General features: G+C 43.4%; 36 protein-coding genes and 3 non-coding genes across 59 annotated transcripts; 22 read left to right on the forward strand and 17 right to left on the reverse strand.

Moving 5' to 3' along the window:
* Positions 1–472: 472 nt before the first annotated feature.
* On the reverse strand, positions 473–4,064 carry LOC125760903 (fumarate hydratase, mitochondrial-like). Of its 2 annotated transcripts, none has more exons than XM_049421490.1 (3): positions 3,842–4,064; positions 939–2,082; positions 473–854 (listed from the first exon to the last, which is right to left on the reverse strand). In XM_049421490.1, the coding sequence occupies exons 1-3, from the start codon at positions 3,944–3,946 to the stop codon at positions 592–594; spliced, it is 1,512 nt and encodes a 503-aa protein (XP_049277447.1). In that variant the 5' UTR covers positions 3,947–4,064; the 3' UTR covers positions 473–591. The 2 variants fall into 2 exon arrangements, with proteins under 2 accessions (XP_049277447.1, XP_049277448.1); XM_049421491.1 differs by lacking the exon at positions 3,842–4,064 and adding an exon at positions 2,552–2,715.
* A 37-nt stretch (positions 4,065–4,101) lies between these two features.
* Positions 4,102–5,548, forward strand: LOC125760908 (telomerase Cajal body protein 1 homolog). Its single transcript, XM_049421497.1, has one exon. It carries the CDS (start codon positions 4,218–4,220, stop codon positions 5,517–5,519), a length of 1,302 nt encoding a protein of 433 aa, XP_049277454.1. The 5' UTR covers positions 4,102–4,217; the 3' UTR covers positions 5,520–5,548.
* A 111-nt stretch (positions 5,549–5,659) lies between these two features.
* LOC125760895 (WAS/WASL-interacting protein family member 1) lies at positions 5,660–20,676 on the reverse strand. Of its 10 annotated transcripts, none has more exons than XM_049421477.1 (11): positions 20,589–20,676; positions 17,935–18,583; positions 11,735–11,934; positions 11,486–11,672; positions 10,856–11,157; positions 10,697–10,749; positions 9,348–9,737; positions 8,896–9,026; positions 8,412–8,827; positions 7,498–8,006; positions 5,660–7,434 (listed from the first exon to the last, which is right to left on the reverse strand). In XM_049421477.1, exons 3-10 carry the CDS (start codon positions 11,921–11,923, stop codon positions 7,557–7,559), a joined length of 2,118 nt encoding a protein of 705 aa, XP_049277434.1. In that variant the 5' UTR covers positions 11,924–11,934; positions 17,935–18,583; positions 20,589–20,676; the 3' UTR covers positions 5,660–7,434; positions 7,498–7,556. The 10 variants fall into 10 exon arrangements, with proteins under 10 accessions (XP_049277434.1, XP_049277431.1, XP_049277432.1 ...); XM_049421474.1 differs by lacking the exon at positions 20,589–20,676 and adding an exon at positions 20,459–20,580; XM_049421475.1 differs by lacking the exon at positions 20,589–20,676 and adding an exon at positions 20,369–20,580.
* A 219-nt stretch (positions 20,677–20,895) lies between these two features.
* Positions 20,896–27,316, reverse strand: LOC125760932 (biogenesis of lysosome-related organelles complex 1 subunit 1). Its single transcript, XM_049421538.1, has 4 exons — positions 27,113–27,316; positions 21,520–21,592; positions 21,325–21,457; positions 20,896–21,255 (listed from the first exon to the last, which is right to left on the reverse strand). Exons 1-4 carry the CDS (start codon positions 27,171–27,173, stop codon positions 21,154–21,156), a joined length of 369 nt encoding a protein of 122 aa, XP_049277495.1. The 5' UTR covers positions 27,174–27,316; the 3' UTR covers positions 20,896–21,153.
* A 113-nt stretch (positions 27,317–27,429) lies between these two features.
* On the reverse strand, positions 27,430–31,282 carry LOC125760900 (alpha-(1,6)-fucosyltransferase). Its single transcript, XM_049421487.1, has 3 exons — positions 29,198–31,282; positions 28,984–29,137; positions 27,430–28,906 (listed from the first exon to the last, which is right to left on the reverse strand). The coding sequence occupies exons 1-3, from the start codon at positions 30,304–30,306 to the stop codon at positions 28,418–28,420; spliced, it is 1,752 nt and encodes a 583-aa protein (XP_049277444.1). The 5' UTR covers positions 30,307–31,282; the 3' UTR covers positions 27,430–28,417.
* A 1,834-nt stretch (positions 31,283–33,116) lies between these two features.
* On the reverse strand, positions 33,117–36,298 carry LOC125760910 (arrestin domain-containing protein 2-like). 2 transcript variants are annotated; one of them, XM_049421500.1, is made up of 3 exons: positions 35,536–36,298; positions 34,592–34,735; positions 33,117–34,515 (listed from the first exon to the last, which is right to left on the reverse strand). In XM_049421500.1, exons 1-3 carry the CDS (start codon positions 35,633–35,635, stop codon positions 33,509–33,511), a joined length of 1,251 nt encoding a protein of 416 aa, XP_049277457.1. In that variant the 5' UTR covers positions 35,636–36,298; the 3' UTR covers positions 33,117–33,508. The 2 variants fall into 2 exon arrangements, with proteins under 2 accessions (XP_049277457.1, XP_049277456.1); XM_049421499.1 differs by lacking the exon at positions 35,536–36,298 and adding an exon at positions 35,036–35,516.
* Positions 36,299–36,366: 68 nt separating this feature from the next.
* Positions 36,367–38,132, forward strand: LOC125760915 (arrestin domain-containing protein 3-like). The gene is made up of 3 exons (XM_049421511.1): positions 36,367–36,698; positions 36,776–37,738; positions 37,820–38,132. Exons 1-3 carry the CDS (start codon positions 36,578–36,580, stop codon positions 37,936–37,938), a joined length of 1,203 nt encoding a protein of 400 aa, XP_049277468.1. The 5' UTR covers positions 36,367–36,577; the 3' UTR covers positions 37,939–38,132.
* Positions 38,133–38,134: 2 nt separating this feature from the next.
* Positions 38,135–41,170, forward strand: LOC125760918 (arrestin domain-containing protein 3-like). Its single transcript, XM_049421516.1, has 3 exons — positions 38,135–39,255; positions 39,320–40,198; positions 40,270–41,170. The coding sequence occupies exons 1-3, from the start codon at positions 39,138–39,140 to the stop codon at positions 40,428–40,430; spliced, it is 1,158 nt and encodes a 385-aa protein (XP_049277473.1). The 5' UTR covers positions 38,135–39,137; the 3' UTR covers positions 40,431–41,170.
* Positions 41,171–41,283: 113 nt separating this feature from the next.
* On the forward strand, positions 41,284–46,289 carry LOC125760909 (arrestin domain-containing protein 3-like). Its single transcript, XM_049421498.1, has 3 exons — positions 41,284–42,109; positions 43,519–44,520; positions 44,604–46,289. The coding sequence occupies exons 1-3, from the start codon at positions 41,995–41,997 to the stop codon at positions 44,759–44,761; spliced, it is 1,275 nt and encodes a 424-aa protein (XP_049277455.1). The 5' UTR covers positions 41,284–41,994; the 3' UTR covers positions 44,762–46,289.
* Positions 46,290–46,422: 133 nt separating this feature from the next.
* On the reverse strand, positions 46,423–61,242 carry LOC125760879 (jmjC domain-containing histone demethylation protein 1). Of its 5 annotated transcripts, none has more exons than XM_049421446.1 (5): positions 61,033–61,242; positions 58,386–58,759; positions 53,221–53,381; positions 49,965–52,089; positions 46,423–49,875 (listed from the first exon to the last, which is right to left on the reverse strand). In XM_049421446.1, exons 2-5 carry the CDS (start codon positions 58,437–58,439, stop codon positions 48,235–48,237), a joined length of 3,981 nt encoding a protein of 1,326 aa, XP_049277403.1. In that variant the 5' UTR covers positions 58,440–58,759; positions 61,033–61,242; the 3' UTR covers positions 46,423–48,234. The 5 variants fall into 5 exon arrangements, with proteins under 5 accessions (XP_049277403.1, XP_049277399.1, XP_049277404.1 ...); XM_049421442.1 differs by having other exon boundaries at positions 58,386–59,188; XM_049421447.1 differs by lacking the exon at positions 61,033–61,242 and adding an exon at positions 60,095–61,023.
* A 368-nt stretch (positions 61,243–61,610) lies between these two features.
* On the reverse strand, positions 61,611–63,180 carry LOC125760924 (uncharacterized). Its single transcript, XM_049421528.1, has 3 exons — positions 62,836–63,180; positions 62,488–62,760; positions 61,611–62,403 (listed from the first exon to the last, which is right to left on the reverse strand). Exons 1-3 carry the CDS (start codon positions 62,892–62,894, stop codon positions 61,803–61,805), a joined length of 933 nt encoding a protein of 310 aa, XP_049277485.1. The 5' UTR covers positions 62,895–63,180; the 3' UTR covers positions 61,611–61,802.
* A 146-nt stretch (positions 63,181–63,326) lies between these two features.
* Positions 63,327–66,777, forward strand: LOC125760882 (centromere protein J). Its single transcript, XM_049421452.1, has 2 exons — positions 63,327–66,347; positions 66,419–66,777. Exons 1-2 carry the CDS (start codon positions 63,538–63,540, stop codon positions 66,765–66,767), a joined length of 3,159 nt encoding a protein of 1,052 aa, XP_049277409.1. The 5' UTR covers positions 63,327–63,537; the 3' UTR covers positions 66,768–66,777.
* A 12-nt stretch (positions 66,778–66,789) lies between these two features.
* Positions 66,790–68,083, reverse strand: LOC125760917 (39S ribosomal protein L44, mitochondrial). Its single transcript, XM_049421514.1, has one exon. It carries the CDS (start codon positions 67,951–67,953, stop codon positions 66,967–66,969), a length of 987 nt encoding a protein of 328 aa, XP_049277471.1. The 5' UTR covers positions 67,954–68,083; the 3' UTR covers positions 66,790–66,966.
* A 477-nt stretch (positions 68,084–68,560) lies between these two features.
* On the reverse strand, positions 68,561–76,775 carry LOC125760874 (fatty acid synthase). The gene is made up of 5 exons (XM_049421421.1): positions 76,054–76,775; positions 73,718–75,924; positions 71,074–73,651; positions 70,633–70,982; positions 68,561–70,560 (listed from the first exon to the last, which is right to left on the reverse strand). The coding sequence occupies exons 1-5, from the start codon at positions 76,318–76,320 to the stop codon at positions 68,802–68,804; spliced, it is 7,161 nt and encodes a 2,386-aa protein (XP_049277378.1). The 5' UTR covers positions 76,321–76,775; the 3' UTR covers positions 68,561–68,801.
* On the reverse strand, positions 76,431–80,140 carry LOC125760901 (DET1 homolog). Its single transcript, XM_049421488.1, has one exon. It carries the CDS (start codon positions 79,904–79,906, stop codon positions 78,167–78,169), a length of 1,740 nt encoding a protein of 579 aa, XP_049277445.1. The 5' UTR covers positions 79,907–80,140; the 3' UTR covers positions 76,431–78,166.
* Positions 80,141–80,181: 41 nt separating this feature from the next.
* Positions 80,182–83,860, forward strand: LOC125760881 (uncharacterized). Its single transcript, XM_049421451.1, has 2 exons — positions 80,182–80,480; positions 80,551–83,860. Exons 1-2 carry the CDS (start codon positions 80,389–80,391, stop codon positions 83,744–83,746), a joined length of 3,288 nt encoding a protein of 1,095 aa, XP_049277408.1. The 5' UTR covers positions 80,182–80,388; the 3' UTR covers positions 83,747–83,860.
* On the reverse strand, positions 83,845–87,605 carry LOC125760929 (GTP-binding protein Rheb homolog). The gene is made up of 5 exons (XM_049421534.1): positions 86,915–87,605; positions 86,381–86,452; positions 86,096–86,303; positions 85,887–86,016; positions 83,845–85,818 (listed from the first exon to the last, which is right to left on the reverse strand). Exons 1-5 carry the CDS (start codon positions 86,961–86,963, stop codon positions 85,729–85,731), a joined length of 549 nt encoding a protein of 182 aa, XP_049277491.1. The 5' UTR covers positions 86,964–87,605; the 3' UTR covers positions 83,845–85,728.
* A 492-nt stretch (positions 87,606–88,097) lies between these two features.
* Positions 88,098–89,953, forward strand: LOC125760920 (malate dehydrogenase, mitochondrial). The gene is made up of 2 exons (XM_049421518.1): positions 88,098–88,315; positions 88,689–89,953. Exons 1-2 carry the CDS (start codon positions 88,250–88,252, stop codon positions 89,634–89,636), a joined length of 1,014 nt encoding a protein of 337 aa, XP_049277475.1. The 5' UTR covers positions 88,098–88,249; the 3' UTR covers positions 89,637–89,953.
* A 117-nt stretch (positions 89,954–90,070) lies between these two features.
* On the forward strand, positions 90,071–101,757 carry LOC125760885 (zinc finger RNA-binding protein 2). Its single transcript, XM_049421460.1, has 8 exons — positions 90,071–90,913; positions 92,336–92,487; positions 92,560–94,389; positions 94,498–94,725; positions 97,456–97,562; positions 98,797–98,892; positions 98,974–99,325; positions 99,396–101,757. The coding sequence occupies exons 1-8, from the start codon at positions 90,864–90,866 to the stop codon at positions 99,497–99,499; spliced, it is 2,919 nt and encodes a 972-aa protein (XP_049277417.1). The 5' UTR covers positions 90,071–90,863; the 3' UTR covers positions 99,500–101,757.
* A 165-nt stretch (positions 101,758–101,922) lies between these two features.
* LOC125760902 (tigger transposable element-derived protein 6-like) lies at positions 101,923–103,710 on the reverse strand. Its single transcript, XM_049421489.1, has 2 exons — positions 102,945–103,710; positions 101,923–102,878 (listed from the first exon to the last, which is right to left on the reverse strand). The coding sequence occupies exons 1-2, from the start codon at positions 103,639–103,641 to the stop codon at positions 101,956–101,958; spliced, it is 1,620 nt and encodes a 539-aa protein (XP_049277446.1). The 5' UTR covers positions 103,642–103,710; the 3' UTR covers positions 101,923–101,955.
* A 307-nt stretch (positions 103,711–104,017) lies between these two features.
* LOC125760877 (uncharacterized) lies at positions 104,018–112,580 on the forward strand. 2 transcript variants are annotated; one of them, XM_049421439.1, is made up of 6 exons: positions 104,018–108,266; positions 108,379–108,622; positions 108,992–109,273; positions 109,352–109,717; positions 109,793–109,909; positions 109,989–112,580. In XM_049421439.1, exons 1-6 carry the CDS (start codon positions 104,491–104,493, stop codon positions 110,112–110,114), a joined length of 4,911 nt encoding a protein of 1,636 aa, XP_049277396.1. In that variant the 5' UTR covers positions 104,018–104,490; the 3' UTR covers positions 110,115–112,580. The 2 variants fall into 2 exon arrangements, with proteins under 2 accessions (XP_049277396.1, XP_049277397.1); XM_049421440.1 differs by having other exon boundaries at positions 108,379–108,592.
* A 461-nt stretch (positions 112,581–113,041) lies between these two features.
* On the forward strand, positions 113,042–116,918 carry LOC125760894 (dihydroxyacetone phosphate acyltransferase). 2 transcript variants are annotated; one of them, XM_049421473.1, is made up of 4 exons: positions 113,042–113,911; positions 114,329–114,577; positions 114,664–116,417; positions 116,484–116,918. In XM_049421473.1, the coding sequence occupies exons 2-4, from the start codon at positions 114,335–114,337 to the stop codon at positions 116,617–116,619; spliced, it is 2,133 nt and encodes a 710-aa protein (XP_049277430.1). In that variant the 5' UTR covers positions 113,042–113,911; positions 114,329–114,334; the 3' UTR covers positions 116,620–116,918. The 2 variants fall into 2 exon arrangements, with proteins under 2 accessions (XP_049277430.1, XP_049277429.1); XM_049421472.1 differs by having other exon boundaries at positions 113,042–113,908; positions 114,327–114,577.
* A 372-nt stretch (positions 116,919–117,290) lies between these two features.
* LOC125760893 (ribosomal protein S6 kinase delta-1) lies at positions 117,291–120,354 on the forward strand. Its single transcript, XM_049421470.1, has 3 exons — positions 117,291–117,683; positions 117,755–119,694; positions 119,760–120,354. Exons 1-3 carry the CDS (start codon positions 117,576–117,578, stop codon positions 120,202–120,204), a joined length of 2,493 nt encoding a protein of 830 aa, XP_049277427.1. The 5' UTR covers positions 117,291–117,575; the 3' UTR covers positions 120,205–120,354.
* Positions 120,339–121,927, reverse strand: LOC125760927 (40S ribosomal protein S3). Its single transcript, XM_049421531.1, has 3 exons — positions 121,776–121,927; positions 121,109–121,305; positions 120,339–121,012 (listed from the first exon to the last, which is right to left on the reverse strand). Exons 1-3 carry the CDS (start codon positions 121,803–121,805, stop codon positions 120,505–120,507), a joined length of 735 nt encoding a protein of 244 aa, XP_049277488.1. The 5' UTR covers positions 121,806–121,927; the 3' UTR covers positions 120,339–120,504.
* Positions 121,928–122,429: 502 nt separating this feature from the next.
* LOC125760926 (60S ribosomal protein L6) lies at positions 122,430–123,503 on the forward strand. The gene has a single exon (XM_049421530.1). The coding sequence runs from the start codon at positions 122,495–122,497 to the stop codon at positions 123,293–123,295; it is 801 nt and encodes a 266-aa protein (XP_049277487.1). The 5' UTR covers positions 122,430–122,494; the 3' UTR covers positions 123,296–123,503.
* A 72-nt stretch (positions 123,504–123,575) lies between these two features.
* On the reverse strand, positions 123,576–125,434 carry LOC125760911 (odorant receptor 85c-like). 2 transcript variants are annotated; one of them, XM_049421502.1, is made up of 3 exons: positions 124,061–125,434; positions 123,817–123,972; positions 123,576–123,740 (listed from the first exon to the last, which is right to left on the reverse strand). In XM_049421502.1, exons 1-3 carry the CDS (start codon positions 125,027–125,029, stop codon positions 123,666–123,668), a joined length of 1,200 nt encoding a protein of 399 aa, XP_049277459.1. In that variant the 5' UTR covers positions 125,030–125,434; the 3' UTR covers positions 123,576–123,665. The 2 variants fall into 2 exon arrangements, with proteins under 2 accessions (XP_049277459.1, XP_049277458.1); XM_049421501.1 differs by having other exon boundaries at positions 123,576–123,972.
* A 170-nt stretch (positions 125,435–125,604) lies between these two features.
* LOC125760906 (glycine receptor subunit alpha-3-like) lies at positions 125,605–132,238 on the forward strand. The gene is made up of 5 exons (XM_049421495.1): positions 125,605–127,302; positions 129,908–130,001; positions 130,137–130,591; positions 130,671–130,906; positions 130,981–132,238. The coding sequence occupies exons 2-5, from the start codon at positions 129,925–129,927 to the stop codon at positions 131,539–131,541; spliced, it is 1,329 nt and encodes a 442-aa protein (XP_049277452.1). The 5' UTR covers positions 125,605–127,302; positions 129,908–129,924; the 3' UTR covers positions 131,542–132,238.
* Positions 132,239–133,445: 1,207 nt separating this feature from the next.
* On the forward strand, positions 133,446–135,506 carry LOC125760919 (hsp90 co-chaperone Cdc37). Its single transcript, XM_049421517.1, has 2 exons — positions 133,446–133,665; positions 133,807–135,506. The coding sequence occupies exons 1-2, from the start codon at positions 133,633–133,635 to the stop codon at positions 134,926–134,928; spliced, it is 1,155 nt and encodes a 384-aa protein (XP_049277474.1). The 5' UTR covers positions 133,446–133,632; the 3' UTR covers positions 134,929–135,506.
* A 773-nt stretch (positions 135,507–136,279) lies between these two features.
* LOC125760934 (gustatory and odorant receptor 24) lies at positions 136,280–138,389 on the forward strand. The gene is made up of 3 exons (XM_049421541.1): positions 136,280–136,746; positions 136,813–137,844; positions 137,917–138,389. The coding sequence occupies exons 1-3, from the start codon at positions 136,513–136,515 to the stop codon at positions 138,022–138,024; spliced, it is 1,374 nt and encodes a 457-aa protein (XP_049277498.1). The 5' UTR covers positions 136,280–136,512; the 3' UTR covers positions 138,025–138,389.
* A 14,025-nt stretch (positions 138,390–152,414) lies between these two features.
* On the forward strand, positions 152,415–198,232 carry LOC125760875 (FH2 domain-containing protein 1). Of its 3 annotated transcripts, none has more exons than XM_049421422.1 (13): positions 152,415–152,702; positions 183,884–184,118; positions 184,204–184,363; positions 186,815–186,848; positions 190,231–190,378; positions 190,782–191,881; positions 191,969–192,069; positions 192,153–192,402; positions 192,473–192,599; positions 192,672–192,918; positions 192,991–193,450; positions 193,686–194,071; positions 194,155–198,232. In XM_049421422.1, the coding sequence occupies exons 2-13, from the start codon at positions 183,936–183,938 to the stop codon at positions 196,428–196,430; spliced, it is 5,472 nt and encodes a 1,823-aa protein (XP_049277379.1). In that variant the 5' UTR covers positions 152,415–152,702; positions 183,884–183,935; the 3' UTR covers positions 196,431–198,232. The 3 variants fall into 3 exon arrangements, with proteins under 3 accessions (XP_049277379.1, XP_049277380.1, XP_049277381.1); XM_049421423.1 differs by having other exon boundaries at positions 193,695–194,071; XM_049421424.1 differs by lacking the exons at positions 152,415–152,702; positions 183,884–184,118; positions 184,204–184,363 and adding an exon at positions 186,222–186,599.
* Positions 198,233–198,344: 112 nt separating this feature from the next.
* On the forward strand, positions 198,345–200,401 carry LOC125760904 (male-specific lethal 3 homolog). Its single transcript, XM_049421492.1, has 4 exons — positions 198,345–198,671; positions 198,763–198,941; positions 199,026–199,186; positions 199,252–200,401. Exons 1-4 carry the CDS (start codon positions 198,564–198,566, stop codon positions 200,304–200,306), a joined length of 1,503 nt encoding a protein of 500 aa, XP_049277449.1. The 5' UTR covers positions 198,345–198,563; the 3' UTR covers positions 200,307–200,401.
* A 99-nt stretch (positions 200,402–200,500) lies between these two features.
* On the forward strand, positions 200,501–202,382 carry LOC125760905 (microfibrillar-associated protein 1). The gene is made up of 4 exons (XM_049421494.1): positions 200,501–200,690; positions 200,781–200,934; positions 201,010–201,768; positions 201,836–202,382. The coding sequence occupies exons 1-4, from the start codon at positions 200,621–200,623 to the stop codon at positions 202,269–202,271; spliced, it is 1,419 nt and encodes a 472-aa protein (XP_049277451.1). The 5' UTR covers positions 200,501–200,620; the 3' UTR covers positions 202,272–202,382.
* Position 202,383: 1 nt separating this feature from the next.
* Positions 202,384–209,692, reverse strand: LOC125760883 (uncharacterized). The gene is made up of 6 exons (XM_049421453.1): positions 209,512–209,692; positions 208,383–209,437; positions 207,538–208,323; positions 205,086–206,025; positions 202,572–202,742; positions 202,384–202,500 (listed from the first exon to the last, which is right to left on the reverse strand). The coding sequence occupies exons 1-6, from the start codon at positions 209,524–209,526 to the stop codon at positions 202,405–202,407; spliced, it is 3,063 nt and encodes a 1,020-aa protein (XP_049277410.1). The 5' UTR covers positions 209,527–209,692; the 3' UTR covers positions 202,384–202,404.
* On the forward strand, positions 202,987–204,941 carry LOC125760907 (protein disulfide-isomerase A6 homolog). The gene has a single exon (XM_049421496.1). It carries the CDS (start codon positions 203,273–203,275, stop codon positions 204,596–204,598), a length of 1,326 nt encoding a protein of 441 aa, XP_049277453.1. The 5' UTR covers positions 202,987–203,272; the 3' UTR covers positions 204,599–204,941.
* On the reverse strand, positions 206,085–206,156 carry Trnad-guc (transfer RNA aspartic acid (anticodon GUC)). Its single transcript has one exon. It is a non-coding gene; the product is annotated as a tRNA-Asp (tRNA).
* Positions 206,542–206,613, reverse strand: Trnad-guc (transfer RNA aspartic acid (anticodon GUC)). Its single transcript has one exon. It is a non-coding gene; the product is annotated as a tRNA-Asp (tRNA).
* Positions 206,759–206,830, forward strand: Trnad-guc (transfer RNA aspartic acid (anticodon GUC)). Its single transcript has one exon. It is a non-coding gene; the product is annotated as a tRNA-Asp (tRNA).
* Positions 209,693–209,909: 217 nt separating the features above from the next.
* On the forward strand, positions 209,910–213,103 carry LOC125760892 (putative sodium-coupled neutral amino acid transporter 10). Its single transcript, XM_049421469.1, has 4 exons — positions 209,910–210,198; positions 210,271–210,388; positions 210,461–210,863; positions 210,927–213,103. The coding sequence occupies exons 1-4, from the start codon at positions 210,112–210,114 to the stop codon at positions 212,848–212,850; spliced, it is 2,532 nt and encodes an 843-aa protein (XP_049277426.1). The 5' UTR covers positions 209,910–210,111; the 3' UTR covers positions 212,851–213,103.
* A 47,805-nt stretch (positions 213,104–260,908) lies between these two features.
* LOC125760925 (prostasin-like) lies at positions 260,909–270,864 on the forward strand. The gene is made up of 2 exons (XM_049421529.1): positions 260,909–266,516; positions 270,803–270,864. Exon 1 carries the CDS (start codon positions 265,302–265,304, stop codon positions 266,175–266,177), a length of 876 nt encoding a protein of 291 aa, XP_049277486.1. The 5' UTR covers positions 260,909–265,301; the 3' UTR covers positions 266,178–266,516; positions 270,803–270,864.
* Positions 270,865–277,496: the final 6,632 nt, after the last annotated feature.

A 277,496-nucleotide genomic window follows, 5' to 3' on the forward strand; every position in this document is an offset into this window, starting at 1 on the left:
AAAAATCATCGAGACGAGCCGCGCCGTTATAATCGCTTATAAACAAGTTAAATAATGTGGATTTCTTGTAACCTTCGATACAACTGGCCTCTGTTTAGTCTGACTCGCATTTAATTAAATCGTACAAAATATTTCAAATGAATTTCAGTGTACAATGGCCTTAAGTGGTCTGTTCTCCTTTTAAACCTTTTTTGTGCATATTAGCGCCATCTGCACGAGAAATGGGCAAGCTTCAGATAGCTAGCTGTTCTATGTCGCACACCACGCTACGTATGACAGTTTTTAATTTATAAATTTGTATTTTTTTGGTTCTTTACCCGCACATCCCAAATGGTTTAGTATGTAGATCGGATGTTAGAAAACTTATTCAAAAAATAACTCACCAATCTGTAGGAAGTACCATTCCGCATTTTCTTCGCTAGCTTCTCAATACACGTTTCACCAAACCAAAGGTTTAACACATTATTACACATATTGTAAATAAATAATGCATTCTTCTACTTTCTCGTTTTGTTTTCCATATTTCATCTTTTCATCACTGCAGCACCATATCCGTGAAAGATCCATTTATCATTTACGGAAATAGGGACATTACTTTGGTCCAAGCATGTTCTCTGGTCGCACCCATTCGGCAAACTGTTGCTCGGTTAGGTAGCCTAGCTTAAGGGCCGATTGCTTCAAGGTTGTGCCTTCCTTGTGCGCCGTCTTGGCAATCTTGGCAGCTTTATCGTAACCGATGTGCGGGTTTAGAGCGGTGACCAGCATCAGCGATTCGTTCATAATTTTGTCGATGTTGGCCCGGTTTGCCTCAATACCCACTACACAGTTCTTCGTGAATGTGCGAGCGCTGTCAGCTAAAAGGGTAGAAAATGAAAACAGTTTTTAAGGAAATTAATATTGGAACCCTACACCACGCCATCCGTTTCTCGTTTACTTACAAAGCAACCGGATCGATCGCAACACGTTCGAGACTACCAGAGGTTTGAACACGTTCAGTTCAAAGTGTCCGTTCGCTCCACCCACAGTGACGGCCACATTGTTTCCCATTACCTGGGCACAGACCATGGTCATAGCTTCGCACTGGGTAGGATTAACCTTACCCGGCATGATCGAACTGCCCGGTTCATTTTCTGGCAGACTCAGCTCACCCAAACCGCACCGCGGTCCCGAGCCGAGGAAGCGAATATCATTCGCAATCTTCATGCAGCTGACAGCGATCGTATTTAGACATCCAGACACTTCCACCATTGCATCGCGAGCAGCCAGCGCTTCGAATTTGTTTGGTGCCGAAACAAACGGCAATCCCGTCAGTTCACCGATCTTGGCGGCAACTTTCTCTGCGAATCCGATACGCGTGTTTAAGCCTGTTCCGACGGCGGTACCACCGATCGCTAGCATGTATACGCGCGGCAACACGGCTTCAATACGATCCAGCGCGAAGGCCATCTGCTGCACGTAGCCGCTGAACTCCTGACCGAGGGTTAGGGGCACCGCGTCCTGGGTATGCGTGCGACCGATCTTAATAATGTCCTTGAATTCGTCCGACTTTGCCTTAAGTGCATCGTGCAGTGTTTTGATGGCGGGGCGCAAATTTCCCGTCAGCTCCCGAGCCACCGAAACGTGAATCGCGGTCGGGAAGGTATCGTTGGACGATTGCGACTTGTTCACGTGATCGTTTGGATGTACGGGCGTCTTCGAACCGAGCTGTCCGCCAAGAATCTCGATTGCACGATTACTGATCACCTCGTTCACGTTCATGTTCGTTTGCGTGCCCGAACCCGTCTGCCAAATGACAAGCGGGAAATGATCGTCGTACAGCTTTCCCGAGATCACATCATCCGCAGCCTGCGAAATCGCGTCGGCAACCTTGGGATCTAGTCCGTACTCCTTGTTGACGAGGGCTGCCGCCTTCTTCAGGATACCCATGGCAGTGATAACGGGCTGTGGCATACGTTCGGTCGTACCACCGATCGGGAAGTTCATCGTCGAACGAACGGTCTGCGCGCCATAATACTTATCGTTCGGCACTTTCAGCTCACCGAACGTGTCCGACTCCGTACGGAAGCCTACATCTTTATTTGCCTACAAAAAAAACAACAACAACAGAATAAATACGTTTCAGCATGAAGATGAAAACAGTCATGTTTGCTTTAGAATGAAACGAAACTGCTACTAGCCGCATAATCTTCGTTCGTTATCAATTGGTGGATGTAGGTTTACTTGTTTATTCTACTCCTAAAAAAGAATCAACAAAACCTGAAGAAAATGCCACCTCAAATAAGCTGTGAAAGTTATATTCAATTAAAACTTCATAGTGAGACTTAAAACCGCAACGAAAAGGGAATTTCTACGCCCGAAAAAAAGAACACATCGCAACAACACACATTTACATTTTGACCGATGACGTTTTGCCCTTTCAATAAATAAATCGCGAAACTGATTAATGTTCATTGCTGCCGGATGATTGTACAGTAGGATCTTGCATAGTAACACGATGTTGCACCAATCATTAACAATTGTGTGTTTTTGCATTTTACATTTGCATATTTACCATCTTCTATTTATCACTGTGCTGTTTATCGCAATAAAAACTTGTTAGGTACACGTGCTGAATTGAACTCGGATTGATCAACAGCAACCTTATTTCGTATACAAGCAACAGGCTACCCACTTCGCTGGAGCCAAGGGAAACTTCTACAGTTTCGTACGCGTAACAAATCGTTTATGTCTTCTCTTGTGAACACTTCTTCGCAGACTGGTTGGATTCAGTTCGTGCGTCTAGTGTGCTGGAAGGATGATGCGGTGGATCCATCGCGACTCGCGAACAATTTAATCGCGTACGAACGAGCGATCGCCTGTGTGGTGGTGGTTCGTGCCTGAGTTTTTGTACTGCGTGCGTACCATTTTAAATGTTCCTTCGATTAAACCGGTCCACGGTGAAAGGAGTGTAAACGTTGCCAAGGGCGAAACAGCAGCGGTGAAAGTAGGTAGATTAAACGATTTTAACGAGATAAAACTTATTTTTTTTCGCTCGATTACCAGTTCTATATGTGTTCATGCTAATTTAATAAAGCAGCCATTTTATGTAGAACGCTAAAACTGAAATCAACTGATTTAACATTATCGCTAAAGAAAACCGCTTCCTTGTTTTGTTTCAGAATTAACCACAGAAGATTAAGGAGCATATACATTCCCCGCAAGTAAGTTACATTGTTGTAAGCAATGTTGTTACACCATGGCTTTCAGTGCATTTAAACCCGTGAACCACAGGACAAGAAGTGGATAATCTAACCACAACATTCCATATGTACCTTCATATGTGGTATACCATATGTGGTATAGAACTGATTTCGCTTAAACTGATTAACGTTACTAACCGTTTTCATCCTTTTGCTATCTGGTTCCTCCATCTGGTGAAACGTTCACTGATTATCCTACTATTTTTAGTTAAAAACGGAATATAATATGTAAATGTTGATCCAAAATGTGCTAACGCAATTAACCTTTTCCTAACAGCTGTCAAAAGGGTATCAAACAAGTACCAGCAGATTGCCGGGTGAATTGGGATGAGAGCACTCGCGAAGGAAAAAAAAAGTTCACTTGAATAGATGCGAAAATTTGCACTTCCTATTCCTATCAACAAACTATAAATGGGTGGTGGGCTTTTGCGTATATAAGTATCATTTCCTTTACTATTCTAGTCAATTCACTGTGCCGCACCAAACGCAACGCATTGCAAATATCTAAATCTTTATGAAAAAGATGGATCCTAAGTTATGTAATTTCCCAACTTTTGATTTCCCCATCGAGTGCGTCGGGGAGCTGTTTTGGCCCAACTTACCGTGCGACCGGTGGTGATGTGACGGCTAAACTGGAGGGCGGCCAGCCGGGCGCAAACCTTCACGTGTGCTTGGCCACGAACAACGAGGCGAGATACGTGGAACATCTTGATTTTTGCGTTTTTCCTTCGGCTGCTACCCCAAAATTACGGCACCGCTGTTTCAACTTTGTTGACTTCCGAATGCGATCAACTGATACCAGATCTGTCGTTGCATTTACGAGAAAATTGTCCGAAATCACACACACACATACGAACAGCAAAGCCTACCTTGTTTGTCATAACATTTTCACAGTGTTGCCAGCTTTCATCACCGGCGTATTTGACAGTAGCAGGTATTTTTTAGCGTTGTACTAGCGTGTTTTGTTTACGTTTGAAAATGAGCCAAGACGAAACGGATCGAATCGAAAACGCCTCGGATGGTGGTAGTGGAGAAGAACCAAACTCCCCCCAGGAACAAGATGTTCCTATGCAGACTGATGAACCCGTTCCGGAAGCGGATCAGTGTACGCGTGTGACGGAAAATGATTTCTTCAAAGAGAACACCTGCATTGAGGTAGCACGCTGTTCATGGGATCGACCGGTGAGACAAAACTACCTGCAGGGATGCCATTGGTCACCGGATGGAACGTGTGTTCTTACAACGGTCAATAACGACGGAATGCACATTGTCGAGCTGCCGACCGATCTGTACAGCAACGATAGCGTCTCCGAGGACCGGCCTGTTGATCTGTTGACGTCCGCCGTTCACGTAAAAGAAGGTGGCCTCGTGTATGATTGTGCCTGGTATCCGGGAATGAACAGTGGGCGACCAGAAACCTGCTGTTGGATTGCATCACGACAGCACGAACCGATACAAATGTGGGATGCATTTACGGGCAGTTTGCGCTGTTCTTACAAGGGTTACGACCAGTATGACGAAGTTGAGGCGGCCCTTAGCCTTGCCTTTGCACCTCTCGATGGGGCTACAATTTACGGCGGGTATAAAAAATCGATAAAATCATTTGATATCAACGTACCTGGTCGGGAATCAAGCTCCTGGCGAAGCAAATCCACCGCTTCCTGTATGGCGATAGCATCATCTATGCCCCACACCATTTGGTTCGGCTCATGGAACCGTAGTATCACTGCACTGGACGCCCGCTCAGGAGAATGTTTACCCGTAGGCAATTATAGCCCAGAAAACAGTCATACGGCAGGTGTTACGTGTATTGCATTTGCACCAAATACGGAGGAACTATTCGTTACCGGTGCACGGAAGGATCCAAAGGTCCTGTGCTGGGATGTGCGCAATCTATCCCACCCGGTGCGAACACTGCAACGTACTTGTGCTACCAATCAACGTATATATTTAGATTTTGCTCCACTTGGACAGTGGCTAATCAGTGGTGATACTCGCGGAATTCTACACGCCTGGAACCTGGACGAGCTGGAAGAAAACGAACCTAAGGAGCTATTGTTTCCGATTCACTGGGACTGCTTGAACGGTGTTTCGTTTCATCCACATAGCCCCATTATAGCCACCGCCAGTGGTCAGCATCATTTTGCATCTGCAGTAAACGATGTAGAGGACGGTGAACCAGACGTCACTGCAACAGAGGAACCCACCATTAAACAAACTAAAGTGGAAAATTCCCTTACACTTTGGTGGATTGGTAAAGGGTTATTTTCGGATGAATAAACGTAATGGAAAGTCCTCTATCCACCTAATATTGTTTAATTTTTTGTCTGTCATTGTTCGCAGTCGATTCGTTTTGCACTGACACTTCATTCCTCTTCATCGCCGCTCACCGGTATCTATGAACCATATGTGTTTAAATATTGTTCTGATTTTAATTCATATGTACAACAGATTGAAATAACAAATTGCGATTAATAAAGAAACACGATCACGAATATATTAACGCTCCTGTTTCTTAGCTTCAGATTTCCTTCGCTTTCGGTTGGTTCGAACTTTACGGTTTAGTTCACCCATATGCATGCTTCATGGCCATCGTTTTTAGCTTTCGCATATGTGAACGAAAACCGAATGTGCCCGTTTTTTTGTTTTGTTTTCTAGCGAGGCTCATTATTGCGCAAACTGTTACCAATCAACACGGTATTTAAAATTGTTTCTCCACTCTCCGAAACTCACTGTTCTGTCTTATTTGTCCTTTGTTTTTGCAATGATTGTTCCCCAATGGCTTAAATTCTCTACCATATACAACACGATCTTCAACTGCTTGCTATGCCAGCAACTATAGTGTATACCGCGATGGACATCGATGTTGATTGCTTTGTGTTAGTAGAATTGTACAACGTAACATTCCTTTGCCCATACCCCTGTTTGCCCCACCCGGTTAACGTTGTGCCGCTCCTTGTTCCATCGATAATTGCTTGTTAATTTTGTGTTATGAATCCTAAAATAAAAACAATTCGACCCTTTTCACTCTATTCTTTCTTCCAATAAAGGTTCTGTATTTTATACGTTTCTGTGCATTTTACCATATCTCCAATCCGACACTTTGAGACAGTTCTACATAAAAGTTCTTCTCAATCCTACCTTTTCGAATTGTTAACCGAATACGAATGACTAAATAATAGGTCGCTTCATACGGCAGCGTATCCGCGGTCGGAAGGCTGCCTTGAAACGATATGGTTCGTGCGGACAGAGACACTTTGGGTCTTCTCTCGGGGAAGAATCCTTTTATCCTACACATACAAGAGGTAAACATGTGTATTAATGTGCGGAAAGGATGTGGAAACGGTTGAAAACGATCGCAACTATCGCAACATGTAACAGTGATTTTAGTTTACGGTCTATTCCGATAATCCTAGATACGATTTATAGCTACATCCTGCTAAATTTTGAAACGAATCTTTAACTAAAAATCAACAACGTCCGATTGTATCACTATTTACATACACTTTACTTTGTTTCTCTACATTTCGTTGCATTCGAATGAAATACATGTATTTCGTCCAAATGTCTACTCTCTCTCTCACTTTAAGACAACGTTCAATTTATGATCCTCGAAAAATATTATGTTACTGTTTAAAGAATTTTAGATTATTAAGTAGATTTAGTTTGCGGTATTGTTGCTTTTAGTTAGATACTTTTAATTATTTTGTTTTTTTTTCTCGAATGTTTTGCTACTGTTGCTTTTGCTTTTGATATGGTTTGGTGATTTTTCCACAAATTTAACCTTTACTCCATTGCGCTACTAGGTTGGTTCACTGTGCTGTAAGAGAATTTCATCTGTGTACGTATGTGTGTCTGTGTGTCGGCTTTATAATTCTCTGATTCCGGGCAAATCACACCACACCTAGTTGTTAAGTTGGGTGTTGTAATGCATATGTAAATCACGTTTACCTTCTTTCTTCGTTCGCGCTGCTTCACAGCATTCACGATCGATCGGTAATGTATATGGATAATATGATATACGTAATAATTGATTGAGCTTAATAATCACGTCAGTTTGCTCCTTCCAGCATAGATGTATATGCGTGTGTATGAAAGTATATATGTGCATTGCGACGTCCGTATTACCGTAAATACTGTTTTTCCTACCGGATATGCATTTCCCCAATCCAGTTTCCAGTCAGCATGCGATGTGCTACAAGGGAAAACAATTGTTAAAGAAGCTTAGGGTAAGGAAACCATTCACAAATGTACGTACCACATTAAACATCTTTCTCTTAGGTTGATCGTTCCGCACTGTGACGTACGCATTGCGCCTTATTGCCGATGCGGTTGCTGCTGTGCACCTTGGGCAGATTGCTGTTGTTGGCGCAGTTCGCTTTGATAGACTTTCGGCACATTGAGGAACGGTATCGGTTGCGGAAACTCCGTCACCTTGTGGAAGTAGAATGCATACTTCGACTCGAGGTCTATCTCCGGCAACGGCATCTTAGTAAGTGTAACACCGGTCGTTGCTGACCCACCTGTCGTCACCGTCGATGAACTGCTGCTGACGGACGTTAGCGATGTGTCCTTACGGTGTAGAGTGCCGCCGGTAGATGTGGTGCTCGTAATAATGACCGTGCTGCTTTGACTATGATGACTCTGATTGTGACTACTGCTGTTGTTGCTACTAGTAACAGTGGATACTGCCGGTAAGCTACCGCTCCCGGTCGAATTACGGATCGACGAAATTCGTTGTGGTGGTACCGGCGCGTCACTTGTATTCTGTAAAACGAGCAAAAGTAACAAATTGTAGAATATTGTACATACAACAGAGTACACCGTAGACACTCGCAACGTCAACCAAGAGCGGGTTGTGCGAATTGTTACACATTAGCAAAACACTCTTCAACGGCGTTTATCTTATCTCTTATCTGTACTGGTGGAGTAAGAAATTAAGCTCTTCTACTAAACACCATATATTCACCATAGGCTATAAATATAATTTAATCAACATAACTTATTTCAGTCGTATTCAGGATAAGGACAATATTTATCGAAAAAATACGCAGTACAAATGCGATCAAAAGCCTAAACAGTGCACAATTTTATAAAATTTTCTCCTTGACAAAATAATAATCGGTCACATCTGGCCGATTTGTAATTATTGCACGTATATATAATTCTTACCAGTACTGTCGATACCGGAACCGGGGGAGGTGGCGCTGGGCTTGTTCGATGGGGAGGTAGCGGAGGTGCTGCCGTCGTTTTCAAACTGCCCCCTTTCGTCAATGTGGTCCCACCACCGAGAACGCTTAAGTTACCGGTAGAGATGGAGTTTGCGGATGAACCACCAACCGACAGGTTAGCGTTCGAGACTTTTGCCCGCAGTTCATCAGCCAGCGTAAGCGATGATACGTTGTTCACCGAACCGAACGAGGTCGGTTCAGTCGCTGGTGAACTGGTTCCGGTAGTATCCTGTGATGATGGGGCCAAGCTGAGCGATGGTGGCAGATGCGTTAGGTTCGTATTGCTGACGCTCCGCACCGGGGGCGGTGGAGGTGGTTTCATTGTGGGTGGCTTTGGCGGTGGTGCAGATGGGCGACCTGCGTGAAATTTTATAATAGAATTATCGTGTGGATCATCGAAAACAAGAAATCCATTGATTCATTACCCGTTACTTCCCGCATCGGTCGTACGATCGATTCCGACGACTGGAACATGGCCGCTGACGAGGGTGGTCCGCGCATCGTACCGAAATGATTGGCAGGAAAGACTGGAGCCGTTTGCGAAACCGGTGGAGACCTAAAATAAAACCAATCCACCAATCAGAAAAAGCACGGTAAAGCAATACATATCCTATCAATATTTTACAATGAGCCTTTTCGTCTAATTTTTCTTACACTTTTAATACAAATTTGCATTCGAAAACACCCGCAATCCAATGCAACAAAAGCTACCCATTCGTTTACTCACACCAAAATCAAATAATTTTTTAAACGGATTCTCTTCTGTACAAAAAAAAATACTTGAACCACTACGGTGCATGGAATGTGTATGCTTCCGTATGACGAATTGCATCCCTTCCAGTCAGTCAGTTCAAGGGGAATACTTCACTCGGCCTACCTTGGACTTCGCATGCTCTGATGTCGACTCACGGTTGGTCGCGCTGTGCTTCCGCCATCGCCGGTCATCCCTACCAGCTGCATACCGGGGGGTTTCGGTGCTAGATTTGGTTTGCCATAATTTGGTACCGGTTTCGGTGCCACCGGGATTGCGGCCGTTGCCGCCGTTGGCACACTACCATTGCCCATGGCATGGGGCGCCGTCGGAACCGTCGTACTACCACCAAAGAGGGCAGATCGATTCGCGATCGGTGCGCTGCCGGTTGCATTTATTGTGGGACTAGTGGAGACGGCAACGGTACTGCTGTTGACGGTGGAAAACGGTCCATTCGTTGCTGACGGTTTGGATGCGGCCAGCTTGAGGTGGTGGTTAGGTGTTGCAGGTGCTTGGCTATACTTACCGGAACAGCAAAACGGTCCAATACCAAAAAGCAAACGAAGAAGGAACAAAGGGGATGGGAAATGGTATGAACATTATGATACACAGTGATACATATGGTGGCATATACGCAAACATGGATGATTTTAAAAGAATTCAACACAAAAAAATGGAAAGGAAAAGGCGGGAAAATAATGTAGCAAATTAGCAAATTTAAATATAACAGTATAATAATATAAAACAAAGTAAAGAAGAGAAAACGCAACGTAACTAGCTCATTAGCAATTTTACAGAAAAAAAGAAATTAACAATGGGCACACGAAAGCACAAGCTTTATAAATAATTTAAACCCAAAAAAACAAGCAAATTAACAAACATTTCACTGGCATTCCTTCTGTATTGTAATCTTAATCTTGCTTGCGATACGTATTTATAGCATCAAGCGTCACCCATTTAAATTAAGCATTCAAAAACGTTACCATGTAAGCACATAATTATCTCAACGCATTGATACCTCTCTTGCTCGTAAATGCGTTAAAAATAGTATGGTGTAAACATAAACACCATTCGGATATCTCCCGTACACTCAGTGGCGAATCACATAGCTCACAGAAAAGTAGAAAAATTTCGCAAAACCAAAAATAAATTCTCTCCCACATCGGGATGGTGTGTAGAAGTGCGCGCGTTTCATTACGTTTTGCTACACTGGCGAATAGCGAATATCCCGAAACTGAAGCCCTAAATTCTCCGATCGAGATTTGTTGAGAGAGGGCGATCGTATGTCATTTAGCTCCAGTTGAACACATGCTGTTCAACATGCATACAAAAAAAAAGTTTGTACAAATCATGTTGCAGTATTGAAAAATCATAAATAAATTAGTTAATGCTAACAGGGAATTATATCCCTCTGTAGCTTATTTAACCCGCCGATAAGATTAGGCGCTTTTGGAAGAGTGTCGCGAAATACGCACCTTTTTTGACTGGAGGCTGCAGCCGTCTTTGACGACGCGTTGTCTCCGGAAGGCTAAAAGGGGAAAAGGTAGAGCAAAATGTAATCATACCGCCACACAATACGGGCTATAATTGAGGCCCACCGATGCGGGAGGGCATGGCTCAGAGCGTTAGCTTACCCGTTGGATCGATGTTGGTGGTTGCGGTGGTGGTCCTCGGTTCAGCCGCAGGTTCGTTTCGTTCGGCACCGCTGTGGGAGGGTTACCGCTGCTACTACTGTAACTGCTATTGCTGCTATTGCTGCCCTGCTGCTGGTGCTTCTGTTTTTTGAGCGTTAACTTTTGCGCGAGCTCGTCGGAGAAGTCAAGTGGGGCTGCGGAACCGCCACCATTCCCTACCCGTCCATTGTTAATCGGTGAGCCCTTCGAAGCATCCGGCGAGGGTGTTTTGTTTTGCTGTAATCCTACCGAAGATGCGTTTCCTGAGGAGGGTGAAGAAAGACCAAAAAAGGACGCGTTAGAATGAAACTCGTGTCATGTTCAGGGTATCGTGGTGGGATCGCTTTCACTTAGTCAAAACACATCCCGCAATGCACCAGCAGAATGTGATACGGGAGGATGATCTTGAACTACTGCACATCACCTGCACCGTACAGCCCGGATACGAGCAATCAGTAACAGACACGAAGGGCAAACGTCAGTTCACGTCCAAATCATCCCAACCGACCAGGCTCATATTACCCACTGCTGGTCAACACCACAAAGCACAGAAAGCATATCATCGTCCTACACAACTGTTCTTTTGTTTACCTGTTCCGGTGGCCGTTCTACTACCGACCGGTTTTAGTTTCGGCATCGATGACAAACCCTCGAACAATCCTCCCAGCTTCGGTTGACCACCATTTCCCGGTCCGGTTGATGCAACTGCACTGTCGTCTCCCGATGGCCGACCTGGTGCCCGATTATTCGCTCTTGTCACTGCTCCATCAGAGGCAACCTGGAAATAGGCATGAAAGTAATCCTTTAATATTATTCCGAAAAATAGCGCCAGTTTCTTACCTTGCCCTGGATGGCCGGTGCACTCTTGTCCACCGTAACCGTCTTTTTGAGCTTGGTCCCCTTCTGGATGGAAAGGAGCAGCGCATTCCGCCCATCGCCCGACGGTGGCGCACCGCCACCAAGCTTCAGGGCCGGCGGTGGCGGTGGCCCTGGAGGAGGTGGCGGCCCAGGCGGCGGCGGTGGAGGCATTTTTCAGGAAGCTGGAATGGAGAAGAAAATCCAAAAAGGAAACCTATAAGAACGCTTCAAGAAACGAGCATTTTAGTATTTTATATCAATTTTATATCAACGAGTATTTTAGTATCAATTATTTTGTCTTTCGGCGCCATATTCACAAAAAGAAAGAAAATTTCTTCCTTAGAGTTGCAAGGTCGAAAGTTTTTTACCTTACTTATAGCACGTAGTACATTCTTCTTTATGGCACAATAAAGGCTAATGACTTAAAATTGTTTAACAGTTCGACAAACGTAAAAAAAGGAAATAGCTTTGGTATTCCAATCGTGAACATTGGAGCTTGGCATTTAGCCATGCTGGTGGTGTGGCATTGAGCAAACGTACTGGTGGTAGTAGTAAAACCACTTCTCCATTTGTAGGTAGTGAGATTAGATTATGAGACTCTTTATCAAACCTCCCCACAAAAATAACAAAAAGTAGGCAACAGTGCAGTACGGGGCTGCTTCCTTCAAAATGGCACGTTCTGAGAGCAAATGAACGGGGTCCATTAGGACAGGACAGAACAGAGAGTCGGTTTCGGTATCTTGGTGGTACTGCGGTATTTGGAGGAAAACTTCCTTCGTGCTGCAATTGCATAATCGCGAATACTACAGTTAAATCAAACTCATATTGAATCGGCAATTAGAGGAATAGCCCCGGAAATAGAGCATCAACTATCGCGGTATGTTACTGGTACTACTGAACACCTAGCATGTAATGAAGGATTTTAGAATCCGATTCTGATATCAGTATTGATCTGCTTTGGCAAATGGTTAACTATAATAAGAATTTACCAAAGCTAAATATTTATGAGCAACATTTAGTTCATTCGAGATTTAAATCAAGATCCTTTCGTATTGTTGAGTTATTATGTAGTGTTGTTGGACATTATAATTTAGAGTCCCTGGTTAATGCAGAAAGACATAATTTGGAAACCAATCACGTTTTGGTAGTATACGATTCTGTATATTAAAAATATACCCTCAATTTCTCTATACAATTTGAAAACGATACAAGCCACAAACAAAGCGACTATTTTTTATCATTTTTATCATTTCAGAAGGGTTCAATGTTGGCGGGTTCTTGTCATACGTTGGCTTTATGTTATTGAAGACTGGTTGATATATCTGCACATACCATCTCCTTTTGATATCTAATACTTTCCCATAGCTCACTGTTCTCTACCTTTCCCACCATACATATATGAATTGTTAACTCTTTAGGAATAACATTTATGTTAATAACTAATAATAAATAATTATTAATAACAATCCTTTCGCCAGGAAAACGTCAGGTGAGGTCTGGTTAATCAGTCATTCATTCGAAATCGCCATAATACGATAATATGAACCAATTGGAAACCAAGAAATGTAATAATTGTCAATAATACTACAATACATTTTGCTTAGCACGATCAGGGATCGTTATTTCGATGAATTTAAGTTCCCGAAGATCTTAGGACATTAACTGATACCACCCAAATTAGATTTCGCTCTTAAAAGAAGCGTTATTGAAGATTTTTTTGACAATATTTTTACAATTTTCTCATGTTGTGAAGATATTAAATTCTCAAGCCTCTCTAGTCTGGACTAGCCATTTTAAAAAGGGTAAAAAAGGAAATATGGATTACCATTTTTGAGTCGGCCGAACATGCTTGTAATAAGGACTCTTTCACAGTTCGTACAAAGAAACGTCTTTGCAACTAAATCGAATTTTATCCTAGTCTTCGATCATAAGCAATACGACCAGGCCGTTCTTTAGAACTTTAGGTGAGAAATATCGAAAATCATTACGTATTATGTGATAGGGATCACCTAAAAATTATTTATTATGAGCTGATCATAATCGACGACATCACTAGCACACGTATACAGCCATCAGCTAAATTTCAATTGACTATAAGTTTATAAAAACTTTTCTCTATATATGTTGTTTATTTAAAAACTATTGGTAAAACATTAAAGGAACACTAAAGCGTTTTGAGCGAAAAAGCGAGTCTATTTTATGATTCGCATGCTCCAAAATTGAACGCTCCTCTCATCGCATCCAAAATATAATATGAGCCTCCATTCTCTCACGATGACCACGGTCACGATTTGGTATTCTTTTTTCTTCACGATCGAACTTTTTTTTTGTCGGAGAACTCATTTCCCTTCCGAAATTTAATGTTTGCTCAAATGGCGACCAAACTATGGAGCAACGGGCTGGTATAGCTGATTCCCCAAATGCTCCCATTGTGGAAACGATGCTACACACCCTAGACAGGAGAAACCGTTGATAATACGCTGCTGCAGAAGCTGGAAGCGCTCTGAGTGATCGTTTGTTTTGCTGCTGAATATGCTGATCAGTGGTAATCGGAGGAATTCCGGATGTCGGCAATCGGCAAAATGCAAAATAAACATGTGACACACATTTGGCTGTGAACGTGCGAAAGGCATCAATCGGGTACACACGGTCGTATGCGATTCGGTGTTGGACGACAAAACAGTCCAACGTATTATTCATTGGACAAAACGGTGGAGAAGCAAAGGAATCAAATGTAGTTTTTTGTCAATAGAGTGTAACGATTCGGGCCGGATGGTCGATGTATAATTGTTGCAATGTTTAATTGACATCATATGAATGCCCTGCCTCGGAATACTTATGCAGTGTTGGAAATTAAAAACAAAAACATTCCATTCTCATTCGTAAAGATAACTAACTCAACGGACAGATGGCTGTCAGTTGTCCAAGGAGCGCCCAGGAAGCTGATTTCCTTAGTCGTGGCGCGGGATTTCCACACAGAGAAGAAAAAGAATTAACTCGGTAATTGAACTAAAAACAGTATTAAATCAATTTTTAAAAATGTACACAAACCTACTTCACGTTCTTCGTGTTCATTTGTGAGTTCATGGTTTTATATTACACCTTTAGTCTTTATATTGCCCTAATAAATCGATGTCCAGCGTTTATCAATTCAATGATCGGTTGATTGACACTTAGCGCCAATACGCAGACAAACACCAGTGCCATCCGTGGTATATAAAAAAGAGATCTGCCACCGTCGGCCGACCGATTTGAAGATGTTTGTGAGTCCAAAACTGTAACAAAACTGTTGACGACTCGCAACTCGATCAATGGAACCAGGTGAACCATGATGGAAACCAATGAGTTTAAAAGCAAAAAGCTCAAGCCATCATCTGGTACACCTTTTTATCGAAGTTGCGGACAAGTTTCCCAATTGGGAACAGCTCTTCAGTGCGGCGTAGCAGACAAGGGAACAGACCAGCCCTTATCTCGAGTGGACAGTTAAGGTGGCATCATTGCGATGTTGAGCAAGTTGAGAGATGTACACGGACGATAAGATTTTAAAAGGCGATAACACTTTCCCCAGCTGCTGCATCGCGGGTGACATCGTAGCGTCACGGGACAGAGTAATGTGATATGATTTTAAATCATGTAAACGAACTTGGGAGAGTTTTTGAAATATTTACCAATATTATTTAGAGACTAACAAAATTGATTACATTGTGCCAAAGCCGTGCGTTCCAAAACTAAATCAACTACCGAAACTTGTGTTTCGTTCAATGTAGCACGATTTATCTTATCACGCGTTTTTGGGGGAGGTTTTTGGCGATAATATGCCTTGAAAGAAACAACCCCAACTAGAAAGCGTATTTCGCTACCACACACATCAATCAGGCAGTAAGGCGACCCCAGCAAATGCAGTTAATCTTTATCAAACGGAGTGATTGGACTTACTGCAGCTTTGGTTACGACGAAAGCGACCTTAACTCCTCGCGATTTCAATTAGCCATTTCGCGGTGCGTGAAACCGGCAGCTGTTAAATAATGTAGGTATACAAAAACGGAGTTGGCAACTAAACGGTATCTGAAAATGCCGATTGCCGCTATGGGAAATGTTGAAGGCTGTTCGAGTAACCTCGGTTATCCGATACCAGAGCCGTCGGGTTGGTGGGAGGCGCAATAAGGTAGCATCAGGTAATTAGTATTGCAAATTGAAATATGAAACGATTTTAACACCACACTCGACCTTAAATTCTCATAGCTTAGAAACGTTAAGGAGGGAATTAATTAAAAAAACAGATATTATTTTATTGTAATAAATAAAGATTGTTTAGCAGCTGGCATTAATACGCCTGTTTTCCTCGCTTAACTTTATATTAGCTTGATCAAAAGTAGCATTCAGTACTTTGACTTATTAGCTTCCAAAAAATTAATCCTTACTATATCTTCTGGATTCAAATCACCTCAAAACTAAGAAACAGCGAGTAAAATAAAAAAAAACAATAAAATTACTACATTACTACCCACTTATAACACTCTGTCCCTAGTTCCCCCCCAAATCGTCGACTGTCTTTATCACTAGTGTGGGGTGAAGCAGACAACACACACCGGAAGTGTACGATTGTGTGGCGGCGCTGGTGATAATGCTTTCAACCATGAGTCAATTGATGGGAGTGTCATTTTGTGGAGTGATGGGGGACAAACGATCCGGGGGCATTCCTCCCGCAGATGATGTCCTCATCCGTGGCAGTGACTCATCATGCAGTATTCGCGTATTTTTTCAACATTTTTTTTTATTAAGAAAGTTTATTTTTAGCTGTCTTGCCAACTTTAAGTGCGTAAGAATTCGGGTTTTTTTTACTCTTTTCGGTCGTATGTAGCTTAACAATTATTGACAAAGCTATAAAACCATTCTAGATTAAGAGCTGGTTTTTTGTTTGTTTGAGAGTTGATCAAACATTTGCTGTAGGTTGATATATGATTTTGGTTTAAATTTTCATCTAGATGAACCACCTAATGCTGAAGCCATGGAAAGCATATGGAGGCTGGCCTAGACCGACAAAGGTTATTGAGCCATTGGTTTCTATCTTCGTTTTATGCAAAACGATTTTATTATACGAAATCTATTCATTTACAAAAACCAACTTATCGTAACAATTATCATAACGGACAATAGGCAACAACTTCACCGTTGACGGGAAGTTTTCCATTCAATGGTTGAGGATGGGATGCTTCAAATTTTAATTCAATCCTCAACTTTAGAATGGGAATATAAAATTTAAAAAAAAATAATCATATAAGATATATTTACATCACGATAATGGGTTAGTGAAAGCTGGCAACGAATATAAAGGTGCTTTTTTTAGTTCAGCGAATCTGCATGGTGTTGATAATGTTATGATAATTTGCATTTCAAATGTCAACATAAAGCGATTGAAGTCTTGATTATCAGGAATAGTAGGTATATCCAGTCGTAACCAGAATTTGAATAAGAATTGAATGATTCGAGATGACCGTGAGTGTTGCAGTAGTCCAAACATCAAGAAATCTATTGATAGACTATCATCGTAGCAACAATTGTAAAAGTCGAACCACTGTGAAAATAGTCTTAGCTGAATTAGGCTGAATTAAGCTGAAGGTAATCCAATAAACCGGCCAAAAATGTGTAAAAAAAATTATTGAAGAAAACATTTCAAGAAAATAAATATCCTGCAGTTCGATAGTACTTCGATAAATACGAAAATTGACGGTAAGCTCCATATTATAAGACCATCAATGGCTACTAATGTTTCCCCATTTCTGTACCACAGCCACATAAGCGTGGTCTACGATCAATGTGGTGGAATGATTCAATAGATTTTAAGATGCATATTGATCATCATCTTTTAGTATTTGATTCCATCCTAATCTTAACCTGCACCACTGCACCTTCCCACTTTACCATTCAACCCTAAAAGCTTCGTCATCGTTCGCTTATGCTCAGCATCATTACATACAAAGCAACGCGCGTGGCCTTCATCCATGTGGGCGCGATATCCATGGTTACACGCGCCATCATCGCAACGCCTCGGACGACGCATACGTTTACGCGACATCACACACTTGCGGGGATGCGCGCGTACATCATACGCCGACAGGCGAGAAGGTGGGTCCCGTGGGCCGCAATGCCCGTAGGCAGCCGCGATCGAATGGATTACTCACCGCCTGGTTTGGCCTTGCTCCTCGCTGGCACCGCAGGTACAACGCTAGTTGCCGCCGTCGTGCTGGTTTCCGTTGCGCGCCGCAACACGATCCGATCGGGATCGATGTGAACGGTGTCACCGAATGGATTACGCGGCGCCGTCAGCTTTAAGATTCGGTACAATCGATCGGTCGAATTATATGCGCACCGGTGACCGGGGGGCGGCTAAATGAAGAAGCGCTCACTTAATACACACACGGGGACTGCTCGCTACTACAACGCACTACTTGGGTTGTGGCGAAGAAAGTTTACTTCCTCGTGAGCTCATTCAGATGCTGCATCTAGCGTTGAAGATAGCAATTCCATTCCAGTGTGGCACAAACATACACTTACTATTTCTAATATGGTTTCACGCGATGACAGGCATAAAGCATGCTACCGATTCTTTCGACTCGGTGCTGTTTTATCGTTGACCACCTGTACCGGATACGGAGGTGAGACGTATGAATTCGTCACTTGATAAGCTCTGCTCACTGATTTGCTCTCGATCTCTTATCTTCACTGCACATCCAACATGAACTGAACATATTCATACGGCATTGGGCATCCTTAAACTTTAACACTCACGTTGCATGATTTCACTAAACTTTTATAAACACTTTTTCAATCCTACAAAAAAGAGGAATCATTAACATTAAAATGAATTTTTTCAACCTTATATTCTTCTTTCATTAAAGCAATCTCGATTACTACGATTGTCTTGATGCGTTACCAACGAACCAACAAAACGAGACAATTACAACAATCGCCTACTACGTAAACGGGGTACAATTTAAGCGAAGGTTCCCCAAAATCAACCCTCAGGGATACTGGAAAAATGACAAACTGTAGCAGGAAAGCGGATTCGTGGTTTAACTTTTGCTTATCAATCGCAAATCACGGTAACGACGACATTGGGCAACGGGGTGCGCCGTTCAATTCGTTATCAGAATGGGACAGGGCCGTAAAAAAAACACCTCCCTTTGTTTAAACATATGTACGTGCTAGTATTCATACCGTTCCGCTGGTACAGTATAAAAATCCTTTCACGAATGAAAAAAGGATACGGTACAGTTAAGTATCTGGAATTAAAAAATGATTCTGCCGATCGAAGATTTATGTACCGTGTAGCACGAAACAAAGAACCGTTTGGCAGTTTGGAGTGATGGTATAAGAATGAGTCATAGCTGCGCTCGTAAGAAGGCGTGTATTCGAAGTTTTATGCAAACAGGAGTCACATGTGGAATTCCTTCTCGCGCGTTGATGAATGTAGTTTGCTTAAGCTACAACTTTTCCAACTGTGGATGGATTATCGCATGAAATCGATTCCTCCTATTTGGAAAACTGCGCTCGAAAAACATAACCATTCGTCACAATGGTCCGTTGACTCTTTTGTTTTCTTTTCTTTTTGTTCATGTGATTTCTTTTTTTCTCTTCAATGCTCCCGCGAGACATGACGGATGACGTTTTCCACTGAACGGAATCTCTGTGGTTGCTGATGCTGCCATCGTTGTTGTTATTATTATTGTCGTTCATTTGCTCAGAGACATATACACACACACACAGCACACTGTTTCGTTTTATCGCGCGTACACACAAACACGCGCACATACACACACGCATTGGCATATCGTCAGACACGACAGTTTCGTGACTTCATATGGAGAAATGCAGGACTGGTCATACACTTTTTATTGTTTGGAATGCTTTCTATGCGGATATTATGTGGAATCACACGCTGCATATTTGCATGTATTTATCCCCCCGATGTTATATGGTCGATTATTATTTACAACGAGCGACAATGTTTTGAGATGGTTCTGGTTTACATAGGTGTTCCCCCCTGCTAAAACTTCGAATGTTTTCGTCTTTCGAGGTCATCAGTACCGCTCGATGATGCATGGTGTGGAGGAAATAAAACCAAAGGCTACTGAGGGGCGAGATGCGTGTAACCGCGACGTTGTTGTTGCACAAAATATACACTCGCGAAATTTTGCTCGCGATATAATACACACAAACACTACTGGTGGGCCATTTCGTGTGCTGTGTGTGCTCCAAATATTTCGTTTTTTTTTGCACACTCATATCGTTTCTTTTCGCACACTTTTCTTCCTTTGCACCTCTTTCGCACAACGTCACACACTGCCCACAAAGGCAACCTCGTTCCAAGCGTGGTGCTTCAAGCGCACAGCACAACGATGCGTTTCCGTTTGGTTTTGCATTTGCTTCTCAAATGATCCCTCGCCGAACGGGCGGGGGGCCATATTCAACACGCATTTTAGTGCACACCACTATCATATCGTGTTGCTGGCCAGATTACAACGCACGGGCGAAACAGGTGCGTGCTTGCATGGGGAGCGAATTTTAACTCGTACGCGGACACCGATGAGTTTTACGTGTCTGTTTCCCCCTTACGTTTCGGATGCAGCCACCTATGCACGCGGTTTACGATTGTTGCACTGAAAAAGGTGAGGATATATGTTTCGTAAAAGTTTTGCCACGGACCCGTTGCTAGTATAGACGATGTTGACGGAAAGTTGGTGGCAAGCGCCTGCCAGCCTGTGGAGATTTTTTTCTCCTACAGCACACAACTTGGTATGTCGTTCGGATGTGTGATTTCTTCTCATGAACTGACTGTATGGCTCTCTATCGCGTTCGCTCTGCATCTCGCTTGCTCCTATTGTTTTGGCATTCGTTGGCACAAACACACACAAAACCACACGCATACAACTCACATATGCAGAATGTCTAGCTCGTAACCGAATGACAGCAAATAGCTGTCAGTTGGAACAGCTGGGGGTTATATTGCCATGTTTAGTACTCCCCTGCACGCAATGATGACTGTGGCGACAGCAGGAGACCTGAAGATATATTTTCACACTCATTTCCCACCGTTCGCTGCTGGAAAATATTCTATTTATAACGATTGAAACTCCAGTGAGTTGTTTCTTAAGAATACTTTTATTTCATCTTCAGCAAAGAACATAAACCCATTATTTTAATTAACGACACGCTGTCTACAGGGTAAAAGCAGGGCTGAGTTATGGAGTAGGGTCGGAATGTGACTTAAAATCATATTTCACCTGACAAACCAATTTTTACAGAACGGCACAACATAATTAATAAGTGTGAAACATAGTACACACGAGAAAAGCTTCCGAAATCATTGAAGGTTTCTTTGGAACCGGTAATGCAGCCATTCATTTTTCTCTGCTTGTTTTGTATGCGATTTCCAGTGCGGTTGTAATAACGTTCATATCGTTTTCAATCGTTTTGGCCCAGTTTTCCACGTCTCCTATTTCCTGTAATATATAATCATAGTTCTGATCAGAAATTGGAAAAGCATAGCAAAGATAGAGATCGAATACTACCTTCAAAGATCCATTGAAGTTTTCAATCAACGCAAGCCACTGGGACGTCTGTTTGGCAAAGTTCGTAGCTCCAACATGCAGCTGTTTGGCTTCCGCATCCAGCCGTTTCTGGTTGAGATAAGCTTGGGCCACGCTGGGAACAACAGGAGGAACGATATTAACACTTTGCAATATATGATTTGCGATATCCTTTACCCGACATTAAGATGGTCAACCAAGTTTTGCGTGAGCTCGTTAGCAGACATGATTGCTTCCTTTCGGCGACGCTCTAGGTGAAACAGAGAGCAGTATACCAAATGGTACAGTTTGTACAAATCATCTCCCACACTAAACTTCTTCTTCTTCTTCGTCGAGGTACTGCCACGGTACCACCTAGGGATCCAGCTTCCTGGGCCTTCCCTTGTTACTCCGTGGTTATGGACTGATACCACTACCTCTATTTTTTGTGGACCGGCTACTCAGGCCATATGTCCTCACTTTCTACGATTGGTACAGTTGCTTCTTATAGTCTGTTGTTTATGGATTGGTGTGTTGTTTATGAGTTTCTCTCTGACTTTTCGTGAATGTGATTGTCGTTCTGTTTATGGTGTTGGGTTTAAAGCTCGAGGTTGCTATTTCTGTTCTTGAATCATGGTGTCTCAGAATTTCATTCTGTTTTCTTTGATGAACTTTAATACTTTTATCAGTCCCAGTGAGTCTTTCCTCTGCCAGGTTCTCTTGAACCTTTCTTCGTTAACGAAGTTTAATTTTTCCCGTTCTGATGCATACTTTATGCAGTGGAAAACTTTATGCCTAGCCGTGTCAGGCTCGTTGCATGTATCACAGAGGCCGTTATCCACTAATCTCATTTTATGTAGCCAATAATTACTGTGGTCATGGCCCGAAATCAGCCTATTCAGTATTTTGATGCCATTAGCTGGCAGTTTTAATCTGTGATGCCACATTTTTTTCCCCATACGGGCTTGGTATTCCGCAAAAGTTTTGCCTTTATGCTGGCACATTTCAGCATACCACGTGTCCGCTTCATCTTTTGCCTTGTTTTGAAATCTCGTTAGAGCATCTTGAAGGAGTATCTTGTTGTTTATGAGGTTGTCGCAGTTGGTGCCCTCTTTAGCAAGGCTGTCGGCTATTTCATTCCCTTCAATGCCAACATGGCTGGGGATCCACTGTATGCACACGTTCACTTGTGCTCCATTATTTAGGATTTCTGATACTATTTCATTCGTGTATAATTCCTTCGCGGCGCTTTCGATGATTAGACAAGCCGCTCGGCTGTCGGTATATATAGTCGGTTTGTGTATTCGTTCTTGAACTACAAATTTGAGTGCTAATTTTATGGCATATAGTTCTGTTGAGCATATGGATACGGGATTTTTCAGTTTGTAGGACTTTTTAAGCAGTACTTCATTGTTACTAACAATGTATAAACCTATCCCGCAGTTATCGTCTATCTTACTTCCGTCTGTGAAGATTTTTGTGGCAGTAGGGGGGTTGGTAGTGGAGTTAATCAAGTCTAGACTTAATTGTCGTGCTATTTTGGGGTTATATTGTTGTTTGTTATTGTTTAGTCCGGGTACTGTAGTACGGATCGTTATGTTGGAACTGCTGTTGATGGAATCATTGAAATGATATGTGGCTATGGATTGTAGGGTGTCCTTGTTGTTTAAGTAATTTTGTTCTGTTGCTGCTAGTTTGACGGACCGACGATGGTTTAATTTCGAAAATAAGGCATTGCTGGGAGCGGAATAAGCTATTGTTTTGGCAATTTGTTTTGATATGAGGTACTTGCCTCTAATGGAGAACGGTCTTTCCGCCGCTATGGCGTGAAGGGTGTTGAGAGGTGTTGTTCTGGTGCATCCTGTAACCCTTCTCAGGGATTGATTCAGAATCGCATCCACTTTGCGCAGTTTTCCTTTGTTTCCGTTGAGGCTAAATCCTATTCCGTATTCTATTGTGCCTCTTATAATGGCTCGATGAACTTGTATGGCTTTTTCTGGGTCAATGTGGTTGGAATTGTTACAGATTGTTTTAATTGGGTTAAATCGGTTCACCGTTTTAGCAATCTGGTTATCTAGATGGGTATTAAATTTTAGCCGATTATCTATTGTTATGCCCAGGAACTTGTGCTCTTTGGTTTGCTCTATTATATCGTCATCAACTTTTACCCTTAGTTTGATCTTGTTGTTTGGGAAGGTCATTAATTTAGATTTGGCACTGTTAATTTCTAAGTTTAGCTGGGCAAGTCTTCCCTTTAGCCATACTACTGATCTTTGTAGCGCAAATTCCACCGCTTTTGGAGTTAGCCCAGTCTCCATTATTGCGAAGTCATCCGCATACTGTAGTATTCTAATATTATTGTCATTTAGGTCATGGCAGCTGCTCGTGTAGACGTTAAAGAGTGTGGGTGAAAGAACATCTCCTTGTGGAAGGCCGTTACTAACTATTCGTTTTATAGTTTCCTTCCCCACTGATATTTCTAAACTCCTGTTGTTTAAAAAACTCGCAATCCATGCGATATCTTCTTCGGATATCATACTTTGCCTAAGGGTGCCCAGGAGCTCTTTGGTGAGTACGCTGTTATAAGCGTTTTTAATATCTATAAAAACCACCCCAGTGTACTTTTTCTTTGCGTTGTTGTGTAATATTTTATGAACCAGGAGATTTACAACTGTAATGGTGGATTTGTGTCTTCGGAACCCAAAACTGGTTTCCGGAAGGAGATTGTACTTCTCCAGGTGCTCGGTAATCCTTCTCAGTACTGCTGTATTGATTATTTTGGTAAGTGTACACAGCAGGGCTATAGGTCTATAGTTTTCTACACATTTTATATCCTTGCCTATTTTTGCAATTGCCACTATCTTTATCTTTTTTAATTTTTTTGGTACCCTTCCTTCTTGGTACATCTTGTTAAGTTCTTTAATCAAAACAAGGGCAACTTCATCATCTAGTAGCTTCAAAGCTTTGTAGGAAATACCATCTATACCGGGTGTGGTGTTTTTTTTATTGTTTAGTATGTCTTTCCATTTCTCCAAGTTCAGGATTTCTATATCTGTAATGAAACGTGGAGTGTACAGGCACCTTGATGTTTTAGGACTGCTGAAGTTCAGTTTGAGGAACTTTTTCGCATTGTCCTTATTTTCGGCTATAATATTAGTACTATTATAGTGATGTTGTTTCCCATGGCATTTATTGACTAGGTCCCATAGTTCTTTACTCGTACTGTCCGAGTTTACTTTGTCTAGCCAGGCCTCAAAGTTGGTCCTTTTTTCATTTTTTTTCAGGTACTTGAATTTTGCCAGGTCCTTTTTAAATTGGATGGAGTTTTCTATGGTTCGGTTTCTATTAAAATTCCTCCGGGATATGTTTTTCCTCTCCCAGGCATTTTGCAGCTGTTCATTCCACCAGCTTTTAGGTGTGTACGTGATGGTTTTGGTGTTTTCCTTTACAATGCTTTGAAGTGTATTCTTAATGCTATTAATACTGGTATTTTCCTTACATCTAATATCACGAATTTGCTTGTCAATTCTAGTAGTATTTATCACAGATCTTGTATGCGGTATGGCAGGTTTTTTAATAAATACTTCAATTATTCTATGTCCACTGTTACCCACGTGTTGATTAGTGACCTTTCGCTCGATGTCTATGACCATGTTCGGTGACACTATGGTGAGGTCAATGGCGGTATTTTGTTTGGTCACATCTGGGCTTATAAATGTATATTCTTTGTTATGCACCATTATCATATCACAGCTGTTTATCTGCTCCAGGGTTATTCTTCCCCTCATATCACAGAGGTGGTTGCCCCACGCTGTGTGATGAGCGTTGAAGTCGCCTGTTAATATGGTTTTTTTATTGTCAGCCGCTTGCAGTATTAATTTAAGGTATTTCGAATAAATATTTTTTGTTGTAGTGGGTTTAACGTAGGTGCTTATGACAGTTACATTCAACCTTTTCAATAAAATGCCGATGGTTTGTATGAATTTGTTTTTTCGGTGTACTTGTACGCCTACTGCCTGGTATTTTTTATGTACAAAGATGCTACTGCCACCGTAGCCATCGTCTCTGTTTTGGTAGAAGTGGTTGTATTGTGGTATTCTTATTTTGCAGGCAGTATGGTCCACTAGCCAGGTTTCTTGTAGGCATACCACATCTGCCTTGTCGCTGCTTAAAATGTGCTTCAATTCATCTATATTGTTTGTCAGACCCTGTATATTTAGTTGTATGATTTTAACGTTATTATTTGCAGCCATTTCAGCTGTTACGTTTTATAGCATTTCTAAAAACCGTTTGGTTGTGGCTGCTTTTTTTTCTTCTTGCGTTAGTTGCTTGTACGGTAGTGTTTCTCCGTTCTCTAAGGTAAATATTTCATTTTCGATATCCACATCGACTTTTTCCCCTGGGCATGGCGAGGGGGCTGTGATTGTGGAGGGAATGCTTCCCTCCTCGTCCGATGAAATCATCTCAATGCTCTTGTGGGTAGGTGTATTTATGCTTTTGATTTGTGTTACTTTGTTTGTTTCTTTTGATAAGTTATTATTTTCTGTATCTTTTGTAGTTGGTTCTGTGTTTGTGTATGTTTGTTCTGTGTTTTTTTGATTATTATTTTCTTGTTTGTCTAGTCTTTCTTGGTTGTTTTCGTTTTCTTTTTGTGGAGTTTGGGTGTTTTGCCCGTTATTATTTGCTGTGATTGTTGCATAATCTAGGGATGTGTATTTTCTCGGAATCACAGGAGCTATAGCTCTGCGCATCCTTCTTGCTTCACGCATCGTCACTCTCTTTTCGGTTTGAATCTTTTTGATCTCACATTCGTCCTTGTAGATAGGACATTCTTTGTCTAGCGTACTATGGGCCTCTCCGCATTCTGCACACTTTACCACGTTCTCACACTTTTCGTGGAATGATTGGCTGCATTTCGCACATTTCTTTTCCTTATAGCATACTTTTTTCGTGTGCCCGATTCGCATACAATTCATGCAGCGAGTGGGTTTCGGAATGTATAATTCAACCCTTTCAGTGAAATATCCGATATCCACTTTTCTGGGTAGGACCGTGCTGTTAAAGGTTAAAATGACCGACCTGGTGTTAATGATTTGCCCCTTGTCATTTTTCCTCTTCATGATTTCGACCTTGGTTACCTTTTGGTCCTTTAACCCGTCTAAAAGTTCTTCCTCACTGAGGAACATGCATGCATCGCATCTAGCAATTCCTCGGGTGTGGTTAAGCGTTTCATGCTCGTACACTTTTACATTAATTGACGCGTTTGGATGGTTAAGGTTCAACTTCAATAGCTTTTTAGCGTCGCTCCTGTTTCTCATCTTCATTAGTATCTTTCCATCTCGTAGCAACGTGGTATGAATAGGTTTGCCGTTGATTGCCAGTTCGACGGCCTTTTGGAATAAGAATGGGTTGTATGTGGCAAGTGATTTACCGATTGTGGTACTCTCCACTACCATAAAGATCTCTTCCGTGTCACGTGTTTCTTCCATTATAATTCGATCCCCTTTCATTTTTCTTCTTCTTTTCCCCATTATTCTGTGATCCTCCCCAAGGATCTCATAGTATGACCCGGGGGAACTGCCCCCCCCAGGGTCCACGACCCCCATCTTAAGTACTTAGCCTATCCGTGTGTCCTTTTTTTTCCTTTGTCCAAAATTCGTGCGTTTGTCTTAGTATCCGTGTGTCCTTGATGTTGTGAGTTTGTGTATAACTGCTGCTTCAAATTAAACCGATTAGCTGTTCACTTGTCAATAGTTCACAGACGAATGCCCACACTAAACTAAAGACTTACCTTGATCTTCCTTTTTAGCCGCCTGCTTGGCTTGATGATCTTTTATCATTGCCGATAGCATCGTTTTGTTTGTGTTTTAATCGTTGCTAAAATTGCAAAATTCCCAGTTTTAACTTTTCTTCGCACGAACGCAACAGAGGACGTACGCTTTGTTTACAAAACATTCCCCTTTTCGCCCGTGCCATCAAAACATCATCTGACGTTTTCGCCACACAGGGTTTCGTTCATCGATTATTGCTTTTCATCGACCGGTAGTGTTACTCGATTTTACTGGCTCCGTTGAATTCTTTCCTCCCATTGGAGATGGATAAAACACATTTCTTTGCTTCTTCATAAATAAACTTATTTTCTTATTTTGCGAAGTAGCTTACATTGCTTATCATACTTTCATTCGGTGTTCATGTTGGGGGTTGTTGGCTTGTTTGTGTTTCCTTATTTGTTGTACAATTTGTACAAACCACTATTCATGTTTCGGCGGTTCTTCCCTGCAAATGATCAACTAAGCCGTTCCGTCGTTACGTACTATTTTCCCAAAATGTTTGTTCACTCGCTGCCATAACTTTGCTCGTTATAATTTACTATTTTTAATTATTTGCCGCGATTGCCTATCGTTTCGAAACTTTTCGCTATAAAAACTAACCTTACGCAAGTTCATTTAGCTCGCTTTGTTTGTCCTACGTTTCACATCACGATGTTAATTATTTGTTCAAATATCATCAACCACCTCCATGTACGGTGAATCGTTTTACTAAGAGCAGCCTGATGCTTTGCTACAGCGTATCAAATACACGGGCGGCATACGGTGACCAAATGATACGGGGCAATGTTAATTCTTGCTACTAATATCAAGTACCTTTGTTCCTATATTGTTGTTCGGGCTCTTCGCTCCAAGGAAAGCTATGGCTTCAAAATTCGTATCAAATCCAATCTCGAAACTCCGCGCCAACGCCATATGACGTTTCCATTTACATAAAATCAATTAAATTAATTGGTGAACTAAAAAGGGCAAACGATATAAAATGGGTTGTAAGCATAACGACTGGCAAATTGATCTACAAAAACAATATTCTCAGTATCACACTGCAAAAGCAACATTCGTTCCTTCGATCGTACACATTAAATGATGTCGTACCAACTTGCTGAGAAGAAGGAAACGCTTATCATCTGACGCCTTTCACTCATCCACACGGCCACACGATGCACATGCACACTTGTTGAACTTTCGAGCATATCAGCACAAATAGGATCCATGCGTTACAATTCTCTCACTATCAAATGGCGACGCCTTTCGCTCAGCAGTAAGGACTACTTCACATCTGGGTAGGTGGGCAATTCCACGATTTCGATCTTATCGTTTACCTTAAACGAGGGAAACAGTCCCACCTGGTTGGTGCGAAGGTTCTTGCCCTTTGAGTACCCGTTCCAGTGGTTGCCAGCGACACCGACCAGATCACCAGCACGCACCTGAATTTCATCGTGGCTTTTTGGATCGTGTGGCAAGATAACCTCGCGATTGTGCGAGTTCTGCCCACCGTAGTAATAGATATCGTCCAGCGACCGGAATCGTCCGGATGCGTCCGGGTACATGCTTTGCATGATTTCGTACGCCACCCGACACACTTGCGAGCTGAAGGTACACACAAGGTAGTCGCTGAGAGAGAGCAGATGTATGTCCAAAATGATCCCATTCAGCGAGGAATCGGTATATCGCGTCGATACAGCCGCCATCTTGGCCACGTTAGGATCGCCGATCACCTCGTATTGAGGATATTTGGTTTTTGTTTCTTCAATCACCTGGAAGAAAGGACAGATTAGTGCTATGCGCCGTTGCTGTCTCCGTCACCACGCAACCGATGCTTTGAACAGTTTACCTTTGGATCGTCGCTTGCTACGAATACACGTCGTTTGTCGATCTTTTCCTTCAGTTCAAGCTGATCGTAGTATTCATCAACTGCCGTCATGTATTCCTCGATACCGTGGAACGCAGCTTCGGTACCAACTTTATCAGTCCGTCGCACGTGGACGCTACAAAATAAGGGTTTTAGTACAACAATATTTAAATAAAACGGCACATTTGATATTTACCCAACGATAGGTTTTTTGAAGCCTAATCGCTCGATACCATTCTCCAACATCTGTTGTGTCTCGCCAGTCGGTTTCAGCAGGTACTTGAGAAACTGGCCAATCCACCACACGATCGGATCACCGTGCAATTTCATCAATCGGGGAGCTAAATCTGCCGGAATTGCCAGCGGCAGGTACGGTGGACGCGGATTAAGCGAATCTATGATCGGTAATGTTAACACTTGGGTATTTGTCTGTCCCGGCCAGCTAGCATGGGATGCGCCGTTCGAATCCAAGCAGGTATCAGAGATAGGTTGAAACACCTCCTCCCAGCCGGCTTTGTGATAACGCCATCCCTTCGATTTCAGTATTAGCGTGCGTTCGGTCGCGTACGCCATTATGAAGCAGTAGACAACATGATGCAGCTGGCATCCGTACCCGCACCCTTTGTTTAACCGACACAGCAGCTTCCTCGCGGTTGAACAATTTTCCGGATTCTGCAAGCGTGTCAAGCGCTTTTGTACCAGCTCGCTCAGATCGGCCGATTCACGGTATCGCCAAGCTTCGTATCCGTCCACGGAACGCATTCGATCGATATCCGTCAGCAGGGAACGTTTGTGTTCTGACGCCAGCGAAAGAAAGGCATTCAGCGGCTTCACTAACTCGGGGGCCGATTTCTGCGCCAGCTTTTGTACCTTCGTTACCTCCGACTGCAAATAATTCCACAGTTCTTGTGTGTTTGTATCGACGCGACGTCGCAATCGCTCATACTCAAGTGATGGTCCATTTCGGGGCCGTCCAAGAGCAAACCACCCGGAACTGCCATCCTGTTCCAGCTTGTTGCCTAGCTCGTCGATGAAGTGTTGTTTCCGGTCTGCAGAAGCACCGGCATCGGCCATATACTCATCAACTAACATGCGCAGTTCTTGATCGATCTGCTTAGAGCGTTCCAGTTGCTGGACGGCTCGTTCGAGCCTTTTCACTGAATCGTCCCCATCAGCGGAGTTAGTGGACGAGGCGGAGGTATTGAGCTTGGAATAGAATATTAGCACGAACAGCACCCACACGAATAGGAACGATACGAGCACACGGGCCCAAGGATTGAGACCCATCAACTGTCGGACGATCATGCTTGATGGAATGTAATTTTAGTTGTCCTTGTTTCTGACGGAACACAACATCTGATCGTTCGTTCAAACCGGTCAACTTTTCTCGTCTGTTTCGCTGTCTCCGTTGTTCGATTGTTTGGGGCGGTATTATTGAGCGAGATAATAAACGTACAATCAACTGGCGGTGACGTGGAGCATTAGTATTATCTCGTTTTAAGGGCTCTAATCACGTTCGTTATTCTTTGCTCCAGTACAGCAAAGTACCAGTCTAGGTCTCGGACCAACCAAACCAATTCACACCCATCAGCTCCGTAAAGTATGAACGAAAGACATTGCTTGTTGCAACTGGAAACACATTCACAAACTGGCTGCTCCACTAGGAAGGTACAGTTTCTGTGCGACAATTTCAAATGGTTGCGCTAATCTCGTTCCCTCCAGCACATCCACACCAAACCACTTGCGTTGTACTTGCATATGTGTTATCTAGGTTTCCTTCACGCCACGATGAACACTCGCTTTGGTCTGGCAGTTTAACCGCTAGCACACCACCGGATGCCGGACGATGCGCTTTAATTCATTGACTCGTTTGCAATCGGCGTACAGGCAACCCTTTGTCACGCTAATGTACACCATTTGTTTGTCCGCGACGGATTTTCGCAGGTGGTGCGGATTGGCCGTCTCCTCCGCCACCACCACCACCACCAACCAGCTGTCCTCGTACTGTTTACGGTGCCACCGTCAGTTTTGTTTTGATTAAGCAGCAATCGCTACGAACGAGCAGCAAACGCGGTATGCAAACAAGACGATGGTTTCTTTTGGCAAATGGACCACGCTGGTACTTCCTGCTTGGGTGTTTCTTCAGAGGAAATGGTTTCGCGCCGCGTAATACCGTCCTGCGGACGGGTTAACAAAGTCACAAAATTCCAGCTACACGATTCGCTTCCAGCCCAACGCAGCGCGACAGATTTGACATTCCAAACGGACCGCCACGAACGAAATTTGTCAAGCACAGGCGCGTGTAAAACGAATGGTTGAATACTTCTGATCTTTTTTCTATCATCATACCTGCCGCGCCGAAACGCAATCGTATGTTTTTCAGTTCTTTCCTTGCATTTATGTAATGACTCATCCGTAATCATAATTATTTCCTGCACTTTTTCCCGATGGGTTTGTTTTCATATTTAGTATCCACGGGATTCTCTGTATAAATTTCCAACAAATACAAAATACAGGTTGCATTATGATATCAGCAATAAATAACAGATTTATTGGTTTCTTTTCCTTTTTTTTATCAACATCTTAGTCCCAGACTGAGATTCGCAATGGTGTCCAGCTTCTCATGGTACATGGCTTACTTGCCACAGCATCCGCCGGACTTTTCCTTGCATCCACCGCTAGCACAGGCACACTTGCAATCCGTGGCGCAAGTTTGCCCATTGCCACACCCGCTAGTGCATTTGCAATCTGTAAAATAACATTTAATCGTTAAGGATGCCTTCGCAAGACGTTTCACCGCAAAAACCTTCAGCTTACCATTTCCACAGCACTTGCAAGGCATCTTATTTTGGAGTACTTTTCACGTCTGCTTGTTGTAGAAGAAGCAAAAAAAAGCAGCACGTACTTTCACTAGTTTCTCGTCGGACGAAAATCGCTTTTCCGAAATGCTCGCTCTCTTCCGAACAGTCTACTGAGATCGATTCGCAAACTGCATACTTTTATACCGTTTCCGCCCGATCCGTATTGCAGCCGGAGCAGCGATTCAATTGAACCGTTTGAAAGCATGCTCGCGTGCACTTCCGCACGCGGAGAGCTTCAGCGTGAGAGAGTGTCGTGTGCAAACGGCATTTAAACGTGTTGCTTTTGTTATTACGTGTCGTGGCTTCCATTGAACCGGTGTAACCGTGTTTTTTTGTTCATGCTATTTAAATTGTTTTTTTATCTCTCTCTCCTTTTAACTGATGCAATTTATTGCCAGTTGGTATCGACAATGTTATGCACACATTGCACCATCGAGCATAGATTGTACGCCGCATTTAATGCACATTTAGGGGTTTTGCGTAGCCGCCAATCGATGAAACACTTACGATGCAATTCTATACTTAATGTAAACAATTGTCCTATAAATCAAACAAGCCAATCCAAAGTGAGTCTAGCGAACCAACAATCAACTCAAGCGCATGTTTGTGCGCGTCTCTTGTTTCGCTTTTCGCTTTGATATCTAATCACGACGTCGCCAATATACAAACAGCTAATCAGCGGTCAATGACGCCATTCGACAATTTTCTTTGCGTTGTTCAATGTCGCGTTTGCACTCAACACCAACATTATGTATATGGTGTAGTAGTGGTACACGAGCGCAACCACTGTACGGACGAATTCAACATTCCCATCAGCGAAGTTCCTCGATGCCGGATATTGTTGCACACGGAAACTAGCAGTTTAGTGCGAGCGCACGATTGCTGACCAATATAAAGGTCTGCACTTCGAGCAGAGGCGGTATAATCAGCTTCAAGTTAAGGAAGAACAAACTAAACAACTAAAACCTAAACAAACAAAACTTCAATTCAAGATGCCTTGCAAAACGTGTATTGCCGGTGAGTCTATTTCTCAAGTTTACATTACTAGCGAATTTTAATATACGACCTTTTTACTGCAGATTGTAAATGTACCAGCCCAAACTGTGGCAGTGGCTGTAGCTGCGAGTCGCGTTGTAGCTGTCCGTGCAAGGACGGCGCTAAGGAGGGTTGCTGCAAGTAACACGCTGTCCACTTAACAGAAGCCCATGCATGGCCTAATTCGGATGCTAAACAAACGAGCAAGAGACAACAAAATTGTCGTAAAATATTAAGTACACTTTTCATTCCCATCATTCACTGCACCTGCACCAGTATTGGCATTCTTTAACTTATAAACATGGAAACATTGTGTACGGAGATTCTAAATATATGTCGTTGAATTTTCGAACACCATAAATGCGATACCTTTCCAACTGAACGCTTAATACGCCACCGGACGCGTTTGTTTTTTTTTTTTTTTTGATGAAAAAATGTAAAAGATAAAGTCATTTCAAGAGTTTAAGGGAGAGAGAGTTAAAGTAATCTCAAGGAGAGTTTGGAATAATTTAAAGCCTAAATACATCCTTTTAGTACGCCTGGTACGAAAGAAAGATTTCTATCTGTCACGGTAAAGTTAAATGCGACGATAAACGTGAAACCGGCGATGATCACTGTTTGGGAGGTAATGGTGGTTGTGCCGCCATCGGTGGAAGAGCAGGCCACTGGACGTCGTTAAAGTTGTACGATGGATAGAGCGGTACGTACGGCTTTGTACCGATCGCATTGGTATCGGTATCGTCGGTTATCACCACCGCTGCACCATTCATCGCTTCTTCGTACGTCGGTGGAGAAAGATACTCCGGTGGTAGTGTATTTTCCCGTACCAAACCACTCGCGGACGGAAGTTGTTGTGCTGGAACGTTACCGAAGTTAAATCCACCTATCGCACCGGTTCCACTGGTGGTAGCCGTCGTTGCCACTGGTGGAATAGCAACAGTCGAGGGCTGCTGCAACATCAGTGGAGTCGTGCCGATGATCAGCGGTATTTCGAGCACCGGATCCGAACCGCAACCTACCACGCGCACCGTTATATGCAAACGGTAGCTCACGGATATGATGTTCAGATCGCCACAGGTCGGTATGACGGTTGGCACTACGAGCCGCTGCTTGTACTGAATCAATGCCTCACTACCCACACCGTCCCCAATGTGCTTGACGATCGTGTGCACTTCATGGCGCGTTTTGCTCGCCGGATACTCCGCACGGTATGTAATGTCCTGCAGTAGCTTCATGTTGACACCCTCGATAATGCGGGACGATTGATTGTTTAGATCGATCGTGAGCGGTATAGCCTGCCCCGGTACGTATCCGGTGTAGGGAACGGTCACCCGTACGAACAAGGGTTTCGTACGCCAAAAGGCACAGCAAAACACGCGTGCATCTTCCATCCGGCTTGGCAGACGGATCGAGGGCGACTGGAGGTTAAGATCACGCGGCTGAATCACGGTGAAACCCACCTTGTACGTTAGGTTAAACTTCCACGGGCGATCCATCACTACCTGGGCCGTGTAACGACAGTGTCCGTACGATCCTTCGAACGAGGTAGGCAAATGGGAAGGCAGTTCGCAGGCAAACTCATAGATGTGTTCCCCGGCCGGAAGTTCCGTTGGATTGCCTGTTGCGTGTCAGCGAAAGGAAACATACATTACTATTCACGCTGTCCATTTCCATCCACGTCATACGCTACTTACCACTATCTGGCGATCCGACCAGCACCTTCATCGATGACAGATGATCCCGCTTGGCGGTATAGTAAACCGTACGCCTTTGTCTGCCCTGTCCGCGTTTTTGCGTCCACTTGACATTGCTGACTCCGACGATGCTGAGACGGATTTCTGCAGTTTTTTTTCGAGGTGAATTGAATTTAGAAACCGAAAAAAGAAAGAAAAAAGATACTTTAATGCAGAAGTCACTAAAAGCTAAACACAAACAAAATGTTTTATCAAAGCTGTAGTAACTTTCTTGCTCAATTAAGACTAAAAAGGGAAATTAGCTTCTTCTTTTTTAGCTTCAATATCACACGGCACTATCACAATGTAATATAAAAGGCCAGAAAGCTTTTGGCCTTGACGGAACGCACGAAAACACACACTAGACGATCTGCGCATACGATAAACAAATGAAAAACTCCGCACCGTTAAACTTTTTCGGCTCGGTCAGCTTGATCTGGACGTGTCCCGTCACCTGCTGCCCACTTTGGTACGTCCCATGGGTACTGTTGGTAAAGCGTATATCACAGTGCACTTTCATGTTGAGGCACGGCCACCCAATGGCAATGGGGGTTGAAAATCCCTTCACGAAATCGCAAGCATACGCTTCTCACTAAAGATGCACCGCAACGCGCTATTCTGTCGTTGGCCAGTAACTGAACCGGCTCGAAAAACTGATCGCTGTGTGAAGCTGTATGCTTTTACATTCATTAGGTGTGTTTTTGGGTGGTAGGGGGTGGGAGTGCGTGATGTCATAGTGTGACCTTCGTTCGTATACACTATTCATACTCGGTGTGTGTGCGTGTGTTTTTCACCATCCGCGTTTTTTTATGTGTGTATAGTGTTTGTTGGATGGTGCGTAACGGTTAGTGCGTATTGGTGTAAACATTAGGCGGTTTCTCTTTCTTGCTCCACATGACACACACCGCATACATGCGCCAACTGTAATCTTTCCATTGGACCATCGGTTGTTTGGTCCTCCTCGCTGCTCTGTACACTGATGGCCAACATTCCATATTTCCTCATCAAACGCACACCACGACGGATTGGCCGTTTATCGATGGAGCGTATAGCGATTAGCAAACATGCCTTGAAGAATTTCCGTCCGATTCATACTGTTTTTTTTCGTAATGATTTATAAACATAATTATAATTTTCAGCAAAAAAAAAAAACTTGAGTAAGTGAGTTGACGAGGCAACTTGTTCGTTTCTAACTTAATATTGTTCAACATGCGTGACGATTGACCTCAAATCGCTTATCTCAAACTATGCTGGGAAGCAAACAATATCTTTCCGAATGGCAATGGGAATTTACTATCGGGTTTTAATTTCCATATGTTACTAGATGAAGGAATGGAGGGATGGTACAGGAAAACAAAAGCGTTGCCTTTCGTATCGCGTGACATTCACAATCAGGAACTAATTTCATAAATGTAAACACATATTTTCATTTTTTTTTAAATCCAGCATATGAGCGTAGCGTAGGAGTCACTAAGTGCAAACAAAAAATAATGTTACATGCAGTCGGTGCAGCCTTGTACCAATAAAACATTTATCCGACCTTAAACGACACTTCGGCTACCAGTTGTAAAAAAAACAAATGGAGACAATCTACACCTACAACATCTTTCGCAATGTCCGGGGTAGAGAACCGGAGTTGATGCACACTACCAGTTAAATATGACGGACTGACTAACTGACTGAAACACCGGACCGATTAATGGTAGGTACCATTTTGCTTATCTTATCGTACCTATCCATTAGCAATCGAAGACAGTGTCGGTGCGGGAAAAATCCACTACCCGTGTGATTGATAAAAATGAACCACACACGGCCCTTTTGATATGGGGCGGGTTTCATGGGACAGCCGCTCGATACAACCAGCACCCAGTATGATTACAATTGTGCAGGAGTTTGGTGCCTGCTTTTAGCCGCGGTAAAAAAGATTTTTTAAAAAAAGTATAAAACATGCCGGAAGCGAGCGAGTGTCAGATACGCTTTGATAACAATCCGTGTGGAGTTTATTTTCCTGGCCAGACTCTGTCGGGGTACGTTGAGCTGCGCGTGCTGGAAGTGTTCAAAGTTAAAGGTAAATTCGATGCTAGACTTCCGTACACTTCTTCCCATTCGCATGAGTCATTCGCATTGTGGCCCTCTCACGCACAGGTGTCAGTCTGCAGATAAAAGGATTCGCGGAGGTGAAATGGTCGGAAAGCAGTGGTACGGGAAAATCCCGCCGCACCGTGCACTACCATGGACGGCAGGACTATATCAACACCGTCACGTACCTGCAGGGTTCACCGGAGGGCAACCCATTCGACATTGCACCCGGCACGCATACGTACCGTTTCGGTTGTCAGCTGCCCCACAATCTACCCACCTCGTTCGAGGGCCAGTACGGTCACATACGGTATACCGTACGTGTGGTACTTCACCGACCGTGGAAGGTGGATCCAACGTATAAGGTCGGTTTTACCGTGTTACGCCACGTGAATCTTAACGAGAATGCGCTATCGCTGGCGATGCCGTGCAAGCTCGAGATGCAGAAAGTGTTTTGTTGCGGACCTTGCGCCTCGGATCCGCTGCACATTTCGGCTCAGGTGCCGATCGGTGGGTACGTGCCCGGTCAAACGATTGCGGTGCATATAGAGGCCTCGAACCGTAGCAAGAAGCGGGTGCATGAGTTCAGCACCAAGCTGGTGAAGAACGTGTGCTACATCAGCCAGACGCCGTACAGTCGCGTGAAGCTGGTGCCGGAAATTGTGTCCGAGGTGCGTTGCCAGGGTGTGGCCGCAGGTGACCAAGGCAGTTGGGATCAGTTTTTGGCGATACCGGCCCTACCGTCCACCAGCAGCCAGTGCCAAGTGCTGACGCTTGGGTACGAGGTAGAGGTCGAGGCGAAGATCCCGGGTCCAAACATTAATCCACGCATTCGCATTCCGATAACGCTCGGTACGGTGCCATTAGCGGCGCATGCCATCCCTACGATGAGAAATAACGATCAGTTACAGGCGTACCCCGTACCGTCCATACCGGAACCAGCGGTACCGATGGAACCAACGGCCCCTCCTGTTCCGTACGATCAACTCAAACCCACCGTTACGCCAAGCGTACCGACGGATCAACTACGTAAGTATTAGTTCCTAAGAGAATCGTTAAATTTGTACCGTTACAGAACGATGATTACCTTTACCAAACTATTCTTCTTAGCTCCTCCGACGTACGAGGAAGCAGTTGGATCAACTCCGGCCAATATTCTCGAGGAGGGTGAAGAAAATACGGGCAGCAACAACTTCACCCCACAGTACATGGTTTACCGGTTCAATTAGTAAAACAAGGATGATGACGAATTGTTCCAACCGTTTACACCAGGGCTCTCCAAACTAGGCCCTCCCGAGATATCCCGAGATTGGCCCTCAGCTGTGGCTATTCCACTCAAAGCGGCCCGCCATCTAAAAAGTTTGGATGCCCTTGGTTTACACTGACGATTCCACTATAAGCGCAACACGTGTATAAAAGCTGTTATATTGTTATAAGCACCGGTTTTGTTTAATTTAATAAATCTTATCTTTTGCAAACAAAATGCAAATTTTACTTATCGGGAGTCTACTAGAAACTACAAACCGCCGTAACAATCGAATACACTAGTTTGAATGCTGGCAACACTGCTAAACGATACTGCGAAATTACCTGTCAGGACATAAAACGTGCGTTTTCCATCGTTCGACGAAGCAGTAGGCCATGACGAGGAAATACGCAACGATGGCAATGATGCATGTAGCCGTTTTTTTTTTTGGTTCTTTTTGGGGCATAACATTTCTAGAGTATCTGAGAGCAGCGTGGTGCGCATAAACGCTCTCCGGTTTTAATAGAAGGGAAACCAAACACGTTTTCCTGTGCTCCTGTGGGTGTGTGCACGGACAAAACAAATACATTGGCAAATTCACGACGCCCCAAAGTCGAAAACATCATCCTTGTACGATTTACGTCAAACGCCAGGATACGCATCACATTTTCATCCCCGCCCGGTTTCGCGAGCGCTGGGGTGTATTATTTTGACAAATTGTGTGTGCTGGAACGTTGTATTTGGTGCTCTACTATACTAGTGCTAGCGGCATTTCAAGGACGGTGAAACGTTATTGTACAAGCATGTTTCAGGTATTTTAGACAATTCGGTCGGTGCTTTAGAGGGGGATAGCTAAAATGGCTACACGTACGAGTATTTGCCAGTCTGTGCTTTGCCATGGTGTGTTACTTGATTAAAAAGTTCCTATTTTGCAAACAACCATAAAGTAAATATCACGACGGCAATCGATACCATCGTAATGATGTGGTAGTGTTGTCTCCCTGTGAGGAGGATACGACTTTTTTGTGAAAGAAACTGTATTCCACGATGATGCCGTCGACGCATTCTTGGATCGCGAGAAACGCTTAGTCGATTCAATCATGTTCGATAATCGATTTTAACCAACCAACAAGAGTAGCGCCAACGCAAATACACAGTATAGGACATTGGGGTTGAGAAAAAATGCCCGACCCCGAGTGCCACATACGATTCGATAACAACCCATACGGAGTGTATCTTGCCGGCCAAACTTTAGCCGGTCAGGTGGAGCTCCGTTTGACGGAGATACTTAGTGTAATTGGTAAGTAAAGGCGTTGTTCCGTATACTGTTGGAAGTGATTTAACAAAAGGTTTCCCTTGTGCAGGTATAAGCTTGCGGCTTGATGGACTCACCGAAATAGAATGGTCTGAAGTCGTTGAATCTGCTACAGGACAGCCTGGGAGTCGTAAGACGACTCGCTATCACGGCCAGCAAACGCTTCTCAACTCTACCAGCTTCCTGTGTGGCTCGTCCGTAGGGCCGGTGCGGGACCTGGCAATCGGAACGCATACGTATCATTTCTCCTGTGAACTGCCCACCCACCTACCGACCTCGTTCGAGGGTTACCACGCACGCATCCGGTACACCGCCAAGGTTTCGCTGCATCGGACGAAAGCTCGCATCGATCCAATCGGGCAGACGAGCTTCACCGTGCTTCGGCATTTGAATCTGAACGAGCATGGCGAGGTGCTGCTGTTGCCAACGAAAAGCGAACTGACGAAGGTGTTTTGCTGTGGACCGTGCTCTTCCGAACCACTATACATATCGGCCCAGATAGCCCGGTGCGGGTACATTCCGGGCCAAACGATTATAATGAAGATAGACGCCGTCAACCGGAGCCGTACGACAGTGACCGAGTTTCGCGTAAAGTTGATCCAGAAGCTGTGCTACACTAGCCAGCATCCCACGGTGGAGGCAAACTCGGATGCGCTCGTAGTGGCCGAGTCGCGCTGTTCCGGCGTTACCTCGGGCGAGGTAGTAAAACATCAGCAAAATTTGCTCATCCCAGCACTACCGCCGACCTATACCGATGGTTCGCCCATCTTCAGCATCAACTACGAGCTGGAGGTGGAGGCACGGGTAACAGGGCCGAACATTAGTCCACGGCTGGCAATGCCGATTACGATCGGAACGATAGCGCTGGAAGCGTCAGTACCGAAGGAGAAGTTAAAACCGCTTGCTAAACCACCGTGGGATCCGTTTAGTAAGTGAATCTGAGAACATGTTCCACTCCAAGGAGGACAATAAAGTCAACGATTTCCTCTTCCCGCACAGGTTCACAGCACTACACGGATATCATCGGTACACGTGTACCGGTCACCAACATCGCTCGTCGTTCACAGGCGGGAATGGACGAGCTGCCGATCAATTCCAACAACGTGCGTCTTCACTACATTGTGCACCGGAACGGTGGCATGCTGCCCGATGAGAACTGAAATCGAATGGAGAACAGCTGTTGTTATTTCAAGTTGCTTGCTATTTACACTGAATTAGGTATTAATAATCGTTTTTGTTTTTTTAAAATTGAAGAAGAAGAAAAAAACGAAACACTAATGAGTACAAAGTCAAATGAAACAGATAAAAAAAACGAACACACATACATGTCATCAATTGCACACATACACACTGCCTCTCGCCGCTTTTGGCATGCCTCGGAATGCTTACCCAAAAACAAAAAAAAAAAAAACAAACAAAATGATATACAAAACGCACGCATAATTCAATTAAACGGCGGGGAAGTCTCAGTGTTATTGCTTTCCGTTCCTTTCTGTTCCTTTTTTATCTACTCGTAATATATCTTATTAAAAATGCCACCTTGTGCTGCTTATGCCGTATTATGTGATGCACCATAAACTCCAAATCAGCCTCTAAATGTATTGTGCTTTTCCGTGGTTGTAATTGTGGGCATGCACATAAGCCAAAAAAAAAAACAGTTTAAGTACAACTTTAAAAAAAAAAAAACAATTTCAATTACACGCCCAACTCGTATCGTACGCATATTGCGCCACAACGTTTTCCCTTTGGATAAAGCAGAAGGTATGTGCGCTTATTGTCAAAGCTCAGAAGCAAAAAGGATAAAAAGAATGAAACCTCCGCTAAACTACCTCAAGTGCCATTGAGATTTGTTGCAAATATACATAATTATGTGAATATGCTGCTACCGACCAACAGCGTTCATTGATGGGCTCTCTCTCTATCTCTCGCTGACACGTGTATCCGAACTTAGTGTAATGGCCGGAAGTAAGATTGTTTGTTTTTTGTGTATTTTTCTAAACAAAATTTATCCTTTTGCGGACATGATTTTGTTATCATGTTTTGCTAATTCATTTTCAAAGGCCCCATCTACATGAATGCTTGAACATGACAAAACATAAAACATAAAAATGAAACAAATTAGCAAAACTAATAAAACCGATACAATCCGCCAAGGTTAGCGATTAAAAATACGACCTTTGCTGGCAACATTGCTTTCCCGTGGTTTCAACTTGACGCACACAATAATGCACTCTCTCTAGCAAAACCAACACACGCGTGCACACACAAATTTCGCTCTCTCCCGCACACATTGAGAGAGAGAGAGAGTGGGAAATCTGTCAATACACAACTACGGTCACGCAACCGGCGAGCGGTCTCCTCTTGATTGGCTGTAGTCGTCGAGACCGCGGCGCTCGCTAGCTAGGAACGAAAACTGGTTCTGTGCTTTGTGCGTTTTGGGCACTTTTTGCCGATTTCTCTGACTGTGTTGTGCGACGGAAGTTTGTTAAAAATTGCATTCGTCTTTTGAAGCAGTTCCCGTTCGATTCCCCCTTATTTGCCATTCTGAATCGTGGCAAATATACACGTAGTTCCTAGTGAAGTGGTATTGTGGTGTTCAACCGATTACAAAGCTCGTGGCCGCAAGTGGTGGCATTACGTAGGTGGAAACTATCGTTTATATTCCCTTAGGAGCCAAGCGTCCGAATTAGCTAGCGGAACGAAAAGAGCCAACCCGAAAACAAGATGGGGCTGAAGGAATGCACGATTGAGTTGGATAATCCGTACAATACGTACTACGCCGGCCAGACGGTGAACGGCAGAGTGACGTTCACGTTTGATTCTGCAAAGAAAATACGAGGTAAGTGTGGTGTACGTTCGAGTCCAACATATGGGGTGCTAGCTAAGGGGGGGGAAAACGTATGCAAAAAAAAGATGCCACCCTTCAGCATATTTGCGATGGATTATGTTAACTCGATCGGGGAGCAACACGCACTAGTACGCACAAATTTCGATGACATCATCTGTCAAAAAACTGTCGCCCGTAGATTTATCGACGACGCTAGGCGTGAGGGACAGGGGCAGTGAAGTGTGTAGATGGGTGGTGTTTTTGTGTAGCGGTTGTAACAAATCCATCAGCAAGTAGAGTAGGTACAGATTCGTGCCCGAATTGCAAGGACCTCATTGGGGAAATGTTGGCAGTGAGACATAAGTAGGCAAGAAACACCCGTTCACATCTCCCTTGACAACGCTGACGATGGGTTAATCATACTTAACCTACAGTACACAGTGTTTTTTCTTTTTTTTTGTTCATGCTATTACTTCACTGCCTTGGAATGTTCGATGCCTACTAAGAGCTTAAGCTCTTGCTCTCGTCTATGTCAGATAGTTTCCACATTAAACTGATTGGCCTTTGTGAACCTAGTCATTAAACAACCAAAAATACCAAACTCTATGCTACGATGGAGAAGTTTTTTTGCCTTTTTTTTCCATGACCGTACTTTCATGCGATGATATGAATACATTCTATAGGAACTAACCCGGCGCACCCGGCACACGCTGTTAACGACGCTACCATCCACACATATGGGGAGAGCGTGTGCGAACGCTCTACCCCACTCAACCGGTTCAAGATGCTTCGGAAGCAGTGAGCATGTTTATTTTTATATGCGCTCGTATGTTCTTCCTGCATTCCCTGTCCAATTTGAACGCGTTTCAGATGCTAACCCGCGTGTGGGGGGTATATTTTTTCAACTTTAAAGCACATCAAAATACGAGTACCTATTACAACGGGAATAATTTGTACGGATTCGCTCACAAACCGAGAAAAAAAGTATATTAAACTAAAAACAATATGAAACCACTTTTCTACTAGGTGCAAAAATAGTGACTTCCTACTTTGTCAGTTTTTGTTAATTATATTTAGCTGTTTAGCGTTCCATATGGTAACCACGAAGGATGAAGATAATTCAGTCACAGCCTTCTTGGATTTACTGTTGCTATATCAACTTTAAAATCGTTTAATTCGAATCTTTTTTTGTGAATTGGAATTCACTATTCCTTATCGTATTGCGCAACCACACACCGAATTATCATTATTATTTTACACGGCGGAAGTATACTAGTATTGAAATTAAAAACCAATTCCGCGTCTACAATCGGTAAATTGTTTACGTTTACAGCCCTTTACCATCGGGATTGCTGACCAAACACAAAATTAATCGTTTTCCTATATACTTATACTACCCGATTTATAACGTTTCATTGCAGGCATTGTAATCAAGTTTGCCGGTGAAGCAGAAACCAAATGGAGCGAAACGGAAACGAAGACCGATACGAACGGCAAACAGTACGAATCGACGACGAATCTAACTGGCCAGGAGGAATACTTCCAGATACAATACTACCTGCTCGGTGGCAAGAATGCAGCCGAATCTCAATTAGCAGCCGGGCAGCACACCTACCCATTCACCTGTGCCCTGCCACCAACTCTACCGTCGTCGTTCGAAGGCGAATGGGGCTTCGTGCGCTACACGGTCAAGGTGACGCTCGATCGCCCCTGGAAGTTTGACCAGGACGTGAAGATGGCATTCACCGTCATTTCACCCGTCGATCTGAACTTGAATCCACGCGTTAAAGACCCATTCAAGCTGGAGCTGGAGAAAACGTTCTGCTGCTTCTGCTGTGCTTCCGGACCGCTGAGCGTGATCGTTCACGTACCGGTGACTGGATTCGTTTCCGGGCAATCCGTCCCGGTGACGGTCGAGTGTGACAATGCGAGCAATGTTGGGGTGGACAAGATCACGATCAACTTACGCAAGCTGCTTGCCTTCCACGTCCACACACCGAGGCGTGAAACGAAGCGAAAGAAGGAGCTGGTCACCAGCATTTCGATGGGTCCGATCGAGGCGGGCAACAGCCAAACGTGGCAACAATTCCTAATGATACCACCGCTGCCACCATCGAATCTGGTCAACTGTGGTATCATTGATGTTGATTACGATATCAAAGTGATTGCCGAAGCGTCGGGCATGCATGCCAATCTGGACGGTAATATACCGATCGTGCTCGGTACGGTACCGTTGGAATCGTTCCAACCGCCACCACCGTACACGGACAATCCTCCAATACAAGCCGGCGACATCATTGCGACCGAGACCGATCCTTCCATGCTACCGACACAACCGGTCAGTCCAGCCAGTCCACCCAGCAACGGGGCTGGCGGTGCGCTCGGTTGGAACATTGGCGACAACAAGGCTTATCCTAACATACGTAAGTGATCGTCGGGAAATGTGGGACAGCATTTTTTTCGGCATTTGCCTAACGTTCTGTTTTTGTTTCATGTATGCTTTTAGCTCCACCGACGTTCGCTGAAACTGCGTACAAAGCACCGACCATTTCCGGCAAAAATGACTCCGAATTTACGCGCATCGTTGGCGGAGCGGAATATGCTCCCCGGTATCCGACGTACGCATTTTCACCATCTGCACCACCGCCACCACCAAACTATTGATAAGGTATCGTGCACGAATCGGATTAACGGTGGTAACACTCTTTTACTCTCATCCTCGAATAGTTATTGTACTCGTGTGTACCAACTACACAGACGTTAATCATACACAATTGATCAATTTCAGTGTCGAGTGCAAAATTCTAACGATACTCTTTTCACTGTCAGTACACACACTGCACACGGCGTTGGATTCAATGGCCACATAATAAATATGGTCATCGCCGTAAAAAGCAAACGAATTAACGAATATTGTCATGGACGCACAACGAAGATAAAAAAAAAACACGAATGCGCTCTTTGATTGCTGCTTGGTACACAGTTCTGTACCATCGTTTTCATTATTTACACATCTATTCTATCTCTTTAATCTTACGCTTCGCTTCGTCGTCCACATTGCGGTAAACTATGCGTAGTTAATCGTAGGTGGAATTATAATTATTGTTGTAAACACTCTATGCTTGTTGCGTACGTTTCTTTTTTTGCTTACGGCCGACGGACCGTAAAATGCAAAATTTAGTAGTAGTCATTGAAACAAAAAAAAAACAAACAAAAAATACCCACTGTATGTCAGGTGCATTAGCTTAAGTAACGTTTCTGTGCTACGAGTATGGCATCCTATTGCGAATGTTTTTCGTTTGATTCAATAATAGTATTCTACAAAACCTCAAACCTAAATGTAAGGAAATCCGACATCACACCAGCTATGTGTTTAAGTCATGATGAAGCTTCATTATGTAGCGTCCAACGTGCTCTTGATCATTTATGAAAGGTTCCATCCAGCATGCATCCATCGATGAAGAAGTTTTTGGCTTGGTTCATACACTTGGATATATACACACAGACAAACAAATAGTTGTATTAGAACGAAGATGCCAAAATGAGAAGGAAATCTACACAGTGCATTACTCAAGATATGATGTCAGTATGCAATACCGACCTATATTGTAACAGAAAGGAGAGAAAAGGGAAAAAAGCAGACCGTTTTGCAGTAACAGTGCCTACAAGTTTTATAATAGTTATGTGTGTTTTGTACGCACAGGGAAAAACAAGTATGAACAAATAACCTCAAATGAAATGAAACAGGAGACTAGTACGAAAACGGTGATACTAAAACCGCCACAGGAAGAAAGCACTATAATGCACTACAACTCCGAAACGGGCTGTCAGTGTTCGAACTCATGGGGGGTCGTTAGTTTCGTGGCTTTATTTGACGAGTGAAATATCTATCTTCCATACAACTTTTAATAACAAACCAACCAGTAAAATGTAAAAAAGGCAAAACGACTAGCTATGTATAAAATATATTGAAGCTATTTGTTTCACTAAGGCACACTCAAAGCTTGTGGCAGTGAATGGAAAACATCTGCATACTTGGTGGCCGCAGCCATGAGATTCGATAGTTTTCAATTCTTTGAGATAAAACATAAACAACACATTACCGAACGGTTGGAACACAACATAAAATCTTATACAGAAAACAACTATGTAACGATTTATGCAATGAGTAATAAAACGAAAAACAAACAAACTTCTCTGATTGTTATTTAAAGATGCATCCGCTATCTGCTGTAACTCTATTAGAACGGACAAAATACTATGTTCTCAATATTTTCTACTCCTTAAATTTAGCAGCGCCACCACTGGAAGAACGCAGTTAGCAGTTACATTTGCTCCACTAGTTTTGCAAGGATTTATTTACAAATGACATATCTTACAGTTACTTTTGTATGGCTGTAAACTATAGGTAAATGTCCTGATGCAGCTTTTGCACACCCGTCTCTAACGTGGAGCAACAAAGGGTTTTGTATTTAGAATGATTTATTCTATAATATCCAGCTTTACCTCTTTTTATCACTAAACTTGTTTAATTTAAATTACCTAAGTTGTCAAAGTACACTACTCTTGTTGAGTGTAGCTTGTTTTCCGCACTAAACTTCCTGCTCGTACAGGATTGGGTTTTGTTCTCTTACTGTGCCATAAATAACCATTTCACCGTACAGAATCTTTTACACATTCTTCGGAGCAAAATTGTTTTTTTTTGTGTTTGACAATTTTCCTTGGTGTTTTAATACGACCCCAATTTGTATTGTGCTTTAACTGTTTTTACCTCCGTAATACACTGTACTTCCAACTTCTTTCTATGCTTACTGTGATGATGAATGGAAATGGGTTCATAAAGCATCCCTTGGAAAGCTTATTTCTACACTGCGTGCATTCAATTTACGCATTGGATGAAATGGGAAAGAAATTAGCTGGATAAGGATGATGCTTCCCGTACAGAAACGTTTTCTATCTACATACAATTGTGCGATTGAATGTTGAGCAAAAGTTAACAAAGAATCAATTAATCCAGAGATACGCCTGAAGTCACGTTGTAGAACGTTTACAAAAGGAAGAGCATAACAATTGTATGCTAAAACATGCTGTTTTTTGCTGGAAAAATGTAATTGGAGGGAATCATACACAAACGCTTTCGTGACTGCCAACTGCCAAAGTTTAACCTAGTCTAACACCAGTGAGGTTTTCATTGCCATCCTTACCTTACATGAATCTTTTAGTTTTGTTCATACTTTACGATCTCCATTCCTTATTTGTGTTTTCTGCTTAGTTCACAAATACATACTCTAAAGACACACACATATACACAATTCTTTAGTATTCGATATTTTGTAAGCACTGCTCATTATTGCATTATAATTGCACTACAGATCATTGGAAGGGGGAAAATTTAATCATCTAAACTAAAAATGCAGTACACAAAATCATCACGACGTTCCACTATTCACACAATGCCCGTGTGTGTGTCTGTGTTTTGAATGGTAAAATAAAACCATACCATAAATTTGCTAATGTACACACAAAATCGGTCGTATACCTGAATACTAAAGACAGATTCCTTCCTTTCGTAGTCTACGCATTTACTACGGACCTTTCTAAAGCCTACTTTCCAGCTTTTTTGTTCCTTTCTCATTCATTCACAAACGGACATCAAGGTGGCATCGCGTTTACATCTCGAATGTCCTGAACTTTTCTTCGATTACCCTATTACGCTTGCATTGTTCACGTAACTGATTTGTAGTCAATAATGTTTCTCAGATGATTGAGAAGTTCCACAGCGAGGAGTACTTAAAAAACTAAAACAAGCATACTAATTGACCTGGTGCATCGTGGCATGCGCCACACGCGTATGTACACTGATGCACTTGATCATCAAGCACTTGAAATACTTGATGCACTTGATCTTCACGTTAAGAGCGAATAAAAACTTAAACATAATCTTTGGTTTCATTTAGAAATGAATTCGATTGCTTCACCTTCCCAATGTATTCCGGTGTTCCCGTATCAAAGGACTAATGGCTCACTATTTGGCTTGCTATGGAAAGCATCGAAAAGTTTTCTATCACCAATCTATTGGTCTCCTTGGATACCAAAGAGCTCTTGCTGTCTGGAAACGAGTAAGTGAACGATGTCTATCACTGTGCCTCCTGTACCGGTTGCTGCTGTTGGGCAGGAGGTTTCCGCTTGTCCACCAGCTTAATGTCGTGCAGCTGTAGATCGTTCTTCGAGGTGGATGCAAACTTGATCATCGATTGTGTCGATACCTGCGGCACGTGACTGAGATCAAGCCGCGTTAGGGCGTCACATTTGGCGAGATGGTCAAGCGATAGTTCCGTTATCAGCTTGCAGCAGCTCAGGTCCAACTCGATCAACGTTTTGATGGCCGCCGGTGAAGTGCCTATTTGTGCAATGGCCGCATCTGTAATCCGCTGGCACGAGCTCAGATCGAGGTGCGTCAGGTTCGGCAAACCTTGGGTAATGTAGCGCAACGCTACATCCGAGATATCGGCCCCGGCTACCTTTAACATTTTGAGGTTACGCAGCCGCGACTTAGAATCGGCCAGACCAGGGCGGGAATCTTTCGGGGGTGACAGTATTTCCCGAATCGCAAAATCATTGAGCCCAGCAATAAAACTTAAATCAAGCACCTGCAGCGGAGGGCACATGCAAGTGTGCAGCCCAAGCACGGCCTGTATGTGTGTGCCTTGCAGCGAGAGATTCTTTAGGCCAGGAATGCGCGATATTAGCCACGTGACCTGCCGTTTGCCAAGCCCTATCCAATCCATTATCAAATGTTCCGGTTGCCGGCGTACGATCGCGGACAGCAAGTTGGGGGACAGCTTGTACTCGGCACAGTTCATACGCTTCCAGAGCGATTGATCGACGGCTATGTTGGACCACGTCTTACACACCATCGTACAGGTCGCAAGTGTCTCCGGCGGAAGATAACGAAACACAGCCAATAAACAGGTAGCATCCAAGGCGTAATTCCCGGACAAGGGCATCGACGGTGTATGCGTAACCGAAGCGGGGCGGATCGGGTACAGTGGCTTTTTCATCGCTTTTGTTGAAGTGCTGTGGATCTGATGAGCCAACTGCATCCGTTGGGAGGATTTTTTCCTCGGTAGTGTACCGTGATTGTTTTTCGTATCATGCCCATCAGATGCACCCTGTCCCGTAGGGCCGTGATTACCATTACCGTGATTTACATTTACGGCACCACCTTCTTCACTCTTTCTTCGCTTCACCGGAATACCACCACCGGCGCCAGTTGATGCCAGCTGCTCACGCTGCAGCTCACGACCATCTTTTATAACGCTTGTCGTATGATGATTCGTAGAATACCCGTGAGAACCATCCAACGGTTCATCCTTAACCTCCACCTTTACTGTACCCATCGTGCCACCGCTGGACGAGTTGAGTGAATGTAGGTGCATTTTCTTCCCCACACCGGACGAATCGTTTTCCGAGCCGCTAGACATATCTTCATCCTTGATCTTGGGTTTGCGCTCGAACAGGATGTTGCCGCCTTTACTACCGACTATGACCGCACTGCCGGACACGGCAAAATCGTACAACATATCATCCTGAAAACGTGGCGCTCTCGGTGCAGAAACGTTCGATCCAGGCATGATGCCATCGCCCGTACTATTCATTGATCCCTCACCACCGCTTGCTATTCGACCAAAGTCAGCGTTGTGTGCTGATGATGCGTCACTGCTCACCGACATGCGACGTATTTCGGAAGATTTCTGTCGAGCCCGAAAATGTCGAGGCTAAAATGAAAATCATAGAAAAAACGGACGATCAGCAGAAGTCATTATTATGTGTTTCCTCCCTACTAAACCAAAAAATCCACACTTACCCGGTAATCCGTATTTTTACCCATTTTACAGCACGTGGGACATTCCCAGCTGTTGGGCAGATCATCATTTACGATTCCCTGTGCTTCCGGCGCAGCACGCTGAGCACAGTCTGGATGCGATATTTCGTAACACACTGAACACTCCATCAGCGCGGATGGACCTTCCTGCAGCTGGGCCTGCAGTTTTGCCTGGGCCGGTGCCGTAATTGGGGCCTGACGCCACCCATCCAGATTACAGTGTATACACTGTGCCGTTACCGGCAACATCGGTTGCAAACACTGTCGCATCATGCACGTCTGCTTGGCACGGCCAGGGCCACCAAACTTCACCATATCAAGACAGAAACTACACTCTCCGCAATCGGACCGCTGGCAGGCCTCACAGTTTTTGCATCGTGTCCGGCGCCTGCGCGGTCCATTCCCCCCACCATCACGCCGGTCACTATGCCCACTACTTCCGGGACCGTGCTTCTTGTACGGACCCCGACCACCACCAACATTAACGCCACTCGACGGTAACCGATTGCCACTCGTAGGCTGGGGCGAGACAAAGTTACGATCGTCACCATTGCCCTGATGATGATTAGTGTATCTGGCCGGCGGACCCATCGTGGTACCCCCATTCGAACTGCCGATTGGCGAACGGGAGTTTGCCACCGTTCCCGATTCACCCGTATCGCACGATAAATCGTTACGCTGTACCACATGATTGTGACGAGTTTGGGAATGATTCTGTTCCGATTGCTGTTCCTGCTGCTGCTGGTGCGTATGTTGAGATTGCCTTTGTCCTGCGGTTACACTTTCACCACCATTCAGCCTGTTGTCACCATTTTTGTTCTCCTCGTGATGCCTTCGACGGTCTTCTCCCGTTTCCTCATGGTCATCTTCCTCCTCATCGTCGCCTCGTTCACGGTTTGTGCCTGCTCGGTCATCTAGCGGTCCCTCGTTGTCGGTCGTACGGTTTCCACCGCCATCTCCCGAGTAATACTCATAGTGCTCACGGATATACGAATTGTTGCTCACGTTCAAATCCGGATGCAGCACCGGCACACCGGTAACGGCCAGCTCCGGAACGTCTCTACAGTGTCGCTCGACCAACGTACGCACATCCTTAATTAGCGCGACCGGATCCTTTATCAACTCCGGCACGTTCTTCTTCTGGGCCGGCAAATCGTACAAGTACATCACGATGTCCTTCAACCCGAACAGCTCGTAATGGGTCAGGTGCACGTGCGGTTTACCGTCCAGCTCGTGCTCCCTGCCCGGTTCACCCTCGAGATGTGAATGACCCAACAGCGTGTACACGTACTTCGCGAGCACGTACCACAACATCTCGGTGAAAAATGGATACCGAAACTTCTGCGGCACCTTCGTATTATCCTCGACCTGCGTGATCTTCAGCTGTTTCACGATGCCGAACGAATGCAGAAAATTTCCCCCGAATACGAGTGAATCTGTCGGCGTATACACGGCGTGAATCCAACCGGTCGGGATGAAGAACGTATTACCGGCCGTTAGGTAAACTCGCGCGCACTTTTCCACCGTATCACCGAAAAACACGTCCGACTGCTTGCCGGACAGTACCCACTTCTCGTACAGCTGTAGATTCTTCTCGGTCGGTGGTATCAACCAGAAAACTTTGCTCCCGCGCAGGATGTGATACCACACCGAGGTACCACCGAAATCGACGTGAAAGTCCGTATAGCAGTTCTTTACCGACATCAGACAGTACTTTTGCACCTTCGGGTACATCATATCGTTCAGCAGATTGGTCGATTCGACCTGCGATTCCTTCAGCTGTTTCGGCCACACCACATCGACCCAGTCAATTTGGCGCACGATCGCTGGACTCTGTACGTAGTTTTCCAGCTTGGTGTGTGAAAATTCGAGCGATATCACGTTCAGCAGCTTCTTCTTCACTGGATCTTCGTAGTACTTTTCCCATTCCTTCATCGTCATCTCGACGTTCTTCTGTGTGTTGACGTCCATCACGTCCAGCACGCGGCGTGAACCGACGCACATCCGGACGTCGGTGATGGAGAAATTGGCCGTCGGCACCTGCAGTCCAAGACCGGTTTTTTCCTTGAACAGCAGCGGAATGTTGAAGCCATTCTGTTGCAAAAATCTGCCAACAAAGATAAAACGAAAGATCGTTATGAAAATAGTAATAAATATTTTTTTAAAAGATTATCATCAGGAAATGTATGTCGATATGCTAGGATGATACTTAATCTACAAAAACAAACCCTTACCACTGTTTTAGGCGACAATTTTTAATTACATTAATTTGCCTAAACAAGCACTCACTTCGAACAAACCGCATTTTAAACAGGTCAACAATAAATTATATGACACCAATCGATGTCCTCATGTGCCGGTTCGACGGATATATTCTTGACCAGTTTGAATGTTCCATTACCACACAAACACACACACACACACACCCATGCAAACGTGCAATTTAATGCATTATCGCGTGCAGACTAGAACTCCCATTGAAGGCAAACCCTACTACTTTAGGGCGGTAAGAAACTTTGGTTGATTTTGAGGTTATGCCGCGTGGAATTGTGCCCAAAAGTTGGTCGCAAAAAGCGGTTCGTCTAAAAGCGCGCCCACGGCGAAGCGAAAATTTGTCATAAAATTGGAAATGTATAGAGGTCAGAGGAGGTATCGCCATCGCTCTCTTATCTTTTCTCTTCCAACCTGTATCGGGGTTGCTGTGACCCAAAAGGATGGTAGAGATAATCGGAACGGATTCTTTCCACCCGGTCTTACGGCCCGGTTACGCCCGAAGGCACACGACGATGTTTCGATAACGCCTGGCAGCTGCAACAAGGGCATGGTTTTTTTATAAACAAAACAAAATGTTGACCGAATAGACGGGAGCAATCTTTGTGCATTGAGCTTTTCATAATCAATCTTCATTAATTTACACATTTTGCCCATTTGAACAAAGAAATTTAACGTCTTATCAAAACATGCAACCTTAACATTCCAACAACGTTAAAATAATCATCTAAATTAGCAATAGTAGAAATGACGAGCGAAACAAAACTCGCTTGCAACAGCTTCCAACTGCCTCGTGGATAGCAGCGCACGTGTAGAAAATTATACCACCTGACTGGAACTCTACACCTCATTCCCACAATGTTCTTAGTGGATGAAAAAAGTGGCGCACACACTTCACACTACACATCACACAATCGAAAGACGATCCATCTGTAGGGTGAATCCAGGCAAAACCGGCACAACTTACCCGACGGTTAGATTTTCGCCTTTCATTTCGCGCACCATGCCGGACTGAGCGAATCGGGGTGATTCCAACTTTTCCGCCACACTGAACCCTCTCGCACCTTCGTAATCATCGTCGCCCAACGTCCAATCATCCGAGTATAGTTTCCTTTGTTTACGTTCGCGCTGTGAATGGAAAGGAAGAAAAAAAACGAGAAAAAGAAAAGTTACTAAAAAGGATGCATCATTCACCAGGATGTGACGTACGTTGATGTGCTTGATTTGACAGATTTGACATATCAATCTACTCCTTTCGTGGGAATGTCAAAATCCGATACGCAAATAATTACTACAGTAGAACGTCGATTATCCGGGGTGCTCGGGACCGGACTGCCGCCGGATAATCGATTTCCACGGATAATAGTCCCGTAAATATCAAGGTCATTTATATATCTAGATAAAGCGTATATAGTGTCTATATACTATACTATGGTGGTCCTTTTGATGCTAAATATTATTCTGGATCAACCAAATTATTATCAAATAACAATTAAAATTTAGAACGTAAAATAAAATCATTTCAAATATATCGTTTGTTGACGATTTTAATAATTTTTACCAACCTGACTTCAGTACAAGCGTTCAGCACGGTTAAACAGCTGTCAATTTTCGGCGCACGGTTAATCCACCCCCGGATAATCGACGTTCTACTGTACTTTCAAACATCCCGAACCCGTTCCGTGTGCCCTTCAACGGAATAAAATATGATTACAGCATATTTATTTCCTACCACCTTTCTGCACACGGCCATAATGGACGATCTGTGTGCTCTGGCAGTAAAACAATCGTCATGCACTCGTCATAATCCGAATTACACGTTTGCCTGTCAGAAGGTTGGCGATTTTATGACCGTGAAAAGTGAAAGTCATTTCTCAGCTGTTTCTTGTCGCGCGCGTCGACTATTGAGGCATGTGTTCATAAAAGCCGCCAAATGCACCACGTGCATTGTTGATATTCGTTGGTATTCGTAAATATCTTGTTTGAAAGATAGTAAACAAACATTCACTACACGGCAAAACGACCTTCCTTTTCTTCATCCGATTTCTTCGTCGAGGAAAACCCATGATAAGTTTCATATTTCAGTAAACAAAAATAAAGATTAACTCGTATTCATGTGCTCTTAAATTCAAAATTAATATGCGGTCTCATGGTCCCATAGTGTCTGTGTTCGGTCTACATCAGACCCGATCTCCCGTAGCATATCTGGGCTGACCAGGTCCAGCTACATGACTAAGAAACATCTATTACCCCAAAGGGAGAGGAGTCAAATTATATATTAAAATAAATCACACGTTTCAGTGCAATCTTGTTTCTACAGTTTTGTGCATTAAATACAATTCTCAATTTTTTTTGGTTATGAAATTAAACACCTCCAAATGTAAAAAAAGACAACACATTTCCGAAAAACGAATGATTGTGAATAAAATCCCTACGTATTAGGTATATGAAACCAACGACCACCACCGATGGATGATGAAAGGTTCGAAATTGCAAACCTCCAAAAACCTGAATGATAAAAACCGGTTTCTTAAGCCTGTTTTAGGGCAGTGGATGTTGAGCATTAAAAAAACGCATTTTCTTTCAATGTTCTAGCTGTATACGGTGTCTTTGTAGAATTTGGGATAAAACCTATATAATAAAATTGAGCGATAAATTCGGTGCATCTTACTTTGGAGCAATCGCAAAACTTCATTACTCCGTTCAAGAACGATCAAAGTGATATTTATAGATGCTGCACTTTCTCGATACATTAACATCAATAAAGATTCTTTTGAAAGAGATGGTTTTATGTTTCTCGTACCAATCAACATCCGCAACACGTTCATCACATTTTCTTCCTTTCTTGATATCGATACTGGAGGTGGAAAGAGAGAGGAATGTGGGATAATATATGAATGATATGGTGATACGAATTTATACGCTTCGAAAAGTAAACAAAATCGAATGATTGAAGGAAGTGGAAACTTTTCCCCTCAAAACATGACGAAAGAAGCGTATTTCTTCGCTTCGCAGTAGTGCGGATATCCTTACAAGTGTGTTGGTAAGTTTGCCAAACACCGTTCAACAGTATTTGCCGTCTTCGGAATATTTGGGTGTTCCAGATATCATGAAACTATTGCCAACATTGGTAACACAGAAATTAAAATATTCGATTTTAGCTTCTCCCCGTTACACGTTACACGTTACGCGGTCCTATTGAAATCGTCAAGCTGCTGGAAAGCATCATAAATACAAATATACACAAACTTGTTAAGACCGACAATATTTCCACCGGTTCAATTCCTCAACAAAAAGCTCACATGCTTGACTCTGATGATGATGATGATGAATGATTGCATCAAAAGCGCCGGCTACTATCGATTGATGTTTCATGCTCATCTTCTAATCACATCGTCTGCTCTATGCGATAATCGGTCTCGATATTAAGGACGATATTGCCACACTAGAGTGCTGCTGAATCGGCATTTTTAACACATGATAACTCCGATAAGCTAAGGAATAGGTCAAGAGTCGCAAAGTCACCATGACCCTAAGGTTTTATGCTTTGCTTGCGGTAGCTGTCACGCATAAAGGTGTTTATTTTCGTTCTTCTTAACGTACAGCCTTCTCTATCAGTAAATATGTACCCTATTTTTCACTAATGTCGATTTTGTCAGCTGCGTGAAACGTCACTTAACGATAACATGTGACTTTACACCACTTTACATATCAACAACGTGTTTTATTTCTTAACAGCACACACGTAGTTTCAAGTTTTTCTTGGTTGATACACGATATAACATTAAAAAAACGAAAATTATGGGATGTTCTGGTTTATCTTAAATTATATCACATAAAATGATTGAACAAGCTTTGTGAAGTATTGGAAACAACATCAAGGCATCGCTTTTATTATTAATTACTCGGTTATATTACTAATTCAAAGTAAAATGTGCATTATCTATTAATTTTCCGCAACACAGAAGCGTTACACCTACTACAGGGATTTATTATTTCGTCCTTTTCGTTCTTCCCGATCGGATCTTACAGGAAAGAAAAGAGGGAAATCATTCCATCGTAGTAACCGGCCGGTCTCCACCATATCTGAGTACGAATGTATATGTGTGCGGCTATACACGCAGCATACAAATACGCAACCACATGAAATCCACCATTCGAAAAAAGCTCTCAAAAAGTTTCGAACGCGAAAGTACGCGCTGATGTCTGGTGATCATTGCCGGCCGGGTATGGTACGACGGGTAGGTCATTCCTTCAAACCCATCGAAAGATTGCACTTCAATCTCACTCTAAAAGCACGAAGAAGCTTCACCCCCAATCTGATTACAAGTGAAGTAGAGTAAGACAGAGAGAGAGAGAGAGAGATACTAAGAAAGAGATACATGTACGCATGCGCGTGACATTCCCCAAATCTCATTACGGCTATAGCATCGTTTTCCGCTTGTTGAAACGCGTCGTCCCATCCTTTTAGTAGTTGGTTAGAGATCCGCGAGAATTACATGTCTAATTCCCCAGCTTTTTCACCCTTCACTTACAGCATGAAACTGTATCCTATCGCGAGCAACACTCGACGCAGATTGCCGCCGTTACGAAAAGAGCAAAACTGAAAGAGGGAGAGAAAGAAAAGGTCAGCCGCGGTGCGGGATGGCATCATGAAATCATCATCCGCACGTTTGCAATATTTTCCGCATAACCGTGGATGGGGATGATTGGGGATGACCAGACCGAACGCGTCATGCTTATTGTCTTGCTTCGTATACTTTTTGCAACCCACTGCTTCCGTCAGTCATTCGTCATATCTTACTAACAGCAGGCGTTCGATCTGAGTAGCTACTTGTATACGCAGCGATGTTCGGAATCTAAGCAACCACACCGAATACTTCATCATCCGTGTCAAGTAGGTAGTAGTTTTATAGTTTGTTCGTGTTTGTTTTAAAACATGTGAGCGTTTTTAAACAAAGTTGCGCGTCTACTGGAACAAATGTGAATGCTAATTAAAATAATTAAACGCTATATCTGCGACAGTTTTTAACACAATTTGGGGCAAACTGTTGCGAACATATAGGAAAACATAATGTGAAACATTATTACAACTACAATAACAATTATGATAAACAATCAACGTCGGCGTTGATCAACAATCCAAATGTCATTGGAAGAGCGTATCTGAATGGAATCTGTGGACGATTTCAGCCTTATCTCAGTATTGTCATTTCATCAGTTTATGTTGAGCTTTTTGATGATTAATAATATATAATTTTTATGATTTATCTTTTGCAGAATGTCCTGCATTCCCCATTAGTAGTATAAACATAAAGGATATGACCTGAATCTACATCATCATACACCACTTTTTGTCTCTTGATTGTTACGTCGACTTATGTAGATATGCAACTAGAAGCGGTACGATGACATGCAAAACATATTTGCAAACACACAAAAAATGCACAACATACCGACCCATCAAAAACCCACTCTCTGACGATCTACACAGCACTTTCGATCACGTTGGCCCACATACCAGGCGGGCTATTTCTGGAACGTATTCAACGTACACCATACACACCAGGTTGCGAGAATACTTTATGCCAGGTGTGTTAATATCTCGTGTTAAATATCTGTAGCACACACCGTCATATCCGGCGGTGGTAGATTTCTTATCATAAAAAGTGTATTTTCTCACAAAGACGGCTGTTTAACAGTTCCATTCCGGCCGTGCTTCCGTTGAAGATTAGTTATTGGCACAAATAAATATCGTCCATATGCACAATATTTCGTTCTATTTTCCTCGCTTAATAGACACGTGTATTTTCGCATTGGTAACACTTGGAAAATTAACTGACCTAATATAATCGGCTCATCTTCATGCCCTTTTTTTCTCGTTACGTATACATATTATTGCCCTGAGAAGAAACATTTTTCCTTTCACTTTTGTTTTTGGTTCAAGAAGAGTAACGTTTGCACGAAAACATGAACCACAAACCCCACAAAGAAGCATAAGCGTAGTGTTTCCTAACTCTCGGTTATGGTATTATATGCCACGCCGCAAAAAGGGATTTTTTTTTCCTCATTCACAACTCATGCCCTTTTTTCACGCCTTTTCTATTCGATATGCTGCTTCACTCTACTCACCAGTTGTCTGCGACTTTTCGATGGCGATATCGGCGGCACCTTATCGGATGACATCGTGCCGCACGTTTTTACGTACGATTTTCAACCAAACGAAGCCAATGTGGTGATGGTGTGTTGCTGCTGCTGCTGATGATGATTGCTTATCTGGTTCGTGTACTAAGAGTTCTACCCTTTCCGGTAATGGAACACCATGCACTGCACACGTAAACACACGCACTTTTCACACATACACTAAAAAAACTCCACCTTCAGCCAGCCAGCTTCTGCACAGCCACGGTGACGATTACACGGTAATTAATTTCCTTTATTTATTTTGTCACTGCAGACGGTCTGCTAGCTCCTAAATAAACGTGTATACACAATCGCAGCAGCTGCTGTAAAGCAAGGTTGACATATGCTTTTACAAGCGAACATCCAGCACTATGCATCCGTTGACGTCACGCACACGGGGCAGAAACAAAACGTTTCACAACAAATAACACAAAAGCGGAGGGGGGGGGGGGAGCGACAATGCACGCACGGGGTAAGATTTGTAACGCACTTGCACTCTCGGTTGTCTGTGTTTTACACCTGCGGTACAGTGTGACTAGAGCGACACGACATTTATTTTCCGTCCTTTTCTCGATGGTGCATACATTTATACACACATATACACATTGCACTCTTTATCATTTTGCTCCAGTTAAGCAACAACACTTTTTCTATTTATTTATTTTTTTGCAAACGATGATGATGGTGATGATGATTGTTGATGTTTCCTCTCTGTTGCTTCACCAACAATTTCATCAACAAAAAGCTAGAACCTAGTGAAAAAAAATCATCCAATGAGAAAAAAAACATTGTGAGCGGAAAGAAAAGGACAAGCGAGACGAGCAAAGAACAAAAAAAAGCGAGATACTAAACGCGAACGCAGCACCCGAATATAAACGCATTCCAATAAACTGCACCCTTGACACTTTCTTCGCTTCCCTTGTGGGGTAAATTAAACAAGAAAACAAAAAAAACACGCATACACGTTTCCCGAACTATCTCACTCGCTCTCTCCTTTCTCTCTCTGTCTCGTATTTCTTATACGATTCTTGCTTATCTTGCTCTTTTTCTCGCTTCCTCTCAGTCTTGCTCGATTCACTTGTCACGGTTGATGATGATGCGGTTGCGTTTCTATGTGTGCTTTTTTCGTTTCCTTGTTTCGCCTAATTATGAGCCACAATTGACAGATGGCGGAAAGGTGGCGGTAATGAAGAGCTGCCAGTACCTTCGAAGCATTAAAAGAAGGTGAAAAGAAGTCGGCTGCGGGAAAAATAACAGCAGAAAAACTCTTCCATTTTCCACCCAATCACATACGCACACACACACACACAAACATACACACTTTTGGACAATTAGCACCGCGGGTAGTGGCGCACAAGTTGAAAATGTCCGAAAGGAGAGAAAAAAAACATTGAATGCTTTTTTAAACAACACAGCGCGTTTGGAAGCGAAGGCCACACCGAGATGTGATGGTGCTAGATAAGTGGTATTGGCCGGAATCCGTACCCACCACCCATCCATCCTGTAAGCTGGGTAGGATATTTTTGAGCAACGAAAGGGGTAAAACACTGGTGACAACACCACTTGTCTGTGGTACGCGAAGTAGCAAAACGCATTCACTCCAACAAACGAGACATAGTGTTGTGCACTGGTGCGTTTTTGTATTGCAGCAGACCCACCACTGCGATGTATAATGGCGGCTGGTTTTGCTGCTGAAACCGCACGGGTGATCACGTTCGAAACGAATCGTCGCCTTCTTTGAGCTGGCACGCACACGCCCGTACTGAACGGAACCAATTCGACCGGGAAGACCTCGAGCTGCGCTTCAAGCAGTTTCGGTGCGTTCGGATACCGCGAAGATGACGTCATCAGCGACGATGACACGAAGGAAGCACAATGGAAAACGGTGACCAGTGTTTTGGGAATTACACTAGAAGAGGTGATTTTTTAAACCTGGGCGTGCTAGGTAATTGTAGTCGCATATAGCGCCGATTGGCTTTAGCTGAGCTCTCGCGATTCAAATGTTAACAAAACAATTCAAATATCTAGCGTTCATTGCGTATTTTGTCAGCCCGTTTTTTTTACTACGGTTTGTACGATGCTTTCCCACTGTGCCGAACGTTCGGTTATGCTTCAAATTCGTACTCGGCAACGCGCGATTTCTTCTGCAGGATGGAAAAAGCATGTACGGTTTGCGGGCGTACATGCACGCAAGCGAGAACGAGAGATACACATTCACTTTTTTACCACACTCCGACAACGCGATGGTTTGCGATGTGGAAAAGCACGGAGGAACCGGTGACGAGAGCACTACACACAACTACACAACCACATCATCTACTGGCGCCGCTTCAACACACACCCCCAATTCTAGAACACGCCGCGCTCATCGCGTTTCAATATTCTACCGTCGTTGTTGGCCATTTTCAGGCTGCCCCTTGCTAGTTTTTCGGCACTGGCTGCAACCACCGTTTTTTTTTTGGTTCACGCACTTTTTGCAAAAACACCCCACCGTGCAAGCGTGTTGATGTACGCGCGCGTGTGTGTATGTATGCCCGCGTGATAAATAATAAAACTAATTACGTTTCCCTTTGTTCGACACATTGGACGCTTTTACCTTTTCGCAATGTTCAGAATACGTTTTCACGCTGCCACATATGAATCACGCCACTCGTAAAACACGTCGACACACGCATCCGGGATGCTTATACCGGGACTGCTGAAAGCGAAGAAAATTCTGCAGAAATGTCGTCAAAATCTGAACGACGCAGCGTACGCGATTCACCGTATGCGTTCGCCCGGATTCACCGAATTCAACTGAGAGCGAAAAAACGAACGCGTTCTCTTTTAGGGGGTAACATTTTCTGACAGCGCTCGGCTTTCGCTCTCTGGAACACTAAATTTATCCTCTCCCTCTCCGCTCTTACTTTCACGCTCTGCTCAGGATGCTTGGCAATGGGAATTTGATCGAAAACGATTTCGCAGATTTTTTTTTAATTCAAAAAAAACAATTTACATAGAACTCGAACAAACTAAAACATAAAATATCATCACGATCTGTTTTATTTCAATGCAAAAAAGGATCATTTATAGATTCACGATCATATACCTATGTAGAAGAAAATAATTAAGGTTTCAAAAAATGATTATATCGACTAACATGTGTATAAATAAATGAAACACATTTTACAGGCATTATTTTGTACGCAAATGTATTTCCGACACTTATCTACCGACAGGACGTTATATAAAGAACAAGAAACCGCTTAGATACTCTAAATATTATTCTTCTCGCCAAAATGATAACCGTACGCGATCGCCAAAAACTGTACACAGAACCCATTTACGTTCTGTCATGTCACACAAGCTGAAGCAATCTTACCAAAACTACATTTCAACATCCATCGTTGCTGGATCGGGTGCATCTGGTGCCGAACGCCTTTGCCAATCGGTTTCGCTTACATCCTGTTCGAAGTCCAGATCGCCATCGTAATCTGGCAGATCCGGCAGTGGTTCATCGCTGATGGCCATTGAATCGACCATAATTTCGTTGTTGTTATTATTATTATTCTTGGACGCTAGCCGCGCTTTGCGTTCACGTTCGTCCATCTTTTGCGTCACTGTTGAGAAAAGGGACTGAATGCGTTCCTGCGGTGGTTGCCAGATCATTAACGCGGTACATGGTTTTTCAATGCGTTCTAGCAGCGTCTGGGGCAGTATTTCGGCCCGATTGTCCAACCGGCGCACCTCTTCACAGATCGCAATTCGTTGGGCCTTCTTAAGACGTTCCTCAAGCTCCTGCGGTGACATGCACACGTGGTATGCCTCGGTATTACCCAAAAGCATGTCCTCTTCGAGCGAGGAATGGGCAGGTGATTCGGGTGTGGACGCATTCGTTCGGATGTCGTGTGCAGTGTATTCCGTGGAAAGATGCAGATTGTTTAAATGCGATGACATGGCTTCCTCTGTAAGAAACTGTTTCGATGGCCTAAAATTTCGGGGAAGATAGGAAATGTCATTCTTTCGATTGAGAGGTGCCGCGAGGTTCGATTGAGAGGTGTACAGTACTTACACTGGTATAACGTCTGGGTCGGGTTTTCGTTTCCTAAGTTCCGGCAGGTATGACTGCGGCGTAACTGTAGAAAGTCCAAACGATGGCGGGCTGCTACCTAATGGCATTGATGGTACCGGTGAAGGAGGTCCCGTAATGGGACTGGGCCGAATGACAGCATTAAATTCCATCACCTGGCCTGGCTTTACCCCGTACGACCAGGGCATTTCGGCGAAATTGAACGGAGCACCCGTGGGTGAGGGCATGATTTGTGACGGCAATATGCTTGGATTTCTGAAATGCATTTCACGCACAAATAAAAACGTTTAGAAAATGGTCCGATCAGCTACTACTACACTGCTGGTGAACCTTATTTTCAATGGAGAGACACGCTTGGTTCCTTGGTAGAAACTAGAATGAGATGCCATCTCGCTGCGTTGCCTAGCAATGGTGCTAATGTGTCCAGATATTGCAGTTGCTCGCACGGTCTAGAATGTTCCCGAAAATGCGAAAGAGCTTCTTTCAATGTTTGTTGCCGGTAATCACAGTAAAATATGGAAAACTATATGGGGCACGCAAAAAAGTATGGATTTTTCTTTACTTTTTCGTTGTGTTTTTTTTTCTGACGTGCTTCGAAGGTAAATATTTTGAGACACAATTTTATTACTTCATCAACCACGCCGTACGAGTTCACTTCAGCCGCGGTGTTCGGTGTGTCTAAACTACGCATAAAACGTCTTCATTTGGAGAATGTTTACGTTTTGCGGGTGGAAAACTTCTCAGCTGCGGCATACACTCTCCTCGGTTTCAAGTAATGCAGTAGACGTTCACAACGGAAGCAATGCGGATTGCGTCAAAGTGCGTTTTAATTTCAAAACATGATGTTTACCTTGCAACAGTTTGGCGCACTCCCATGGCAACTGACGTATTGTAGTTTGGATTTGCGGAAAGTACAACGGCATTCGGTTACAGTTTTCTGTGCAATATAGATAAAGTTTTATTATGTGTGATAGTTTTATGTGTCCCCAGTGACTGTATTCATAGTGTGTATCGCGCAATTTTATATTTGCAATGGCGGAATCACCACGCAGCATTCTCGTGCGGCTGAAGCAGTTGAAACATTGGCAGGAGGAGCAACAGCGCGTCCTGCTAGAGAAGCATCTCGCCCAACAACAGCTACTGGAACGCGAGCAACAAAAAATGTATAAAGTATTGGGATTACGGCGGCAGACGAACGTTGATGGCAGTGAGCAATCATACGAAGATAGTGCCAGCGAACCCGAATACGAAGAGACCAATTTGCAGACTCAACTCGCTGCGGAACGTGTGCAGCAAAGCACCAGTAAAAATGATTCCACCATGTTTGACTCTGACGCCGAGCAGCCAACGGCCGAGCAGGAGCAAGCCTTGCAAAGGACGAAAAATGTCCCCAAGAAGCGTTTTTTGAAGCGTGGTGAAGGATTACGTTCTAGGTTTAAAGTAGATCCTGATAAATTTAAGCTAGAAAATTTACCTAAATACAAATTTGCTAATCATAACAGAGAGCGAAACAGTCGCAAAAAGGGGACCAAACAGGAACAGGTGGAACAAGGTGGAAGCTTGGAGGTTCCGAAGGCATCGCGTGTTTCAAACAATAAACCAGAAAAGGTGAACCCGAAGCAAACACTTAACGAAAGGAAAGGACGCCCTAAAAGTGACCAAGGTATTGTGTTAGATGTAAATCGTGTGCAGGAGAAAAAGCTTGATACTAGACGGCGCATCGGTGGATCGTTTCCGTTGCTCAGCGTGGATGTAACTAATGATGTGCCGGATAAGCCCGGCGACCAGGTGTTGGGTAATATTGCTAAAAGTTTAAAAATTACAGACGTTGAAAATATGGTGCAAAAACCACCCGTTATGCCGGATGTCCCATGGAAACAAAGACTTGACCCACCCGCGGTTCCTACGAGGATATCGAAAGAGCAACGTGATTTAAACTTTTTTGAGCAGCTCGAAAAGAAGGTGATTGGTAAGAGTTTCAATTCTAATGCGAGTAGCATTTTGCGATTTATAGCGGGCAACGAATCAACTGTAAACGATGATACACTGACAAATGACGCTACTATTGCAAGTGAACGGTTAGAAACGGATCCTTTAATACGACAGGAGGAGATAGCTTTGAAGGACAGACTTTTAGCACCACCGCCATCCAGAGCCGTTTTGAATGATCATGATTTGGCCGGCAGTAGCGAGGATGACAGCGACGAGGAGCAAGGACACGTGCGCTTTATTGATGACGAACAATCTTCCGAGTCTAGTGGAGAAGATGAGTCAGATGTAACAAACCATGAGACTTACCACCACATGCAGGGTATAGCGTCTAACAAAATGTCCACACCGAATGATAAAATTATCGTACGTCCTCAATCGCTCGAAGCAACAGGTCAAACCAGCGAGGGAAGTGACGAAGAAGAGTCGAAAGAATGCGCTGACGAAGATGGCACAGTAGACAGTGCCAACGGACAGTCGGAGACTGAAGACACACCGGTGGCCTTTCCCATCGGCGATGAGACACTTCGCAGTGAGATACTTGCGAAAAGTGAACTGCTCAAGGAAAGGCTGATGGAGCTGGAGCGTGAAATAGATAATTACCGGCGTGAAAATGCGGAACTGATACAGGCAAAACAGGAACATGAACTTGAGCGGTTGAAACTGCAACAAGATAGGGAAGAGATGGAGGAACACATGAATGACGAACGCATCAAAATGGAGGTTTATTTCCACGACGAGCGGATGAAAATCGAAACGGAACGCAAGCAGGCACTTCGAGAAGCGCAGAAACCGAACAAAAAGGACAAAGAAGAAATCCTTCGTCTGAACGAGGAGCTGGCTGAGGTGCGCAAACAGCACAAAGAGCGGGAAGCTAAGCATAGTGCGTCCTTGGCTCGGTTTAGGTCGCAGTTAAAAACAGCTGAAAAGGAGGTTCAGGAGATACGGCTTGAGCTTGAGGTAACGAAGAAAGATAACCGACGGTTAGAGACAGAAAACACACGATTGAAACGCCAAAATAATAGCCGCATGCTGGTGGAAATTAATCGCAACATTGCAAAACTTGCAACCGGAAGTACTGAGACTGTTGAACAAAGCAAAAAGGGCACTCAAAGTACAAACCGACAAAAACCGCACCAGATTATGCAGCCGAAGGAACGAAAGGTGCCAGCACAGGTGACGAGGGTGAAAGTTACGAATCATCAGCTGGTGGTGCGCGGAAAAACAACATCCTCGCGGCCGAAATCCTTACCGATTCATGTAGATAATTTTACCTCAGAAACAGACGAGAATGAGGAAAATGGTTTTCATCGTAATAATGGTTCCTCCGATGAAGAGCTCAGTTCCCCCATAAATGGAAATAAGGATAGTGAAGAGGATAATGATGAAGATGACGATGAAGACGACGACGAGGATGATGGTCTTGGCGAAAATTCTAGCTCCGCACAGGAAGGACCGTCATCGTACTTCCCGAAAAATCCTGCCGTTCGCAAAACACTCTTCAACGCGGTAAACGTTGACGAAGATAAGAAAGCGCCACCACGGCAAGGATTGGTGCGCAAAGAGAATCCGGCAACGAAATGTGATCTACTCGATCGCACGCCAGAAGCGGCAGAGTTAATTAAGAGCATGAAGCGAGAAATAGTGAATGCGGATGGCAGTCGCGACATTTGGTATCCGAATGGGAACCTGAAGAAAATATCACCCGATGGAATGATCATACGGATGCTGTACTTTAACAAAGATATTAAGGAAACAAATATGACCGAGGGCACAACTAAGTACTACTACTTCGAGACCAATACCTGGCACACGACCTATCTGGATGGGTTGGAAATATTGGAATTTCCTGAGTAAGTTTTCCTACTTACAATGGGTGGAATGTGTTTTGTCTAATTCTATTTTTATTTTTATCCATTTCTAGTGGCCAAACGGAACACCGTTTCAAAGATGGATCGACAGAGGTGCACTTTCCGAATGGGTCGATACGCACCACCAATCCGAACAGTGCCGACATAGCCGAAGAGTGGAAGTATCCGGATGGCACTACGGTGATTATTAGAAAGAACGACGACAAGGAGATCAATTTGCCTAATGGACAGCTTGAGATACACACTAAGGCGCACAAGCGACGCATTTATCCAGACGGGACGGTCAAGTTCGTTTATCCCGATGGCAGCCAAGAATCACGATACTCGAACGGTCGGGTTCGGTTGAAGGATAAAGAGGGCCGTCTTTTATCGGACACCGGTGGTGGAGCAGGAGCAACATGATGATACAGTGACAAATAAGTCATTCAATGATAGGTACCGAACCCCCGCCGCTGGATGGTAGGTGGTCGGACTTGATAGGACTAATTTATTTGTTAGTTTCCAGTGTTGCCTAATTGTTTTGTACAATAAATTATTTCACTCCGCTGAACACTGGAAAACGCGTGGCGCCTCAGGAACTCGGAGACATAATTCAATTGTATTATTGTCTGGTTTTAACCTTACTGCTGCTATGCTGTGCCATATGACGCGCACAATCCTTCAATGTTAGCCGGAAATCGACTGGCTTCATTTCTACCTCGGTACCGAACATCTGTCGTAGACAGTCATTCGCTGCTTCTTGAACCGCGGTCCTTTGATTCTCGCCATATCCCGTTCCTAACAGCTTTCGATCGCTGTAAATACCCACATTATACGCAGCCAGGAGTGTGTTTTTCCCAACGTTACCGATAAGACGCGGTTCCGGTTCGGCAAGTCCTCGCTCTTTGCAATATTCCTGCAACGTGCGAAGCGGGTCTGGAATTTGCAGGTACTCGTGCAGATCGCGTTGGTTCAACTGACCGCAAATAAAGTCACGCACGAACAGAAAGCAACGCTCGTCTCCGGAAGAGCGTTGTAGTGCCGCCACGATGGCTTTGAGCGTTGAGGCCAACAGAGCATCCCCGATGGGAAATTCGGCCGCCATTATTATGTCCTTCGTGCCCAGATAGGATGATACGTGTGCGAGCTGTGTATCGCTGGTGAGAGCATCCCGTATGGAAGACACGAAGTGTCGCGGTAAGCGTGGCAGTGCCGTCAGCAGAAATGCCTCTACATGGTTTGCGATCAAACGTTCGCCTTGCGCAATCAACTCCCGGTTATCGTTGACACCGAGCACCGGCTTTTCGATACCGACCGCTGCCTGTTTGCGTGTTTCCTGCTCAATAAACGATTGGTGTGTGAAGGCTTGCTGTAGGACGTTTGGATCGAATGACTCATGCAGCCGTTTGCCGAATGCAAAGATTTCTGCACTATAATTCCAATCCGAATGTGACGAACGGGGTAATTCGGCTTCCGGTCCCATCTTCTCGCGGCGCCGGCGAAGTTCACGCAATGTTGGTGCTACCCACCGGTGAACATCGCGGTTCCGGTTGATTTCTATTCGCTGGGCACCTCGCAACAGAGCACGGGTAACACTGAATAACATCATCGCGAAATAGTTTACTTTTTTCCAGCAGCACCGTTTATTCCGTTGAACCGTTTTACTCTCTAGTTTTCCACAGTCTCTGAATCGCAATGTGTTTTGGTTTGTTGTTTTTCGGCTGTCAATGACAGTTGCATAAGCAAACTGTGGTATACATAGTTGAATCAACTGTGGTATGCCCATTCTCTCAGCATTACCACAGTTGAACGTTACCGTAACGCTGGGAAACGGTTTTTGGCCATAGATGAATCAAATATGGAATGAAAATGAAAATTGCAACAGAAAGCCTGTAGCCGTACAAACAAATGCAATTAAAACAAGTGCAATTAAGTGTGTGGCGTCACGGGTGACGAAAATGTTATGGCACAGAGTAAGTATAAATAAAAATTAGAGATTCCTCGAAAGATGAAACCATTCTAGTAAATAATCGATCTGAAAGTAGAATATTGGAAAACTTGGATTTGCTTTTCATTTTGCTGATCGAGTCTGGCCTTTGATTGGGCTCGCTCCAGTTCACTGAGGACATGTTGTTCTTTATGACCGGGAATTTAGTATTTATTCCTTTATGGTATGATTTCTTTCAAGTTTAAAATAGTAAAGCTACACAGTCCAGTTCAGTTCAGTGTAAAATTTCTAAATGTATGTATTATGATGATGTTTATCGGATTTTAGGTTCCCTAGCTATTGTTTGCACTAACTTTGAACATGTACTCAATGTAAACCCACAATTAACCCTCGCGAAAGCAGAGCAGTTCAACTCGCATCTGAACCGTAGTGTTCCTGATCCTTCAAAACGGCCCCAGTCCCTTAAATTAGCTTGTACGCGCACAACATTCGGCACACTAACTGCGGTCCTACTCCGCGACGGAGTTGCTCTGCAGGTACTTCTGGAAGCAGCGATCCGACTCGAGCACCGGATCGGAATCGGCAATGATTTGTACGAGCTTCGGGTTTTCCAACATCGTGATGTGGTTGCCCTCAACGAATTTGAGGCTTACGTTACCGTCCGTGTATCGAGACAGATCGTAGTCCTCCTCGATGTCGACTACCGACACCTCGGTAGGACGGACGAGCAGAATGGGCGACTGTACCGGTTGGGGATGCTCGATGTCGGTTTCAAGTGCTATTTTAATGCGATTAAACAGTGCCTTCGGCATCATGCGCAAGTACGCCTCGGAGTAGAGATTCTGATCCTTGGAGAGTTCAAGTAGCTTGTCGATACGATCATCGAACGTGGTACAAGACGCAAGCAGTGGCAGTGCGTCCGTGTTCTCCTCCGGGAAGATGGTGTTTACGATGCCCGACGTTAGAACCACCTGTATGCTGTCGTCTGTGTAGTTCTCCGTCATCTGATCGATGGCGAGTTTGCGCAGGAACTTGGGAGCACCATCAATGAGCAAAATCTGGCCACGCATGCCCGTCTCTTCGAGGATACGTGCCAGTTCCAATGTGATGAACGCACCGAACGAATATCCTACCAGATAGAAGTGCTCCGTACCTTTGAACACGTTCTCGATCAGCTCAGGTGCCAGGAAGCGACCGATCTCCTCCACCGTCGTCATGTTGATCGTGTGCGTCAGCTGTGTAATGAAGGTGGGTAGCGACAGTTGGGCGGCAATGTTGTGCCACGCGTTACCTGCGACACCCTCAATGCCCGGGGTAAACAAAACACACGCATTGTACTTCTTCGAGTCATTCTCCGACTGTAGGCGCAGGATCGTGTGCTGACTGTTGAATTCGTCTCCAAGATTGCGGAGCAACATCGCAACGCCAGTTGGTGTTTTTTCGTTGGCGAGCTTAAGCTTGACATTCTCGTCCGCCGCGGCCTTTGCTTCCGTCAGCTCCTGTAGCTTCATGAACGTTAGTGATCGTAGGTCTTGCGGCGTCAAGAACAGTTCGTATTCGCGCTCGAGCGTCTGCTTGATTTCAACCGCCATCAGCGAATCCATACCAAGTTCGGATAGCGTCGTGTCCATCGAGATCGATTTGATATCGCGGATACTCATGATGTTCATGACTGATTCGATAATGTTCTCCTTGCCACTGGTACGGATGCGCTTCTCCGCCACAACCATACTGGCTACGATTGGTTCTGGTGTCGTTAGAAGCGGGTCTAGTTCCTGCAGACAGGAACTGATACGCTGCTGCAGCGTTCCTCCGATTTCCATATCCAGCTTGTCTTCCTGCATGTCGGCTACAAGGCCCACTTCTCCCACGGCACCCCACTGCACGGCCTTCGCTGGAAGACCATCGGCCCAACGACGCTCAATGATGCGCTCCATCACCGAGTTAGCCATACCGTAGTTGCTCTGGCCAGCGTTACCCCGTCCGCAAGATACGCTAGAGAATATGACGAAATACTCCAACTGAGGACAGTTCCGGCGGCACACTTCGTCCAGATACGTGGTGGCGATGGCTTTCGGTGCCATGCACTCACGGAACCGTTCCACTGATTGGTTCTCAAAGATGCCATCCCGAAGCTGCACAGCGAGATTAAAGATACCACCGACTGGTCCGAGTTTGTTAGCGGTGCTGATCAATGCCTCACAACCAGCACGTGTTGCAATATCATCCGTACTGATCACTACTTTCACACCGTATGTCTCCCATATCCTGCAAAGATGCAAAAGATTTTTTAGTCTGACCGTTCCTTATCAAGGGTAGATATAGCTAAGGATAGTTTACTTGATGCGATACAGCTGATAGGGCTTCGAAAGGCCACGGCTAGAGCTGATGACCACTTTACGACAGCCACGAAGCACCAACCAGTCGGCCAACTCCAGACCGAATCCTCCCAATCCTCCGGCGATCACGTATGATCGATCTGGATTGCAATAGACTCGGGGAAGGTAACTTATCGGAACTGAATCCTCTTCGCTAGGTGACTCGCGCACCTTCAGTAGCACCTTGCCGACGTGCTTGCCACTAGCCAAGTAACGGAAAGCTTGCTCAATGTCACCGGCAGGGAATACGTTCGTCTTTAGCGGCACAATCACGCCACTCTTAATGTCCTTATCGAGCATGTTACGAAGAACCTGTTGAACAATGAAAAAATGGCAACAATGGCGATTTGGAATCGTTCTACTCGCATGTTTCAACACCCCACTCGCGGGGGATCTAGCTTACCATTTTCTCCTCTTGCGGTGCTGTGAACAAAAAGTCAACCAACACAGCCGTGAAGGAAAGTGCCCGCAGGAAACGGTTCAGACCGAGCTTCGAATCATTCGCCATGTCGTATTTTCCAATCTCCAGGAACTTGCCGTACTTGCCCAGACAGCGCACAGACGCCTGCAGCTTATCGTCAGCGAGCGAGTTCAGCACGTAGTCCACACCTTGGCCGCTCGTGCGCAACATGATCATCCGCTCGAAGGACGTATCACGCGAGTTGCCGATATTATCCGCCTTCAGCTGTGGGAATGTCTGCAGCAGGAAGTCTTTCTTAGCATCCGTACCGACGGTGGTGAACACTTCGAGGCCATACGCAAGACAGACACGAATAGCCGCTAAACCAATGCCTCCGCTACCGGCATGGATCAAGATCGATTGGCCCTTCTGAATGTGTGCGTTGATGAACAGTGCACAGTAGACGGTTACGTACACGACGGGTACGGTGGCAGCCTCTTCGAGAGACCACTTTTCCGGCACGGTCCAGGTGAGCGTGTCATCACACTCCACATGCGTAGCCATCGCACCGGTCGTTACCATGCCCATGATGCGTCGTCCTGTTTCACTTATGCCAGAGTACTCGAAGCCCAGCTCGCACTGCTGCTCGACACGGGACAGATTTGCAAAGTCCGACGAAAGCTTACCGGTCGCAAACATCACATCGCGGAAATTCAATGAACTGTACATCACCTTCACCAGCTCACCCTTGGGTCGGCCATGGTTAAACGGTCCGCTAAGCCACGTCATCGATGACAAGTCACCCTTGACGAGTGCGTTCGCATAGCAATGATTGCGTCTCGGTTTCGATTCAATCTCCTGGAGGAGCTGTAAATGCCGGAAGCTTCCCCAACGTCCCTTGCGATAAACGTTGATGGCAAGTCCAAGCCTCAGCTGGCTCTTGAATACGGGATTGTCCAAATCGAACGTTGGTGCTGTCGGATCGTCCACAAAGACGCAGCTCACCATGCCGCCGTCCGGTTCCTTGCGAATGCAATTAATCAATCCCACGATGCCAGAATTGATATCGCCTTGCGAAACCGCAATTACCGGTCCGGATTTGATCGCTTCCTTTAACGTTGTGATCCACTCGTACCGATCGTCCATTGGCGGAATGCGCACTATCGTTGGTACTGCCATAAACTTGCGCTTGATGCGCTGCAACAGGACAAGTGTTTCGTGTTCGGGAACGGGAAACACGGCCAACAGCTGGAATCCTGCCGGTGGCACAATACTATCTACCACCAGATTGGCCGCCTCACGGCTCAACACGTAACCGCTCTCGTGTAGGCTTCCCACTGACTCCTCTACAAACTCCGGCCGTCCAAGACAGTTGGTTGAAATGAGGAACAGCGAGTTGGTTTGCGTGGACAGTTTACCATCTTCGACGTGCACACCGCCCAACGATAGCTGCTGTTTGCTGAGGAACATCAAATCCGCCGTTACAAGCGGCAGATCACCAAGAGCATCAGCAAACAGTGGTGTAATTGGAACGCTCTCGCCAAAGTCTACCTCGACCACCTTCACTTTCGGTACGGGAATGTTTTCGAGAGCAAGCTGTACGCAGACACGAATGGCATCAGCCTTTGAGAGTGTCGGGGCAGGCAGATGGGAGACAAACTGATACGACTCCAGCACGGGAATGCCCGGCGGTTTGCGACGTGCCACCGTGCTAGCCTGTAATCCGACGATCTCAATACCGCCACAACGGATTGTGTTGAGAACGCGCGAGTTTTTGAACTCAAACACCTGGCTACCTTCCTCCATCGTGTTGGCGATCGCAAGATGCATACGTGGATCGATGCGCATACGCTCGATGCACGTCGGAATCATCAGCGTGCGCGTGTCCTTGCCGATGATGCAGCACTGCAGCAAACAGTCCAGGAACGATACCCAGTTCAGCTCCCAGTTTATCTTTCCACAGGCACTATCTGCTCGTGCTTCCAATACCGATCGGAAGGCGCCACTGTAATGGTAGCCACGGAGGCGCAACTCTTTGTAGAAGTCTCTCGTCGCCAGCACAGGCATATCGTTTGCTGGTGGGTCGGGTATTTCGGACAGTGTAATGTTCTCTACGTGCCGCACATATCCGGTAACGACGGCTGCCGTACCTTCGGTAATTTCGAATCGACCCGTACCAGGTTGAAGCATCACCGTAAACTCGATCTCCTGATCCTTCGTGATGGAGGTCGCGCGCAGGAACTTTACGTCCTCAAACTCCACCTCCAGATCGAAGTACATGGGACCTTTCACCATGGCCAATGTTTCCCAGGCCAGGTGTAGATAAGCAGTCGCCGGGAATAGTACACGCCCGTCAATCACGTGTCCGGAGATGTAGCTATAATCTTCATCGTTAAGCTTAATCTTAACCCGGCGCTCACCGCTCTTGGTCGACTTTTGCATTTCGAATTTGGTCACAAACCAATCCTCCGAATGGTCCCATCGAATAAGGTGTGAAATCATCGGTGTACCACGTGACACCGGGAACTCTACCGATGGATATAGTCGGGCCGCCGGAATATCTAATCCATTGATGTAGAGTCTGTAAAGAAGAAACGTTTCCATTAGAAGAAAGTATGAAATGCGTGAATTTTGCGCCATTACTTACTTTCCGAGTGCATTAAACATATACTGTACGTTGTCCTTGTTGCCACGCTTGGTCAATCCAATGTGGATGGCGTTTGGCATGGATTTCTTCAGGATCGCCTGCAGCAATCCGTGCGGAGCAATCTCGATCGTCAGGGCATTGTTTGGCAGCAGTGCAGACGTTTCTTCGAACAGTACTGGGCTGAGCAGATTGTTGGTGTGATAGTGTGCCGAGGAGAATTGACTTTCGGACTGATCCCACCGAATCTTGGGAACAGACGAACTCAACCATTTAGATGATCGTTTCTTTGGTTCGGGAATAACCTCGTTCAAGCGTGCCAACAGCCTTGGGCCCATCTCGGCGATGTACTTGCTGTGATAAGGAATGTTCGAGCAGGGGACCTCTTTGGCAAAGATGCCCTTCTCAGTAAGCTGCGCAACGAATGATTCTACATTTTCCTTTGGACCCGAAATCGTACACGAGTCTGGTCCGTTGTGGCAGGCTACCTCAATACCCGGCGGTAGCATTGTGCGTATTTTGCGGAACCCAAGTCCCACCGCTGCCATCGAACCGAAGACGGTCTTCGTCTCCAAACTAGCCATGCCTCGGGAGTATGCGGACAAGATCATCTGCTCCGCAGTAAAGCACCGGTCTGCGTATGCACAACCGAGCTCTCCGACTGAATGTCCAATCACAAAGTCTGGCTCGAGATCAAGCGATCGTAGCACATCCACGATACCGATTTGAACTGCGGCAATACCCACGAACGAGTGCAAAATGTTATCATACTTGCAGCTCTTTGACGTGAGTATTTCGATCAGATTGAGGCCACGCTTTTCCAGCACACGGTGGCAGTGTTCGATCGCCTGCCGGAAGATAGGTATCTCCATTAGCGAGGTGCCCATTTCGCTCCACTGTGAGCCCATGCCACTGAACACCCAAACAAGCGGTCGCTTCAAACCGGTGTAATGCTGAGTATCGCGCCCCAAACAGATTGCATTTTCGGTACCGTCCTTCGCATAAAGGCCATATCCACGGAACACATTGCCTGGAATAGATTCACTCTGGACGTTGTGCAACAGGGCAACGTACTCCGCGTCCAGATGCATATTGCTCATGTCCGTCAAGACTGCGTCAATCGCTTCCTCCGTGCGGCCGGACCAAGTTATCAAACGTGGCAGATTATCTGTCGGAAGGCCATGGTTAACCTTCTCCTTCGTGTTGCCGTACAGCAGAGCGTGCGCATTTGCACCGCCAAACCCGAACGAGTTAACGGCAATGAGTGGACCATCCAGTGGCTGCGTGTCCGCCACTACCTTCAAGCGACCCTCTACCAGCGACGGAATGTCTCGGCGAAGCTCACGGAAGTTAATGTTCGGCGGGATGAGCCGTGTCTCTAGCGCTAAGATACACTTTATAACCGAGCAAATACCGGAGCTTGACTCCGAGTGGCCAATGTTCGATTTGACCGATCCAACGGGCAGTGGCTTCTTACGGCCGCTGCAGAAAATCTTGTCCAATCCAGCACATTCTTCCGGATCACCAACCACCGTACCCGTACTGTGCGCCTCGACGTAATCGACCGTCGAAGGATCGAGCTGGATCTCGTTGTAGAACTCAGACAGTAGTTTGCGCTGCATCACACCCGACGGATAGGTGATGCCTTCCTCCTTAAACCCATCGCAGTTCGTCTTCGAGTAGACCACGTTAGCGTACACACGCTTTGCGTCTTTTGCCTTCTGCAGGTACATCACACAGACGGCTTCCGAGCGCGTATATCCCGAGGCATCCTTATCAAACGGACGACAGTATCCATCAGCTGCTAGTACACCGAGTCGAGCGAACTGCAACGTTACATAGGGGTGCAACAGCAAGTTCGAACCACCGACGATCGCGGCATCGCATTCCCCATTTCGGATAGCATTGAAGGCACAGTCGAGCGCATACATCGAACTGCTGCAAGCGGTATCGAGCAGGAAGGAGGGCCCATTTAAACCCATCGTATATGAGATACGATTAGCCATCATGGCACGCGAACAGCCCGTAATACCAAATCCACCTGATGAGATCTTCTCGTAGAACCAGGTTTTTTCCGACTCGGCAAAGCAAGCTCCAACGAACACACCGGTGCGGGAACCGCGAAGAGACTTCGGATTAACACCCGCATCGATGGCCGCTTCGTACGCATGCTCCACTAAAATGCGACATTGCGGATCCATTGTGTGTGCCTGTTAGTGAACGAATGGAAGATCAAGAGATAAATCAGTAACAAATTTCGAGCTATAGCCGGTAGCATTATGTTGATCATGTTTCTAAAAAAAATAATCACATTATGTTGAGTCAGTTTTTGGTATTACCTGCTTGAAGTGCACACCGAAGAAAGTGGCGTCGAACTTTTCAAGATTGTTCACCTTTCCCATACGGCGCGGAATTTCAACGTTACTATGACGCCAGCGCGTTTCCAGATCGTCAACCATGTCGATCTTGTTGAACAGATTGTAACCGTACTCCTTGACACTGTTCGAGTTGGGAAACCGACCAGCAATGCCAGAAATGACGATCTCATCCCCAGGACAAGGGGGTTTGGCGCGGAACGCCAGCGCATCCGTGTCCTTTGATTCCATTTCGATTAACGGAACGTTTGATTTGTTGCAATAAACCTTTACTGATAGTTCAAGCTGCACGCCACGATTTCCTTTACACTCTTCGCTTCACACTTTAATGGAGCTGGGATCGTATTGACTGCCACGTGGTATAAAAATTGTTTCCTTCTACGTATGTCTTTCGTTACACGTGGGTCTTTTGTCACTTTAATTCTTTAAACGCGCGCTTGGTTCACTTTATGCACTCACACGCTCCCGAACCGATAACGTGCCGTTTCGCCGAAAAGGTTTGGGCTCGGCGAGCAAACGCACTGTAGCAGGATCGATTCGTTCGGAACGCCAATAAGCACCACCAAATGATACACCACCGAAATTTATCGATCAGCAATATGCAGCACACAACATCCAGATGAAACGCACCACGCAACGAACAAACACCATCCAAACTGGCAGGCCACGGAGCTGCAAGTGAACGGCCGTTCCAGGGTTGGGCGGTTGTTTTATACCTCCGTCCTTCGGGCACGGGAACATCCAGAAAACCGTTCGATAAGGTAAGGGATATGGACAATTAAGAGACACACAAGCAGAAAAGTGGAAAGGTTTTCGTGAACCGTCATTTGCAATTCCGCATTTGATTAAAACCTTCCACCATTTCATTAACCACGGTGACCGCTACCATTGCAATAGAAGCGGGTTCTCTTGGCCCTGCTTTAACGTCCCCGTGGGAAGGAATTTGTCGTACGTTTGTTTTGATCATGAGGTTTGTGGGGCGGTGTACTTTCCTTTAAACGTTATGTTGGTTTAAAGTACTGGCTAGTGATGGTTCATTCTAGTAGCATGATAGCATAGTTTAAACATAAATACATAGAAGTGTGCTTTTTTAGGATAATACTCGATTTCATTTCAAATTTGAACTCAACTTGTTCTGACTGCTACATATCACAAGCTCATGCGATACTTTTTTTTATTTCAATAGACATTAAAAGTAACTGACGAAGTGAAAAACTAAGAAACTCATGTAGAAAGTAAACCAGGTAAACCCCGGTTCTGAAGTGGAAGCGAACAGATTTACATAAAACACGTGATAATAATCAATCGGAGGGGCAGGGCTTACCTTAAAAAACTCCCCTCGCAACCAATGCACACCATATCGGTTGAACAGTTTTATACCTTCTGTAACCCATTGACACTGACCTTTAAAAGCGGACAGCGCGTCGTTTTGCTACAGAGACGCCGAGACAGGGATGGTAAACAATTTTGAGGTGAACAATTGTCTTGACGAGGTAGCTAACAATTTGAAATATAAATCCTAATAGGTATGGTCTGACCCAAGCCTTATCTTGTACGGGACGTGTAGCATCCTTTAACTGATGTGTACGAAGTAAGGTTAGCTATGCGCAGTACCACCTTTAGGCCTATGGCGATCCCATCGAAAAAGCCTGCCTCAAAAATTTCCCCGTACACCATGTTTAACCCCAGCGGCAGCACAACTTATCATAGGTCAATGTTCCGTTGGTGTAAGATATTTTTTGTTTTAAATTCGATTACACGTATGCGTTGCTTGCCCGTGTCACTAATCTATTTGCATAAAGCTTTCGGCAGTGATCGTATCGTTAAACTGAATGTCGTCAGATTGACGCCAATACGGAAGGAGGCGCCAAAACAATGCATATGGTTTCGTTGCGTAATTCCTGCGCGAATGAACTCTTTTAGTGCGGTAAACGGTGGTATGAGAATGATGTTCGGAGAGGGCTTTTAACCATACAAAAATGAGCCATTTGTTTATCCTTGTTGATAGAAAATGTGTGAATTCGAATTTATTCTCTTTAAAGTGGTAAATTCTTGTCGCTACAATTAGTTCCCTTCGTTACGTTTTTGGTAGCCACACGTCCATTCGTTTGGTGCTGGGTACATGCCTTAAATGGAAGTTTGCTATGTAGTCTGTGTTGATACGCTGCACACTGATCGCGAATGGTTCCGTTGGATGGAAAATAAACGCCACCAACCGTCGTAGGCCCGGATGGGGAGTAATCTGGTGGCCCATGCCAGCATAGATACGAAACTTGAGCAAACCAGAATCACGCGCATAAAACCGGATCGGAAATTCGGCGCATGCTTTCGGCCGTTCCATTGCCGATACCCACTTGTCGTCGTAGCTGAACAGTCCCAAATCCAAGTACGGGGAGCTCGTGTAACTTTGCGCACTGATCGGTAACTGGGCAAGTATGCGTTTCGTTGCTTCCACCTCACTTCCACCACGTGCTCCAATGATTGTCTGCTTAAAGCGCGTATGTAGCAACCGGCTGTAGAGATTATTGCTTGGTGAGCAGGTAAACGGCGTCCGGTGGTTGTGTGAAGCATTCCGAAAGCTGTCACAAAAGTTTTCGTACAGATCGAGCAGTTGCGTCGATTGATTACTGTACACGGAGATGATCTGCATATCCCAGATGTGGTACACCACAAACATAGAGTACTGGCTGTTTGGTTCGTGTGCTTTCAGCGTGACGACGTCTTCATGCGCATACTTGATCAGCAGTAGATCATCATCTAGCAGCTGCATTTTCCACATGCGCAAATCCTTGTACTCATCGAACCGGCGGTAAAACTTCCGCAACGCTAGCGGATCCTCGCCACGGTCTACCTGTGCTTTGGCCTGACGAAACAGAAACACAAGTATGCGGTGCTTTAGACTGTTAATCGTCGGTTCGCGAAAGGCGCGTGGCGGAGGTGCAAAGCCCCGTTCCGTCGTGAATGCACTCGTATAATATCGCTCGTCCTCGCCGCTGCAGAATCGTCCAATCGTGCGCTCCGGAAAGAATGTACCATCGGCGATCGAGAAGATGTACATCGACTGATGGTGGATGGATAGGATCGCGAGCGTACTGTTGTACAGATAGACGCCCTGATTGTGCGACAAAATGATCTTGTCCACGCGAAAGTCCCTGGAGTGAGATATACGCCCGAAGTGTAGATCGATGATGTACAGCGTGTAGTCCTCGAGCGGGCAACCGGCTGTCGGTTTTATCACCTCATTGTTCGTGTAGAGTTCGTAGAAGTTGGGGCGGTTTTCTTCCGGTATGAAGGAAGCAGCTCCCACTATAACGTATCGGCCATCATTCGTGAACAGGCTACACTCCCGATTCAGGTGTTTCTCGTGGTTTTCCAGGTTTACCACATGCTTGAGCTTAAATAGCTGGTCAAATATCTTAGCCCTTATGACGCTACTATATCCAGGTTCATAATCCACCATCAGCTCGGTATCGTCCCAATTGCTAAGCAGTTCTCCGGCCGCCGCACAACCTTGATACTCGTAGATTTCTAATGCCGCCTGATCGGACGAAAACGCTATAAGATACTTTCCGTCCGGACTGAACTTCCGCAGGTAGCATGGAGGTCGCTCTACGTTAACGACGGTTAAATTCGGATATACATTCTGGTATAGTTCCCGGACGGCATGCTTTGGGGTGCGGTGTCGGTAACCCGTTTCCCGATTCCTTAAACGATGCACAATGTTTTGCGACCGTAGCCGGCGAAATCGTATCCGTTCTGTACAGAACGCATCGGGAACGTTATTCTGCTCTTCCGGTTCCACATCGTAGGAGTGCATTTGAACTTTACCCGCACGGTACGGATTGGACTGTGGGCCGACGATGGTATCCAGTTTGAAGCACTGCTAGCTCACAGATTAAGAGCTCCACCCCGGGAGTGCGCTATAATACTCCAATGATTGATTTGTCCGCTTCGTTCAGGTTTAATTTCTTAGCTGTATCTGCAACATTTCTTGAACTCTCGTTTGTTTTTCTGCATTCTTTCGTAGGTACAACGTAAACAACAAAATCATTTCAGTTTGACAACCGCATATGACAGAATGGCAGGCTATGCATTTCACAACAAAAGACGTTTTGGCGCGGCAAGGCAGATGTATTGTGTTTTCTATTTATTGCGTTTTCGAGTTTTATTCCGTTGTTTTTGAGTTCCGTATTTTTGTTACCGTTTGGTAACCCATTAATGTACTACTTTAGTTTATGTGTCTGAGCTTTATTGGCTATTGAATACTGTCCATGCTGGAGCAAAATCGAATCGATCACCATGGAAGCTTATCTCAAACAGTACCACGATCAGGAAATCACCGATCTGCTTAACAATCCGGATGATTTGCTTCATGTGTCCATACATGTAAAGTAAGCTTTATGTGAGAGAACATTTATGAAACTATGAATATGTCCTGAAATCTGCTTCCCTTCACTACAGCTTTACACACCTGCAGCGCAAGCAACCGCAGCTTTTTGCACGTATCTTTCAGGATACGGAAGCGGAACTGGACCGATGGAACGAATGTCTACTTCGTGCCCAAAAGTCTCTCATCGAGGGCAATCTCTTTCTCGAGCCGGGATTTCAAATCAAACAGAACTGTCACGTCCGTTTTGTGAATGTACCGGTGTCCCCGGCCGAACTCCGAAAGACGGCCTACCCGAACAATGATAGCGTTGGTCAGTTTCTGCAAGTAAAGGGTAGTGTAATACGCATGACCTCTAGCCGATTTCTGGAATACAAACGCGAATACGTATGTACGCGCTGCAAGCGTAAGGTACTGATCGAGGCGGAGTACAGCAAATCGTACGTGTTCGAATCACCGGGACCTTGCCCGAGTGCTCGTGAAGCCGGTTGCCGCGGGCAGCTAAACCCGATTTCGGCACAGCCACAGCCTGACCTATGTCGCGACTATCAAGAGATCCGTATTCAGGAAATAATGAGCGAACGCAATGTGCCTGCTTCGTTGGTGGTGACGCTCGAAGATGATCTCGTGGACAGTTGTCAACCGGGTGATTGTGTGACGGTTTGTGGTCGTATAGAGCACCGCTGGAAGCCTCCGGTTGTTGGTCGCCGCACCGAGGTGACCATAGCGATGCGTGCCAATAGCGTTGCTCGGGAGGAAAGCAAAGCAAGCTGGGCCAAAGATTTGCCAGAGTATTTGCTGTGTGTACAAGCCGAGTGGCAGGAGGTGCTTCGTGATATTGGTGAGTTGGCAGCACGTGATCTACTAGTTCAATCGATCGCTCCCGCCATCCGTGGGATGTATCCAGTCAAGCTGGCGATAGCACTAGCATTAGCCTCCTGTACGGAGCGGGTAGTAGATGCAGAGCAACAGACCACAGTGCGGGGACACTCACATCTGCTTTTGGTCGGTGATCCAGGTTTAGCTAAATCGCAACTGCTGAAGTTTGCTTCCGAAATTGCAAGCCGTGCCGTGTACACCACCGGGATGGGCTGTTCGTCAGCAGGACTAACGGCGGCAGCGGTTAAGGATGAAGGAGAATGGCAATTGGAGGCAGGTGCTCTCGTGCTGGCCGATGGTGGTATCTGCTGCATCGATGAGTTCAATCTGATGCGCGAAACAGATAAAGCTTCAATTCACGAAGCAATGGAGCAGCAAACGATCAGCGTGGCAAAAGCGGGCATGGTTTGCAAGCTAAGCACGCGGTGTGTCGTGTTAGCGGCCACCAATCCGAAAAACCTCTACACCATGTCCGACGGTGAGGGTACATCTGCAGCGAACATTGGAATTGGTGGTCCGCTATTGTCCCGCTTTGACATGGTGATGATTCTGAGGGACATCCGTGCTGCTGATTGGGATGCGGACATTGCCAATCATCTACTTGCGCTGGCCCTGCTGAACGAAGATCGTGAATGCTTCGAGGGTGAAGCAAACAGATCGGATCGGATTGCGCACTGGGAATTGGAAAAACTGCAGCTACACTTTGCCGCGATCAAGGACATTCATCCACGCGTGTCTCACGAAGCTAACTTAATCCTCGGTGCATACTACAAAGCATGTCGATCGGATCCATACAGAGACCCCACACGGACGACGGTGCGGTTGCTGGACAGCTTGTTTCGATTGGCCCAAGCACATGCCCGGTTACTATTTCGTAGTGAGGTAACTCCGATCGATGCCATCACGATTATCCAACTGATGGAGGCCAGTTGGGGTTTTGGAAAGATCGGTATACGGACTTACGATCTTATCAAAGCGCAGTTACCACTTGGACCGGAACAGGTTTTCATCGATCGGTTGCTAGATTTGTTAAATTTACATGATTTAGTACAGGATACAGCAACAGTACGGCACATCGATGCGAATATACTGCGGCGCTACCATCGAGAGATGATCGAGAAAAATAAGAGAAAGCAACTGAAGCAGCGCGATATAAATTCGGAAAGCGGACGGAACGGTTTCGATGCAGATGCTGCTAGGACTCAGCAAACAGTTATGTCTACGTTAGCTACGGTTGATGATTTTCAGGAACAGCGAAAAACAGTTGCATCAGATCCTTCTATTTCGAAGTATGCTATTAACGCCAAGGCCAATTTTAAAAAGCTCCGTAAACAAACAGCCGTTACCGACGCGGAAGAAACTAATTCTAGAGGAGCAAAAAAGCGTAAGCGTCCAACAAATGAGCCAGATGAGGATCCTACATTGAAAGCTCCGCTGGATGAAGCAGCAGTTGGAAATTTACTTGGATCATTGAGGAAACATTTTGAAGAATCCGAAACCGACAAACAATCGATGCCATGCACGGAAATGACACAAAGTGTCGGAAAGACGCAAACTCAAAATAGAGACATTTCCTTTAGTGCTCTCTTGGACACTAGTCAGATATTTGAAGACGATGATGACGCTATCGACAACGCAAGTGCCGCATCATCACTCGTATGTGTTCGGGATAGTTCTCCCAAGCAGGTTTCCAGCTTTCTCACGGACAACGGATGGCAGACAAAACAAAATTCGCCTGCTAAAGGACGAAACGCATCATTTAGTGGTCTGTTGGAAGATGGTGCGAACATTAGCAAACTATTGAGCGAAGACATTGATTTCGATGATGAGCCAAACGTGACGTCTGGAAAGAACAACATCATGCAACGAGGTCCATTAGCCGATACAATACCGAACACCAATTTAAACACGGGAGACAGTATCGACGTTATTCGTAACACGAAGACGGATACCGATGTCGAACGTTCCGTGTATCAAATCAATCGTTCGAGTCAACGTAGACAATGCGGTAGTCAGCGTTCAACCACTGGTACACAGGACGCACCCGAACACGATGATACAGATGATTTACTAAATTTTGAAATAGAACCCTCCGGAGAGTTTCCGCTTCTTAATGAGCCTGCTTCTGGTTCTGATGTGTACACACCTTATGTACCAGGACTACGTACTCAGACGCGCCAAAAGCTTCAATGCTTCGAATTCCAACCGAAGCGACCGGATGCTTGTTTGGACGAAGATGACAGTGCCTACGATTCGATGCTACGTGATAAAACAGTACAACCGCAAGGACATGTTACTAATCGGCAGAGAACTACTACTGTTGCTGTATCCCAGTACAGCGGTCTAGCCGATGAAGACATTGAGTTAAACTTATCCGATATTGAGTTGTAATGGAAGCTTTTAGTGTTAGCGATTGCTGGAAAGGGCTGTGATATTTATTTCTGCGTTTGTTTTCGTCTGCACGCGTTTCAGTTGTATACATAATCGTGTTCTTTTAGAATATAATTTGTCATTCTATTGCAATTTTCTATATACCCTTTGTTCTATCATTTTATCCTTAGTATCTGTACGTCGATTCGCTACTATCGGAGGATGTCGAAGATCGAGATAGTAAATCCATTAAATTAACTTTTCTCTTGATAATTTTTGTGTTTGAGTTTTGAGTAAAAGAATGGTGTATTTGTTAACAAAACAAAAAAATATAAAGGAATTTAGTAAAACAAAATATGCTTTTTTTCGTAATGAAACAGCAAGCAGAATGGTGTGTTTAGCTTCTATACTCGGGAATTGCTATAACCTTGTTACTGTACACAATTTTCCACCATTCTGCTTCGCTCCGCTGCCTTGTAAATCACTGTTAAAACTTCACCACACTATCATCCGGTCTCTTTAAGATTCAGTCATTCAGCAAGTGTTCCTGATGGGTCGTTGCGTCTTTTTATTACACACCGTTTAACTCTTCTATGCATTTCACGCAACGTCTCGCGGAGGTTTAGTTTTTCCTAAATGTACCCCCTGCTCGTGAAATATCTTCATTCATACATCAGATTTTTCCTCACCAGATCGACCATATTACTTGCTCATTCAAATCGGTCGGTAAAATAGTAAATTGAACACATCGTTTCTAACAACTTCCGGTTAATCCAGTGTGTCTTAATTCTGTTAATCGTTTAATCGATAATATTTTACAGAATCTGCATGAGCATTGTAGCATACAACGAAGTACAAATGAAAAAAGGAATAACAGCACTTTTTGCTGATACTTAAAATCAGCGCAGCCCGAACATGATGCAAATTGATCTCCTGTATAAGTGTATATCTAATGGTGTATATGAGTTTTGATGGAAAAATACATATTTTGAAGATTTTAAACCTGCAATGTTCACAAATTACTTCAAACAACCATTTCCAAACTCTCCTACTACTGCCAAAGTTGAAGACTAAATTCCCTTATCAAAAAACAAAATAATTTTGAAAAAATGATAAAAATATATTCTGCCTCTGGTATCTATCACCAGAACCGAGGCGCTCACGAATAAAATTGGTAGAAAAGTTGATGGGTAAAAGACGAATTTAAAGGTAAGAAAGTAATCAATTTCAGCAATGCCAATGTCCGATCGCTGAACATTGCAATATTGCCTCCATACTGAAACACACAAATGACTCCTGATAGAAAATTTCATCTATATGCTTTAAATTTGGGATGGTTTTCCTATTGATCATCCAATCAGAAACCGGCTTCTTTTTCATTGTTTTTCTGCTTAATCTTGTCATAACCCTCGTGTCAGCTGAAACATGATCGAACTACGCTATCAACCAATCGAGTAATTATTTGTTTACAGTTTAATGAACGACAATGAATGTACTGAACGTTGGAAATTAGATTTCGTGCTACAAGATGCTAAATCCGGAGGCCAATTGCCCTGCTGCTTCACTGATTGAGTGATTCACTTACACCTTACGGAAACTGCATACGTTGCATTTCCAAGATGTGGTTTCACTAACTATAGCTTGAGTAAAGGAGGACTTTCAATCAAATCTGTGCGTTTCATAGGTTTTGGTTTTTCGTATTTAATTTTAAATTCTGCTCTATGCTTTTCTTCATGTGTTGTTGCATGTTGAAAAATCGGAAACATACATAAGTCGAAATAATTTTCCCTTTTACCACTGCGCATGATTGATTCCGTAATGTGCTAAATTAAAACAAACAAACTTGCTTTCGCCGAGAGACCATTTGCCGACGTTACACGCTTGCACTAATGGTACTTTACGCCTTACACTTAAGTTGTAGACAGGGGGTAAGTTCGAAACGATTGCGCTGACGTCTCCGTACCACCGTAGTATGGACAATTCCTGACAATCTATTGAGTTGTTCAGGAAATAGTACAGCTACTCTTTTCACTCGTGTTTCCATTATCACGCTCTATCTGTGCAATCAGCAGCGAAAATACATCGTTTACGGACTGTAACAAGGGTAGAAGTACTTGTATTTGCTGGAAGAATTAGGAAGAAGCTTCTTAGCTTTGCTTACCTCATTCTGCTTGGCGGATGTTTCCAAAAACTGTGCCTTCCACGAATCAGCCAACTTTCGCCCTTCTTCCGTAGGCACAGCACGCTCCTGATGCAAATCAGTTTTGTTGCCTACCAATACAACGGGTACACTGCAAACATATTTAGGGGCAAATTGTTATTTCATTAGTAAGGGCACGTTTCTTCTCCTGCCGGCCGTTTTTAACGCACTATGCTTTTCCCATCATGTCGAGTAGCTTTTCGTAGATGATCTTTATCACTTCGAACGATCGTTGGCTGGTGATCGAATAGACTAACACATAACCGTGGAAATCCATACTGTACTGCGCGGGAAAAATGCTATATTCGTCCTGTCCAGCCGTATCAACCAATCGGATCTCATAGTCTGTCTGATGTATGCGGGTCTTTTTCGTAAATGCTGGAAGAAAACAGCAGAATGAAAAGTATCGAATTTGACATAAAAGCTGGAAAAAAGAATGAATTGTAAAAACTTACTATTTTCAATAGTAGGATCGTACGAATCAACAAACTGGCCTTCCACGAATTGTATACTGAGGGAAGATTTCCCTGTAAGGAATAGATTTAAAAAAAACGTGATCATGAAAGCATCAATCCGCGACGATGATTCATTTTCCTAAGGATACCAAATGTAGGTAATTAGATCGGCTGCTACTTTCATTGATAAATGTCACGCTCGCGATGACGCACTCACACAAACGCTCTCATTGGCGACAGAAAACCGGCGCTAGTGCAAGGCGCTCGGGAACCTAATTACGGCATTGTTTTGAATGCGTGACCATAACTTCCGCCTTACCAATTCGGATCCCCCGCAGGTATTCCAGGGGAGATTTGTATGTTTCGAGGAACAGTGTACCATTGCAAGGATTTACAAGTATCATCGACAGCCGCATTAGGAATGGGTTTCTTTGTGTGAATGTTTCATATCATAAGCAGTATCCGAGATTCATGGCGCTTTCACTTGCCTGTATATTAAGACAAAATTGTTATTAGATTCAGCTAATTACCCACCTACAGAACGGTAGCCCATCATGGCCACATTTCGCTGCTTGTACGTCATAATGGCTAAGTTTCCGGTCGATTGTGCTGCTCTTTGATCCGATATTCCTTTGTGCACCACCCACTCTCATAAACACGGGACGGTACCTTTTCCGTCGTTACTTTATCCGATAGAGCTTTTGACCGTGAAACCCGTTGTCTCCACAGTCTACTTAAAACATGCAACGCAATAATCGGAACAGGAAGAAGTTCAGCAACAGCTCCGAATTGGTTAGCGGGATAACGCACTATAGAAAAGCTAACCCTTATTACACCACGAATCCCTCGAAGAACCCTATGTCCTTTATGCGACGAATGGACCAATAGTGGGGATGGGCAATATATACGATCAGGTACGAGTTTTTTTCTTTTCACGACACCCACAGCTTCACCACCTTTGATCCTCTATAGCAATCACAATATCAAACCAACGCAGGAACCTCCCAGCTGATTTGCTGGCTTTTCGATAAGCAGGCACGGATGTAGTATCAAATCGAGGCACGAACACGACCGACGACCGCGACGATGATGCTTCTGCGCGTGTTGTTCTTTTTTTTTGTGTTCCAAATGACCAAAATTATTCGCTGAAGATGGCTGATTTATCAGTCACAGCAAGCAATTCGAAGTACGACGGATTTTGTATTGAATCGTGGTATGTGTGAGTGAGTGCGGGTGCGTGTTTTGATACCAGTGTTGCCATCTAGATTGCTGGTTTTGCATAATTGCTGTCAAAAAATATTTTTTAAAATTCAAACTGCAAACATTTTCTTTGATGTGAATTTGTGTTGTACACAAGAAGAAACCAAATTACAGCACTTTGATACTAATTGCTTCTAATTACAATCCTTGTTACATACAATGAATGGAGAAATCTAGTCAAATCAATGATATTAAAATGTAATACTGGCATGCTAATTACGCAATTAATTAGCCAGTCGGTTGATGGTCATGAACAGTTCAATAGAAATGAAAAAATGAAAAAATAAAATGCCCAAAAGCAACAAACTTTGAAAAAAAAAAATCGTTCTGGCAACCGAATCGTTTGCTCCACTACGCACTGACGGTTGTCAATCGATGAGGATTTTTTTCTAGATCCGTCTGATTTGACATTTGTTGGTCGTTCTTCTGCACACCTTTCCCCTGGCCCATGTGACTTCTGTCGGTCATATGCAAATCTCTATCAACCCAGCAGGCTGTCATATTCTCAGCACCGAACTCAGTGGATCAGTTCCGAATCACTAGTCCGCAGCGTAATCTCGCAGAACCTGCCACAAGTCGATCTTCACTCGCAGCAAATCGATCGAAAAGATGTTTGCCCGTGCCGTGAAAACTGCTGCCTGCCAGGGAGCGAAGAACTTTTCCACCACGAGCCAGGTAAGAACCCAGCGCGCGAGCCATAAGATTCGTAAGAAAATGCATTTACTGGAAAATTCAGAAGGTGACCTTCTCTCATTTCCGCGCCTTGACATAATCGCGACCTTCTCAAGGCAAACGAAGGAAACATGCATGTGTGGGGATTGTGCGCGTAGAGACGTGAGAAAAGAATTTGCCAACTGTTTTAAGCTGGGTAATAGGATGAGGCGGGAAGGTAAATGTGTTTACGTAATATGATGATGGAGTTGAAAGAGTTTTTTTTTGTTTTTGTCATAGGTAGTAAAATTATGAGCCGATTTAAAGGCACCTCGATAAGAGATAAGCACGACACGATGGATAAGCTTTGTATGTGTTTTCGTTTCTTTTACTGCAGAACAATGTTAAGGTGGCCGTATGTGGAGCATCGGGAGGTATCGGACAGCCACTGTCGTTGCTGCTGAAGAACAGTCCGCTGGTGACGGAACTGTCACTGTACGATATTGTGCACACGCCCGGTGTGGCCGCGGATCTGTCGCACATCGAAACGCAGTCGAAAGTGACGGGATACAATGGACCGGAAAATTTGGAGAAGGCTTTGAAGGGTGCCGACATCGTCATCATTCCGGCCGGTGTGCCTCGCAAGCCCGGTATGACCCGCGACGATTTGTTCAATACTAACGCGTCGATCGTTCGCGATCTGGCAGCTGGTTGTGCGAAGGCTTGCCCGAAAGCGCTCATTGGTATCATCTCGAACCCCGTTAACTCGACCGTGCCCATCGCCTGCGACACGCTGCAAAAGGCCGGCGCGCTGGACCCGCGTCGTGTGTTTGGCATCTCTACTCTGGATATTGTTCGTGCCAACACCTTCGTGGGTGAGGCAGCCGGAGTCGACCCGCAGAAGATGAGCGTGCCCGTCATCGGTGGACATTCGGGCGTCACAATCATCCCGGTGCTGTCCCAGACGAAGCCAGGCGTGAACTTCCCGCAGGATAAGATTTCCGCCCTCACTGAACGCATCCAGGAGGCAGGCACGGAGGTGGTAAAGGCGAAAGCTGGTGCTGGATCGGCCACGCTTTCGATGGCTTACGCCGGTGCACGTTTCGCGCTAGCTCTGGCACGCGCAATGAACGGCGAACAGAACGTCATCGAGTGTGCTTACGTACGATCGGACGTAACTGAGGCCAAGTACTTTGCGACTCCGCTGCTGCTCGGCAAGAATGGGCTGGAGAAGAACTTGGGACTGCCGAAGCTGAACGCATTCGAGCAGGAGCTGTTGAAGAAGGCTATCCCAGAGCTGAAGAAGAACATTCAGAAGGGAGAAGATTTTGTGAAGAAAAACTAAATTCAGTTACGGAAATTTGCAAAGCATAGCTACGTAGATCGGTTCTTGTAGAGCATTTTTTGAAAATTTCATCTCAATCCATCTAGAACCAAAGTTTATCTTAGCTCTCGTAGCTACAAGCGCCCCTCCAACAAAATGGACAAACCACAAGAGCCTCACGGAAATACAATACTGCGGCCAGTTAATCATGACATGTCGTTCGAATGAAATTAACGCATGTACTTGAAATCAGTCTGCCTACGAGCCATAGAGGTTAGACAGTGAGATGACCGAAAGTTAAAGCGAAATAAAGTGTAATTTATTTGGTACAAACTAGCTAGCACATTTAACTGTCAGCGTTGGATGTTTTTCATTTTGAACGGCACAGGTTCATGCGTATGTCGAAGATTTTAATCGTGCGCAATTGATTACGCTTGCGAGTGATCAAAATGTATGTTGTCCTTAATTGTACCATTCCTTGTACACAAAATAGTTTGTAAGGATGCCAATAGCTCAAGGTGGCGACAACTATCGCAATGGCCTTGTCCTTAGGTCAGTGCTGGGAAGAATAGCGCGTGGCACTTGGCTAGCTTAAGCGGAACGACAAACGATTGCGATATTATAAATCAGAACAATTGAACTAAATAGATGATGAAGCATGTATGAAAATACGTATGTTCATAGATTAAAAGAAAAGATAACATTAAGAACGAAACCGTGAACGGAGAAATTTGTTATCTCAATTCTTATCACAATTTGTGCAACGAATATAAAAATCGAGTTCAAATGTTCGATTTCTTTTTCGGGTAGCTTATGTGCCTACTGAATGTAACCAGTGGGGAGAAAATGTGACTGCTCGAATACCATAAAAAAGAGATCTGTCAAAAATAGCTCTCTCGCACACAGCTGCGCAACATCATACTCACAGTGCGGCACAGAAGGAAACGGGTGAAATAAATAGTGTAGAATATCGTGTGAAATCGAACTAAGTTACGGAAAAGAAGCGAAATACATGGCCCAACTTTAACCGATTCCCCCAAATAGGTGGTACCGACATTACATCAGTAGCCGGTGAAACAATACCTCAGGAAAGATTTGGTTGCCATTTTCCATTCTCCGACTCGTTTTCTCGATACGGGAGAAAAATTGTCCCAAGCTAAGACGAAGAATCAGAAGACGCTTACGAAGAAGGGGAAGAAAAGGAGCAATCTCGTTTTCACACCATAAGCACACCGTCATCCGGAAAGTATGGCCACCAACAACTACTTCGGATTTCCGCACGGAGCCACACAGTATGGGTAAGTGAAGTTTTTTCTTCCGATAGTTACAGGGAACATATCTTCAAATATCTTCCGGTTGTCGATTCGGTGCGGGCACGCGTCATGTTACACGGGGCCTGCAGTGCTAGTATGAAACGAGCCGGCATTTTCACTGTCGCGAGGATAGCAGTAACCAGACAGTTGGCGGAGATCAGCCGGATGAGAGCAATTTTATGTTTCTGTGATTGTGAAGTACTTCCATACAGTAGTTGCAAATAATGTGTTTTGCTCTCTGTGTGTATGGCCTGCTGTGATGTTCGTGTGCTACCTTTCTCCAGAAAACACTAGAGATTAATGTGCAAACAGGTGTAGTTGATTCGTGCTGTGTATGTTGATACGCAGAGGAGAAAATAGATTTATCAATAGGCCCTGTTGTTAAATTGCTACTATTTCTACGAACGTGATGTTCGGGGATTTTGTGGGACTACGGAAATACTGACGTGATGAAACTCGCTTTTCCTAGCGACCGTCTCTTGGTCTGCTAAGCATGTGTGTGCGTGGTTGGTGTATTTGTCAAAGCGTGTATTTTAAACGCTTTGTTGCATAATTAAAAACTATCGTCGGAAAGAAGAGTTGCAATGTTCGTGCCGTTCTGGAAGGGAAACCCTTCCAATAATCAAATCTATTAGCACGGTCTGGTAGCGTGTTGTGATCGGCTGGGGTTGACTGGTGTTGGTGTCGCACATTTTGATGTGCTGCGTGCATGTGAAACGTACTGAAGACGCATTGGAAACAAGAGGCAGTGCATCGAGCGCACACACACGGAGCTCACATATAGGAGAACAAGAAGCAGAGAACAAGAGCATCGTCGTCTGTCTGTGCTGCAAATATCGGGTGCGATACCCGTGAGCACTGTGTGTCTCAGACAGGAACGGACTTCCGGTGCGAGAAAGTGTTGTGTGTGCGAAAATCGATGATAATCGCGAAACCCTCAAAGGTAGTATAGTCATAGTAGCGCAGTGTGGGTTGCTGGGCAATCGCGATGAAAGAATGGCATACATAAAAGGAGTGGGCGCTAGTGTCGGTATCCTTGTTCTCATTCCAGGACACCACGGTAGCAGTTGGTTGCGCTTTTTGCATTCCACTAGAGAGTGTCAATCTTTTCACGAAAAGAATAGTTTTTTATGTTTTTGCTTCGGTGTGTGTTTCAAATAACATCCGGGTGCCGGGTTCGGTTGTCACTGTATGTTCGGAAATCGCAGACAGTTTCTATTATCAAGTGCTGCGAACAATAGTGTGTTCTTCTCGACGTGTGCGAACGTCTCAGTCCTCTCGTGAATTAGCAAAGTGGGTCTCTTTGTCATAGCACGATGACAACTCATCTTTCACGTCGATTCTTTTGTGGTGCCCGCATACAAATTGTTTACCACGATGGTTACGTTTGATTTTTCGTTTTTTCAGCACAACGGCCACTGGGACGGGTTATCCAACGACACAGACGGGATATGCAGTAGCACCGGCACCGACACCGGCCGCAGGTACGTACGGAACAGCTCGTCCTGCAGGATACGACCAGGCGTACCAAACCACAGCAACGCCGGGAACATACGCTAGTAAGTATAAGTAGGCTACGGCGACTATATTCACTGGGCCAATGTGTACTGATTTAACCTTTTCCATCGTAGCCACGGCAACGGCAGCAACATACGATTACGGGTACGGGCGTACGACGCAGACGTACGATACCTCGAAAACGTACTACCAGCAGGCGGCGGGTGCAACGGCCGGCTATACTGCACCGACTGCATACGACGCGACGCCGAAGGTGATCACTGGTTTTCAACCGGCCCAGCCTACTGCATATGCTCCGCAACCCGCCCGGGCCACCCTTCAGCCAGCAAAGGCAGCTCAGCAGTATCAAACCACTCAACAACAGTCGGTTGCACCGCAAGCTCAAGCGTACGTGCCGGCACAAACGACTGGCTACTCACAGACGGTTACTACGGTGCATTCGACGCCCAAATCAGCAACCGTTGCTGGTTCGGTGGTACCGAATAACTCCACCACCTACCCAAGCTACGACGCTGCACTGTATAGTGCGGCCACCATGTACGTTGCGCAGCAGCAGCAACCACCACCACCAAACACGAAAGCAGCCGGGAATGTACCCGGTGCTGCTGCTGTGGCGAGCGGTGTAATGACGGCGGCACCGGGACCCGGAGGACCCGCTGTTATTACAAGTGGACCAGTACCGCCCGGTGGACCGTGGCAAAATTACAAAAGCCCTAAAGGTTTGCATGGCCATGGACATGGGAACGCACCTTATAAGGCTCGTAAACCGGCCCCGAAACCGCTGCTGATACACTACTGTGATGTATGCAAAATTAGCTGTGCTGGACCGCAAACGTATCGCGAACATCTTGAAGGCCAGAAGCATAAGAAGCGTGAGTTGTTGCTGAAGCAGGCGGCCGAACCAGGCGGTACCGCATCTGCCCGGCCACCGAATAGTTTACATTGCGAACTGTGCGGTGTAACGTGCACCGGGAATGATGCGTATGCTGCACACGTACGTGGTGCCAAGCATCAGAAGGTAGTAAATCTGCACACCAGGCTTGGTAAGCCCATCCCCGCCTGTGATCCGACACCAAACGCGGACGGTGAAAAGAAGGAGGGTGGTAGCGGCGATACATCAGATACGGGTGGGGCTAGTGGAGGAGGTAATGCGGCTGTTAGTAATAGCGGCTTGGAATCGTCGGAAGAATCCGTCCGACCGGTGGGTAGCGAATTTATCGAAGAAATCAAGGATGACGACGGAAAGTTGGTTAGTTTTAGCTGTAAGCTATGCGAATGCAAGTTCAACGACCCAAACGCGAAGGAAATGCATATGAAAGGACGGCGCCACCGGTTGCAGTACAAGAAAAAGGTGCAGCCGGACCTGGTGGTGGATATAAAGCCGACCGTGAAGCAAAAGAAAATTGCAGAAGCTCGTGCCCATCGACAGGCGATGCAGGAGGAGTTCTGGAATCGCCGTCGTATGGCGGATGCGGAAATGGAAGAAGATCACGGTATGCGGACATTTGGGCGGCATCCGTTCTTTGGCATGTTGCCCGGACGGCGCCCGGAATCGTCGGACGATCGACATGTTGTTGCGCGTCACGCTGAGATTTATCCGAAGGAAGAGGAACTACAAACCATTCAGCGTATAGTTTCGCACACAGAGCGTGCCCTGAAGCTCGTTTCGGATGTGATGACCTCCGGTGGTGGTGGAGCTGGTGCTACTGTTCAGCCGGTAGCGTCGACTTCAGCACCTGCAGGTACACCTAGCGATTCGCAAAATGAACAAACCAACGAACAACCCAAGGAACAGGAGATTCAATCGCAGCAACCTTCGACGTCCGCTGGTAATGGTGGAAAGCCGAACCAAGCTAATCAAATGATTTCCTTCCATAAAGAAACCGAGGGAACTACGATCCGTCTGCTGAAAGGTGTGATGCGGGTGGGCTTGCTTGCTAAAGGTATGTATGTTGTGTATATACGTATGAGAAAGAGAAAGGACAATCTCTTTTCTACATTTTTCTGGTTACATCATTCATGCTCGACGTTTTTCATTTATTGATCTGTAGGTTTGTTGCTACACGGTGACAACTGCGTACAGCTGGTAGTACTGTGTGCCGAGAAACCAACAACATCGTTATTGAAACGGGTTGCAACGGAGCTGCCTATACAGCTGAAGAAAATTGCTGATGATCATCGCTATACGGTAACGATGGCACCCGTAGAAGGGGCCGTGCTCGTTACCGATGGTACGATTACAGTTAAAATATCTCTCACATCTCCGTTACTGCGTGAAGGTAAGTTTGATTTGTTGTATCTTTTTTAAGGAAGGTCGAAGTTTGTTGCCTTTATCCTTTACCACCTACCATTTCTGCCGTTCCCTTTGCTTTGTGACATGAATGGCCCCATATCCATCATACCTCTTCTCCTATTAGCGTTATTGTTGGTTTTTGCATATTTGGATCGCTTCCAAAAAACGGTGCTGGTCAGGTTTTTTTTTTCAAAGCAGATATTCCGAATTTAACATGTTATTGTTGTGGTTTAGAAATTTTCGAAAAATGTTGCGCACATGCAATCATGGTTATGTATTCTTTAGTGTTTTGATATGATCGTACAATATGTTCAGCATTTGATCAATGGGCGAGTTGAGTTTGTTCCGTCTTTAAAAAAAGTTATATAGGTATTTCAGAAGATGCTAGCAAAATTTTAAGAAGCCTTTGGAAACGCGATGTTTGTGGCATTTTACATAATTAAGATTTTTGAATGAGATTAGTCCAGTTATTTGAATTTTAAATATCTAGGACTGGTTTCCCTAAATTGTTTATGTTCTTTTTTGATATTGTTTTAATGATGAAATTTTTCTTGAAATAACGACTATTTTTTGGAACGAAATAATTTCAAATGGCGGTTTAAAATATTTTTTTTTGTGTGTGTAACTGGAAATATGCATTCGGATATCGAATCTACTTGCTTCTTTGTTTACTATATTTCTCTAAAAAAATTTTAGGATTCATTCATTACTTTCATTAAATACGTTTTATTCACCAAGTAATTTTGTCAAACCCTTACAAATAATTTGTAGACAAAAGAAAAATCCTCGGCCGAAGTAAGAGCGAGAGTGTAAAAATGTATTGAAATGTGATGTGATCATTAATATGTGTTCCTTATATTTTTAGTGTAAATGTTTGAGCTCCGTCCATGGTAATGGACCAATTATGCACATGTGTCGATTCACACTATCTATTAAAACTCATTTGTTGTAAACTACTTTTAATTTCAACTACTGTTAAGCTTCCCAGTGTTGCTGAACACAAAACATGTAAAGAGTAGTTTTTTGCTGTAGTTCTTGAGTTTCAAGGATAGTGTGGCACATGTTTGGTTTATAACATTTGTTTGTAATTTCTCTCATCGCTAGAAAGGGACAAAGCGCGAAGCAAATGTTACCTTACGATTCAACGTTTCGGAATGTTCTAACGTTTCAATCTTGGTTAACATTTGATTTAGAAAAAAATATACCTATGTCTACCAGTTTGTTCGTCAACTGTTTGGCAAGATTTGATGTTTCGCTTTATTGCTCAGTCGCGTCTGCATTTATTGCGAAGGATTATTTCTCCTTAATATGAATTTCATCTTAATTAATGCTTCTCGGCAATTCTTGCAAATGTCGAACGCATTTCCTAAGGGCAAGCTTTAGAAACTATAATTTAAGAAAACCGTCGCATAAGGACTGTAACTTGTTTTAGTAGTAGTTCAGAATCTGGCCGACAGTGACAGAAATTGACCCGGTAATATTGCTGCAAGCTGCTGTTAAGACCGATTCATTTGTAAAACCATGAACGATAAATTACAATCGATCATTAACAAAGCTATAAATGATGTTTAAATATGGACTTTTGTTGCAAATAGGTGCTATGTTGCAGTTATACTTCGTGTTGGTTCGTCATCGTCTGTCAGATTCACAATCCTCTTTGGCCCAATAGTGCAAAAAACACACACAAACGTGATCACCACGCGGGGGTGAAGAGAAGAACAGCAAAAATAAAGAAAAGTTGAAGAAGAAATATCCTCCAAACGTACAACCACAAAACTTCTTCGTAAAACAGGATTTTTGACCATCGGCCGAGCATGTTCTCGGACCACACAGAAAGGAAGGAAAGAGCGTCATTAACGTGTTGTTAAAATGATCGCTCCAGTATCTCCTTTCTGAGCTACTAAACAACTATGTTCTTTCGACCCAAGCAACGAGTTTAAAGGATGCCCAAAAGTGTTACAAGTGTACTCGAATGAGGCATGCAATTTACCGCTCAAGACCAGCATAGTTTGTGAGCTGTCTTGATCCTGATTTTATGCCTAATGGAGAGAGATGTAGTAGAAGAAACAACTCTGATGAATTTCATCCTTTCTTTTCCTCGTGCGAGCTAATCCTTCGAAAACAACATGAGACAATTCTGTACTTAGTGAGATGTTTTAAAGAAGCAAAAAAAAAATTATGGTCAAACACCCTGTCTAAAATAATTCTTTTCTCTTTTCTTCATTTTATATGTTAAAACGAAAACGTAACTACTACTACTCCTACCTACTACTATTACTACTACTGCTACTCCTCTGCGTGCGCATTGTAATGCATAATGCAAACGAAAACAAAAAACGAATCGAATGCAAAACATTCAACATCCGCGCCATCTACATCTGCTTTTGCACTCGAACGTGTTTTGTCGTCGAACATATAAAAAACGCAAAAACAAAAACCAACAAACAAAAATATACAAATCCTCAACCAATGGTGGGACAAAACCACGAACAAAAACTGGAATAAAAATAACACAAACTTATCAACCAAAATCTATCAACGAACAAAAAAAAAATGTATATAAAAAAACGACAAACGCGCGATACTGTTCCGGTGCCTTCGGCATGTTGCAATATTGAACTTAAATGTATATTACAAATATACATGTACAATCATAAAAAAACAATACAACAAAATGTCGTTACCAAACAACCTAAACATGAAAATGCAAATGAAGCTAATGCACCTTCAGCGGAGCAGGCTGCTCAGAATACCGAAGATCTGCTGCCACGCGAGCCCTGTCTGCAGGCGCTAGCTGCACTGCGTCATGCAAAATGGTTCCAGGTTTGTGTATTTTTTTCTCCAAATTCTTCCTTATCTTTTTTCTTAATAACTTTTTACATCAAAGCATACTACTCTACTTACTACATATTTAGTTTTGGAATTAATGTTTTGTTTTATAACTTTTAAGAATATTTGAACGGCGAAAGGGAAAGGCGGGCAGTACACACAGTAACAGGTGGGCTGCCCGCGTACCCACTTTCGTGTGGCGGTTCAGCGAATGGTTTTTGTTTTATTTAAAATTGCAAACACATTATAATGTAGCATTACTTAGTGACCATTTCGCAGTTTTTCACGTGTTGTAATACCGAAGAGCGTAGGAGAGATGCAGTTTCGAATAGTTTTTGTTAAATATTATTTTATTATAGTTTCTTTCAGTGCTGAAGAAAATGGAAATGTTTACGTACCATTTGTTCACTCATTAATAGTATCAAAATTAGAATTGAACAGAATGAGTAGGGATCGCTAGTAACAGTAAATTTCCAAGAAAATGGAAACTCAACCGAACTAAGAACAGAACAACAGAAAATACAGGAACAGAAACGTTTGTAAGCAATATGTGGTAATTATATCCATTTTAGTTTGATATTATTTGGATGAATGGAGCTTTCTTTACTAAAACAGATATAGATATCAAAGAAATGTATGAGATGGATACTTTGCATTGAGTTATAATTTAATTGTTTACATTCTAATGTACCAGTGATCGCCCAATTCATACCAAATTCTATCAAGCATATGGAAAAAATCAGCATGTAATATTTCTGAAACATTGAACAGTGTTTGTGGTAGAATTGTTATCACGTTTCGCGTAGTTTCCTAGGTTTTTTGTTATGTGGAGATATTTAATCGTTTTATGTTATAAAATCGGTCATTTTCGCTCTAACGGAAGCAGAGATTAAATGAATTTTTAATAGTCTAAGTAAGTCGTTAGCATATCATTTACCTTCACCTCGAAATTGTGCCACTGAAATGCCATGTACGTGTAAATGTTTATGTAAAGTAATCCTTTAGTTTGAATTTTCATTCGCTCCCTGTGGTGTACATTTTTGGGGAGGTGCAGATCGTGCCGATACGTGTTTGCGTTTCAAACCAAAGAAATGTTGAGCCTCAGGCGAAAAGTTTGCTGCGTTGAAGACGTGTCCCAAGAAACATTTACTAAAATTAAGGTTTTCTTTTTCTTCCTCACAATCGTTCAATAACGTTGTGCATTGCTGGCGATTGTTGTGGGGCGCAGGCTAGAGCAACGGGATTGCAATCTTGTGTGATGATTATGCGCATTATGCGCGACCTGTGCCAACGGATACCCGTCTGGAGTAACATAAGTCAATGGGTAAGTTCAAAACCTGAACTATATGGCGCCAGTAGCAGATTAGCAATTAAACTTTTCCTTTACCCTGTGTGCACCATTTAGGCAATGGAGTTGCTGCTTGAAAAGATCATCTCCTCCGCAGGCGAAATTCTAACGCCGGGCGAATGTTTACGGCGCGTTATGGAAGCGATGTCTTCCTCTATCCTTCTCAACGGTCCAGGTTTGCTGGATCCGTGTGAAAAAGAACCGGAAGACACGCTGGCCGGTCTGAGCAAGCAGCAACGCGAGGATATCACCAATTCGGCTCAGACATTCATGCGATGGATTGCCTTCCGGCAGATTTACAAAGTGCTTGGTATCTTACCGCTGCCACCACCAAAGTTTGCCGGCAGCCGCAACTGGCGTTTCAATCGTAAACGCCGACGCTCCGGCACAGAAGGCAACGACAGTGAAGGTAAGTCATGTGTGCTGCACCGCCATCGTGTTGTGTACTTTAAGCACAGTATTCTTGCTTTTTTCGACAGCTGATGGTAGCAAAATGGTAAAAAAAGAAGAATCGGTAGCTTCTGTTCCGAATACAACTGCTTCAACTAATGCCGCTCCGATGAAAATGGAACCATCCAAGTAAGAAAGCGTAGAGAGGAAAGTGTAATTGTAACTATTTTACTAAATACCCTCAAGAGGATGTGGCAGAAATTCCGTAGAGTGTAACACTTAACGTATGTTCAAGAAATCTGTCCGTCGGGATTGTGTCGAGCTCCAATTATGGGTAGGTTGTTGGTAGTATAGTATTGCTCCATATTGTATTTATCCAACAACATGGTACTCTTACGCATTACGCATGTTTTACATTTATCTTTCACTACTGTGACTTCATACTATCGTTTACCATTTAATATTGACACATCAATAACATTTTCCACAAGGAAAGAACTATTGGTCACTAGACTTCATCCAGTTTGCTTAAGACCATACTGGTTTGTTCCGTTTTTTAACAACATCAAATTTACTTACGTTTTTCTAATACAAATGTAAGTTTATAATGAAAATTATCTTACATCAATAATACACAATAATTAAATGAAAACAGGGTTTTCTAAAGACAAAAAGGGGAAAAATCTGTGATGGTCTTAAGCAAGCTGTGTATGCAAACGCCTTCTCGATGAACGGGCTAGACGTGTTCAAGATTCTTCGAACGTACGTCATTAAACACTACTACGAGGTTCATGTTGGAAAGACAAATCCAGCTCAAATGCACGCACCTATAAGAGCAACGTAAAAGTATTCGAAAACAAAATCATGAAATCCATGTTAACTAACTTACCACAAAATATTGGTCATGCAGGAAAGTGGCAGTAATTCGAACGTAGAAAAGATGTTCAGCAGAAAGAAAAACAATTACTCAGGCTCAGTAACGTGGTGATGCAAAGAAGGGTAGGACGAAAAATGTATGGCGAACATGATTAGAAATATTAACGAATTATCCCGTTTTCAACGTGTTGTTAGTCAGTAGGTTTAAAAGTGTTTTTTCCATCCAATTCATCATGTTACAAAAGAGGAAAAAAGGAAAAGATGTAGAATCAGGAAATGAAGGTTTTTTTTTTGGTTAGGAATAGCCGTTTCATTTCAAATTGCCCCTTTGTGTTAAACATATTCACACATTCAACACACCACTTTAAAAGTTCATTCAGATAATATGCAATCGCTGGTATGGAATCTCGACAAACGATTATTTTACTTGCTAAAAGATCGACATTGGGTGGAAACATAAATGCAATAGTTAATTATAAAAAAAACAAGCTAAACGAAAATTATATTCTAAATATAAAAACGTCTCTGATGAATGGATTAATCGAAAATTCAGTATAATTCTTTTGTTTTTATTGACCAAAAGTTTTAGGCCCGGGCAAAAACGCTTCTTTGAGGCGATGATTCAAAATTGGGATTGACGGATATGTTGAGCTAGAAGAACTGCGTCTGTGTAATTTCTGTAAGATTGCCCTTCATCTACACTAGCGTTTATCTGCAAATGTTTATTGTTAAGAAATTACATAACTTTAGTTGGAAAGTGGACTCAGCTGAAAGTGATTCAGCTGGACGGTAGAGTTAGGACAGATGGTTCGAAAAGTAGCGTATAAAATTGGTATTTATTTATTGATTATTCATTATTCCCATCCTGTGTCATTGTTTTTATCTTTCCACTAATGACAAAGCGTTGTAAGTTTACTCAATTTTGCATGCCTGCATATTAGTTCCTCATCCGTCATATTTAGACATTTTAGACAACTACTTGAACATATATTCCTCGTCGGAAGCATTAGTAATATAGCACCGGTTGTTTTACCAGACCGGATGTACTAGGATAGGATGGGTAGTGAGTAAAAACAGTAAATAATCAATTTGAAATAGCATTGCGAAGGAACATTACTTCCCCCTAACACCACTGTTGCACGAGACTAGCGGTGAATGGCGAGTAGAGAAGATAATACGAAATGTTGGTGGCATTTCGGAGCCCTATTAGATAGGATGATGAGAGTTTATAATGTGTGCTAGTGTTGCTAAGGAACTTGCCCAGCGAAAGATTAACTGGAGGCAGCAAACTTAACATCCAATATCGTACACCCTTCACATTTAAGTAGACTGTGTCTGTCAGCAGAACTTAGGCTATGTATGGATCTAGGATCTAAACAGAAATGAATTTTATCGATTAATGCATAAGGTAGCAACTTGATACAAACCAACTAACCATCAATGAGCAAAAACACAAACAAACAAAGACATACAGAAATGAAGCTAGAACAAACACAGAACATTGATTGATAGCCATCAAGTCGAAATTTGATTTTTGAAATAAAATAAAATGCATCGATGAATTTATCTAGTGAATTTTATGACTAGTGACCTCTTATTCCAAAGAAAGATTTCCAAGGGTCGTTAGTTTTGCAGTGCATTACAGTTGTAATGATTAGGCTGATAATTTGTTTGGCCATTGAGTACCATGTGCGCTTTCTTACAGTGAACAAAGAAACGGTATGTTGGTTATCCATTCTTTTTCGATTCCAATGCTATTTATTTCGTAACAAATTATATATTTTTAACATGCGCCTTCAGCTCGTTCAGTATATCAAACGTAGTTGCATTCCGGTCAATATGCTGTTCGAAGAATTTCTGTAACGTTTCTAAGGCATTTAAAGCTTCCAGTTTTTGAACTAAAGTTTGTCGTTGTTCAATAACTGTGTCGTTACATTTGTTTGCTTTCAGTTGTTGATTTTTTATATCAGAAATAGGGGTTTTTATCCGTCGTCCGTTTTTTCTAAGGATTTCCTTTCTTGCGGCCAGAAACTGTTTCGTGTTCAACGTAACATTACCTTCTTCTTTCTCATCATGCTTTTGGCATTGATTAATAACCATCTCCACGATATCGTCGTCAGTCAACATACCAGTAACGGCAACATTCTCATCTACTCGTACGTAATCTTGGAAGCTTGGTTTCGGTTCGTGTAGGACAAGCTCTTCCCAATCTGACTCGTTTGGCCAAATGGGATCACCTTTCTCTTCATGTTGTGATAAACTATCGCACAAAGCGTATGGCCAACATCCCGCTTGCATAAAACAATTCACTATAGTATCGCTGCTTATATTGTCCCATGCTCGAGCGGCAGCTGGAAAGGCATGTGACAAATTTGTATCCGGTTTGGTTTGGGTTTTCTGACACTCTAACAGATATGTGACTACATCCGCACGAAAATTCATTTTAAAGTTTTCTATTAATTTTTTGTGCAGTGGTTGTACAACATAGGTTGAGGATTTCGAAGGCTGAAGTACTATTTTAACGTTCGGCAAATTTGGTAACATTGAATGGATGATTGAGTGATTCAAGAGCAACACGATTTGTTTTTTATTTGTGCTCATTGTTTCGTTTACTTGTGTTAACCATGAGACAAATATCGTTCTTGTAATCCATGCATTGGAGTTGCACTCGTAATTGACGGACTGATGTTTCGTGCCTGAAATTTAAATTGAATAACTGGGTTAAATTGTGTAGGAAGGAATTGACAGAAATTATCACTTACCTACGAAACATTCGGACCGACTTGATTGACCAATAATTAGAATAGGTAATTTGTCCGTTCCAGTAAGGTTGGCGCACAGTAGCACCGTTAAACGCTCATGTGCATCTTCACCATCACGACAATCTTTTAACTTGTATTTAAATATTTGTTCGGGCATACATTTATAAAATAAGCCTGTCACCGCGATGCTATAAATATCGTTTGCTTCAAATTCGTCCAGCAAACTCGTAAAACAATCCGCCCATGCAGTATCATGTCTGCAATCATTTGTAGTTGCTATTCGGTCCTTCCCATATCGCGCTCGGCTGAAAATTAGCCTGTGACGTTTTTTAAACCCATCCAACCATCCATTGCTGGCGGAAAAGTCGTCGATTCCGAGTTTGACCGAGAATAGTTTCGCCTTCGCCTTCACTGTTGGCCCTTTTAACAGATTACCATGGCCCATCTTTTGGTTGATCCAGTGTAGCAGACACCGTTCAACATTGGGAAAGTCGGCCCTGCGATTTCTTCGAACGTTGCCCTTGCCTTGCAAACACTGCTGTTTAACGGTGGCTTTGTTGCTTATGATGTTGTAGTAGCTAGAAAGTGGCAAACCATACTCGTGCATTATTTCACTTCGTGATCTTCCGGCTTCGTAGGCATTTATTATCTTAAGCTTATCACGTTGGGAGAAACATTTATGTATTTTTAGCGACATCTTACAACCTACAGTTTGCGCCTTTTCTGTGCAACGCAAGGGAAGTACGCAAAGAAATGTTTACCAACACAACAGCTAGTCATGTAACTGTCAAAAGGTGTTTAAATGTGTGCGTGTGAGAGAGTTTTGTTTTGGTATTCAATGAAAACATGATATAAATTTGTATCACAACTTTAGTATCTTACAATACATTATAGGTTAAGAAAAAACTTTGCAAATAACTAGGAATCGAACAAATAATTGCATGTTCAAGTTTCGGTATGTATGATGGTAATAAAAAATTGTACAACGAATATTTTAAATGCTTTGTCGGAAACGCCGAGATTTATGCAAGAATGTCAAAGAAACGTCAAACCACTTTTGACTTTTTTTCTTCGGACAAAAAATGTTGGTGAAATACGCATCGATTTTCCCTAGTTTTGTGTGAAGATTTTCCTTCTGAAGGAAAAACGGTACCTAGCGGTACATAGTATTTTGAGTCAGTTTAAAATATATCAAGATGGTGCAGAAAACGCAACCAACGTTGCGAAGTGTGTGGTTCTGGCACGCGTAATGCATCCGACTGAGAAAATAGTGGTCGAAAGAATTGCACATCACAAAGAGTGTTTTGTTCGGTGGGCCTACGCGAAAGGTCGTCAGCTGCAGCGCAGCATGTAATACTACAACGACGAAGTGTTCCGCGGTGCCATCCTTCTGCCGTGGTGCGAATCGATCGATTTTTACATTTCCTGCGTACAGCACAGCAAAAGTATCTTTGCTTTAACGTTAGTTCTTGGTGCATTGGTCAGAAGAAAACCAAAAAAACATATTTCACTGAACGAAAGTTAAAAATTAGCAAACACCACCATAATGGATGTGGCAATGATGCAGATAGCCGATGGTCAGGAGTTTTTGCACAACACAAACAACAATAACAATAACAACAACAGCAATGGCGGTATGGTTTGCGGATTGGATGGGAAGGGCAAACTGGCAGCTGATGTGATCAATGATACACCGCGAGATTTCGTAACACCAAAGATGAGCTCAAGCGTGGCCAGCATTCTCGATGATACAACTCCGAGCGATTCTGGTGTACAGCTGTTGGATTCGGAATCAAGTGGTTTAAATGAATCGATGATTTCGAGTGCCGGAGGGTTCGAGTTTGATGGCGGACCGCCACCACCACTGCCCTCTTCTGGGGTCTCTTCGTATGGTGAAGAAGGTAAAAATAATAATAACAACTTTACCTATCACAACCGTTCTGAAGCGGAGATGGAGGTAGAAGCCGCAGAAGAGGACGAATGTGCTGGCGTTGTTAATGCGGACATGGACGAGGCGAGCGAAGCGAAGCTGGCAGCAGATCAAGAAATTGGCGAAGGAATCGAAATCGATCTGGGTATGACCACTAGTCAGGTACCGGATGAACTAATATCCAGCACATGTTCGACGTTCGACAGCGAGAATATCGTCTATCGAAGACGCATTAAGAAAGCACCGATCAGTAAGACACCGAAGAAACGCGTGTCCTTCCACGAGGATATTCTGAAAAACACCAAAACGGACAACATTCATATCGAGCACGGGTTTATTACGTACAAGACGGGTGGAATGGGAAAAAAGACCGTAACGAAAGGTCGATACTCCTGGTGTTCGGAAGATGATGCCGGTGGTCTTGACTACGGGGACGAGGAAGCTCAAGAAGGCAGACAGTACGTGTATCGGAATGCCTGTTCCGATGTGCTCGATTATGGTAAGACGGATGTGTTTGAAAACGTAGAAGACGAGCGGAATTACGTTAAATATGATAACTCGGGCGTCTTTGAGTACGGGCCACCAGAACGGAGCGCAAAAACTTCCGAGCTGGGAGGAAAACCGCTGTACAAGTGCAGTTGCTCTGATTCCAACTCAAGTCTTGACTCCGGTGAAGGTGGCAACGTGCACACAACAAACTATCGTCAAGCAAAATCGAACAGCTGCGAGTGTATCGGCTCGAATGTGGCTGCTGGCCGTCGCGGTAAGCACAACAACAATAATAACGTCATCTCAGACAACTGTTATTACAGTGAACCAAGTATCGAACATTTGGACGAATTTAATGGTAATGTAACTGGTACGGACGGTGGTGGGGAACAGTTTGTAAAGTCGGTATGGAGCAAAGAGAAGAAACCGAAAAGCAGCTGCCTTAAAAAGACAAAACGTAACAGCATCTTCACGAACGTTGTTGTACCGGAGTATGATCTGAGCCGAAAGGTGAAGAAGTTCAACGTGCATCAGCGCCTATCGGTGATCGACAACAGTCGCATGATCTTCGGCTCACTGAAGGACATCTTTGGGATTGCTCTACCGGAACGCGGCGTACCGGAAGGATCAGAAGATTTGTCCTCGGTGCGTGAATGCATTCCTGAGGCACACGATGATGCAACACTCGTAGACGACTTTACGTTAGTGCAGAAACCGAAATCATTCCTATCAAAGAGTCTAGATGGTGGCTTTAACAGCCGGAGTGGTGGTCGTACGAATGTTGGACATCAGAAAAAATACGTGCACAACGTAGACGAGCAGCTGCGCCGAAAGAATGATGAAGATCTGTATGCACCTAGCCGAAAAAACAGCGTGGAAGATGAAATGCCTGGAACTGATGAAACTACTGATACAGGCAAGGAAAAGGAAGAATCTGATGAAGTTACAGTTTCTTCCACCCCTGATCCAAACCAGCCACAGCAGCTACTGGTGAATGGGATGCCTACCATGGCTGGAAGTGCTACCGGAGCTTATCGCAACAAATTTATTATCAACGGAGAGAGCACGGTGTACGAACATACCGGTGTATCATACTGTTTTGAGGACGGGCAGGACAAGTCGCCACAGGAGGAAGAAAAGGAGCTACCAGTCGGTGAAACGACCGGTGGATCGTTTATTGGAAAGACGCAGATAAAAAAGAAACTATCAACCATATTTCAAAAGATCAATGTAATTAGTTCGCAAGCGTCCACCCCGAATCCTGCTACCCGTCTCGGTGGGGACGGTGAAGGGGAACAGAAGAATGATGAAGTCGCACAGGGATATAGAAAAGAATCGGCAAGCTCTATTCTTCCATCACCGCCATCACCAAAGTATTCGGAAAAGGCGATTATGGAAAGTAGCACGATCTCTTCTTGTAGCAGCGATCATTCCGATCAAATTTGTGGCTCTTCTGGCAAGTTAGCAGGTATGAATTCTCCGCATAGCAGTGGAGGAGTTTTCAAATCCAACCGTCACCTATCATCACCACTGAAAAATAGATCCCTTACAACGACGCGCATGGAAACAACTGCGCGTCCATCACGTATGAGCCCAGATCTGTTCAATCTCGGAGCTGCGCCACCTCTAGGATTAACAGGTCGCAACCTGAGCCAAATCAATCAACAGTTGGCAGAAGAATTTGAGGACATTCTAACGGTAACCACCACCAATACCGCCACAGAATCGTTGATCGAGTCTGTAGAACAGCGCCACCAACAAGTTGACAAAAAATCAATCGTCGAAGATGACATCGTGATCCTGGATTACCCCTCCACTTCGGGAGCTTCGAGCTCAGCCGTTCTAACACCCGTGACTCCCCAATCGGATGATTTCACGCGCCCAACAAACAGGGCATCATACCAACGACCTCGTCACAATCCGATGACGTCCTCCACAGCGAGTTCCGCATCGACCGCTTCGAAAAGTTCTCTCATCAATCGTTTCCTTCGTAATGTTACGCAGAAGAAAATCCTTGAGGCGACGATTAAGCAGAATCCCTTCTTCCAGTCGAAGCTCAACGGCGAGCGTAAGTTGTTCGAAAATTTGTGCCCACGTGGACCGGTGCGGCCTATCAATAGAGAGCTGGTCGAGGATCTGAACGCGGAAATAGCAATGGAAATTGAACTATCCTCATCCGCCTGTCAACTTGATCGTATCCAGCTGAACGACACGTATGCACAGTCGGCCGCAGAAGGCGTAAGTCCGTTTGCGCTCGGAGGTGTAAAGTTTGACGGTGGTGGTATCGGAGTCGGAGAGTTACCGGTGGAACTTTTCTCTACCGGTCCGCGGCTGTCCATCTACCGGAACGACAGCGAGGTGCTGATGAAGGTGTTTAAGCTGTTCAATGGATATAGCCGGGAGGGTTACATGACCCCTGTGTTGGTATTTCTTACTGATCGTACACTTTACGTAACGGATCAAGTGCGAAACCGGCTGTGCAATAAGTTTGTGCTACCGTACGCAGAGCTGGACGTAATACTGGTCGGTCCGTATGGAAACACGGTGCTGTTGAGCAACTCGGCCCGTGATATGCAGCAGGTCCTGCTGGCAGGAGGGCCATATCCAGCGGAGGGTCTAGTGTCGAGCTTGGAATTGTGTGCGCGACGTGGTGGTTCTGTGTTGCCTGCCGTTGGTCAACTTACTCTTGACCATTTGGCACCGCTGCAGGCATTCGTGCGGGACCATTCGAGCGTCAGCCGGGAAGATTCGTGGAAATATTATGCGGTCGTAAATGTACCGGCTGGAACGCTGGGCAGCGAGGAGGCACCGCTTGGTCCCCACATCAAGGGTCCGTTGATGCATCGTAGAATGTCCCACGCAGGCTTTGTAGATAACTGGTCGGCGGGATATTTTTTGCTAAAGTAAGTAAAGTTACTTTTACGATAAATAGGAACAACAAATCCAAGTGCATCTTCAAGCATCATATTTCATACCTTGAATACGTTTCTAAATGCACATTTCTTTTGTCTACAGAGCTGGAGTGCTTTACTTATTTGGTGATGCCTCGCAGAAGCTGCCAACGTGGGCTGTCGCTCTAGCCGAATGTCAAGGTGCACGCCGTTCGGTAAATTCCGGTCGACCCTATTGCTTCGAATTGCTGCTTCGCACTGGAGCGCTTCAGTTGGCCGCACCGGACGAGTATGTGGCGTCCGATTGGCTACAAGCACTGGTGCAAGCGGCGAGCGGGGTGAGTGACACGTTACCAGTAGCACCAAAGGTTTGCAACAATTTGTTATCAATTATTAATTATTAGCTGAAAGCATTTAATCATGTTATCATGTTAAATCTCATTAAAAATCTCTCTTAAAATGCTGATAGAAAATAGTGACTTCCAGACCTATCCAGAAGTATAGTTTATAACGATCATTTTACAGAATTTGGAGAAAATAGAAAAATGTACTTTTTCCTTTATTCAGAAAAAAACTTTATCCAGGATCAAAGTCACAAATTAAGTTAAAGAAATAATAGGAACAAATGTGGTAATCAAACTATTATTGCATAAAGTTATCTTAAAATAGGTTATGGTTATTATGATCCACCTCTAATGCTATTTTTTATATTCTTTCCCCGGCTTATTCGTATTTAGTTGTTTGAAATGCAGGAACGCCGCCGTACACTCGGATGTACGTTGATCATGACATCAAACCATCTGCTAACGCTCCGAGAAGACTTCAGCGCACCCTTACGGCGCAACACGACCTATAGCACGGTAGGTGAGATAAGCAATTCGTCATTGGCGTTGAATGCATCGATGCAGCTTCAGCTCAATCTGTCATCACCTTCTAAGGAAAACATTAATCCGAATGCAACCCGTCGGAAGATAAGTAACGTTTCTAGCAATAATGGAGGACAGGATAACTATAGCGAGGTTAGTACAGTTGCCTCGGACGAGCGTAATTCGAGGCAAATGCAGGACGCGTAATTATTTTATTCTGTTTGTTTGTAGATAAGCTCCGTTCGATCGAACTGCAGCACGCCAACTCGTTCAAATATGTTAGGGCAGGTAATTAATGCAGATCGACGTTCGAATGCTTCAAGCACCAGCACTCCGACTAGAGGAAGCACAATGCAGCAACAACAGCAGCTGCTAAATGGATCTCCTGCAAGAAGCTTGCCTCGACCGGGTGCTTTGGTCAGTGGGCCACCTTCTTTGGCAGACTTCTTTGCCGGCAGTGCGGAAGAAAAGAGCTACACTAATATGAGTAGTTTCTATGGGAAAAATTCCGGTGTAGAAGTGCTCACGTGCGCTAGTATCGATGAAATGTCTGCCGTTAAAATACCGGCAGTTTCATCCAATTGGTGGTGCATTCTGGTGTGTGAGACTAGATGGCTGAACAAACGTTTACAAACACTAACACTAAAGAAATATAATTGCTTTTTTTTACAGGAGTTCGAGTGTCAAGAGGTGCGGGAAAATTCGGATGATTTGGTAGTTTTCTTTTCAACCAGTGCCGAACAAGAACGTTTCCTGTCCATGCTTGAATCGATCTGGCACACCAAAAAGGTACCTTAGTGTGGCGAATAATGGCCTTGTAGTTTATTGGTATAGTTGGTTTTAATGGTTTTACAATTTCTCCTTCCAGAACGAAGCGTTTCCGGCTTCCATCATTAGCAGCGACGATGCGGTATACGATCATTGCTCCAAGCTGTTTCTAGAAATTAACCGTTCCTGGGAGCCGTTGCTGTCTGCTGCGTTGGGTTATCCGTAATAAACTCGACGGAAGGTCGAGTGTAGCAATGCATACCAATAACGCCTGGCACAAGGCAATGCAAATAATTCAGGCGAGTAACATAGTTTTACACTTGTTTCGTTTGTGAACAATGTTAAATTTCATTTCCACCAAAAAGCTGATTGCCCTGAATGTGCAAGGTGAAGGGATGGCGAAAAAGAACGCGCAAAAGTGCAATAACGTAAAAGTATTACTAGTTTTATCTCAAAGGGTGGGAAGTTATAAATTAAATTGAAAATGTTTTATTTTGATTATCTGCTAAGGCAATAGTAAAGGCCCGCACTTTGCAGCAACTTGTCGTGCAAGCTATTCCATATTTTGATGATATTTAGATTGCAAAACGTTAACATCTATATGTATGCCGGACGTACATCACATTCAAGCGAGCATATATATTCATTGCTTCCATTAAAGACTACAATAAGCCTAGGCGTTTTTTGTTTTTTGAAAAAAAAACAATAGAAAAGTTTTTCTTAAATTTACTCACAATATGCTTTTTCGATAAAATTGACAAACATGCTCGAATGTTTCCACCTGACACTAGAAGGATTATCATAATCATTACCAAAGAATCATGTGTTATGGCGGATGGTACCTAATTTGAAGAGATATTTGATGTGAATAACACTCCGTAAACAAATGACGCATGGAAAGCTCTTTAACGTAAATATCAAAGTGTCTTTCGCGATAGAAATAAAGATCCATATTTAGTCATATTTATTCTACATAATACAGTGTACCCTCTTTCTCAAGATTGTCCTTTCCCTTTTGCCTATACAAACAAATCTTGGGCGGGCTGGCATTACTTATCTACTGAAATAGCTAAGCGTTGCCTAATGCTTTTTTTCTTGAGCTTACCGCTTTTCGCTTCTATGTGTGCCGGTACGGGTTGCAAAGTGAAGGGAAGGATGGCGATAATATGGATACTAGCAAATATCCTAAACAAAAATATACTCAAAATGTGATTGATTTCTCGTTCTTCAAATACGGTCTAGACAAAAAGAAGCGCGCGCTATGATAGAAATATCATAAGGGTTAATGTTTAAGAAATGACATGACGTGCATTACCAGATAAAACTGTTCGTAACCCACAGAAAAATTAATTACACTCGTGTTATCAAAAAAGTGGACGAGTTTTAAGTTGAAATAATTGTAATATGCGCAACACGAATGATAATCAATTTTTGAATTTGAATGCCTTCTTTCTATCAAATGCTTGACATGTTGGAAAAATTCGAAATTTACAAAAAAAAACATTACATTAAACATTCGTAAGGAAAATAGTTGTTACCGACAATATGCGCTATACACTAAACATTCATGGCTTCATATTTTATGTGATAGTGTGATAGAAAATGATCCTGCACGATAAGTTACAATTGCAATCGTTTGTAAGTAATATATGAACATCATACCACTAACCCATCACGCAGGAAAAAACACAAAGAATCGCAATGTAAACTAATGAGATATTATTTAAACATATTATGATTTACTAATTTTGTTTCTATAAGTTTTATAGATATATTTTTATCTAATTTTCTAGTCAAAAAAGGACGAATGCGATATGTTGTTACAAACAATATAAATTTTAAATGTGATTGGAATTCGCCGTATAATACGTTGTAAAGTTCTGTACATCTAATTACTCACGATCAGCATACGTACGCGTATGCAAATTTTCCAATGATTTGTCGATATTAAAAAAATGCGTATATTTTGCTTATACTTATGTGTAAAGTACCGAAAAGTCATAGCTTTGCGTGTAGAAACGTTAAACAGATACAATTCATTCAATCAATCTCTTAACCAAGTATATCGTCTGAATGTTTAGGATTATATTAAACCGTAAGAAAGCTTAATACACGTACCCACAAACCATGAATTATACACGATCTACGCATTCGTAATAAAGGCAACAATATACATATATACACCAAAAAAAGATACTAACCCCACATTATCATCGTGCCCGTCGTATATACATATATTCTTGTATAACAATTTTGAGACAAAACAATGAAGAAGCCAGCAGAATGGGTAGTACAGCAAAACAATAGCAGAAGGAAGCGATTAGAATGTGGTTTTCAACTGGACCGATCGTACACTGACTGAGTAGCAATGAGAACTGAGTTGGGGGGGAAGATCATTCTTTGATCTTTTATTAATGAGAGGACAGTTAGAATAGCCTAATGTTACTTATCCGTTGGTGAGTGATACAAACTAAAACCAAAAAGTGAAGAATTCATCTATATGGCCCATGGCTAACTCAGCCACATCTCTACGTTAGAGCAATGCTAATTTCGATACCTTTCCATGGACAGGAAAGGCGCATAACAGATATACTCATTACATAAACCCAACCCTTCTCTGTATTGGATACCACAGCACTCGATTCGGTAAAATGTACGAAAATAAAGAAAACTATGTAATCTCATTGGCAAACGGAATTTGAATAGCGCCGTATCAAAGATCTGAGCATCCGAAACATATGCAATGTGGTTATTTTTGAGTTCTTTGAAGAAAAAAAAAACAAAATTGTAAAGTAGCGGAAACATGATTTTGAAAACAAAAGACCCAAATCAAAATGAAAATGATTTCATCGAAACATTGTTTCTAATCAACATCTTTTAATTCATAATCTGCCATTAGCAGATAATCCTTTTAATAAACTAATGTGAGATGGATTAAATTGCTTCAAATACCTGGGTATCCGGAAGAACGAATATAATCAAAAGGCACGATTTGTTAAGGTATCATTCATAACCATTTGCTATCGATTGAAGATCAGAAATTCAGACTTTTAGTGATAAGGTTGAACCTGTATTATCTGTACATAATAGTATTTACATTTCTTTACGCAACAGAACATGATTTCGCCTTAATATTTATCGGCTGCACTTCAAGGAAAAGTTTATCGCTTCAAGGATGCATATCGTGAAATGTTTCATAACGAAATGTTTCACGATTGCTGGCAACACTGATGGAAAGTGCATCGCAAAACCGTCAAAAGATAAAACCAGAAGAGGGGCCGAATGAGAGAGAAACGGGTTTTGTTTGTGTACATTGCGCTTGTGCGGCGGGAGTGCAAACCGAGCGACAACTAGAAGGGAGTGCTTGACAACTGGCACAAGGCTAGGCAGGGGACCGGTTCCGGCGGTGAAAACTTGGTCAGCAGCACCATAAGCGTGTGATTGCCACACACAGCGGCAGCAGTAGAGTGCTACTTTTCGTGTTGCATCGTGCTGGTGCATATTGGCCGGGGCGATTTGCTAATTTACGGTCCCTTCTAGAACGGACCGCTTACGGCGAAAATGCGTTTATCGTGAATGGCTCTCGTCAACAGCTCAACCGTACCTCAATGCACAGGGTGGTGGGGTTTCGTGTTGCGAGAGAACTGTGTAACATATCGTCCGATGTGCTGCGCAAACTAGGTGATGACGATGAATGACGAAAAGACGGCGAAACCCCAGGCCGAGTGCGGACAGCGTAAGAATAGCGCATTCGAGACGTACGGTGTCGCTGGCTCTAGTAGAAAAATTTGCAAACGTGTTAACGTGTAGGCGATCCACAAAACCGTAAGAAAAGTTTGTGCAAATTGTGAATTCACGAAAAAGAAACGGAATATACAGCCTACGGACCACGGACAGGGAATGCGTTGCGTTAGGATACGCGAGAAAAAGGTCGGATAAGGTCATCATATCGCCTAGGATAAAGTGTGTGCAAACAGACTCGATATAGTGGCGACGTAGCAGATAACGTTTGAAACACAGGTATGCTTTAAAGACGACGACTTTCCGCCACAAAATGACCACGTTCGTTCCGGTGTTGGATGATGAACTGCCGGAACCGGGGTTGTTGTTATCTCCATCTCCATCCGGACGTATGTCAACACTCGCTTATCTTATTGTATACTGGGTTTGCTTACCTCATGGCTGAACACACCTCCCGGGCGTCTTGATGCGTTGATAACTCGCAGATAAACCATTATCCTTATCAAGGATTAGAGTGGGAAGCAGCATATCGCTCTCACGATCAGAGAATGTTGTATCATACCGCACTGCAATCACTGCAATGTAACTCATTATACTAAGCCGCAAGCACGTGGGCTAATTTTTACTTAATTAATTTAACCGGTTCGAAGTCCTACATACATTGTTCCCGTGCGTATTGTTCTTCTTTATCGATTAGGTAAAAAAATGGCAACGACACGCACTGAATCACCGGATCGCCGTGCGATGGTGGAAACATTTACGATAAAGCTATCACCTGGGAAGTTATCCGAGTTTCGGAATTTGTTAGCACCGCAATATCGTGAGCATCGCGATATGACGAAAAGGTATAGAGTGACTGTTCCTTTCCCGAAAGATGGTCCTGTGACGCCAGCGAAATTGAAGAAACTGGTGCTTGCCAGTGGACGAATTCAACTGTTACTTGACGAGGTAAGGAGTTCGCTTTATGGTCGCTCAATTCAAATTTAATTAATTGATGTAAGTCTTCACCATCGGTGTTATTCTTTGAATTTTAGCAAACATCTAACGATAAAACGAAACGCGCGAAACTAACCAAAACGATCGTGGAGTTGTTAGAAGAGATTGGACTGGCAGAAAATTTACCTGTCCTTCGTACGCTAGGCACGATGCTGAACGCAATTTTCGATCGCATCTATACCGGTGTGCTTGTGAATGAGGTGAAACTGGAGCAGCTAAGATCACGTTTTGGACGTCAAACGGTGCTTTATCTGCCGAGCCACCGCAGCTATGGTGATTTTATACTAATGTCTTACGTACTGTTCTGCTACAATATCGCTATACCGGGAATAGCGGCCGGTATGGACTTTTACTCGATGGCCGGAATGGGCAGTGCATTGCGGAACACTGGGGCGTTCTACATGCGCCGAACGTACGGTAACGATCGTCAGTACTGGTATATCTTCCGTGAGTACATGCGCCAGCTGATTGTGGCTTATGACCGTGGGATCGAATTCTTCGTGGAAGGAACGCGTAGTCGCAGCAACAAGGCGCTTATGCCCAAGATAGGGCTGCTGTCGATGGCACTGGAACCACTTTTTATGGGTGAGGTACCGGATCTGCTGATCGTGCCCGTGAGCGTATCGTACGATCGGCCCGTCGAGGAGCAGTTGTTCGTGTACGAGCTACTGGGTGTACCGAAACCGAAGGAAACGACCCGCGGACTGCTGAAAGCGTTAAGCATTGTGCGTGAAAACTTTGGCACCATCTATCTCGAGTTTGGTGATCCATTGTCGGCGAAGGATTACTTTGGCGATGGGTTGAACCGTACGCGACATACGATTGCACCGACATTTGCTCAAACGTTAGCCAAGGAGGAGCGAGATGCAATTCAAAATTTGGCCAATGATGTGGTGCATTTGCAACAGCACCGCATGGTACTGACTACCTTCCATCTGATTGCGCTGTACTACAATTACAGGAAATATCACGGCCAAACTGTAACGCTCGGTGAGTTAGTCGAAGGTGTCGCCATGCTTGGACGTATGTTCGAGGATCTCGGTGCGATCACGGAAGTAGAGGGTTGTGAAAACGTGGAAACGCTTTGTTTAGCTGCGCTCGATGTACACCGGAACGTTCTGCAGCTGACGACCGATGGTGTGCTGACGATTGCCAGGACGTACCACGATTTTAGTCGGGTCGATAAAAGAAAGCTGAAGGGCTACAACCTGACGGACGGTGTGATGAAGCTTGCGGTGCCAATATTCTCTCTACAACTATACTGCAATCCATGTCTGCACTGGTTAGCCGTTCCGGCAATGGTACTACTAGCAGCACGTAGCCTAACCTCAGAAACCGGCCCATTGCGGCGTAGTGATCTTGTTGAAATGGTACATGAACTGAGAAATTTATACGGTCTAGAGTTCGTGCTGTACGCACGTCGAGAGGTTGTTGAATTTGATGCCGCGTTGGATCATCTTTATCGACAGGGTCTGCTACAATGCAATCCAGTCGGGCAAGATATGCTACACTTTCTACCGAACATGAATCGTCACCAGTTGGCTAACGTGTATCTTAGCGCCCTTGGTCCCTTCCTGTGTACGTACTTCCAGGCGACGGACGTATTACTGAGTCAGTTTCGCGCTAAAGAAAGTTTCACAGAAAAGGAATATCTTGCCTCGGTGCAGCAGCACGTTGAACAGCAACTATTACGACAGGAGCGTAACGTTCATCCGTACTGTCTGTCACTGGATAGCATTAGTCTCACGTTGCATTCTCTAGTCACGGTTGGTGCAATAAGGAAAACGAAAAGGTATTCATTTAAAACAATCTACTTAACACGATAAAGCTAACTGTATCCACTTTATTACATCCGCAGAGAAAACGTGTATCGCTACGATCTTGATACGGACGGTATGATCGAGTCCATAAACCAACGACTAAAGCGCTACTGTATGTTGCTTCCCTTCGAGTATCTCACATTCCAGGATGCGGTAACCGGATCCAAACTGTAATCCCGAAAGGGGACAACCGAGGTCGACATCACAACCACAACGCTCACACTCATAATTGCAATTATTGTAGCTTTTGCTTTTAATATTAACGACCGTAGCATGAAGACTAGGTAAAAGCGTTGCTGGAAGAAACATTTCTTTAATGTATAGTAAAGTTGTGCATTTTATTTTAACGGATTTCGTCGTTAGTAGTTAGTATTTAGCGAATGGTTTACATAATTTGTAAAAGGCATTTATAATTTACGGGGAGCTGGGGTACGCTTCGACATTGTTGCAAATGAAACAATAAAAGAGATTAATCTATGGGGAATAACTCATTTTAAAAGGATAAAGTAAACAGCTTTCGACTGCATTTGAGCAGTTCGTTGCAAGATTAATGAGAAAGAAAAGTGTGTAGACGTTATTCAGCATCGTACTAATGCTATAGATGTTCTAAACCTACACGGGCTACATTCGTGCATACATTTTATGAGAACAATTTCGATCCAACACACGGCGTTTGTCTGCTCGAGGTTAAAACGGGTTTGGCACATATTCCAACCTTCTTCCACGTTATGATGAACGTCGAGAAATTACCGCGACTAGAAATGGCACTCTTTGCATAATAAAACAATGAAATCTTTAAACATGAATGAATTACAGCATTTTTGAAACGATCCAAATTGGATTTCGTAACGTTTTTTTATCGCCTTTTGGGCCTACCAAGGCGTTTTCTCACTGTCAAACGGGATTGTTTGTGTTGTGACAGTTGGTACTTTCTCTTTTCAGCCGCTAGTGTTATCTTTGCGCTATCGCAGCAGCCGTTGGTGGTCAGTGTGCCGTGATCTGTGATTTAGCATTATTGCAAACGCTACATTCCACTGTGCATTCCTACCTTTTTCCACCATCGGTCGACGTATACTCCACACCAAACACCTTTCACAGAGTAATGTAATCCAATTTCCTGCATACGGGAGATGTTGCTAGTGGGACGAAGGAAAACGGAAACATGGGTGCACAGCTTTTCGGTGGACGATGAAACGCGCAAGTACAAGGGCTTCACTATCTATCGCATCACTTCTATTGTAGGTGGCGAACGACGTTTAACACAGCCAGGGAGAAAATCCATCAACATTTGGTTTGTTTCGTGTTGCAGGTATTTCCACGTTCACATCCCGTAGGCCTCACCCGTGTCACCTTATGGAAGCGTTTCAGCGAGGTGAAAAAGCTGTACAAGGAGCTTGTACGGCGCCATCGTGAACGTCACTTGGCAGGGACGGTACCAGCATTAGCGGAACATTCGTACTTCAAGCGATTTGATCCTGCGGTTATCGAAGAGCGCAAACGGTACATCTTGCAGCTGTTGGAATTTGCTGGTCAGGAACCGCTGCTGTACCGATCTCATGCTTTCCTGAACTTTTTCACTCGTGGCATAGTACCGGAAAAGGAGACCCAGGAAGTAGACGTCGAACAGCGCACGGATAGCACAGAGAAGAAAAATGGTACGAGCAATGAACGTGGCAATATAGAGACAATAAGGAAGCAATTAGGCATTGGGCGTTCGGATGAGCTTAGTCTAATCGATCCGAGCCGTGATGGGCAGGAAGGAACGGGTACGGATGGATCGTGTACGAGCGGTGGCGAGGAAGTCGATGAAGAAGATACAATCGATGGCAATGCGGTCACAGACAGTGGTTCCGGTACGATACCTCCACTAGCCATGGCTAGCAGCGGGTCACTGATCGATTCGTTTATTTCTGAAACTACATCGAGCATATCGGAACCGGAACAGCAACCGCAAGTACGCGAAACCATGACAACGGAAGAGCCACCGGTTGATTATCTCGTAGCCGCCGCTATGGTATTTAGCAAGGCGGTCGAAGCAGAAGCAAACGGCGAGTATCAGCGTGCATTCGAACAGTACAAAGCAGGCATCGATCGGTTGCTAAGCGGTGCAAAGAACGATTCAGATGTAACGCGTCGTAAAATCGCCAAAGAAAAGAGCTGCAAATATGTTGCGAAAGCGGAAGAAATTTACGAACGGTTCTTGGAGCAAACGGTGGGATTGCACGCGGACGAACAGCTGATGGGTCCGCTAGTGTACGACGATCCGAGTTCACCGATCCAGTTGCTTGAACGACCGCTCAACTATCTTTCACGCTACAAGGTGGTGAAGGTGATCGGTACGGTAATGCAGGTGCAGGACGTAACGGATAAGAAGTTTTACATCATGAAAAGCATCCGACGACCACCGCCAGCCGGTTTACCGTTTTCGAGCGCTGCCGTATTCCCGCAGGATGTGCCTTACATGGTGCCACTGATTGCCTACTTTCAGGCGACGGACGGAGGCATTTTCTTGCTTCTGCGGCTAGTCTGTGCCGGTAAGTTGTGGGATTTTATCCGATCGTATCGAAAACCGGAGAGCTATTGCCCTTCACCGGAAGAACCGGTGACAAATGAAGTCATCGATAATAATAAACCCATCGTTCCGTCAGTAACCACTGGAACGATTGGAGATGAAAATGTGGCGCAAAGAGAACCAAATTGTTCTGCATACGATTCGGGTTTTTTGGATCTGGTCAATGAATATAGCAACGGTGCCGACAGCAGCAGTATTGTGAGTGATGGAAACTCACCCAATTTGAGCGACAGAAATGAAGAGACGGACGAAGTGGCGTTGGAAGCACGACCGGATGACGAGGAGAGTGAGCAGCACGGCAACCAAGAGGAGCAGGAGCTCATAATTCCGTCGTTCGATGCACTTTCGAAGGATATGGACGTTCGGGAGTTGCTGTCCTGTAGCCAACGCCTGCTAAAAGCCGTCACACAAACGTTGGAAGAATCCGGCGAACATTCGAATGCTACCGAATCTGTTCCTGCCTTCAAGGAAATGCCTGACACGCCTACCGAGGAGCTGCAGGAGGAAATTAGAAATTCTCATTCTAGTCAATTAGGTTTAGCGAGACTGTCAAGTATTAGCGAAACGATGGTTAACGAGTTGACTCCGGATCTCCTACCGGAAGGCAGCGTTCGTCGGTGGATTAGCGAGCTAGTTATTGCTATCGATAGTTTACATTTCAACGGTATTGTGTGCGGGTAGGTAACACGGAACGACACAACATCAACCAAATCTTGTGAACTTTTGCTTTCTATTTTGATAGCGATCTCACCATGGATAATCTCCTGCTTGGCCCCGAGGGACAGCTGATGCTAACGTACTTTCACCGACGGGGTGAATCGTACTTCTGCCAGTCGGGCGGTTCTCATCCAGCTCTGAAACAAACAGCGATTAGAGAGCTGTATGTCGCACCGGAGCGACCACTCGAGCCCAAGTCGGACTTCTGGTCGATCGGTGTAATCATGTTCGAAATGCTGACCAAGCGTAAGTTTGTATCGTGCCATCCGTCGGGTGTGTTCTGCTACCATGAGGTCCAGTACCCCGAAGGTATAGAGCTATCGTCTGAGGCACGCGAACTGCTGGAAGATTTACTGCAACCGGACGTTGAACGGCGATTAGAGTTTAAGCAAATTATTGCAAGTGCGTTCTTTCGCGCGGTCGACTGGAGCGAAGTGAAACGACGTGGAACCTCGATGAATCTCGCTTGATGAACGGGGGAGATACACTAAGGACAGAGACACACAACTAATCCTTGTAGTTTGCGTGTATGCTTGGACGTGTGCAAATAGGATGTGTGTATGTATGTTTAGGATGCAAAAGTGAACAATAAACAAACGATTGATTATGTATTCTCCAAACGAATGCTTTTCGCGCGTGTTTAATGTGCCGCTCCGAATCCGTCTGGAAAAAAGCTTATATATTTTCATCCTTCCATCTTCCTCCTTCCAATACGAATATTTCCAGCGTCACTCAATGTACACCACACCTGCACTAGAGTGTCACACAATTCACGCTTCGACGGCATGCTCCTTCGCTTCCACCTGCGGCTCCGGAACCTTGAATTTCGGTTCACTGCGTGGCGATGTGTACATGATTTCATCCTTCGGTTCAACCACGGACACGTTGTCGGGCAGGGGCTTCTTCGGGCCAATCTTGCCGTTCGGATCCCACGGCAGCATGATCTTAACCTTGATGCCAAGCACACCCTGGCGCAGTAGTACGTGCCGGGTGGCAGTGTCAACGTAGTCGTTGCATGGATCACCGGAATGGATCATCAGTCCGTCGACGAACTTCATCGACTTGGCTCGCTGACCACGCAGCTTACCCGACACCACTACCTCGCAACCCTTAGCGCCGGATTCCATGATGAAACGCAGCACACCGTAGCAGGCACGGCGCACGGCAAGTCCACCGATCAGCTTGTAGCGCAGAGATTCGGCCTGAGCAATGGCGCACAGACCGCGGGTTGCCACCTTCTCCGCGTACAGTTCGACGGTACCGGGAGCAAAACCGAAACTAAAAATACACGAACGGATGTATACACAAGAATCGATTAGAAAAGCGCGAAGGTTTCGGGCAATATAGCAGGTTGAATTTAGGTATTAGTCTTACCGCTTGCGAACGACAGCAGTAAGCTCGCGGATACGACGTCCCTTCTCTCCCAGCACGTTCTGGGTGCGGGTGGCCATGATGATGATTTCTGTGCGGGTCGGTGTAACACGGACCTCTACCCCGGAGTATCCATCCTCGGCCAACTCACGAGTCAGGAACTCGTTGAGTTCAGCATGGAACATGCCATTGGCCACGAACTGTGAATGAAATAATTGACAGTGAATTAGATTTCAGCACTGTTTACATTCAACCAAAGTTCCATTGCTGCAGCTCTGGTTCTCGATACCGATCATTGGCGCCTGTGTACAAAGAGAGAGGTTATGGCTAATCACAACAACAATTTCTCCGCTGAGCGGAAGAGCCGGCGGTAGGACACATTATTATTAAACTTTTTGCTTCACATTCACAGTGTATCGGTTGGTAGAGGTTTCTCACTGTGCCGAGATGGAAATCTGTACGTATTTACAACCGGAAGCCTTCACATCAGCACAGCTCACACACACAGCAGGCTTCGCTTCGGGTACCAGTCTGCCAGTCAGGAGTCAACTTTGAACGTTGATTTACCCCTCCAAAATTGCACCGATTAGCCATATTTTTACATCTCTCACTACACGGTAGCGCGGACCTTCGATTGACACATAAATTTCATGCAAAAAGGCGTAATTACCCGGCGTTTTTTCGACACGGTGTTATACATTTTGTCCGAACCACAACTTGTGTAAAACGTGGTAGAAGCAGAAAAGAAAGATGTCAGATCGGGCCTGATGAAGTGTGGACAAAAGGGGGTAAGAAGAAAAGGCGAACATTGGCGGTGGAAAGGGATGAAATGACAGCCGATGAACGAATGTCGACAAAAATGTCGACATGCAAAACGCAAAAATGAGCCGAACGCACAATCGGTGCAGTTCAACTGTCAAAATAGAAATGTTTGCGTTTTCGCAACAAGTTGAAATATAAATTTTCACTTATGATGTACTAAAATTAATAGAAAAGCACTGCCAAACGAATGATAGAATAAAATACTTGTGTTTAAATGAATCAAATCTGATTAAAAATAAAGGGTAATCAGTCGCAACTAACAACTGCACATATTTCTTTTATCCCAATATCTTGTGGAAACGTAAATAAGGAATTAAAAAAAACCCGATATCGTTTTCATTTCCATAACTTTTTGTCTAGAACTCAACAATACAAAATAAAACATAATTTACAAATCGAAGATTGTTGACTTGACAAATATGCGTTTCTTTTGTCGACTGTCAAATAACGTTTGCGTTGCACGAGCGATCGCAGCGCCCCCAACACCGACGGTGACCGATTGTCGAAGCACTAACCTCAAAAGTTCTTTTCCCGGAGTGTGTTTCGCTTCTTTACACGTGTTTCAGGATGGCCCCTACGGAAACAAAGGCCGCCGCACCGGCCAAAGTTAGCAAAAAGGTGCGAAAGGACCGCAAAAAGGCGCAGAAGGTCAACAAGTACCCGCAAAGCCTGCTGACCAGTGGAATTTACCGCATTACGCGCAAGAAGTTGGTCAAGTTGCGCCCCTTGCCTTCGGCGGATGCTAAGAAGAAGCCCAAGAAGCCCGTCACTGTTGTGAAGAAGATTGGAGGTGCGAAGAACGGCGGCGAGCGCACCGTGCTGCTGCGTAAGAACAAGTCCGACCGGCCGACCAGACGTTTCGCCCGCAAGCGCCCGGCCAAATCGTGCTTCCGCAACCACAAGCGCAACATCCGCAAGACGCTCCAACCGGGCAAGATTTTGATCCTGCTTGCTGGCCGTCACAAGGGCAAGCGAGTGGTGCTGCTTAAGGTGCTGCAGACCGGGCTGCTTCTCGTGACCGGTCCGTTCGAGGTGAACGGTTGCCCGATGCGCCGCATCGAGCAGAACTACGTCATTGCCACGAAGACGAGCGTTAACCTGGAGAAGCTCAAGTTGCCGGAGCATATTAATGACCGGTACTTCCGTCGCGTACACCCCAAAAAGAATACCCGCAAGGAACGGGACATTTTCGAGCGGAAGCAGTTCAAATACGTGGCGTCCGAGCAACGCAAGGCCGACCAGAAGGTGGTGGATGCCCAGGTTAAGGCTGCCATCAAGGAACACAAGGAGGGCAAGCTGATTACGCGCTACCTTAAGTCGATGTTCTCGTTGCGCACCAACATGTTCCCGCACCGTATGCTGTTCTAAAGTGTGCCGGAGAAGGAAGGCTTGCGGCAAGGGCAGGGGCGGATATTCGTAGAAGATCGGCGGGTGATGTGCGCGTGTAAACAAAGTGCAACCGAACTGTTGTAAGGTGGCTGAAGGCGCGAACTAATTTACGTTATAACATCCCACGGCTGAGATTCGGATCAGCATTATGGAAATAATAAAATTTAAAGATTACTTCTTTAAATCAGCAGCCGTGTTCGTGTGTATGATTTTTAAGCGTAACCATGAGAAAACGGACCACCTGGCAATGGCACTCGTTTGTAGACAGTTTATTTGGTCTGCTGTTCAACTAAGTCGTTTTGTACGCCACGAAACGACGACTACTTTGCTTGATCCTTACCAGGAAGCTTTATTTCACGTTCTTCTCATTCGGTTCGTACATGGCTTTCAGCAGTGTGAAGTACGAAAACGATGTGCTTAATATCTGTTGGTAAGTGAAAGGCAAAAATATAAAGAAACGAATCACTGGTATGTATCGAAGAGAGGGAACCCTTAGCTACCTTCGAATAGCTGGCCAACGAAACGATGGAGAATTTTAGCGCTGTAAGCTTTTGCACCGTGGTTGAGCGTAACATAACGAACAGCAAGGATCTCTGGTAAGAAACGGATGCTCCGATCCACTGTCCCTCGAAGGCGCTGTAGGGAATTTGTGAGCTCTAGAATATAGTAGAAAAAAAACCCAAACGGTCATATAATGCAGCTTTTTTCTCTCTCTTTCCCCACGATTCCATGGCAACGCCGTACCGCAACGATGAGTTTGTTACCATAGTAACACAGCAGAAAGACCTGCACTAGCGACGAGACGAGAAACAGCACAAACTTGAACAGATCCGCTGGCGTAATACCGGCCGTAGCCTGAAATCCCACCAGGCAGATGATAACCGAGCTGCTGAGAAAATTCACCAGTAGCGAGGGAGAAAACATGTGCTCAAGCTCATTGCACAGTTCGATCACCGCCTGGTGTATGCGTACGCACTCGATCAGCTCCTGGTGATCATCGGGCAGCGCATGCTTCAACCGATACGCCACTATGTCAAACTGTAGACAGAGCAACAACACGAACGCACAGAACATAAGATCGGTCGACAGGTAAAACACGGCCGAAACAAACCCGCCCCAGTTCTGGTGCAGGAAGGTAATCACGAAGTAACCGGGCTGATGCCAGTCGTACCAGTACCACATAAAGTAGGGCAACTGTTTATGCCAGCTACCGTCGGTGAAGTATCCCTCCATCATCGACACTAATGGGAGCAGATTAAACATCCAGATCAGGATCATGTAAAGGATCGAGAACGATTTCATCACGACCTGCGACTCCCGGTTGTACTGGAACACGCCGTACCGTTCCTGCAGTACGGACGACTTGGGAAACAGTGCGTCCAACCGGTGCAGCATGTCCGTTAGCTTCGTCTCGTTCAGCTTAATGGTCATGATCTTGACGAAGGAAAGCGCCGTAAAGCCCATGCATGGTGCTAAGGCTGTCAGTTGCAGAAAGTTGGTAAAGTTACCGGCCGCTTTCACGAAGTAGATATGCTCAATGATGAGACAGAAGCCGGTATTAGCACAGGATGACCAGAACAGTGCTTGCTTTAGGTGTGCCCGAAGTGTTCGCTTCGGTTCACCGTACCGTGTCACACCGATCATGGCGAAGAATATTTCCGGCACACGGATAAACGATTCAAACTGTACCAAACCTACAGAGGGGGGTTCCATTTCAGTGGTCGATGGTTCTTCTGTTTTTACACAATGATTTTTGGCCGGGTACGTGGCAACGGTATTTAAAGCTTATCGCCCACCCGAATGGATTGATAAAATATGCGCTAATGAGTGCTGTTGTACCTCCCATTGAATTGCAGAAAATTGAATTGCATAGATTATGTATAAGGGAGGAGGTATAAGACGAACTCGAATCTGCTTAAATGGCCGCACGATTGTTCGTAAAAGGGAAATCCAAAAAATCCCGCAGAATACCTTATCGTTCTGTATACAAGCTTTACGGAACGTCGATCGATCGAACAGCAGGACCACGTGACTAATTAGGCAGAGAGCTGATTTCAAAATAGGCAGAGCTATTTTTAACCACAAAAAGGATACTTAACGAATGCAACAAAAAAAAATAGCTCCCAGTGCTAAAGAAAACGTTCCTATATTGCTCGTTGTCGCTTATTTATGTACATAAACACTTGAGCGACGAGCTCTGGTACGACATGTTTGTTACGTTTTTGGCCATGATGTCGTACGGGAAAAGGGTTTTTGGGGTAGAAAGGATCGTTCGTTCCCCGTCATCGAGATGTTCCAAATGCGCTTGATTTACGTTTCGTTTGATGTTGGACCAATAACCCATGTGGGGATGGAGACGCATTGTCTATTAATGAGACATGTGCTTTAGACGCGCACTCCAGAATGCAGCCGAACGGGTCCAAATCGAGGACTTTCTTTTTATCCTGCCGTACGACACACGGCTCTTGGAAACCGACATAAGCGTAAGAAGTGTTTGCGCAGGTCAACAGACGAATCTGGCCAGTCGAAGAGAGAGAGAGAGAGAGATTTTATACATCAACGAGACACACATTTCTTTAAAATATTATATGGCGGTTCCATTCGTATCTTTTGAAAACGGCTTACGGTGTTGATCGTGAACCACCCCATGCTTTTGGTGCGAACAAGTTTGTTATGCAGCATTGCGGACATTTCAAACATTGCTTATTTCTGCCCAACAATATGTCCTCAAGTGTCCTCTGCACTTCGGATCTGATTACAACACCAGGAACACCTTTGTGCAAAGGGGGGAGGTATCTCTAGCGCCCATCGTTAGATAACTGGGTAGTTTATTTCGGGTACCGAAGGACACAACAACGCTCTGGTGGTGCATCTAAAGCCGCTGGTGGGTCGTTAAGTGGTACACCAGCAAAATAGACCACGGATTCACACACCAGTGCATCATAATTTTGTCCTTTCTTCTCCATTCGCATACAATACACGCACAGCTTGATCCAGCAGCAGCAAGCACTACTTCCTGCGCGTATCGAAGTTCTACAATCTGGCTGAATCTATCCTGTTCCACGTTTTCTCTCTTTCACGCTATACTACTCTTTATCCCTTCCACTATTGTTCGGTTAAAGATTTCCTGTACGGGTACTAACGACCAGGAATGTACTGAAAAAGGGATAACAAATTTAAAGCGACTAATGAGACCGACTGGGACACACTCACAGTGTATCCCACACACAAACACACCCAGGCAAGATACAGAAGGAAGAACCACTGCAGTGGCTGCCGATGATGGGCCGCAGAAGATGAGAGATCAAGGACACTCGAGGAACAAAAGAAGCGAACCAAACAAGAAGGAGGAGGGAAAAATCGTTGGAGGAAATCAGAGGACGTGAAAAATTGGCGCACCCACAACCCGGGTGTGTGTGTGTGTATGTGTGGAGTTGGACGAAGGATAAAAGTGTCCTTTGCCTCGCACCGTCTTCGCCTGTTAGAAGAAATCTATTTAAGAGCAACCGGGACCAGATAAACGGTTCAGTTCATCGTTTTATCCCGGTCGTGAATGATCGCGCTTTCTGTCGGTCTTGCGTGTAGGTATTTGTGTGTGTGTGTTTGTGTGTGTGCATGTATGTGTCGTGACAAACACGAGTCCCGTCCAGTCCATAGTTAACTTGCATAACCGTTAAACCTTTGATCGTGAAACTACCCGCTAATGATCAGTGATCGGTGGGTGTGCTGCCGGTGGTGGAATTATCGTATCGGTAATGCTTTAAATCAGTGTGAAAAAATCGTTGAAATGTTCAGATAATGAACACCGATTCACTTCTAACTGGTTGACGACCCCCCCTTTTAAACCCTACGAGCGAACGTTGCCGTTGAACCAAAACCGTGCAGAAGTGTGACAGAGGCGGGACAGTTTGCAACCGCAATAATTTCCACGTGTGTGAAAGGATAACTTGCGACGAATAATCTTCTTTTTGCACCTTTTAAGCCAGGTGGGTATACACAGTTTGGTTTGCTTAATTTTGGTTTTCTTTGCTATTTATTTGGTTAATACGATTAAGTTTGTGTGAGGAGTTGTGGCCAGCCAGAAAGAGTTCGGTTAATTCTGAGAACGCAATTTGGTTATATTTCTAAGTCGTATAGTAAACAAACAAATCTTTATGAGATGTTTCACCCTTTGCGAATATGTTCATGCTATTCTTGAAGTTCTGTTTTGGACTCTTAGAACCCTAGTGTCGGTCTGAACCTGCCTTGTTTGGTCCATTAATGATATTCGGTTTTAGATAATTATTTTTTATAATAAATATGATTTCCAAGCCCAAGTTTGTATTGCAAAAACAGAATTTATGTTAATTCGTTTAGTAGCCAATTTAAGTTTTTTTTAATGTTCAAAAACTACGAGCAGAATAACTTCAGAAACGTTGATTTCGCTGCCTTGTATGTGCAAGCGCCTAAATATATGCAATTTGCCTAACATCATGTTTCAAATTGTCTAATTGTGATGAGATTGCATACATCCAGGCGCAAGCAGGAAGTTATGTTTAGGGAAGTAATGTGTTTGATTTATACACAATTTTCATGTTGATTAAAATTTTTATTGGAAGGTATCACCCGTTGTTAAATTTGGTAAGGTTTTTCATTCAAGTTCTACCAAGTCCAAATTTTCCGCCTAAGCTACTTCTTTATTAAATGTAGTTTAATTTTTTGTTGAAATCAATCGATCGATCGATTGAAATCGAAATCGATTGTTTGATTTACTTACTTTCTCGCTACATTATTCTTTGCTATTTTAGTTCTAAATTTCTATTGTTATTCTTGTTAATAGCAAAATCTTTTCCTATTTTCATTATGCGTTTTTTTCTTTTAATCTTAATTGTTATTTAGTTACATTTGTACATACTGATTCAGTAGTATTCCATCATAAATATATTGTAAATTTTTTGTAAATAAGTTTATATGAAAGTTTTATCTTTTGTTGGAATTCATATTTTCTTATTTCTTTCCTAATTGTTCCATTGTTTTCAAAGTTCCGTTGTCTTTTGTACACAATCGTTGCACGTTGTTATCGTCGTTTAAATCTTGCATGTGTATAATACGAAGTGGATATCCATCTAATGTGAGCAAAAAAAAATGTAGAACTCGTACTCCACGAATCCCCTCTGCCAATCGCTGCTAAACCGCACACTACCAACGATTTGAAGTAATTATAAAAATAGGAAATCCATACTCGCGTCCCTTCAAGATTCTCACACGACCATTTTAAAAGGCGCGCACTTATCGAGAGGCTTGAACATGTGTTCCATCAACCGCACGGTGTAGCAAGGAAGAAGCATTATACACACGCTACACATTGTGGTACCGAAGGACTTCAGTGTCGGCGCGGTCCGAGTACCCCGTCAGAGAGTATGGCGCGAAAGTCACGGCGAATCGTTTGCATTCGCGATTATCGTGACACTATCTTCCGTGTTTTGCCGAGGTGGGGCAACGTGAAACGTGTAGTAGCTAAACGGGAGAGACCGACCCGGGGGGTAGTGCAAAAATTGCTGACAAGGACTATTTGGTTCCGCTTCCGGTACCCGCCTGCTTCTGTGTGTGTGTGTGTGTCTGTGTGTGCAGCACTTGTCAACAATTTTTCCCTCGTTCCCGCGTTTTGCAAGGATGCTGCTTATGCCATTGTTCTTGCATATCGTTAGACCACACGCTGGGTGAGTGAAGGTGGCCATAATGCTCTACCCCACCACCACCACCAGCAAGTCATCGAATCTGTACATAATTCATTATGATCCGCTTTAGCGAAAACCTCTTCACCGGGTCTTTCTACTGTTAACCGATAATATGTTCAACATTGACAGAACGGAACAATGGAGAAGGGGTGGGGCAAACATGTCTCCAGGGTCGCCAGGGGAGAGAAGAGACGTCAAGTGGCATCTTCAGCTGCTCGTAGCCCAACGAAACCCGATGGACGAACAACGCACGGGATGGTGGCGCGCGCGTTGGTTGAAGAAACGTGTAACAAACGGAAAACAAGGAGAACCATCCTGCAGACAGGTTGTGACCGAAGCCATGAGGATGAGGATGAGGATGATGATGGCGGCATACCAGTACAGTTATGACGTTAATCGTTTCTTCCACACGACCGTTCACGTTGTCCCCCGTCTCTGGTGGGTTCTGGAGGGCTTTTCGTTAAACAAAAACTAAAGGATAGTACAGCGGCAGTAGTACCGTCGCCCTCGTACCATATACCGTACATTCCAGCTTTTATCCCAAAGCTTATTGTTTGCATGATGGCAATTGTTTCCGGCGGAACTCTCTCGTGATGCACGGCATGTATCTCCACCCCCCAAAGGCATGGTTGATCTTCCGATGCGATGTCAGGCAAAACGATTAGCGACACACTGTGTCGTGCAACCCAGAAACCGAGAGCTTTATCTTCTTTGCGTGCCCGAGTTGATCATTGTTTGCTGCACACCGTGACCCATGGTCGTGTGTGCTTGTGTGCTGCATCGTGCCATATGATTTTGGGGTCATATGAGATCGGTTGTTACATCGGTTGCACCATTATTTACGCTTTCCGTTCTATTTCTTATTTTACCGTAGCAAAACTAGACAAGGACATGCTGGTGCAATATGCGATAAGTGGACTGCTAGTGATGGTGGGACAATGCATCCGAGAAATCAATGGCGAGTATCAGTAAGTAGCCTTTCATTACTTTAGTTGAGAATGGTGATTAAGACGAGTAATGGCTGCAAAAAAGATTCAAAATTTGTTAGTTACTTTCAAAACCCATCAGTTAGCATGTGATTTCTTTTCTCTTTTTGCCACAAGAACAAGTCTCACCTTCAACGAAATCCTGCCCGAGGATCCGAAGCTGTACGATAAAATGCGACCACCGAAGAAGGAAGGCCAGCCGACGAGTGTTGCCTTCCACGTGACCGTGATGGGGTTGGATTCGATCGATGAAAACTCGATGACCTACGCGGCCGACATCTTTTTCGCACAAACGTGGAAGGATCATCGGTTACGGTTGCCAGAAAACATGACGTCCGAGTACCGGCTGTTAGAGGTGGACTGGCTGAAGAACATGTGGCGGCCGGATTCGTTCTTCAAGAATGCGAAATCGGTCACCTTCCAGACGATGACGATCCCGAATCACTACATTTGGCTGTACAAGGATAAAACGATCCTGTACATGGTGAAGCTGACCCTGAAGCTGTCCTGTGCGATGAATTTTCTGATCTATCCGCACGACACGCAGGAATGTAAGCTGCAGATGGAAAGCTGTAAGTGGCAGGACGTCTGGTAGTTGATGACGATTCAGTTCTTTAACCATTGGTTTCTGTTTTGGTTTTTTGCCATCAGTGTCACACACGACAGACGACTTAGTTTTCCAGTGGGACGAAGAGGTACCGTTGGTTGTGGACGAACACATTGAGCTGCCACAGCTGGCATTGGTGAAAAACTATACGGCGGACTGCACGCAGGTATACTCGACTGGGAATTTCACCTGTCTAGAGGTGGTGTTCGTGCTGAAGCGACGTCTCGGTTACTACCTGTTCCACACTTACATCCCAACCTGTTTGATCGTCATTATGTCGGTGAGTATTACAATCGCTGTGGTTTCATCGTGCGCCCGCGAACCAGAATCAACATACTTTTCTTTCCTTTCCAGTGGGTTTCGTTCTGGATCAAACCGGAAGCTGCACCGGCACGGGTTACGCTAGGCGTAACGTCCCTGCTCACACTCAGCACCCAGCACGCCAAATCACAAGCTTCTTTACCGCCCGTATCTTACCTAAAGGCGGTCGACGCATTCATGTCCGTCTGTACCGTGTTTGTGTTTATGGCCCTGATGGAGTACTGTCTGGTTAACATTGTGCTCGGTGATTCCGATCCTCCGACACCGAAACCCCATCCACCGAAGATGGACAAATTTTTCGACTTTACCGCCAAAAATGGCAAGCGCAACAGTAAGTCGCATGAGCATACGCACGAAATACCGATCACCACGTTTCAGCGGCAGGAAAGCACACTGCTGCTATCGCCGGTACCACACATCCAGACGATTCCACCGCCCCCCTGTAAACCGGCGTCAGCCATACCGAAGCTAACACCGGCCCAGATGCGGCTGAAGCGAGCGATCAACATCGATCGGTTTTCACGCATGTTTTTCCCGTTTCTGTTCACGCTGCTAAACGTCACGTACTGGATCATGTTCTACGAGTATATTTAAGCACATACATTCATTAAGTAGTAGTAGCCTATGAAAGCAGGGCAACGAGCATTTCTTTTCATTTGTTATTTCATTCCTCGATAGAAAGAGAGAGAGAGAGAAAAAAAAACAGTCCCTTTTTAGCTGTACGGAAAGAGAAAATATTTAATTAAAACTAGCTTAGAAAGGTACAACCTTATGGAAACAGAGAAAGAGAGATGAAAAACATGTAAATTTTACAAAACACCGTACGCCTCCACGACAACGATTTCAAATGCAGGAAGCAAAGTTTGGATAAACGTTAAAGCAAATGAGAGATGATTCGGAATGTTATGCGAAGCAATGGTCCGAGATGTGAACATTCATGCCAGTGTAATTTATGGAATTAGTATAGGACAGTGCAATTGCTACACTTAAGCAACCCTTTTTCAAATTATGCAATTACTTGTGTATTCTACGATTAGAGAATGAATGCTAACCAATAGTTTAGCGTAATAGTTTGTAAACCAGTCGGTAACCGTTAGCCACTGCATGTTTTCTTATGTTGAGCGGAATAAAAATAATTGTGTACAAAGCAAGAAACGTGAAACGCGAATGAGATAACATTTCTAGTAGGCAAACAGTTAATTAATAATTTAGTTGTAAACATCATGAACATAATACGCTACTAACAATTTCACAGTAAATAAAGGTTAGAAGAGTTGTATGCTCTTAAAAATGCGTGTGTGTTTATTTTAGATGTAAATTTTGTTTATTTGTTTTCTTATAAATTAAAATGCCGGTTTTTACAAAGAAATAAAAAACGTGTTTTTCAAACTCCAGCCCGCCGCATACCCAGGTTGCAAAAGTTGTTCATGTAGCAAAAACATACAACCCAGACGGCAACCTGATTAGAACGGACTAATGAGCTATTTTGTCTACTATCTACTATTTTACTAAAAAACATATTTTTTTCGGCTTAAGTCTGAAACAAGACCCCCCCACTCACGGTCACTCATTTGCGTTTCAATTTTTCTTACAGGGTGGTTCGGAGACTATGCAATGTGGCCTGAATTTGGATTAAATTTATGGAAAAGTAGGCTAAAGTCTGAAACACGACCCCCCCCACTCACGGTCACTCATCTGCGTGTCAATTTTTTGTACAGGGTGGTTCGGAGACTATGCAATGTGGCTTGAATTTGATTTTTTTTACAATTACGATTAAATTGTAAGGTGGTTTTCGCATAGTGAAAAGTGATTTATTCATCGAGGAACCAAGTTCCATAGCCTGTTTGTGAAAACGGTAAAATTTTCCTAATTTTTGGCCCCAATTTGCCCAATAGCTCCGCCGGTATCCAAGATATCGCCAAACTTTCTTCTGGCCATGGCTAGATGGCACTTGTGGCTACATTTCGTCCATGCACCACTAATCGCTACCATGTCTGTGGCCGGAGCTATTCGCGAAAGCTCCAACGGATCGCCAATCTTTGACCTGTGGTCGATAGATGGCACCAATTGCTACATTTTCTTCTTCGACGGCCATGCCCTCAGGTGTCTGTGTCTCGAAACATAATTAAAAAACACGCAACCGATTTCGAACCACCCTGCACGAAAAAAAGTCACTCAAATGAGTGCCCGTGAGTGGGGGGGGGTCGTTTTTCAGACTTTAGCCAGTTATGATTAAATTTATGGAAAAGTATGTAAACATTTTTTCAAAAAGGTCTAGTTGTACTCATACTCTAAAAATGACTATGATTAAGAAGATTTTCGTAAGTGAATTATTTCCTTTTAACTTTTTTTTCCTTCTACATGTTACGAAATCCAAAAACAAAAACCTTAACAAGGTTTTATGAATTATGACTAATCAGACTCAGCTGATGTTAAGGGTTAGCAACGTAAAATTTGTTAACTGGGTAGTAATGTCGGAAACCGACGAGAAACGTCTAGAAGGAAAACTCCAACTGTCAAATTGAACAGACAAAAAACAATAGAACTTGAGAAAAAAAACCAAGCGCCGAGCGGTTAAATTAAAGGAAGTGTATGTAAAAGCGATATCAAGCATTACACAAGTAATTTTTTTCCATTGCGTGTTAATATTTTTGTTGAGCGAAGACAAACTACATCGGTATAAACATGGTGGATTACAGCAAATGGAAAGATATTGAGGTAGGGTTAATGACTATGTTTTGGATGATCGATGTATCAACAAAACCACCACCCTCGCGCGTGTGGTGCGGTTTATTCCGCACATTTCGTTAGTCACAAGTTTCACCAATGCATCGCTTTTGTTCCGATCGGTTTTCCTAGATCTCGGACGATGAAGATGATACGCATCCAAATATTGATACACCATCGCTCTTCCGTTGGCGGCATCAGGCCCGCGTCGAACGGATGCAGGAACAAGAGAAAAAGAAGGAAACGATAGAGAAGAAGAAGCAGACGACGGTGGATAAGCTAAAGGATGCAAAGGAAAAGCTGCAACGAAAGGAAGGCAATCTGGACGAGCTAAAGAAAATCATTGATGAGCTGGAAAGTGAGCAGGAGCGCGTGAGGCAGGAAGAAGACGAGCTGCGCAAGAAGGAAAAGATGCAACCGTGGAACGTGGACACGATCAGCAAGCCGGGCTTTGCCAAGACGGTCATCAACAAGAGTGCAATCAATCGAAAGGAGGAAGAACTAACCGACGAACAGAAGGAGATGAACCTGCGGGATTTTATCAAGCAGTACGAGAAGCAGTTGAAGCAATTCGGCATGCTGCGGAAGTACGATGATTCGAAAAAGTTCCTGCAGGATAAGCACCATCTGGTGTGCGAGGAAACGCCCAACTATCTCGTCATCTGGTGCATTGAGCTGGAGATGCAGGAAAAGCACGATCTGATGGCGCACGTGGCGCACCAGTGCATCTGCATGCAATACATATTGGACATTTCCAAGCAGCTCGAGGTAGACCCGAGGGCCTGCGTGGCGTCTTTCTTTCAGCGCATCCAGGAGGCGGAAACCGAATACAAGAACCAGTTCTTGGGTGAAATTGAAGCGTTCAAAGAGCGGATCCGTAAGCGAGCGCAGGAGAAGCTGCAGAAGATTATCGAGGAACAGGAAGAGGAAGAGCGTAAGGCGAGGATCGGTCCCGGTGGATTGGATCCGGTCGAGGTGTTCGAATCGCTGCCCGAAGAGCTACAGAAGTGTTTTGAAACGCGAGACATTGGAATGCTGCAGGAAGCGATGGCCAAACTGCCACCGGAGGAAGCTCGCGCACATCTGGAGCGCTGCATAGATTCGGGCTTGTGGGTACCGGACGCGAAGAGTGCCGCCGCAGCCAAGTCTGGGGCTGGTGTTGAGGATGAAGCACAGGAACCGGTGTATGTGGAGGTAAAGAGTAGAAGTGCAGATTCAAAAACGGAGGCCAACGAGCAAGAGGAGAAAAATTAAAAGCCGATCAACATCTACCGGGATACATCTAGCGAGACATAGCCAGACCGCAAAATTGTCGCAAAATTTGTAAAGTCAACAACCGATAACTGTACACATGCGAGAGAGAAAGTTTAGTTTCGTGTAGGTTTGTATGTTTTGCAAAAAATCATTTTAAATATAGTACGGCTTGCAGTCCTGTCTTTTGGCGTAACGAACCTACAAAACGAATGTCTGCCTATATATCGGCTTACTTCTTCCTCTTAGTTTAAAGACCTCTAAAGGTCATGCCTGCCATTGCTGGGTTAGTAGACTTATTTTTACCACGTAATCGGACAGTTAATCCTTGCTACAACGTTGGCTTACTAAACTGTGGTTTTCACAAATTCGGTCAGGAAGTTCTTGCGAGGATCTTACTTGACCTGATGCGATCATTCGCTATGTGTTGTGTTCGATCGAATGACCGGAATCGGTAGCTTGGAATGTATCTCGTACTACACCGCTCGATGCGTAGAATAATGTATTAATGTCGCACATCCGTCGTCATCCATGCTCTACCATAACTAGTAAAACGTATTGTTTCGTAAGAAAATTTACTTGTCAAAAACGTACCAAAAAAATGGTTATTATTATCATGTCTAGGAAAGAAACTAATGTATAATGTGCTCCCAATTGAATTCGTTGATCGATCCAGCTGTAGCATTCCTTTGTAGCATTAATGAATTGCTTTCTATTTTTATACAAAGTTGACGCATATTATGCATTTTTTTTAAAGTTCATAACTATTCTTCTGTCTCAATGAAACGTATTTAAAACTCCACATTATCTTTGTACGTGTGTGTGTTTCGTTAACAACTTAATTAAGCTTTTAATTTGTTGTTGTGTGAATTGAATGTTTAAATATCCGTATCCTCCAACACCAACCATTACACACCCATGCAATGAGCTTTATCTCAGAGATAAACATATAAAAGTGGAATAAATCAAAACCTCCATCAAGCCGTGTGGCGTGGTAAAACATTCATTAATATTCCATTTAAAATTTACTCCCACCAACGGCGGACAAACGAAGCGTTAGTGCAATATTGCTGGGTTTGGCATCTTCTCTCACAAATCACAAATGAAGGCATTACAAAAAGGTTTCAGCTACTGATGCTGCTCTTGAAAGAATGTTGGAAGTTGAATGTTATGCACTGTAAAGCACATCAAACCGTTTTTATCTATGCAGATTAGTTGTATTTTAAATGTTATGGCCTAGAATTGGGACGCACGCGAGACAAGTGATGAACGCTTTGCGCCGTAGATCAATAAAATGTGGACCATACATTGGAAGCAGAAACTGAAGCAGAAACTGAACTGAAACACCTTGCCATGTTTTGTTGTTTACACTGAATAATTAAATAATTTCCGGTCCCTTCGCAGTGGGAGTAAAAGTCAGGGCATCGATTATCAATTAACCTTCAAGATGGACCTGCCTATTAAGACGCGTAGAAAGTGATACCAAAATTCAAGAAGCAGTTCTTTGCAAGACATCAACGCAAACGGAATAAGACAGCAGTGTGTTCGCTGGGCCGGAATTGCAAAAAAAAACGCTCTTCGTCCACTATGAGTCTCTTCTTCAACTCGGAAACGATGCGCTTCGAGGGTACGATGCACGAACCGAAACGAAATCGTAACGTGTTTCTCGATGTGAAACCAATCCCGGACGACAACGGCACGATCGTTAGCCCCGGTGGACAGATCAGACGCAATGCAACCGTGTTTAATAATCGGGTTGGGTTTCCACCGGTTACACCAAAGGAAGCGTTCGTGAATACGACGGCCACTACCAGTCAAACGGTCGGTGGCAAGAACATTGAGGAACGCTCTCAGCTTTTCGCTAATTCTATTTTCCATCCTCCGTAGAATATGGTGTACGAGAGCTCGAAACCGATCTACCTGGTGCTGCGTGCCATCGGAGTGTTTCCTTACACGCGGCTTGCATCGGGCGAGACCGCTTTCATCCTGGCCTCACCCTCCATGGTGTACTGTGTGATGTTTTTCCTGCTGCTCACCGTGTACATCGCCTTCATTCTGCTGAATCGCATTGAAATCGTGCGCACGCTTGAGGGACGCTTCGAGGAGTCCGTTATTGCGTATCTGTTCATCGTGAACATCCTACCGATCCTGATCATACCGCTGATGTGGTACGAAACGCGCAAGGTCGTTTCGGTGGTAAAAGGGTGGGTCGATTTCGAAACCGTCTACCGAAAAACGTCCGGTCGTGCGTTGGAGCTGAAGCTTCGTACCAAGGCACAGGTGGTTGCCATCTTGCTACCGATCCTTTGCTCACTCTCGGTCGCCATAACGCATGCGACGATGGTGGACTTTAAGTTGCTACAGGTCATTCCGTACTGTGTGCTCGATACGATCACCTACATGATGGGAGGCTACTGGTATTTGGCGTGCGAAACGCTTAGCATTACGGCGAAGATCCTGGCGGAAGATTTTCAGCGCGCGCTTCGTCATGTGGGACCGGCGGCTAAGGTGTCCGAGTATCGATCGCTCTGGTTGCGCCTCAGTAAGCTGGCCCGTGATACCGGGTTCTCCACGTGTTACACCTTTACCTTCATCTGTCTGTACTTGTTCTTCATCATAACGCTCTCGATCTATGGGCTGATGTCGCAAATCTCGGACGGATTCGGGGTGAAGGATATTGGGCTCGCTGTGACCGCATTCTGTAGCGTTGGGTTGCTGTTCTACATCTGCGACGAGGCCCATTATGCATCGTTCAACGTGCGTACCAACTTCCAGAAGAAGCTGCTAATGGTGGAGCTGAGCTGGATGAACACGGACGCACAGACCGAGATCAACATGTTTCTGCGTGCGACCGAGATGAACCCGTCCAGCATTAATTTGGGTGGGTTCTTTGACGTTAACCGTACACTCTTCAAATCGGTGAGTCGATCCACCACTGAACTAAGGTTAATTACTGCATCAAACCATGCATCCTTATCCTTATCCTTACAGCTGCTTGCAACGATGGTTACGTACTTGGTGGTGTTGCTTCAGTTCCAAATCAGCATTCCGGATGAACCGAGTGCAATGCTGATGCATAGTAACTCGTCACACTCTTAGGATGGTAACGGTGGTTTCTTAGGGGAAATGTCCCTTTTCGAATAAAGGGCGGGTTGGCGGTAACATTTTTTTTGGCAGGACGAATTAACCTAACGCTGAATAAAATTATGCTCTTAACGTTGATTGTAGTTAGAACGCATGAAAAGATTTGATCTTGTGTCGATCACTGGCTTACGCATCAATGGACGAGTATACGTCCATTACGCATGCAATGCATCTGATTTACAATACTCTCACCCTTCCCTATATCGGCCACTGTCCCCCATTATTGCAACTCGCATAAGATACCATCCATAATACTTCTGGTACCGTCTGACCGCGTCACTACATGCTTAGCAATTGTCGCGTTTGCGAACGCGAACTTTTCTCAACTTAAACAAATTCGCATTAAAATACATCAATTTATAAATTTTGTAAAATTTACCAAAAAAAAAGCTAAGGCTATAAGCCTTAGGAGATTGGCAAACTTATAGATTTATTCTTATTTTTTTATTATTTTTTTTATTTAAAGCATTATTTGAGTGAAAAGAAACTTATTTCAACAAATTCGCGTTAGAAAACATCAATTTATAAATTTTGCTAAATTTCCCAAGAAAAAAGCTAAGGCTATATAGCCCTATGAAATTTTCAAATTTTTAGAATTTTTTAATTTTTTTATTATTTGTTATTCTGTTTTTTATTTAAAGCATTTTTTGAGTGAAAAGAAACATATTTCTAGAAATTCGTATTAAAATAAATCAATTTCTAAATTTTTGCTAAATTTCCCAAAAAAAAGCCTTAGGAGATTTTGAAATTTATAGATTTTTTTTAATTTTTTAATTTTTTATTTAAATTCTTATTGAGAAGAAAGAAACTTATTTCAACAAATTCGCATTAAAATACATCAAGTTATAAATTTTGTTAAATTGCTAAGCGTTTAGTGACGGGGTGAGATAAGTAACTATCAATCATTGGGTGAACTTGAAGAATCACTACACTACACTACTACTCGGTGGTCTACGTCCGTTTTGTACTGGTGAATATGCAAATGTTCACATTAACCGCATTCTGCTTTTATGACGCACTGACCGCGAGAGAGAATGTCCGTGAAAATCATGCACCAAAAATGGTAACGCTAGCTGATTAAAATCGCCAGCTCATGATCGGTGCAATTGGAACCGTCAAAGGGAAACCGCACCCTGGATAAGCAATAGGTAGGTAGTGAAAGAATTGCATCACTGTTTTGGTACATCTTATGACAAGTACGTGCTTTGCATTACAAAAGCAACATTGCGTTTTACTGATTGATCAGGGTTTTTGGGAGTAAGTGCAGTGATCGTTGTAGTGTTGGCCGTTCCGGCCTAGCAAAAAAGTTCCGATCCTTGTGATGGCCGTTCCGTTCCGATCCTTTTTCAAAATCGTTCCGTTCCGACACTTTCGTTCCTTTTCGATATTTCGTACCATTCCACGCGTTCCGTTGCAATATTGAATGCAAGATTCAGCTTGTTTTGTGGTTTCCGTTCTTTTAAAAAAACCGATTTGGTACAGCTCTCGCATCCTACTAGCCCTACTTGCAAAAGCGAGAAAGCCTGCAGATTTGACTAATTGAGTTGGTGTATGAAAGATGATTACTCACACTTTCACGTACCGTATAACCTATATGCTTATATTATCGGTATGAATGTTTTTTGCGCTATATACTAGATATACTATGTGACAAAAAAAATGTTGTATCACTTACCAAGGTGTTTTGTTTTTTTTTTTTAAATTAGTTGTACTTTGTTGTGATATATTTTGTATTTTTTTTCATTTTAGTCATGTTAATCGTAATCGCATTGATATTTCGTTTGAATTACATTGAAAACATAATATTGTGAATACAAATGTCTATGTATTTCTGTGCCTGACTGTACAAACGGACCAGCAGATTTGTGTATTTCAAAGGGAAAGGGGTGTGATAGGACCAATAAAAAAGGAAAAAAACCCTTCCGTACAACCCCTTTTGATTGCAGGTAGACCTCGAGATATAGAGCACCTTCTATACGCAGATTTTAAAATTACGTTTCAAATGTTTTTTCTATTTCGAACAAACGATGCAACCTCCTCTCCCCACGGTACTTCATAGAAATTTATATATGCAATCCCGGTTCTTTTGGGTGCAAAAGGTTCGCGTTCCGTTCCTTTTGAAATTTTAACCAGCTTCGTTCCGATCCTTTTTTTCAGCTGAATTACCAACACTAGATCGTTGACATCAAAATGATGTTCCCAGTCATACACTGTTCTCGGGTTATTATATAAAGATCTTCACAGTTTTTGAATTCTCCTCCGAGAAGAATGGTAGTGTTTTATTTTTAACAATTAGCCATGCGAGATTTAAACCGCAATATTCAGCATATAATGGAAAAAAAAACTGTTTGCTAATCAAATCATTCTTCAAGTAGCATGCCAAGTTAACAGAACACCTCATCTAAACAATATTGTAGTTGTATCATTTTACATTCCGTCGCGTTCCGTTCCGTACACTTTTACGTTAACGATCGTTAGAATCGGTGGTGCTACCCTTTGCTTCACACATCGTGTCCAAATTTCAGGACAGGTGCACACCTTCCGTTACCTTCAAAGGTGTTGTTTGGTAACGGATTAGTAGCTGGTCGATGATAAACTCACGGTATCGTCTTACCTACCGGATGATCATCATTCGCCCGCTAGGTTGTTTTTGTTTTGGCTCATCTTCAGCGCTGGATGGATAACATTTCAACACTGTTTGGGATAGGAATTTGCGATACCGCGATCCGCTAAATGTGTCTAACTGCCTCCTACTATAAGGTGATGAAGTTGCAATTTTCATGTGAAAATTACACTAAAATAGCTTCAGGCAACTGGAGAACAACATTGTTCCGCACTGACACAAAACATTTGCAAACCTTCTCCCTCCCACTAGCAGAGCAGATGGTAACATGCTAGTAACGCTGGTAACGCTCCGGTAAGTAGGCTATGGAAGAGTAGAAAAAAGCATATTGCGCTTTGTGCAGAGCGATCGTAAAAGCGGAATAATGATGCGCCGTACAACCGTTTTGTACAAATTTAGGTGAATTATCGACAAGTGGCAACGATGTACGCTGTTCCATTCCCTACACATGCACGGACTTTTGTTGTTGTAAGTTCGGCAACTCTTTACAATTTCATTGACAAACGACCTCAGTCAAACTAATCGAAGCCACCACGGCATGTTGTTGCGCATGCATGCACCCTTTGATGATCGATTGGTCACGATCAACTTTACGGGTCGGGTCGGACACCGCTTTTCTGCAGGCACCCCTTTCTGTCCTCCCCAAAGCCTCCTCGATGTGTGACTAAAAATAATCACAAGGTAAGGGGTTTTGAGCCCGCTAATGTTTTGACGTTTTGTTGATGCATCTCATCTGGCTGTGGTGCCGATTCGAAAAAAAAGGAGGCTCGTCTAGTTTTTGGGGAGGATTGCGCTTTTTTTTCATTCATCTGCTTACTAGTCAGTAACTACTTCATTCAGTTACTAAAAATGCACAACTTAAATTGGAATTTACATGTGAATCCCTCCCACCTGACCTCCTCCAAATTGTCCGGGTACGCTCATCCGCCGTGTCCTGTAGTTGCAAATACGCAATAGCTGGAGGCACTTCGGTTCGGTTCATCGATAAACGCGGATAAACGTTAGCCGTTACCACCTTCCCCAATTATCTGGACTGGAATTTACCGACTGGGTCATGGAGGGTTCGCGTCAATATCTAATAGCGCTGCTTGCAACGATTACAGTACCTAGTTTGATCGGTATGTGCGTTACAAAATATTGCCAATCGGATCTTCCATCGTCCCACGAAAAGGAGATTCATATACGTGACATAGTGCATCACATCCTTTCCCAAACGGCAGGCAGCGATGAAGGTCAGAGGTGTATTGCATGTAATTAAAAATAGGTACAAAAATTTGATCCACCAGCAGACCGTTTTTTACGATCGGAGTCAGTCATTCCGACGTTTGCCAGAAAAGGAACGTCACGGATTGTTGATTTTTTGATGAGCACACTAAGGACGCGCGATGCATTAGCACGAAAAGCGTAATTATTGTCATACGAGATCGTGCATCAGTAATGCACGGTACAAGAAGGCCACCGTCATCATCAGATCTAGTGCCATGGATGCCGCGATAGGATCTTATCTCTATTAAGAGGCTTCGGTGATCTGGTGGATAGGTTGCGTTAGTGTGGCGCCTGTTCTTCGGCCAATGCTGTTCTGGTGACATTGGGCATCGATCAACTTGCTTCTGCGACACAGCACTCTATCTTCACTTCAAGGGACATGCGTGCATTCGGATAGCTGAACACTGCCCAGTAAGTATGGTGTGCTGACCCTTTTCTCTTATCCCACTGCAATCGTACCCCAACCACGAAGTATCGGAGGGTGTAATGCGACGGAATCGCAACCGTCACTGCACATCGGCGATCGGTTTCGGCTATAAATAACTCTCGTCGGATAAATCACCTCTCCAGCAATCAGTTTAGTGGCTATTAGCGTTACAGGGAGAAGCAAAACAAAAAAAGAGGTCCTTCTAGCCGGACCGCGAGAACTAGCGAATCATAAATTTTAATGTCAAGCTTTAAACACACAAGCCGTTGGCCCCTTTTTTGGCCCAACATGTAACATGGTGGTTGTGGACGCGACCGACTGATAGACGTAAGCCCTAATGATGACTTCTGAGTTACAACAAAATCCACCCAAAATAAGATGTACAATCTCAATGGGTGCAACTGTCCATTGAGAGTTCGCTGCCCACAGAGATGCAATCACTGCAAACTGCTTGCGAATGCATCGATCCATCCCATGATGGCCAGTTCAATGCAACAACGTTCGTTTCTTTTTTCTCCCCGAGATTTGGATGAGAAGCTGTGGCATCGGAAAAGGGGATTTTTAAAAACAACGCCTGATCGAATGAAATGGTGATAAAGAGAGACAGAGCGAAGAGAGAGAGAGAGAGAGAAAAATTGGACGTATAGCCCTCACACATTATATGCACACATTTAATTCATTCATTCGCCATATACGCCAACTGGAACAGGCCGAGTATGTAGTGCTGAAGGTCGCTCAACGGACGGTTGGGCGAAGTACCGAATGCCGGTGGAAGGCGGACTGTTACATCGTCGCCGTTGCCACCGCCCAAACGATCTCCTTACGAGCTGCTTCGTCTAGCTGCATCAACAAGTAGCTCCATGACCATCTGTCTCAGCGGGAACTATTCGAACCGTTCTTAGGGGTTTTTTTTCCTTTCCTCATAAAGAATGAGATGAGTGATCCTTACGGACTTCCTTATTCCTTCGACTGTCGTTAATGAGAGGAAATTTGCGATCAATTCCATCACACATGTATCTTTCCAAAATCACCGGGGATGTTGGACACAATGCCTAACTGTTTCATCGATGTATCGCTATAAAATCTGTACAATTAAACAATTCATCTTCTAAGAAGCCATATTAAATTGCCACGCTCTCGTTGATAGAAATAAAATAACAAACATACAAAGTCACATGAAACGCGCCCCAGGGGGAAGCTGTTGTTCGCGATAAGTGGGCGATAGGGTTCGCTATTAATTAGAAAAAATGTCCATCATTAAATGCTACTCCATTCAATCTTGGAGTTATTGTGGATTGAGTGGGAAAGTGGTGGCTTTTAATTGTATGCATTTAAAATGCAATAGACACTTGTGTAGTAGTATTGTTTGAATTTTTTTACGTAGTTATCATCGATACCCAGGGATGAATGTTTCAGTGTGGGTAACGTTACCGCTCAAGCATTAGACTTGTATTGTATCTGACTAATGGACATTGATTTTATGATGTTAATATCGGATATATCTGGTACGATCAATATCAACCGTAGTAGACAAGATTAGTAGTGACAATAAGTAGAACATATACCTAAAGATGAATTGTTTGCGATTGGTATTAGTTTAGATAGCGAAAAGTATCGAGTTTTTTTCCTCATAAATAGAACTTTAAGAGCTTTAAGGTCGTTCGGTATCATTCTAATGACGTGGAAGAGAGATCAGAGTGATGCAATAATTCGACGATCGTACAACTGATGAAGTCCGTATTTACGATCGCCTTTTAAGTTTTTCTTCTTGGTTAGAACGAGCAGGCCTGTATTAAGACTTATTTTACCACGTTGCAGGGTAGTCAGTCCTTGCTAGTGGGGGGACGGTCCGGATGGGATTTGATCCACGGTCCTGTCGTGCGGACTGGCGCCGTTTATCACATACACCACCTTTTAAGTTATTATGATTTTAAGCTATTAAGCCTTATATGTTATATTATGTACCTATTTAGAGTAACAACAAGTAATACGGCTTGCTCAACGTAAGCGTAGGCGTAAATTAGTCCTTACTTTCGTTATTTCGTATTACGAAGTTCTATTTGTATGATAGACCGCTTGGCCAAGCCGAACTCTATGTTTTGTCTTTCTACCCTCATATCTTAACCCCAAACACTGGATACAAGTAGCATGGCGACAACTAACGATTCCAATTTTAATTTGTTCTTGATGTCTGAAGTGAAAAACAACGAGGATTTGTTTCCTAGACAGTCTGTTTGTGGATCGGCTGTGCATTTAATCTAATCCGATTTTATTACTATTAGGAATATTATGTCTAGTATGTCAATGTATAGCAGAGACATGTACTTCTTCTTCTTCTTTTGTGGCACTACAATCTCAAGAGGTCGTAGTCTACCATTTCTGGTTTTCCTTGACTTTGTTCACCCCTAATAGACCTGTACGGTGTGTATGGGATTTGATGCTCGGTCCTGTGGTGTAAGTACCGTGTTTTGGTCGCCCAAGTGACATATACTAAGACATCGTAAAGTCAAGCTAAACAAATTCCGGGAAACGGCATTGTCTTGTTTTGCGCAACATTTAACATGAGACAGATTTGTGTAAAATGTCCCGGTCAACCATTTGTTACTGGTTGAGAAGGTGTTTTATCTAATTTTTTGCTGGTTTTTATAGGCTTCTTATAATGTATTACAGTTTCAATTTGGTTATAATGTCATACAAAGCTTTATACAAAGCAAATGGAGCGTTATAATATGCCTATTTTTTTTTTTTTTTTTTGCTTAACGACCTTACAGAGGTCACGCCGGCCATTTCTGGCTTACTAGTCTTATTTTTACCACGTAGCCGGATAGTCAGTCCTTGCTACGGGGAGACGGTCCGGATGGAATTTGAACCCGGTCCGGCCGTGTGGACTGGCGCCGTTTATCACATGCACCACCGGGCCGCCCCATAATATGCCTATATGTTGCTCCATTACTTTAGGGAAAACAGCTAATATCATTCATTTATGAAACATTTAAACAATAGCTCATTCTTTGATGATTAAACCAAGAATTATCATTTAACAAATCCTTGCGCCATTAAAAGCCACCTCTTCTGGCTGTTCAAAGGTCGTAACAATTGCGTGTGTGCAGTGTGTTTAGAATCGCGTATCGCTTCCATTATCGGGAAGCACGAGATGGTACTACGTCGGTGTTACTGTTTTTTTCTTATTTCTTTCCCTATCGAGAGTAGGTGTGGTGTGGTGCGCACCAAAGCAAACGAAAACGTAGTATCAAAACGCGTCGCAGCCCACAAATCAAGTGCCGTGAAATGATAATCGGATCATTAAATATCATGTCGATCGGAGTGTTTCCACCGCTTTTTCTTATTCTATGCTATTTTAGGTGGAGTACTCTTACCGATTAGCTCTGATTTAAAGATTCACGTTTTGCTGATAGACAGACTGGAAGCATTTCGCTCACGATGACGCCACAACAAATTTTCAGGGCTTGGTTTGGGCCTTGCTGATACGCAACGAATCAATTCGGCGCCTTCCTTACCCGATGGCTCCGAGTGCCCCGTGGGTCTCTGTTCCGAACATTTAGGGATTTTGTTTTGCCGCTACCCCAAAACTGTCGATAAGCCAGCAGAGGTGTGATGATTTCGTTCGGATATCGCTACCGTTTGACGTCATTGTGCGAAGGCATCGAAACGGTGCAGGTCAGAAATCAGAAATCACGGTCGGGATCTTAAGTAACTCAAAGGCAAAGCAGTCCGTTACACATGGTCAATGGGTAGGTTAGTATCGGGCACACGGAACGATTCGTGCAACGATATCAACATCTTAATAGCAAAATCTGGATCATAAAAATGCGGAAAAGAAACGTTTTTGGGTGAGTAATATGCGTTGTTTTTGGTGGAACGATTTTGCTATCGACACCCGAATGACGGTGATGAGGTGTTATTTGCAGGAGACGTTGTTTGCGATACGGGGTTTCAAGTAATTGTGGCATTCTTTCGGAGGTCACCATTTTTTGTGTGTCTTTCAGAAAAGGTGTGCGCCTGGTTGTGATAAGACTGATAAAACGATCGCAACTACTTACCGTTAGCCATCGGTTTCGTTGTGCAATTTGTAAGAAGCATTTCTAAATGATCTTTCATTTACCTTCCTACCCTACCTAGCCAAACTAGGGAGGCTAGTGAAAACACCTTATCTTCAAATTTTGGTTCAATATACTTTGTGGATGCGGCATAAACTAATATAAATTTGCTGAGCTATAAACTCCGCCGCCCAAGGAAGCGTATTACTCATCGTCTCATTGACCAAAGCCACAACACATCACAAGTGGTTGGAATTCCGTTTGAAAAGCAAAGGATTGCCAGATGATCGCAGAAACCGTATGCTACCACACGCGACAAACCGTTTTTACGGATGCGCGACAACTCGCAGATCCCGCAGTTACCCTCTCCCCCCTCCCCTTGCGCGATCAGTCAGCCAGCCTCCGTGAAACGGCGAGCATGCTGCGTTACACCATCTCGGAGAACCAGCCGAAGTTTCGGAGAGTGAGAGAGCTTAAAGCCCCACGATCGATCCACGGTGGGTTGGCTGCATGCGTACGCGCTGTGCGCGCGCGTACGAGAATTCGCTTGCCGCTGCTCAGCACGAACAGCAACCATCAGTTTGCTTCGAACCGTCGGCGCGATCAGCTTAGGCAGCTCGCCAAAAACTAACACAACTGAGAACAACTGGCGGGAACGTAACCCTTCCCAACGGCGACCCTTCCGAGTGCGTTACGCGGACGCGAAACGTTATAAAACAAACCGGAAAGTGGCAACGATAATAGTCAAAATGACAGTTAGACGGTGTTCTTTGCATCTTCACCACGCGGTGAGATGATTGCAGAGAGCGTGTGTGTGTGTCCAGTCGCGCAGAAAGTGTGTAGTGGAACAGTAAACAGTAGGAAAAGTGATCCAGTAGGCGAGCCTCCAGTCGACTCGATTGGGGCGTTTTTCATGATTGAGAAAAGTGCTCGGAAACTCGTAACATAGTGATGCTGGGTTTTGTATAAAAAAGTGCATGCAGTGCTGGGTAACAGGACTTTAAAAAAAGCGAAATACGAAGTAATAAGGTGAAAAATCTTTAAATTAAAACTAAAAAGTAAGTGTATTGTTTTATGAATGCAAAAATCAAACGTTCGGAGAGAAGCTTCCAAAAATATTTCTATTTCCAATCGTTGTCTTCATGCGGGTGATAATGAAGACATCAGGAGTACAGCAGAAAAAGATGCCCACAAAAAGAACTCTAAATGTTCTAACAAAAACCTTAGCTCCAGTATAGTTAGCGCAAGAAAGAAGGCAAACGGGTAGCAAAACACAGAAAAAACTAAACCCGCCAGCATGGTCTGGAGGTTCTTAATACCTCCCTTGGTGCGCAAAACTTCACCACCAAGGGAGACCACAACGGCCGCCGGTCCAAACCAGGTGAACCTGTGTCCACCTGCCGTCTAGAAAAGGAGGTACGAACCGAAACCTGGGTGGGTTGTTGCTGGCTTTCGTCCCACAGCCGTATCCCGCGAATTCGTACCAAGGTTTGAGATTTGAATTTTTATGACTTCGTCACCAATCGGTGGGTTTATTTTCATTTCTGCTTCCCTGTTTCGCCTTGCTTCGACCAAGTGCAGTATTTCGTCCACTTTCATGGTCAAGCTGGGCGTTTGGGAGTTAATGTTTGTTGTTGCTATTAAAACATATTCATGGACCGTTGCTTTCTTGAGGGAGGATGTGATTCGACGAAGGATTATCGATAATCTATATGATTAATTTTATTCCTTCACATAAGTTCGTGTGTGTGTGTGTGTGTGTGTGTGTGTGTGTTTGGGGGAGTCTACGGCACGTAAAGAATGTTATCGGTGCCAAATGGGTAGAAAAAATGTTAATGCCACAAATCCCGAATGCATTAATTCCAACAGATAGGAACGGTAGCAGTTGCTACGCTACGCGCTCACACCTTACCGCAGCAAAACTTGGTTACAAGGTGGTTTTTTAGACAAAAGTATACAAACAAATCGCGACGTCCACAACCGATCGAAGCAAACATTGAACCAATCCGCCCACGAACATGGTGGACAGCTTTTATTTAGAGAACGACTTTTTGCATCAGGTTTTGGATTTTCCTTTGAGGTTTGCAAACTGCACGATCGATTTTTTTGTGAATAGTTCCAGCGCGAAATGAACGTACACCAAGAGTGGGGAGGTTTTTTTTGTTGGTGGTTAAGCTAAAAGACAAATGAACATTCATCAGAAAAATCAACACCCTGCAGAGTTTAATCACAACTCAACGGTATGGCGCTATTGAAATTAATGGTCACAACACTATAAGAATACGCAACGGATTATCATACAAGGCAAAACGTTTGGGTGCATTTGCTTCATATGCTTTGCCTTGGCTGGCTGTTTCTGTTTTCCCTTAATGTGCAGCAACACACCGCACCAACACACCGAATCTTTTGAGAGACAAATTATAACGATCGATTTAAATTCGGCTGTACCAGCCGATCGCGATGGGTGTTGGGTGATGGGGCTATTAATTGAAATTTATCACCAAGCTTCTCTGGGATCTGCAATTAAAAATTATTTCTCGTTTGGTTGGACAACAGTATTAAGCTTAGTGTTCGAAATGAATTTCACAGTAGTTTTTGACGGGGTTATGTATGTTACCGTGTGATGGCGGTCACTACCGAGAGAATGCATGGGAGCTCAGACACCGATATGAGGTGTCTTGGTAGCATCAACAGGTTCGAAAGTGATCTCCACGATCATGGACACTGTATCTTCAAGTGATACCGATGCGGTTAAATCGTTTAAACTGTATCAACTTGCAGCTCTGTAACCGCAACCGTTGATGGTAAGGAGAATCGAATTCGCTACAATGACAATGCTCACTGAAGATTAAATTCTCAAGATCATATCTGATATAATCTGTTGATGGAGGTAAAAATGAAACTGGAAGTTGGTCAGACAAATACCATTTAAATACAAACGTGAGTAAGCAAAAAGAGGACTTGAGGTTTTGAGCTTTTTTTTTTGGTTGTTCTTTAGGATATGTCAACTACAGGATCAGGTCTGTCATTGCACAGTTTCCTTGATTTTTTATCTTTATAATTGTGTAATCTGTGTTCTGATGAGGTTCAGAGTACCGGTCCTGGCGTTGTGAAGTTTATTAAAGCTATAAATATGATTGCACAATTTAACTGACATAAAGTACTTCCAAACATGTCTTTACAATAGCTAGTAATTGCTTTTAAATGAAGTTCTATGATGGGGAATGATATTTTTTACCAATTTACGTACAGCGCTTTCTTACCAACGCTGCTCAAAATGCCCCACAGCAAATGAAAGAAATAAAACATGCTGGAATAAAATGTGCATTGTATTAAACCGTTGTTTTTTACCAGCTTCACAATTCACAATTGTCTCGAGCTGGTTTGTGTAGACATTTCCTTACAATTACGTCCATGTTTCCACTTTCTTGACACTTTTCAAGGATGAAATCGGTTCGAGGGAAAAGAGTGGGCGGGAAGCATACCATTACCCCATTGCGCTTTCCCCTGCCAGGATCATTTAGAGTACCAAAATTGTCGGTCCATTCTTTGATGCATTTTGGACCAACGAATGGATTAACGATTTGCAGTGATTTATTGCGGTTCGAATTTCATTAAGCGGAAGCATGTCGTATTTTTTTTCAGACGAGTTACCCGATTACTCGTTGTTGTCTTAGCTGCCCTTACTGTGGAAACAACAGGAAGGAAAGCAATTGTATGATTGTACCGAAAATATTAAGAAAAAGGTAACATGATAAGCGAAAGCTAACCAGCCGATCGAACGCGCGGGTGCATGTAATCCAATTAACCGATACAACCGATCATGCAGTTGGGCGGAAATGGGTCAACAGTCACCGTGCGGGCTGCTGTTTGATCGATACGTTCAAAAGAAGCCATAAAATAATACCGCTTTGCTGTGTCGATTGGTTTCACTCATTAATCCCTAAGGAGTCGATCAGTTTTGGGTTGCGATCGTGGTGGGGTGCAAATTGGGCTAGAATCACGCAATCCGATGATCGTTGCGTGTCACGAACAGTTAGCGGGTCGTAAATCATTCTTCTGTTCATGTGCGGAATAATTAACGATGCTGAAATGAAAGAATTGAAGCATCATAAACTGCCAATATGAACTCATTAAAGACCTGCGCCTGTCTGGCGATTCTTGGAGGATCTCCCGGAACACGATTTGTATCTTAAATGGAATGGAGGTCTGTAGAATAGAACTGGTGAAATAGAGCCATAAAGTGCCAGCAAACGTCATGGGTGAATAGCCCATTGGTGCGCTCCCATACCGAGTTCCTAGATATCTAAAGGTTTTGTCCAGCTCCATGACAAAGGAATTCTTGACTCGACCGATCATCAGTTCCGGCACCCTTAGGGGCATTAAAGGAGATAGTCATAAAATCGTTCACTGGCGGTCTTTTCGATGAGTCTCCTACATCAACAAAACCCCCTACCACAAGGGGGCTAAGGAGTCGTACAGACCCAATCAAACATAACCAAACCTAGTCTATCAACTTACTACCAACCGTTGGGCGCCACTCGCTTCCATTCGGAGGGGTTTTCGTCATAAAACCGCACTTTTACTACGTGATAATAATACCATATCGAGCTGTGGGGTGATGACTATGGATGGGACATCCGCAAACCGTACAGATGTGCGTCGTTACCACTTGTCTTGTCTTAACAGAGTGTTGTCTGTGTGTGTGTGTTTAGGGTAAAAAACAGAGTCACGCAGTTGCACCACAAGTTCGCTATTCGAATTTGGTTTACGGTGAGTGAGTTAAATCCATTGGTGACAAAAGGCAATAAGTTGTGGCCAGGTATAACACCATGCGACACTGACGTCTGCAACCTGAATGCTTGCTTATCTTGGTTATGATGCACCATAGAACGAATTGCTTTGTCTATAGAGGCGTAGGCAACGATTTGGTGCGTTGTATAGTTTTCAGAATTGCAACAGATTCGTTTCTACCATGATGTTATCCTTCATCGTAATAATACAGTTTTAGAATTAGGCACCAATCTTTTTCTTGTCCAATTAATGGCGCAGGTTTATCTAATGATCGATTTCGAAGGTGCATCTCTTCTCCGAGGGCTACATTTATTATGATCGAGGCGAGAAATACGTTTTGAAATAATATGTTTAGGGTTACGGTATAAAGATGATTGTGGATGTATTATAAACATCACCTTCCGATGGTTCTATTAAAAACTCATTTTCTTAATTGAAAGGCATCTGCGGCAAAGATTCGACAAGATCAAAGGCTCGAACAAAACAATTCGTCTTACGTCTGGTTCTCGGTTGTGTGTGTTTCATGTTGTTGAGACTAGTCCCCAAAAAAGAATGATAATTTTAATGTTCCTTTTTTCCTACTCCATTTTCTGCAGGATGAACTCCGGTGATACGGTGACGACCCTTCGAAGAGCTGATTATACGTGTAAGCTGCACTCTTTTCGTAATCTGATCTGAAGCTGCTGCCGACAGTGAAGTGAATTCCATTAACATTCGGACACTCTTCACCCGTGCTAATGATTTGATCGATCGATCGTAGTTCGATTTTTTGGTTCGAGAACGTGTCCATTTAAACTGCGATCATCACCGGAATCGGGACTGGTGGCGCCAACTGCTGCTAATGCTGCTGAATGTTTGTTTTGCTTAATTGTTATTTGTCTCTGTTTAATTAATAATTACTCCTCCCCGTCCATACATGGGAAGCTCAAGTGTTCTGTTGATATTATTGAAGAATCCAAACAAAACCTAACGCAAAAGTGCAGAACAAATTTCACAGAGCAACAGCAGAAAAAAAGTCATCGTACTTTCGGGCCAGAACACCAAACTAGCCATACAAAAGAGTGCCATCAAGGTCAGTTTTTTTTAGAGCTGCGAATTATTCGGTACGGTTTGATTTGTTGATTTGAAGATTTAGAGCCTCGAAAAGTGTCGTGAGATTTCCTATTTGTTTTGAATGAGTGCGTCTGCATACGAAAATTTGCAAGTAACAGTGAGGCGTGACACATCGTTTCATGACAGCTAGAAACCGTCGAAGTAAAGCCACATTGCCTACTCGTGACCAAAGTGTGTGTAACGGAAAGGTGCGTGTGTCGGAAGTGAGTGCGTGCATTTGGTTTTCGGAAGCGGAAACAGTACCAACAACACTGTACAGTCGTCAACGTCGACGACAACTCAATCAACGGAACAACGGCCCGGTCATACAACCGAATGCCACCATCCTAATGAGTGGAATTAACCATTGAAGGTAAGAGAACACTGTAGGCTGGGGAGGTACCAGAGGTATGCAAATTTAGACACGTATGCTTTCGGTTGTTTGAGCCGGATTTGGGAGTACTTCCGTTTACGTGGGTCCCCATTTACGTGGGTGCCTTCTACGGGGTCTTTCACTCCGCTTGACGTTTTGTCACTCAAACCTACTATACTTTCGGTCCCGGTACGAAACAAACGACGACTGGTGACACTTTCCTATCCTAGCCACATGGAACGCAGGTGTCTCTGTACAGTTACTCATAGAAATTAGAACTCGACTGTTTCTTTCTTCTTCTTTCGGGGTGAATTTCATTCCATTTTCCATTTTCGAGATCATTGCCGTGCATGTTGCATTTATGATGTAAATCTCATTTGAATGATAAATAAATGTCACATCACATCGTTGAAATCGCTGCACTGTGCTTTACCAGACGAATTAGGCTGAAGAGTGGCGTACAGAGGGAAATCGGAAACTGGTCATTGCCCTTCGTTGATTGAGGTCAATGTATTTGGGAAGTGTTCAGTTAAAAATCGGTTGTCAGTTGCTTCATGTTTCGTTTACCAATATCATGAAGGTTATGATGATTATACGAAACATTTGATGTCAAAATTGCAGTTAATCGAACGATCAATTGAAACCGAAAAAATGGGAAACTGAATAACCATCTGGATATATTCTCAAGTTGTTTATTTTGTTTTTTTTTAGATCCGGTTTTGTGTATAGGATCTCCGATACTTAGAAATGGATTAGTCATCCTGATGAAACTATTAAAAGCCTCCAATGCTTGAGACCCGAATGCCACAACTTTGTTTTCCTTCATAATTGCCCTCTTATGTAATGCTGAGCACGGTTACCTCTACTAGCTCCTTATGCATCTCGACCCCTAACGGAAATTCAAAGCACAACCGGCATAACCGTAGAACAATTGTCATTCGAAACAGAGCACCCTTATTACTCATGCATGTTTTTCTTCCAAGTTTCCTACAAAAGAATAGTTTCATGCGAGAAGTAAAGGGTTTCTACCCTGTTGTCCAAATGGGTGGCCGCTTGGTTTTGATCGTGTATGAATATGGAAGATTGATATTAATCATAATAACACCCGCGTATTGCGCGAGTTTCTTGAGAGTCGTGCCGTATGTTATTTGTTGAACGTAAAAAGCTCTTCAACTGATCGGGCTGCTTATGTTAATGTTTTATTATTTTTTACGTTTATCCTAAACGTGGGAGCAAGCACTAGCGAAGATTCGGAAGGATCCGCCCAGTGTTCCTAGCGATCATCTTCTTGCAGTGGCAATCGATTGAACAGATTCGTACAAAACATGAGAAATGATCGAATGTTAACGAACGAACCGATCCATTGATGTGTGCGGATCCATTTGTTGGTTTATATCGCGTGTTGAGGGGGTCCATCTTTAACTAACCCGCTGGTTTCCACCGTACGTTTGCTGGGGATTTATTAGCTCTTGCATACATTCTTGCGGTGGACTGTGTTATGCTAAGACGGTTGGAATATTCCGTGCCGCCCACCAGAAGACACAACCATTCCTGGTCGACCAACGACGGTGGTCCATGGCGATCAATTCTTCCCTAATCGGTTACCATTTCGGGAACCGACAAACACGGATCCCAAAGGCGTCCAGAAGGTGGCTAACTTATGCGGATAGCTTACATCTAGGCAATGCAAATAGACGACTAGTAAGATGATTATGATGATGATGAAGTTCATCAAATTAGCAAACGACCCGGCGCACGACCGGCATCTTTGCAGGGATGTGTTGGCTAATTGTGTATGATTTATGCGTGCTGACAGCGGGTGTCGACTGCTTTTGCATACGGGTCGATCACAATGTAAGTCGCGAGGATCAAAACCGCTGCAGGAGATAAACATTATTTAAGAGATCGCTGCGGAAATGGTGGAGAGAACAAGGGCTGAACTGCTACAGAAACTGAAAAGACATACTGCAAGGATAAGATAATAGCTGGAGGGTTTCGAAAAAATGAAGAGAACCAAAGACTTGTGGACTAGAATTTGTAAGGGGCGTGAGAATTTACGAGGCTCAGTCCAGCGTGTGCCGCCAATGATGGCGTATATTGATGCCTTGATTCATAAATAATGCACCTTGCAAACTCCTTTTGCGCTATCTAGGACACGTTCCAGTGCTGATGCGGGAATATCTGGCAGTGATCAGACCAGACTGATCAACCTCCTGTCCGGATGGATTCTACGAAAATCTCCCTTCGAGGCACCTGCAACGTTATTGAAAACATTCTTCAATCGACTGTGCGAGACGGTCGTCCATTAGCTTGAGGAGCATGTTTATTAATATTCATATAAAATAAACCGATGTGGATTATTTCTTGGAAATTGCTTCTCAGTACAACGAGAATATATCGGTGGATGGGGACGAATAAGCTCCCAGGTACGCTGTGTCTCGTGTACCGATGAATGAATGAAACTGTGGTATGAGACATGTTTTGCAATATTTCATAACCACGATATTTCTGTTGGATGTTATTCACAGCACGAACTACGCTTGGTTCCGTGCTGACATGCAGCCAGAATGGAGGTAAATGGAATAATAATTCCGCACCCTGTCGAACGACACCCGTGTCTTCACAGATGTCAGACATTGTAACGTTGCTGGGATCCGATTATCTGTTTGCCCCGTGGTTATAACTTACTCGATTTTCAATTAGCAGTAGTATGACTTTTGTATGTTATTTCCTCGTGCTGTTATTGCATTCTTATGACCCATCCAATAAATTCCCACTTATCGTTTGGGTGGACTTCTTGCGTTGAGTGTGAGAATAGGGTCGGCGGAGAAGCATGCAAATACTATACATTCAATTATAATTAAGCTTGTATATCGAAGTGTGAAATGTGTTGTTTGTATGATTTCATCGAGAGATAGGTTATTGATTCAAATTTGTATAATGTAACGAGTGTTTCATTACTCTCCTCTTATTACTTTATATTTATATCGTGCTGTTCCATTGCATTGCAAAGTGATGCTAGAATTAATCGAAGATCTTTATATATTGGAATTTCTAAATCGATAAATCTAGCGTTCCTGAGGCTACAAAAGGCTCCAAAAGTCGACATATACTGACTCTTAGCTCTGTATCACATCAGCACACTCCGTTGCCGTACCGTTTGAAATTCACATCAGTTTCTTATGTTAGCATTCACCACCAACCAAGCGGACATACTAAGTAATCGTCTGCAAGTTATTATGTTCGCTACGTTCCGATGCAATTGGACGTGCTTCCAGCTAGCAAAATTCAACGACCTTTTCGACATGATCGTAAACCATTTATTTTGCAGCACCAAATTGATCACGAGCTGCGAAAAAAAACAACACAAAAATACATCAAATCTAGTATCTTATGCACAGGCAGACAGAGTCATAACTGACCACCATGATACTGAAGCCAGAACTCAAGTGACTGAATAAAACCAAAAACAAAATCATCAAATTTCGCCCACAATCCACCACACGCACACCAGGGGAGGATCACAACCAACAATGTGACCGGTTGTCGTTGTGTTTTGTTTTGCTGGTGGCCTCGAACGATAAACCGCCAACGCATCCCGGTTTACGCTATTGAACAGCGATGATGTTGTTCTTTTGTGCGAGTTTTAATGCTTTCGCTTTGCTGTACTTTTAGTGTGCAGAACATCACTATTCACTTCCCTCCCGAGGTAAGGTTTGGTCAAGTGTTCAAGAATGATTGCGACAAACTTCAAATGATTCATTTCACACTTCTAAGGGGAAAAAACCTGCACACACTCTGCCGATGCTGCATTCAACTGATCCCGGCATAAGAAGAAACAATCGATAATCTCTTGAAAAGATTCCCACTGACAACTGAGCCCAAAACGGAGGTTGTCTGCCTGCTGCCTAATGTTTCTCCTTTGGGAGGGCCAGAATTTTGACGTCTTTTTGGACGCTGGTCCGTCAGGGCGGTGCGTGGGTTCATGGAGTGGTTCTTTTGATTTTGCTTCAACGCACTCCCATTTTCGGACACACGGTTCGACCATCCCTGTCATCATCGTCATCAGTGTCCGCGTAAGGGACTGTATAGGAATGAGAGAGTTGCGATATTCATAAGCAGACATTTACAAAACAAAAAAACAAAAATCCTTCCCAACAAATTTTTGCCACGTTTCTTGCCTGATTGTTCCGATTGTTGTGTGTACTTCACGGCGTTGTAAGGTGTGATCGCCTATCTAATGCCGTACTTTGCCTTACGTGCGGCATCTTGAAACAAAGGACGCTCCCATCTTGTAGCGCGAGGATCGTTAAGCAAGTTGAAGTTTCGGCAACATCTCAACATCATCATCCGTTGTGCAAGGCGATCAAATTTCGTTTAATGTAGGCGTAGTTCCTCAACATGAGTCAGAACGGTTCTCGGCGTACGGACTGCGTCGTCCGGTTCCAAAATATGGCCCGAACCCAAGGACAGAAACGGAATCGCGAAATCAATTCTCTTAGAAATCTTCTCAGCAACTGTCGAAATTCTGTGAGAGTTCGTAATGATCGTGTCTGATTTTGCGACTAAACGTACCCAATGGTTCGATGATTTTATGACCATCGAACGTATACATCAAACTAAGAAACAACGTGCTAAACGAATTTACCGATTTATAAGACCAATAAATTTAGCTTCGCTTGATAACGGATCGATTGTTTCAGCATTTATTTTTCAGCGAAGACGATTGATTTGCGATCAATCCTCATGATTTTTGATAATGACGTTTCCGTTGATGGAGTTTGTTAGGATAATAGCTCGATATAATATTTTATTTTCTGCCTTTTTGTATGCAAATGAAACGATCCCTCTCTAGAAATTAGCATCATGTAGGAGTTGACATTCAGCGTCTACGAGGCTATTACCTCTACGGGACTGGGATTTGTAAGTAATATTTCAAGCAATTTTGCAATTCGAATGGGTTTTTGGTTTTGTAAAGAAACACATTTCAAAATTTGTATTTTTTTAAAGCGATTTCCATTCTAAATGGCTCCAAAAATTAAAAAAAAAAAACCAAAAGAACCTCTTGCATAGTGTCAACAATTGACTGGTTGAACTTCTGCTGCTGATCAAGGTAAGCGAGAGGGCCAACTAAGGCGTTTGGCCAAATTAACTCCCAAGCGCATTGTGCAGGACTTGATAAAAGCAACCATGCAATTGTGCTCTTTGCGTCTCGTTGCCTATTCCTTCTTTCTTCCACCAGAAGGGACAGGAAGCGACACATTTGCGTACGTCGAATCCGTGATTGTCAACCTTTCAGTTAACGGAGGGGATCAACTCCCAAAAGGAAGGATGGAAGGAAGGGCGAAAGAAGCAGGGCCGGAGTTACTCTGCAATGTCACGGTAACCTCTCGGGTGGCTGATTACGCATACGCTCCACCAACGACCTTCAAGGTCGTCTGCCTAGCGCCGGCAATATTTCTTTTTAGTCTTTTCCTTCCCCTCCGCTTGCTTATGCTTCGTGTTGGTTGTTGTCGCGAAAAATTTCACCACAACCTCGAACTTCTCCAGCCACTCTTGCGGCCATCATTACTCGAAGCTATCCGTGCGCCATCTTCACATCAAGTAACGGTGTGTGAGTGAGTTGTTTGTTTTGGCGTTTTGCGTAGCATGGAAGAGAGTGCTGAATGAAGGTAAGTAGCAGCCGGTTATTTAACGCACTGTGTACGCATATACTTAGCGAGTTGGTGCGCTGCGATGGTTTATTATGCAAAGCCCAAAAAAAACAAAAATACCTCCCGAAACCAGGGAGTAGCATCATGGTCGGGTAAGGCCACCTGGATGGCGCCAGTCAACAGTCGGTAAATGGATGTAGTAGCCTTCGCAAGGAGCCACCGTGATAAAAGTGGCTTGAGATAATTATAAACCTCTCCCTCTCTCACAGAGACAGAGAGGGTGGCGAACAGCTTACAGATCCAGTACACCAACGATCGATCGCCACTCAGCCCTTATAAGCAGGCCGTACCAGTCACCATCAGCACGACATAAAATATTACCAGCGCAATGAGTGTGTTGCCTTCGGTGCCATTCCGTGTAGCTTATTGCTTACCCGCTGGAACCTATGGACCCTGATTTCATTCCTGGGAACCGTGCGAATTGTAAGCAGAAGTAAAGGAAGGAGAGAAGGGAAACGACAAAACTATGACCAAATTTGGCACTGCACAAAGGTCGCGCATGTGCACATTACTACTACCGCGCAGCGTGTCGTGCGTAGTGGTGGACATTGGGATGCTTTACGATGACTCAGGAGCGGTAAAGGTTCTGAACATCCGTGCGCACCGTGACGCAGTCAGCAGATACGGCCATTATGTAATGAGTCCCATTATGAATTGTGTTCTTTTTTTCCTTCGGACGTTCCTCCTTGTACCGCGTTGATTACAACGATCGACGGTTGAAGGTTTATTGTGATGCGTTTCGTCTTGCCGGATTGAAGCTTTTGAACACTTTAGACTGACTTTTATTGGTGGTAAAAAATGCATTAATCTGACTGGAACTCGGACAGTTCCAGTGATCAAATTTGTTGGAGGTAAAGATAAACCGCGTAATAAGGAAAATAAGTGCCAATATACTTAATCTACTCGATCCAATGATCCAGATCTTTAGATTTCTTTAGATGTGATTGCTTGTTGAGATTACGATCTGATTACGATCCGTACACCTGACATACGGTGAGCGATCAGTGATCTCACCTGTACCGGAGTGGTTGACATAAAGATAAGCAGTTGTTTAAAAAAGAGATAAAATTTGTAGCGCCTAATTTGCGATATTCGAGTAACGACAGCATTATTGGAAACGAAAATATAATATTCTTAGCTTCAATTATGTACACGATTACTGGGTCATGTGTTTGCATTTTAACTTGTTGCTGAACCTATTCCTTTAGTCTTAGAATGAGATTCGTTCTACAGTTTTTGGTGCTTTTGAACTAACGCCGAAACACGAGACCATGGCTCAATCCTCAACATGCATACACTGATTCAAGTTGTAGGTTGATTTCCTTTTTCTACCACTTTATTGAAGCAACTCGTCTGACCGATAAACCATAAATCAATCCAAAGTTCGATACGATAGGTTTCAAGATTCCACTAAATCTGCCATTCCAGCGCACATCATGTCGATGAAAAACTGTTCAACAAATTGCTCGTAAATAGGATTAAACGAGTGCCCCACGGAGTTGAAGCTGCACTTGCACTTACTCCTCTAACCCCGGTAGTATTCCCGTTTGTATCGAGGTCATTCTTGAATTGCCAACGGTAAGGGAATGGGACACATGCCCGGTACCCTGCAAACTCTAGGGTAGATTTACGCCAATAAATAAATCGTAAATCCCATCCATCGTTACGTTGTGCTTATTAAGTAACTGCACAACTCCCTCTGAAGTGAGTGAACATGAACGATTCGCTTCGAGCGATTAATAAAAAAACTGCAATAAGATTCACTCGACCTGCATAGTGTGGATCACGCTGTAATAAACGTTTTGTAGAAGCTAATTCACATCTGTTGGCGATAATGTTAAGTGCAGATAAGCCTTTTAGTATTGCCGAACAGTGTAACATGTACATAAGTGCGGTCGAAGATTGCGTTGACCGGTAGTTGGGTTACTAGGTTTAACAAATATTCATAAAGGATTAATTGAAAAAAAAAGAAAGTGATTATTGAATTGCGACGGCAAGAGTCATCGCCGTCATCTTCGTGGCCTTGTGTGAATGAATTGATTGATTAATGAAGTAGCTTTGCACACAGGACACGCTAATAAATTGAGGATGAAGCTGTGGATAATCGTATGTTCGGCAGCAGATTGCCTTCGCTGCATTCCGCACTTTAATATGATTCAGACAATGTCCAGACAAAATTCCAACCTCCGACATCTTGCCTGTTTTGTGCATTCTTTGACCTCCGTTTCGCATCACGCTTACGTAAGCAAACTAGGAAGTGGTAAGAATTTGCTGAACCTTTTAGTTTCATGTTCGCATACTGGATACTCCAATACTTCATCTTATCACATGTGAACGAATTGGTGCTAATCCAGCTACTAAACATATGTTTCTGAAAGTGTACTGAAGTGGTTCTCAGCAACGAACCTACCTACTCAAACCATACTATAGATCGTTCTATTTTCGGTCAGTTGTTCAGAGGCGAGATTCTTTCGCTTAGTACTTCAAAAAGTTGTTGGACAATGAACTCTACAATGAGTTTCTTACGCAGAACGCATTACCTTAGTGCTAGTAATGGTGCCGGATGCCACACCCAGGGTAGAGTTTCCCTTCTCTTTGAGCGATTTGGTAGATATCTCACGAGCGTATGGCTGATATTTGCATACGCGTTCCTTCGCAAATAGCTCGAAATTACATGCGCCCATCCATTAGTATGTTTAACTTTTAGTTTTGATAAAATTTTGGCACATTCTTTTCATGTTGCGTCGTACACTTTACACGCTTGGTTTGGTAACCTTTTAACAAATTTGTTCGGCCAATTTTACCAGCAACATTCCTCAGCTGTGTTCACAATGCGGTTGGTTGTGGTACCTACATGCGGAATACAATTTCATCCACACAACATAACGCAGCTGCTTCTCCAACTACTGACCGGAACTGTTCGGTCCGGTTCGATCCGGCGTTGGCGCCATGGTCGTTCGCTTTCCTTAAAAGGACTTAGCGCGACTTGATCGAGTATACGATGTCCGCGAGAGATCATAGCTCGCTCGAAACGGAGTGCCCTTCTTGTCGATCACTTCAAAAGCTGCTGCTTTCTCGCTTCCTCCTACCGTCTTTCACAATCGCGATCTCGCATTATCACACTTCGAAGCTAGTGAACATTTCATTCGACGCCCCTCCCGCTCACCTTTCTTTCCACTCTTCACGATCGTACCCGTCACAACTGTCCAGGCAGGCTGCCTGGTATGGTCACTGATGTGTATTTATGTGTGATCATCATGGAGGACAAGGGCAAACTTCCACCTTCGGTTTTTACCTTCGGATCGAATACTGACTCTGCATTACACCGGGCAGCGGGCTCTTTCTTCCGAGTGCGGACTTGTGCTTTACTCGATCGAATAAAATCACTGTAGTCAGTCGAGTTACATATTGGTACTGCCAACGATTCTGTGCAGTTGTACTGAATTTAATCATCTCCAATCAACAGCGGAGATCGATAATTTGTACTTGGTGCGGTGATTTATTGGAACAACGATGTGTAAAGGCGCGCACTCTTGCCGCTCTGATCCTGCACTACATTTAAGAGTCGATTCCCCGCGGGCACTTCGTATGCACCAATAGGTGGAAAGAGACCACACTCGTCAATTTCGAAGGAACGCGCGTGCGTCTATCACGCGCTATTTTCATTGCCCCCCGCGGCAAGTCTCATTTATTGCGTACATATTTGCATAGGAACGCGATCGTGAACCTGCTAATTTCGACAATTTGCAGCCGGATCGAAGTCTCATAATCATCAGCTAGTCGAGTAGTTTGCTTCGTGCTGGCAGTGGTTTAGTGTTTGATTTACTAGCTTTCGGCTAACAGGTGTAACCCTAAACCTTAAACGCACGTCGTAGCCCAACCAGTGGGGGAGGTGTGCTCAATTAAACTACTCGCCAATTTGTAGACGTCCGTTACGGAGGCATCAAAGTCCTCGGATCAGGTTTCGGGTGGCACGATTTAATGCTGAAGGGAGATTTGATGCTTGAACTAAATCGTATGTCCAGCAATTATCAGCCCATTTTCACCTCCGATAAAGACCCGTTCCAAACGGCAAGGATGGCAATGGTTCGCGTGGGGAATGGCTTCCAATTCGGCCATTCATTATACAAACACAAGAGTAGCTATTGTGGTCATCCATCATCGTCCCGAAGGGTGCACGAGTTCAGATTCCATCTGGGACAAGTGTCACCAGATTTGTCAGGTCCAGTTTTGCGATGGAGGCGTTCGTCCGAATCCGTCGTTTGCCAATTAAATGTTTAACGATGGGTGGAGATGATTTGCATAAAGCATGAGCCCCCTGTGTACATCAGCCGCTATTGCGTAACAGTACCACACACTAATTTCCAAATCCCAAAATTCACCCCCCCTCGGGAAGTTGTCGGAGATCTGCGCGTGGATTAGAAATGTCAGTGTTGTAGAAAGTTTTAATATTTGGTACTGATTGGTGGTGATTGCGAAATAGCCAGCATCTTTGCTCGCCATTTCATGTTTGCCAGAAACAGGCAAGCCGGTTTCGATCGTCTAGCTGTCAAACTTCTTCGTCTAAAGAACTTGAGCTCATGGCATAAAGGTGAAATTGTGGGGAAGGGGTTAACGCTCATTACCCCTATGCTATTTCCGGTCCCAAACCAGTCAACCTGTGGGGAGTCCCGTAGTAAATGATGTCATTCCATCGCCAGACCAGGGTAGCACACCGCTGCGAATGCTCCGGTAGCAGAAGATTGGCTTCGGACGATGTAACGGGTATGAGACCTTAGCGGGTACGCCAACGCACCGAACACGATACGCTACCCCGTAGCAGCAACAGCGAGGAGGTTATGTTAAGCGGGCTCTTCTCTTCCTCTCCTGATTAACCTTTTTTTTGTCCATTTTTGCTGTCAGCGTGTTAGGTGGTTGCCTTAGAAGCTCTACCAATCGCATGGGTAGCCGCCTTCAACACTTCGCCATGCTGCTACACTAGACTTGCTTTGTCACATCTTAAGTAATGAACGTTTGCTATGTCTTTAGGCATAAAAACGATCTTTCGGTGCTCGCCGAAATCATTCGCGTATTTGAGGTTACGTGGTCAAGCTGTAGTAATATTCCTCTCATTCATGGATCCGGCGTTCGTAAATATCCACCGCGGAGGACCTTCGAAGTCTAAGGCTAAAATTCTCTCTAGTCTCATACAAACGCGTGCGTTATCGCGAGTAGGCAGCAAGCAGAGGGGAGATTAACCGGATCTGTATGACGACCGACCGTACCAGTTCTACGCACCAGTGTCATTTGCCCCCGTTTGGAACTCAACTTCAAACGATTGGTTTGATTAGTGGACACGGTTCACGGGTCAAGCATGCCGAAAAGCATGAATGAAATCGATTCCTCACTGTTTGGGGTATGATTGTGTGGTCGTTAACGTGCGTGACGGTATCTTGAATGTTTCGTTACTTAATTAATTGTGTGACGTACGGCGGTGACCATAAGCGAGTTAGTTTTACTAAACACAAAGAACGAGAAACGAAATTGACGACGAATTTCTGATCTGTGATAAAATATGGATCATAAGTTTGGAGCGATAGAATTATTATTAGTCACTGATACTATTTTTATGTAGAATATTTTTATCGATTGATGTTTCGAAACAGATATGAGAACTGCTGTTCTGAAAATAAACTTCGTTAATTGCGCAATTGAACTAACTTTTTTCTAGATAATATTAATATAATATTATTACAGATAATATTAATATGTGTGAAATATTTATTGGCCTAAATGTGATAGACAGCATGGCCGATCAAATAGCAAAGCAGAACAAATCCAGGCTGGGTTTGAAAGCTTAATTAGAACTTATGTGCACAGATCCCGATTTTTAAACCACCAGAAAAAGTGAGTGGTCGTAAATTTCTTTCCTCTTTAAGTTTACTTACATAAAATAAATTTAATAAAAGTAAACTTCGTTATAATACTCTCTTCTCGCTACGTTAATAATAATTTGACAGTTTCAATTGAAGTTCGTTCGTTACAAGGTTATTGCTTGATGCATTTAATTTACCAATTGCACTAAATCATCTCCGATGGGTTTAATATGAAACAATTGATGTTAATGAAATTATGTTGGTTGGTTGAACACAATGTGGGTTAAGCAAACGCATCACACACAAGGAAATTTATTCCGTTTCATGTGCTCGCGCTTGGGCTGCATGAAACACAGCGAAGCCCTTTTCACACCCAATAAAACCCATTCATCATTTCGGAACGTCCTTCGAGGCGCTGACCTTTCCGTATGGGTCGCTGCCTGCTGCAGAGCGCCCCATATGTGTAGCAAATTGGTCACACCTTATGGGTGGTGATCCACCCTTCCACCCTTAATCCGTCTGATGGGGATGCAGGGTTTTCCAGCGCACTGGTGATAAAGGTTACACCGTCGAAGAGCATTGCAGGAATGTGTCGCATGAATTTGCCCATCCTGCTGGCGCCTGAAAGGTATGGTTGTCACGCTGGCAAACGCACACTGCACATGCGCGCATAAATTACGCGCGTATCGAATAAATTAAGCTATTTACATGTGCCTGCGTACGGCTGGTTCCGTTCCGCGCTGTAGAGGTGTTTACGCGATCAAAAAATCATGCTGCAGTTTTGGGCGGTGCACGATAGAGAGAGAAAACAAAAGTAAAGCTCCGTACCTTGGTTAAAAGACTTGGGACGGTTACCTTTATTGAGAGTAGCGATGCATTTTATTTTCTTAGCATGTCACACAACAATGCAGTGTGCTGGGGCTAATCTGCACGCGATCGCACTACCGAAACAATGCTATGGTTGGTTGAGGGATTGGCTGTAATGGCGATGCAGTGGCTATTCCTGCATCATCCACCCATTCGGTTGGGTTTGGTGACCGATGCATTACAGCGAGATCCGATGTCGGCAGTAGGTGCAACGCTGATTGAAAAATAAATCACCAGAAACACGCAAACATCTACGTTAACGGGGAGCACTGATGGGTGCAAAAAAAAAGGTATTATAAAAGGGAAATTTAGGTCAATATGTTTTTATTATAAAATGGCTGAAACTAAAAAAAAAAGAATTGTATTTTTTGTATATTCTTGAGAAAATTCTACGAGCTTTAATATGTTTGCAACATTGTATCCTTTCCTTTATCGTATCAAGAATCTTTCCATACGATTGCTACCCCAAAAGCTTCAGGGTTGAAAATGCAGGCGCCACCCAAACGCGCCTCCGCCGTTTCGATTGCAACAGGTGCCGGAGCACTGCATAATCGCGATGCACACCGTTGGTTAGTTGTGTGGAGCGTTGCTTTTGGCTGGGACACAATTGAATGGTCCATAATTGTTGCTCCATTCCGAATCACTCACGATTTCCCTCCCGGGATTGCCGCGCCCCGGCATAGCATCGTACACAGCCACGTGAAGTTGCTTTGCTCGATCACGGTTTTGTTCTCACTATGCGAAGCAGTACCGACGACAAAGCGCATGGGGAAGCAATACGTAAAGATCGGTCACAAGATTGAAGGTTTTCTGCTTTCCGTCCCGGCAAAAGGCGGGTTGGCTTCCATTACTGTATCATTAACCCGATCGGAACCAATTTGAAGTCGTTACGATCGATAGGTTAAGCTTAATGTAAAATTGCGTGTTTGGGTAAAATATTCCCTGCGACGATGCGCGATTTACAACATCACGCTGAAGGTGCTGGCACCGGCCGGGTTGGATAAATTGTGCTCGATCGAAGATTAAAACATTAATATCTGAAAATTAAATGAGCAATATACTTAACACGGTTGCCCGTGATGTGATGGAGAGTTGTTCTTGCGGTATTTCGTTAACGGAATGTTATCATTATTGTTAAACATTATTGTTTTACGAAGCAGTGGGATTTTCTTTTTTTTTAATATAACGTATTAATGTTAATAACATGTATTTCAGCATAAATCGTATAGTACATAGACATTAAAACAATTGCAAATACGCTTATTGATTACTGATTATCTAAGCGAATACAAGCTTTTTTTATTTAAATAGTTGGGGCGGATCCATGGTCTAGTGCCATATTGTTTGCTCTAATACACCGATGGGTGCAGTAGTAAAACTAGTCTAGTAAGCCCACTATATGACAGACTATATGACCTAGTATATAGGTCAAGAAAGAGAAGAAAATGAAAAGCTTAAAATAAATAATAAATTTTCTGTTTTAAAACTTAATCAATTATAGAAGCATTGAGATTATAGACAGATTATAGAGATTATAGAGATTGAGACAAAAATTGCATACTACGCATTAAGTCGTCAATGATGTTTTGTTTTGTGTACCATAATGCGTTGAATGTATAGTATTTACCATATTCATATTTTTATGCTGTTGTTTACAGCGTTTACTTCCTTACGGCGCAATAAATTTCGTCCGAAACGTACAAATTTCTTATAATTATCAAAGGACATCTCCGGAATGGTATCCGTGGTTGTTCCAAAAATGGTTCGTAAAGGAAGTGTTTTGGTTTATGAGAAATGTACGCCTCTATCTTCACCCTGTCCATCAATTCACCGATGCGAAGAAGCATGCTCACACGGCTGAAGCATACCTTCCGCCATTCCACAATGACCACAAAAGCGAGTTCGTTCGTCCACCATGCCTTGACCGCAAATCTCCAGCCCTCAGCACCATGTTCGGCGGCAGCACGTGAACACGATTACAGCACAGTGTTATAGTGTGCTCTCCTTTCATATTGACTGCGAAGGGGAATGACAAGAACGGCAGATAGTGTTGCTGAACCCCTTTTCGGGGGTTCAACTGACCCCCAGGGCCGTAGTACACGCTCTGCTCAATCGTTTGCCGGGCTAATCATCGGTTCGCGATCGCGATCTCTCCAACACCCGGCTCATATTCATATCGTTTCTTCTTCGTCCTTCCCATATGGCGCCGGCAATAAATCCGCATAAACGCGCGTGCGACAAATAAACAAAAGTCATCTACGAAAACCGACCCATTGCAGCGCCGGCTAACCTTCAACCGGGTCGGGGATGGTAAGAAGCTGGCGGACAAGCGTGTTGTGAAAGGGTAGAAGAAAATCCGATCTTCCGGCGTTAATCGTGTAGCCTAGCCACACAGGGGGCTGTTACAACCTGTGCCCCAAGTCCAAGTTCGCAAAACAACTACGATTGGAGCGCGATCGGGTCCGGTACTTGGGTGAGGAAAAAATCATTCCTTTTAGGGAAAATTCAAGATTTTTAGTGGTTATGCGCAGCCTGACGCGATTCACGACCCAACGGGTGAATCGGATTGGGGGAGTAGTGTGCCGGGGAGAGTGACGCAGCAGGGGAATCCTTGTACCACAATCGTTCTCCCGTGTGAAGGTGATGAGCGGCAGCATGGCCCCGAACTCCATCACACGTTCCTTTTGGTTGCCTTTTGGGTTGGTATGTTTTTGTTGCCGTTGTTTCCTGTTTTTCCACTCATGCAAACATTTCGCGGTCACTAGGTCCAACTGTGGACGGTCGCTGATGGGTATCGCAAGGGGAAGATAACAGACACAGACAAAAAGGGAAACGGAAGAACAACAAGCGCGTACAAAATGAAGCTTTTTGTTTCGTTTTTTTTCGGGGTGCCCAGGACACAATTATTACTTCTCGGATGAATAATAAGGAAGGGCTTATTTTTAGATCATACTTTGCTGTGCAACGAATAGAGTTTGTAAAAAGACTAAGCAAACAAACGAAGCAAATATTTTTTATCTATCTCATACATATCATACATGTTTACTTGTATGTTTCATCACCAGCTTTGCAAACAATAAACTTTTTTTTATCCTGCACTTTCATGCAATAAAAAGAAATGTTGGTAAATCACTTAACGAGCCTGTACGCATGTGGCCAAGAACCTTAATCGCAAGATCATGTGTCAATTTATGAGCTGTAGAAATGTTGCAGAAGATCCTTTCCCCAAGAATGCTTCCTTATACTGGCACTGAGGGTAAACATCCCGCATTCAAACCTCCGATTCTTTGCTGGTGGTACTTCATTACACATCGCATCGGTACAAAATTACCATCGAACCATCTTTATCTTGGCCACATTGGCGGGTACATTGGGAAACGGAAGGAAAGCATCCATTCTGCTTGGTACTTGAAATATGATACAGGGAAGGGCAAACGGAAGGTTGCTCATAAATTATGCAGTGTGAAGATGTTGCCGTGTTCTCCTCCTTCATCATCATCTCACCTTCAGTGAGCTGCGATGTTGATATTATAATTCCGATGCATTTCATCCAACTAGTTGGTAGTTTTTTTTTCTACATTCACAACCATTCATACGTGTTGTAGATGAATGATCATCTGCTTGCAAAGAACGGGGTTAGGTTTCTCGGATGATACCACTGCGGGTAGTACCACATTTCAGTTTAAGCCACCCGAACAGGCGGGCATTTTTGACATTGAACGAATGGAGCTTAATATATTCGTACCCAATTAGCGGCAGTATTTTCGGTTTGAGAAGATTTTAATTATTATAATTCGCAATACGTATTCGTGAAATGTAGCCAATAATTTATTTTACGTCCTGTTGATAGTAATCCTTCGAAAGGATACTTATTTCCAATTATAAAACTTAAATAATATGTGCGAAAATTAATAGGAGGAAGTCTTCTGCTCATTTATTCCCAGGGGTCATAATAACAGATTAATTAAACGTACGTAAAAATCATTTTGCAAAATACATTGAGAATGAGATGGATGAAAGGAAACGAACAAGAAGGTTAAGAATTTTAATTGCAACTCAATATCCGATGGCATCTTGATTTTTTTTATCAATATTCATATATAAATGCTTTTTCAAAGCACTGATAAAGATATTTAATTAGCGGCACATTTTGCTCACAACCATTCCCTTTGAATAATTTACCCCCATCATTACTATTTGCCACCAGTGACAGCTCGCACCGCTGCATGCCATTTCTAATGAACAGAAAAAGAAGTCATTAGAGGGTGCCTCACTGACAGCTGTTAAGTGTTTTTGCCGTACACTACGTAGCCGCAATGGAATGCATGTGATCGCACCCATCTAACCGCGACTCATAACGCGTCTCAAAAGCGCAACGCAGATGCGTTTAGCAAGTGTGTGCGTGGCGTTTTTTTTTTTTTGCTGCTTCCGATTGATCACACCGATTGCGATGGCAGAAGCCCTGTACTGTCTGTCGATTTCCGTCACCGGTGCCGGTCGCTGGTCATTTATCTGTCATCTGATCATCTGATGAACAAATTGCGGCAAGGACGCGTTGGACACTTCGAGCCATTAGCAGACGTTTGCGGTAGGTTGGGTTTTAGGGCAACCCTACTTGTGTATGTGTGTGCGTGATCGAGTTAAAGCTGAATTGAAAATCGAACAGTATGCGCTTGGTAACATACCAAGCTGTGTGCAAAAACAAAAACAAAATATCTTTCCAGTCCAGGAAAGGACGGAAGGAGAATGAACGTGCGGCTGAAAAGACATGCCACATTTGCCAATGCCATGGCTATCTGTCTCCGGAGATCGTTTCATTGCTACGACCTGCAAGCGTTTCAGTTTCATCGCAGTGTTGTGTTTCTTTTTTATTATTTAATAATAATCATGCCTTCCTTTATGAACACACATACATATATCAGAACCCCTTCCGTTGGATCGGAACCTAGTTCCTTGCAGTGTGGCGTCGAATAGCTCGTGCCCGTGAACAGCTGAGAATCGACGGGATCTTCTGGGCCGGGTCCTCTCACCTGATGCACCTGTTCTAATGAGACGCATTTTAACAACTTTCCAATGCCCTGCAGCACCTGTGTTTGATGTCAACTTCAAGAATGGGATGAAAATCATGCTTTTTTAGCATACAAATATAGCTGTTATGGGAGAAAGTAAAGAAAAAGTCGTCCTAACGACTGCGCTGCTAGAACGACGCCTGAGCAAACACGTATTACTACCAGTTTCGCACAGCACACAGATTGGCAGTGTTGTGTGTATGCGTGTTTAGCATTCGAGACGCTGCTTAAAGCGGCTTTTAGAATGTATGAAAACGAAAGAAGGAGATAGAGAGAAAGATAAAGAGATAGAGCGGGAGAAACGTTACGATCGATTATTGCGTGAGAAGAAGGCTTGTTGATCTTGTGCGCGTATGTACACGAACGCGAGCTGAGTGTCTCGATCACACATCGTAGCACCGTATCAGCACCATGTCAAAACAGCTTTGTACGCGCGATTTAGCAGGGAGGCCACCACTCCGCTAGCAAAGGTCAAAAGAAACGAAGCAGACAGGATCAGGATCGGTGTGAGAAATATGGTTCCAAGTGTGAACATAATAACCGGACAGAAAGGGCTCCATCATCAGCTTCTAATCCTTCCTGGGAGGTGAAGGTCTTCCCGAGCGAACCTTAAAAGGGATCTACTCATGAAGCTCGATCGAGTAGCGTGTGTAATGGTTGTGGCGCAAATAGTCCCATCTTTCATTAGCAACCTTAAAAAACGTTAAATTATGTCCCATTAGGACCGTGAAGCGTTTATTAATAGGTAGAATGAATTCTGCCTACATGGAAAAGATTTTGCTATTGGTAGTCTACTTTCAAGATTGCTCCCTTTAATCGGCCATTGAAAGCAGCGATTTTGGCTGTGTCTTGTAAAGCGTGCAACTTTGTCACGATCGCACCAACCCGTGCGATAGTCCCTTTTTTTTGTTAACGGGGAGGGAACCTTCAAAAGGTACCCACCTTTTACGATAGTCCCTTGAAGGATCCAAAAGTAGAGCATGTGAGTAGCCCTAGCCGATTTGCATTTGCTTGAAGTTAATAGAAAACTTCTTAGTTGATAGTGGCCCACTTTCGCACATCTTAAAGGTTCCCGCCAAACTGATGTACATTCGCTATTTTTTTTTACTCTGTCGATAGTAGACCGTGTAGGTCAAGGTCTTGGGCACGGTCAAGATCATGAACACTGATGGTAGGCTCCAACGTACCATCATTTTGGCCAGATTTGGTAGAGCACGCGGAAACGGCATGCCGTCAGTGTCCTACCGTTCCATTGCCCACTTCCCATTGACTGACTCTTGCCAATCCGGTTCCAACTTCGGTGTGAGGTGTCAGTCTGGCACGAACTAACGAGCATATGCCGCGTGCGTGGCATTTTCACAAATATGGCTATATGGCGCCGATGACTCGATGAGCCTCGGCTGTTAGCCATCATAAAGGGGATACTAATGAGCTACCGGGCTATCTACAGCTCGAGGCGACCTTCCCGCAAAATTGTAGGAGGAAGATCATCCATCCAGCTGAATGGTTCGAATTTCTCCCTCGGTTCTTTGACGCTTAGGATATGTATGCACATAGCCGAACACCTTTCCAGCGGTGCTAATGAACGGCCTTCGTGCGATGTCACGTAGATTTGGTACCCCCGGGGAGCTTGTATGGTGGCAGGTCGCCAACTTCAACTTGACATTGACGGACAACGATTTTGTGTGTTGAGTACTTTTGGGTGTCTATTTTTTCTGTTCATTCGTATGCAAATTTCGCAAATCGTTCATTTCGCGTTGGAGGATGATGGCCTTCTTTTTGCGGTTCGAATATTTTTGCTTCCACGACATTGATAAGTGACGTTGCACTGGCAAAGTAAACGACCTGAACGTTCGCCGTACGACGAATAGGGTACGTTGGATGTCATCGACGTCATCACACGTGCTATGAATCATGTTCCCTCACCGGATATACTCTATTTGGTCATCAATCAATTGCTATTGCTATGGGTGATTTCCCCATTAGAGTGATGCATGCTATAGGCTTACCTTAGGTGCAGGTATTAATGGCAGAATGTTTCATGTGACGTCATATAGGTCGGAATGCACAAACTGGTTTCCAGATGCTTTACCATTATCTCCGCCAGTTGCATTTATTTTCCCGAAGTATTGTCGTTTATAGCGCCGGTACGTGTCATCGCTTTATTATTACGGATACTGACAGAGAGGGTTAGAAGTATTCGGAAATTCGTTAACTTTTTTGTAGGAATTCAATTGCAGAAAAGCTTAATCTCTACTTTTAAAATAATCATATCCTCATTCGTTATGTGTTTAGTGTTACATAAAAAAGTATTCAGTTTCAAACGGTTTTGAAGCAAATTTATAGTCCACATTACTTTCTTTTACAGGGCGTATTTTTGACCAACGACAAACACCACAAACCGATTGAGAACGATATCGGTTTCGAGGTGAAAATTGAAAGTTTATTTTATTGTTTTGGTTTCTACAACTTCGACCTCGTTTCTAAGGCGGATCGTTCTTTTATCATTTGCTGATCCGCTCGAGGCTTTCCGCTCTTGGAAACGAACGACCACCACTAATGATGGGCATTTGGACAAACAGGACCTCCCCAATACCGACTTGCTCGGGGTGAGTTAAGGTGGATTTGGTTTCCCATTTGCTTATCAACGCAACGATCATCCCTCCGAAATATGCATCCCATTACATATAGCCAGGCCATCTAAATTTTTTACGAACAGGAACACGATAAATGGAAGGGCACGAACGTTCCAACAAAGAGTGTATGGAGCGGATGGAGAGTTTTGCTTCCCACATATGGGTTTGCTCTAGTATCGCATAAATCAAGCACACGCCTGCACCCATCCACACGGTGGCGAAGGACGTCGATGTTTTAGCGTGCTTTTTTCATCTTAGTTTTGTTTATTGTACAACTCTTGTATGTGCTGTTCGAAAGCGATAGCAATTGGAATGTGGATCTAGAGCTGTGTGAATCTATGGGTGGCTTTGTTTGGGCTTTTGTTTCTGGTGTTCCAATTGTTGGAAGGAACAAGCGATAAAAAAAGCAAGCCACAAAGTTGTCCCACACGGCCACTCGAATGAAACTTTCTCTCACCCGTCCCGTCGCTAGGATTACCATTACCTTTGGCAACTCGCCTTTGTGCGATCTTACGCGTGCCAAGAAGGTGGACCCAACCCGTCATTTCCATGCCGCGAAGAAAGTGATCTATCTTCGCATCGTATCTCTATTCCGACGCAAGCTCAACCCGTAGACAGAACGCAAAGTGCGATAGTGGGCAGCGTTTGTACCAAACGGTTTGCATAATGATGCACCAGCACAATGCCTACGGAGGACAATCGTGTTGCTAAATGCCAAATGTACGGGAGCGGTTTGTGGTCGTGCGCTATGCGAACGTGAACCCGCTCACAATTTGCACGTGGCTTCGCACAAATTTGACAGGTGAAATCTTGCCTGCAAAGGTGGGCCCGCGTATCGTACGGCCCACATCATGTTTGGTGCGCGTTTCGTGACAATTCGGAGACAGTGTGGAGCCTTGGGAGTCTGGCAGGACCTTATTATGGTGGTCGATCGTTGCTGCATGTCTTTCGATCTCATCGAAGAAACCAACGCAAGTTGAAGAAGTCGATCGGTACGGTCGGGAATTAGTTCCGCCTGGGAGGCATGCGTTTCCTCGTACCAAATTTAGCCAATGGTCTGCAAAAATGATTCAATGCTTCGCCGTTGTTTTTTTGGTGCCAAAGGCAAAAGCTGTCAAACAAAGGAAACGTAAGCACTCCTAATATGTACGGATATCGGGTGTGTTTAGCTGTTAATTATACAGTACTACGTGAGGCAGAACGCCAGTCAGACGATTGACGGGCGATAGACAAAATATTGATTTTCTATAATTTGACAGGTGTGTACGAGGATAAGTTGGTTGGGTCATCGAACATCACGTCGCTTGGTTTGTTACAAAATACACGGTATGATTAATCGCGCAACCGCTCGAGTTCTTAACCAGCACCAGAATTGATCGTAGTGATCGTAGAAGTTTGGACAAGAACTTTTTGGGGCGATCTAGCTTTAGCTGATGGTATCTTTTAACACGAACCGAATAATTCCAACAGAAACCATGATTACATCCGATCAATTCAATTAACGCTCAGTGAGAGTAAAACTGAAACTGGCTATTAGACGCTAGGGCTGTTAGGTTGGCGACAATGCGTTTCTTCCTTGGGGTGTAATTGAAATTTCTATCACGTCATAGCTACAGAGCTATGCGTCATCTCAGTGGGCGTCATTTAGGTCCGCCGACGAACATCGAATTGTCCACATTGCTCAGGGTTCCGCCATCACTGTTGCACATCACAAAAGTAGCGTGTGGAGGCAATCCGGAGGCAATTCTCAGCCGGTTCCTCAACAGAGGGTGTGCCATCAAACGACCTACAAATGCCTACGATGTCATGTTCCGATCGCAGCTTAACGCTATCCTCCTTATCTTAATCACTAATCTATTCCACATATCTTCCCAACTGGGTGGTGGTACTCTCCATCGAACGAATGAAAGCAAAAGTGCCGTGTGTCTCATGCACAACGTTTCACACCTCGGGGCAATCGATTCCTAGCGGACTTTGGTCCAGCTGGAAGGAATAGAGCTATTGGGTGAATTATAAAGATGACTCCGAAGGTGACAGTTTGCGATGGTGGTTGAGGTTATGCTGCACAGGGAGATTTTGTTTTTATTTTTTAGGTTAATGCGCGTTGATGACCATTTGAACGATGTCGTGGCCGGGTAGGATTATTCATGCGATGGTCGTAGCGATCCGGATTCGTAACGGCGCCGCTGGAGGTCGTACGAACTGTGCAAGTAAAAACAAAACCAACGCACGTCCATGGAGGATGGATGGAAAGCCTACGGGCGGAGGGTTTCGGATTACAACATTGCAGCAGTTTAATGTAGCTGTATCTGAGTAGAGATGTAGCCGAAGGTCATCAGAAGCCATTTGTAGCGATTGATATTGTGCGGGAGGCGAAGTTGTCTATATCTGCAAGACGGCTTATGGCAGTTAAGCATCGGTGTATGATGATGTATCGATACTGTTTGGCGCAGGCGTATTAAAAGAGGCTAGTCCAGAGTAAGTTATTAAGAGCGAATGATGATCTTCTGCTGGTCATCTTCTGATCGGCACGATCGAGGCGATCAGCGGGATAAGCTTAAGTGGACAAGATATCTTTTAATGGAGTTTCAATGGATTATTTACATCATGTTAACCAATCAATTCAAATGTTAAAATCATTTTGAAATTTTACCTTAAAATGCATTACAATTCCGGCATTAGTGCACCTTTCTATCAGTTGTTCGAAAGCGTGCGACACTTGACAGCTTGCTCTCAAGGCACATATTCCGCGACTTCCACGTCTAACCTGCTTACCCGCTACGGTCAAATCCCTTTGCCGATGCGAAATGCATGCAATTCGATTCGTTAACGGTTTAGCATAGCCGCTTTAGTAGTGGGTGCAATACATTATGTCACGTTCGGACGGTGGACTTTCGCAGTACGTTAAGTACCTTAACAATGGTTCGCATACTCCTCTTCTGCCCATTACAAACGCAAACCCGCACGCCGGCTGATTAGCTCTCGCACACTGCATTCGAAAAGTTTCGAGGTGCGCAAATAATCAGCAGTTGTCAAAATGGAGCGATCTACTAGGTTGCGTCGGATTTAGGTAGTACTCGTCCGTTACCGAGTACGCAACCGAGTGGCTCGTGAGTCTCGACCCACTGGTACGACACTTGGTGGTTGTTGATGTTTTGTTGTTGCCATCTCTCATTGCTACTTGGGGTTACCAGCAGGCCACCGAACCCCGGACTCGTTGTGTGCATGTTGACTCAACTGCAGTAAGTAGCTGGAATGTGCACACACATGGCCAACGCGTGACCACGGTGAAAGTGATCGATTTACATCTCGATGCCACAACCCAACAGTGCCCGGAGCAGTTTGTTTGCTTGATCCCGATTTCTGGTGAGTCGGCCAGACATACCTGCCGGAAGTCATAGTGCACGACAACAAACAATACAGTCCACGCTGAGGAGGAGATGCGAAAGACAATCCGCACAGCATCGATGTGGAACGGGCCGAGCTGGAACGCATCTTTCGTAATGGCAGTAGCGTGCGAAGGTGTATGATGGTAGCGTGGAATTCGATTTGCATAGGTACATGGTGCAAATGCCAGTTTGACCCGCTGGCAGTTAGTGACCTGGTTCCAGATCGTTATGGAATGCAGCAAGGCACAAGTGGAAAGGAGAAGCAGTGAAGGTGTAATCTAATACACAACAGCGATTTATCCGAACTCTAAAATTTTGAATTTATTTTTGAAGATATATCGTTAAGAAAAATATTACAGCCTTTTTTAAAACATCGTTAAAAAAGGTCACACGTGATCGTGCGTGCATTTGTACGAACCTTTGAAATTTTTCCCACCGTTTAACCTACTAAGATACCAAGCCGACATTTGTTTGACTAATATCTCTTTGATTGATATCGATCGAGTGCTATAGGCAACTAGGCAACTTGTCTGGGAACCACAATCCCAAACCTAGCCACAGCCACTGAGTAATGCTGAAAAATTCCACCGTTTAGCACCATTCCTTCACACAAGCAGCCGGAAAGTTCCTTCTTGCTCTTGTAATTGAACTGTAATTATAAATACGTAAACAAATAAAACTAGAACCTTGCTAAAGTTGTTCGTATTACTAGTGTGTGAAAGGTGCGTTTAGAAGTTCGTAACAACACGGGCGCAACATTCTAGCGTACAACCCCAAAACTGCTCCCAGCGCAAAGCATTCCAACGTCTGTTTGGTCGAAGACTTCTCCAACACTTGGCTGACTTTCAGTAGGAATATCAGCTGATACCGGTGTGCAAAACTTGATCGGCGTGGTGACCGACGGACACGAGAAATCGTTTCGTGTACAAATTGCGCAGTAATTGCATCGCGATCGCGGCCACCTCGTGTCAGCTGGTTGACGAGGTGAGCTTGTCAGAGATATTTGCATGCCACCGACTGTGCTTTGAGACATGTGTGTTTATATGCGGTATCCACCGTTAAACGGGATAACGATATGGTTAAACACCAAGACAAAATCAATGATTCTGGGTAGATAAAAATTTGGGCTCGCGGCGGAATGTGATCCTACATGTGTGGTGATATTTTTAAGCACTAACGGAGACAAATATCTAACGCGGGTTTAAAAATTAATCGTACCATTTGTCACGATTGCATGAAGCACAGGTAAGCTATTTGCGAAATATTTCAATTATGTTACAGCCTAGTGTACGAGTTCCACACAGAAGCGCCTTGGCGCTGGGCAGGTTTGACAGCCAAACCTGGTGAAGGTTTCTAGTGGTGCTGTGGCCTAAATGCTATGGTCGCATACTTAACGACACCGATTCGCATCGATTCCGATGTCCCGCCGAGAGTAGCTTTTGCGTAAGTTTGTTTGAACAGTTGCAGCTCCATTGCACTCGTCTTCTCGATGAGTTGCTTGCAAGCTTTACAGACATGAAGTCTTTGTAGGAATTTATGAGTAGAAAAAAAGGAGGGACAACAGCAACCATTGCTAGTTTTTTGTTGTTTGCCCTGCTCGGCTAATTGAAATCCAAACAGTTGATTAAAACGTTTCGCGCGTTGTAATCGCGCATGTCGCGCATACCTCGCGCAACTCGCGAAGCCTGGAAGTTAGCGTACCACGGGAGCATGGAGAATGGTAGCTTTTCAGTATGGGAAAAAAAAGCGCAGAGGTAGAGTGCCGATACGGCGGTGTTCACTTCCGTACGGGCGCTTGTTACACGCTAATAGAACCACTTATCCTACATTTAGGTTACACCAGTATTACGCACTTGATTTTAATCACCATGTCAGAGCTTAGAGTTGAGGATCTTGAGAAGTTCCCCCCGGGGGGTGCAGTTGTTGGGGATTTCAACCTAGCATTCGCTGATGGCAGTGACGAATAGGGCTGTGGTGTAGGGAAATTATGCACCTTCATAGTAGCATGCACTTTATAGCGGCACGCATCAAACAAATTGCAAATGAAATAAAAAAAAGCCGAACCCCTAGCCTTGTTTCACCCGCTGCTGTTGCGAGGACAAATTGGACCATAATTTCCTCTCATTGAGGAGTTTTTATTGAAAGCCGAAGGTCTTTAATCATATCGGTTCTGCTTAAGATAAATAGCCATTGGGTGGTCGATTTGTTGATATGTACGATATTAATCAGGTGACATCCTTGCGACATAATTGCAGTTCGATAGTGATGAAATATGATTGCGAGTAATTACTCCTGAGGTGACATATTCTAGAAATAGGAGTTTGTTATAAAATATCAATCAATAGCAATCAATTATGTGGCAAGAAAATTTCAATTACCCTGCTGTAAAGAGTTCTCTCAAATGAATCACCAATGACGATGATTTTGTACAAAAAAGATCACCCAGTCATAACGCCCAGTCATCTCCAGCAGTGTCTGCAGACATCAATCTCCTATTAATCTTTAATTTTATAGACCAATTCATTTGATCTGCTTTCCTGCCCTTCTCAACTGTCTGGCGAAAGATGATGAGTGGTCCCGCGTCTGGAATTGTTACGCTTCCTTAGCTACAATTCGACCGAGAATGCCGTTCATCACGTGCGAGAAGAACTTGCCCCGCATGTCATCTTGTCATCCGCAATCGTTAATACTTCACATCGCTGAGACATCGCCGAGGTCACAGACTGTTGATGCAGTGCCACTTTCGCTCCACGCTGTGCGCGTTAATGGAGAGAAATTGAAGTAGAACGTATCGAGTTACAATTCCCGAACGTCCAGTTGGATACTTGAAGGCATTCTCTTCTCGTGTTGCTGTATCTTTACTGATTCCAAATTTATAATAATTCTCTCAGTTATTATCGATTTCAATCATCCCTGATACAAGGTATGAATAATAATCTATTCCTTTGCCAAGCAATTTTTTTTTAAATGATTAAAGTAATAAACTCGCATTAAAAAGTAAATTATAAAATGTTATAGCGAGGAGTTCCAATGCGTAGAATTGATCCATCTTCCCGTTGGTGTAACGATCCGCCCTTTTAACCATTTATGGTGTAGGAATTATGGCGCATTATCGAGATTATTCCACCTTCCACGGTGTGACAAACGGCATCGATTAAGTGATCAATGTGAAGCAGGAAATACAAACAATGGACATTGTGCAAAAACACCACATCGTAACGTCTCGCCCCCATCGTTCGTCCAATCATATACCCGGGGATAGTGGCACAGCAAGTTGCGGTCATCCAGCATCCGCGTCCTAAGGTACTGCTGCTCTGCAGGTGGCAGCCAGATATTGAATTACCGCCGATCAAACAATCGATCGACCACAAAACGTCCGAACGAACTTTTGGATTTATCCGGCATGTGGTGCGGTCGAGTCCGTCAACCATTTCTGCCTACCACCTACCAGCGACACGAGTTCCAACGTTTCATTAATGAAATGATCACGAATTTATTACCGTAATCGAAGTGACATGAATTTTTTTGTCTTGCTCCCGCCACCAAATCCGACACTACTCTGGCCGGTTCTGGAACTCCCGTGACCTTGACTCTGTCCGTTGAATTACGCGCCTTCAAAGCACAGCACATCACAAACAGCTAAAATAACGTGCACAAACGTATTTACTAGCGGGAGGAGGTATTTTGGAGTTTCGTGTCCGGAGGTAGGAAAGGAGACGAACCCACGCACCTTTGCAATGTCTAAGCGGTGCTAAACGATGGTAACGATGGGTACACCACTAGCGTTAAACGGCGTGTGATGAGGAGAAGACTCTTCGCTTCAACCTACTACGAGCAGAAGGTTGTATGCAGCGGGTGGCATGTGGGCCCAGGACATTCCCTAGACGTAACCTAACAATTAACGGCACCTATTAGCCGCTGGTGTATGGGTTGAATGCTTTGGTGATCTATGAGTCAGGGCACGGAGGGCGGAAGGGAGCTCCATTATTATCCACTTGTGTCAGCTGAGATCGAGCTCGTCGTTTCACAATTACACCTTTCACCTGTGGCTGCACAGATAGAGACACGTTTCAATGGGTTCAGATGACCTTCAAATGTACCAAGGTTAAGGATGATATTAAGAAGGTCTTTAGACGAATTTAAACGCATGCTAACCCGTAAAGAATATATTGAAAAATTTACAAGCTGTTTTCAACTACGGTAACATGATATATCAATTAAGCTTAACTTCACAAACTCCTTGCGAAATAGAACACACCTGTCAACAAAAACATGGGAGTTAAAACAAAAAACTAACCTTTTTTCAAAGCATCTATATCATCTTCCGTATCCAAAAATACACCACATACGGGTGACATTATGCAGTGTCTTTAAATATCATCCCATAAACAAAACGCCTATCCGCGTCCGCAACGGCTTTCAACAAGTTGCAAAACAAGTTACCGTCGGTTCGCCAAATTCGTCTGTTGACGGATAAGAAATAGTGTGGAGTGCGGGTTCCTGTGTCGCCGGTGAAAATCTGTACACAATGTCCAGCGGCATCATCAGACAATTGCCTTTTTCGTACACCGGCTGCGGTTAGAGGTTTAGAAATTTCATCGTCCTTCAATGTTCCACCACACGTTTGTGTACGGAACGATTCGATGCAATCGATCAGTTTCAGATCATTCGATCGATCGTACACTGTCGGGTTACGATGAGGGTATAAATCAATCCGAGCTTCCTACGGTGGTTCGTTCCTCCAGGGATGACCAACAAAGGCAACGACAGCCTTGACGGCTGCCATTTGTCGCTGCGGTTCGCTTATATCAGTCGTTACACGTCCAGAGTGCACCCTCCACTTTCAGAAGCAAGGTCAGTATTATAATGATCCCAAGCGTCGATGGTTTTCGCATAGGGAATTCGTCGATTAATGAATAAATTTGAAACTCGTTTTTTTTTGCTTCAACTCGCTGATGCTCAACCCCATGCTATTGTACCTTCTCAAGTTGGATAATAATCCGAAGAAGGGTGGTGAATGGTTGTACGAGGGAGATGCTTCTCAATCACAAGATGTTACGAAATTTAACCATGAAACCGCCGTAATAATCGTATGCACTTGTCTCTCTCTCTCTCTCCCCTTTCTGCCAAGTGTACGAACCGTTGTATTATTTGTGTTTATGCACATTTTTGCTCTGCATTTGTGCGCTTCCGAACACCCCCGCGGATCAGTGGCGATCGATTGAGCAATTGCAGCCGGAGGGCAATTTCCCGTAGAGAACGTTGATCATCGTTCGAGTTGGTGCGTGCGCCGGAATGGATCGTACGGGCGCACGAGATCGAAACGACACTCGTTTGCCGTTAGTGTACCGTGAACCGGTGGGTCCATCCGGTGGTTCTGGTTCCAACGGCTGCTGAAGTGAGTGAGTAATGTGTTTATTTTGTTAAACGATTCGCTTTAACACCTACGCGGCACCTTCATCGAGCGATCGTACGGTGACGAGGATGACGATGCTCAATGGAAGTCTGCAATACGCCCTCTTGCGTTTCGCTAGAAGTGGAACGCTGACGCTGTACTGTGCACGAGGGAAATGGAACACGTTCACGAGGCGCCTGCCTTAATGCATCCACAGCGTTGCCACTGGGTGCGTACATTGTACGAGCCAGGTATGAGTCCCGTGGGTGGTATTTTGAAGATCAACTACGATCCGCACCAGTCCACATAACCTGAGCGCGGTGGAATTCGGTTATTGATACAAGGACGGAAAATGAATCTTTTCAGATCAAAGAACAGTCACATTAGAAAAGTGTCAGATACCAGCTACTTGTTTCACGTTCGTTACCCGATACTGTTGTTGCTGCTACCTCTGGAAACAAATCAAATTGTTTACAGTACCTCCACATTCTGCTGGGATAGTCGATATTGCTTAAATGGTTGACCCACTGACACTTTGATCATGGAGCATGGAGGTCCCGCGATGGAATTTCTCTGCGAGCCCTTATTCTAATTTAGCGACGAGTAAATGCTTTGATTGAAGGGCACAACCCAGCACCCCAGTGTTTCCACATCGAAATTGTTTGTACCCACACGCTTCCATCGAGCTCATAACGAATCCCGACAACCGTGACCCATGATCAAGTGACACTTTGTAGCGTACGGCAGAAGCGCACTGTCCGCTAGTCCGCTGACAATCTGCCATCTGGTTCTACTTAAGCGCTACTCTGTGCGTCTTGACTTCCTGGTGTCAATTTAATTACGAGCTAGTATGCATTCGCGTGAACGGTTCCGTACGTCGCGTACCCACGGGAGAATTTCTTTTGCTACTTGTTAGCGTTAAAAGGCAAACGAAGACATCCGATGATCGTGCGGAGACGATATGTCGTCGAACGATATCGAAAGATCAAAAACGTTTCCTCCCAAGAGTGCAACGGTCTTTCAGCGAAACTTGACTCAGTCATGGAGTGGCGGGTATCGGATCTTCACTTGTCTTTTATCTTTCTCTCTGCGCAAAGTCATTATACACCGCCTCCATTCTTCAGCTAAAAACAGTGACTACGGTGATGACGTCTAGTTGTCTAAGGGGCAGACATTTTACACACCGCACATACACACTTTCCAGATTCGATTGTTATCGCCATTTTTGTAAGCTGTGTTACCAAAATGTCGATCAAAAGATAAATTGTTGTACGAAGTTTTGTCATTGTGCTTTTTTCCTTCCGATGAGAGGTTAAAAATTTATCTCCAGCGTGTTAAATCCAACTAAAGCCGTACAAATTGCTTCACAATTTATAAAAACAAAATTCGATCGTACCCATTCCGCTCGGCGATTTAGAATGGTAACATCCATTAATGTGGGTATGGTATTGTTTGTTAAATTGTAACAAAATGGCAACTTTGAAAATTTGGCAAATTTGAATGTTAAATCTGCCGAATATGACACAATGATACAAACTACTTTCATGCAACACATTTTTTGTTGCCTGCTTTTTATCCTCTGAACTGAATCATAATCCCACACCTTTAACCACTGTCAATCGATACTAAAATCGATGTCAAGTGTCTCGATTGTTTTGTGAATGTTGTGAAAATAATCACAAACACAACACAGCCTCTTGGGTAGGGCTCGAGAGCAAAAAAACCTATTCGACTGTAATCCAAACTAACCAAGAACCCTTTTTTGCTTGACGCTGTAAAGTGTAAACGCCTCACCCTGCCTACCCGTGCGCAACGACAGGGTAGACGACGAACATGCGTGGGGAATGTTTTACGATGATTTATCTATTGCCCCATTGACATGCGACTCAAAGCTGTTTGTCCACTGATGGCGGTACACTTGTTGTCATTTATGTTGTGCGCAGGCTACTGGTTCAATGTTTAGTCGATCTTTTCATGCGTTTACAGACGAAACTGCAAGTGTGCTGGTGTATAGCGAAGATCACGCAACGTCCGATAGAACGAACATGCCATCAGGGAGGATGTGTGTTTTTTTTTTGTGTTGTGACGACCCTTACTTGGGGGTCCTAATTTATTGGAGCACCGACATGCTAGTGTTGCGTGCCATCCGTGCCTAGCACACATGCGTGCACATGGCTTCGAAAAAATGTAATATAGCTAGAAATTTATTCTTCCATTAGTGCTAACCATCATATTTTTCTTTTCTCTTTCGTGCAGAACTTTCTAACATCGATCGAATCGAACGGATAGACTCCACCATCGGCACAAAATGGATGCCCGCATCGGACTGGAGTATATCATCGAGAACAACGACTATGTGAACAAGCTGGGACTCGCACTGGACACCAACAATGTCACGGTTAAGAAGCAAATCTTCGAGCTCCTGTCGACGCTTTGTGCGTTCAGTGCTAACGGGTACAAGCGTGCCATCGAAACGCTGGAACACTACAAGGTAAGAACTAAGATCCACTAAGAAGCAAGCGATGTTTCGGGAAGCATCTTCTGATCGTACCTCTTGATCGTTGTCTTTTTCGCAGAGTATTAAGGGTGAACGGTATCGGCTGAATCTGGTCGTGTCTGAGCTAGACAAGGCGACTGCGGTCGAGTATCAGATAGCGCTGCTGGCGTTCGTCAATTGCGTGATCATATCAGCCGGTTCGCTCAAGGATCGTATACGCATGCGCAACGAGTTTATCGGTAAGTACTTCAGCTTCAGACGAAGCAATTGTGGAACAAATTTCCGTTTAAAGACTTGAAAAGAGGTCCGTTTCGTCTAATACAATTCATCCAATATTTAAATCTCATTTCAACACTAAACAATGTTGTGCAAAGGTGTTAATTTCGGAATTTGCACATACTACTTCTAGTCCTTGCAGACAAACTCCACGGCTATCTACTGCTAACACTCAACATTACTTAGTTTGCAAATTCCTTGAAATGTAGTACCATAAAGTGAAGTTAAACATGAGTAATATCTTGCACGTGAACATGTTTCGGTATGCGGTAAATTCTTTCCCAGCAGTCATATACGTTTTCATAGACATCTTGGGTTGCATGTCTGGCACGAATATACCGCAACAGGTAAACACTGTGAAGGATTGTGATAAATTGATCTTAATCCTCTGGACACGTTGTACCCGGTGGGCTATGCGATATCTGTCCGCTGTATCGATGGCAGGTGAACAGCAAGTGATAGCGCCCCGGCGTAACCGGCTTTTTGAACCGTCAGTTGCTGGTACGGTCCGAACCTGCTGCTGGCACAGATGCGAACCACGTTGCCGCAGAGGAGCGTAATGTTTGGCATGGTACGTTGGCAATGGTTAGAATGTGGTCCGGTTCTCCCGAAACTTGTGTGGGGCCTGGATTGTCTGGCAGGTTTCTGCCACGGTTGCTGTCGCTTTAATGAAAATGCTTGCATTGCGAGCAAAAGAAAAGAGAAAAAGGGCAGAATGATCGAAGTTGATTGCCATGCTTTGAAATTGATACATGTCCTCCGCATCAATGTCGTTGTCCACAAGCAGTCTTATTTTAGGGTTTACATATGGAAGGGCAACAAAAAAAAGCAAACGTTCGCTTTTATCCACCCGTGCAAAGGTAGCTTTAGATGAAAAATAATGGAGTACGATAAATTTGTGCTTGTCACTTACGGATTACATTGCCACCATTCGGTGGTATGCGGTGGTTTGGTACCAATGTAATTTCTTGCAGGATTAAAAGCGCCTTTGGTTTTGTCAGTCTTCATCAACTGACACACATGTTTGTTGCCTCACCGCGGCAATACACGATGTAATTAACATGTTACACAAATCACAGTACCAATTCTATTTCGTTCTACTGGTTATGTGATCATTGAAGTAGCGAACGATCTATTTCATACGATTTATACAAAATTGAAGAAATCACACTAAACACATCCTTTTTACCCAATAAAGACATCGTAAATAAGAATATTGGGCAGTATTACATATATATTTTGTAATAATCATAACATCGAGCCAAGCGAAGCAAGGCCGTTGGTGGTGATTCTTTGCCCACATTACTTTTGGTAAACAAAACATTGCTTATCAGTGTGAAACCACTAGCCCACGCACACCCGCCGAGAAACTCTGCGTCTAATTGCAATCTGTTTGCGACCTTGTCGAGGACGCGCGGTTGCCGTTTGTCGTCAGTCAGCACGGTAGAGATTGTTATCGTATTGCTTTCCTGCCTTTAGAGTAGATACACAACTGTTGCAGTAAAATATCGTATACTGCAGCGCATAGACTCGAAGCAATCTGCTTCCGATAAGACCGGGGTATCGGTGAAATCGATGATGAGCCAATGATGAAGGGTTATGAAAGGGAAGCAAAAAAAAACACAGAAAACTGATTACTAATCGGAATGAGACACGGTTTGCAAAATTCTGGAAAAGCATAAGCCTGCCTAGGTGTGTAGAAGCTGATAACTGAAGCTTAAGAGTAACGTAACCATAAGGTGCAAGTTCTCTTTCCCCCACGCCGATAGCAAATGACACGTTCCTTCAAATCTTTACACCATCCTTCAGCCGTTTTGATGCGAAACCGGTGCGCGTAAACGGTGGACTTGTCAGTGCTATCGGTGTCGTTTAATCAACGACCCGATAGATAAGATTTGCTTTGGCCCGGTTGGCTCGTTGGAGCAGAGCATCGTTTTCGGTTGCGATGATTCTGCCCCAATTGTACGTCCCCAGTTCGTTTGCACACTGTGTCGTGATTTGACGTTACGGCGCGTCGCGTTATGTTGCCGTACAGCCGCTAAATTATGGCCATCATGTTGCAACAGCAGTTAGGGTTTGGCCCACTGGTGGACAATTGTGTCAGCCCACGGATCATGGTGAACGATGTGTTTTTTAACGATACGCCAGAATTATCGTCCTTGGAAGAGGAGATGAAAGGTGCAGATGAGTGTGTGGAAGGTAGGTAGGTGCTGATGGGAACGAGCCTAGTTCGTGTGTACTCAATAAACTCGAAGAAAAAAAAAAGATCCTAATTCTGATGGTGCAGTTTGTTGAATAGCTTGTATTATCTTAATCACTGGTTTGATTGCGGGTGTTTGGTCGATCCATTTCTAATGCAAAAAACCCAATCCATAATCCTCTATTGATTCTCACGTTTTCTTTTATTTTTTCAGGATTAAACCTCATACCAGTATTAAATAATTTAAGGTAAGTGCATCCGTCCTTGAACAAACGATAGATTACGACAGATCAATGATGGAAATAATTCTTCAACGAGCATTCGTGCAGAAGACAGATGAACAGGTTCAAGCTGTACTGTCATCATCGGGAGAATATGAAATCTTCAAGAATGATTTACAACGCCCAGTGGTACGGTAGATAAGGGCCCAGAGTAAAGAAGCATCGAAGCTTGTTTTTTCGGGGACGGTGCCACAAACTCCAACAAGCGTGAAAAGATCAGTGACAGATAATCGGATTATATTGACAGTTCATAAAAGCAGAACCGATGGATAGGATCGTATCGATGAAAAACAGGATGTGTTCCGTGTGCTTTGTCGCTTTACAGTGGATCTGAGCGGTTTATTACGCACCTAGCAAAGATTAGGACGTGGTAATCGTTGGCGGAAAAACATTAACCAGTTATAATGGTTAATGGGTTTCAATTACTTTATCGTGCCGTTCTTGATAGTGGGTGAGTTCGTGGTAATTTCGTTGGAATCGTTGCGTCGGACATGTGTAAGGAAGTGAATCGCACCTATCGAAAGGGGGGTTTGCTCACGTTCGAAAGCTCGGTCAACCCCGTCCTTGATAAGGGGAGTGCGTGAGTGATTGGTGTTCTAGCGAATTAGCTGTGGAGTGTGTGTGGCTATACACCTGTGCAGTTTAAAGGTGACAACAAGCGATCGTCAAGCAAATTTTGGTGACTAATAGTTTGCTCCCATTAGTCAGATATGGGAAATAAAAAAAAAATATTTAAATAACAATTGAAGATTAAAATCATGGAAACGTGCAACATGTAACTGCCCTTTACCTGTGCTAGGGTAAGCACAATACGCACCGGCCATATCAATCATCCGGCTCCAGTGTGGCGTGTGCCATTCTGTAAAGATCGACCTTTTGGAACGACAGTTTGACGTAACAATTGTGGTGTGTATTTCGACGGTGTCCTCGCTATTATGGCGCCCATACTCAACATATCTAGGCTGTGGATAGAGCAAACCACCAGACACATGTGTAGCAGTGTCGTGATAAGAGCAAAACAAAATTTGAACTACAGCTCAACGACACCATCAATTCATTCAGCGTTCATCACGTCGTAGAAAAACGTGTGCAACGTGTTTTGTGTGATTTTTGTTGTTGTATGTTTTTCTGCTTTGATAACGATTGTGCAGCATTGTGATGTTTCCGTTTGTTATGTTGTTTTTTTGTTTATCGAAACCCTTTTCCAGCAGAGATTAAAACAACAACAAGGCTACGTTGTGGTGTTAAGTGGAAGAATAGAATGTTGGTACACCTTCGTTTCCATTGCGGAAGAAGCCACGATCTTGACATACTGGCGTATAGCGACAGACGACCCATTGGGTCAGCAGGGTTGATGGTCGTGCGAAAGGGTGTAAACAAGAAAGTAGATAAATTCACAATCGTTGGTGTTGAAGTAGAAACGTAATAAAAAAAAACTCACAAACAAACACTTAAACATGTGTTTTCCTATGGAGCATCATCGTTCCTATTGCGGAGGATACACCGACAACACACGTGGGCTAGATGCGCTATGATGATGTCTACCAACAGATACAAAGTAGTTTTTTTTCTTTCGTCGTACACACCGGCAAGTGAATCACCTGTTCAGCGAGAGAAAACATACTCATCTTCATCCTCTCATCGCTCACACACACACCTGGAGCTTGCAAGCCGGTGAAAAGGTGCGTTCCACTGCTGTTGTTGATATTGTTGTGGTCACAGATTATAGAGAATCCGTGTTGTGTGAGAGCGCGAGAATGCGACAGATTTAGTTGGAGACAACCACCACCAACAACAACATCTGTGCGTGGAGGAAAGCACGCGAGAGAAATGGCACGCGAGTGCGCATGAGTCAGCAACACGTGCTCGGGCAAGAACTTCACTGCACGCGGTTACGCCGATATGTGGCAGGGCTCTCAACCGCCAAACCGTTCGATGCAGAGGTTTTCTCTACTATTTCTCTCTCTCTCTCGCGCTCTATCTGATACGATCATTCCCGTCGGCAATCAGATGTTTTTCGCGTGCTCCATACAGATTGGAATGTTTGGTCGGAAATTGGCAGACCATACACACGAACACGGAAGATTCTCTTCGAGATCAGGAAATGCAACATTATTTCCTAAATTCTAAACTATCCTTTAGTGATAGTGCAAACCAGTGATAAGGGTACAATTTAGGTTAAAATGATTACTTTAGTACACGTAGACTCGCACTAGGAAACTACACCGCGTAGTTGCTGGCGCGAAAGAGACCGCGAGTACGGGTACGGACATTAGTTTGTTTCGCGTTGCGGCTTTTCCCGTCTCGCACGCTCAGTTACAGCGTTTAATAGTGCGGTGGCTAGGAGGACCGACCTCCAGCAGGGCGAATACCAGCGGGTATTCGAAAATAGTCGCGTGCTAGTGCAAACCCGAGTAGTTTATCCCGCAAAAAGCGACTGCGGCATACTGTGAGACTGTGAGGCAATATACATAGTTCGCTTTCACACCAATCGTTCTACCGCGCGTTCCAATCGTTCATATCCTTCCTGTCAGCCAGCCAGGATCTTTGTGGTTGCTACTTTTTAAGCTTTCTCCACAGCAACCCCTTTCGGGTTGCGTTGGTGAGCTATTTTTGGGACACCGTTCGTTCTAAAACGGGAACTCAAGCAAGGAAGGCATCCAGAAGAACAACAGCAACCAAAGTCCACTTCCTTTACGAAGCGAATTATGACAGTTCGGTAACACTGTTCTGTGGTGGTTTGAGGGCTTTGATTCTGCTTTCATACGGTGATGATAGTTTTTTTTGTACATTTGTTGGTTCCTTACTGTTTACCAGTGTCGTGTCAGTATTGCAGTACACTCGCACGCACCGTCCGTCGTAGTAGGCTACACGAAAAGAAAACCGTCCGCGTTTTGCCACTTCTAGAGCAGTCTCTTTTCTGCCGTCTTCCCTGGTTTGTCCACTGCACTCCGTGTGTACTGCCGTGTGCAGTGGGAAAGTGCAATTCAGTTCAGGGTGAAAATTCTGTGCAGAGAATCTTGGCACATCATCATCATCCGTGTGCGTGTGTTTGTGTAACGTGGATCCAACACGCTCTCCACACGTACGGAAACGGAACCGAAACCCCGAATGAATATCGTCCAGGAGCTGAGTGAACTGTGCCGTCGGAAGTTGACCAGTCTCGGTATACGGCTCGCCAACAGTTGAGATCTAAAATTGCGTGATTTGTGGTAAATCTGTTTGAAATGAAAAGCTCCCTATGACCTTTGTACCCCGTTTGTTTAGAGCCGTGGCAATTTGGCCTATGTTTCGGTGCGTGTGTGCTGCTAATGTTTTCCTAACCTTTTATTTGCCCTTCTTTGTACAGGCGGACGGCCAGCAGCGTTCCGGACGTTGCCTCCCAGTTGGAGGTGTTCGACGAGCAGCAAGAATGCGACCTATCCCAGAGCCTCCAAGTGCCGGACGGGATCGATCTGAACTCGCATCTTGATGTCTTCAATGCCATTTTAGCACAGGTAAGCAATGTAACAGATGGTATATTGGTGAACAAACCTGGCAGATCCAGATAAGTACAGCCTCCAGCAAATCCTGCAGTTGTTCTTGCCCCCCTGGGGTAGGATTTGCAATCGGAGCAAATTGAGATGAATTTTACATTACGCTTGGATGCAGTCGCATCGTACGTACAAGTGCAATGGGGATAAAAGGATTCACTTTCATTAGTGTGTGCTGCGGTTGAGGATATTAAAGTGTCATTAGTGTGCAGCTTCTAGAGCTTGTCGAGCCGAGAACAAGGTCAACCATTGAAAGTCATTTCTTTAATTAAGAATGCTGCTTAGAAAGAGGATTGATGCAAAAGCGTCCATGCCACTAACGGGTTGGTGTGAAACTGGTTTTGTTTACTTACTGTTTCCGTTGCAGGTCGCCGGCACACCGCAAGCTACGCCATTTCTAAGCATACTTCAGCACTTACTGCAGATTGACCCGAAGGAGCAGATTAGTGACATTGTCTGGGATACGGCCGAAACGCTCGTACACCGGGCCACACTGCTGGAGGACAAAGAAGCTTCGGCCCGCCTGCTGAGGGCACCCAGCGTGCAGAAATTCTTCACCTGTCCACACTGCCGGGGCGATCTGAGTGGAGGCCCTGCACGGCGCCCATCCATCGGTAGCTCACTGCAGCCCTCGCCAAGCACAACCTTCAATCCGCCACCACCACCACCACCGTCGGCTCAGTGTGCCGCAGCACCACCACCACCACCGCCACCCGGTGGTGGGCCAGCTCCACCACCACCTCCTCCGCCACCACTTGCCGGTGGTCGAGCACCACCACCGCCACCTCCGCCGATGGCCGGTGGACCACCGCCACCTGCACCACCGGCACCGCCGGCACCCAACTTACTGTCCGTGCAGGCCAACTCCAATGGTCCACTGGCCCGTTCGAAGACACCGGACGAGCAGATTGTAATCGTGAAACCATTACCGCAACAGGAAACGCCAGTGCCACGCGCCAAGATGAAGACCATCAACTGGAACAAGATACCGCCACAAAGGGTACTTGGCAAACAAAACATATGGTCGATTGTGGCCGATTCACATCAGGATAGCCCGATGGCGGATCTGAACTGGGACGAAATGGAAGGGCTGTTTTGTCTGCAGACCCAAACGCAAGGTTCGCCAAAACTTGGCCATCGATCGGGAGCGTCCGGAGGCGATGGTAGCAACGGTACGGATACACCAGATGCACGGAAATCACGGAAAGAGAACGAAATCACACTGTTGGACGGTAAGCGAAGCTTGAACGTTAACATCTTTCTGAAGCAGTTCCGTACCACAAACGAGGACATCATACAGTTGATACGGAACGGTGAGCATGAGGACATCGGGGCGGAGAAACTGCGCGGACTGCTCAAGCTGCTGCCCGAGGTGGACGAGCTCGAGATGCTGCGAGCCTTCGACGGTGATAACAATAGGCTGGGCAATGCGGAGAAATTTCTGCTTCAGCTGGTACAAGTGCCTAAGTGAGTGTACAAACTGCACAAAATTGGGATCATTCTTTTTCAATGTCTTTTGTGTGTTTTGTGGCTCTTCTGCTCATCTCATTACAGTTACAAATTACGAATCGAAAGCATGCTGCTCAAGGAAGAATTTAAGGCAAACTTGATGTACTTGGAGCCAAATATACACGCTATGCTATTTGCGGGTGAAGGTAAGTGACTTCTAGCAGTGACTTATTGGTGGACATAATAGTGAAGTTTGCAAATTTGCTGATAATCACATATAACCCTACAGATCTGATGAACAACAAACCGCTCCAGGAGGTACTGTACATGGTCGTGGTGGCTGGAAACTTTCTCAATTCCGGTGGATACGCGGGTAATGCAGCTGGTGTGAAGCTGTCCTCGTTGCAGAAACTTACCGATATTCGGGCGAATAAACCGGGCATGAACCTGATACACTTTGTAGCGCTACAAGCGGAGAAGAAAAATTCCACATTGCTGGAATTCCCCGGTCAGTTAACAATGCTGGAGAATGCGACCAAGTGAGTGACCGATTAGGTGTGGTATGGGGAAGCGTGACGATAACACATTATTTGCACTATTTGCTTACAGAACCACCGTGGAACAGATCAGCAACGAAGTAAACGCGATCGACAATCGCATCAAAAAGATCAAGAAACAGATCGAGCTACCGAAGACGGAGGAGGATATCAAATTCCAAATGGAAGAATTTCTTAGTGTAAGCTTTCAAAAAAAAAGTTCCTTTGGTGTGTACGTGTATAACAGTCAATTAATTCGTTGTGGTTTTTAGGCAGCGGAACAGGATGTTATAATGCTTCAGCGTGCACTGAAGCAGCTGGAAGCGATGCGCCTTCAGTTGGCCGAATTCTTCTGCGAGGATATGGCCACGTTTAAGATGGAGGAATGTTTTAAGATTTTCCACAACTTTAGCGAAAAGTTCCAGCACGCTGTGAAGGACAATGAAAAGCGACGGGTGCAGGAAGAGCAGGCCACGCTACGTAGGAAACAGCGTGAAGAAACTCTTAGGAGAAGGCAATGTAAGACTTTTTGTTTTGGTGCACAACTGATGAACGCGTTTTTTTAACCTGTGCCTTCTGATCATCTTCTAGCTAATCAACCCGGAACACCGGTATCGGATTCGGAAGGTAGCTTACTGTTGGATGCATCACAGTATGATCTGCGCTACAGCCCAGCGATGTCCCGTCGTCGGTTGGGCTCATTCAACAGTAATGGTGATGCACTACTGATGCGGGATGAGTGTGCATCTCCAGATATTACACCCAACGGTAGTCTAAGACGACGCCGTAGTCGAGTTCTTTCGGAAGAAGATGAAGGTAATCTCATGGACTTTTTGCGCTCGTCGGGCCACGAGAGCAGTAATCGGGAGCGAAAGTCTGCTGCGTATGGTAGTCTGGATAGATCCTGGGCACGTCGGGCCCGTTCGGGCAGCGGAAGTAAAAAGCGTCCTGATCTGCTGAACGTTCAGTTCGGTGGGGATCGTGAACGACCTAGCTCACCTTCGCCGCTGGCCGAATCAAAGCCGCTCGCGGTGGAAGAACACAAACCGAGGTATGTACAATCTGCATTAACCCATCCCCATGGTGTCCTGTGGTGTTTGCTGCTTTTGTTTGCTATCTTTCTAACTTTCATTCCCTGTGCTAACCATCGAACGTGTATTTCGCACCCATTTCGTTCATGTTTGTCGTACTTGTCCATCATTTGCTTACGTACGCAATGACCCGCTTTGCACTCGGACCCCGGTGGTTTTTGTCGCCGTACGGTCGCGGTCTCTTACCGAATCCAGAATTTCCAGAGAATGGCGGCAGAAGATCGAATCATGGCTGCAGGCAAACGAGCAGGACGAGCGACACAATGACGATTACAAGAAGAAGCTTAAACGCGTCGCTGCTAATCGGCGATCTTACGAAACGGACAACGAAAGCGATCGTGGCAGCAAGCTGGATCCACTACCGGAGGAGAAACCACCAACGGTAACCTCACCCGAACCACCCAGCGTTCCCAGAATAGTGGCCCCGGCTGGACAAGGGCAGGTGTCAGCGGTATCACCATCACCGTCGGATCAACAAATGTTCGGTGGATCAATGACGTACAAACGGGTCTATCCAAATTGGCGTCCGGCGACGTCACTCGAACAGACGGATGTCGTTGGTACGATAGAGGCCTTGACAGGTTTGTTTATACCATTTTTTTCTGTACACCTATAATCCCCACACTATCTAGGAACTTTTTTTAACGTATTTGCTTCATTTCAGGTGCGGCCTCACCGGATGCGGATAAATCACCCTGGCGCAAATCGGTCCTGAACACAGCAAACAGTACGGAGGGTGATGATCTGGCTAACCAGCGCTACCGCCGACAACGTTCCCGCGAAGGAGCTAATCCGAGTTCCAATCTGCAGTCAATCCTCGAGGAAGACAAGCGTAAAAACATTATCCAATCGTTGGGCGAACGGCCACCATCTGATCGGCTTCAGATCTACATCCGTCGTGGATCGGATAACCCTCCTGTAATGTCGCCGGAAAATTCGCCCACTTCCGCCACTGGTGGTAAGAGTGTCGGGGCCAGAGATACCCAAGGAGAAGAGCACAAGCAGTCAATTTACATCCGACAGCAGGTTGGCAGTGACAAGCAATCGAACGCTGCCGGTACACCGTCTACGATATCGTCCAGTACGACCAGTACAATATCCGGCTCAGAAGTGGTCGGAGTAGCTGGAGCAGATACGACGACATCACCATCCTCTGGTGCTGTGGCTCCACCTCCCCGTCGTACTCGGCGTGCCCATCACGTGTATGACGAGTCTACTAACAATAAGATTGAGATAGATTCAGATAACATCGAAACGCCTCCCTCAATTCGTCGTAACGTTGGGGGAATTGGTGGAACTGGAGCAACGGGCGTTTCCTCTACAGGTGGAGGTTCCTGTCGACGGTTACACCACCAGAGTCAGAGCGATTCGAAGGATTCACATTCGCTGCTAGCAAATGACTCGGGTAAGGGTTCTTCGGCTGCCGACAGTACCGGCGCAGAAGTTCTAGGAGATGGTCAGTTCGATCGGTTCTCTTCTGCTAGACGTACGCGTCGTTTCAAGCGACCGATCGATCTGGGAGCATCTGGAGCGGGCAGTGGCAATGAGACTACCACTACCACGGCGACCACAGCATCTCCATCGCCAGACTCCTTGCCAGACAGTGTGTCACAGAACCCATTACTGTTGCCCACCAGCATGACGTCGACCGGCAACAAAGACAGCGCGAAGCATGAGCAAGAACAGCGTTTGAAGCGCTGGCAGGACAAACTAAAATCATCGACAGATACGACGAAGACGAGTGGTACGGGTACGGTTCCAAACGGTCGTGAGTCACCGCGTTCGCACGCTGAAGCCGTCCTCAATAGGGCCAGCAAAGTTGGACGCACCATTAGTCGCATCAGTCAGGAGGATGTGCGTGAAGCCATCCGTAGTCTGAAATCTCCAACACCCGAACGTACGTGGAGTCCGACTAAGGATATCCATCAGCACCACGTCAAGGGTGCACCGGTGACGCATGAACTCAATGACGAGGGTTTCGAGGAGACCCAGAGTCTCGTATCAGACACACCTTCGCAGGGTAAGGATAGTGTGTCATCCTGTAATGACTATGGCTCGGATACAAAGAGCAAACGTGTCGTGACAGCATCACCATCTCCAGTTACAAAGCTCTCGTCCCATAACTCAACCGCAAATCTTAAAACGAGTCGTAACAGTAGCTCAAGTATGGCCAGCATTCTGATGGTAAAGAATGGAAGCTCCGGTCTCGAGCGAAGCCGCTCGTTGCGTGTTCCACCCGCTGCTACTAGCTCCTCCCCCGTTAGCAAGAATCTCCTACCACGCCGGACGGCCTCGATGCGACGTGGTACTACAGCGTCGGCAACCAGTCTGGACAGCACTCAAAGTTTACTTCGGCCGATCGCCCGTCAAACGCATGATGTTGAGCGGAGTAATTCCCGCACTAGTCTGCGTTCGTCGCGCTCATCACTGAGCAGTGCTGTATCGACGAATACTGTCCGTAAGGTACCACCACCGTTGCGTTCCGGACCAAATGCCACCAGCAATAGCACCTACTCCAAGACTTTCTCTCCGCTCTCTACGATGGCGACATCAACGCTATCGGCAAACAGTTCTCCATCCAAACGGCCCTTGGGTACTGCTACCTCGGGCAACATCGGGCATCGGGGTGCACCGGCCAGTCGCAGCAGTTCTAGTGGCTCTAGCATTGGTCCAGCGGCGACCATTGTTCGCAAGCCGCCCGCCAAATCGGCAACCAAGGAGAATCAGCTGCATTCTTCGTCTGGCGGCCGGTTACCACCGGGTAGCAAGTCGACTAGTAGTGGCAGCCTGGCTGGATCTGGCACTGGTGGTGGTGTTAGTCCAACGCCAGCCTCGGGACGTCAGTCGGCCGCCGCACAGCAAACTGCGGTGTCCAGCCGACGTACCAGTGGGTTCATGCGTCCAACTACCTCCAGTGCCACCAAAGTGAAGGGCAAATAGTAAAGTTCCGAGTCTTAATGTTGAAGGTCTCGCGGTAGAACCATTAGTAGTCATCAAGTCATCTCTTCTACTTGTAGATGCGCCTATTTTTAACAAACCCCACTTTTTTCATTTATCACACACCACTTCCGTGCACACGACCTACATATGCCGTCCACTTGGTTGCATTTTGCGTATGCGCCGAACCAGAAGCAAAATGGACCAGCGAGAATTGCTAGATTTTGTTATACGAATAGCTGTTTTTTTTCTTAATTTTGGAGAACACTTTTCAATTGAGCCCCGACATTTTTGGTCGCACAATTTCATACGTTATACGCTTAATGAAAATTTAAGGGTGATGAGAAGGTGTTTAATCCCCCTTACGATGATGCCAGTTTCCTCGGACGCTTGGGAGAAGAAGCGCTAAGCTGGAACACCATGCCATGGGCGTTAGATATTTAATGTGTTGAGGGCAATAACGATAAAGATGATAATAATGATAGTGAAATCGATCGACAACGTTAAAATGCATGCCACGCGAAAATGTGGATTGGGTTTGTAACGTTAGCTGGCGCCATTAGCTGTTTGAGATATAAGTATATACGTCCGAGCGCATGTGTTTTCGAGATGATGTGTTATTTATTTACATACATATATATAGATACATATATGCAGCATGTTACAAAACGATTGTCTAGTACGAGCAATACTAATTTCCCTTCTACACAAAGATCGGATACCGAACGATAGATGAAGATGTGTCATTGTTATAGAAACACTGGTAAACTGATAGATTCGTGTTAGACTAAAGTAGTATATATATACATTAGGTTAGATAGGTAATGCGAATTTTTGCGGCCGGAATAGATGATCATGATCGCAGAAAATCGCTATCGAAACAAAAAAACTCAAATTGGTTACTCATCGAACAATATACCCTCGGATAATTAACGCCTTTAGAACTTTAGAAAATCAATTTTGTAAACTAGACAAAGAACAAACCAACCAGTCCTAAACGGAAATGCAATGTATCCTCCCCCACATTTCCATTATTCCCAAGCAAAACATAACGATGTACCATTTGTGGAGAAACCCAAGCTAAGTAAAACACTAAAACCACATGCTAATGGTAAGAAGTACGCGGACTTTTCATCCTTTGCCCTTTTTATCTTTCGGAATACGGTTATATAAATATATCAATTTAATGCTTTTTTTATTATAAATTTCTTAATATAATCTTGGTGCGGAAATTCAAAATTTATAATCAAAATTTTTAAAATTGTTACGTAGGCGTAAACGGAAAGGAAATTATAATTAAACAAAAAACACACACAAAAACGAAAACAAAAATCAAACAAGTACATACGCGTGATTCAAGTTACTTCCCAGTGCATGTTGGTTATTAACGAATAATGCTGAAACGTTAACCACTGAAAGCGTTTTAAGTAATAGCAAGCGAAGTATATTATAATTACAAACGGCTCTATCAGCGTGCAAGATTTACTAATCCATTTACTAATTCAATTCTACTCTTTAAATGCTAGAATTGCATAGGACAACAACAAACTGCAAAATGTAACCAGTTGTGAAAAATGTGTGTAAGACGATCCCAGGTGAGATTGTTGTTAATCCTCCCTTCGTGCTATTTGCTCCCAAAACCCGTACAAGCAGTACATTTCGTATGCATTCGTTACACATTTTCCATTTGTACTTGATTGCGCATACTAGGTTCGATGTTATTGCTCGAATAGTTGGTAACAGAATGGAACAGTGTTGAAAGAAATAAAAACAAGAATGAAACTTATATTTCGTACAATACAAAAGTCGCTTTTTCGTATCTCCGACTATCGAAAGAAAATTTGTTGCTTCGCAGATGTTTTGCTGAAAAAACAATGTTCCAACGGATTTTTTTAAAACCACCCCACATGTCAAACAATAGCGTAGCCTTTTGACAGATAGCATGCGCACGCATTTACGCACGCACGTTCAAGGCCATCCATTTGTTTACCGACAAATGTGACATTCGTCGGCAATTGCAGACGCTGCAGCTGCAAAGTTTCCACAAAATCCAGTATTTTGTTCACGATTTTACGCGCACAGCGATTTTAATTCTGCGTCCAAAAACAACACGGCTTCAAAATTGAGTCGCCTAGCATGGTTTCAACCCGTGGCCATAACACGAAATACAAATTTTGCGATGGTGAAAAGGTGCTCTGCTACGAGCCGGATCCGACCAAAGCGAAGGTTCTGTACGATTCAAAGGTAATGCACAAAAGAAATGTACAACATGGGGTGTGTTTCGGTTTTATGTTTCCGGCTCATTTGCTTACTGTTTGGTATTTGCGTTTTAAAGGTACTGGAAGTGTCCGAAGGTAAAGACAAACGGGGCCGGCGTATCGTAGAATATTTGATACACTTCCAGGGCTGGAACTCATCCTGGGATCGAAAAGTTAGTGAAGATTTCATACTTAAGGATACGGAAGAGAATCGACAATTACAGAAAGATTTGGCGGAAAAGTCACAGCTTTATCAGTGAGTAAATTTGGAAGCAATCTGCAGGGCGTCATAATTAAAGCGTACTTTAACCGTTTTACATAATGTTGTTTCATTCGCCAGAGGTGGTTATTTGTATCGCAAGGAGCGAAAAAAACAACGCGCCAAAAGCTTAACCGATCGTATTGAAAATGCAAAGGCGCAACCCATCAATCCATCGTCCGAAGATGGTAGTTCGTGCAGTAACGGTTTTAGCAGGGATGACAATGAATACAATATCGATGGTAAGAAGGTTCGAAGGTCTGCCGACAGTGAAATATTATAATATAACGCTCTACGTTTGTTCTAGATATGGACGAATACTATAGCAGCTCGGTGGAGAGCTCGCACGAGGAAGAAAAGGTTTACCTCCAAGCTGGAAATAAGTTCCGCAAGCATCTTGACCTAGACCAGCACCTAATAGTGTCCGATGGTATGCTGGTTGAACTGCCAGCGAAGCTTCCTGTGGTGACTATATTGGAAGATTTCGTTCGCTACTACACCATCCGCCAACTGTTTGAGTGTGGCCATCAGGAACAAGCAAAGTCCCGGCGGCGTAACAGTTCTGCCCTACGCAGTGAGCACAAAATACGGGACTACGAGCAGATACGTACGAATGTGGAACTGTGCAAGGAGGTGGCAGACGGGTTGCGCGTGTACTTTGACTTTACGCTTCAGGATTATCTGCTATACCCGCAGGAAAAAGCACAAGCCCAGCTCATCCTGGCCGAAGAAAACCTTCATAACTTCACGTACATTGCATCGCAAAATCTGTCCCTAGACATGCTTACCGTACGGCTTGAATCGCCTACGGTGGATGTGCATCAGCCGCTGAGCGAACATTCCGACCATCAATCGACATCGGCTACATCTGCTGAGGAACGTCGTCGCAGACGATTGCGTTCACACAAGAACGAGGAGAACGAGTTTGTGTTGGATTTTGGTGCCCTGCAACAGAGTGCAGCAGTCGCCTCCGGTCAGCAAGGACATCAGATTCAACCGAGCGTGGCAGTGGAATGTACCGGCAATCTGTCGCCTTTTGGATCAAGCCTAAATCTTCTACGTTCCGTCATTCCTCAGAACGTGACCATTTCGCGAGAAGCCAAAGAGGTGTTAGACGACGTATTTCGGTGGCGTATACTACCATCGAATGCGCCCGCCGAACCGTCCATGATCTACGGTGCAGTTCATCTGGCGCGGCTCATCGTAAAGTTGCCGGAATTTCTATCCGCAACGGCAATGGCAGACGAGAAGCTGAAGCTTTTGCTCAAGTTCTTGGACATATTTGCCGAGTTTATCGAGGAGCACGAAGAATGGTTCGGGAAGCAATTTTATTTCAGCTTAAGGGACAATGAAGGTGTGTGAATTAGGGTTAAAGCTTTAGTTTTTAGCATATTACGTGTGCAGTTATTTGATAGGAATAGAATTAAATCGAATAAATGTGTTTAGTAATTTAAAAAAAAGTCGTTGATTGCTTTATTCCGCACCACACTGTATTTGTTCTACCTGTGGTGTATACATCTCGTGCGGAAAAATCATAGCTTTTGGCAACACTGGCCCAAACGTCAAATGGCAGATTTGTTTGTTTACTATCAGCTTGGATTTTCCCCGAGAAACATCGGTCCGTGCGATTTATTTTCAATTTTATCCAGTTGAAGGAATTGCAAAAAGCACTAAACATGAGTCCTCCAACTACACAGTATGGTATACAAAGTACTGCTGGAGCAGTTCCAGTCAAAAACACAAAGGGTACGTATCAGGAATGGTAGCAAAGATGAGAAGTTCTGCAGCAATAGGAAAGATTGATAAATAATGTATTTTGTTATTTGTATGTATCAGGTGAAATATCGATGCAGAAAGTAAAAGTGCATCGCTATGTATCGGGAAAGCGACCAGAATATGCACAATACGCAAGCAGCGATGAAGAGTCAGAGGATGACGATTTCATGGAACATCGTCGTGCGAACGAAGAGCAGCAGCAGCGAGAAGATTCGTAAGTAGATTGACTATTTTTTTTTTTGAACTTGGAACCCTAGCGATTCAAAAACAATATTTCTTCCAAAATTAGTGACAATAATGATTTGCCGGAGGATGTCGACGATCCACGCATACGACGGTTACAAGCGGTTCGAGCGGAAACCCAGGATGATCTTGAACGGGAACGCAAAGAGCGGCATCGGGTAATACACGAACCGGAGTTGGTAGAATCTGATGATAACGATGAGCGCAGTGATGGTGACGACGAAAATGATCGCAGACGCTACAGTGATGATGAACGGGAACAGACAAATGCATCATCCCGCCGAAGACGTATTTCCTTAGGTTCCGAGTCAGAATCGGAAGCCGAACTGAGCGATTCGGAGATCGAACGCAGGCGAAATCTGTTGAAAGCTAAAATGCTTCAGCAGAAACAACGCGAAGAAGAGGAATTGCTGCAGAAGCAAGAGGAAGAGGGTATGTCGGATTCGGAAGAATCCGAGAGCTCCGAGTACGAGGAGGAAACGGAAAGCGACGAAGAAAACGAACCCCGACTAAAGCCACTGTTCGTGCGTAAAAAGGATCGTACAACGATCATTGAGAAAGAGCGCGAAGCAAACCGGCAGAAGCAGCTCGAGTACGAGGCGAAAAAGATGGCCAAAGAACGACGGAAACAGACATTACGCTTGGTGGAGGACAGCATCAAGAAGGAGCTGGAAAAAACGAAGGTTGAGAACGAACCATCATTGAACGATGTTAACACGGACGACGAGAACGACGAAGTGGAATACGAAGCGTGGAAATTGCGCGAATTGAAACGCATCAAGCGGGATCGCGAGGAAAAGGAACAGTGAGTATAAGGGGTAGAACGATCCTTTGACGGAACAGCGTAATTAATTGTCACTCGTTTATTTTAGAATCGAGAAAGAAAAGCAGGAAATCGAACGGCTGCGCAACATGACGGAGGAGGAACGCCGGCAGGAGCTGCGTAACAACCCGAAACAGGTCACGAACAAGAACGTGAAGGGCAAGTACAAGTTCCTGCAGAAGTACTACCATCGGGGTGCATTCTACCTCGACGAAGAGGACGACGTGTACAAGCAGGACTTCTCGGCACCGACACTCGAGGATCACTTCGACAAGACGATCCTGCCGAAGGTGATGCAGGTGAAAAACTTTGGCCGATGTGGCCGAACCAAGTACACGCATCTGGTCGACCAGGACACGACCAAGTTCGACTCACCGTGGGTAGCAGACACGGCAAACAGTACCATCTTCCACTCGGAGAAAGCCGGTGGCATGAAGCAGGTGTTCGACAAACCTTCGCTTTATCGCAAAAAGCGCGATGCATAGACATTTATTCACTTCGTATTACAGTTCTAGCTCAGTAACAAAGCGATAATTATTAACTTACGTAAGAAATAAGTTGGAAATAAATAAACTGCGCACCTGGGATTAATAGTACTACCGTGCAGCTATGTTTTACTCACTGTTCGTTCTTATCCAGAATGATGGCTTGCATGGTTGGGAAATGTTTTTCCAGCACGTAAAAAATGCTGACCATACCGGAATCGAATAATTGCTGTAAGTAAATTGAGACAGATGACAATGTTATGGGTTATTAATTTCGAGCTCCACTGGTAAGGATAATACCTCGCATGTTTTATCCAGGAACAGCAGCTTACATCCGTCGCAGTAAAGGAAACTGATGAACAGGATTAGGAAGGCGAGATGCCGCTGTTTCTTATTTATCGATACTTGGCGACATTCGTCTCCAAAAATGTGAATGTTGATGCCATTGATTCCATGCAGGCTGAATGGAGTCTAAGAATAAGAAGAACGTAAATCGCACGATTTAATTACATTTAATCTACTTCCAGCATTATATCACATTATTTGTTTGAGGAAACGAATTGAGAAAAATATGAATTTAAAAAGGATAAAATTCCAAAATACAATTTCGAAACTCTCTCCATTGCAAACGCTGGTTCGAATTTAAATCATTATTAACCTTGACTTCTTCTCTTTGGCATTGCTTGCGTTTATACCAGAGCTCGAGGGTTCAATTGTTGGCCAATCGCTGGCGACCAAATCATACCCATTGCAACCGGTGCATTTGTGTGTGTATAAAAGTCCTAAACAGCGGCTTTTCTGAGTTCGCCTTTTTGTTTATGGTGGGTGCAATAATAATCGACATACGGGACAGCGCACAGCATAAGTTCGGTGGAATACAATCGGCTGCTAGTTAATCACGGTCAGCCCGGTACCAAGGCGATAGCAGACACCTCTTTCCCATTCTTCTACTGGTAATAGCTACGTGGCCAGAACAACAACACCTCATCAACATTTCAACGATGATTCCGCGGGTGGTTGCGGGTGTTTTGGTGCTTTTCTTTGCGGCCAGCACACAGGCCCTTTACTCATCATCCGATGATGTCGTGGCACTGACGACGGCCAACTTTGATCGTACCGTAGTAAAGAGCGACGAAGTATGGGTGGTTGAGTTTTATGCACCGTTCTGTGGCCACTGCCGTAGCCTGGTGCCGGAATACAAAAAGGCGGCCACCGCACTGAAGGGTGTGATCAAGGTCGGTGGAGTGAACTGCGAGGAGGAGCAGGGCCTTTGCGGACAGCACGGTGTACGAGGCTATCCGACCATTAAGATCTTCGGTGCGAACAAACGATCTCCGGTGGATTACAATGGACAGCGTACGGCCAAGGATATCGCGGAGGCAGCGTTGGCGGAGGCGAAGAAAAAGATCAAGAACGTTCTCGGCGGTGGCGGTGGTGGTGGTGGTGGTAGCAGTAGCGGCGGAAGTGATAGTGGCAGCGGATCCAAGGACGACGTTATCGAGCTAACTGATGCAAACTTCGACAAGCTGGTGTTGCAAGGCGAGGAAGCATGGTTGGTAGAATTCTTCGCACCGTGGTGTGGTCACTGCAAAAATTTGGCACCACACTGGGCAAGGGCTGCGACGGAGCTGAAGGGCAAGGTGAAGCTTGGCGCTCTCGATGCAACGGTACACCAGCAGAAAATGGCCGAGTACGGTGTGCAGGGTTTTCCGACGATCAAATACTTCCCGGCTGGCACGAAGGATCGCAACTCCGCCGAAGATTACAACGGTGGCCGCACATCGTCCGATATTGTAAACTGGGCGCTCGATAAGTACACCGAAGACATCCCTAGTCCGGAAATTGTGCAGCTAACCTCGGAACAGGTTGCACGGGACACGTGCCAGAAGAAACCGTTGTGTGTTGTAGCCGTGCTGCCACACATTCTCGACTGTAATGCCGAATGCCGCAACCGGTACGTGCAGATCCTGCAGACGATGGGCGACAAGTACAAGAAGAAGGATTGGGGTTGGCTGTGGACGGAGGGTGGCGCACAGCTCGACCTAGAATCGACACTTGATATCGGTGGTTTCGGCTATCCGGCCATGGCTGTGGTTAATCTGAAGAAAATGAAGTACTCGCTACTGCGTGGCTCATTTTCCAATGATGGAATCAACGAATTTTTGCGAGATCTTTCCTTTGGCCGAGGTCATACGGCACCGGTGAAGGGTGCGGAGCTGCCAAAGATTCACACCGTCGAACCGTGGGACGGTAAGGACGGCCAGCTACCCGAGGAGGAAGACATCGACCTGTCCGACGTGGATCTGGACGAGAAGGATGAGCTGTAAGATTAGTCAAAGGACTGCGCCAGCAAGCTAGCTGGGAGAACAATTCCGTCTTTCGGTTTGCCAGTTTTCCCCCATTCGCGATATCTTCCCATGGAAGCGCTTCGTGTGCTGTAGGTTCGTAAGAATAGGAGATTGCAACACAGAAAGGATGCATTGTCCATGCACAACAGCAAAGTAACAGTCAGTTGCATTTACCAGTTACACACAACCAATAACACCACTCCCAAACGTTGGATTTTACCGGTTATATTCCGGATGGGAAAAAGTGTATAATTTCCATTGTAAAGTATCAGAGATCAGAGAGGTGAGAAAAAAAATAATAAAGAACTGATAGGAAAATATAGCACCGTGTGTATGAAGTCGTTTTACTGTTTTGTCACCAGCAATGGTTTCTAAACACACGTGTCCACGACCACTTATATCAAAAACGATCAATGTGTTTAATATGTATAGTACAAAGTACAAAGAAACCGTGTTCCAAACTTACCTGCATGTAGTCGCTGGTGTTTCCGTATTCCAGGCCATGTCTCTCATATTCAAAGAAAACTTTTGCGCTTCCACCCAGCTCGGGCAGGTCCTCCGAAACCGATGTTACCAGTTGACAAACCTGACGCAACTTTTGCACATGCAGCTTGTCGACCATTGGAAGGATGAGATTGTTTAAGCACATTTCCCTCACATCCTGACGGTGCTTTTCGAGAAGATACAGTCGCTTTAGTTTAATTTTCATGCTGGCCATCTTTGAACTGTTGCATCCGTGTGGTAATTGTTGCAGTTCTTTTTGCGTGGAGACAATTTTGCCCAACAGAGCATTGGATTCTTGCAACAGTTGGCGTGGTACAGAAAAGTGGCTTGAACTTTCAGAGAGTTTGTTCTCACGTTGATAGTCTTCGAGCATGGTCTCTGTGCCGGTTATACGGGATGTTAGAGATTTTTCACGCAAATCAAGCGAATCAATTTGTTCATTTAACTCGTTGATATCTGCAGATGGCTCATCTTCGGAAGAGCCAAACTGGTTTGCTGCATCTTCGATTGTCGGAATAGTGCGCAATATTAATTCACTACAAGTAGTCCAACAGTCAATCAGCTTTCCGTAGATAGTAGATGATATGCCCGCTGGCATTGAGCAAAAATCTTCCTCGTAACGGTTAAGTACAAATTGCATCTTATCGCATTTGCTTGAAATTTGATTTAAAATTTTATAGTACGATTTCTTGCTGTGATCTACCTTTTGCAGAATGGTTTTAAGTTCTTCATTTAAGCGTGATTCTTGTAGTTTCAGTTGCTCCGTGCTTGGTAGAGGTTGGACATTTTCAATCTGATCAATGAATTTCTCCAGTGCATCGTTACGTGCCTGCAGTCGGTCAAGCTGATTTTCTGCTGTTATGCAACGAATCACGAGGTTTGGAAGCTCTTGCAATTGTATTCTGGAAGAAATTTGAAACAAAAATTGCATTAAAATTAGCAAAGTAGAAAAAAAACTCCTCTCCCCGACGGGGAATCGAACCCCGGTCTCCCGCGTGACAGGCGGGGATACTGACCACTATACTATCGAGGACATGAAAAACCCGCTCGTTAGAGCACTATTTCAGCTACCACACTGCAACATAACGAACCAGCTTAAAGATTCCATATAATTTCATGGACAAAGAATTGATTTTGAAAGGGGATCTAATAGTGATAATAAGTTTATCGTAACTTAGAATGATTTTTATTGATATTATAATATGCAATTGAATTTAAAAATTATTTATATTTTGGTACGATATGTATGTCGTACGATATGTCGGAGGAATGACACTTAAAAAATAGAATAGTCAACGAAATGCTATTATGAAAAGTACTAAGTAAATCTAGTAAAAAAATGAATTCTCATAAAACAGGAAAAAAACATTTCATAATATAGCAAACGTTGAAATATTTCATGCTGCAAAAAGATTCCTCTCCCCGACGGGGAATCGAACCCCGGTCTCCCGCGTGACAGGCGGGGATACTGACCACTATACTATCGAGGATATGCTCTTCCAGTGAATTTACGCACTTTTTGAAACATCCCCCTCTACGACATAATTTCAACCCTTGATGTTGAACAATCACAACAAGGGTGTGTGTGAAACGCCATCAAGTTTTTATTGCGTAGATTCGTCGCTTCATTCGACGTCCTCGATAGTATAGTGGTCAGTATCCCCGCCTGTCACGCGGGAGACCGGGGTTCGATTCCCCGTCGGGGAGAGGAATCTTTTTTTTGGCAGCATTACATATTTCAACGTTTGCTATAGGATCATATTTTGCAATCTCCAAACAAATGTAATAAAATGGTTTGAATGAATCCTGCATGTGTAAACAAGCATTGCGTTATTTATACCCAGTTTCAAACGCCGGTTCAAAACGTATTTCATCTCAAATCTACAATAGGTGATAAGTGTTGTACTTCATAGATCCTTTGAAAAGAGCAATTTATGTCAATCTTCAGTGAAGAGTCATTCGAATCATAAGTGAAATCTCTAGAGAATCCATAAATAAAAGTAAATCTGCATAGACTCATGTGCTCCTACCATAAAACATTGTATGCTTATAACATTTCCCAAGTTCTGCTAGTGCTTGATTGCAAAGCACCACGATTTCAAACATCACTAGTTCTTAAAAATTACCTATTTTTAGGTACCTAACCAAAAACAAATTTCTACTGCTTTCTTCTATGCAATTGAAGGATAGCAGTACTTGGATCAGCATTATTAGCTGATCATCATTGTAGAGATTAAATGCTCATAACACTAATGAATATCAGCAAATTGATATAAAACGAACCTATGCAATAATACATTTAATTGCTATTCAATCGCCGATAGGTAGCAGCAAAGGTTTGTTTGAGTCTCATAGACTGATTCAGAACATTTAGCTGAATAGTATTCATACTGGACGATTGCGTGTACACTTACCTAGGCCACTGAATGATGCTACCATTGTAAACACTGTCGAGTTTGGCCAGAAGGTCTTCCATGGCAGCAGTCAAATGCTCATACAATTCACGATTTGCATTTAGCTCCCGTTTTGCACGTAACTGGTTCTCTATATGTTGAACGAGAGTATTCACTTTAGCGACAGTGTCTTCGTAGTCCTTGCCAGTATCTTCTTCAGGGACATTTTTGCAGAGGAAATTATTTAAACTTGAACGGGCACGTGTTTCCAACACGACGAATGGGAATGTTTTGATGTTCTGCTCCTTTTCGATTATTTGCTTAACGCACGTAACACCATCCATCGATTTAAATATCGCTGAACAGGAAAGTCCTTCGCACCATTTAGTTCTTATGCCAGCATCTAGTGCACGTTCGTATACAAAACCCAGAAAAATTTCTTGCACGTTTGCGTCCAACATTTCTACTGCCAGCTTCACGGCAGCAATCGAAACGAGCTCGTTAAAAGGAACATTGCCGGACATTTCTAGATAGCTGTGCCAGATAGGCTGCTGGAGGCTCGAAATTTTAGCTTCGTATGTTGTAATTGCCTTTGTTGTTTCTACCATCTTAACAATGGTTTGCTGCAGCTGGTCAAGATCACGGTGAGCCTGATGGGTGTTGTCGCTTACCGTCGAAAAGTTGCCTAGATCTTTGAGCGCTAGCATTTGATCGATAAACGCACTTTTATCATTTTTCATTTGAATTACATCTCCTTGAGCGGATTTTAGTTGTATCTGCATGGATTGTTTGAGAAGTTGAAGATTGCTAAAAAAAAGACATTAAGGATTAATCCATGCTACATAGCGGTGGAAAACTTTACGTACCTTACATATGCCTTCCTTTCACTCTCATCGCTTATGTGCGACAGCACCAATAACGATTGATTGTTCTCGATGAAGCACCGTACACTCTCCAGCTTGAACTCCAAAAACCGAATGTTATCGACTTGATCTACAACGTCCTCTATCTCGCTGATGTGTGTCTTTAGTTTCTTTAGAGCAGTTTCGAATGCTTTTCGCAATTCCAATGACGCCCTTACTTCAAACAATTCCCCTTGGCAGAAAGCCAGCAAGTTTTCAAGCTCATTTTTCCTTACTTTTATGCTTGCAGCAGTAATTTCTTTAGTAATTACCATGGTTGTGTCGTAATCGCGAATCGCACGGATAGCTAGTAGCTGTCCCTTTTCGCGTGCCGTCTCTCGTAACATCAGTTTAAGCTGTTTTATATCGTCCTTGTAGCGTTGGACTTGCTGCGTATGCAGGCTACCGGTCATCTGCTGTAGAGAGTTCTTTAACTTTGAGTATTGATTCGACATTTCGATGCGTTCCTCCAGTTCCACTATCTCGGGTCGGAAGTCTTTTTGCTGCGTTGCGAGATATTTCATACGCAGTTCCTGCTTAAAACCACCATCAGTCTGGTGCCGTTCGTTAAACTGTCTACAGAACAGACAATCGTACATGATACCCCAAAGCTTCGACGAATTGACGACATGCTGCCGGAAGCGCCGTTGTGAAAGTAAAATGTTGAGATTAGGATAGTTTGCGGTACCGTAGAAAAACCCGGGACACAGTTGTTTAAAGTCTTCGATGGGAATTCTAAGCCATTCATCGATGGACACAAAACCTCCATGCCGTTCACTGCGCTGCAGGTTAAATCCTTTCCCATCAAATGGTGGACTTTGGCGACGGCGCAGGTGCTGGAACGGATCAACTTTCGTTTGGAGGCGTATCACGATGCAACTTACTGCTAGAAAGTCGAACAAGGGTAGAGCTTGACTGAAGAACCAGGGCAGTATCTTGCGCACCGTAGCATTTTGCAAACTAATCGACGATCGAACCAGTAACGTTTCAAGCGAACCATCATCCTTGGGGTAGGTTATCTGTAGTACAAAGATTACACATTACTGGCGAATAACTCGATTAACTGCATAAATGTACTTGTTTTCCGTATTACCCCGATAATGCGCATGGTATTGGTTGTGAAATATGTATACAAAAACTAATTTTCCACTAGAAGCACGTAAAACTACTATCGAGTTGCAAGCCACAAGTAAACTGCGTGTGTCACAACGTGCAGATTTTTCATTCGCTGAAAACGCTGAACAATAGGTGCTGGAAAACCGTTACAACTGCCATTTTGGAGAAATAATTTGAATGCGCTGTTAACATCGCAAACATTTGTTTTTATCGAATATATTTTCACTCAGCACTGTTATTGTAGCGATCCTACAAGTGAAAATAATATGTGAATTTTTGTAGCAACAGTTTTAAGCACTGGAAATATTGTTTGAAATGCTCATTTGTAGATTTTTTGCTCCTGTGCAGGGTGACTTCAAAATGTGCCTGTGTAGAGATGGGATACCCCAGCTATAAGCATCTTGCACGATGTGGTTTGACGTTTCTGACTCGCGTTTTCAAAACAAACACGTATTTTGTACGAAACGCCGCGTACGCAAACAATTTCTGCGGAGGAACATTTATGTGAAGAATTGTGAGAAAAAGCAAACTATCACTGCGTAGAAAGCATGATCCGGAAAGGTAAAACCCGTACGTGATGGAAACGAATACCGTGCAGACGGTCACGCTAACTAATAGTATCATCGGTGTGGGCATACTTTCTATGCCCTTTTGCTTTCAACGGGTAAGTACGATAACCGAAATGATTTAGCAATCTGCAGCAATATGTATTCTCGTTCTTGCCGTTTCATTTTAGTGCGGAATTGTGCTGTCAATAGTGCTGCTACTGCTCAGCAGCTATGTTACCCGTTTGGTGTGCAGCTATATGGTTAAATCGGCCATCATTTCCAGAAGAAAAAACTTTGAACAAATTGGTAAAATAGCACTCTCAAAATCTACATGGTTTGCATTTCTTTGACTAACCGACTGCTGTTTAATATTTTCAGCATTCTACGCTTTTGGTTCTGCCGGAAAATTGCTCGTAGAGCTATGCGTCGTTGGCTACCTGTTGGGCACGTGCATCGCCTACTTCGTTGTCGTCGGTGACCTTGGTCCTCAGATCACGGCCAAAATCCTGTCCATGCACGAAAGCGATAGCCTTCGAACATGGGTTATGATCGTGGTCACGATCGTGTGCATCATTCCGTTAGGGATGTTGCGAAATGTGGACAGCCTGGCGTCGGTTTGTACGGCCTCGCTAGGGTTCTACCTTTGTCTAGTGTTGAAGGTTGTTTCGGAATCGAGCGAAAAATTTCAACACACCGGCTGGTTCGAGCGGCTGGACTTGTGGAACTGGAGTGGCATATTACAGTGCATGCCTATATTTACCATGGCGCTATCCTGTCAGATGTAAGTGTGGTTTAAATTGCAGCATATTTAATTTCACTGACCATTCGAACCGTTATTTTACAGGCAAATATTTGAGGTGTACGCGACCATGCCCACCACATCGCTGGATAAGATGAGCCGAGTTATCCGGCAGTCAACAAACATCTGTACGATGATATACGTAGCGATCGGATTCTTCGGGTATGTCGCTTTCAATGGGCACCGGTTCTCTGGGAACATTCTCGTCGATTTTACTCCATCATTTGCTAGTGATATTATCAAGATGGGATTTGTGCTTTCGGTCGCGTTTAGTTTTCCGCTGGCGATCTTTCCATGCCGAGTAAGCCTTTACTCGCTGCTGTACAAGCGTGCCTCGGATGGACACATGTACATTCCTGAATCTAAATTTCGACCACTCACGATAGCGATCGTGGTTGTGGCGCTCGTCTTCGGTTTGCTAATACCATCGATCGAGGTGGTAATTGGCCTGGTCGGTTCTACGATTGGGGTTGCGATATGCTTGATCATACCGGCAGCGTGCTACATGACGATCTGCAAAACAAACATAAGCGAAAAGCAGCTTGCCCAAGTGATGATTGCGTTCGGCTTTATCATAATGGTGCTCGGAACGTACGCCAACTTGCACGCAATCGATCGTACACCGGAAAGAAAGTACGACCCCACTGTTCCACCGGCGGTGCTAGAAAAGCTCGTTGTGAAACCGGTGCCGATAGTATCGGAAAAAAGGGTAGACGATCCCAAACCACCAATTTTACCGGTAGAATCCATAACGGAGAAGGTCAAACCAAAGATAGAACCACCATACGACGCTGTACCGGCACCAGCAAAGCCAGCAATTGTCGATGGAGAATTGAGGAAGGACACGCCTGATGGAGAAGGATCTAACATCGTGCCACCGAACGCTGTTGAACCCTCGCCCAAAGACCCACATGCAGTGATCAATAACGAGGCTATACTAAAGGAAGAGCATGAAATAGCGGTGGAGGAAAAGGAGAAGATAGTGAAGGAAATTAGTGAGCTGAAAAATGCGAAAAAAGTGCTCGAAGCCGAGGTGGAAAACATCAAAGAAGAGCTGGTGAAGAAAAACAAAGAAACGGAACAGTTGGTGCTGAAGAAGCTAGATGAGATAGTGGAGAAAATAGCCGAGCAGAAGTCTGGCATGGGATCGCGAGAAGAGGACCAGCCAGCGAATGGGAATGCTGCAGCAGAACGCATCGTTCCGGAAGTGATAGCTAACGGGAAGCAAGATCCCGGACACATACCAAACGATCCGATCGTGAAGCTGCTGAAAGCGGGTGGAAACAATAAATCGATCCCGCAGGTAGGTGTGCATATTCCGGGTATAAGTGTGGGAAACGGTACAGAGGAGCGTAACGGACCGTCACCCGATGCGGATCGTGTAGACGCGCTAGAAGGTGCAGGTGCAGGTGCATTACCCGTTGAACGGACGCCTGACGGAGATGGAGCAAAACAAGCCGAGAAGGAGGTTGAGAAGGATGAAACGGAGAACGAAAAACGAGCTATAAAACTACCAGCAGTTGTAGCGGTGGAAGGTACCAATAAACAAGCGTCTGAAAATCGGCCAAATCTTCCGAAGTATAATGTGCCGCCGAATGCAGAATCTACCAAAAATGCAAAGGGTAGTGAAGTAGAAGCGAAACTTAATCCACCTGCAGACGGTGATAAAGTCGAGGAGAAGAATGTTCCGTTGCCTCCCTTGCCGGTGGAGGTACCGGCGGAAGTACCGGCCGAAGTTAGTCCTACCAAGAAAGTGGAACAAAAGCAGGAAAACATTGCCGATGAAGCGATGGCAGGAAAACGGGATTTGTTGGCAATGCGCTTGAAGCGTGAAGCGATTAATCCGCACGAGCCGGAAAACTGTCCAAAACGGAGTGTCGCATCCGCTGAAGTGGCTGGTGGGAAAGGAAATAGTCCATCCGAAAGCACGAATGAACCGGCCAAGCTGGAGAAGGATGGATTTCGTTAAAATTTATGCAGACTGAAAGATTACTGCTGCAGTGATAGGAAAAGGGGCAAGGGGGGGCAGAACAATGGACAAGGAAGTAAGGTGGTTTTTTGGATTTTTTTTTACAGATAAATAGTTTAATCTTGAAAGCCTGTCCGAGTATTCGTGGGGTAAGATACAGGAGGAGTGTGCAGCAATGATCGTTGTTAAGTCATATTCTTGAACGAGATGTGAAATAAACTTTAATTGGTTTCAATGAAATCCTGTACATGAACTAGAGCTGGAATTTGTTATTTTCATTCATTTGATACCTTTCGTAAATATTTCTTTTTTTTTTCTTTCTCCTATTTTCTATCTATAATTTTGAATATTAATTTAATACATCACCGTAACTCAACGATGCTGACAAGCTAGAACGTTATTTTTCTTTTGCAATTCTCGCGTATTATCGACATAAGGAAAAAGCTTTTTTTTGTTGTTTCATTTTTCTCGCCACTGCTGGGGATCCAATCAGGGGACTATGTTTCGAGTTCTACATTCGAAATCAATTGATTGCAGAATTTCCTCACACGGGATTGTGGAAGTTCGATCGAACCAATCGAACCCCCAAAAAAACATCCAGCGGCCATTTGTGTATTATCCTGCCAGCAGTAAAACAAAGCCAAACCGGTGATCCTATGCGCTTTACGCTAGACGAGAGGAGAATAGGTTTTGGTTATCGGCGCTTTTATGCATGGTTTGGAGTGCGGGGAAATGTTTTGTTTCATAAAGAATTTTCCAATCAGCGACGGATTGTCGTGGCGTGGAAGCCCTTTTTTTTGCTAGTCTATGGTTTTTTGTTGTTATTATTTTTAGTTTGCTGGAGGAGACCAGTGGAGCTGATGCGCTGTAGTGGAACGGTACGATAATATGAATAATTGATAGATAAATTGAAATCGAAGCATGGAATGCGATACGAAATGTTGATACAAAGAATTTCCCTTCAGGGGAAGACACAAAAAAAGAGCGCCCCGAAATGGTTAAGCAAAACACGCCGTTTGCCACGCGAGGACGACATATGCTATCATGAGTGGTATGGCAAAAAGAACAACTCGGAACAATTGGATTTTCTTTTTTTTATCCTTGTCCCCTCTGTTTGTTTGTTCCATTACTATTATGAGTTGTTTTACTAGCTCTGTAGCAAATTGAAATGCACATGTTGTGCGATTATCGGGTTGGGAATGAAGGTTCACTGTTCACATGCGATGCATGCCTTTTAAGCTAAGTTTCCTTCGCCAAACAAAACCCCTCTTTTTAATGGTTCTGGTTATTTGTCCGAGGGTTTTCATCCGAAACTGAAACATACAGCGTGCCAATTCATAACAATCGGCCAAAGAAAAACGTTCCACTTTCACAGCTGTTTTCATGCTGGGGAAGGGATTATGATTCAATGTTCTTCTTGGTACTTGTTACTGGGTACATGGAGTACTGCAAACTACATTTAAATGCAAAATTCATGTCTGGTGGTTTTCAGTGCTGGCGCACTCCGTTTGATTAGAATGTTCTTTTTAAACCACAATTTTTTCAGAGCTTAAACAAGCTTGCCGCTTGAAGCTTGTAAAAATATTAGAAAACATCCATCAGTTGGTCGTGCAAGCGGTTGCATATTATGCAGTTGTACAAAATGTGCTAGAGTTGGAATTAACTGTTTGACGAAACTTGAACTGACCATTGTAATTATAAATAATTTAGATTTTTTCTTTTTTCTCTCTTTTTGATTTAACGACCTCTAGGGTCATGCCGAGTATTTCTGGCTTACTAGACTTATTTTTACCACTTAGCTGGTTAAGTCAGTTCTTGCTACCGGGGTTAGGATGAGATCACATACACCACCGGACCGAGAATTAAATTTGTATTTGTAATAAATTTGAACATTATGTATTTGAATATTAATAATTAATAATATTGATCAGTTTTCAGTAGAATTAATATAGAAAATTATTTGGTATGAAATTAATTATTTTTGTTGTAAATCAATTTTTTTAAGAATACATTTACTTTTAAAATTAAATTGAAAGCTGATCAAAAGGGTAAAGATCATTTCATCATAAAAAACCTTTTTATTAATAAAAGATATTGAAGTAATAAGCATTTTTAATTTATAAAGTTTACAAATTGTTATCATTTCAAAAGTAACTATTAAATAATAAAGTTTTATAAGTCCTCTACTTGGTATTTGAAAATTAATTTTCTACATATTTATAAATATAAGTGATGGCTTTTTTTTTTTTTTTTTTTTTTGCTCGGTTAGAACGGCCTGGCCGTATCAAGACTTATTTTATCACGTAGCAGGATAGTCAGTCCATGCTACGGGGAGACGGTCCGGATGGGATTTGAACCCGGTCCCTGCCGTGTGGACGGGCGCCGTTTTTCACATGCACCACCGGGCCGCCTTTAGATGGCTTTAGATGGCTTAACTAATTAAAGCATAATAGTGCTATTTAAATTAATTAAATAAATTTAACGTTCTGTTTAAGACTGGGACTTACATCCTAGGCTCTGCTCGACCAAGGGCTTTCTAATGTTTTTCCTCTTTTTCCAAATCATACAATTGCATACCGATCTGATTATAATGCTTTCCATTTCATCTCCTCCATATGCACCATTCATGATAGGAATTCTTGTTTTTGTTCGGTTCCATCTGGCTGTTCGATTTTTGAACGATTTTGCAAATGGCAAATAAAAATGGACTATGCATATTTTACATCCCCCCGGTTGATCGGAACACGGTCAAATAATGCAAATGAAATTTGGCCGTTTCTTTGTTTGTGACGGTGGCTCGTGAAGTCAAGTTCGGGCCTTTGTTGGCCCTGTTTTGCACTTGCGGATTTCAGTTTTTTACCATTTGGATTTCAATCCCTGCCCCATCGCTCCCTTTTTTTCCATTTCCCACAAATCTTTATTAGCTCTGGCTGCAGGCTATGAATCGAAAGGGTTTAGGTTTGTTTTTCCAATTTTGTTTAAATTTGATGGAGGTTTTGGGCAGAAAGGAAAAACAAATTGCAAGATTTTTGTGTTTGTGTCAGAGTCAATTTTTTTCTTTACATTTTGTTATATTACAATAATCGTCTAAAGATTTACAATTTTAAAATGAAATAAACTCTTAAGCTTTTCATGTAATGATTAAAGTTTCGATGAATTTTGTTTAAAAAAGTTGTTAGCATTTGACTCAACAACTCGTGACCTCATCTGCCCTTCCGGTTTAACTTCAAAATTATTGGAAAAACATTCTGAGTCGCTTGGGGAAGACCCATGTGCCTGATATTTGTTTAATCAATCGTTCTGCTCCATGCTCCTGCTTGTTGCATTATGGTCCTATGCAAGGTCAAAAAACAGATCAAACCTTTAATCGTCTGATTCTTTTTGAAGACAACTTCCGGAAATCATTTCGTAATTATATAATTAAAGCTTGATCGTTGTAAATAATTTATTGAATATAGCAATTGTCACAAACGTACGAATTACTCGTAAAGCCGCAGGTTCGGAAGATCTTCGAGTAATCGAGGATTCGTTTTACCTTTTGCCGCAGAAACTATTTTCTTGACATCAGGAAGTGCATACAGCTGTCAGTGGATGGGTCTTCCATGTGCTCAGTTACAAGCTCTTCCAAATTATTATTTTCAATACCCAATCCTACGATATTGAACAACGTCGCAAGTTCATTAACGGTTAGTTGAACTGAAATGGTGATTTTGAATCAAACTTATCCCTGGAGTCTTTTGCTTCACGAAATGTTAAAAAACCTATTAGTAGTTCACATATTATGACTTTGTAAATCGTTTTTTAGTACGAATAATGATCTCACTAAGGTATAGAGGATCTTGGGATCTCCACAAGGAAATAGGAGATATGGTGAGCTGTTGTAATGACGAGTAAATGATGCAGCAGTCTTCTCCTATACAAGACCCATTTTCCATCAATTAAGTATTTTAAGTATAATACAATATCTGAAAATTGTTTTCGTGGTGTGCGGCACATTACTTCTATCTGTAAGGGCTTTACAATAACTTAAAAATGTGTTCTATAGAACGTGTTTTCTTTCAGCAAAATTCTAACATTACCTTAAATTTGATAAAGCTGTACATAATTACCCGTCAAAAGGTTAATCTTTCCTCTCCGCAGCAACACACGACCGCCTTTGAAAACCTTCGTCCTTGGGCCGTCCATCACATCAAAAGGTCGCACAAAAAAACAAAAAAACAAAGGGATAATGAGTGTTTCCAAAATGCCGAGCTTTATAGTGCGAATAAAATTCCTTAGCTAGAAAATTAATTTTAATTCCACACCCTCCCAGTACCGGTTCCTTCATTTTCCTGCTTCGGTTTCTGACACTGTTGATGATGCGTGTCGTGTGTACGTGTTTGTTGCAAAGTTTTCTTCGCCCGAAGGCACGCCGCCACACGTCCAATCGGGAGAGGTGAGCAAAAAAAAGCATATAAAACGGAATGATTACCTTCACTAAACCTAAGCCCAAGGCAAATCCTTGGCAGGATTGCCGCTGGGAAGCTGAGGCTAGCCTGGGCTAAGGAAGTAGCTGAGCATCATTGTGAGGCATCAGGACCTCCACTAGACGCCATTGTACGGTGGAAGAGATGGAGCGATGTGAGGTTTGATAGAAAGTTTTTTTTCCCTCCCCCACAATCCTCGGGACGGGGCGAAAACTTTATCCTTATCATCGTTGTTCGATCGGAAAATTGAATTTCGGAAAGGATGAGACAAATGCCAAACTAAACTGTGCCCGGGTGTTTCGGGAACGGACCGATCGTTAGAACGCCCGTTTGGTAGTAGTTTTCGGACTATCGGCCTATTTGTTGCTATTCACCGTGTCTTCCACTGTCCTCGGCTGGTTTTACCGCAAACCGGCGCCTACACAAGTGGTAAGTTTAGCCGGATTTTCGGGGATGATACGCCCTTAGCTGACAATTAAAACACTTTCAAACTTCCATCACCTTCATCCTTGGAGCAACTTTGGATCCCCCTTGGAGGGTGAAAGCTTTCGTAAAGGAAGCCAGAGAGGAGATGAGTGCTTTTATTCCTTCTTCGTCCTTTTTTGGGGTCCATCATTTGCCCTATATTGGAAGGCGTCCGTCGAGGAGTTGCTAGGGCAGTTGCTGACAACTTAACCTTAACGGAAGAGGACGTTTGGTACACAGACGTTCGATAGCAATCGTTATTAACTGTTCTAGATAATGGCGTGCAAACATTGTAAGATTTTCATGGTGGAAAAGCATAATACGATAGCTTCAATGCTGGAAACCTTCAGCTTCATGTGCGGCATCCATATTGGTACCCCAAGGACCGTTGGTTAAACATTTTGGCTTTTAGCTAGCAATGGATTCAAATTAACTATTTCCAGCAAAAGGAAAAGATTTAGCTTATCAGATTACCATTAAAGCTAATTTTCAATATAGTAACGAAACAAAAAAAAACTGCTTCACTTAACATTTTCCACTTAGTACATCATCCAACGTGGTTCAGTTATATCACAGCGTCCACTAAAGCACATTAGTAGTACCCATGTTCGAACGTCCTGTTGAAAGGTGTTTTGGGCAGGTTGTATGATGAATGCAAATTGCAATTAATTACGTTCCGTTTCATTCATTCCGACTCGTAGCTGCTACGTGCAATTAAGAAGCCCCTTCGACCATAGCGAGAAAAGTACTACTTCTTCGTCCAATTTGCTCGGTGTTTTAGTTAGATTCAATTGAATGGCAATGGCACCTTGGGTTTCGTCAGCTTTTCGGTCCCACCACAACCATCGATAGAATTCGTGATGTAAATCACTGATGATGGATGTGAAAGAACTTCGTTTTATTTTGGTTGCTGTGCGCTAATTTGTAAAGATTATGCTTCGTTATTCGGTTGGAGTGGAATAATGGTCGTGGTATGGTGTAGCAGCTGCTGGATACGCTGGAATGGACGTTGGAAGCAGTGTTAAGGACATAGAGAAGTACGATGGAAAGACGATGATTTGTTTAATGGAATGGTAAATTAAGAGCAAGTAAGTATAATTTTGAGCTTATAATTCTTTTAAAATAAATAATTTATTTCGATCAACACAATGCTGGTTTGTAAAATCTTAGATTAGATTTATAAAATCTCATTTATTATCGCAACTAAATGAATAATGCTTTTATATTTTTGTTTCACAACCTTTTCTTATTCCACTCCACCTATATACATTTTTGTCATCCATCAGCTTAAACATCCGTTTATAAAACGAAGGGCTCCAATGAAAGCCCCGGTATTGATAATTTATTTCATCTATCTTCGTCTAAACAGCAGCAAAAAACACCTTAAAAAACGTCCACAGAGAGATCCCAGTGTCAATTAAAAACGCATTGCCTTCGTCCAAACGATCCTCTCTCGAAAGGACACGAAAGCCGAAACGCAAAAGGGAAGCGTTTGGGTCTCAGTTAAAATTTGCCTTCCAAATCGAGGTAACGGCGGTTGATATACTTAGCCAAAGATTGATAGGTCTGGTCCTTTCCTAGGTCACCCGTTCTCTCTCTCTCTCTCTTCAGGGGGCAATAGTGGTCGCTTTACGCGTTAAATATGCAGCCAGTACATTAGCTCTAATCTGGTGTGGCGTAGCCCCATCGAAGCCCTTATAATGTGAGATCATTTTCGCGGTCACGCACCGGTATTTCCGGCCCGTGGGGTGGCGGACGGATAAAAACGAAGCAAAAGAAAAGCAATGGAATACCTTTACCCATGCTCGGTCCGGTGTTATTGCGTGCCTAACGTTCTTTTCTGAACTGAGTTAAGATTTACTGATTTCTTACCATTTTTGGTGTTCGTTGTCTTAAACTCTTGCAAATACCCAACACCTCGCATTCCCGAGTGCAGGCTTTGAAGTGCGGAACTTGTCCTTTTTTGTGTATGTTCTATTTGTGCGTATACCGTACGGTCGTTCTTCCTAAAGAAAGCTACGGCAAAAGTGTTAAAAATGAACGAAAGGATAAAAAGGTACTTTTTTTTTGTTATACTCCATACCCAGCAATCCACCGTTCGTTAGGATCTCCTTCAGCACAGGACAGCTTTTATCCGACCGGAGTCACATAAATCATTTACTCGCACAATTTCTCACTCTCTAACACGCTTGGGGCACACTGAAAGATGCCTGAGAGCTAACCAGAACAAGCTACTTTCTTCTCACAGGACGGTATAATAATTCGTTTGCGGATGGATACGAAAGGAAACAAAAATGTAAAGCAAGTGATATTGAAACCGGAAAAAAACGAAACCTCGGAATAGGTGAAACGACATAATATCGCATGTCGGATGAACATTTACAAGTTCACAGGTCGTTTGTGGTGGTGAGTTGTATGATAGGAAGTAACAGCATTTGCAATGGATCAAATAAGACGCTTAAAACGACTTTTTTAAGTATCCTTACAATAGGAGAAAATGATTATGATTATGACAAACAAGTTAGAAGCATCTACGAAATGACTGTTTAATTGAAACAGACTGTTTGTACGTTGATATGGCAATATAAAGAATATGTTCTAAGTATTCGGAACTCGGTCACAATTTGAATCACGTTAGGAAAAGTGATGCATACTATTTGATCCGTTTTCTCAACCATCATTAGCGCCCTCTGGTGGAATTGAGCAGTATCTCTAAGGATGTTTTAAATAGACAGTTGTCCTTCAAGGGAGAGAACAGATTTAAATTTACTACCTCGTATGTATGTTAAGGAAATAGGAAGACGTTTGAATTTTAAACTGTGCGCGTCGAAGGAGTTGACGAATTGGGGTTTTTAGGTTGGTAGGAACGTCTTTGATAATCCTGTCTTCTTCTTCTTCTTTTTGGATTAACGAACCTTAAGGTCATGCCGGCCTTTCCTTGTTTTTACCTCATAGCCGGATAGTCAATCCTTGCTACGGAGAAACGGTCCGGATGGGATTTGATACCTGGTCCTATCGTGTGGAACTGACGTCGTTTTTCACATATACCAGCGTACTGCTACTACCCAGTCTATAATTTGAATTATAAAAATAACCATATTTGTTTAAGATACGCTTTGCGATGAGGTAATATCGAAAAAATGTTTCAAGGTGGTATAGAGAGTTCCAATCAGGATGTGGAATCAAACGCTGGGAAACAATTGATGATTGGATAAGAGATTGGAAAATCCGTTGACATGAGATGGGATTGCTTTGTGATGTAATGAAATTCATTTGGAGGTGTTATTAATTAATTTGTCTCAAATTTGGAATAAAATACTTCAAGCTGTAAAAACAGTTAAAGGTAATAATTTTACATCATTTTCAATGAATCAATATTTTCTTGATCAATAGTTCATTCTTAAATCCATCCCATATGGAAAGCATTTCGATTTGAATTGATTTTGGTTGATTTTGAAAACTCTTTAATTGACTCTAAGGAACATCAAACAGCATCTTATCTTATTGCTTGGCATATCCTCTTTAAGATGGCTGCCTTGGCTTGGAAAGTTATTGCATCAGGTTGGCGAAATAGTTGCCATTACTGCTTTGCGTTGGGAGAAAAACAAGAGGCCAATAAAACTCACTCATCCATAGTATACGAATGTAGGCAAATGTTTGCCATTGGATTGCTATTGAAGCTAATATCCCCGTTTCACACCCACATTCCACCCAAAACCAAATTCCTTCCGATTGGAGGCTTTCGATAGTTTGCGGCTCATAAATACAGTACCATGTACCGTCCCTAGCTTGAAGCAATACTACCTTTAAGCTCAGTTCCGAGCGTGCTATCAGCTGCACGGAATCATAATTATAATGATCCTTCCAATATGCGTCGTTGATCCACCGGCAGACGATGGAAACGAGAACCACCGGATGTTGTATTCATGTGCACGTTTAAGCATATAATTTAGCAAAACCGGCCAACGGGTCTAAGCGGAAGATCACTGAAATTCTCCAGATCATAGTTAATCATAATGGACGTTGCTAGTATAAAGTACAACGAGGCAAAGATGAGCAAAAAAAAAAACACAGCCACACACATACATTAAATCCATGCAAAATAGCTGACCAAAATCCCGAATCAGAGGGCACCGTTTTGGTGGCTTCCGTTTCTTCCGGTTTTGCATTCGGTCAGGTCGGGAACTTTACGAAGCAAAGTAGAGATATTTCATCTCCACCGTTATAGCCGGCTGTAGCTCGGAGGTTGCAGTAATGGGCTGGTTCTTTCTACCTCCATAATGTGTCGGACCTATCCAACCACCGCGTGGACACAATGTTCGCGGACAGCTGGTGCAATAAATCATGGCTCCGTTTGTGAAACATTATTCCACATTTTATCCCTGTCTGGCCATGGGTACGATGCGTTACGGGCTGTTAGTCTAGTCGACATCATCAACGTACGGCATGGTCGGGGATATTTCATGTTTTATTACAGAGTTTTTCTGATTCTCATTCACTGTCAGTACGGGTCAGCCTAAGTTTTGGGGATTTTGGGTAATGGGCTGAAATGTTTAATATGTCTGATAATGAAAGGTTTTGCTAGAAGGCTTCAAAGAACTTGTGGAAGTAAACTAAGTTACTTCTGTTTTTTTTGCAACTCACTATTAGAAACATGCAAAAGCATTTATGAACGAAATTCTTTAAATATTTCGGTGATGCATTTATTTTATTTTATTATAATTTTTCCTTGTATTTTTATTATGTTTGAGAAGTACATTATTTTACTTGTTTTAAGTTAAAATATTATAATCCATAATATATTTTGCTATTTTAAGAAATATCGTACAAACTATTGCAACAACCTTAAAGAATTCATAGCAAACCAAAAAAAAATGGCAATTTTTTTTCCCTGCAACACCCAACTACTAGTTGCTCTGTTGTCGCTTTCCTCCACTATTCACTACTCAGTAGAATAGTAATGGCGTACGTAACACTACGTTACTTAACCGGGTTGAGCTGATTTAAGCCTTCGGCGGTGTAACCAACCGCTAAGCTTGTGGAAGATTGATTGCCCCAAATACCGCCCAACTCATTGGCCCCATTTCGTCCCCTTTCAGCGAAATGGTTGGATTAATCTTCATGGCTGTACCATTAAAATGGTTAAGTGTGTGCAGTTTTGCAGAACAAGCAATAAAGATGTTCTAACTCACATCCTTTGGTTTTGCCATTCGTCTGATAGACGTTCTGCGTGTGTACTTCCTGCACTAACACTTGGGTGTGATGTACTTATTGCGCAAAAAATGATTTTTAGGCTTTCTTTTTGCCAAGCTTAATGTTTCGTCTTACAATCTAATTGGATGGTAATGGTAAAACCCAAAAAAAAAATGGAAACGAATTTTACCCTTAAAGGGATCTAATCATTACTTAGGGTGCTGGAACCTTTTCTGCGTACTTGATAAGGTAACGGTAAACTTTTCGCGTGCCACGTGTCCATTTGCTAGGAAATTTTCGTAACTGTCAACTCGCTCATCGGGAGCAACCATCGACCGTGGTGCTTAAGGTGAGCAGAAGCGTGGTGAATAAGTTGAGCCAAAAGTATCCACGTGCCCCAGTGTGTTAGGCAGGCACTGAGCACATCGTTGAGCTCGACCCGTTTCGGAAGATAAACTACGGCTCGAACTTTCCCAAACAATTGTTAGCGTCTCGATTGCGAAAAGGGTAAGGACACGTTCCACACCTGTGGTTCTTGCGTTGCTGCTCACCAAAGGGTAGCTGTAGCTTCGGTGGACCGGTGGAAAAACTGCCGAATGAAGCTGGTAACGAGTTTGGTAGCTTGTGGGAAAAACTTACACTGGTGGTTAGCGTTGTCTACCACCCCTAAGGCAACATAATCTCCAAACGCATAGACACAAGACGGTGATCAAACAGTGCGCGATCGCACGTATACTGCATGCTAATCCAGGTGAAGTGGACGGACTAATTTAAGGTGCGAATGTTGGTTGCGAACCAAAAGAAAGTAGGGGAAATACACCGCAAAAAACGTTGGGGAAGGCAGAAACCGCTGCCCGAAAGTAGTAACGTATCTTTCCCAATAAACACCTCACCAAGGTGAGGCCATTTTTGCATACCGTACCCGGAAAACAGCCAGTTTGCCCAGAAGGAGAAAAGTTTGGGCAAAAGTTTGGAACAAAGTTTTAATCGTTGCTTTTCCCCTTTAATGCTGTACGCTTCGTTTGCGTTTTGCGCTGGGAGCAAATTTTGGAGCCGGTGGCCAAAACCCAAAAAAGGAAGCAAGAGGAAACACAAAACTCACCCCGCCAAGAGGTAATTGTGGTCGTTCAGTTTAGCTGGTCGTGTTGTAACTTGGACGGATAATCAAATCCTACATCAATTTCAGAAGCTGTTGCGTTTGAAGAAGGGTTTCCGATTGTGTAAAGCGCAGACCGGTCGGTGCAAGTTTTTGGGGCGAATGCTGGATGGAAGGATGGGGGTTTTTGGCCAATATAGCGTAACTATTTTTTGTTTGTTTGTGAGTGAAATTGCAAACAGTTTCGGTAACCTTTTTTCATAGAACTTTAACCTGTTGCGCACACACGTGATTTGTGCCGGCACCATAACACAAAACCAAAACCACGATTCGTCTATTATCGTGGCGCGTAACTGTCGCCCGTTTGAGTAATGGTTGTAATGGTCTATCCCTTTCGCCCATAAGAAACCCATTAAGGGGAAGATGTTTTTGAAGCAATAAAACAGTTGTTTTGGAAGCCAAAAATTCCATCCCCAAAAACGTCTTTTACCCATCAAGTATGTTGCAAGTTTTTTTTGTTGCTCTCCTCCACCCTGATGGATTCCATCGTTTGGGAGAAAAGCTTGGGGCTGGTGTCACAGCCCGTCGGGTTGTAAAATAATACCTGGGTCAATAAAAATCGATCACCATTACGTGAGCCAAATGCGAAATGTTCTAACATCGGCCTATCATTCCAACTGTTCCGGTTTGGTAGGGAACTGTTTCAAGTCACAGTTACTAGACCACCGCCACCTCAATGTCGTCCAGACGTGGACGACGGTTACTGCTTGATGGTACACATATTTTAAACTTACTGCAATCGGGTTCCTCCATTACTTGCCAACGGTTTATTTACCGTGTTTTTTGCTTGCACTCTTCCTTAAGTGAGTTTATTCGACCAAAGACGGACTTCGTTGGAAAAATCAATAGACGCCGTAATTCGGGATCGTTTCTCATTCCACCCGTTTCTGGCACCGAGAAGGGAAGAAGATACATTGGCAATAGGATCGTGTCGAGATCAGTTGCAGTTATCGTATTTGCAAGCCATCAGGGAAAGGAAAGTCGGTACGACGGTTCGTTCTGCTTTTCCGTTTTTTGGATAAAGTGTGCCACTTGGTGCTAACCTTGGCAAAAGGATACGCTATTGAATTGAGTTTAGAGCAAAATGCAGTTTAGGCGTTAACCGTGTGCTTCGTGATGCTTGTACCAGTGGCCGAGTACACATCATTTCCCGGATGGTCTAATAGTTTCAGTATCGTTTCGGGTAAGTATGATAGGAGGAAGGTGCCTGTTCTGCTTATCCTGTTTTCTTCAGCGCTTTTCAACGCAAGGAACCAACCACCACAACCACCATACCATCATGATGGTGACCGGGATGCTACATGGCCATAATCAGGTTATCATCGAAACCTCAAGAGAGAACGACCGAGTGGTATGTTGTAAAATTTTACGACAATCAAATTGCGCACGGCATGAGACGGCCATAATGTCTCATGTGGTTTCGCTCTTGTAGCAAACAGTATCGAGTGTTTCCTTTTCCGTGCAGACCCGCTGCCATTTCCCGTGTTGGGCAGGCAGGCAGGTCCCACTCCTGGGGGTTTTTGGGGTAGTACACTTTGTGTGATCTGTACTTAGCTTTGCGCCTCCCTTGGTATCGTCTCGCGTGCTGTTCGGGATGCAAATTCGATGAATGTAGATTGTGTCCGGAGCACACGTACGATGGCGTATGGCGACGTTTGATGGGTATGGTAAATGTGGCGAATGAATAACTTATGGTTGAGATTTTGGGCAAGTTTGCTGCAAGTACAATGTACCGGTAAGAAACCATTAAAGGCGGCACACATTTTTGTTTTACACGTTGTACACATATCAAAGTTTTCGTTTAAAAATTTACAGAAAGAAGTGCTCAAGAAGGCATCAGAATCAGAATTGATTTTTCTGTTATTTAGAGATTCTTTTACCACTTTTAATGGCATTTCGTTTTCTAGTTGTGTGTTAAAATTTTAACCGCCTGAAAGTATGCAATAATTATTATATTAAACGTTTTTAGGGCCACCGAGTTGGGAAAATATTTTTTTTTAACACGCTTTAAAATCTATTTTAAAAACTTACTTCCCCAAATTCGTGTATATTCTTAATACTTCTAGTTACTGATAGCAATAACATAATTTTGCAGCTTATTTACGTTACCTTAATAGCTTTGTTCTGTTTGCTGGTATTTGCGGGAAACTGTTTACCGATACCAATACCCGTAAACCACACGCCGGTTATGCGCCGGTGTTTAAAGAAGAGATCCTATAATATGTTCCTAATAAACACCCGATAACACCAACGATGCCGACTAAATTATAACGCAATGAAAAGTTATTGGCCGCGAAATTCCTACCAACGATACCAAAGAACGGTACCCCGAAACCTCAAATTAAGCGCTTCCCTTTGCGATAGAAAAAGTGGCCCAAATGTCCTACCCATGGGTACAGTGGGGTTCACCGAAACCAGTTTGTCTATACAGTGAGGCAAAATTGGCCGTACAACCGCATAGGATATATAAGGGACAAAAGGCGGTTAGGCTTTGTCCACACGACAAAGACGAGGGTAATTCTCTACGAGAAACTTACTCTCTCACAAAATGTGCTTTATGCTTCCGTTGTTGGCAGATAGTACGGTACCACCATACCGATAGCATTACGCACATAACTAACAATCTTGGCAAATGGTTTTAAAGTTGATTTTCGTTATCAGAATTTATCACCCATCTCATAGCTCACCCCCCCCGCCCCCTTTGGGTGTATGATATCGGGCGTACCAAGGTTTGGTTTTTTGGGGTGAAACGATTTTCCAAACTCAAGCCTCTTCAAAGACCCACGGTCACGCCAGGGTATGAGGGGTGACGATTATAATGATGATTAAAAGTGATTACTTTCCGAAATTGTCCTTCGATAGGAGTTTGAAAAAGTTCGATTGCGTGCTTGTAGTGCAGGATTGGGCAAGTGGATGAACTAACTTTGATCGAGCTTTGTTCTGTAGTACAAGTTTTGAAAATCGTAACAAAAAATAATAAAATTTCATCGTTGAGTAGGTGTAAACATTCACAAGTAAGAGGATTTGTTGCACTTACATATAACTCTTTACGATAAAGCAAATGAAGCTTTTCGAGGCTTTCGTAATTTATTTAAATGATTATTTACATGAAGGAATTATTTTCCCTTTAAACTAAATTTATTAACTTTTCAAATTGCTTTTATAAATTATTTTTATGCTATAATCATCGCTAAGAAAATATTTCAGATTCAAACGTCAAACGTTTTTCAGAATCTTATTCCAAATCTTAAATTAATCTAATTTTATTCGTGAGCTTTCTATCTAAAATGGAGGCTTAAGTGTATTCGATTGTTGAAGAAAATTTAAGAACAATGAAGATAACAAGGCTAAATAATCTTTGTTTTGGCGCGGCCTCGTGGTGTATGTAATAAACAGCTCCGGTTATGTTACATACAATAGGACTGGGTATCAAACCCACAGACCACTGACCATAAAACTTATAAAAATAAGTCCAGCAACCCAGAGATGGTCGGCATGACCTTATGAGTCGTTAAGTCTCTCAAGAAGAAAGAGAGAATATTTGTTTAAAATTTTGTTCCACGGCCACATTGATGCTGGCTTACAACCAAGAATGAAGCTTTTATGTACTCACACAAATGTCCGATGCAGATCGTTAGGTTGAAAACCATGATGCCGAATATTACGTGGTCTAAGATGTGGTAAGCATGAATATTGGGTTCATGTAAAAATCATGACCAGACCATTTGAAAATACTAACGTAAGGTAACATTAGAATATGTGAATTTACTACAAGTTCTTCTTTGAAACACTTATCTATTATTGATTTCATGTTAGGATCCGAGTTACGTTACCATGCTAATGCATAAATGAACGCATATGTCTTCCCTTTTCGTAGTAAGATCGTCGTCACTTAGCAAACGTTACTTATATTATCGTTCCGGAAAATTCAATGTACGTAACATACCGGTTGTTGACGTGTTCCTTGAATCTATCCGCCAGGGAACAGAACTTACAATCAGCCTGAGCTTCGAAGCTTCACTTCATGATAACCCTGGACCGGTTCGGTATCCCTTTGCCAAAAATGTTTTATGGAAGTTTCGTGTTTTTTCCAAGCATGGCGTCGCCCGTGGGGAATACCTGCCTAGGCTTACCTTCTTTCCAGGCCGCGTTCTTCCGCTTCACAGCGGAAGGGGGTGGGGAGGGAAAAAAGTTTTGAAAAAGTGATTTAATAACATGTTGCACAAATTTCATCAAAATTACTCCAACGGGAGGGTACTAATTATCACGCGAACGCACCATTTTCGGAGGTTGGTCGGTTGTGCTTTTCTTTGCTTTGCCTTCCGGGTATTTGTTTTCCGCCCAAGGACTAGTTAATTAGTCATCGTACAGTGGCGATGCGAATGCGAGGGCGAAAGTGATAAGTTAATAATGGGCATCGGGCACCGTAAGCCATCTGATGCATTTTAAAATGGCCACAAAATGAGGGAAGTCGCTGTTTTTGTGCGTGTGTGTGTGTTGCTACCGTTTGATTTCTTAGAGTTCTTGGGTGGGAAAAAATATTTTAAAAAAATTTGAAGAATGTTTCCGGCGGGTTTGTTACTTTTTATCAAATTACCTCACGTCAGTTCGTCAACCCTTTTTGGCCAAAAGAGACTAACGGGACTCTGGAAAGAAAATTACCTATCCACCCACGGGTGCGGGCGCGAGGGCATTAGGTCGAGAGAGTTTTTTTCCCCATTTTTTTTTTGGTTTTGGCTGGAAAAGTTTCCGGCCCCGTGCCCCGGGAGTCTTTGTTCCCGGAAGGGTTTGTTGGACCCGGTTCGGTTGATTCCGGCCAACGTTTACAGCATTCAACTTTTACCACTCCTTCGGCACGCTGGTGTGTTGAATAGGTGTATTAGAGAACTCCACTGACAAAAGGACCCTCACTGAGGGAGAAAGCACGGTCCGGTTCCGTTGGGTCTCTAGTTTTGGTCGAGCTTTCTATAATTAGTTCAGGGATTTCACAGTGGTTATTTCAGATTTTGAGTAGGCTTTCATTTGAAGTTCCGTTTACTTTGGCGTCTTGGAAAAGGTGATTCAATGTGGTTGCTAACTTTTGCCAGCAAACACCAATCACGTGTGGTTTTGTTTTAATGTAAAGAGAAACGCAGGGAACAAATATCACTTCGTTTTATGTCTAAAATTTTAATCGTAAATTAAATTTCAACATCAACGTAAAAACAATCTGCACCTGCAAAGAAGATAGCGCTGTGAATTAACCCAAATCATATCGGATGGCATAATAAGACAAGGGTGTAATTCAGATTGCATATCTTCTGGCGCTTATTGAAAAATTATACCTTTGAATGCGCTCCAGAAGTAATTGTCTTGGTTTTTTTTTCGTTGGCACACAGTTTACTCGTTATACGCAAGTGAAGCATGCATCGGGATGCTTTTGGTTATTATTGTCATAAAATAACCACACAATCCATTTATTGTGGTACCTCGTTGATGATGCAATTACATTTTATTCATTTCGATTTAATTTGTTTTATACCTCGCTGGAATTGGGTGACGATCATATTGGGTGGTTGAAACGTCCACACTCTAAAACAATCAAACCAAAGGTGATAATAGCTGTTACAAAACAAAGACGAAAAAAAGGCAACAGACAAACAGACGTAAAAAACGGAATTTGTTGCAAAAGCATCCTTTTACGATTCACTTTAATGGTTTCGCGTTTACGCGAGTGCGTGAGCAAACGCTTTTGGTAAATCTAATGTTTTATACATTAATTGGAACCAATTTAACTGAAGGTGCGAAACGTACATCCCCTTGCAATCCGTGCCTTCACTAATCAATTGCCATAAATGTAAAAAGTTTTATTTATTGACGCATATTGCCATTTTTATTCTTCGCTCGCCAGATACTGAAGCGTGCTGGTGTGAGAATGATGGTGCGTAAGTAATACAGGTATGGTCATATATGTATAAAGGAAAAACAACAAAAAAACACATGTACAAGGTCTTGTTGAAATGTGATGTGGAGTAGGTAATTCATTCCGTTGATTTGTTGCTGCCAGCGTATGAACGATACGGGGCGAGTTTTCGGTTTCGGTTAGGTTCCACGTCCGGAAACGTGGCACCCCGAAGCTGTCGTGTCAAACGCGGATGTGTAGAAATAAATAATATTTTTACGACTCTCGTACAGCGTGAAACTCTCGCAGGGCTCTAACGGTCTGAGTTGATGGGTTTCCAACTGCTCCGTGTGTCGTTACTTTGTTTAGCAACGTAGGCGTCCTGTTGAGCCTGCAGTGTGACAGATCCAAATACGTTTGCCGTTGCTTTTGGGAAGGAGGAGAAGGTATGGTTTTTATGGCCCGTTGGTACCGATGGTTTTGAAGGGCATACGATTAAAACATAAAGGTAGTCGCAATACGCGTGTATACAAATTGACACAAAATGAGTGTTAGATTCCTTCCTTTCTGAGGACCTTTTCTGGTGAGGGTAGTATTTCAGCTAGAAAATTTATATACTTATGTTACGATACAAAATAATTAAATATGCCATGTACTATTCGCTCGATAACTTTGTTAGATATTGAAAAAATGAAATCCATGGCAGCTATAAATGGTTTAGTTTGTTTTAAAACACGGAAAATGAGTTAAACTTTGAGTTCCGCATGTATACTAGAATTGCCAAATATTTTCTAAATATCAATTTATTTTATAGTTTTTTTTTACATTTTTTAAAGTATCTCTCTCTTCTTGGCTTTAACGACCTCACAGGTCACGCCGGCCATTTCTGGCTTACTAGACTTATTTTTTTACCACGTAGCCGGATAGTCAGTCCTTGCTTAGGGGGGACGGTCCTGATGGGATTTGAACCCGGTCCGGCCGTGTGGACTGGCGCCGTTTATCACATGCACCACCGGGCCGCCCCTTTTAAAGTATATTCAACTTTAATTATAGTTTATTAAATCATACATCAATTGCATACATCAATCATAATCAAAGTGCTTAATTTAAAAAAGGAATTAATTAGAGGGAATTGCAGCAGTCAACAATCGAGCAAGATCTCCTAAATCAATCGTAATAAACCATGGCTCACTGGCGTATCGAATGATAAAATAAAGAAAATAATTTTTCTTTTGTGGACAACCTGAAGAGGTCTTGTAGCTTCCATTTTTGGCTTTCTTTGACTTTATTTATCCTTAACCATGAAGGACATTTTGTTCAACAGATGTTTATGCAGTGATGGATTTAACGTTAAGCGTACCAAGTGGCCGCGTAGGACTCTGTGCTCGCGTGTATAAAATCAGAATTATTTTTTCGCAATTAAGTCATATCACAAAGGCCCGGTTTGCTTTCTCGCTTAGGGCCGCATACGTCCACTTAGGACTACCAGAAGCGTTAATTCGCCGCTATGTTTAACGTGGCCCACTTGTGGGCATGAATGCAGCTTTTAAAGAGATTTTTTGGAAAGAAAACATGAACAAGAATTATAACAATTTTTTTAAATAGAGTTAAAACGCATTAAAAACTCTTTCTTTATGCATTTGTTGCGCTCTCCAAAACGATCGGTTTAACGAATAAAAAATTTCTTCCGCGGACCATTTCTACTATGCCAGTGACTATAAGTTGAACACAACTGTCGTAGCGGGATAGTCAGTCCTTGCATACGGTAGACCGGTCCGGATTTAATGTCCGATACTGTCGTGTAGCGACCGAAGCAGCTACCACTGCTGCATATAAAGAAAGTACATCATTCCATCATTCTTTACTCATCTTTACACGACTAAATGTACTGATTTTGCACAGCAAATAGAATGAAGTTTCCAGAGTGCCTTCAATCCATACAATCAATCTTCTGCCTGTCGATGGGACACACCCATTAAAGCGTACTGCACCGACTGTCGGTCATTGTGACAGCTGTGTGACCATTAATCGTAAGCACATTGAAGCAAAATGAATGGAAATCGTTGAAAGGATACTCTTGACAGTTCATTTAAATCGGATTCCAACTGCCAAGCTGCATACTTACGCTCATGGTTGCAGAGCGTTTTACGCAAGACCCTGTCGGGTGTTGTTACTGTGTGCCACTTACAAATGAGATGCATCGCAATCAACGCACACCCACAACACCCTTATCATTCGGGGCTGGTTTTTCAGCATCGAAAAACAATCAATGCTCTCATAGAAGGTGCAAATTAAAAATTAAATCAACTCTACCGATACACGCATCCGGTGGATAAGTGTTCGATGTTTGAGGGGTTTTATCGGTTAAGGCTTAGTTGACGTTGTACCGTCGTGTTACAACGTTGAGTGGATGTAGTCGATCGATTGGTAGTGAACGGACCGTATGAAGTCACGAATCGTTCAGTTTGCTGTAAAATTGGTCAAACTAAACTGGACTGAACTGTACCGTATCGTATCCCAGTTGCTAGACGTAGTAGTTCCTAGCTTGGCCATGTTCGATTGTAGCGCGGGGAATAAAAAGCGGAGGAAAACACGCAACTGCAAGTGCCCGGGAGAAAGTTCCATCAATCACCGGTGGCTGATGTACGACCTTCAGCCGGATCATGCACGCCAACAAATGCAAACAAATGCACTTTGCTGACCAGTCCATAGGGTAGGGCCATGGATTTGATGTTTGAACGAGCGAAACTTTGCACACGCCACAACAGAACGCGGTGCTAAAACCACATTTGAACGCGTTTGGGGATATGTGGCATATGTAGAGCGCACGGTGAGGCGTCACCATGCAAGATTAAACGAACAATGTTGTTGCTTGTTTCTTTTTTATGAACAATGTGCTTTAGGCACAAAAATTGAGGATATGTAAAATACAACCTATTTTTTGATGGAATTCTGAAATAAAAAATAACAAGTTTAGAGCTAAAAACTAGTTCTCTATTATAGATTATAATAGAAGCTGATATGCGTAAAATTGTATTATCAACATTAAACTGTGATAAATAACTCCTATGATGCCGTGACCCTAAATTACCAACAGTAGAATGAGTATCTCACATTGTATGGAGAAAGAAAGCACACAAAGAGCACGGTCCACAAAGTGGGATTCAAACTCTGAATGATCGTGTTGTAAGATCGTCGATATACTAACACGGCTATTTAACCACGCTCATCTTAGAACGGTAAAAATATGTATAGCTTTTACATTTTAATATAACAAATTAAGCTATCTTAGAATTTTCATGTAAACCTGTTTAAAAGCGTTGAAAAAATAGATCAAATATCAGTTTGTTACATTATTCCACTATCTCTTCTTCTGCTCACAGTACATAAATAATGTCAAAAAAGCATAAATGGTTCATAGTGTTCGCAATCTACTTCACTATTTACTCTAACAACAAAAAGCCGTTTGGCTCCAGTTTCGGAAATAAATTGCTCGATTTTCGTATCGGTTACAGCTTCATCGATAGTGTGCCTGTGTTGCACATTCTACACAACTTCTACTTCCTGATCCTGTTGCAAACAGCATCAATTCCCCCGATGGTGGTGGCGCAATGTGCCATTGTGGCATTCTAGCAATATTTGCCCGAAACGACCAGATAATCTCGTTGACATGTTCGTATCGAGTGGACAGTCACGGTGTCGTAGGGCACGTTTTTCGGACCATGAGAGCGCATCGATGGTCATGGTGTTTGAAAATGTGGACATGAGTACCGTGTAAAAAAAAAACAAACGCTCGATCGAATTGGCGATATTGGTTGAGGTGAGCTTTTGTGTAACGCATAGCATAGCGTGGTTATGAATTTGGAAGGGTTCTGTATATCTTCAACAAAGGTTCTAATATTTACGTTCAAAAGACGTAGATTGTGAGCAGTTAAAAAACAAAAATAGTACACTGTCAAGAAACACACACACCTTCCAGTAGAATTAAAGATTATTACTAAAAATAGACAAATGATTAAAGAGCGTACTATTTTGAATAAAAACAACGCCACAAACTATCCGTAATGCAATCAGCCATCCGTACACTGGAAATGCCGGCATGCATTTTGCAAATGTTTTTGACAGCAAAATAAATAAACAATAAACGAAATGGTGCAGCCCGAGATTCGCCACCACATCAAAGTGCCCGTGAAGTGCAAATGTCCCAACGTTGCCTCATTCGTTGCCTCTTGATTCATGTCGGTTGTGGTTTTTTTTTTGCTTTTTGCTTTACCCTTCACATTGTGCACACAGAAAGGGCACATATGCAGAGCAAACTTGTACTGCGCCCTTCCTGAAGCGCAGCTAAAAGACAAACCGCGATCGTACGCCGGTTCTGGTTTCCTTACAGACGGAAAAGCTCATCATCTATTCCGGTCACTAGTTTTTTTTGCCGTGGAGTACGTACTGCTGCCGGTGAGGCAAAGAAGGTCTTTTAGCAAGGAGTAGTTTGCTGCTGTGGAAGGAAACGGAAGTGATTTGTTCTAAGCACTCGGAATAGGAAATTTTCACTTTACCCCGTGGATTGGGGGGTTTCGGTTTGAGGGTCTGGATCGCCTCTCTCTTCTCAACTTAGGCAGTTGCGTTCGGTTGTGCTGGAGGTTATAGTGCTGAAACCACTGCATTCGAAGCAGCTCGTAGCGCGAAGTCTGGGCTTTCTTTGTGTGCCAAAGCTCTCGCCGTCGAGTGCCGGGTGGAAGTGGCACCGTGGTGGTCGTTTTGCAGCGAGTGGACACATTTTTCCCATCCTTCCATCCGCTCTAAGTGAGTGTTATTTTTCTTCATCTGCCATCTGCATATAAAGTGGGTACAAGACGGTAGCACCACCGGTTAAAGAAATCGCCCAGTTCCTGGCTGTGGCTGGACAAGAAGATGGTCGATCGTTATCGCACAGGAAAAGAATGATTACGTGCCGTTGTTAGCATTTATTATTAGCTTAAAATATTCCACCCGTGGGTGGATCGTGTGCTGCTGCTTCGGGATCGAATGGGAACCAGCATTTTCGACTGGAATGACAGGGTGGGCGGAGTAAAAAAAAAAAAACTACCAACCACACGACCATTCCGGTGAATTTTTCATAATTTCAATCGCAAATGTTTCCCCTGTCATCGTTCGCGATCATCACGAATGGCGTAAGGTTAAATTGAAAATGCTGACACAGTTTGCCGGTTGAAAGGTGTTTACCTTGAATATATACGTTCTTTTCGAAACCTTTCAGATGATTTAGTTTTTTCTCTCTAAAATGCATTTTTCTTTATAATTTTTTTTTGTTTGGTCCTTATCAAATTATGTTTGAAGTGACATTGGAAAATGATGAGATTGCATCTTCCAAAAATGGGGGAAAAAATCACTCTCAGAGACACGGTACATTTTCAATTAGTCTAATTGCGTTTTGGGTTTTTGGGTCTAAACCATTCAAAGAAAGGATTGCACAGTTTGGCATTTAATTTGTGCGGATGGAATGCTTTTTTTCCCGCACGTAAAGAATTATCATATTTTTAGCGATGGAAGCTGAGCTAAACACGAGAAGCAAATGGTTGGAGATATTTTTAGTCATTGAGTTTGATTTAACTCAACTCAATAGCATGAAACATATTTAAAATAGAGCCTTTAGAAATATTTTATATTTCTCTTAAAAATCTATCTCTAATAGAAAGATGCATTTATTAATGTTTTCTGTTGCTAATTTTCATGTGTTTTATTTATATTCATTTTTGTTTACAAATAATTGTAATTTAAAAGATAATTGAAAAAAGATAATTTGAGCTAATATTTAAAAAACTAAATTAGCTGTTACTTGTAAAAAATTAAAATTAGTTCAAGTTTAAAAAAGGAGAATAATAACACCTCCAACAATAAACATGTGAACTAACATGAAAACTGTTCAATGTCTGCCTACTAGTCCGGAAACGCGCGAGTACTGCGCGCGTGAATAAATTAAAAGTTGAACATGTTGTAGCGTTGAGTTATTTATCGGTCTCCATGAACCACTTTGCAACATCCTACCCACGGACGAAATAACGGTTTGGTCGAACTTTTCTTTTCGAATAATTCTACGAATTAATTTCTATTTCCTTCCCCTGTTTGACAGGACCGTGGAAAATGGACGTTATTTTTAAAATGGTTCACTGTCTGCGCCTACTGCGATGTTACCTGTGCTGTGGAGAGCTTTTTACACGGTAGCAGCAAGCAGAGGTCCAGGAGAATCGTTGAAAGTACCTAGTGAAAGAAAATGTAAAGAAATTAGCAAGTGTCACAAACAGCAGTACCAAACAGGATAAAAAAGAACCTTTAGGTGGTAGAAAAGAAACGGCAGAGAACATCCCGAACATTGCGTCACAACAGAATAAATAAAAGCATGAAAAAGTGAGTAGAAATAAACGCAACTTTAAACAGTGGGGTAAAAAAGAATATGCTTGCTCAATGTTTCACAGTTTGCGACCTAAACTTAATTTCGTATTCAAAAGGGGAGGCGTTTGGAAACAATGTTCTTTTGGGTAGCATTTGTTACTATCGCGTCGTCGGCAAGAGGTATGGGAAAGATTGGCTCTACATACAGGAGTGTATTAAGCACATTTAAATTTATTTTCCGGTGTTGATGATGTACTGCACGGAGAGACATGCAGTAGTAATAATTTTAAAGAACTGCGCACTTTTAAAAACAAAAAAGGGAAGAACTTGCGTACCTGCGTTAAAAACCTTCCAAAAGGGTTGCAACAGCCCAAAGCCCACCGGGGCTTACTCGTCATACGACCATATGAGGCGTGGCGAACGGCATCATTGCAATGTTGGTGATCGCATCTTGAAATCTTCCCCAAAACTTCCCTTAGGCGGCACTAGCCACGATACAATTGTGCGATTCGGTGCAGAACATGATAAGCAACTGTGATAGAATTTGTCTCGGTAAGTTTGGGAATGTACGGCCCCAAAAAACCAAAAAAAACCTTAGGGGTGTAAGCTGCCAAAGTGGGGAAGATCCTTCAGTAGATAGCGATATGACAGCTGCACTGCTTTGCATAATCCATCATGTCGACAGATTACTGGTGCTGGGGCATCTGAACACGAACTGGTTATTAAATTCGCTCAGCTAGGGGTGTTTCGGTGCAAAAGAAGGACGGTCCCAATTTGGTAGACGTATGCTTTTTGGGTGAGAATTTATGCCCCAATGAGTCTCAGTTTTGGTGGGCAGTGAGACAAGATAGCTTAGAGATAGCTAACAATTATCACACCTTTAAAATGAGGACGTCCGTTTTTCATGACGTCTTAGTGAGTGTGAATGAATATTAGAACTTGTATTTGGAACGAGTTTGAACAATGTAGGCAACAGCTCCACACGCTGCAGTTTTAGAACATAAACCCCAAGGTAAGAATGTTGTGATGTCAGAAGAACAACTTTGCTCGTGAAGATGTTATGTTTATTGATGATGAGACGATAAAATAATAAACGCTAAAATGCTTGAACCAATTAACCAAGGCACAGGTAGATCTCATCCACATCATCCATCAGCTGCATCCAGTTTAACCAGTTCAATTTGAACCAATTAATGTGTTCGCGTGATTTGGTGTAAGGAGCGTGCTGTAGTGTATCTCGTCTAGAGCAATCGTGATAATATCCCCCATTTACGACCAATTCCAACATCCTCAATAAGCTCAATTTTCAAAAAACCGATACTTCAGGTGGTTATCATGTAAAGGATCTTAAGCAAAAAGCAGTCATATCTTAACGCCACCCAACGATTCTTGAAACACCGTGCTTCATTATCGAACCTGTGCTGGAAATCGACTGCAAGAGAGCCGGGAAAAAGGGGAATAAGATAATTAAATTAATTTTTATCGTCCCACAGAAACAGGTTGGGGTTCGGGTTAGGGAAACACCACTGTTTGGGCCAGCACACCCGAGAGATGGCGACCCGGTGCCGAAACCGCCCTTTGGCGATATTAACAATCAATGGGTTTTCATTCGCTAGTGGTTGCTTGTTTCAACCCGCTTCCAAAAAGGCTAACAACCATGCTCGGTGGAGAGGACGGTTGGTAAAAGTTGGTTTATTAATTGGATTTAATGGTTTTCGATTCGCGTTCTGACGCTGGAGCACCGGGACGATTAAATCCAACTTAACAAGCTGGTGTGCAAAGTGCAATAAATTTGGAATTAGTCCGATTAACGTACAGTGTGCGTGTGTGTGTTTCGTTCTGCGTTTATACAACCCGCTTGGAGAATTATTACAAATGTGTTTTTTTTTCTCTGCTGCAGCATGGCAATCGCCCCAAGTTTTCAGCAAGCAATAACATTTATAGCTCGATTTGTTAAAACGTGTTTCGTTTTTTGCCGGAACGTAGTTTATGGTTCCATGGCGTATGTTTGATGCATACTCGTTGACAATGCAATTGGTGATGGAAGGAGAAAGGAATTAAGGGTAATCTTGTTTTAATTTAATTCGAGAAATAATAACGTTTCGCTACATTGTTTATGCTGCAGTCTTTCCGTACAACTTTCCGTCAAAGCTTCCTTTTTTTGTGCAGCTTGTATGCTGCTTAAGCGCTGTTTAAAAGTTAGCTGTAAACCTAGGAGTTTCTAAAATTTATTAAAATTTATTAAATTAAATTTCAAAAAGACTCCTAATTGAAACTGTAATTGATTTTTATCCTTAAATTTGAAGGATTAATTTTTGGGATTTCTCTTTCTGAAAATTGTTAAATTAAATTTAAATTTTTTATCACACCTGATGCAATCATTATAATAATGAACGAATTCCCATTCCACGCCCCATTTGTTTCGATCGTGCTGCGAAGCTTTAAAAGATTCGAACCACTCTCTATCTCAACCGTTGTCTAGGTTAATGGGAAAAGGATCCGTATACGGAAGGGCACAAGCAGGGAAACGAGAGCTTCGTTGTTTTACTCAAGCAGCAAATTGAGCTGATGTGTTTGTAGTTTTGTGTACAAAATGAATAAACAAACAAAATGAAAAAAAAAAACGCAGCAGCAATGTTCTTGCAATTAGCCAGGGGAGCGTTGCACTGTTGTGGGGAATGGGGGATGAAAGACACTGATGAATGTTGCATTATTTAAATTTTGTAATGCATCCATTGCATCGTTGTGCATCTGCTGAAAGTGTACCGCCGCCGATGAGCAATCAGGCAGTGCCGTGTTAAACCCGTAGTGACGTAGTCTGGCTTGATAAGTTCCAACGAAATGAATGATGATGCCAAGGGAATAGTTGAAGGTGAAGAAATGTTATTCTTGATAACGGGTAGCGCCATTCGTTGCAAAATAATTAAAGCTTCCAATCGTACACACATTTTGAAATACATTCTTTTAAAACCATTAGGCATATTTTAAAGCACTGTCCACATTCTGTCATGTGACTTAAATTGAAATACAATCCTTTCATCTAGCAGCTTTTGTTTTGCTGCATATTAAATGAATTAAATCATTCGCCCCGGCAAACATGCACATGCGACACAAACTATGCTAACGAAAACATAATGCCAAAAACACATCATCCGCCAATAAGCGTTATCTAGCGGGCGTGGACCAAAAGTGGTCCATTTGCCGGTGGGCGGCAATGCTGGCGCCAACGCGCTGTATCACTTATTTGTTGAATATTTTGTCCCTCGACAGCACTGTTCGGCGCGTTTGCATAGGGCCGGCAACATTGCACTCATTTTCGTTGTTGCCGAGATTCCGGCATTCCCGGATTTCGAATAGATACGAAAGCAGCAGTATAATTTGCATTTTCATGTTCCTCTGCTCCTAAGGATATGGTGAAGTGACTGCAGAAGAAGGCTCTGTTCAGCTTGCGAATGGAATTGGAGGCGATCTGTAGCACTGTGAAGCGTGTGAATGCAAACATTTCCGTGAGCACTAGTGGCACTATGGAGGTGTGTTGTAGACAAAAAAAATCATAAAAATACAACAAAACATTATTGTAACAAGTTGTTGTTCGTAAAGTTATAAATTTGACTGAAAGCTTTACTTTATAATTCATTTGTTTTTCGTTCGTTATATTAATTTTCCCCGTTTTGGAGGTGTTTAAATTATGATCCGGAACTGCCTTACTTTCACTGTGCAAGAGTGTGGTATTAATTTTGCAATAGCATCTCAACCCTGCTCCAAATAGTTTTCTATGATGAAAAATTCTCTCTGGTGCGCTCCAATAGGAACAATTCAACAGGGCTTTCACGTGGCTCAGTGTTGAGAAGTCGCTTCTTGTCTCGAGGTGGTGAAGCTGTTCAGTAGTTCTGCTAAAATCAGTACCGACAGCCATCGAATGGCTGAAACGGCTGATGCTATGCTGCACTGTTCTTAAAGTTCGTAACGTTGTTGCAATTTTCAGACACGAACAAACTTAACTGCTTCTGGCCAAAACAACTGCTTGGAAGGAAATCCCGGATACATGTAGTTTGTGTTTGTGCTACATATTTTTTTTTACTCTTGCATAAACCAGCTCTTTGGCAATACACACTGACACTGTGTATTAGGATCGGCTGTTTCTTAGGCAAAATTCTTCATCTAACCACTCGCACGGTTCGCGGGTTCAGAAACCATCTCGGCTCCCGGCTGTTCCGGGTCTAACAAGACAATCGTTTTGTCAGTTCTACTCTAGGGGAACTTTTCCAATATTCCGGAACATCTTTACCATGTTTCGCGGGTTTTGCAGTTGGAAATTGTTGCTGGTTGAGTTTTCAGGCGTTTGAGCTACAATATGGAACGAAACGTACCGAGCCGGTCTGGAAGGTATGGATCAAGCAGCTAATTGAAAATTAATTAATTTCATCAAAAATCCATAAAATTTTATGTGTTGTTTGTTTTGTACCGTTCCGATTGACGGACCAACGTAAGGGGGGTGGGTTATAGGCAGAGGAAGAGGAAACAGAGGAAAGAATTGAGTGTCTACGATCACAAGCAGATGGAAAAGCATAATTTATCTTTCTGGCATTGTTAGAGCAACGGTTTCACGGAGAGTAGGTTAATGTTTGTCGAACAAAGTTTCGGTATCGATTTGGAGTGTATGTTCGCGGGAAAAGCGCTACATGAAGAGTAGCGTAACTCTTGCGTTATTGAAAGCCAGACACAAACGCGTAGTGTACGGTGGGGCAGGAAGTTTGTGTTTGAAAATGCCTGTGTAAGGGTGTATATTTTCTTCTGTTAAACATATTTGAACAGAATGTACAATACGGGCGGAAAGTATGATCCTTGAGTTAGGATCATTTGATTTAAAGTTTTCGCGGTGTTCTGATGTGGTGGGAGGAGTAAAAGAACCTCCCCTCACACACACACACAGAGTGGAAGCTTTAGTTGAAATCTGTTGCTGGAACTTCAAAGTTCTGTATCTTTGGCTTGATTTGATAAGTTCTTCAAAGTGATGCACACTGTTGGTGTGGATGAAAACTTGTAGCAAATGTCTCAAATTGAATTCTTTCGGTGTATTTTCAAAGGTTTTTGGTCTGTTAGTAACGAGAAAGGTAAAGAGATTTGGACGAAGTTGAAACAAAAACTTTTCGAAACACCTCGCACTATGGAAAGTGTGACCGATAGAGCCATCGTCTCATCGTTGCTGTTTGGAAGTTGTAATTTAATTCAAGAAGGTGTCTGCATCAGCAAACCAGCCTTTTGAAAGGGCTCTGTAGGAGAATAGAAAGAATCTCTCCGACAAGAACGGACAAGCAAGTTTTCATTCATTCGTAAACATTGGTGATGGTCTTTTTAGCAAGAACGCCTTTCTACCGAACGCCATGATGGAAAAGCAAGGCCCTTGTTGTGGTGAAGTTGTTGCCTATAAATTATAATTTTTTTCATAATGCTTGAATAGAACAGTTAAGTATATTTATTTAAGAAAAACACCTATATTGGCCGTTGTACTCGAGGAAGTTTGATTTCCATAAAGCTCTAATTCCTCTTCGCTGCACCGTTGACAGGGAGGGGTTTATAAAAAAAACAGCTAAAATATTTTATATTGCGTGCGCATGAATTGTGCACAGGCAATCTACAAAATCATGCTTGTATATTTTATTCATCATAAGATCGCATCCCTTTCCGGGACTAAAAACAAAGAGCCTATGCTAGCATATACATATGAACAAAAACAAAAGAAAAGGATCACTTTTCGGGCCACTTTTCAAGTGATGAACGTTTTATTTGGAGCACAAAAATAAATTAAATATGTTATTTATTAGCAAAGGTTGTGCCGTCGTTACTGTTGTTTATAAAAAAAGGAAATTGTTTTGCCGAGTGTTCTAGCAAGCGGTGGTTGACATTGTTTTTCTTTCGACTTCCCTTTGCTTCGCAGCATCAGTTGATTATTTGCTGAGGTTCTTGGGATGTTTATTTGTTAGCTTTATTTATACATGAACACTAAAGTGGATTGAATAACGAGGAGGCTAAATTCAGTGTGCATGTAAACGAATCATGATCCGTACTACTAATGATATTATTTTTATCTTGAGTTTTAAAACCAGCTATTAGTTTACAAGCATTAGTTATTTTACCTTTTAAACATTCTTTTTGGATCGTTTTTTGGTTATTTCTTTCAATAAACTGTGTAGTTTCATTACTATGCGTTCAAGTGCACAAACTGACTGTTGCAAGTTCTGCAAAAAAAGTGTTTTAAAGTGTTTTTTTGCATGAACATATCAAAATATTGCTTATTTTATTAAACTATTGAGAACACCGATTTCTTCAGCGGCTCAATGTGTCTCGAAGGTATCAACGGTATTAACTAGAAATATTTTCTTTCATATTTACAAATAATAGAATTTGTACTACCGGGGGCGGCCCGGTGGTGCATGTGATAAACGGCGCTGGTCCACACGGCAGAACCGGGTTCAAATCCCTTCCAGACCGTTCACCCGTGGCAAGGACAAGGAAAAAAACTTGAAAATTAAAGCATTGCCAGAAAGTGTTTACAACTGTAGGAACTAAACATAGAAAAAATATAATCAATTTTAATGTAAGTTTAAAAAAAAGCTTCTCACTTCTCGTGATAATACTTCTTCACACCTAAAGCATATTGTTTCCAGCACATTAAAACAAATTTGAAAGTGCAGTTGCATTCCATTTTGCTGATGCACTTTTCACGCTCATCCCGGAAAAGCATAATGTTAAATTCATGTCGTATTCAATTGCGCTCGCTGTCACCTTTGCTTTTTCTCGTATTTTGTAACAACTGCATGTTTGTGAAAGAAAAAAAAAGTTACTTGAAACTGACACTGACAAGTATAAAAATAGCAACAAAAAGTGATGCGATGCAAAGCTCGAATTTGTGGTACTTATGAGAAAGGATTTATATGACAATAATATCCAAATTGGAAAGCAAAATAAAAAGTGTTTTTGACGAATATTTTGTTGAGCAGAGCGTGTTTCGTAGCCTCTTAAAAAAAGATTATTTATCACAATATCTTAAATGTAGTTTAAAAGCTCATACAAAAAAAAATCAAAGGCAAGCTCTTTCTTTGCAGGCCGCTGTACCGCACTCGGAGACTGTATTTCTTACAGCACACTTCCAGATTCGGGATTCATCTTCCATAATAATAATCGTTGTCCACGAGTGCAAAAGAAAAATGCAAAACAGAGGAAAAAATATCAAGGAATATCTTTGATTTTACAGCTAGCGTAAGTTACAGGTTACCTTAAAAAATGCTATTCAGCATTGATGTAAAAAAAGCATGAATATAAAGAAGCCACGAGGCAAGCGATAGTGCACTTCACATTCACGAAACGTGCTCAGTTGCATTTTGTCGACGGTCGTGGCAAGTCAACTAAGCTCGGTAAATGAAAAACGTGTTAAGAATTTATGGTACCACGAAATAACATCAGCGTACGGAAGGAGACGGGACATTTCCTTCTAAGATGAGTTGCACGAAGCAGCTGTAACTCAACTGTGTATGGGATTTATTTTTTCTACTTCTCGTACTGTTCATCGTTTTCAATTTATTGCACTCACTTCAGAACATTTGCAAAGCCCTTTATTCTGGCTTGTGCCGCACTCCTAAGTATGTCGGTAGTGTTGCTTGCTCCTTTCGTACAGAGAGGATGTTGCTAGTGCGGTTTGGTTGTAAGTGGACATAATGATGCACCCAGGACGAACTTAATTGCATTACGTGCATGTTCGCATCCAGACAACGCTTTCATGATGGGAATTGGTATTTAATGGAATAGCTTCGGCTGATTTAGCGAAGGTATATGAATTTGTTTATTACTGCTTAAAGAGATGATTGCTTTTAAATTTATGTTGGAAGCCTTGTGTTGTACCTCCAGGAAACTTTTCTAATTTATTTATATTTTTTTTATTTGAATCCGTGACTTGAATTTCATTTAGATTTGTTAATTCTGAGTTCAAAAATTTACAAGGTATAATTGAGATTTGTAAAACCAGCTCACTGTATTGTTGGTACCAGTTTGTTCTGATCATCAATTCATGTTAGATTTGCCGATTGAAAATAAGAGTTCCATTTATAAGATACTATAATTTGCATTTGTTTTAAAACGCTCCCATGGTTTTCTCATGGTTCTCCCATTGAAGCGCTCACATGATTTATTCGAACTTTCAACACCAAATCGGAGTGAGAACGAAGTAATGCACTTTGTGTCTGTCGTATATAACTTATCTAGCATTTAAAACATTTTACTTCGTTATTACAAAGATTGAAGCATTTAACAGAAGCGTAGTTCTATCCTGTCAACAGTTTAAGTGCAGTTAAAGTGTCACATAAAATAAGGATAAAGATCACGGGTAGAGTAACATCAGCGTTACACCAGCGTTACACCTTCCTGAAGATCCGTCATCAAGAATATAGGCTAGCTTGATTATGCCAACTATATTGAGGAATTAAGGAGATATGAGTTGGTTTTGGTTGGAATCTATGTTGCCGTAGATCGCCATCCTTGTAAAATATGGTCGACAAAATAGATCCGGGGAACCTTTGAAAGAACTACTTCAATAATTTTAACGCTAAACCGAAGAGGACACTGATAATCTAGTTATAGGTCAAGAAAAAAAGTGGACCTACTTTAAAACACTAATTTTTTCTTAAGCTATAACTGGCAATGTTTCCTAACAAGATATCATGTCAAAACAATTTTCGTTAAACCAAAAATCACAAATTACTCAGATAGAAATGGTACAAGTAACTATCGAGGATGAGGAATTTATATGGAATGAAAAAGTTCCTGAAACCGATGAAACGACAAACATTGCAATGATAAAGTCACATCACAATTAACAACATTAATGTGTAAAATCAGTTTCATGGGAATTCATTATCTTTAACACTTGTTCATTTTGTTTTAATGGAATACATTGTTAAAAGTTTACTAACATTAGAATGGTGAACTTAAATTAATAATTGTTCCAAACAGTATATTCCAAGTGAAATGTAAATATCGTTTGCTCTTGGTATGGTTTCATAAATTTTAATTTCGGTGTTACGCGATTAAAAATGTTGTTGCAATACCCTTTTAATGTTTCGATTACATTTATTTTTCTCAAAAAATGGAGTTGTCTAGATGAAAATATCACGTTACGGAAAACTGAATTTAAACCCGTAAGAACAATATACTTATATACTGTAAATACGTGTCTTCGGAAGTTCCCATTCGCTGGATGTTTCTCATTCAAACCATGGACACTCTATATCGTCATAAGCGGATAAGGTACTGAGAACTAATGAGTATTTCCAATAACGAGATTTCATTTTGTCCCTTTCATACTACTTTTATCGTACTTTGTAATGAAAAAATCAACCAATATTTCCAAGAAATCATGTATGAATTGATGTAAATTTTATTACCTAGGAATATGAAACATCATTGGAAGCTTAAAAGAATGCTTAAAAAAATTGCAACTGGTGTCCAATTATGAGAGAAGAAAAAACGCAATGATTAAAGCGAATCAATAAATTTAGACTAACCAAATTCGGACCTTCCTCCGTCTAGACTCTAGAGGCAAATATTGTGTTGTTTGAAGTTACCATCATTGCCTTAGCTTGTTGGTTTGACTTCCTTGTACCATCGATCGCAAGATCCGTTGCAGATCACGAAAACAAGACTCAACTTTCAAGAACCTCCAGGTGCTGGATGGTGTTTTGGACCGAAGTGGAAATGAAAGTTGATGTTTTTCTTCGACAAATAGCAGCTGAAGCCGTAGGGAAGAGTTTTTCACTTGAAATCCTCCTGCCGAAAACGTTTCAGGCGGCTTTTCGGAGTGGATCCATCGAGAGTGTTAAAATCCGGCTGGTGCTAAAAAGAATAGTGAGCTGAAAGTTCCTCAAACTCTAAACACAGCACCGAAATGCGTACGCTAATGCCAATGCTTACCACCCGAGGGATTCCATTCTATTAAGATAAAGCCACATTAAATCCGTACCATTCGCGTGCGGAAAGCATCGGACCGATGCGTACCGGTGACATCGAGGTATGTTCGAGGGGTTTGGCGCCAGTAATAACATTTTCATTTATCATAATTATGTTAATGTAATAAAGCAACACAAACTTGCACCGTGTTGATGGTGCTGTCGCGGAACATGTCGCGGAACAAGGAAGGAAGGAACAATGTTTGGCGAAAGATGTCCAATGAATGTGTAATTCGAGTTGTTGCGACACAATAGAGGACTTGACGACAAAAAGCCTCGACGAACAGAAGAATGAAATAGGAAAAAACGAATGCTGTCAAAACAGTGGAAAACGACTAATGGAGGCTTAAGTTTGTTTCACGCTAAATGAAAACGTGTGCAGGAAAGCGAAAAACAAGACGGGTAGGAGTAATGTAGGAGATGGGAGATGGAAAGAATGATTGGTGGAAATGCAAAAGACTAAGTTAATTAAATTTGAGGAGTTTAGATAAAAAACAGAATAAGATATTGTACGAAGGAAATTTATAATGGAAAAATATGTATGTAAAGAAAATAACAAAAGCATAATGTGTAAGATGAAAACTAGAGGCAGATGGAAGAGAATTACACAAGGTGAAAATTAAATAGGTAATAGAAAATGGTAGTAATTTTTTGCAATAGGTTTGAAGAATATAATTTTCATCATGCAAACCACCCAATAAAGTTATTAAGCATTTTCATCACAATCGTAACCGTAAGCTTATCATCAATCCAAAACTTGATTTACATTCGGTTCTGCTCAAGCCCACTGGCTCCTGGTTCGGTACGTACAGTCGGTACGAATTCCCTCGATGAGGTAATTTAAATTTCACTTCCAATTCGGAACATAAGTGCCGCATGCTGCACGGTAAGTCCGTTCCGTACCACATCACTAGCCGAAACTGAGCTCACATCGCAACCAACAATATGTTGCCCTGTAGGAAACAATCAAAGCCATAATCACACGTACCCGTGCTTGGTAAATCCAATAATAATCTCCTCGGTGTCGGAACCGCTCTGTAACCCGACGATCGCACCATACGCTGGCACTACTATTACTTGACATGTTGTATGACCCACCCGGCAGAAACAATTCCACTACATTCCACTTCCGGTTGCAGCATACACCGGATCCGTATGTGATGGCAACAGGGCTTGGCTTCAATTTTCATTGCAGTTCGGTGTGCGTCTCACCGAACCCTTGGCATAATATTCGCCATACGTGTTGGCTGTTGGGTGTTGGGACGAATGCCCGACTGCAGGGGTGTTCACCCTGCTACGCGGGTGGTTTGCATTATCCGGAAATGCTCGGAATGGAGACATTCTGTGGTGTTGCAGCAAGCTTTCTGGCTCTTCAGCCAGCAGTCACCCGTACCACACAGGAATGGATTTTAATCAATTTCACCCAACACGAACACTCGTCACGTACGGAAAACATTGGATACCGGGTCGAGCTCCCAGGGCAAGATTTGATTTTTACAAGCAGACAAAAATTCCATTTTTCCTCTGTATGTGTGCTTTTTTCACTTTTTCAAGCTTTTTCGTACATCCGGTTGGTAGTGTGAAAGGGTAGGTTTTCTATTGCATGTAAATAATTTTACCGACCATGTCCATGTGGGTGACGGCATGGCAAACGAAATGTTTTGCAGTCGTCTATTTTGCATTGACAAGTGTGATATTGGTAGCTGGGGGGGATGAGAATCTACAAATTCCTACCAACCACAGCTTGTGGTACATATTTTGTGCATATTGTACATTGTGGTAGCATAATACATACGAACAAAAAAAATCAAATCATGTTAGCACACATGCATGAGGAATTCAGTTTTCTTATCGTTTCCTGCTTTGTGCTTCTTATTAACTTACTTCTTAGTCACATGCCATTGTCACATTATTTGAAAAAAAAATTGATTCACACAACGCACAGGAAAAGACTAACGATAAAATCTAGGACATTTAATGTAGGGCAGATTTAAAAAAAAATATAAACAGAAATGATTTGTATGGCTCTTAAAACTCATGCTTACAATGATTCACTAACATTTAACAAACAAAACCAAAAAATACGATTAGATATAGTACGTATAAATAAACCAAACTTCAACTAAAACGGATGAAACGGTTTGGAAATTATCTCAAAATTGCACTGAACAGGAATGGAGGTATAATCATTTATCAAATCATCAAGCCTAATATGAAAAGCCTCTAACAGCAGATAGCACACCAGTGTCGTGAAGAAAAACTGGTGCAAATTACTCAAATTTCATGCCTCATGAAGGTTGAGTAGCGATTTATCACACTGTTTGGACACTTCACCGACCGTACAGAGACGGCCGAGTTATTCTGGTGAACATAATTCCTTGCTGCCTACCGGGAAATGCTTGCGATTGTGGTGCATTTTGGGTAGCATCGACGGAATTTGCCCGAATCCCGACCAACCTCGTACAGTGGGTACACAGAAAACTTACGAACGTACCACAAGCAAACCACAAGCCGAAGTTTAATGAGGTGCATACTTTTGAAAAATTAATTTTCATCCAGCATAGCCGCCGGCATCCTTGCTAGCTGCTGGACAAGCCTCCCACTCGAGAGGGTGGGAAATTGAAAGAAATTTTCCTTAAGCGAAGATACGCTCGCAACGCTGGTGCCGGTGAAATGGTACTGGCGAGTTCCGAAAGTGGTCCACCGGTTTTTGTCTTTAAAGTTTGGACGTGGTGTAGAGTATGGTGCGAAAGAGCGTTCGATTTAATAAAGATGTTTCGTACCTTCTTGTAGCTTAATTGGTGCGTCTTCTTTGAGATAATGTTATCGAATGAATAAATATGTAAATTAAGCTTGCTTTTTCGGTGATTGAAGTGTTTTCGGATATTCATATACTGAAGTCTTTCTAAGTTCTTATAATTGTGCAACTAACATTCCGGATAAGGAACCTTACAACAGTGATACAGTGAAGTGTTTCATTGTGCGTCATCATAGTAGCTCTAAGTAATTAAAGTCAGATTCCGCATTATAGAGCATAACACTCTTGATCGGTGCATGTCGAAAGTTGTCTAAGTAAAACGGAAAAAACGGATAAAAAGTATACATTGAAGTTTCTTTAAGATGCATACCGCAGGGACTGCCCTCTTGGAGAAACTTCCAACTTAGAGAATGTGATACACTATGATGGTTTCCCCTATCAAAACAATATTTATTGACTTTTAGTCTTCAACCATGCTCTGTAAGCGCTTTAAGAACCATTAGTGTCTAAATATCATATGCAGCTGAGAGAATTCCATTTTAGGGAGACTTTCAACCTTAAAAGAACATAAAATGCATTGAAAATGAAGGGACTGTTAGATATGTTCATCTTACCGATACTGTCCATCTTAGGAAGGTTGTATCTTAGGGATACTTTCACCTGTTTTAATTGTGTTGCTACATTATGGCAGATAATGGTGAGATTATCATGTTGATTTTTGTTTAATAAATGCTCTTTTTCAACTTTTTATGTTATGGTTTGTTTTGTAGCAAAATTAACTTTTTTTTTAATTCAAAATCATTTTTAATTGCTATCATTCAAAATTGAGCCCCGTTACGCTTTCCTGTCGTCTGTTTTGAAGTTAATATAGGGTAAGTGCGCCAGTTTTCGGCAGTGTACCTATTTTCGGCAGGTGTGTAATAAAAGCTAAATTATACACAAATGCGTTACAGAATGCGGTCAAACACTATTTTAAAACGTAAATACCAATAGATATTCTCCAAATACGAAGTTTCGCTGCATTTAGCCCAATATTTACTGAGTTATCGCAATTTTCATAAAGTGTTAACAAAATTTCGTCCAATTTGCTGTCAGTCGATAACTCGGCAGTTACTGGAAATAAGAAATCACTGCATAAAAAAATGAATGAAGCACTTTTCTGAATGATAAAATGATTCTAAAATTTATGCTATTTTTAAAAAAAAAATTAAAAATTCGATAAATAATTTATTTTTCACTTTAAAGGCTGCCGAAAATGGGTACATGCCGAAAGATGATGTTTGACAGCACAAAACTGTGTGATTTTGTATGCAATGACGGCGTGACAGCAAAATTGTCGAAACTGGCAGCATAAAATTACATTTTTAACCACTTTGCGGCCACAAAATTAGCAAAATAAGAGTAAAAAAAGTGTTTAAAATTCAATTTTCTAATCATTTCAATCGTTTAAAACATTTAATGGTCCTTATTTAAAAACATCCTGCCGAAAACAGGAACAAAACCAATGTTTACATTTTCATAAATATTGCACATAAAACGCATTAGAATCACGAAAATGAAAATGCAGAAAGATACTACGAAAGTTTATCAACCGAAATAACATCTCTTTCAATCAAAAATATTGCAAATAATAGGTGTTTTTTTGCTTTTGCAAAACAGCTGAACTAACCTACCGAAAACTGGCACACTTACCCTATGTATGTTTAATTAATTTAAAGCAACACGGATAATCCGGCATCCAGTTAAACATTGTTCCATTGTAAATACCGTTATTTAAAAAAAATCTTTTTAAAATGACAACAAATGTTCAATATGTTTCTTTTGGTTGTATTACAGATTTCAATGATCCTTAATCACCGCACGAGTGCTACTAGCGTTGTAATCAGTGCTGAAGTACAACCAATATCAAACACTAGATGGGATTAATTTAAAATTTATCCCATCAACAAAACGTGTGACTGCGAAGTGATGCGCCGCGGGTGAAATCTTTAATAAAGGTACCGACTTTTTCCATACCGTACTCACCACACCGAGGGTATGCATACCATTACCGAACGTTTAAGGCAAAAGCATTTAACGAATGAAGAAGGTAAGCTGTTTTAAGTGTGCGCTAGTTAAAGAGAGCAACGTGGTAACGTAACGGAACGGAAGGAAGTAAATTGACTACTCATCGAGCGGTCGGTGGTAGTGAAAATTGGAAAAGTTTTTTGCGTGGCCAAGCGAACCAAACCCAACTCTGCCAGGCGCCTGTTGTTTCAACCCCGCACGATCCGCACGATGTGTAGGGGGGATGATGCTGGTGGTGGTGGTAGCATAAACTTTTCCTGCTTCACTTACCCACTTGCACCAAACGATTTCAGGGTTGCACGAGAGTTCGTTTCAATTGCTGCAATTGTTTCACTTGTGCTTGAGTGACTTTTTATCATTTTGCAGCACTACTTCTGTTTGCTAGAAGTTATTTTCTCGATTCTTTTCGATACCGTCAATGAGCGGTGTGGTGTTGCGGTAGCAGTTTGAAAGCGGCAGGATGGATGCTGTGTAAACTTTTCGGGATGAAGTTATTTGTTGGATTTAGTTTTGCGATGATTGAAGCACAAGTTTGTAAATCGTAAGCAATCGTTAAAAGTGAAATTAGGTACAGCGGGTTAACGGTACGAAATGTTACGCTATTTTGCAAAAGTTGCGACAGTTTGCTTAATGAACAATAACAGTTTTCAAGTGTGTTTTTTTTGGTATTTTTATTGCATTGAATTAATTATTTTTTATAATTTTCATAGATTGGTTTATATTTTTACGAAATTACTTTATTCTTTTTGAACCTTACATTTGTTGTGTATGTTTATTTCTTACAACATTGAAAACGCAAAACAAAATAAGCGGATAATAATCGACTGTTCTATGCGGATTGTCTGCCCAATGTTCCTCGTTAGCTCATTGATGCATTCACTTAATGTGATACAAGCAGATTTTGTTTTCAGATTTCAGCACAGCGAACTCATTGTACGAAATTCGAACATTGAAGTAAGCAAAGAATTTTTAAGGCATTATAATTCAATTGAAAAAAATAGTTACAATTTTTGTAAATTTTTTCATTAAAACAAATCGCCTTAAAAGCGGTACATTACGATCCCGTTCATAGCGCGCATTTGTGGGCAGTGATAACCATATTTTGAATAAAATGTGATCCACGCAGTACTAAAAAGATTGGGGAGCACTGCTTAAAATCGGTCACGATCGAGCGTTGTCATCTGCCAATAGATTATCCCGGCCTTTTTTCGAACACATCAACGCCATCACTCCATCTCTGTTTGGACCCATGTGGACGACTTAAAAGAACATTATAGACTGGGTTGTCCGGTGACATTTGAGTGACATGGCGACCCCACTCGAGCCTGGTGACTATAATTCTTTGTACGATAATGAGCTCATTTTACAACTCTTAGAGTTCCTCATTATAGCGACTCCTCCATGGGAAGGACAATGGACGACATGTACGTGGCCACAAATGCTTCTAAGCATCTTACTTTCGATCGGGGCTAAGAAGGTTTTATCAGTTTTGGACAGACCCCATGTCTTAGAAGTGTATATGAGTATTGGTACTACCGCGCGTATCTGGTTGTTTGCAAATAAGCAAAAGAGCATGGACAAATGGACATATTTAAATAAAGTTAATTTACCTCCAGGTTTAAAGCACAAACCTAACCATTACTGCGTTATTCGTTGAAGAGTTTTGAGTGTCGTCCTATCCAAGGCAAGACTTCGATGTCTCCAGCGATCCACTAAAGGAAATCTCTTCATGATTTCAATGATCGCCTGGAAGATTGGTTATTTGGAAGCCAGACCAGCATCAGTACCAAAACCCTTCGACAGATTTTGATTGAAAGACTGCCGGATGCAAAAGTAGCAGTGGAGTCACCTTCCGTAAATTGGTGATGGATTTGGAAGAACATCAACAACCACCAAATATCGTCAATCCAGCGAACCACATTCTTTCTGCTGGTTAACAACAAAATCGCTCACAGACTGCTAATTTAAAGGATGGATCGGCTTGTCTGGAGCACAAGTTGGCAAATTGTCATAGGTTATCTTATCCTTGAAGCATACTGTTGCAAAAAATAGCAGTCATCGTTCCGGACAGTTGCCTTAACTTCCTTTCCATCTTCATATCTGTATTAACTAACATAAATAAGCATAAGTAAACATAAGTAAAATAATCAATTTTCTTTCCAAGTCCCAAAAAAAATTTTTTTAAAATTTGCTTGTCAATAAAAAAGATGAATGAATAAAATACAATCAACTCTAGATAAGAAAAAAAAAACAAACATTGAAAGTATAAAAAAGTGAAAGTATATTAATGTTAAAACTATTATATCATATTCTTTCCAGCATAAACTAAAAGTGTAGTTACAAGCACAATACCCAGGAAATGTGTTGGTCAATTTAATTTCTTTGTAACATTATACAATCACAATACGTAACAATTGACCATACGCATGCAACGTCCGGAAGGAATATAAACGCAATAATCACGCAGCTTTTCTGCTGAAGGGTAGTTTTTTTTCTACACCTCATTTTCACATTTCAATGCGGATTTGCGTTAGCGTGGATATGGTAGAGATTTCTGCACCATGGTGCTTTTGCTGTTTGCTCGCAAGTGCACTTTGCGTCGTGCTGTTTTCATCAGAACTGATTCCGGCTAGGATGGATACGGTTGGGTTTTTGCAGTCGAGCAGCTTACCGAGCGTAGTTGTGCACGATGCCAGAAGCTGCTTGTTTTCAGCAAATCTCTTGCATTACGAACGACGAAGAAAGCGTGGATTATTTGAGGTTTTTGCCTCCCGATGGTTGATCCTGCTTTTATCGAGGAAGGGCGTAACAACGCTCGAGGGAAGACTAAATGTTGAAATTCGCTCCCTTTGAAACAATCTCAGAAAGGATAGTTGATGAAGATTTTAGTCTGTTTGCTGCAGTGTCGAGGTTTTGATGCTTTAGACATAGTGAGACACGTTGAGTGTCGTACTCATCGATGTACGGGGCCTGAAGCGTTGTGCTGACATTAGTGATCTAAAACCCTGTTCACGTTAGCTGTTTAGCAATAGTGCGTTGAATTACTGTGTAGTTTACAATATGATAGCAAATTACAAATTCCAACAAGCGACAGTGTGCTGACGAAGCTAGAACGTTCCTTTAAGAAATGATGTAACTGAATGTAACATTAAAGAAACATTAAATTCGTCGAAATTCTGAAGTCAACAAAGGTATGCCGCGCTCAGTGCTGGGGTTGTTTTCGTCGAAAGATGTGTTTGTTGGCTTGTGCTGTAATTTATTTGCTTAACATTGATCCTTCTTCGTAGAAGGAACGGTTACGAAAGTTACCAAACAATTTGCCTCTGCCATGAATTGGAAGAAATCGACAGCGATAAGCTAAACAATAAAAGGTTTTATATGCTTTCCCCCTTCTTTTTGGAAAACTTCGTGCGCATTTGATCAATTACTACAGCAAATTAATTATTTATAAATGCAAGTTAACATTACTTTAACCGAGCATAAATTCTGAAACAACTTTTTTGTAAGAACGATTTTTTTTTTATTTTCAGTTGCTATTAAAAAACCAAAAAATAATGTAATTTATTATCGGTACCTTTACTTAATTCCAGTGGCAGAAGCAGAGGCAGGAAACTTTGTATTCTTAAACACAAAACGATCCGATTACGACCTGGTGGAAAATTGATTCTGCGAAAATCGTTTAAAATTTCAGTTTCGTATGCAAAATAAAAATTTAATGAGCTCACTATGGAAACCAGACAGGGCTAAAGTTCGAGTGAAAAACTTTGGAAAATGCATTGTCCATTGGTAGAGTATTGAATAAATTACTGATACAGCAATAAAAGCAAATCGAACCAGTGTCCGATAGTTCCCATTCAACGTGTGTAATTTAATGGTTGTGAATGCTTTTTAAAGCTATTCGATAAAAGCTCCATTCCCATATATGTATATTGGCAGATTCAGATTGAATTCAGATTGTTTTTTAAATACAGTTTTTTTCCAATTTAAAAACTCATCAAACTTTTCTCGTTACCATTCAGCCTGGAATGCAATTTTGTGTAAAATTTGCACATTTCTATCGTACAATATACGTACCTTGCTAAAGGTACGTCGGAATCAGCTATCAAATGGCGAACCACTTTAAGCCAAACGCCAAGGTGCGTTTCTATTGACCTTTATTTAAACGTAATCGAACGAACGATGCATAATGAAGTCGTACATTGAAGGCTTACATTGCATCGCGATGCATGAGTTGCACCAAACAACACTTTTACACCTCATCACCAGTAAACAAGTGCAATTCATGCATGAAGAAGCACCGCAGCACACAATCAACCGCAAAATTGGGAATTAATGTTTGATCGGATTCACTTTCGCGTATAAAACGCCTGCATAAAGCTGCAACGTGCTAAACGTGCACCTCTAAAGGCTTCACAGTAAGTTGACCCCTTAAAACAGATCGAGTCCAGCCTGGTGCAAGTGCAAATTGGGGAACTGAATACGTAAAACAGTTCATTTGTTGATGAAACCATTTCCCTGTGCATGCCTCTGGATACAATCCGATCCATCATTCGGTTAATGTCTTTCCAGGTGAATTGTGAAGAGAAATCAATTAGTTATCTGGCAGGGACCACACACGTTGGTTGAGTTAATTCTTCACCCGGTACAGTGTATGATTTAAGCCGTCAAAGCCGTTGTTGCGCGTACGATGATTGATAAGAACTCGTCGGTCATACTGCTTGACGTACGCCTCAGACTGAATGGTTTTCAACGCAACGAACGCAAAGAAAGGAATACGTTTTTTGGATGGATGCATAAAGGATGCACCTTTTTAGTGGATTGTTAATTCGTTTTTAATTTGTCTGAAACATATATTTTATTGGTTTCGTTTTTTTTTTGGTTGAAATGAGTGCCAAAGGTGATGCGTTTTGCTTTATTGTTGTTTGCACAGCAAGCGGCTCAAGTTTGCAGGCTGATTCGCTATACCTGGTCCATTAAACCGAAACTGTTGATGAAGATGACGGATGGCTTAGGGCATCGCGAATTGTTTCCATGCGCAGCAAGGCAAATGATTTAATGTTCACGATATTCGGTAGTTTCATCTTAATCGATCACGTTTCGGTTGAAGTTGTTGATGACGGAAGACCATAAACGGGAAGGGTCCATTTATTCGTGCCAACGAAACAAAGAGATTATGGCAAGACAGTAATTTATTTTCATGGTTTATTGAAATGAAGTGATTGGGTTGAGTTGGAGAAAACAATCGTTTAAATCGATTACTATAATTAATTTATGATCACAAAATTCATTCAAAATTCTTAATAAGACAAACAAAGGACAAAGATTATGCTTTATGCGAAGAGTACATCAAATTTCGGACCACATCATTTCAGGCATTCGCGTTCTGTTTGTTTGTTGCGCGTAGCCTCGTGTTTAGCCCACACATGGGACAACATCTTCCATCAAACTTCGGAAGGATTGGGAAGGAAATGTACTGGATATCCGGTACGGTTCACCCCTACACCACAAAGACACACGCTCACAAAGTTCCAACATATCTCCCCGAATGCTATTTTCTCGGTGCAGGATTTATCAGGGATAAAAGGGTTTTCCACGCGATTGACTCTCGCTGCACGTCAATCCTCCGAGTGGGTGGATATTCACCGGAAAAGTGGTGCCCAAAACCGCGACCCTTCCTAAGGCCCTCTTTTCTAAGCTCTCACTTTTCCAAGCTCAGAAGATGTTTTCTCGCTGTCGCTTCGTAGCCGATTTTGTTCCGGAAATGCGCTCCACCGATTTCATATTTGCATGTATGCATGGAAGTAGGGGTGGAAACTTTGGGATATAGGACATACAGCGAGTATGCACATAAATTTTCATTGTCTTGCGACGTGCTGTAAAGCGTGCAATGCAGATGTGGCAGGATTCAGGTATGGGTACGGGTTAGATAGGTGCGCTGCTTTCATTCTTTCGGGACAAACGGGAATGTTTGAGTATGGCAGCAAGTAGGACATATTTTTGATGGTGGCACAATGCCTTATTTGCCAGCCAAAGCCCAGAGATGCCACGTGTACCGCTACGTTGCGAAAGAAGATTATGGCAGTGAATGCCAAAAAGAGGACAGGGTAAATCTGAGGGATTTTCCAAAGGTCTCTTAGCGTGGAGAGATGAGAGACTTTAAAGAAATATTACAATAAATTTGGATCATTAGTGCTTGGAAGGGAGCTAAATTTAACACCATTCTTCGCTTTGTTGCACACTCCTTCCCACGCCCCATCATCCCTCAAGTTCTCTCAGTGGATCAATGTTTTATCCTATTTTGTTTTGTTCGTTGTTACTTGTCTCTCGCTTCACCGACTCTACATTTCTTTTGCCGCTACGTTCCCGTACGCAAAGGAAATGTTGGAATCATAATAAGGAAATAAATCTGATTTTGATAGCCCTGGGACCGCGGCAGAATGCGTGTGTTTCGCCGCGAGGGAAAACGGCTGCTAGGGCCGCTGATGTGAACGAATGCGCGGTACAATACTGATGGGCAATAAACATAATGGGTGTGGTGATTTTGCTTGATTCATGTCCCATGCGCGAACGTTCGAAGGAAGGGAGAGAAGGGGAATTTTAAACACGATTACGGTGCGAATCACGGCATTTCGCAAATGGATATATTTGTGCATTCTGGATGGTGTGTGCCCGCCACAATCGAAATTCAATTCGATCTCGTACATACACACACACATGTGCTCATCTACCTATGCGCATCCCATCATGATGGATGGTGTGACGCCACGCGTTCTGTGTTTTATGGTGCTTAGACAAATTTGATTTACGAAATTCTTGTACGATTTGTCGGTTTGCTTCGGTTGGGAGCTGGTGGAGAAAAAAAGCTGTTAGTGCGGCTCATTGAACGTACGGATTGAGCGGATTGTGGTCAATAAAATTTAATTTATGTCAATTGTGACTGTCGAAGGTTGGGGCTGCAGGGTGGAAGAATGGGTCGCACAGTGATTGTAGGCCGATGTCTGGTTCCTTTTATGCCAAACATTGAAAGGTTTTTGTTTAGCAAAAAACACACATTTTCGGCGGTAGTACTCCTATGGTTGCAACAAACGCGTACGGAATGCAAATTTATCAATCAACTCTGCTGCACTATTCAGGTAGCGTATGTGATAGTTTTTTTTATAAACGATTGACATTTGACGGGAATCAATCGTTTTATGCTGTGCTCGAAACTATCGATACGCATAAATGTTTAATAAATAATTTTCTTTTTGTTTCTTCCGGCTTCAAATCCCGACAGAAACAATCGCCCTCCTCAAAAGGCAGGACAATTCGCAATGCATTGTGAAGTTTTTCTAGATTCATCTTAATTTTGACACAATTTAAGGGATATACATTTCCTTTTATATGATAAACTTTGTTTTATAGGAGAGGTCCACGGGGTTGGTTGAATGTGGTATTGGCGCCGATCTGCACATGACATGGCTGGGTATTAAATCACAACTGGAATGTAACCCCCGTACGCAGGACTGATTGTCCTAATACCGATAAATAAGGTCAAGTAAAAACCAGAAATAGCAGGCCAAACACCACTTTGGCCAGGTTGTAAGATCGTAAAAAAGTAGAAAAAACTTTATTTCTCTAAAATTGTGTACCTCGAAATCAAGTGAGAAAGTTGAAGAACATTGCTGAATTCTTTTCAAGTTGAACAATGATATGTAAATGTGGACATAACATCTTTCTACTATTAAAGAACTATTGCAAGATGATTTCGATTTCATTTATGGCTTTCATTGCTCTGGTTTTTGGGATTAGCTTTATCAACTTTAGTGCGTCTGTTCCGCTCGACCTTTCGGAATATAAGCGCTTGATCGCAAGTTGCGATCTCTCTTTGATCATGATCTATTAATATTTCCATCTTCTGGGGATACAAAGTGAAGACCACAAAAACGTTGTGCCTTGCGGTTGACGATGAGCAAGCTATAAAAAAATCACAGCTTCTACATCTTAAAGAATCTTAAGAATTGTAAAGAATCCAAACTTCGACTTCCAGGGATCCAGGGATTGGGAGTTTGAGTGTTTATTGAGCTTGTAGTTGAACTCACTCGCTAGTGAGATTTCATCAATTAATTTGTTTGTTCTCATCACTACTTAGTATAGAAGAATTAAAAACTTTCATAGAGCGTAGAAAGCGTTAAAGATACTACCTCCCCGTCTAGACATTCTACTTCGAACTGAAAATAGTCCAGAAATGGCAAATTAAGCGGCTAATGAGGTTTTTTTCAGATAGAACGGCCTGGCTAGCTAATGAGGTTAAGTATGAATCGAAATAAGACCAAAACTATGCAATTATGTAAATTTAAATCAGTTTGAAAATTTAAAAACTGTATGCTTGCTTCATTGGCTCAGATTTCGTCGGAACTCGACTAAAACAAAAGGCCTAAGGTAGAGGATTGGTCAGGGGATCACTACGACAAAGTCAAAGTAGTTGATGGCCTTGGGAGCGAATATCATTTGGCAGTGTGGATTTTGATCTTGTTAAGAAGCGTATCATTGTACGATCGTAACTTTGAATAACAGCCCAAGCCAAGAATTCCGCAGACGCATTGTTCATGATACGAAATGCAGCATCTACCGTTTTCTGATACGACCCTGTATTCCTCAATGGCCACTTGTATTGAACATTTTCGAGCGAAAAGTACTATGAACCATCTTTCAGCAGGGCATACGGAGAAGGAACATGAAACAAAAGCATGAACCTAGCTGAACTATATGCCCTACCCAGAAGGTGCTCGACAGTGACCCGTTCTCCATACGTGTCAGAGGAGCCACGAAGATCAAGAATAGTTAAACCTATCGGAGGTTGGATGCGGTCCCGGATAGAGGATAGCGGCCCTGGACTGAGATTCCTGGAAACAGATTGGTGACCTGACTATGAGCGGGCAAATAATTAGCAAAGAAATTCGGTTCATTGCCCTAGTTTCAGTTCAACAGGAATTTACTGAAGAACATGTAGTTAAAAATAAAATAATATTTTTCAACTTGTTAAATTAGCATATCTCCTAAAACAAAGTAAAGAGAGGCTTCTAAAATGAATAAATACGATTTACTTTTCTATTATAATAGTTTTGTTGCTTGGGATCGTTTCAGACGCATAATCAATAGCTTTTTTTTACCACTTTTTGTTTTATTAATTTAATTATACTTCTTGTGCCAATGCTTTTTTTATGCGTATTTTAAAAAGCACATTGTGCCACAAAGTTACCTTCATCACGGATGAATTTGCACGTTGAAGAAAAAGTCTCTGGAAACTACAAACGGAACAGTAGATTCCCGTGTTGCCGCAACGGATAATACCTTTCTATCCTTTTTGATTATCAACACAACGGAAAAAGGTCCTGGAAACGACATGGAATGCAATATCAAAGATGGTCCCGGTTTTGCGTTCAACAGCAAACCGGCAGACAAATGGAATCCCTTAGCAGAAGCTTCTTTCAATTTGAGCGGTATAGAAAAGCAAACGACTGTGTATTCCCCTAACGAGAGCATTCGACGGTAACCAGTGACTGGTAAGAGCATATCGTTGCTATGGATGCACTTTCTTCATTCTCAACTAACTAAGACCGAGAAAAAGAGGAGTGAGCTCTGGCAAACAACGTTTTGTAGGCAAAAGAAATTGTGTTTGTACGATTGCCGACCAGCAAAAAAAAAAAGAAAACAAATCTTGTGCTGGCAATTTGTTGAACCGGCAATCTGTGCAATGGGTTTTTTTTTGCTTCTGGTCAGGATGAAATGCATCTGAAGCTGGAGTGCGTATCAGTAACAGATTATCTTTCTCTGTTGTCCACTTTGTTATCAATGGGTTAGCCACGTGTGCAGACTGCTGATATGTACATATGTAGTTTTCAGCAATAGCCATGAAATGTGTTCTTTTTAACAAGTAGAAACTTAAAAATACGTTCTTTGCTAACGGTTACTTGTGTTATATCAAGTGTTTAACTTTTTTTCCTCAAATGTATGTTAACGTCTAACAGGCTAATGAATCTGCAAAATTCTAAAATTAATTTACGGAATAATTTTATAAAAATACGAAAATCCTACGTAGGAAACATGCAAAGGGTCAGAAGGGATGATGATATCTAACCGTTACCATATCTTTTTTCGGATGCTTTATTGCAGTCAAGTGTTTCTGACCGAGTGTCGAGTTTGTCTCCATCGTAACGGTTTCAGTCGGTCGTGTTTTATGCATGAAAAATTTTAAAGAAAGAAATAATATACGTAAGTCAGCATGAACCTGAGGAAAAAATTGCTCACTGCCAAATATGTCTTAAAATTCAGCTACGGTGCAAACCAGCATTGACTAAAACGCTATCATGCATATCGTGCAAGATGCTTCAAGTGTTTTAGGATGTTTTGTGTTGCAATATAATTATGCATTTTTATTGTTCTGTTGGAGAAGGACATCATTTCTAAAAACTCATTTTTGTACAATTTGCTGTAGTGTTTCCTTGTTTTTTATGTTAACAAAAATTTCATTCCATTCGTGAAATGAATATGTAACAACTTGAAATTGAGGAATATTCCGGTTTATGGTGTTTCATTTCTTCATCATGCAGATCAATCTACGAAACGTATGTTTGCCCTATTTAATCCACTATGCAAAAAGAGCATCAAATACTTCACTTTTCAGTTTGAAACACATCACATACGAAACAAATCAGCATCCGATGGCATGTGTCGAAAACTTTCAAACCTGTTGGGATTTGGAAAGGGAATAGTGGTTACTGTGAGCACTATCGATGGATTGTTGGCTGGATGCTTGCTTGAAGGAACGTAAAGAGCACTCCCCAGAGAGTGATATTTGATGATGTAAACGAGAACTGTTTCTTGACGTATTTTTTTTCTGGTTTTCTTAATATGAGTGGAATTGTGAAAAGGCACGTAGTGTAACGGAGGATTGATTTGATGTGGCGTTGCACATTCAGCATAAGTTAGATAGGATGAAAGGTTGCCGTTTGCTTGAATGACTTCTTCCAAGGGTCACCGGATCACCGATTGGTTCCAAGTGTAACTCACCCTTGACATCCCACTTGACTTAAAATTCCTGATAACATTTTTTTACATCTGTTTGTATTACACCGTTACATTTATTAAATGTTTACAAAACTTAAAATATAGTACTTAAAACAATAATGTGAGACACGTGCACGCGCTTCCGAACGTTCCCGCTAGAGGGATTCGGTGCGTTCTGTACACGAAAATTTTAAGTAGTTAAACATTTATGAATTTTCGTTATTTGCACATCAGTCACGTGTAACAACGAGTGCATATTTTCTTCTCAATTAAACACTGGTGTTCGTTGTCGTGAAGTATGATTGCCCCTGAATATCTGATTACTTAATGATTTGTGTTCGCGTGACGGTATGAAAATGTGCCCTTCCGGTAGAAAACTTTCTACCCCTTGGCTTTCCATACTTCGATGGTTTATTTTACTTTCTTGCACGGCATTTATTTCTTGCATATGCTAAAAACTGCTGGCTTGGAAACAAAGTAACATACCCGCAGAAACACTCGGATTTACTTAATAAACCAAATTGATACTAAAAAGGTAAATTAACAATGATTTGTGTCAGTTTTTTGCTGTGGGGGAACATTGTGCTTATTTGTAATTTTTGTTATAGATTGTTCAGAAAAACGTTGTCCTAAAAGTCATCTTAACTGTTTAAATTTAATATTTGGGTGTGTAGAGCAACTCACCTAGGAAAATATCGATTAACCTTGAATATTTAACCATCTTTAAGAGACGAAATCTTAACAACAAACGGATAGTTTGGATGTAATACACCTAGTTAGATTTAAATAGCATACATTATATGCCGCTGTCTGCATGCGAACCGTTGCAGTACCGTTGTATGCCCTTCCCAAAACAAAACTGGGGGTGTAAGTAAGCCTTCAACGATCATTACCTTTGCCCTCGATTCCATGACACTACCGTAGCTAATCGGATTGCAACCTCACATCATACGGCTTAGTGATGGTATTACTTATTGACTTATTGTGTTCGATTCTATAGGCGCTGTGTACTACTACAATACGTTGCTATGTACAGGTCTTAAGAAAATACTGCTTTGCTTTGCTTTGTGGTCGGTTTTCATTGCGACAGCAATTGTTGTGAAAGCTGTACTACAAGCGGGGCATATGTTGAGTGTTTAGTTTCCTGACTTGCCCCAGGGACAAACGTATGTGCTAACTTACCCTTACCCTGTGATGGGGACAAAAACCAATATGTATGTTGTGACGAAGACGTTCGACGTCCTTGACATTTCGACATTCCTGGGTAGATACAAGATTAAAGTGTGAACACAATAAACACCGTGTAACACCGTTTAAAAAACATTGCTTACGTTTTTATATCTTTGCTAGATTCTTGACGAGTTTCTTTATATTATAATAATATTGTTCGCTATCAATCTTGTTCGTTGTTGCGTTATAATTACTGCCCAAATGAAAGCAGTTGGCTCTAACGGGAAGCGGTCGCGAGTGATCTCAAGCTTTTATGGAAGATAATTACGAATGTGGATTGTAAGGATCCATAAGGATTACGTTAAAAGGGTTAATCGTTGATATTATATCCAGTGGCGGATCAGTGACTTGATGCAGGGGTTTTCGTTATAATTATAGTTTCTGTTCAAATAGAACTGGACTCTGACAGCTAAAAATGAACCATATTCTATTTGCCCTCTCTCGGTTGATACATAGGTGTCGCTTCAAATGTTAACCCGAGATAAAATAGGAAAAGCTTGCAAAACTGTGTAAATAACATGACTAACAGCCGCATGAACGTTATGAAATCATTTGTCTTTAACATGTTCGTATTGATCGTAATAAAAATTCTTGTTTAGTTCTATATGAAAACCCCAACGCGGAACATTATTCTTTGTTGGAATTCAATTAAACAGTTGCGGAATGGTGAGTAAATCTGAAGTTTGATGGCCAAACCATCTGCAATTACAATGAAATTGCGGAGTGTCTTTAATCATCGTTGGCTTATGGGTCAGAGCATCGTATAATCGTTGAATTATTTCTTGTCAGGTAGCCATTCATAACAGCAGCGAAATTAGTAACTTTGGTAGTATAGTAAAAGAACTACATATATCTAAGACAGTTGATCAAGCAATGATTCTTTAATGATATCAATTTCTATTTCACTGTAATTTTCGGCCAATCGAAAGCAATTAGTAATTTTTAATACATTTGTATGATAATACCTATATTCGCTGCAATCAATCGGTGGATTGACGAAATCAGTGAATTAGCAGTGAGCATATTTTCATCGCCTAGGTGTGATAACCTTCTGAAAAATTTGACTTGGTGGCGACATCTGAGGTGCCAATAGCTGCAATCGTCTTTTTCAACAATTTTTTTAGTACTCTTAGCATATGCCTTATCATTTTATGAGCGTTAAAACAACTCAAAACTGTGTTATCATCTCCCGTAAGATGATCGTACATGAGCAAATTCTGAAGTTTGACCGATTGAAACAACAAAAGATTTAGTTTCCGTTGTACTATACATTCGGCAAGATGTATCACTCTTCGTATTTTAAGGTTCTGTTCCAAGCGGTCGTTTTCATAGTAATTGTTCTTAGTTCTAGATTTAACGTTTCGGGACAAGAATGTGGACAGCGCAAAGTGAAACTTTTAAAACTCATACTAGGAGGGAGAATAGCACCTATTGGCAAGTGGCCATGGCATGCGACCATCGCGCATCGGACGAGTAATGAGTTTAAAGTTGTCTGCGGAGGATCGATCATTGATACGAATACCATTCTCACGGGTACGTGCCTTATGTGCATTTTGTTCTGTTCGATCATTTAATCGTTCGATGTCTTACGATTTCAGCGGCACACTGTCTGTACACAGAGCACAACGGTGTGATCACAACGAATCGAGTAATTGTACATGTTGGACGATCAAAGTTATTCACTATTGATTCCCACACCAGAGCCTACTCTCCGGATAAGTTCTTGATACATCCTGGTCATAGGGAGAGCAGTTTAGAGGACGATATTGCTCTGATCAGACTGGGGACTGAGATAGAGATGAGTGATTACGTTCAGCCGGTGTGTGTTTGTGCAGCTGAAGATGATGTGCAAATAGTGGGTCGCTATGGAACAGTGATTGGGTTCGGTTTGAACATCAACGGTACCATGTCGGATCATCTACTGGAGGCCGAAGTGCCCGTCGTGGACCGATGGGAATGTTTGGAAAGCAATCGAGATGACTTCGGTAAGCATCTGACGGGGAAGATGCTGTGTGCCGGTAAACGCAATGCAGTAGGTCCTTGCAATGGAGATAGTGGAGGTGGATTCGTTTTTAATAACGATGGCGTATGGTGTGTGCGAGGAATAGTTTCATTTACGCCAGCTTTAAATGATACAAACATTTGCGATCCGCAACAGTATGCTGTGTATACGGATGTGGCAAAATACATCGATTGGTTACGGAATAATACGAATCCAACGCACAATTCGAATGCGCGACAATTGCCATTCGAAAGGATAAGATGTGAAGATGCTGAATTATGTGAAGCGAAGCCAACAGAATCACCGCAAATGGCTTGTGGTTTACAGAAGGACGGTGGTTCGTATCGCACGAATCACGTATCTTTGAAATTTTACTTTGACACCGTTGAAGGATTGTGTCGGCTATTCTGGTACGGTGGTTCTGAAGGCAACAATAATCGTTTTGATACGGAGTTAGAATGTAAAAATACTTGCGTAATACCTTCCGGGAGGGACATTTGTTTACTACCAAAGAGTGAAGGACGTTGCATCAGAAATCTGCGTCGCTGGTACTACAACTTGGAGCTGAAGACTTGCCAACAGTTCTTGTATGGCGGCTGTGATGGAAACGCCAATAGGTTTGAGAGTTTCGAGGATTGCACTACATTTTGTAGTCAAGACAATCCGAGTTGACGATATAGTTTCGATGTATTAAGGTGAGATGATTTATAAAAGTTACATCAATAAAATGGAGAAAATGTCAATTACTCACACACTATATCAGCTCAGTTGTAGCTACTCCTACACACATTCATTGCCTTAGTTAGTTTACTCCGTAACACCCTGAGTAACGGATTCGACGACAATGTCGCTTGACTGAGAGCGGTTTAGAAGTCTCCTACAGCATATTTCGTCAAGGATTTCAATACGTATTAAATAGTAAACAAACCGTATAAAAATGGATTATTATGCTTCAAAAGTTGAAAGACACCGTTTGCTAGGGACAGTAAAAAAAAGTTAATTTTATATAAGGTATATGTCACGTTAGTTGTTCATGTGAAGAGTAGTATCCGTTGCCTATCGGGTTACATGCGACCGATCGCTTATTCGGCGGTTCTGCTGATATGTATGCTTTGTTGATCTGCAGACGCTGCTGATACGAGGTGTGTACCAGAAGAAAGTGTTAGGCTCCTATCTCTCGCTTGTTGGTTTTAACGACCTCAAAGATCACGCCGGCCATTTCTGGCTTACTAGACTTATTTTTACCGCGTAGCCGGATAGTTAGTCCTTGCTAAGGGGGGACAATCCGGATGGGATTTGATCCCCGGTCCTGCCGTGTTTAACGGTGCCGTTTATCACATACACTACCGGGCCGCTTGTTAGGCTCATATCACAATGGTTACTTGTTGATTACTAGAGACTGGCATGGTGGCCGGCCGCTACCAGAAGCCAATTATTATTGGTGCCGGTTATTTTGCTTTAGTGCTCTTACCATGTGGCTTATCATTTCAACAGCTTTAAAAAACGTCAAAACTGTGTAATCACTCCGTGATAAGACCACTTGTTATGAAAGAGCATCCATGAAATACCCTTTTAAGTGCTCGTTCATGAGCAAATGTGAAGTTTGGCAAATTGGAACGACGATTGGGATTTACAATCAGCAAGATGACCATCGTATTTCCATGTTCTATTTCCAGCCACCTTTTTCATAACATTCACTATTTAATGTTACACTTCGAGACACGACAGTGGTAAATGTTCTAAATTTTTCGCTGGAAGTTCAAATGGCCTGTAACGATCACGCATCGGACAAATCATTTTGACCGGAATTCTCCATTTTCATCACACTATTTTTCGCAAACACAAATTAGTAGATACCAGTTGGACATTCACAATCGTGGGCACCCTAAGCGTAAATGCTCTAAATTGTAAAAATAGTTATGTTTTTAAACAGTTGTTAGCTCGGGCCCAAGTGGCCGCCTAATCCGCGTATCTTTAAAAACGTTGTGGCCATCATAGACACCACATCTACATACATCTTGAGTCACTTAATTCGTGATTGAAGTATAAAACATTTAAATCTATTAAAAAACCAAGGCTTAGAAATGGACAGGAAGACGAAATGCTCAAGAAAGAAAGCAGTTGTTACTGACGGAGAAATATTTCTAAAACTAAGTGCTTAGGAGTTGTTTTGAATCCTTTGATACTTTATTCTGCTTATGTAGATTTTACAGAGTAACAATATATCCGCGCCTACCGGGGGGTATACAGCGAACTCTCTCGCTATACCGCTGCTGGTTGAAGTTCCGCTGCAATCGCCGCATCTCTGGAAAGGCAATCCCCTGCTGCGCTGGGGTATCGCTGACACTGGTGAACCTGCATCTTTTGTCTTAACCTCTGAGCTACTACCCTGGCCGCTGCACGTGCCAGCTGTGCTGGCGCCAACTCAACGTCACCGAGCCGCTCCATTCAGCGAAGCTGTCGCCGACGACGAGCGCTCCGATTGCGCACCTCGCGCCTTCGCTGCAGTCTCCGCTCTGCTGCAGCCTTGTCAACCTGACCTGCGTGACTCTGGAGGCGGCCGGAGCACGCGATTCTTCCTACCAGCCCTCTTGCAGAAGAGAGAATAGCACATGCTCTCGCGGCGGTGGTGTGTTGATTGCTTGCTCTCGCTCTCTGACGTCACAGGAATTCCTAACGGAACATTCGTAGCTCGAACTAACATGCGCTATCGTTCAGCTTGGGAATACTCGTCTTTTCATCGTTGCGACCTACAAGTTTTAATGGCCAATCGCTGATTGTCAAATCTTCTTCTTCTTGACTTAACGACCTTACAGGTCATGCCGAACGATACCGTTCGTATCGTGTGAAGATGGGGAATCACACATCCCGACACATCAACGCCTCTTCAGGAGTACCACAAAGGAGCTCCGCTTCCGCTTTTCTTCGTGATCTTCATGAACGACGTGACACGTGCGTTTCCTCCTGATAGCGACCTGCAATAGGCGGATTATTCCGGATTCCAATAAGCCAGGAAGATCAGCAGCGTCTTCAGAATGCCCTGAGTTCGTCCCAGTCATGATGCTGTACGAAGGGTTTACAGTTATGCGTCGAGAAGTGTGTTGTCGTTTCGTTCTCCAGGAAGCGTATCAGCTGTATCAGCTCTCGTTGGCGCACCTGCAGTCCTTCCAGCGTAAATTTACACGGTTTGCGCTGCGTTGCTGTAGCGTCCAGATTGACTAAAATGGACGCTGGTCGTAACTTGGGCTGGAGTCGCTGAAACAGCTGAATTGTAACTTACAAAGTCTTTTTGTCGCAGGACTACTTAAACGTGCTGGGCCGCGAATTCAACGTCGTTTGTGATCGTTTTGAACCGGACTTGTCGCGCTATGCGTTAATTGATGAAAGTAAAACTGAACATGTTAACTGTGTGGAGTATTCTTTGCAAAAGTCTTATCATTTCAAGACCGTACAAAAAATCAAAACAATGTAATCATTCTGCGATAAGAATACTTGTTATGAAAGATTACCACAGAAACCTCCCCCTATCCTCGCTATAAGATGCTAGATCATGAACAAATGGGAAGTATGGCAAATTGGAATCGCGAAACATTTAGTTTCCTTTGTATTATACATTCTGCAAGATGCATCACTCTTCGTATTTCAAGCTTCTGTTCCAAGCGACCGTTTTCATGACAATTGTTCTTAGTTCTATATTTAACGTTTCGGGACAAGAATGTGGACAACGTCAGGTTACGTTGCAAAATCGCATACTAGGAGGCGATATAACATCTACAGAGATGTGGCCATGGCATGCGACCATCACGCATCGGACGGATAATGAGTTACAGGTCGTCTGTGGAGGATCGATCATTGATAAGTATACCATTCTCACGGGTACGTGCCTTATGTGCAGCTGTTTCTGTTCGACCAACTAATCGTTCGATGTCTTACGATTTCAGCGGCACACTGTCTGTACACAGAGCACAACGGTGTGATCACAACGAATCGAGTAATTGTACATGTTGGACAATCAAAGTTATTCACTATTGATTCCCACACCAGAGCCTACTCTCCGGAGAAGTTTTTGATACATCCTGGTCATAGGGAGAGCAGTTTAGAGGACGATATTGCTCTGATCAGACTGGGGACTGAGATAGAGATGAGTGATTACGTTCAGCCGGTGTGTGTTTGTGCAGCTGAAGATGATGTGCCAATAGTGGGTCGCTATGGAACAGTGATTGGGTTCGGTTTGAACATCAACGGTACCATGTCGGATCATCTACTGGAGGCCGAAGTGCCCATCGTAGACGGTTGGAAATGTTTGGAAAGCAATCGAGATGACTTCGGTAAGCATCTGACGGGGAAGATGCTGTGTGCCGGTAAACGCAATGCAGTAGGTCCTTGCAATGGGGATAGTGGAGGTGGATTCGTTTTTAATAACGATGGCGTATGGTGTGTGCGAGGAATAGTTTCATTTACGCCAGCTTTAAATGATACAAACATTTGCGATCCGCAACAGTATGTTGTGTATACGGATGTGGCAAAATACATCGATTGGTTACACGAAAGAATAAGATGTGAAGATGGTGAATTATGTGAAGCGAAGCCAACAGAATCACCGCAAATGGCTTGTGGTTTACAGAAGGACGGTGGTTCGTATCGCACGAATCACGTATCTTTGAAATTTTACTTTGACACCGTTGAAGGATTGTGTCGGCTATTCTGGTACGGTGGTTCTGAAGGCAACAATAATCGTTTTGATACGGAGTTAGAATGTAAAAATACTTGCGTAACACCTTCCGGGAGGGACATTTGTTTACTACCAAAGAGTGAAGGACGTTGCATCGGATTTGTGCGTCGCTGGTACTACAACTTGGAGCTGAAAACATGCGGACAATTCATTTATGGCGGCTGTGATGGAAACGCCAATAGGTTTGAGAGTTTCGAGGATTGTAGTAGAGTTTGCAGTCAGGACAATTCGAGTTGACGATATAGGTTCGATGCATGAAGGTGAAATGATTTATAAAAGTCACATCAATAACATGGAGAAAATGTCAATCACTCACACACTACATCAGCTCAGTTGTAGCTACTCCTACACACATTCATTGCCTTAGTTAGTTTACTCCGTAACACCCTGAGTAACGGATTCGACGACAATGTCGCTTGACTGAGAGCGACTAGACTGAGAGTCTAGTTTTAGAAGTCTTACATATTATATAGTAAACAAACCGTATAAAAATGGATTATTATGCTTCAAAAGTTGAAAGACACCGTTTGCTAGGAACAGTAAAAAAAAGGTAATTTTATATAAGGTATATGCCACGTTAGTTGTTCATGTGAAGAGTCGTATCCGTTGCCTATCGGGTTACATGCGTGTTAACAAAGCAACGTAGGCGAACCCTGCAACCGGGCGAAACGGTTGTCGGAAGCGCCCGACAGCGCTCAAGCTGGCCACACTGCTGCTGAGCGGAATTAGTAGCGTGTGTGAGTGTGTGAGCGGTGCGGATTCGATCGGCAGTTAGAACAAAAAGATAAAAGGCAGCGGATCTAAGGCGGACCTTTTTTTGAAGCTTTGTTTTTTGTTTTATTTTCCCTGCGTGAACTAATAGAGGAGCTTACAAATAAATAATACTATCAAACGCCGAACCTGACCGCAATTATCTTTACAATCGTTTGCCTTCAAAAAAAGTCCTTCAGTGCGTGTCCGACGTGTATTTTGTGCTTTAAAGGTAGAACAATGGGCCCGAAAGCCGCACGTGGTTGCAAAGCATGTGGCGATAAAAAAGAAGACGATACTTATGTGCAGTGTGACGAGTGCGACGATTGATGGCACTTTTCATGCGCCGGTGTAACCAAGCCAATCGAATCCATGCAGGACTATCCTTGGCTGTGTAAAAAGTGTGTTACCAGGACGCGCAAGGATCATTTGTCCTTACCAAAAGCCACCGAGGAGCCCCATCCTTCGAAACTAGGAGGATCCTAACCTCAAACTGGCTACTACGGGGGAAGGCGTGGCAGGCAGGAATACCGCCACGAAGAGTGTGCGATCGATTGCTGGGGCGAACAAGGGAACACCATCGGTGACGAAGGAACACGTGGGAGAACCATCGCCTAACCTCAATCAGGACACTGCTGGTGATGACGTGGCACGTCAGCTCGCAGTACTGAAACGACGTCAGGAGGTGGAAAGGAGACACCTGGAACTGGAAATGCAGCTAAGATTCGTGCAGGAAGAGGAAGCTCTTCTTGGGTTGGGTCGGGACGATTTATCTTCAAATTCACTTCAAGTTAACTCTTTTCCGCCGGGAAAGAGAGCGGTGAAATACGGCGAAGAAGAAGAACCCGATTTGACTAACCGACAGGAAGCTGCGCGGAAAACCATATCTAAGGAGCTCCCTATTTTCTCCGGTGACCCTGGTGAATGGCCGATGTTTATATCGAACTACGAAAACTGTACCAGACGATGCGGTTACAGTAACTGGGAGAACATGCTGCGCCTACAGAAGTGCTTGAAGGGTCCAGCTCTGGAAACCGTACGAAGTCGGTTGGTGTTACCGGAAGCAGTACCACAGGTGATCGAAAAGCTTCGGAAACGTTTTGGGCGACCATTCCATCTACTGAAATCCCTGATCGAGAAGGTGCGTAGGATTCCGGTGCCGAGAATGGATAAGCTGGAGAGCATCATCGAGTATGGCGAGGCGGTGCAGTGCATGGTGGATCACATGGTGGCGGCGGGTGAACGGGCGCACATCACCAACCCACTTCTGCTGGAGGAGGTCGTAAATAAGCTTCCGGTGGACCAGCAAATGCTCTGGTCACGGCACATATGGGATATGGCATCGGTGGACCTGGCTACCTTTGGCGACTATATGGAAGAGTTGGCGGAAGACGCTGCAAGGCTGACGGTGCTTGATTCTGTATCACTGAGTGGTACCGGCAAAGGAAGACCTACGAAGGGATACGTCCACGCGCATGCGGAACCTCCTGTGAGCACAACTACACCAACGGCGGAAAATGGTTGTCTGTTGTGCAACGTTAGGGGCCATGCGCTGGAAAAGTGTTTTAAATTTCAGGAGCTTCCACTGAAAAAACGATGGCAAAGGGCACGAGAGCTTTCGATGTGTTTCGGGTGCTTGGAGAAGCACAACTGGCGATCATGTAAAAATCGTCATCGATGTGGCATCAACGGCTGTGGCAGGCTCAGCCTTCCGCAGCAGACGTTCAAGATGGGTGACGGGACGTGGGATCATCTTAAACACCTGCCTATCCAGGAGTATCAGGATGCTCGACCCAGAATATTGATCGGACTGGACAATATACGGCTGGCCTTTCCGTTAAAGACAAGAGACGGGTCCCCGGGGGATCCTGTAGCAGTAAAGTGTAGGCTTGGATGGAGTGTGTACGGGAAAGCCAGTGGCACAGATTCTGGGAAGGTACTGCACATTTGCGAGTGCAATGTAGGGGACGCAAATCCCTGCATTCAGGAAGCTTTACGCAAATTCTACGAGTTGGAGCAACTCAGGGCGGTTACCAGTGAGGCGCAGGACCCGGACGTGCGGCGTGCACAGACTATCCTGGAGTCCACAACTAAACGGATCGGTAATCGATTTGAGAGCGGGCTGTTATGGAAACTGGACGATTTCGAGCTACCTTCGAGCCTGGGGATGGCGCGTCGCAGACTGGAATGTCTGGAGAGGAGGATGGAGCGAGATATCAATCTGAAAACCGTGGTTCATTGTCAGGTGAAGGACCTGCTAGAAAAGGGCTACATTCATAAGGCCACGGCTGTTGAGCTTTCCGGGACGGATCCGAAACGTATCTGGTACTTGCCACTGGGAGTGGTAACTAATCCGAAAAAGCCCGGGAAGGTGCGCATTATCTGGGACGCGGCTGCGAAGGTGCAAGGAACTTCTCTTTACGACATGCTACTAAAAGGACCGGACGAACTGGCGTCTTTGCAGGCACAGCATGGGACGAAACTATTGACCAGAGACAGAGTCGTGATTGGCGCAGATGGGTGGACTTGTTTCCAATAGTAGCGCAAATCAGGATTCCGAGATGCTATTTCCCGGGAGCGCTGGAAGAGATGTACGACCAGGCGGAGATGCACCTCTTTGTGGACGCTAATCAGCTGGCTTATGGGTGTGTGGTGTATCTGAGGGTCATCGACGCCGGCGGGGAGACGCATTGTACATTGGAATGCGGCAAGTCCAAAGTAGCTCCTCTGAAACCGCTAACTATCCCGAAGATGGAGCTGCAGGCCTGCCTATTGGGGGTGCGAATGCTGAGAACAATGGAAAGCCATCACCCATTTCGCGCCAAGAGAAGGGTTCTGTGGACGGACAGTATGGTGGCACTGTCATGGATACACGCGGATCCAAGGAACTACAGACCGTTCGTCGCCAATCGAGTGGCGGAGATTCACGAGAAGTCGAATCTCACCGAATGGCGATGGGTGCCTACTCACGAGAATCCAGCGGACGAGACGACGAAATGGAAGGGGCCGACTAAACTCGACTGGGACAGCATCTGGTTCCAGGGTCCAACGTTTTTGCTACTGGATGAATCATCGTGGCCGATGAAAAAAGCGGTTTCCACTACTTCAGAGGAGGAAATACGGCGGGTTCATCTTCATCTGGAGAAAGTGAATCATGAACCCCTTGATGCGGAGCGCTTCAGCCGTCTGGAGAGAATGCTTCGAACACTGGCTTGGATCATCAGATATGCGGATAACTTGAAGCGAAGTGTGGATGGAAAGCCCAAGTATTTTGGCTTGCTTACGCAAGAGGAGATGGAGCGGGCAGAAAGGGTTATGTGGCGACGAGCGCAGGGAGAATTCTTTCAGGAAGAAGTACGAGGTTTGAAGGATATGGGCGAGCAAGCTAGATGTCGCACGGTATCAAAGGACAGCCCAATATACGGACTTCTACCCTACGCGGATGAATTCGGTATTTTGCGAATGAGGGGTCGCATTGGTGCGGCTCCCGAACTACCATACTCCGTGAGGTTCCCAGTAATCCTACCGCGTGACTCTCGGATTACTCATCTATTGGTGGATATGTACCATCGACGATTTCGACACGCTAATAACGAAACCGTAGTGAACGAGCTGAGGCAGCAGTATCAAATTCCCAAGATGAGACGGTTGGTGGCGAAGGTGGCCCGATGCTGTGTATTCTGCCTGATCCGACGTTCTTTGCCACAGATCCCCCCGATGGCGCCTCTTCCGGCGCAAAGGCTTACTTCCCATGTACGGGCCTTTACATACGTAGGTTTGGATTACTTCGGACCATTGTTTGTTCGAAGGGGTAGAGCAAGAGAAAAGCGCTGGGTAGCGCTTTTTACATGTTTGACCGTTAGAGCCATCCATTTGGAAGTCGTCAGCAGTCTCTCCACGGATTCGTGCATCATGGCAGTAAGGCGATTTGTGGCGAGAAGGGGCTCACCAGTTGAATTCTTCAGCGATAACGGGACTAACTTCCAGGGCGCCAGCCAACAGCTGAGGAGGGAAATTGACGCGCGAAATGAGACCCTGGCTACCACCTTCACGAACGCGAACACCCGGTGGACGTTCAATCCACCTGGTGCACCCCACATGGGAGGGGTATGGGAGCGTATGGTGCGCTCGGTAAAAGCTGCGATTAGAACGGTAGCGGAACTTCAACGTACACCCGACGATGAGACATTGCTTACCGTCATGGCGGAGGCGGAAGGCATGATCAACTCTCGACCTCTAACGTATCTTCCGTTAGATTTGGCGAGTCAAGAGGCCCTTACTCCCAACCACTTTCTGATAGGGAGCTCGTCAGGAGTAAAACAGCGACCGGTGGCGTCAACAAGCTTGCAGGCAGGTCTCCAAAGCAGCTGGAAAATGACGCAACACATTCTGGACGGAATGTGGAGACGATGGATAAGAGAATACCTTCCAGTTTTGGCGCGACAAACGAAGTGGTTTGAGCCGGTGAGGGAGCTGGTGGTAGGAGATTTGGTACTAATAGTGGATGCCGGTGTCAGGAACCAATGGAAGCGGGGAATGGTCGAACGCGTGATACCTGGAGCAGACGGACGTGTGCGGCAAGCCTGGGTACGCACCAACACGGGGACCCTAAGAAGACCGGTGGCAAAGTTGGTATTGTTGGAAGTGAGACATGGTGACCAGCAACCGTCTGGCCACGGGCTGGGGGATGTTAACAAAGCAACGTAGGCGAACCCTGCAACCGGGCGAAACGGTTGTCGGAAGCGCCCGCTCCGACAGCGCTCAAGCTGGCCACACTGCTGCTGAGCGGAATTAGTAGCGTGTGTGAGTGTGTGAGCGGTGCGGATTCGATCGGCAGTTAGAACAAAAAGATAAAAGGCAGCGGATCTAAGGCGGACTGTTGAGTAGAATCGCGGACGTATACTTTTTTTAAATAAATCAACTTTATTTTTGCCTAAGTTGAGTGTTTTTTAAAAAGCTAGTATGTTCCTCACCAACGATTGCTTAGCTACTGACCAGACCGGATCCCTTTCTACGCCCACTTTTTCCCTTAACCGGATCTCGATCAGCGCACGCATATTCCTCCTACGCATCTCGTTTAGATCGTCGGGTCGAGGTGCGGTCGTTCTCAACACGGACCTTTTTTTGAAGATTTGTTTTTTGTTTTATTTTCCCTGCGTGAACTAATAGAGGAACTTCCAAATAAATAATACTATCAAACGCCGAACCTGACCGCAATTATCTTTACAATGCGACCGATCGTTTATTCGGCGGTTCTGCTGATATGTATGCTTTGTTGATCTGCAGACGCGAGGTGTGTACCAGAAGAAAGTGTTAATCTCCTATCTCTCGCTTGTTGGCTTTAACGACCTCAAAGATCACGCCGGCTATTTCTGGCTTACTAGACTTATTTTTACCGCGTAGCCGGATAGTCAGTCCTTGCTACGGGGGGACAATCCGGATAGGATTTGATCCCCGGTCCTGCCGTGTTTAACTGTGCCGTTTATCACATACACTACCGGGCCGCTTGTTAGGCTCCTATCACAATGGTTACTTGTTGATTACTAGAGACTGGCATGGTGGCCGGCCGCTACCAGAAGCCAATTATTATTGGTTTCATTATCATTTCAACAGCTTTAAAAAAACGTCAAAACTGTGTAATCATTCCGTGATAAGACCACTTGTTATGAAAGAGCATCCATGAAATACCCTTTTAAGTGCTCTTTCATGAGCAAATGTGAAGTTTGGCAAATTGGAACGACGATTGGGATTTACAATCAGCAAGATGACCATCGTATTTCCATGTTCTATTTCAAGCCACCTTTTTCATAACATTCACTATTTAATGTTACACTTCGAGACACGACAGGGGTAAATATTTTAAATTTTTCGCTGGAAGTTCAAATGGCCTGTAACGATCACGCATCGGACAAATCATTTTGACCGGAATTCTCTATTTTCATCACACTATTTTTCGCAAACATAAATTAGTAGATACCAGTTGGGCATTCACAATCGTGGGCACCCTAAGCGTAAATGCTCTAAATTGTAAAAATAGTTATGTTTTTAAACAGTTGTTAGCTCGGGCCCAAGTGGCCGCCTAACCCGCGTGTCTTTAAAAACGCTGTGGATCATAGACACCACATCTACATACATCTTGAGTCATTTAATTCGTGATTGAAGTATAAAACATTCAAATCTATTAAAAAATCAAGGCTTAGGAATGGACAAGAAGACGAAATGCTCAAGAAAGAAAGCAGTTGTTACTGAGGGAGAAATATTTCTAAAACTAAGTGTGTTTGCGCCTTAAACATAGGCTATACTTAATTATAGCATGCTAGGAATAGGAATTTATGGTAAAATATACAAATATAACGACAACCACTAGGGCACATGTAGTTGTAATAGGATAGGCACTAGGCGCTAGGTTAATGGTAGTAATATTGAAATAAAGTTAGTCTAAGTCGAACCATCGAGCATTATTGTAGCTGTCGAAACATTGGTCCTTCGAACCGGATAGTGAAAAGGAA

Source organism: Anopheles funestus, chromosome 2RL (genome assembly GCF_943734845.2).
Source record: "Anopheles funestus chromosome 2RL, idAnoFuneDA-416_04, whole genome shotgun sequence".
Classification (NCBI taxonomy): domain Eukaryota; kingdom Metazoa; phylum Arthropoda; class Insecta; order Diptera; family Culicidae; genus Anopheles; species Anopheles funestus.

Coding starts and splice junctions, on each gene's coding strand:
- LOC125760903 (XM_049421490.1), bottom strand. CDS start 3,946: ATGTTCCACGTATCTCGCCTCGTTGTTCGTGGCCAAGCACACGTGAAG. Junction 2,083..3,841: donor ACATCACCACCGGTCGCACG/GTAAGTTGGGCC, acceptor TTTTTTTTGTAG/GCAAATAAAGATGTAGGCTT. Junction 855..938: donor GCGATCGATCCGGTTGCTTT/GTAAGTAAACGA, acceptor CTACCCTTTTAG/CTGACAGCGCTCGCACATTC.
- LOC125760908 (XM_049421497.1), top strand. CDS start 4,218: ATGAGCCAAGACGAAACGGATCGAATCGAAAACGCCTCGGATGGTGGT.
- LOC125760895 (XM_049421477.1), bottom strand. CDS start 11,923: ATGCCTCCACCGCCGCCGCCTGGGCCGCCACCTCCTCCAGGGCCACCG. Junction 11,158..11,485: donor TAGAACGGCCACCGGAACAG/GTAAACAAAAGA, acceptor CACCCTCCTCAG/GAAACGCATCTTCGGTAGGA. Junction 9,738..10,696: donor GCAGCCTCCAGTCAAAAAAG/GTGCGTATTTCG, acceptor CGGTAAGTATAG/CCAAGCACCTGCAACACCTA.
- LOC125760932 (XM_049421538.1), bottom strand. CDS start 27,173: ATGCTATCGGCAATGATAAAAGATCATCAAGCCAAGCAGGCGGCTAAA. Junction 21,593..27,112: donor GGCTAAAAAGGAAGATCAAG/GTAAGTCTTTAG, acceptor TGTTTCACCTAG/AGCGTCGCCGAAAGGAAGCA. Junction 21,458..21,519: donor GTTGACCATCTTAATGTCGG/GTAAAGGATATC, acceptor TGTTGTTCCCAG/CGTGGCCCAAGCTTATCTCA.
- LOC125760900 (XM_049421487.1), bottom strand. CDS start 30,306: ATGATCGTCCGACAGTTGATGGGTCTCAATCCTTGGGCCCGTGTGCTC. Junction 29,138..29,197: donor TTCAAAAAACCTATCGTTGG/GTAAATATCAAA, acceptor CTTATTTTGTAG/CGTCCACGTGCGACGGACTG. Junction 28,907..28,983: donor TAGCAAGCGACGATCCAAAG/GTAAACTGTTCA, acceptor CCTTTCTTCCAG/GTGATTGAAGAAACAAAAAC.
- LOC125760910 (XM_049421499.1), bottom strand. CDS start 35,150: ATGAAAGTGCACTGTGATATACGCTTTACCAACAGTACCCATGGGACG. Junction 34,736..35,035: donor CGAGCCGAAAAAGTTTAACG/GTGCGGAGTTTT, acceptor AAAAAACTGCAG/AAATCCGTCTCAGCATCGTC. Junction 34,516..34,591: donor GGTCGGATCGCCAGATAGTG/GTAAGTAGCGTA, acceptor GACACGCAACAG/GCAATCCAACGGAACTTCCG.
- LOC125760915 (XM_049421511.1), top strand. CDS start 36,578: ATGCCGGAAGCGAGCGAGTGTCAGATACGCTTTGATAACAATCCGTGT. Junction 36,699..36,775: donor GGAAGTGTTCAAAGTTAAAG/GTAAATTCGATG, acceptor TCTCACGCACAG/GTGTCAGTCTGCAGATAAAA. Junction 37,739..37,819: donor CGTACCGACGGATCAACTAC/GTAAGTATTAGT, acceptor TATTCTTCTTAG/CTCCTCCGACGTACGAGGAA.
- LOC125760918 (XM_049421516.1), top strand. CDS start 39,138: ATGCCCGACCCCGAGTGCCACATACGATTCGATAACAACCCATACGGA. Junction 39,256..39,319: donor GGAGATACTTAGTGTAATTG/GTAAGTAAAGGC, acceptor TCCCTTGTGCAG/GTATAAGCTTGCGGCTTGAT. Junction 40,199..40,269: donor ACCACCGTGGGATCCGTTTA/GTAAGTGAATCT, acceptor CTTCCCGCACAG/GTTCACAGCACTACACGGAT.
- LOC125760909 (XM_049421498.1), top strand. CDS start 41,995: ATGGGGCTGAAGGAATGCACGATTGAGTTGGATAATCCGTACAATACG. Junction 42,110..43,518: donor TTCTGCAAAGAAAATACGAG/GTAAGTGTGGTG, acceptor GTTTCATTGCAG/GCATTGTAATCAAGTTTGCC. Junction 44,521..44,603: donor CAAGGCTTATCCTAACATAC/GTAAGTGATCGT, acceptor GTATGCTTTTAG/CTCCACCGACGTTCGCTGAA.
- LOC125760879 (XM_049421446.1), bottom strand. CDS start 58,439: ATGTCATCCGATAAGGTGCCGCCGATATCGCCATCGAAAAGTCGCAGA. Junction 53,382..58,385: donor CGAAAAGTCGCAGACAACTG/GTGAGTAGAGTG, acceptor TTCCATTCACAG/CGCGAACGTAAACAAAGGAA. Junction 49,876..49,964: donor GTAAAAATACGGATTACCGG/GTAAGTGTGGAT, acceptor TTTTCATTTTAG/CCTCGACATTTTCGGGCTCG.
- LOC125760924 (XM_049421528.1), bottom strand. CDS start 62,894: ATGGCATCTCATTCTAGTTTCTACCAAGGAACCAAGCGTGTCTCTCCA. Junction 62,761..62,835: donor GTCTCTCCATTGAAAATAAG/GTTCACCAGCAG, acceptor AATGCATTTCAG/AAATCCAAGCATATTGCCGT. Junction 62,404..62,487: donor GACCCAGACGTTATACCAGT/GTAAGTACTGTA, acceptor CCGAAATTTTAG/GCCATCGAAACAGTTTCTTA.
- LOC125760882 (XM_049421452.1), top strand. CDS start 63,538: ATGGCGGAATCACCACGCAGCATTCTCGTGCGGCTGAAGCAGTTGAAA. Junction 66,348..66,418: donor GAAATATTGGAATTTCCTGA/GTAAGTTTTCCT, acceptor ATCCATTTCTAG/TGGCCAAACGGAACACCGTT.
- LOC125760917 (XM_049421514.1), bottom strand. CDS start 67,953: ATGATGTTATTCAGTGTTACCCGTGCTCTGTTGCGAGGTGCCCAGCGA.
- LOC125760874 (XM_049421421.1), bottom strand. CDS start 76,320: ATGGAATCAAAGGACACGGATGCGCTGGCGTTCCGCGCCAAACCCCCT. Junction 73,652..73,717: donor ATGTTTAATGCACTCGGAAA/GTAAGTAATGGC, acceptor TCTTCTTTACAG/ACTCTACATCAATGGATTAG. Junction 70,983..71,073: donor CACCGCAAGAGGAGAAAATG/GTAAGCTAGATC, acceptor ATTGTTCAACAG/GTTCTTCGTAACATGCTCGA.
- LOC125760901 (XM_049421488.1), bottom strand. CDS start 79,906: ATGCACTCCTACGATGTGGAACCGGAAGAGCAGAATAACGTTCCCGAT.
- LOC125760881 (XM_049421451.1), top strand. CDS start 80,389: ATGGAAGCTTATCTCAAACAGTACCACGATCAGGAAATCACCGATCTG. Junction 80,481..80,550: donor CATGTGTCCATACATGTAAA/GTAAGCTTTATG, acceptor CCTTCACTACAG/CTTTACACACCTGCAGCGCA.
- LOC125760929 (XM_049421534.1), bottom strand. CDS start 86,963: ATGACGTACAAGCAGCGAAATGTGGCCATGATGGGCTACCGTTCTGTA. Junction 86,453..86,914: donor GATGGGCTACCGTTCTGTAG/GTGGGTAATTAG, acceptor TATTCCTTACAG/GGAAATCTTCCCTCAGTATA. Junction 86,017..86,095: donor GACATGATGGGAAAAGCATA/GTGCGTTAAAAA, acceptor ATATGTTTGCAG/TGTACCCGTTGTATTGGTAG.
- LOC125760920 (XM_049421518.1), top strand. CDS start 88,250: ATGTTTGCCCGTGCCGTGAAAACTGCTGCCTGCCAGGGAGCGAAGAAC. Junction 88,316..88,688: donor ACTTTTCCACCACGAGCCAG/GTAAGAACCCAG, acceptor CTTTTACTGCAG/AACAATGTTAAGGTGGCCGT.
- LOC125760885 (XM_049421460.1), top strand. CDS start 90,864: ATGGCCACCAACAACTACTTCGGATTTCCGCACGGAGCCACACAGTAT. Junction 94,390..94,497: donor GGTGGGCTTGCTTGCTAAAG/GTATGTATGTTG, acceptor ATTGATCTGTAG/GTTTGTTGCTACACGGTGAC. Junction 99,326..99,395: donor AGAAGGCAACGACAGTGAAG/GTAAGTCATGTG, acceptor TTTTTTCGACAG/CTGATGGTAGCAAAATGGTA.
- LOC125760902 (XM_049421489.1), bottom strand. CDS start 103,641: ATGTCGCTAAAAATACATAAATGTTTCTCCCAACGTGATAAGCTTAAG. Junction 102,879..102,944: donor TCGGTCCGAATGTTTCGTAG/GTAAGTGATAAT, acceptor TTTAAATTTCAG/GCACGAAACATCAGTCCGTC.
- LOC125760877 (XM_049421439.1), top strand. CDS start 104,491: ATGGATGTGGCAATGATGCAGATAGCCGATGGTCAGGAGTTTTTGCAC. Junction 109,274..109,351: donor GACAGGATAACTATAGCGAG/GTTAGTACAGTT, acceptor GTTTGTTTGTAG/ATAAGCTCCGTTCGATCGAA. Junction 109,718..109,792: donor CCAATTGGTGGTGCATTCTG/GTGTGTGAGACT, acceptor TTTTTTTTACAG/GAGTTCGAGTGTCAAGAGGT.
- LOC125760894 (XM_049421473.1), top strand. CDS start 114,335: ATGGCAACGACACGCACTGAATCACCGGATCGCCGTGCGATGGTGGAA. Junction 114,578..114,663: donor TTCAACTGTTACTTGACGAG/GTAAGGAGTTCG, acceptor TTTGAATTTTAG/CAAACATCTAACGATAAAAC. Junction 116,418..116,483: donor GCAATAAGGAAAACGAAAAG/GTATTCATTTAA, acceptor TTACATCCGCAG/AGAAAACGTGTATCGCTACG.
- LOC125760893 (XM_049421470.1), top strand. CDS start 117,576: ATGTTGCTAGTGGGACGAAGGAAAACGGAAACATGGGTGCACAGCTTT. Junction 117,684..117,754: donor TCTATCGCATCACTTCTATT/GTAGGTGGCGAA, acceptor TTCGTGTTGCAG/GTATTTCCACGTTCACATCC. Junction 119,695..119,759: donor TTCAACGGTATTGTGTGCGG/GTAGGTAACACG, acceptor CTATTTTGATAG/CGATCTCACCATGGATAATC.
- LOC125760927 (XM_049421531.1), bottom strand. CDS start 121,805: ATGTATAACACCGTGTCGAAAAAACGCCGG. Junction 121,306..121,775: donor CCGTGTCGAAAAAACGCCGG/GTAATTACGCCT, acceptor TTTCATTCACAG/TTCGTGGCCAATGGCATGTT. Junction 121,013..121,108: donor ACTGCTGTCGTTCGCAAGCG/GTAAGACTAATA, acceptor GTGTATTTTTAG/TTTCGGTTTTGCTCCCGGTA.
- LOC125760926 (XM_049421530.1), top strand. CDS start 122,495: ATGGCCCCTACGGAAACAAAGGCCGCCGCACCGGCCAAAGTTAGCAAA.
- LOC125760911 (XM_049421501.1), bottom strand. CDS start 125,029: ATGGAACCCCCCTCTGTAGGTTTGGTACAGTTTGAATCGTTTATCCGT. Junction 123,973..124,060: donor GTAACAAACTCATCGTTGCG/GTACGGCGTTGC, acceptor ACTATATTCTAG/AGCTCACAAATTCCCTACAG.
- LOC125760906 (XM_049421495.1), top strand. CDS start 129,925: ATGCTGGTGCAATATGCGATAAGTGGACTGCTAGTGATGGTGGGACAA. Junction 130,002..130,136: donor GAAATCAATGGCGAGTATCA/GTAAGTAGCCTT, acceptor TTTTGCCACAAG/AACAAGTCTCACCTTCAACG. Junction 130,907..130,980: donor GTTTGATCGTCATTATGTCG/GTGAGTATTACA, acceptor TTTCCTTTCCAG/TGGGTTTCGTTCTGGATCAA.
- LOC125760919 (XM_049421517.1), top strand. CDS start 133,633: ATGGTGGATTACAGCAAATGGAAAGATATTGAG. Junction 133,666..133,806: donor GCAAATGGAAAGATATTGAG/GTAGGGTTAATG, acceptor CGGTTTTCCTAG/ATCTCGGACGATGAAGATGA.
- LOC125760934 (XM_049421541.1), top strand. CDS start 136,513: ATGAGTCTCTTCTTCAACTCGGAAACGATGCGCTTCGAGGGTACGATG. Junction 136,747..136,812: donor CGGCCACTACCAGTCAAACG/GTCGGTGGCAAG, acceptor CATCCTCCGTAG/AATATGGTGTACGAGAGCTC. Junction 137,845..137,916: donor ACCGTACACTCTTCAAATCG/GTGAGTCGATCC, acceptor TTATCCTTACAG/CTGCTTGCAACGATGGTTAC.
- LOC125760875 (XM_049421422.1), top strand. CDS start 183,936: ATGGATGCCCGCATCGGACTGGAGTATATCATCGAGAACAACGACTAT. Junction 193,451..193,685: donor GTGGAAGAACACAAACCGAG/GTATGTACAATC, acceptor TACCGAATCCAG/AATTTCCAGAGAATGGCGGC. Junction 194,072..194,154: donor TACGATAGAGGCCTTGACAG/GTTTGTTTATAC, acceptor GCTTCATTTCAG/GTGCGGCCTCACCGGATGCG.
- LOC125760904 (XM_049421492.1), top strand. CDS start 198,564: ATGGTTTCAACCCGTGGCCATAACACGAAATACAAATTTTGCGATGGT. Junction 198,942..199,025: donor GAAAAGTCACAGCTTTATCA/GTGAGTAAATTT, acceptor TTCATTCGCCAG/AGGTGGTTATTTGTATCGCA. Junction 199,187..199,251: donor CAATGAATACAATATCGATG/GTAAGAAGGTTC, acceptor CGTTTGTTCTAG/ATATGGACGAATACTATAGC.
- LOC125760905 (XM_049421494.1), top strand. CDS start 200,621: ATGAGTCCTCCAACTACACAGTATGGTATACAAAGTACTGCTGGAGCA. Junction 200,691..200,780: donor TCCAGTCAAAAACACAAAGG/GTACGTATCAGG, acceptor TGTATGTATCAG/GTGAAATATCGATGCAGAAA. Junction 200,935..201,009: donor CAGCAGCAGCGAGAAGATTC/GTAAGTAGATTG, acceptor TTCCAAAATTAG/TGACAATAATGATTTGCCGG.
- LOC125760907 (XM_049421496.1), top strand. CDS start 203,273: ATGATTCCGCGGGTGGTTGCGGGTGTTTTGGTGCTTTTCTTTGCGGCC.
- LOC125760883 (XM_049421453.1), bottom strand. Junction 208,324..208,382: donor GAAAGGAAGGCATATGTAAG/GTACGTAAAGTT, acceptor TCTTTTTTTTAG/CAATCTTCAACTTCTCAAAC. Junction 202,743..205,085: donor ACACCAGCGACTACATGCAG/GTAAGTTTGGAA, acceptor TCTTATTCTTAG/ACTCCATTCAGCCTGCATGG.
- LOC125760892 (XM_049421469.1), top strand. CDS start 210,112: ATGGAAACGAATACCGTGCAGACGGTCACGCTAACTAATAGTATCATC. Junction 210,199..210,270: donor TGCCCTTTTGCTTTCAACGG/GTAAGTACGATA, acceptor GTTTCATTTTAG/TGCGGAATTGTGCTGTCAAT. Junction 210,389..210,460: donor AAAAAACTTTGAACAAATTG/GTAAAATAGCAC, acceptor TAATATTTTCAG/CATTCTACGCTTTTGGTTCT.
- LOC125760925 (XM_049421529.1), top strand. CDS start 265,302: ATGAGTGATTACGTTCAGCCGGTGTGTGTTTGTGCAGCTGAAGATGAT.